A 236,647-nucleotide genomic window follows, 5' to 3' on the forward strand; every position below is an offset into this window, starting at 1 on the left:
GGCTACCGGCAAAGTTTAGTTGGCTTTAGCAAAGCCAACACAGTAAACAGCTCCTGTTCTTTATCAGTACAGACTTCATTGAAAGGTTTTGTCGTTGGATGCTGAATCTGGGTTCATCTTTTGGGTTTAACCCACAAGGCCAACTCAACTGATTGAGTTTGTCAGGATTTCCCCTGCTGAATAGGTGTTCACATTCTTTGAATCAAACAGCTCTGTCTTAAAATATACAGTCAGCCTGTAGTGATTGTCTAAAAACATGATACTAAGAAATTACATTAACCTGTAATCCAATTAACAAACCTTTAAAAATACATCAGCATGATTTTTTACTAATTTCATGCACGTTTAGCAATAGTATTCAGCAGGAAATCAAAGAGTCAAAGTAAAAAAAATACAAATCTACATTGATCTCCAGGCAAAATGGGTTCTGCAATTTTCTTTGTCAATCTTTTGTTTTCAATGCTCTTGTTCTTTTTTGCCAATAGGTTTTTCTCTTGCATATATTGGATATTTTGCTTAAAACCGGTGGGACATTAACGGTAATTATTTTTATTTTCTTTGATTACTTTCATTTCCATCCATCAATCACTATAAGATTATTGCTACATCATTTACTCATTCAACTTAGTCATACAATACAGGAAAAGAGTCTTTGACCCTAGTGTCAGTAAACCACTACTCACATCCATCTGGTCTGACCATACTCTCCGTGGGCTTCACAACAGCATTCCCAACACATTCTCTGTTTAAAGACAGAACAAATTGGCTGCAACACCCTTCTAATAGTGGAACATAATGGGAAAGATGAGCTTTGTAGACAGACTCACGCACAGAAGGAAAGAAAGACAGCCCTTTCTGAGGGTCTTAAAGATTCTGGTTTGATTACAAAAGAAGAGAAGCCTAAACAGAACCATCTGTCTGTGGTTTTCCAGCCTATTTTCAGAGAGCCACTGCTGAGCCATTAAGGAGAGCTATTTATCCTACAGCAAAGAGTGCCAAACCAGGCATTCCGAACAGCCGGAAATTCCCAATCTGAAAGAAGAGCACAGATTGTACTCCAGGGTACACAAGTACACAAGGGTACCTCCAGGCCTGTCAACAACTGCGGCCATTTACTCACTCTCACTTTCACAGTCACCCCTGGTTACATGACTCAAAGCGATCAGCAACGTGCTACTGAAGATAATGCTACCTTTAGGTTTGTCCCTGGGCTCTGAGTAAACAGCCCAACTGTATATCTTGGAGAACTGGTGAAGCAACAATAGCAGGTGTTTCACTAGGTGACAGAGGCATTATCACTGTTCTTCTTGAAAAGCCTGAAAAGGAACTTTCAGCAATGTAGAAACAGCTAAAAGACATATTGCAGAAAAAAGACAACAAAGCTCAGAGTTGTAAGTGTTATTATACAATATCCAAATGTGGGAGAAATGTAAAATTAGGATGTTAATAGGATTTAATCAAATTAAACATCTTAGGATGTTTACTGTACAAATTATCTCAATACATAAGCTGTGTAAGGAAAATGTTTGTATCACGAGTTAAAAACCGATCCACTTTTGCTCTTATTAACTCATCAATTAACAGTGCATTTTTGGCCTATCTTTATTTATAGCATTTTAATCCCTCTGTAGGTTTAAATCCTTCCCTCTGTGTTTCTGACAGAACTGGTAGCTGCCTCTGCAATAGCTTGGGGAAACGCTGGAAAGTATTTTAAGCCAAGCAGTCACAGCTCTCTCAGATCTGAGATACTGCCAGCGGGGCATGAGGCCACCCTCAGACTCAGCCCTGGCGTGGTAGTGCTGTCAGCCTGCAGCCACGCCTGCGGCTGGGGCTGAGGTGGCTGTGAGACAGGAGAAGAGGCAGGACACAGCCGGGAGGTGCCACAGCCCATCTCAGACAGGACTGGAACGTGCAAGACTCAGCCATTGTGGTCCTGAGCACAACCAGAACAGCAGTCCTTCTTGTCCAAAGCTATAGCTGTTACAATAACCAGGACAGGGAGATTTATTATTACAGCAGGGGTGACTTTTATTGAACGTAGGGATCTGGAGAACTGCACACACTCACACTCACACTCACACTCACACTCACACTCACACTCACACTCACACTCACACTCACACTCAGAAACCACTGCTGCATACCACACCACTCCACCACAGCCAATGAGAGGGGCTGTTGCCAACCTCAGCTTGTTGTACAGATTTCTATAAGTCTTTATTAACTGGCTTTCAGACAGGTAGAGCCAATGGCAGACGGCATCAGAGCAGCACATAAAAACAAAATAAAAGATATTGTAAAATACAAATTTAAAGCATTTTATTCTCTTAATGTACAGTATGATAAGATATAAAACAACATATGAAATGTCATAAATGCTCCTTTCTTGACACTTTGACATTCAAACAATGGTGTATAAAATTCAGTCCCCCTGCTGTAAGTTCTAAATGCACCTAAGTGTTGTTTCCATTTGTGTTTCACAGTGGATTTTGAAGAAGTCCACTGGATTGTTTTAGGTTGTGATTCAAGTGTTCATAATCCTAATTTAAAATATTAAAAATCTATGAATATAACACACAGTTTTAATACTGAGTAATTGTAGCTCAACTGAAAGTTGTAAAGGATGTACTGTACTACAGAGATGAGGATGAGTTGAAAGTAATAAATCATTGGAGACTGACAGCATTTAAGAGTGGTACTGAAAGAACTGAAATATTGAATGCAATTTAACCTGGGTATTTCAACAGTTACTTATGAGAGTTGCACCCAGAGATGAATTACAAATGTGAAAAAACAGAAACAGGAATGTGTACAAATCATCTTATACAGTATTACTTCTGTCACTGGTAAGGTAAGGAAATACAATTTAGAGCTAAACTCCAAGAAGACTATTTTTTTAAAATGTAATTCTTTTAGATAGTCAAACACCACCACCAGTTTTTTATTCCAACTGTGAATACTGTACATTAAGCAATTTAGAGATTTGAAGCAATTTTCATTTTATAACTAATCCATACACAAAACACAATACATAATAAATGTTAACATAAATGAAAAAAGTTCTTAAGCCTCAGATCCAACCAAGAATGCAATTAAGAGGTGTGAATATTCTCTTTAACGGAATAAGTTTATAAGGTGAGTGTTTAATTATGGTATTTTGCGTGCAGCAAAAATATAAATGTTGAAAAAATGCCAAGCCTAGACATGATATATTTTGAAAATCTTTTGATAAAGTCTCGCATAAAATGAAATTCCCAAGCTTTAAACCACAGGAATCCAAAGTAATGCATTCACATGGACTGCAACCTGGTTAATAAACAGGAATGAGTGGACAAGTGGGCCAATGTAAGCAATAGTGTACTGCAGGGATTCATTTAAAGCACATTCCTATCAACAATTTAGATTGTGGTAAAAGTTAGTAAAATATTTAGGTTTGAAGACACAAAAAGAGGAGAATTGGAAAAGTAGCTGCAAGGGATGTCCAATAACTTTGACAGAATCAAGGACTGGGCAAGCATGTTTTCTCGTCTCAGGAGATTGTCATACAGTATCTGTCCAGGTTAGAAAAACAAAACCTCTTTAGTTTATAAACAAAGATTGAGATTTTGCACATACTGCACATAAAACCTGATGGCGTCAAGTTCAGTCCTGGAGATTACTTCAGACTCAAATTGGAAATCATTTAGCATCTAGAACAGCAAATACCTTTTCTACACAGACTAGTGGGTGTCTGGAACAGACTTCCCAGTTGATCAGTTCAGGCCCAAACTTGGGGTTCCTTCATGAAGCGACTGGAGGGACACCCAGGGTCACTAAACAACCAAAGAACACAATGTTCTTATGTTCTCCTTACTCTTACAGGTCTCTATTCAAATCTAAAAAGATTCAGTTGTTTGAGCCTGTCTGTATAGGACATTCCTTTATGCTTGAAAACGTATGTGGTTACCCTTCCCTTTACCTATTTACATTTACAGCTAATTTTTTGGTTCTGTATGCATACTAAAGTCTACCCAGAACCAGAATTGGGTCTTTCTGTTTTCTCTAAATAAATCACTGTTCTCCAATTAGGCCAACGTGAGAAGGTAACTAGCAACACCAAGCATATATACAGTACAGTGATTGTGAGCATCCAGTAAGAACTTTAACTTAGGAACTATCTGTAGAGATAGAAAACTGCACAAACATTTTGTTGCTTTAGTTTCTGATAATGTATTCATACAAATATTTCAACCAGCCATTCTCTGAAGGATATCAAGGAAACAGCTTGAAAAACCTGACTGTGGAGTTGGTTCTTCACAACCATTATTGTATCATTAAAGAAAAGTCCACTATTTTTGCTAGTTTACATTTGTGTCCTCAAGATGTTTTGTTGTTGATCCCAAAGTTGTCCATTAGTTTGTCTTTGTCAATAGATCTGAGGGTTTTAGATATCTATGTTAAACAGCTTCATCATTTTCTCTGTAGAAGACCAAAGAGATTGTGTTCTTTAATCTTCCCTATGTGCAGCAGTCCTCTGAGACCAGGAACCATTCCATGACAGAAATGATTTTGAGGTCCATTTTAGTGACGGCATCATAAACTACACCCTAATGGTGGTCGTACTAATACACTTGATGTGTGATGATTAAATGTGGATAAAATGCTCTTTATGGCGAATCGAATTATCAGCTGTTTGGCAATTATCAGTGGCACGTCCGTCAAAGGAAGAGGCAGAGTGTATAAAGAAAACTACAAAAAAAACAACTACAGCACAGCATGGGACTGGGTCAAGACAAGTGTGGGATGTCCCACAGACCAGGGTGTCAAGGACTTGCATAAAATCAGAAGGAAGTTTAAAACAATGAAACACTAAATTATAGAAAAAATTAACGAGTGCGTAATAACCATAACACAGAGCATCCTAACTCAACAACAGAGTTCCTGCACTATTAAATTACACATATAAAAAATACAATGCAATGTTTTTAAAGAGGATGTTTTGTTCTTGACACTGATCAAAGAGATAAAGCTGGAAATCATGAACCCACTGTCAGCAGGGGGGCAATACACTGTCCCGTCTTAATAACACGGTTAAAAAAGATGAACAAGAAAACACGAACAGTAGGAGAACAGATGACAAGTCACGCCTACAAATATATATATGGGAAATGCAAGGAAAAAGTGAAGAAATCACACCTCTTTTGTAAAGCAAAAATTTCTGTGCTTTATTAAATTGAAAAAAAAAATACCAAATACAGATTCTCAGTAGGAGGTGGAAACAACATCTGGAATTATTTAAAGTGCATTCTCAAAGAGGCACATCCACTCCCTGTACAGATAAACTCTACCAGCCTATCTTAAACTGTGTATTTAGAACATACTGTACAGTAAAGCTTCAGGCTTTAGGTGGTTCTGGCATTGACTGAAGGATATTTCAATGACTGTTGTAGCTCTCACTTTCTCCTCTGACCTCTCATTCTTGCTCAGGTGCTATGTTGCTTTGCCACATCCCATCTGATTAATCATAAACCCAGATTTCCTGTGACTGCACATAAGCCCATGAGTAGAACAGAATTACTGGCATTTAGTGAAAGCTGAAAAATTACTTTGATGTTCTAGTGATTAACACTTTATGATCATATACTGTATATTGGTTGTATATTAGCAGACTTCAGAGCTAGTGGAAACACGTCTTTGGTCTCTAGATGACTAAAAAAGCAACTATTTAAAGTGGATTTCTAATATTACCATCATTAAGCACATTAGTCATGAAAGAGGAATAAAAAAGAGACAGGGAGGGAGTTTCGTTAAAAAATCCTACTCTGTAATTAATATTACTTACTAATATTGCCTGAATCCCTGGGTAACTTGAGTATTGAATTAAGTCCCCTACCCTGTGTAACACACTGTTATTCTTATTAATTAATTAAAAAATAGAGCAATCTACAGTATTTACCTGGGCATCATTAACATGCACAAACACAAAGCAAACATATTTCAGAGACACAGGCAAGTAATCTTTTCATGCTGCAGCCCTTAGTCAGGTTACGATTTGCCACAGTATTAAAAATCCCATACCCTTTACATTTATATTTTGTTTATAAATTAAAAACCCTTATCATCCCTAATTGTATGCAGTATGACAAAAAGATTTTTCACCAAAGAAGTGGTCTACAATAAAAAAACTATAATATGGTTACAGTAGGTAATATTCCTTTCCAGGTTTGCATTGAAACTTGACTTTATTTTTTTGTTGTTGTTGCTTTTTGTTCTTTAGACAACTGTTTCCATATACTGCAATACAACCTTTTCTAAAAACCCAGATAGGTCATAACTAATAAGTTAATTTTTTCTAAAATTCTGAATGGTGAACATGTGGTGTTTTACTGAAAGCAAGTTAAAACCTATTCTCTTTCATTCTACAGAACTGAAACACACTTTACAGTCTCGATAAAGATACTCACTTCCTAAGCCAAATACTTGTGGCAAGAGTCAACCGCCTGTCAGATATAAACATCCTTGAACTTCTAACTCTGCCAGCCTTACATGATACAACCTGAAAAACTCTCAGTGATTCAAAAGAACTGCCTGCAGTCATATCCATGGTTTTTAGGGCTGGAGATGGTTTTCACAGTTTAACACATTATGAATAAACTATTGCACCATTTTAGCTTTCTTATTCCAGCTCCCACTCTCCAGCACAAGACAACATTTTGTTTATTGCTACAGTTGAGATACTGTAATAGCAGTGTTCCACAACCCACAGGCCTGGATGAGCTCGCTGGGCTATTATCCTGTTAGGGTAATAAATGCAAATCATAACTCAAGGGCAGAAGTTCGGTCCTCAAACAATTACTCTTTCCCTGACAGTCTGATCCAAAACACAAATCACATGTAGTTCTTTTAAAAATCCAAATTTTTATACACAAAATGTTTGCCAGTAAATACAGCACTTTTTAGAACTCGTGGTTTTAGTGCAACTCAATTTTTGTTGTTTTGGAATATGTACTGTACAGCAAAGTTACAGTTTTGTAATTATATCTTCCCTCTGCTGCATTGACCTACAGAACACCCCAGCTTACTGTTCACTCTTTGAACTGCTTGGCTATGGGTTTTCCCAGGAAACTTGAATGTCCATATGATACCAGTTTACAGAACTGACTGTGGGATGTGCTTTAGGTAAGGCAGTTAGTTTTTTCATGTCTCATGTAACGGCCTGGCTTTTCATTCCACCTCATCTCTCTTAGTTACAAACTAGACACACAACCCACTACTCATTAAAGAGGTGATAGAGACTAGAGAAAACTGCCCTCCGGAATGCACATTTTCGGAAAACAGACAAATTGGGTTATCTTATTTGGAGATACAGGAAAAAAATAATTTCATGCAGAAAGCCATTAACAATGCAAGACATGCTATAGGTCCCAATTGCCTGCTGCATAATTTAATGTTTCTCTGTACATATTTGTCGGTTTATATAGGTGTTTAACTTGACATGATACCTCCAGTTCTCTAAATGTGCTGTTGCCAGATCACAAAAATCCTCAATCTTGAACCCAACACTAGAACTGTCACACAATTTGGCAAAATCAATTCATAGCTCCCCTGCTGCTGAAAAAAAGATAGTATATATAACAAATACAGTAGCATGGATTTAACCTGACATGTTGAAACTGCCAGTAACCTGAGTCTTCACCATATTTCTGATTCATTATATATAATATGCGGAACACAATGTTCAGCAGAAGCAGACACAATCATTGAGGTGGTGGAGAAACAATTCAGACATCCATAACGATGTGTTCCTGCATAAACTAATCAATTGATGTAATTATTCATGGAATTAATTGTAGGTCATATCTCGGTCCTTGATATCATAAATATGTTTAAACTTCACTTAAGAGAAAAATACTCATACAATTTCCTTCAATATGAATCAAATCTGCGGGTTACAAAGAGGAGACTATGACATTGAAAGGACTTCAATTTTACTCACATACTGTAGGCTGAGAAAAGCTGAAAAGTGGCCAAACACTGAAAAAGCTGTAAATGATTGCTTTTTAACTCAGTCTGTCATTGCGCCAGCATTAAAACGTGACTGCATTGATACAATCTTCTCTGACACAAAAAGTAGAATAATAGATAAGAGCACAGATGAATTATAACCCAAGATTACTTTTGAGGTACATTTCAAAATGAAGCAAGTGATTCACACTTTTATAAGAGCAGTCTTGGGGGGAAAGAAAGAGAGAGATTGGGGAAACAGTGAATATGGAATAGGCAGGGAATAGATGGTTACATCTCTAAACTACATTACTACATTGACACGAGAAACACATGGCAAAAAATATCTAAAAGGTTTAGAGGTTTATATAATATCTCAACATTCAATGAATAACTAAAATGATACGAACACAAAACACTTCATAGCAGATATAGTAAATCACACAGAGAGTAAAATAGGCTGAGAGCACAAGTCAAGACATATTAGAAAGAGCCAAGAGGGAAAGAAACTGACTGTGGAGTCAAATTACCAAAATATACATCTATTAATTTAGCAGACTTATCCCTTTAATCATCTACAGTGTGTGGTGAAAGAACAAAAAATGCCAAAATAATATGTGGATATATAATTGGCAGTGTAAAAGTGAAATGGCAGAAATAAAGAAAAAACTGCACTCATCTGAAATATGGCATTCAGATTTTATTATCACTCTACAAGAGAGATTCTATCGTTCTAAACGCAGTACCAAAGAGAACAGGCAGACTAATTCCTGGACTGATAAATACTGTATGTAACAGGCGGTTTCATGGAATTAATTTTTTTAGCCTGGAGCAGAGACAATGATATGAGAATATTCAGAATCGAGGTAGTCAGAATCCTGAACGGTACTTACAAATCTCATCCAGGGAACATCTTCAAAATCAGCAACAACAAATATCCAGTGCGAAAATTAGGTTTAGGTAAAAAAACTGGAGACAGGTTCTTCAGATAGGAAATCGTGGAGCTTTGGAAGAAACTCCCTAGTCACTAGTTTAGTTTATTAAAATATATTGTGCGATTCTTGAACAAATGGCTTGATGACATTTTTAGACCACTAAACTACTAAAAATCAAAGGAGAAATTTGGGCCCATTGTACCATTTTGAATTAATTATGAATTAATCATAATGAGAAAAGAGTGTGCTGAATAAAACTATATCTGTTGATGTCTGTATCTATCTGATTTCTTAAATATCAACAAGGAGTCGTAGTACATAGCTGTGATTCACATACACACTACAAAATATAAGGGTAATCAACAGAACCTGGCAAAACAAGATTTTAATGAATGCTGCAAGAAATATGAACTCGAATAAGGTTTGACAATTATTAATTGTAGGTCATATCTCAGTCCTTGATATCAAAAGTACATTAAAATTTTACTTCACAGAAAAGTACTCATACAATTTCCTTCAATATGAATTGTAAGATTTTTAAAACACACATCACTAAATATTTAAGAATTATGAATTTTATTACACTGAGAAATTGCTGGAATGAATGCATAAAAGCACCCAACATAATACTACTAAAATGTCTGTGTCTAGTGAATGCAGAAGATGGGGAGAAGTCAATGACAAAGAAACTTGGTGAAGGAAATGTTACTGAAAAGGATAAGGAGACAGATTTGTTCAGGACAAAATTAAGTCTAATCTCTCCACAGACCACTAAACGTTACCACAAAGGACGGCGTTTGAATTTTTTAAGGAGTCAAAAGAAGCTGTCAAACAATATCTAAGAACCTGAAGAACAATCTGGAATATTCTGGGAATCACTGAATGTGACAAATGCAAAAAATTATTTGAAAGACCTTGCCAAAAGCCACTGTTGGGAACAACAGTACATCATTCAGACACTGCAAAACAATATTTTGATAAACCTCAAACTTTTTAACAACATTCTTAGGTCCATTAAAGCCAAGATGGACGTTTTTTTTTCCAACAAAGGACCACATGTGTTTTGGAAGAAAGAATACACAGCTTTTAAAGGAAAATGTTATATCTACTGTGAAATATGCACACGAGTCCATAATACTGTTTGCCTTGAGCAGTGAAGGGCTTGACAGTTGCTGGTTTTATTTAAGATCACGTAAATGCAGCCAAATATCAGAAGATAAACAATTCACCACAAATGTATAACTATACAGTAAATCTGTATCTAAATTGTAAAGCCATCAGGAGTTTTTGTTTTTAATATATATTAATTTTATTTTGAGGGTTATTTGTTTCTGGAGATTTTGTGGTGTTGCCATAAAGTCAAAGATCCAACCCTTTTCGATGGCCGATAAATAAAACCAACCTTGGAACCGGACACATCTAGGTGTTCTTTGCAGCTTTTTATTTCCTTAAATTCATACTGTGCCACAGTGCCTTTCTTACCAAGGGATATTTACAGTACATATACAGTAGAAGGAGACTCAAATCCATAGACCACTAAAGCGCAATAAATTCTGTTAGAGTATGTGCCAGTAGCCACCCTCAGAAGACCATATAGAAATAAGTATCTGTTTCACCATCTGAATGAAGGGATAGTTCAGATTATACAAGCCCAAAGTTGAAGTTACCCAGCAATATGCTTTTCACTTGGTGGTCTCCCAAACCCAGTACCGATCAGGCCCAGCCTAGATTCTGAGATCTGGTAAGATTGGTCTACAGAGTGAAGACACTGCTGAAGGACAAGAGGCCAGGTGGTTTAGAGAGCTAGTGAATGAAAAGAAAATCAGATTGATCCAGCCACAGCTTTCAGGTTGCGGGGGAAATTGAAAAATTGAAATTGTTTTCTTTGTGTCAGTAAGAATCGTAGCTGCCTAACCATACTTTAGGTAGAGAAAACAAATTGTTTAAAAACTAGTTTTTCTTTACACAAAACTTGCCACTCTTGCTTAAAAGCCTTTATAACATGACCTTGCCCTCAGCACTGGAATACATAGATTTCTGTTCACTCTCACACACAAGCATAAAGTGTTTTGCCCAATTTGTCGTCTGACTTGTTTCATTTACATAGTACCTTACAGGATCACACAAAATTTTTAAATAAGACTCACTGCCAACAGAAAGAAAACAGTTATGGTTAATAGGGAAAATAGTGCACATTATACCCTAGGGCTAGAAAAAACAACAGAATAATTTTCATCTGTAAAGTTTACAGTTATTTTTCCAATGAATGCTTATAAAGACTCAAGGAAAATAACAAAATATTTTTTTTACGTTTTCTAGATGTACAGTAACAGTAGTTGTAGGGAACTTTGGTCCCCTGCTGAGTGGATTTGTGTGTGGTACAATCATGCTTAATTATTGCATAGCAGTACTTAAACTATATCCTAGCCAGGAATGGTAAATATAGGCCTTTTCTGCAGAGACCTAGTGACTGGCTCCCTCATACAGTTGAACACAGAGAAGTATTGCTTTTTCCTTTTCTGGTGCAAACCTTAATACCAAAAGAAAACATCTATAAATAAATCTTTTTGAGCACAAAATGTTCTTGAAATATGGTGGTTTTCAGTGCTTTATAAAACCATATTTTAAGTGACATAAAAAGCCTAATTCTTTCTCCTAAGAGCCTTATATGATCTATTGATTAAACCTAATGGAACTGCATTTATTTTAATGACATACACGGATAGTGCAATATGATAAATGGACAAACAACACTGAAAAATAATTGTTTCAAGCTTTGAATTTTCTTAAGTGAGACAATGTTATGAAGTGTGTGCAACTGGTTGGGTACATGTAAGTGAGAGATCCACCCATGGCATGAAAAGCTGCTATTGGTTCTAATACTGTTAATGTGTTGTGAGAATAAACTGCACTCTACCCTTTCAATAACAAATATTGTTACCACCTCCCACAATTAAATTTGAATTCATCTTGCAACCAGAAAAGCAACTATGAAGACATATGGTTAAATTGTACTTACAGCATCAGTACAGTTACTTTTATATGATGTAGGTCTACATCAATACTTTTAATTGAATTTAATTATTAATAATTTAACTATGAACAGTAACCCAGTGCTCTGCTTACTGTCCTAGTTGTATTCATTACGATAGTGACTAGTGTACTGCCTCACCCATTCGCTCACCATTAGTGTGGATTAACCCCCAAAAGGACTCCTTGCTGAATGAAATGTATTAAAAACCAGGCCAGCAAGAGGTGGGCCCTGCAAGACAAAGACGTAAATCGAGTTAGAAATGAGATGATGCCATTGTGGTAGGTCCTCCTCAACCAGTAGTATGGTGTAGGAGGCCCACGTTAAATTAACTAACAGGGAATGAACAGTGGAGAATCTTGGAGCTGACAATAAGGTCGGATTAGTGCCATACTGTAATGAAATAACCAGCTGCATTAGATTCTTCTCTCCCAGCCATGTGCAAGTGTCTGCCCTTATTCTCCCTCCGAAGCAAGGGTCTCCAACCCTGGTCCAATTATTCTTACAGGTCACCCTAAGGGACCAGATATTCAGAGATTAGGCACACTAGTTTAATCATTTGAACAATTAAGTAATGTTTCAATAAAGGGATGCTGCTGGTTCTCTAGGGCCAAAGAACATTCTGATGTTTGTTCCCAATGATCTCCAAATTACTTAACGGAACACCCCACCTGTTTAGTTGATCGTAGTTTAATTTTTCAAGGCCTTTAGAAACTGTTGATTTAAAGGCTATATGAACCTGCTCAAACAACCTGCTGGGACTGGGACTCTCCAGGACCAGGGTGGGAGACCCTAAGCTACTCTCTAGTGCCAATGGCACAGACTGCTCTTCCCTTACAATCATTAGGTCAGCTCGCTCATTAGTTTGCCAGTATCTTAATTTTTCACGACTCATCAAGACTCAGACTAAATTTCCGGTGTTCACCGGAGCCTTGTAACATTACTGATTTATTATTAATGAAAAGCCTGTATCTGTATTGACTTAATCGGTGCCTCTGTACATTTTTTCCAGTTCGATACTACCCACGTCATAACTAAAAGATACATTCTTGCTAACTGCATGTAATACCTAGCATTTAGCTGCAATGCAATCATTTGCCAGGTGCCTTCCCAGATCTGAATAGTGCATAATCTCTCATTTTGCACGCAGTTTTTGTATTTGCTTTGTAATGCCACCACTCCATATGTTTTTTTTTACTTTTATCTAAAAAATACAGTACAGTAACGACAGAAATAGTAAAGTCTCTATTACTTTTGACTGCTCACTGAAAATACACAAACACCCAAGTTATTTTTTACACCAGCTTATGTCATGAAAGGAATCAGGGTGAATATGCACCCAAGAATATTCATTTTGCATTATTGTTGTTAAAAATTATTGTATTTATTTAATTTACTTTTTTCTTAATGTTATTTTATTTTTGCAGCATTTTTTTGACTCTCCAGTACCAGGGTGGGAGACCCTAAGCTACTCTCTAGTGCCAATGGCACAGACTGCTCTTCCCTTACAATCATTAGGTCAGCTCGCTCATTAGTTTGCCAGTATCTTACTTGTGCATAGAGCATTCCAAGCTATCTATAGCTTGGAATGCTCTATGCACAACACAGGGTACTGAAAATCAGGATGTTTCAAGGAAGCCAAATCTGACTCCCATGGAGTGTGTAGTTAAGACCCTATGCAGGACGGTATAATCCGGACATGACTGGAGAGGGACATCAGGGAAGACGCGGCGAGGAATGGACAGGCTGGCGGACGAGTCCGAACAAGGGAAGTCCAATAAGGGAAACAGGACGCAGGCTCCAGGAACCAGAAGATCCATCCAAGACAGAAACAGGTGAAAACAGGAACTAGGGAACAGGGAAGTGGAACCAGGAACAGGAACAAAGAAGAAGCCAGATAGTCAGGACGCCGTGATGAAGCCTATGCCGTCGGGTCTCTCCTGGAGAGACCCAACTGCAGGTACTGGAGGTGGACTTCCGGGTGTCTGTCTTCCAATGCTGAGCCCTGAACACCTGAGACGCCGGACTTAAATTAAAAGAGTGGAACAGGGGGACAGGTGTGCGGAATGACAAATAATACAAGGTGGGAGCGCCCTCTAAAGGAGGGATGACTATCGTGACAGGATGCTGGAATATATGCAGGACACAGGACCCTGTTATTTTTCTTTGCAACAGCTGTATCAAAGCAGAGGTATATAGTTTGACTGCAGTTTCCCTACTATAGAGATACTTTCTTTCTATTAGGGAGGAAGTGCCAATTTTCAAAGTTAATAGATGTCATAAACAGCATCAGTCACTTTTTCCAGATTAAAAGGAAACAGTCAAGACACAGATGCATATGTTCAGTTTTCTTTTTGCAGATGTGCAAAGACTATGAGGTGCACGTGAGAATGTGCCATTCATACAGATGAAGTGTCAAAAGAAACATTGTTACACAGAATTAGAGCAACTTTGGACAAGAAAACGACAATCTGTGAGGAGTTTTCACCAGCAATAAGTGAACTGGACAGGTAGAATCTTTTGTGGGTGGTGGGAGTCGGGATATGGGTGCTTAATTTGTGTTGTTTATTACATTTGTGAGACACATTAAAACATGAAAATATGGAGCCATTATCTATGGAGAAGGATTGATTAACTTTGGAATGTCAGCCTTTCATGTTCTTGTGGCTTGACACCATTTCCTGTTTTCACCATTCCTGCTCAAATTACTTGGGATTGTTTAGTATGTTTGTTCTGCTTCAATTTTAAACCATTTTTTTTACAATATTCTCAAATTCATACATTTTGTTCCTTGTAGTAATTGTTTAACAATGCAGCATTTATTACACTTAGGACACAGCTTTGTTATAGTACAGTAATTCAATCTTCATCATCAGCAATATTTAAGTTAAGTCAGAAATATCTAGAGATCAGGCAGTGATCACTAAAGATTAATTGCCAGATGTTTTCATTGCTTTAATTTACATAACTGTACTAATTTAGATTTGTCTTAAAAGTAACATTTTTATAGGTATACAGCAACCTCTTAAGGTAACTTTGCTCATATTCAAACTGTCTGCTTGACAATTAATAGTTCCACTCCTAATTATGTTCTGCAGCTCTAAAGTATCATTATAGGTATAATTGCAACACTCTAGTCAACATTAATTTGAAATCAGTGGAATTAAAACCCGCTATAAGTCTGAAAATCTTAGCTTTTCACTTTTGGGCAAAAAAGCTTATTATAATCAATGCCTTACTTTTTAAAAAGAAAGCTATGCAAGGATTTATAAATAACATACAAAGATGATATGGCTCATAATCTTGGTAGGCAGAGATGGGAAGTTTTCATATATCAGGCATTATCTCCTTGATTTGTTTTTCTTTTACTGCAAATAGGAGTAAAACAACAATGAAATCCAGTTATCAGTATTTTTCAAAACGTATAACCAGAAATAATTACCACAACCATATACAGTAGATAACATAGCCCCAACGTCCACAAATATTTTCATGTAATGGAAAAGTCAAAACATGTAGTTTTCTGTTTTGGACTAAATAGGAAAAAAAATGTTTTTTTTTTCCCAAAAAAAAAAATCTACTGCCTGCTCGTAACTGTCAATTCAAGGGCTAACAATGAACAGATGGAAGGTTCCTCTTATAGTCAAGTCTCTGCTGAGATTTTAAGACACATTTACTCACCAGACATGATGTCTCAGCTCCTGCTTCCATTGGATTGAATAGATATCAGTAGTGCATTACATCTTTTATTACAACCAGCCACCTCGTGCCCCAATGACCTCTTTCAGCGCTTGTCTTTTCTTTTACAAAATCAGTTGGTTAGGCTAAGCAGACAACTGCTCCTGGTCAAAATCTTCAACAGTTCATTACAAAGCAAAAGTACTGTACCAGCACAAGACACTGCAGGTCTAATAGTCATTCTGAGCAATGCTAGTCAAAGTCTGAATAGCCTTAACCAACACAATACTATATGATCTATTCGATAGCACCCTTGGACAGACATCTCTTGATATCTTTATTCTCATCAGAAACTCTAAAATGCTTAGGTGGTTCCCAGAAACCCAATATGGTAAACAGAAGCATGTGGTTAAGGAAGGCTTGTATCAGGGCTGCAAGGGAACAGCTTATGGAAATGCTGACTTAACATTTTTAATAAACTCTCTGAGGTAGATCCTGTCCATTTAGCTAGACAACTTGGCTGAACTGTGCAAATCAGAAGAAGCTCTTAATGTGCAGTAACATCTTGGAGTAATTTGATCAAGAGCCCCTGAGGCCACTGTAAATTGGTGAAAGGTACAATCTAATCAGTTTACGAAATGCCAGCAGCCTACACTTTTACAATCCAAGCGTCACTGCACATAGTACATTCGGTCACAGTGCAATGCTGTACAAACAAGATGTTAAGTACTGAATGTTGAGAAATAAGCTAAACACAAAGCCTGAATACCTTCAAAGTGAATTGATACCCATTACAAATTAGGAATGTTCTCTTTAGGCTGTCAACCTTAGTAGTTAATTGAGCCTTATACAACACAGGCATAGCTGTACATTCCAATGAAAAACAGTAAGAAAATCTGTGATCTTATTGTAAGAAGAACTTATACATGGCCAAGCTATTTTGATCCCACAATGTGCAAAACCTTTAAGGAGCACTGCCCAAAAATGTGTTAATGTTAATGTAGCACCTGTGTGACTGATCTAAGGTGACTAAATAGAAAATTGGTGCTACGTTAGGCAAGGTGAGACATGGCACAGTGGTTACCATGGTAGCCTCCTAGTGTTGGCTATATTCCAGACCTGGGAACCTCAAGGAGTTTCATGTTTCTCTGCATTTGCAAGGGCTTCCTCTGGGTGCTCCAGCTTCCTCTGACAGTTCAAAAACACACAGCATTGTTAGGTTAATTCACTCCTGGGAAAACTGGCTCTGGTGTGAGAGTGTGTGCCCTGCAATAGACTGGCATCCCATCTAGGGTCTATCCCGCCTTATGAGATCAGGTCCGGCTTCAATGTAACCCGGAATTGGATGTAGCAGTTACAAAATGAATGAATAGCTGGAGACTCAAAAGCATGAGGGAAAAGGGCAATTTATTTAACCAAACATAAACTAGATATCTACTGTAATATGTCAGATAGATTTAAAAAGGTGCAGATTTGTTAGGAGAAAGTATAAAGGGTTTTTGAATAATATTGTGTAATAATAGCTTTCCAACTCGGTGAGACATCTGATAGTTATGTGATAGATGCACTACTCTCCAGAATTGAGCTCCATTGAACATTTGTGGGAGCTGAAATGACACGGGACACCATTGCACAGAGACTGTTTTTCATGTAGTTTCCTACCTGTTTCAATTTTCATTGTTAATTCCAAAGAAAACTACAGGGTTGATTTAACCAGCACATTTACTGTACTTGTTCACAGTGAATGGCACAGAATCACACAAGACCATTGGTGACCTAGTGCAAAGCATGCTTCACAGCTTGTATTGATGCCAATAACTATTAAAAAGTTTCATTAATATCGTTATCGTTACATTAAAATTGTTGCCAAACACATTCCACCGGTCCACATTCCACTGAATGTCGAGCCTTGTAAGAAGGAATCCCAGACAGATTTGAAACACTGGTTTGAGGCTGCAGAGACTGGTGCGCAGAGCGAAGGCTGGCTGGTAGCTGTTGGGACTGTTGTACAGAGCGAAGGCTGGCTGGAAGCCGTTGGCACTGGTGCGCAGAGCAAAGGCTGGCTGGAAGCTGTTGGCACTGGTGAGCAGAGCGAAGGCTGGCTGGAAGCTGTTGGCACTTGTGAGCAGAGCGAAGGCTGGCTGGAAGCCGTTGGCACTGGTGCGCAGAGTGAAGGCTGGCTGGAAGCCGTTGGCACTGGTGCGCAGAGCCCAGGCTGGCTGGAAGCCGTTGGCACTGGTGAGAGCACAGCTGTTTTTAAGTTGAAATTGCTGCCAAACACAGTCTGCTAGTCTGAGGGAGCCACCAGTTTGGGTGAAACCAAATGGCGAAACTCCTAAAAAAGGAAAAGGAGCCCGACAGATCTGAAATACTGGCTTGAAGCTGCAGAAAACTGCTCCAGAGCCCATGGGTCGGGAAAAAGGGGAGCAGAGAGTCTGTTTTTAATATTTTCAAGAAAAGTATTCCACAGACAAGGGGCTACTGCCAAAAAAGCTCAGTCCTTGGAATGTTATGGAGCTTAGAACCACTTTCTTTAAAATACTACAGGTGTGCCTTTTAAAACCCGGGAAGCAACATATTGCCATGGTGAGGTTACAACAGGGATGGGGAACACCCATCCTCCATGGCCCTGCACTAAATAATGTAATTGGATTAGTTATTTAACTGAGAAGTCACATCACCTACTGTTTCAGATCTTAACAAGCGAATAATTGAAAGATACGTTACACGCAAAAAAAACTGCAGGAAACCAGCCCTCAAGGACTGAAGAATAGCAGTCCTGTCAGATTCACTTCCTGGAGGGACAAGAGTCTGCTGGTTTTTCTTCAAACCCAAGTTGTCAATTAAACAATTAACCTAATTATGTTCTTATTCAGACATGTGCAGAATATCACTTATGGTCTTTCACATCTGATTACTCAAAACCCTCACTTCATTAAAGTTATAGTTACTTACAGTATACAACATCATTTAAGCACTTAAACAATTAGACCCAGTGTGTAACCTAGGTTGGAACAAAAAGACCTTCACACCAAAAATGTACCCACAAATACAAATCTCGCCTAATGTAGCATCACAGCCCACCTTACAGTACATGACTATGAGTTCCTTCTGGGCACAAAGGAGAAGCTAGAATCAAGGGTACTAAAACCACTATAAGTCAAAAGTTTATCTTTTGCCTTTGGCTAGTGAGCAGACATTTTGCATTAACATGGCATTTTCAGTAACCACTTTATCACTAGATGGTAACAGCATAAGATTAACAGTAATAGTCTGGCTTTCTTCACTTAACATCTTATTTCTACTTCACAGCACTTTGCAGTCTTGAGTTTTTCTGACAATCACTTCTGTATTTGTTTGTGAAAAGTTCATTTCAAAAGCACCAAGCATGCACAATTATTCAACCAGCCGATTTTAACAACTCTTTAAATAATTCCCCTGTATTTCACTAGAAAAATGCAATATTAATTATTGGAAAACCTTAAAATAATGTTTCAGTTGGTCCAAGGAATTAAATTGCTCTATCGTGTACAGCACACTAAGGAAATACGAAAATCTAGCACGTGCAGGGTGGATACCGAGCCTATCCAGTAGGTAAGGGGTTTATTATATGTGTTGACTGACTTAACAAAGTGTCATTAAGAACTTGTCGAAGATTAAAAATCAGTTGTTTTAACTTTACTTCTAAAAAGAGGCTGAAAGGTCTCGGTTTTCATAACCTTTTCCAAGAAAGGTGGCATTCCAATCTGTCAGGGCCAAATGTAGGCCTAAAGCTTTACTGAAATCAGCAGACTTTTTGTCTTCAAAGACCACGAAGCTCCTGTGGTGCACAGATGCACAGTGAGGATGGCTGTGTCTGAGTGCGAGTATGGCTGTTTGCATGTTTGAGTTTAGGAAAATATTTTCAGACCAGATCCCGTGAGTCACTAGAACCAGATCAGTTTCCGCGAAACCTCTAGTGCCTTTCAAAACACTAAGCAAAGTATCCAACTGCATGTCACATGGCACTCATATGGCATAGCCTATGATCAAGAGTGTCCAGGACAGCCAAATAGTAAAGTACAACCAGTACTTTATGCTACTGATTGTTCCATAAACAAAAGAATAGATACAGTATGATTATATTTCAACAGGATATAGATTGAGGAGTGCTTTCTTGAATTGGTATGCATTTCAAATGAACTTTTCACTGCATAGTTTAGACACTATAGATATTTTAAAGTGTTTCATTAGACAGAAGGAAGGTAAAGCTACAAATATTATTTGACAAGCCATAAACTCAAACAACTTATTTTTAATAAAGTATTTTTCTGCTGTCAATGAAATAAAGGAGGAGCAGTTGATGTGTATTAAAATGGATTTGGTAAACCCGGTATTGTGTAACTCATCTTTAAGACACTTTATAATTTCATGATGTAAAATTTCAGACAGCAAGGATTACTTTCTAAAATTGTTTATAATAAAACATTCCTTTGAATTAAACTGAACGAAGTCAACATGACAAGCAATGGAGCTCTTGCTCAATGTGAAGTTTCAGCTCTGGCAGGAGACATTTAAGGAGGTTTCAGGTACACGTTGTTAATGCAGAAGTCTGCCTGTGGCCTTTATGAAGCAAGAAGCATATTGTTGGCCCCACTACAATCCCAAAGACAATTTTAATGCATTACAGGACTTGGTAGTGCTGTTGTTGTTAAAGAACATATTACAGAAAAGGAATCTGTGTGTCTAAACTGTAGAATCTAGAAGTCCTTTAGGAATTTTGCAGGGCTGCAGACAACACACCTAGCTCTGTGATGAAAGCCCTGTCTTATCCATATACTTTAAGATTAAAATGTTCTAGAGCCCTTCAGACATTCATATCCCTTGGAACTTGGAACAAAATATTCTAGAAAAATATATACAGATTGAAAAAAGGGTTCAATTATAAAAATAAAAATGTTGTAATGTGCTTTCAATTTTAGTGCAAGATAATCTAAGTCTAAAAAACACTGTTCAGATATTAGCAAACTCTCTGTGGGTGCTGATGTAATGCTTGTACTCCAAATTTGTGAAGAATACATAATATATTGGTGACTAATTTTGGTACAATTATGTAGAATTTTGTGTTCATGCATTCATTAAACATTACAAACGGCTTTTCATAAATTAACCTCTCTTGCTTCACAAACAGGAATGTGAGAATTGAGCTCATCAGTGCCTTCTAGATGAGGCAATGACTGCAAAGGCATGATGTAACTACTTTCTTATCACATTAGGGCACAATAAAGCTACCTTTTGTTCAAATCTATTAATAGTGTCAGAGGCGAAAACAGCACACGTTCTGTCATTATAAGTGACAGTTGCATTTTAACACGATTATTTAGTGTATCACAAAAGCTCCATAATACCAGACCTGGTATAACTTTAGTAAAGCTTCCAAGAATTTAATGTAAAAAAAAAAATCTTGAACTGTTTTCTCATTTCTTAAATTACTTCTTATTTTCTCTACTTAATGTCATCGCATCATCACATGTTTGAGAAATAAAAATGTGCCATAAAAGAGCTGATAAGGAAAAGAAACCTGAAATTAGCACATTGTGTTCCTGGATTTCAGCCCAGTGTTAAAGCCAGTGGAGTCTTTGCTGCTTGTTAGAAACTTTCAGCTTAGGTCACACATATAGTACCAGGTCTGTTTCCGGAGATTAAGCTCCTGATAGCTTTGTAAGATCTGTATGGTGGCACATTTATATCTTGTCATTCCTCTTCTCCACTGCTTGCTGATTGTTCACGTTTTTAAACCCTTGAAATACTGTAGATTTCTCAGAAAAGTAAAAATGTCCCACAGTAAATATATCTGTTTTCTAGAATGTACTATTTATTTTCAGTTTTTATAATATCTTTTCAAAAAAAGAAGTCTGAGAGGAAAGTTTTAACACAATGCCTTCTTATTTCTTAATGTGCATGATATTTAAATATCCTGATATTGATGGCTTACTGAAGGAAACTATTGCCAGAAACAAAGAACAGCTGACTTTGAACATGATGTAGATGATGATGCAGTAAATGTAATGCTAGCACATATGCACAAGGAAAAACATTCACCTTAGAAACAACACTTTACTATACAGTATGTGTGATCATTAGGGGATCGTTTTAGAACAGACTCACAGGAATATGTTTAAATTCTCTTTTACACACAGTTTTCCAGTCTCCAGAGCTTCTACAAATAAAAATAAATTGGTTACCCTTAATATCGATCATTATAATACTGTCTGAAGTGAACCACACCAGGTGTGAATTTGGACTTCATTTGTATTTACAATATTCAACATTCCAAGGGTTTTATCAGGTGATTCTGATAAAAGGTATTCCGAGTTACATACCGCCAACTGACAGAAAAGACAGTAATGTCCTGGGGGTGTAATTTTCTTCTGTTTTATGATTGTGGGAACTGACTTGTCTGGGATGATATATTGCATTGATTTTCATACCATCTGTAACTGATATATCTATTTTTGTTAACTTATAGCATACAGGTATTCCAAACCTATTTACTATCGGCCTGAAAAGAGACCCCATTTAAACAAAAAACATAAAATCTTTGATTCATAAAATGTATCACTAGATTACTACAGTTTAAAACCTTTGCACCGCATCTGTATTACACAACATAAATTATCAAAGTTGCAAAATCTGTGAAAACTGTCTTTAATGCAGAGAGTGTCATGATTAAGACCCTGTGATGACTAAGAGGTGTGCAGTGGTATGGATTTTAATTATATTAATTGATTTTAATTTTAATTCTGGTATAAATAATTCATTCTAAGAACATGAGGAAGTTAATAAGGACAATGGAAGCATACAGCCCATAACTGCTTGCTGTTTTCCTGCACACAAAGATAATATTTCAGTGTACTTAGCTTAGTTATGAGTGACCGCAGTATCTTTGATTCTGCAACACACCCCACTAAAACATTTGAATCTTTAATAACTATTTCTGTAAATAATACAGTAAGTGATCCAGATTCAGCAGAAAATCAGTATGTTGAAAGCTTTGTTGTTGTGACAGAAAAGTGTTTTACAATACGTCCATTACAGGCACCACTGTGTCCTAATCAAACCTCAGATTTCAGTTTAATGTACAGAAACATATCTGGGAACAAATCCAGAAATAAATTATCTTAAAATGCATCCATTATCAGAAAACCACTTACTGTATTCTCAGAAAGGCTACCCCAAAGTAGACTATACTCTGGATAGGATACCAGTACACAGAAACAATTTGACAACACCAGTGAGCCTTTCTTTGGGAGGTTGAAGAAAACAAACACCTGGAATAATCGAACATGATTACAAAAAAAGATTACATGTCCCCAGTCTTACAACGTAGCAAGTAGTAAACAAACCTAATCATGGATGCATATATCACACAGTGTACTGTAACAACTTTTACTTGACTTTGCGTACATTGAACAGAAACGTTAAAGGCTTTGCTAGCATTGACGTCGGTATGCAAAGTCTACACAGGCCACAGCACACTCGTCAAGCACGTACTGTAGCACATTCATAGAATTGCGCCACGGAAAAGCGCAGTGGAAGGGCTTTTGGCAATGACACCCCTTGGCTCACAGTGCTGCCTGCACCTCACCTGCAGGGTTTTCATAGACAAGAAGAGGCAGCAGTTCGGATTCTTTGTCATTCAGAGACGCTTACGTGCTCGCAGGGAGAACTCGGGAAGGGGATTGTGCAAGAGTTCAGCCAAGATCACTCATCCACCGAGCCTGTCAAAGCTCAAACTTAATAAGACACCTTCGAGGGCTTTTGAGATGCGGGGGGGGAGGGGGGGGGACATTTCCAACTAGCCCCTATAACACGTGTTATGTTCTAGTATACTGTTGTTGCTGCAACATTGCTACTTCGAGTAAATAAAGATAACGCTGTGCAATTTTTAAAATTGCATTATTTAAAAAGTGAGACTCGGAAATATGTACACAACACGAAATTTAGATTTGCATTTGCCTTTAAGGCGGACGGAATTTGCATTGCTGCCACTGTCGGCGCAGACTCTGACCAGCAACAGGTGTACAGTAGCTGTGTAGCTGTCCGTCGGGTCACTAGGCTCCAAGCGTTTTGTTTCTGCGCTCCTCACAAATTCTTAAGTCGTGAAACACCCCATAGACAAAAATCAGGTAATTACGAAATATATAATTCAACTAATTCCAATTGTATTAGGATGGGTGGGTCTAGGATTAGCAAGATTTTGTTTATTCTGATTGAATGCAGCAGTTTGAACGGGATCAAGAATTGTGCCTTGAAGAGTGTTCTTACCCACTTTGAACACCTGCTAATTTTATTATTCATTCTGTATATCTACTTTACATTTCATACAGTGTATTATATCCAGGGCGAATAGATATAAGTTTAAATTGGATTAACTATTCGGCTTGAAAAGGGAAATAGATATGCGAAAGGTTTACAAATATTTTGTTGCAAGAGATTTCAGACAAAATTACTTCTTTGGATAATAACAGGATAAATAACAGGAAAGAAACCTAATATAAAAAGAGGCAATTCTGGTTAAGTCAGCCGTACAGATAGTAATTTGTTTGTTTGACTAGTACTACTTCCACATAAAACGGAAATATACGGCTTATCCGATGGCGCCCAATTACATGAACTTCTTTAAAAATGTGAAGACGCTATATTGATTTTCCGACATACATCGCTGAGAACTGCGACGATTTACAATTATTCATTGAACATGCAAATTATATCAAATTCAAATTACAACTGCACAATTATGCAGAGAATCATTTCCTTCACAATCTGATTAGTGTATTTTTTTTTACCAATGCCCTACAGTACACAGGAGGGCATTTAGAAAGGTTTTTACGATTCAGTTGCGCTGATTGAAACGTACAATACCAGGACTGTTTTGTTTTTTACAGCGATCCAGTAATTGAAAGAAACTATTTCAGAAATCAGGTTTTAAAACAAATTTAAAACATCCGCACAATTTCGATTTTGTTCTACAGGTACGAGAGAAGATCTGTCGAAATGTCCACGAGTCTTTCACGCACCTGTTAACACGCAAAACTCACAGGACAGGTTTACAGAATGATTGAAAGAGGATGTTTTCAGAGATCCCTTTACCAAAACATTACATTAACAAATAAACTGCTTTCTTATACCCACTATGCAAAAATGTTTATAATTGGTCACTAATTGGTATTCTTAAAGTTAGTTATAATCGTAATAGAGCTTTTTCTGCTTAACCTGATTACAGTATGCAGTGTACTGTATGTGTCCCGCTGTTCGAGATGTTTATTATTTTAAAAACTCATAAAATAATGAATTATCTTTGAAGATGTCATAATTTCAATTGAATCTACATTTTCAGAAAACAGGTCATCAGTTACTTAGCAATACGTTTGTCTAGAGGTTAAATATATTGTAAACGATATTCCACGTGAAAGCTTACGCTTTCTGGAAAACATACTGTAGATTTCTTTACAGAAAACAAATCTGTAAAAAACTTTAATTGCGCAATTGTTCTCTTTGACAAAAACGTAAATAAAAAAAGCTTAGGCTCTTCTAAATCACAAAAAGAATGCCAGTGTCAGTACATTGTCCACACATATTAATCAAATTTCGCTGAATAAAAAATGAAATATTTTTTCCTTTAATTCTTAATTGAATATTTTTTACACTTTTTAAACATGCGATTTTTTTTTTTGAACGTGTTCTTTGATTTGGCCACGGTGATTTTTATCGTTGTTACGTTGTGTGTATAATATAAATACCTACAAGACACAATTATTTCTGTATCCAACGTAAAACATGAAAATCAATTAATTATTACCTGTTTGTCTAGTATGAAAATGCCCATGTGCTCAGTGAAATGTAGGAGAAACTGTTAAAATCTAGAATTGCAGAACGAGTCCCCTAAGTAGGACACTATTTTTAATCTGTTCCATTTTGGGGGTGAAGATCTACATGACTTCTCTACTTTTATTTGTTGAATGAAGGTTATTTATTAGGTCAGAATTGTTTTTTAGAATATTTACGGAAAAAAACGCGTGGCTTACTGGGTATTTGAGCAATCGGCAAGTTCGTGGACTGATTTGAATTTTCCGCATACGTTTTCTCGTGTCCCTTTTTGCTATTTTATTTTTATTTTCTTACTCTCACATGGCTATACTTTCGTACGTGATTGTTTAGGGAACACGGAGATTCATTTTTAATTTCTAATTAATTGGAGAAGTACTGGGTGATGGGTCCTGCTTTACCTTCAGACTCTAAAGACGACTGATCACTGAGTAATTTATAGCCTTATTGTGCTGCCTAAAGTGTTAAGCTCTAATGTCGGTACACGTTAACCCTTGATCCAAACCCTTGGTTTTTCTGTCATGGAATTAAAAACTACTTTACCCTGAGAGTTAGGGTTAGAATGCTCACCATCCATGGTCATTTCTGTATTATTTTCATGCTGTGTCAGCATCTTACTGAAGCATAATAAATGCAGTTAAATCTATATTTGTAGACAGTAATATGAAATTAACACTACAATTAAATGTAACATGATACTTAGAATGAGAATATATATGATTGTTTACATTCAATCAATAGGCAATCCATTTAAGATATTGCACTTAAGATGCAGTATAAGATGCAGTACGTTTGTAAAAAGGATTCTTTTGTTAATTCCAGAGGTGCATGGAATCGAGAGCATTTATAGCATTTGCACACATTTCTTTTACAGATATAATACCTGTAATAGGAATCAATGACTTTTGCCTTCCGCAACCAACAATGGCGACCCAATCTCACACAGCTGTACCTAGCCACCATCATTGCGGCACTACAGTAGCTACACACACTCGGCTAACACCTCCCTTCGCATTTGTCTCAAGTATCCTTCCTCTGCCCCATCTCCACCTTGCAGCTGACCCCTTTATCGCTCCTTCTGACTGGGGTTCAAGCCTCCTTGTCCTATGGCCTTAACCATTAACCGAGTGGGTTAAGCCACACTTTCTCACCAAATGTTCCAGGCATTCACAAAGCATTCAGTCCTTGGATGTTGTTGTCCCTAGCAAAATGACAATTGGTATTTTTTGTTTTCGATGCTTTTTTAATATTTGTTCAAAGATTTTTTAATGCAAAAATACAAAAATGTGTACTCCGACCACCCTCAACAGGTGTCCAATATTTATACAGGCTATGAATATACAAATACTGGATGTGTATTAGCTGCCCTTAAGCTAGGAATGGAGTATATTTGCTTTTCTCTGAATTATTCTGCTTTGACTTGTATACCCTATTCATAATGTGGACCCCTGAGCTATAGACAGCATTGCAGACACGTGGCCTACCTGTAAGTAGGGTGTAGTACATTTTTGCATCACCTTTCACAAGTATTATGTGCTTTGGGCCTCTTTTAATTACTTGTGTGTTCTGCCAAGAGGATGACAGTAATCTATGGCAAAGGATTGTAAATATTTTTCCCACTGAGGAAAATGGCATCGGATCCAACACCAAGCTGTGTCACCACACTCATCGGGCTCTTTGGAGCTCAGATGTCGACAACGTACACCTCAATGTTCTACAGAAGATCCTTTGAGTGCACCAAGAAGACAGCCAACCCAACAAGCACTGAGCCAGTGGTCTCTGATCCAGCCTTGGTTCAGTTCTTTTACCCTGTTAGTGTGGGGCATTCCTTTAAGCCCAGAGCTGTATTCATATACAGTATGTGTTATAAATAGCCAGAAAAATCATAACAGAAAAGGGGAGAGTTTTGGAATGAATGCAGTTCTCAAGCTAGAAAACCATCTCATAGCAGCATTTACATAGTAGGTCTTACAGAGGCTCTGAGAAGATCCAGAGGAGAGTCATTTTTAATTTCTAATTAATTGGGGAAGTACTGCGTGATGGATCCTCCTTCTCCTACAGATGGCTCTGGCATCTCAGACAGTACTACAAATGTAAAAAATGACACACAAAGATGAGGAATAATAAAAATCAGGAGGGAAAAAACTAGAACTCGTCCCCCAAATTAGCATCCCTATATACAGATCATGTGGCCTCCACAAAATATTTGCTGATTCTCCCCAATGCCCTTGAGGTATTTTTATATCACAGTGCAGCCAGTCTGGTGTCTTAAATCCTACATAGAATGTCTGAAAAACATCTTCTGGGTGCTTGTGTTTTTTATTTTGTTCTTTTGGAGCCAGATAACCTCTGCTCGTGATTTGCGAAAGACAGGACAGTTATCTGTTACGATAATGTTTTTGATGGTGTTTTGATATTACATGAGACTCACTGGCTTGGAAATAGAAAAAAAAAACTCTACCAATCACAAATTAATGTGCTGGACCGTACGTTTGTCTCGGATATATACATATTCTTTTTCCTCCTTGGTGAGAACAGCAGAACCTGTTTTCCTTAGAGTTTGACCATTTATTGGTGTTGAGATGAAAGATTATTGACTATGCAGCATTACAACAGTTTTCACTTTACAAGAGATCAGCATTTCATTTTTTAATCATGTACAATGTTAAACTATACAGCATGACAAATTTGGTGGAACAGTGATTTTTCTTTGCTATTAGCCGTTGTCTTCTATCCAAAAAAACAAAGAAAAATATGTATCTGTTTTCAGTACACAGTACAAACGTTGACTAAAGACTTTACATAGGACAGCCTGTGTGTTCTCGTTAAAACAAGTTCCACATTTTGGGAGTGGAAGCAAAGGTTTACAAGTTCATATCTTTCCACAGATCAGCCATCTTTATGATGGAATAGCAGGAGCACATAGCTAAGGTATTTCAGTCTGTTTTCAATTAAAAGAGCAGCATAGTAATTATTCACCCCCTATTTCCCAGATGGCGAATAAAGATACATACTGTGGCATTGGTAGTACTGTAACTTTGGATCTAAACAGATGTGAATGTATCTTGTTTTTTTCATCAAGAACTGTTCAAGAATATTGATGAATTGCAAATTTCCATCAAGAGAACTAAATAAACCCCAAAAGACAGAACGTGCTATAATGTCTGCTACAGTCCATGAGAAGGAGTAAGAATACTTCACAGTATTTTGTTAAGCATAGTTCTGTAGCTCTGATAGTTGGCCCCGTTGCCTTGCAGCACTGCAACTCTGAGTTCAGTTCGAGTCCTGGGGTGCTGTCTGGGTGGAGTTTGCATGTTCTCCCAGCGTTTGTGTGGTTTCCTCTAGGTGCTCTTGTTTCCTCCCACAGTCCATACTGGTAGTTTAGTTGGCTTCTGGGAACATTGGTCCGGATGTGAGTGTGTTTTTGCCTGTGTTGCCTTGCAATGGACTGGTGTCCTATGCTGTCCAGGCTGGATCCTGCCTGCTCCCGCTCCCCCGTGAGCCTGATGTGGATGAAGTGGTTAGAAATGGATGGATGAGTAGCTGACAGATGAATAAATGAATAGATAGAAGACTATCTAGTGCTGCAATTTTTTAACATTGCAAATAAAAGGAATGCTCTATCACACATTCAAGGATTAATTATTATATCAGATGCTTCACATTATTTGAAAATCTTGTGGCTGCTTTGATTAATATTGTGAACAGCTGTTTAACTGTCCTAACATCACCACTGAGAGGGTGTGATACACTATATATAAAGGCTCTTTACCAATGATTGTAAAATCCAGCACCAATGAAATATACATTTTCTGTGAAATGAACGTGGAATCTTTATTTGTCACATATTAGCTACTACTGCCCAGTTTTCTTTTTTCATGTGTTTTTACAAGGGAGCCTGAAAGATCTATCAATGTAATCTGAAATGACTTGCAGTTATCTTTTAAGACTCAAGCCTGATTCATTAAATAGTTGCCTCTTTAAGATAAACAGCTATAAATTCCACCACAGCAGCTGATAGGTCGTTAAATCCTTACATCAACAAAGTGTGGTTTTTAAGCAGAACATCTAAGCTTTACCTGTCACAAGAAAAGAAATCCGCTTTGATCATTCTATTAGATATACATTGCAGTTCTTTCACTGCTACAGCTAATGGACTTACTAAATGTGGACTTGAAAGATGGCTCTGCATGCTTTCTGCCACTGTATTCGTTTGAACCTTGTTTTATCTGTTATCAGGAGAATGGTGTGCTCTTTGAAATATCCCTTACAATTTAACACCAGACAAACAGTTGATATGAGCATTTGTTATTAATTGCTAAGAATATACAGCACGTACAAGCAGAAGTAAAATGCAGGAGAGCTGACACTAACTCAAATTAAGCAAATGCTCGACAAGGGAGGTGCCAAACCACGCTAGAGAAACACACATGTCTTTTTACGTTACGCAAACTCCCCACCCCCAAGATATATCATGTCATTTAATGCAAAAGGACAAGGAAGGAAGGCGTAGAAGCGTCAGTACAGCTGTCAGGATGTAAATTAATCTACCAGCAGAGGAAGGCAGGAGGTCAGTGGTGATGACCTGCAAGAGAGTTTCTCCAGATTTGTTCCAGTTGCTCTCCATAGGCAAGACTTTGAACCCAAGGGTAAATTAAATTAGAACAAACATTCCATGCTTACAAAAACACAGACATCTAGGCAGGTTAAAAGAAATAAATACAAAAGATTTAAGTTTGACTGACACCTTGATGAGTGCAATGTGGACAACAGTGAAATAAAATAGTGAGGTGGTATAAAATTAGTGTTAAGGTCCTGAATGTAACAACACAGATGCTGTTCAGATGAATCTGTTCTGCTGGGTAACCAGTGGTGTATCAGGCTATACTGACAAGTGGATGAGACCTCAGGTGAGACATTTTCCCTGAATGATCATCGGTTTTGTCTTTTAAGGTGGAAGATCCCCTGTTAAATCAAAGCTATTTAATAAATATTTGTCAGTTTTCTAAGATGCCCCATTCTAAAAAAAAGGTATTTGGTTATTATAAGAACATGAACTCCTTTTTAAGAAATGCATTCTCAAGATAAAACGTTCTTGCTGTCATCTTCTTCTCTATGGTTTAGTATCACCCAAGTACATATAATTAAAGCATAAAAATGTGGCACTCTCAGCCAGGATCTCTACCATTTTACTCATTATAGAGTACAACGGAATTAAATGAATTAAAAAATAATAATTTTAAAAATATGGAAAAAACTAACTGATGAACAACAGAACTTTATTTTTAAGCATATTTACCAACAAGCCTGTAGACCTTCTGTTGTTTCTTGGCCTCAGGCATAGAAATAAATCAATGATCTGGAAACCTTAGGTCTCACTGGGAAAAACTGTAATTTTATTTCCCATTTTTTCCATCCTTATATAACCGGAATGTCCGGGAATGCAACTTTATTGTTGCCATTTACTACAGTAAGTACGTTGTGCAGTCAGTTATGTTAAATAGAGAAAAAAAGGTACAGGAACAGGTCAGAGGTTTTGGCACTGCTGCTACGACAGGAAATTTAAGGCTCAGCGCTGACACGCCAGTTTTACTTCTTTAGATTTCCCTGGGTTTTTAAATATTCACAGGAATAGAGATGTGGGAGTTAAGGGATAAAACCTCCAACAGGGATCACTCAACAAAGAGCATATCAACTGTTATTTTACAAGTGCCAATCAAACAGTGAAACATGATTTCTGGTAGAGTAACTCTGTAATTATTAAGCTCTCTAGGTACTTATATATACCCAACGGGGCATTCAATCAGCCTTAAACATTTCCCAGAAGAGCAGTTGCAGGCTGTTCACATTCCATACTTCTTGATCTATCAGCATAGAAGGAAATATCATATTAACTGCAATTCTGAACTCTCCAATTCAGAGCAGGAGGATTTGAGCACGAGTGCAGCTGTTGGAGCACTCATGTTCGGTATCCATGGATGCAAACGACACTTGATTCGGAGCATAGGGCAGTGAGGATCCCAAAGAGGAACAATTGAAGGAAACCAGTCAAACCTATTCTGCACGTGAACTTGCTATTCTGAAAACTGTTCTTTGGGAGGTGTTAGGAAATCAAGGCAAACACAGGACTAGACAAGGTCTATAAAGCTAGAGTTCTCAAGTCCAGGACCATGGATATATAAGGTAGCTGAACTATAATCATGCCTCATAATAAAATGCGTCCTGAAAACAAGAGTTAGGCTTGTCTTTTCTTACTCTTGTAGCCTTACTCTGTTAGGTGTAATAATTATGCACACGCTGTACGCATGCATATAAGTACATACAATTAAACATTCTTGTATTTTATCCCCTTAATGGATTAAGGAGGGTGATATGTATCCCTTGTTTCCTTCATTGTAAAAAGTGTATGTAGTGAAATCAGCATTGCTTTTCAAGTTTCAAGTAATTGTAGTGCTTGTTTAAGAATGTAGCCACCTACTGTAGGTTTCCTTGCTTTCAGTTTGGATCCAGCATAGTGTAGTCTGAAAAACCTTGCAGCTTCCTTAAGTTACAGCCCCCACCATTTAAACTCATTCAAGGGAAATGATGACCTCATAACAAATTCTTAGAATATAAGTCTTGAACAACCATTTCATTTTCCTCTTCCCCAGGTTGGTGTGGCTGCTTTGCAGACACAGGCCCGCATTATTTGGTTTAAATTACTTCTTCAATGAAGCATAAAAGCTAATGAAAACAATGTCCTCATTGCTGGAAAAACAGATTTTTTTCTTTTACTACAGATCTGTCAACTCAACACATATTCTTTTACTTTCCTGTCCCTGCATAAAGGCAAAGCAGCAACTTTATTCTTCCCAGTTAAAGAATCTATGTACAAAATAAGTATTAAAACCATAGTTAGACACAGGCTCAGCTATAACAAAGTCCAGTTGAAGGTCAAGTTACTCCTGGTGCTCAGTGATGCATGGACAGTATGTGCATGTTTATTTGAAGAATACTCTATAAAATCAAAGACAGCACCTGAAGGTGATGCATACTGAACAGCTTATCAAATGGTAAATGTTAAAGATTAATACTGTATACAGTATGTCAAGAACCTTATTCATGCTGAACTCATGATTTTTTTAGAGTTCAAGAAGCAGAGAGGAGTAACATTTTGAGACAAGGTTTCAGTGAAAGATTTTAATGAGATTCTAAAATTGCCTTGCACGTGTTCCACCCAGAGTCTTACATCTTACACTCTAAGCTTCTTGGGGTATAGTACAGGTAGTTACAACTCTTACCAGGAATAGGCACATTTCTAATGAATGCTTTCCTGAAGTTCTTTAAGACAACTGGATATTTCTAAACATGTCTATACTGGGAAACATTTAAAATACAGGAGCCTTATTTTGAACATCATTCACAAATCGTGTTAAACTCCATCAACAAATAGTAGGGTCTTGATATTATCAAGAACTAGTGATTAGAAATTACAGAATTTGGATAGCTAGAAGATGATATAGAACAATATACATTAATTCACACACTGACCTTGACCACTCTGGAATAAATAAATAGGCTTTACTCTGGGATGCACTGCTATAAATTCCCGTTGTATGGTTTCTAATATTAGAAAATAAATCTCTTGATAATTGCAACATGATATTTTTGTAAGACCCTGCAGGAGCTCGGTTCTCTTATCTTATCTAAGTCGTATTTCATAAGAGCATCATAGGGAAGTGCTCTATAAAAATAACTTGCATACTGTTTTGACAGTATGTCTTCTTTTCACAAGGAACATACATTTTTGGCAGGCCTGTTAAATGTACTGTAAATGTCAAAAATGAAAAGGGGGCATTGAGTATTTTTTTTCCAGAGCTGTTGTTTTCCTTTCTTTTTATGCCATTATTAGAAAAATGTGTTTGATCTAGAAAGCATAACACTTTGATGTGGGACGTTGTACAGTTCAGCTTCAACTTGATTTATACTGTACAAACATAACCTGCAAAGCAGTGCAATCAATTAGCATGCAGGGGACATGCATTCCTCCTTATCCTTCAGCTAGATAGGGTATTGGGGATGTTAGACAAAATGTTAATTTGTCATTTCAAGATATGAGGAACTCTAACATTGATTACATCTGCCAATAAAGGTTGAATGTAAGAAAACAAAATATAATACATGTGTGCAAGTCACAAAGGAGTGTTGGACAGTTGCTGTATTGGATATTAGTATATGTGTAAGGAAATAATTCCTAGCATTACCTTTTATCACAATGGAAACAGGATGGATGTGATTGAATATTCTCCCACTACTCAATGTTAGTCTTAGAGATTCCCTGAGCTACAGTAATTTACCCAGGAAGATACTATTTCACCAGATCAATAGTAATAATCCATCAATCCAGTTTTGTATTGCTTTATCCAGTCATGGGGGAGCCAGAGCATATTTTAACATGCAATGGGCACAAAACAGGATACCTCCTGGATGGGACACCAGTCAATCACAGGATACACACACTCACACCAGGGCCAGTTTTCCCAAAAGCTCAATTAACCCACCAGAATCTCTTTGGACTGTTGGAGGAAAGACACACAAACACAAGAAGAACATACAAACTCCATGCTGATAGCAACCCCAGCTCCAGAACTGAACCCTGAGCCTCAGCACTGTACCATGCTGTGCACCAATAATAATAAACAAGAAAATTAATAAAGCAACTTGCTTCATTAAAAACATGGTTTAATTACAACATTGCATTCCACCATAATTAAAAGATAATTGACAGTAATATGTGTTCCTTACATCTCTTGGGGTTATGAAATACAAAACTCTCAGCAGGGATATTAGTGGAAAACCAGGGATGTTTAACTGTCGGAATATTTTTAATTAGTTTTTTAAAGAGCTGTGGATTTGAAAGAGAGGTAACTTCATCCAAATTTAATTGGGAAATCTCATTTCCAGTTGGAGAGGTTTTATAGGCTATTCCTGTTAGATAAAGGTAAGAAATATGAACATATTTATTTTTCCCCAGAGGTCTAATTGGAACAAGAGGACCCACAGAACCCAGAACATAATTGTTTAATTTTCTAATTGTTTTTTTCTAATAGCAGCTAAAAATTGGATGGCAATTTATTGAATGTCTTTATCCATTAAATCAAAATAAAGAATTTGGATTCCAATATTAAATTAAAAGGAACAGTTTGAAATTACAAGAAAAATAGCTGTCTGAGGTCTGAGTTTTAGACCACAATACTAAAATTTTATTGAACTAGATCTTTAATCGTAATACTCTGTAATCCCTATAATTAAGCGAGCAAGCTTCTCAGTGTTTTCTTCATGAATGTTTGATTTTTATTAAAATTTTTCTCTGAAAAATCTCAATCCACTATATTTGTACAGGGCATTTTTGAAGGCAAAAGGCAAGCAAGGTGCTTCACTCTCGTTTTCTGTTCCCGTTGATTTCATAACTGTCACTAGAAATAACTTAATATACTACCCCCAAAAATGGAATGCAGAAATCTGTTTTTTTCCAGCTAATATTTAAAAAATGCATCTCAGCATAACCTTATCGCCCCCAGATATGATGTACAGTACCACAGGTATGGAATGGGTGACACATAAATCCTGGGAAGTTTAGAAACAAATCCATCCTGCTATCACAGCATACATTTCCCAGCCGATGTGTAGGCATGGTCAGATGATATACTGTATTAGCTACACTAACAATGACTCCTGTGGTGCAGTGAGCAATGAAACAAGTGTTTTTAGGAGAACAGAGAAGGCAGACTCAGTAGGACAAGCTGCCAAGTTTCCTCAGAGAGGTCTGTGTGTACTATGCAGCCAAGACTGAGTCACAGAACACAGCTGCTGGTGTTCCAGAAGAGCCGAGGGGCCACTAATCTCAAGGCCCCTGAGGGGCCATCCCAGCTGGGTGACAGGAGAGGTGCCACAGAGCTTGACACCCCTTCACCTTGGAACTCTGGCTAAAGATTTCATTGGAATATGAAGGATGGACCAGTACCAGATTCCAGGAATCAGTGATTTTTCTTTTCTTAAAAGCAGTAGGCAACCAGAATCCCAGCTTCCTGTTACTGTATGTGAAGTGTGAAATGAATGGCAAAACATTCTACATACCTCTTTTCCCAAGAACTACGTAAATAAAAGATGGACAGGATAACTCACTGGAGGCTTGCAGCCAGGATGTGCACCTTTAACCTCTCACTCTCTATGAGTATGTGTGCATGTTGAAAAACAAAAGGGTGTCAATATGAGGCTAATTCTCACCTCAGTACGTTCAAGCCTGGAGGAGCCCACTAGCTCACATTTTATAGTGTCATTCAAGTTTCAGAGGTTCAGGTCAAACCAACTGAGATACAGATGACTTAAACAAAACAAACATTTGACACAGATCTCTCCATTCATGCATTTGTTTTACAAGATTTCACTTTTTACCACATCATAAGGGACTTATGAAAAGCCTTGAATTTCTCTGTTGAAACATTAAAAGCGCAATAAATGCATAGAACCAAGAGCAGGTACCCTGGCATTGAACTTATAGAAGGATATTTGACATGGACCTCTTAATTATTACATGGAAAATGAATAAGGTGGAGCTTTTCCAGTCTCCTCCGCCGTGGATACAATGTGCTACAGTAGTTAATCACTCCTAAAACACTGTTGTTTCAACTTCCAGCTGTGCAGTCTTCTCTGTCTCCTGTAGAGACTGGCAACCTGCTCTCACTACACTGGTAGGTTTGCACACTACAGCAAACAATTACTGTACATCTCGATTGCCGTTTCTCCACAGGATAACGCCAAAGTCCTTTACTAAAGATTTTCCTCCTGTTGTTTTTTTTTAAATCATCTTAAATCAAAATAATAACATGCTCAGGACTGAGGGGGCTGGATTAGGGTGTCTAAAGCAAAGAATTTGGCCTCTTGACTCTCGGGCTAGGGAAATTAAATGAATTAGATACAGTATATGTTTTACATTAACTGTAAATTGTAAATGCTGTATGTACAGTATAGTTGCACATGTGTGTGTGAACTGCAGTGGACTGGTGTTCTGTCTAGAGTATAGTCCAGGATTATCAGGATTTACCTACCTTTACAGGATTATCTTGCTTTATGATAATGGAATGCGCTGTAAAACTATTTATGTGGGATTTAATTTCACTACCCCAGAATAAAATAAATTTTGACTGTACCTATGTTTTCATGCTTTTGGCATCTAAAGAGAATCCTCACCATCAATTATTCTCTTACTTTATCTACCAGTTTACCATTATCTGCTACAGAACTCACTACCTGTCTATTAATTGAATGCATCTAAGTTTTGATTTTAGAATATCAACTTCCCTCTCCTGCTCCTGCGCTTACAAAAAAGAAAAATCAATCCAGGTTATCTCCTTACCTCATGGACCTTTTTAGGAATCTGTTTCATGTAAGACTCATACTGTAGTCAGAGGCATTAACATTGCTCAGAAAATAGAAGGCAGATCACACGAGCCTGTTCTTTTTAAGTAACCTGCAACAAAAAAAAATGGGGTCCTGCCAAACAAGATGGCAGCCAGACCCCCAGTTTTGAAACCCCTTTGGAACTCACCTTAGGAGCCATTGCATCAATCAAATTGAAACTTGGCAGATTTCATGACGACCAAAGCTGCTTCATATTTGCACCTAAAAAGTTAATAAATCTTGTGCCAACAAAGTATCATTGCAGTACACGGTACCATGCAAACAGGCCTTTGATGTGGTGCATGTTTATATACCACAGTGCTCTGCACCAGTGCAATTCTGAAGCACTAATACAACAAATACAAGAAACACGTCCATCTTACAGATCATTACATTACACATAGATTCCTCCTTATGTTTGTCTTAGTCTTTTTGGACTTGTCAGTATCTCGCATACAGCAGGTGGTTGAAAACAAGCCAGTTATGGGATAAGTAAGATGATTGCCTTTGAACTTCTGTGTCTCATACACCATGCAAAGAACGAACAATCTAGCCCTTCTAGATCAAAACACTTGCTAAAGATTTGCGGCAATGTTTGGAATATACCGTAATATTCGTTTCATACTATCGGAACGTCCTGTTACCCACTGTACTGACCATGGAAAAGCTTCATTTTTAACCTTAATGTGTTAAAATGAAACCAAGTCTCAATTTTAATGTCTCTCACAACCCCCCTTAAAGTTCAAAATCTCCCACTGAGCAAAAATGGTTTCTGTGTTTGAACTATGCATTTGGGGAATAGGTGTTTTACATTTTAAAACTATCATGCTTGCATGTTTTTAATTTTAGCAAATGTAGACAAACCACCCACCCTGAACTGCAAATCCATTTAACTGGTCTTTTTGGGAGATCTTAATCACTACCAGACAAACCCATGCAAATTGATCTTATTTACCCTCAGCATTTCCTTTCGTTTCAGTGGTGTCGGGTTTTGTTATATCCTCTCATAACATGCAGACCCCACTCTCAGATTACACAAATGCCATCATTCCTTCTGTCTGCACTAAAAGACAGAGTGTAATCTACACAAATCGCAAAGAACATGTCACTGCCTAAATAAACATCTTAGTAATGAGCTCAGACAGGGATTCCAAGGCTAAACATTTAACACTATCCTGTAACTTATTTCTCCATAATTTAAATTTGAAATTAAAAGCGATCAATTCCCATAACGTCTCCAGCTGCATTCAATTGGAATTCTTTTTTATTTTGCTAACAAGCATAGCCTTGAAACTACTGGCAAACAAAGTAAACATATTTGTTCAGAAATTTTAATTTTTTATAAGTAACAAACTAGTCGGCTGAGTCTAGACTTAAATCTAGTCAAACCTACATGTATTTGCTGTTCCACACAATAATAACTATGGATGTAAACAGACCTTTTACAATTTACAGCAGTGAGGTTTGTATAAGTATATGTATGGGCAAGTATTGTAGGTAAGCATATGTATGGGTATTGATATATATATTTATTATGTAAAAGGAGTATGCAATGATGGCGCATTGAAGAAGGAGTGACCTTATTAAAGCCTTCGATTTGAAGAAGTAGTTGAGGCAGTAAAGACTTTAAAAGTTCTTTTTCAAATTGTCTTAATAGATCACTTAATGGAACCCAGCAAGGGCTCAGCTCTATCCATAACTGTGATGCATATGGAAATTAAATCATAGCAGGAATGAAGAGTCCCGTGGCAGTCATGAAATACTCTAAAAGAAAAAAGAGACATTTCTGCAGGGCCTTGGCATGTCAGCACCCTCCAAGGAGCACTTTATAGGACAAGGAAATAAACAACTATAAAAAAGTGACCACACGAAGAAACAATAAAACTGTCTGCAATTGGGCTTTCATAAACAGACACAGGGATTGCTAGGGCTTTAGTCACAGCAAAGACATCTATATATCCCTAAGCAAGCATTTCCTTCAGAGCTAAAGGTTAAGAAAACATGTTAAACAAGGTGCAAAGGGATTCAAAATTCAGACATGTCTTTGGTATATTTCAAATTCACAATTAATACTCAGAATGTCACCAAAATGGACTAAATAAGGAATAAATCATCCTTAGCCTTATCAAAAGAAAACAGTATACAAACATGCTTGCACCTCTAGGAAATAATTCAGAAAATTAGGTTCTAACTATTCCTTGCATAAGTTACTGAACTACACTTACTGATTCACTATTCAGAGCTTGTAATATGCCTGTAGAATATGTTACAGCTCATATTTTACTCATCATTTCCTGATGATCATTAAATGACATACTGTACTGTATGACACATACACAAAACACGTTTATGAGATACCACATGCAACGTTTAAAAACATCGTTTTTGGTTTAATCACAGTATAAAAATGCAAGACAATCAACACTTCTTAAGAACTGCCTGTCAGACAGATTGACTACCATGAATTGGTCCACTGAATCTCTAGATCTTATCTCAGTCAGGATGAACTAAATAAAAACTGGCAATTAAATCAACTAATTCCTAATACTAAATTGAACTAGCACATGCCTTATGAATGAAATAAAAGAATTTCCTTGTGCACTATATTATCCTTGCTACTCTATGATGTTTGCATTTCTTCGGTTCCTGCTAAACATTCCACTTATCACACAGGGCTACCAGTTGCCCCTGTGACCAATATAACCATATTTACAAATAATAATGTGACATCTAACACTTAAAGAATAACCTGACTTTATAATATATAACTACACAGCCATCATGAGGGACATACCCAAATCAGTTGAATGTTTTAGTGGTCTGCCTGTAGAACTCTTACTTTACAATTCTGTGTTCTTTCAAAAAAGCCCTGTTCTATGCACCTGTCAGAGCCACTGCTGTTTCACTCTATTGCCCAGTTCTGCACAGTCCATCCCAGTCACAGAGCGATTTCTGATGTTAATTAAATACTGAAGCCCTGAGAGCCAGCCCCTTTTCACTTTTGGAGCAAAAACATTAAAATAGCTACAATCACCACTGTTCCAAAGTTTCATAAAGCATCAACTTTTAATTTAAAATTGAAAAGGTCCTTATTCTTTGCAAGATGTGCTCTAATGTGTAGCCATTTAGCTGTGAGGCTGTAAATCCTTTGGCAGCTACAGTAGGTTGTGTGAGTTTTACAACATGACTGTATTTATTCTCAATGATTAAGTTAGTACTTTTATAACAAAGCAGTGCACAGCCTTTGGATTTAAGTTGTCATGAAATGACTTCATTAAGCTACCCATGCAGAACTAGGCCTAGACTAGTGTATTTACTGTCAACTGCACTGTCAAGCTTCAATGAACTGTAGACAAACTGTTGAAATGCACGTACTGTAGTTTAAATGATTAGCTTGAGCCACAGCCAGAGCCAATATGAATAAAAGTGTATGTAGTCTTCACAACGTAATAACTGACGGATCTTAACTGCTGAGTGCCTAGTCCCAACGTAAATTAAACAATTAAGGTTAATTGCTTGATGCAGATTTTTCAGTATCAGAAAGGTTGCAACTTGACATGATTACCGCACCATGTAACTGCAACAACCCTTTACTTTTATAAAGTTATACATTTAAAAGCCTAATGATGCAAGGTCCATCTGACCTGCATAACGCATAACAAAATGCCTTGAGTTTTGTTCAGTAGAGCCTGAAGTAAAGAATCAAGGATTATTTTCCAATCATAGGCAAGTTCAAACTGTGGTGTCAGATGTGAAAAATTATTTGTAACACGTAATACACCACTATCTAAAGACGAGACCGTAATTGTTCAGTGCAAAGAATTAGTCAGGTAATATTATTTAATGTAGAGCTTTTAAGGTGAACATGCAGTTTAAGAATCATCCTTTCACACAGGACAATACAATTGCTTTTAAATCCATTCCCTTGTGATGCAGTTATTTCCCTGCAGGTCTTATTTTGTGCATATTATTAAAAACAAAACATAAGGCCATTCAGGTCAAAGTCAGGTGGGGCACTCATTGTTACGACAGAATGTTTTACATGGGTTTAAGATCTTAATAACCATTCTATAATGATGTGGACGTGCCAGTCCAAAGGCTTCAATCCATCATCAAACAGTTCCAACAAGAAACTCTCAGGAGTCTTTTATCTTTTATACTGTAAAACCACTCTTGAGTCCGTGAAGCGTCATCGGCATAAATGTGTCATTCATTTTTTGTAACGCTTGTAACACATCATTCAGCTACCGTAAGTTCAATCACACCACCTGATTCGTGTATAGAATCAAGGAGGTTCTAATATTAATGTGCTATTTTAGCAGATCTCACACACTCTCTGGCTGAAATATTAGAAACCCCCAGAGAATAAAGTGATGGGCCTTTGCAAGCAGCAAGACTAGCTTGAACAGGACATGACATGTACTGTATACCACAAGGTTCTGAAATGCTATCCCTTCCCTTTCATCCAGCAGGATCCTCTTCAGGGGAAGTTGTGAGAAGGGAAATAGTGTGTGAGGCCATAATGCACTTTCCACTGATTCCACCAGTGTTCCCAGATGGTGATCTGTGGACGTCTCTGGACCACAAGGTTTTTCAAACCGTGCCCTGCCACTGAGGGAGTCTATTTGAATGCTAAGATCCTGACCAGTTGGTGTATTAGACAAGTATTTACTGTCTCTAAAAGCAATTTGAAATCTGACAATGTAGATGTGCAGTATTGAGACTTCTAATATGTAGCAGTAAAGCAGCTGTGATCTCACCATTGTGAGCCTGGCACAGAGGAAGTATTTGAGGAGTCCATATGTGCAGCTCTTGGAGCCACAGCTCCACTTAAACTTAAAGAAATTAAATTAAACAGAATATGGTACTCTATTTCCTCGTTTGAATAAGAGGGGGAAGTGTACCAAAGTCACAGTTTGCACTGTTTTAAACTGTCTGGCCTACAGTATGTCACTCTGTTTAGTGAATTAACATGTACTATAGTTCCATCATTCTGTATTTTTAGTATGATGGTCAATCAATTGAAATATACAGTTGTAGAACTCAGTTAGTATCAGTAAACTGCTACAATAACTTTGTTCACTTTGTATAACTTTGTATCATTTGTGTTGTATGAGAAATTGTGAAAGTTTTAGAATCATAAAAATTAAGTGAAGGGGAATAAAATTAAAATATTGACCTACTGTATAAGTCTTATACAAACCTCAAATGCTGAGACCAGAGTATTTAGGGAAAAAAACACAATTTTCCCTCTCACAATCCACAGAGAGCTGAGTGTCATTGATGTAACAGTTTTGTTCCTGAATATAAAGCTGTCCAGTCGCACTACTGTAATAATGTCCAGCTTTGGAAAAGAACAGAATGCTCAATTTTTCTGTCAACAGCATGCAAAAGGTATGTCCTGGACAATAAATGCCAAAGCCAGGAATTAAAAATGAGTTATCTGTTACAGTAATTGTAAAGCAACAGAAATTCAAACACAGTAATGTGGCCCAGACTGTGTTGAGTTTGCTAAAATTGATGGGTTTTGTAAACCTCATCCAAAAGAGGGGAGTCATAAGATGTGCAGAGTACTGCTTTCATTTGAACCTGCAGACACGGAGAAAACTATAAAAACTATAGAAAGAGGAAATAAATCTCAGAGAACTTCAATCACAGAGGCACTGGTGTGAATACCAACACATTACAAGCAATGGCTGTAAGGCTGAAGTGTTGCTGTGTTTGGATTTTTTCAAAGACTTGTTTTCCTTGACACTTTTATTTTGCACAGATGTACATTCCAAACCAGAAACTAGTTTAGAGCCCAGCTTGCCTGTGCAGGCAGTATAATTGCTTGTTGCTCTGTTTTGTAGCAATAATCTCTTTACAAAACACTATTCTTCACATGAAACCAATTAAAAGATATCTGCAAGCCAGTTGTCTGACTTGCCAGAGGTAATATCTTGTTTATTAAGTGGCAAGCAGCCAAAAATATGAAAATGCAACCTATTTTGCAAGGTTATAGAGATTTGTCCACTATTTTCTGTAATTGCCTCCAGCAACAGCATGACTCTTTGATGTTATAGCAGATCACCCAGGAACTTGTCGAGCCTGTCACTGTCCTAAATGAAGAAATTTTCATCCCACATAAAAGTCATGTAATCATAATCAAGTATGTTCATTGAAAGACTTTTTAGCTATCTGTTTAATGCCTATGAAGTTTGCAACAATGAAGCAAATCTATAGGGGGGACAGTTTTAACCCCCAACCTCAAGGTTCACAGTCATAAAACACACTACCTGTAGCTCTTCACTTTACATTAGTACAGATTCAAATTAAAGATGCATTAAAGTACAGAGAAATAATCTATATTATGTCACAACTAGGAGCATGTTGGTGCATTGGTTAACTGCTGCCTTGGAACCCTGGGGCCCTGGCTTCTATCCTGGATCTGGGGTGGTGTTTGTACGTTCTCCATGTATTGGCATGGGTTTTCTCCAGGGGCCATTTTCCTCCCATAATCCAAAAACATACAGTACCAGTGAGTTAATTGGCTCTGGGGAAAATGGCCCTGGCATGAGTGTGTGCATCTTTCTGCCTGTGTATCTGCCCTCAGGCTCTGGCTCACCCACAATCCTGAATTGCATGAAATGGTTAGAAAATTGGTGGATGAATAGAAATTGTCAAAATTATCTACTTTGATAAATAGATGTTATTATTGCACATATACTGTACATAGGACTATTCGTGCACTTAAAAAATGCAATAGTCTAGGTTTAGCATCAAGAGAAGATTTAGAGAAACTATACAGTTCAGCAACGCATGGGCATTGAAGTCCTTGAGCCAACTGTTTTTGTTTTCTGAAATCCAGAAGCAGGATAATGCCACATCTGTGGTACTAACTCAAGAATACAGGAAACAACCGCCACCAGCCCACTTTCACCAGCTGACTGCAGCTGCACAGGAAGAGCAGCAGAAATTCCCACAGTGGTCTGTCTGTCCAGGGGCTGATCAGGTCTATGCATCATCCTGCCAGGAGTTTAGCTACCTTCAGCTAAGTCATACATGATCATAATAATAATAATTGCTTACACTTATATAGCGCTTTTCTGGACACTCCACTCAAAGTGCTTTACAGGTAATGGGGACTCCCCTCCACCACCACCAATGTGCAGCTGAATGATGCGACGGCAGCCATAGTGCACCAGTACACTCACCACACATCAGCTATCAGTGGGGAGGAGAGCAGAGTAATGTAGCCAATTCATAGATGGGGATTGTTAGGAGGCCATGATTGGGAAGGGCCAATTGGAAATTTAGCCAGGACACTTCTTTTCGAGAAGCACCCTGGGATTTTTAATGACCACAGAGAGTCAGGACCTCAGTTTTACGTCTCATCCGATGGACGGCTCCCGTTTACAGTATAGTGTCCCCATCACTAAACTGAGGCATTAGGACCCACATGGACCGCAGGGTGAGCGCCCCCTGCTGGCCCCACTAACACCTCTTCCAGCAGCAACCTTAGTTTTTCTCAGGAGGTCTCCCATCCAGGTACTGACCAGGCTCACACCTGCTTAGCTTCAGTGGGTTGCCAGTTGTGAGTTGATATGGCTGCTGTGCCTCTTCCTGCAGCAGAGAACCTGAAGTTTGTGTTGTCTTTCAGAATAACAGAAAACACAAGATTTAACTGCATGACGTTTAACCATTTCCTTGTCAGATTTTGTGAATAAAAAAAACTATATATCTTCAGGCACATCTTCAGTTTTCCACACCAAATGCCCACACCTTTTTTTGTTTCAGAGCTAGTATAAGACGGTTTAGTGTGCAGGCTTTGAACAAACATGATATATTGTCCAAATATCCCTTATTTCATAAAAGCAGAAAAAAAACATATTGAAACAATGTGCAGAAAGGTGAACAAACAGAATGCCTGCTGGTTGCTTACCAGATCACAGATTAAAAGAAGACTGGAAGTGTAACTGAGAGCAATAAATCAAATCAGAATGCGATAAAGGTAAAGAGAAAGCAATCCGACCCTTCTAGCTTGTTTGGATCTGAGTAGGCGATGGACCTAAACGTTTCTTTTAAAGAGTCATAAGCTCAGCCCAGGACGAGGCTTTATAAGCTTTGGTCAGGAGGATTCACAGGAGGAAGAATTTATGGGACACAGATTGTACCACCGGACACAGGAGAGAACTCCGACTCCAGAGAGGAACGTAGGCGTTGTCTTTCTCTGGAGCATAATATTGTTCAGAATGGCCATGCCTGGGGAAAATGCAATGATAGAAGCTAAGGACTAGACAGAATTTTGTTTCTTTGTTGTGGCAGAAAAAGGCACCCCAGGTTACCAACCAGAGCTGTTATCACAGAATAATGCTGCTGGATTTTTATTTATGTAGGATTTCTGTATTGAGCTAGTCTGTGGGTGCACTGATGGTTCTGGAAGACAAAAGAACTTTTTACTGGGGAAAAGGGCCCTAGCATTCTTACCATTGCTAGGTGGTGTCGTCAACTACAGTACATAATTCCTGCTTATTGTGTCACTATCTACATGTCCATGACATCTGCAATGACTTCGTATTTCATGCACAACAGAAGAGCAACTGTGTAAAATAAGCACATCGAATCTGGTACATTCATATCAAGAACTAATCCCCCTTGACTCAAATGAGGAGCAAAGCATGATAAAGCTCTTGATCCGCAAGTCTTGCGTGAAATTACTGAAAAAGTACTTTTAGCTGAACTCTGCTCTACAATGATTGATGAAACACAGGGATTCTGCCAACATGGAAGACGTTGTGGTTTGTGTAGGACAATAATAATAATTGCAAGGGTTGATTGTGATATTTGCTTCCACACTTCAGTTTTTCCAGCTGTCTTCAATTTTTGAAGAGGGTGTGGACTTTCTGGATTTCATTTTTTTCCCTTTTTTTTTACTTTTTAAATAATATTTAGCAACACTGTTCATTGGACCTCATGAATGAAATGCATGGTATGCAAAGGTGTTGCCACAGGAATGCTTACACTATTTTCTTTGAAGGTGTTTGTAGGCGGGGGTGGAGATGAGGAGGGGTTGGTGTGCCAAGGAACACTTTTATTAAAGTAGTAAGTATGCCTTAGGCCCTTCCCAACTGTAAGCTGGAAAACACCACAGTATCTAAACGACCGACATACTGCTTAAATGCAGTAAATCCTGTCATAAATGAAAATAAAACTGTTCAAAACAGTGACATGTTAAATATAAACTGACTTTGATTCAGCCATCCATCCATTTTCTCATTGCTTCTTCGAATTCAGGGTCATGGGAGAGCTGGAGTCTCTCCTAGCAAGCACAGGGTGCAAGGCAGAGCACACCCTTGGCAGAAAGCCAGTGCACCGCAGGGCAGACACACAGACACAATCGCACATATGAGGGCCAATTTTCCCAGGAGCCAATTAACTTCGCAGCATGTTTTTGGACTGTGGGAGGAAACCCTCACGATCATGGAGAGAACATACAAACTCCACACAGATCCAGGGCCTAGTGCTGCATGGCAGAAATGCTAACCACTGCGCCATAGCATCTCTGCCATTTTAAATCATTTAAAACAAATGCTGTGCTTGAAATAATCAAATTATCTTTTGCAGAGATAGTGAAATAATACACACCATGTGTGGAAGGCTCTGTAATATTCTTTTCTCATTTTGAAATGATACGAAATGAAAACCTTATTTTTAATAATGAATTAAGAAAGTGTAGAAATGGATTGATGTTTATTATCCACATAGAAATAAAACCATTGTAGATAATTTTTAAGTCCAAGGTATGTCCACTGCATCTTTTTGTTTCTGCTATGATTAATAAGGCACCAAACAAAAATGCACAAATTAAATGTTGCTTCAAGATCTGACTGCTTTCCCCACATTGAGATCATGCTGCTACGGTATGTGCAGTCAAATTCAAAGAGATTTTTATAAGAGATTCTATATGATTGTTTAATCCCGGTGGACATGCTAAACAGGTTGAACAATGACTAATTCTGTATTGCTTTTTTCATTCGGCATTCATTTTTTTTCCCAAAAGGATTTATCTGACTCCCAGGTGTACATTTATAATTTATTATTTTATTGTGTAAGGTAATAGGGGAGGAACTGATGCTGTAGAACAAGATTAACCCATGATCTCAAGAATGGAAACAAGACTCCATTTGCTTTGGTACATACTGTATATACAAATAGTATTGCTGCAAAACAGAATGACTGATAGACAATACAATGAATATATCCTGATATGACACCAAATAACACCACTCCTGGCAGTGTGGAACCCTGTATCTGCTCATTTTCACTGCAGCCGAGATCTTTATATAGATCCCTGAATTGATCCACCAAGTTGCTTGTTCAGAAGCTTTGCAAGTTTTTTTTTTTTCCAGTTGAAAAGCTGGAGATTTTTAGTGACTCAAGAAACACATCTCAAAAACTACCTCCTTTTAAGGAAGGTCATCCAGGAAGGGAAAAACAACTAAAGAACTCAACTTAAACCTTTAACTAGTTTTTAAGTTTTCTGATGGATCAAAATCTACCCGTTATCTGAATCCTCGGGCCCAGGACATTTGTCATAAACAAATTGGGAGCAATTCAAGTCATACATCTGTGATGCATGCTTTGAACCAGATTGCAGATGTCTTTTGGGGTTTTGTCCTGTGTTAAAGGGCTGTTACACACCTTTGCTGCACCTCTGAAGAGGTGTCTCATATTTATCACTTACCTGTTTCTTATTTGTCATCATTACAGGAATTAAATAAAGATATTTAATATTTGTATCTCCACTCTTAGTGTAAATATTGACATCTATATTTGAGTGTTGGTTGCAGTTTGTATTGATCTTACCTGTTGTTGATCCACAGTGTTGTCCTCAATTCCTGTCTGTTCCACCATTTTGTGTCAGGTTACAGAGCCCTGCCTCACCCCTGGTTTAAATGGAAGCTTACCTGTCCATCAAGAGGAGACAGGGGGTGGAGCTTCTGAATATTAAACCTGGCCCTCAGTCACTGTGGTGAGTAGATCTTTGTCTGTGTGCTGTCAAACACCTTGGTTTATAGCAGGCCGGTACCTATACAAGTAGGGGGAAATTCCCTGGAGAAACTGCAGTTTATTATTATTTCTTGAATATTTGTCTTTCTCTTATATAAATATTTGTCTTGTAACACAGTACTTTGAGTAAACATGCACTGGTTGTGCACTTTATTTTTCTGTTTGGCCTATTTTCAGCTGTGACTGCCCCCGGACAGACTCCCCAGAGGTCTGGTCCCACGGCCCTTTGCTCTTGCCCAGCCTTGATGATCATGTGCTGGCCCACTGGTCTCCGAGCCCTAGACGCCGCTCCTCATCCTAGATCTGTGCATAGGCATTCAGTGTTTCAAACGTTCAGCCTGGCAAGTGGGGCATCCGTGTCCATGACATGACTCCTGTTCACATCTCAATAGAAAGTCGCTGTATTAAAGTTGATCACAAAACAAAATGAAAGTCACTGTTAAACAAAGAGCACAAGCAAGTGCATTGTCCTAAGAGAGGGCCAGCAAGTAAGGCTGATGGACCTGATCTATGAAGTTCTGTGCATTTAGATTGACATCAGTCGCTACACATGTGGTGTCCTATAGTTACTAGACAATTCTTCGCAAACCTTCACACTTGGATGATGATTTGTCGAGCTTGGAGATGTGTCATAACTAGTGATCTCCCAGTACGCGGTCTGTCGTTCACAGACTGTGGTTTGGCAATAACATCTTGCCAGGTTAAACATTGCTGGATGTGAACATCCCAGACAGGGCGACATCCAAGATAGTGATGATGCCATTGACAAATTGGTTTTTTGAGCTGCAGGGCGTATTGCTTCTTTTTTGTATTTATTTTTCACTTTCACCACTCTACACATTCAACAGGTTAAATGTGCCCAATCACCTTTCACACTAATGAGGTGATTTAGCACTGATGCGACAAAGACACTTAAGAGTATCACAGTCACTCATGAATGATCAGTCAAAATGTCACTAAAATGATTTAATCAATATTCAAAATCCATATACTTTAATATTCTAAAAACACACATGGATGAATCAGTAATAAATTCCTTCTGATGCTCATTATATACACATTGAAATATACTATCCATGCTTCTAACACGTATGCTTATAACACATGTGAGTATTTCGATTGTGTGTGAATATATATATTTTCCTATCAAATACTGTAGGAAATATTCATTTATTTGAACTACAGTGAAGAGTTGGAAGGCACAATACAATTTCTTTATCGTGCTTTCCAGTACAACACTGTTAATCCAAGGAACTGACAAAATCACAAACCAACAATTTGAACTGATAATTTGAAACTACAGAAGTAGTAGTTCTCAAAATCTCTGTCATAATAATTCTCTACTAACAATTCCAGCAATTTGTTCCAGCGATAGCTTGGCAGTTGTTCTGTATTAAAGAGGATTTACTATTAATTGGAGAACAGGCCATATGAAATATAATCTTCCGAGGATGACAACTCTGCAGTTTACCTGATTAATGTACAAAGCCTCTTTGGGCTTCTGTCATGTACTTCTATTAATTTATCCTGCTATACAAAGTTCAAACCCCCAAATTTGTCTCTTGTCTTCATAATAAATGCACTGTAAAGAGCACCAGAACCAGGAACATCAAAACCAGGTCCTGTGGTTCCCCCACATTTGAAAGTGGGGACTTCGGGCCCCCTCACATCCTGTGGCAGAAAAAAAAGGTGGTGGCAGTTTGCAGCTCTGTCAGACATAAATAGAAGCTTTTCTTTCCTTGGCTGCAGAAATAAAGTGAGGCCTGTCCAGTCTTGCCCGCCTTGTCAACTCGCTGTCCCTCTATTTCTGAAGAAAAGGCCCAAACACTTCCCATCAAAAGTGCGCCAGTTTATCAGCAGGGAGTGAAAGTGTAGGCAGATTGCACTGCGCGGACTGCTCAGCATTGGAGAGGGGTCAGGGAGCAGTACTCACAAAACTTTCAACACCTCTTCAAAGTCTGCTGCCCTACAGAGTTTTCTGAACAATTTACTTGGTGTTTAGAACAATTCACAAACCCCACCATTTAGGTGAGAATGGCAGGACCCTGCTTAGCTATTGTATCGTTGCTGAGACCCATTGTCTGATCGGTAATTTTTCTATTGCTACAGTTTGATCTGTAAAGGGATACTGATCTAGTACGGGATACTCTGCAAAACCTGACTGACAGTCCAAGCCATGGAAAAGTAAAAAACATCCCTGGCTCTGGTGCACAACACAATCAAAAACACAAAACTGCAGTTGTGCAGTTACAAAACAAATGCTTGACCGCACTAAAACGTGAGTAATTGCATGCAGCCAACCTAGTTGTGCATTCCACACAAGCCAGAAATGGTTGTTTCCAGCAAAACCTCAGAACAGTGAGTAGCCTACTACTCCTGTTTAATGGGGATATTATCATACAAAAGTACCGAATAAGACTTTCAGAAAACAGGATGTCAAAAACGAATGCTACATAAAAAGTCACAAAACATTCTTACTCCAAGAATTAGGAAAAAAAAATAGTTCCAAGACGTGCTGACTACTGAACTAGAGACTACATTTAACACTGTTTTAACTCTAATAACAACAACAAATGCCACAGTGTGCCAGAGAGTAATGAACCGGAAACGTGTCTCCACTGTGTCATGACAGCCCTCATGGGACAATGCTTGAGCGCACAAAAGGTGAACAGCTTTGAGAAAGGCCGCTATGAGTCAGACACAAATACACAACCGTCTGAAATCAGGTTACTTCATTGATGATGGTGGCTACACATGTTTAGCATTTAAGTCAAACTGTATTGTTGACTTTTTTTTTAATCTCTTATTGTGTACAGAAGTGTTCCGGCAACTTGGTTTTAAAAGCAGCTCAAACTCATACTAACATTCCGCTTATTGTATTTTGTCAAATCCCTCCCGTAGGCTACTGTAATAATAAGAGGAATGTGCTCCATCTAAGCACGTCCAGACACCTTAGGATCTGTGCACCAAAAGATATCGACTGCTTTGTGAAACTTGTCTTTCACCGACTTCTAGCAGTAACACAGTAATACAGTATATAAAAAAACAAAGGAAAGAAAAAACATGCATTCACATAACATTTATTAATATCAGGCTTGGATACATGGAAGGCTCCAGGAAAGGATTTTATACTTTCAAGGATGACACCTCAGGCCCTAGGATAATTTTGACACTCACACTAAGTCAGCAACCCCTTCGCACTGCTGGAAAACAAGGTGATAGTTTGCCAACGAGATGAACAAGCGCCAAAATGTGAGAATTGTTCTTTCTGTTCATTGTCCATAGGTGTATCATAACACAAATTTGGTAAATAGCACATTTACAGTCGAAGCATGCATTTAATATATGGACGCTGGCATTCCAGAGGCCAAATGTTGGCCTTATCACCATTTTGATCTCAAGATTTAAACTGCCTCCTTCTTGGAAACTGCTGTAAAGATTGCTAAGAATTTTAGCAGATTTCATCAACACACAAATTGGCTTCAAACTGACGCATCACAAATTGGCACATCACAAGTTACTGCAATCGTTTTTATGCACACAATGCATCATCATCTGCTGGTGAAGTGTGCCTATAACACCAACTGTTCTAGATTAAAAAGTGTGATTATCGATTATGTTAATATTTCCAAAGAAGGCCAATACCACACATGGAGAAATGGGCTTCATCACAACTACACTGCCTGTGAGATCACCAGTTTATTCACAAAATTAAAACTGCTTGTGACCTAGGAACTGCTTCACTGACTAAATTAATACATCAGCACTAATAGCAGGTTCAATTTTAACACTCACTGGATAGAGAGATAGTTTTTATAGTTTTTATTCCCACACCAAGTTGTTACCTGCTTGGTAAAACGTCCTACAAAGCAAACTGGTCCTATATAAAATATATTATAATAAATATATATTTTATTTAAATTTAAATTTAGTAATTTTCCATCTAGGGACAAGGTATTCGCAGGCAGGTAGGGTTTCTAAGCAAAGCCCATTTCTTCTGTTGCAGAAGCACAGCATAAACCACAGACTTCTACTGCTAGAAGTCTATTTAGCCCTTAAAGTCCAAACATGATAGGGATCCACCTGAGGAAAATGTGATTTAAATACAGTTAAACACTGCTCCCATGTACTCCAAGATGCACACCTGACCTGCACTGCTCAGTTGCACCACTGTGATCAATATATCAACAGTCTGAATACTGCTCTCATTGTAAATCATCAATTTGGGAAGGGCCCCATGACAATTCTCAGCCATTTAGTATACTAAATCATTTCAGTTAGGAATGGGAAACTGCAGCCCTACTGAATGATGGTACTCCAGAACCCCTGCTGGCCACCCCTGATCTGTAAGATGGAAGAGACTTCAGAGCTCAGAGATTCAAATGCAGACAAAACTGTATGAAAGATCAGGGGCTTCACAAAAGTCCAAAACTGAGTCCAACAGAAAGACAAAGCAAATGTCTGACTCCATGTAACCAGTAGATGTTTGACATCAGTGTTTCTTGAAATGTGTCCCCTAAGGAGAGGAAACTACGAACAAGGATTTCACGACAGGCGGGACAAGCACAAAATCCCTCGCGTATAAGCAATGTGATGTTTGAGATGTGGAGGTTCTAAGGCCATGAAAAACGGGACATAAAGCAGAGCGCAGAAATGAGGAGTCCTGCGACCAGCTGCTTGCTTTTGATGGGAGATTCTGGGTAGAGTAGCAGGCTGAAGAATGCTTTGATCAGGTCTTCCCTGTCTTTACCGCTCATTGTGGAGCTGGTGTCAGTCGACATCTCACAGCGTGGACCTCACAGCCTTTGATTTCTGTCATTGGCATCGCAAATGCAAGATTGAACTGACATTGGGTGCGTTTTCTGGAGAGGGCCCATTAATCTAACACACCACAAGGCAGGATGTCACAAATCTGCAAGTGACCTCAATCCCATAGAAAGAATAAACTGGACTGCCAGATTTGAAGGATACTGCTCAGAGCACTGTGTACTGGAACTGGAAACTGTGCTGCAGGATGACTGACAGTATCCCTCTGGCCATCTGTGAAAAGATACGAGACTTGACAAATACTCTTCTCTAAGTTCAAAGTTCATGTTTTTTTTGGAGTGAGGCAAGTGCCAAATACATCCGTTTAAAGTATTTTATTACTATGCATTTTACAGACATATTTCGAAACCTATGATAAAAGGAGATGGATATTGATGTTGTTCTAAACAACTTAAAAACCAGTGCCATAAAACTAACCTTTTTTCCCTCGTTCTTGATATGAAGCACTTCACGTTAACTTTAGTGGAATACTAATGCCACCTAGGGGCAGAATCACAAAATCAACAGTGAAAAATCTTCACCCTCATGCCCTGTGGCAGCCCCGAACTACCTCAACGTGACAAAGGGTCGTACTGTCGTACTGGAAATAGGAGTTACGACGAACTTTAAAAAAAATACATATTTACAAAAACAGATGTAGGACCATCACAAAACCGGTGTTTTACAACTTCTGTTGTGTGTTGTAAATCATTATAAAGATTATTATTATTGTCTACAAGTACGATCAACATTTAGATTAATATACCTATAATGATTTAATTGACATCAATCTATGGCATTTTACGGTAGATACCGATTATTGCGTTTCATCTGCATGGCTTTGAAGACGATTCAAAATTATACAGTGATACACAACTGAATACTACAGTCACGGAATCCGTGGCGGGTTTAGAACAGTTTGCAAGTGATACAAACAACTCGGAAGCGACAAATGTACCTCGACTTACTCATAGTTCACATGAGGAAAATCCTATACAATGCATGACAAAGTACAAATGCAAAACCTGACAACTGGGTGGTACAAAATCCCACCTTCGAAGCAAGTACGTGGGACATTTCAGTTTCAGATTGTAGGTATTTAATTCATTACAAGACCTTAACTTTGATTTAAAACGTTGCACTATCAACACAACCTCTGCTTCGTCCTCTGCTCCATTCCCTGAGGCTGGCCATATCAACATGTTTGCAAGACGGGATTTTTAAATAATGATTGAGACATTTCTGATTGAGGACCTTAGAAATGATCCAGTATATCAGCAATCCGTTTGCTTTACTGTTTTCATAATAATACCACAAATACGTATCATGCAATGGAGTACTTTCTTTATTGCACTTCTAAACGTACTCAATTAAACTTTTTTATTGTAAAAAAAAACATATCCTTCCTGAGACAAGTACTTCGACGTTTCCTCAAACTATGTAAGAAAATGAATGTACGGATAGCTCTGTTGGACATAAAGCCTGCGATACAACCAATGGAAATACTCTATCTGGAGCTGTAGTTATGTATTTTCGTCTTCGCCTTTTCGTCGCTATGGTTACGGATTTATACAGCATGGTGGCGTGAATAGAGGACTGAAGCACAAAAAGACTGCAATAAAAGAAATAAGAAATAAGTGTGCAATGTTCAAAAGTAAGGTATGCGAACATTTGTTTTATTTATTTATTTTCAGTATTTTCCCTTTGTGTGTTTTATCTAAAAAAATATTATACACGGAGTTAAGGGCAGTTTAAATATCACTATTGTTTCTCCAATGGGCTAACGACATGTAGTGTATGAAGTGTTAGCTTAGCATCTACAGTACTTCATTTGTGCACTAAATTGAGAATTGTATCTTTTGAAGTATTGATCTTGGTACGATTTGCTCCGTATATATATTGTAAAGAGAAGCAAATAATCTTCATCATTATTTACCCTAGACCTCTGGAAATAAAGGTCCTTACAGCTATCAGAAGAGAAGAGAGTGGTAAGTAACTTTAAAACTCTGTACAGGTCAGCCTACAACACAAACTCATCTGAGAGTGGGAAAGGATTGACCTCTGCTATGTTTGCAGCAGTAGGAGAGTGTACAAATTAAGACATCTTCCAGATAAAAACACACCCAATTTTGGTTGTCTATTCATGGTTACATTAGTGAATTGTAGTGAAATCACAATCACAACAGAGGATGTATTTTAAACATTTATAACATAACCTTATATTTATTAGTATTTATCATTTTCTTAAATGAGTGTTTCTCATATTAACCATGGCATTTTAGAATCAACAAAATACTTTGTTTAAAAATAATTATTTGATTCAAAATAGTAATTATGTATTACTCCCAACACTACAGGGAATTAGTAACTGCTGCTACTGGTACTGTATTTACACCAAATTTAAATGTGTACAATTTTGAGCACTTTAAGAAATCTGAACAGTTTTAAGAGTCAATGTTAATGAATAAGCACTTCCAGTAAGCACCATTTTTGTAATCTGAATGTTTTTCCTTATCTAAGGAAGTAACCCAGATTGAAGCAGAGATATTACAATAAGCTATTACAATAAATATCAACATGTTAAATGCAGTAAGTCACTTTAAATAAAACAAAACAAATAGCAATATGAGCTCAATCAATGTTAGAATTAAAGGATCGTATCAATAATTTTATCAAAACATTTTAAAAAAAGGGTTGGTAAAAAAATGCACTGATTACACTAATTGTATTATAATTGCATAACAGTGTCCCTCAAAAAATTAAAATTAAATTAAAAATGCTTTTCTTGTGCCCGGAATGCAAGTATGTAAAAATGCCTTAAGGGGAATTCTCTGTCCTCAGGGAAACTCGAAACTGTGTGCGGTACAAGTGCGCCCTGACCAACACCATTCTCGATGTTCTTCGGCAGAGGCCAGGCTGGGTGGACGTGAAGGAGTGAGTGTGATGCTATTCGGATGCACTGTCAGCAGGCCCTGCGAGAGGGCGGGCCAGCAGGACCATTTGGCCCAGGCCTCATATCACAGGGGGGTCTCACCTCAGCCAAGGGTCCGCCACATGAACCCTCTGGCTGTGTTTCTCGACTCGAGTCGGATTTGGAACTTTTACCATATACCATGATTCCTGGGTAAAGTCCACGGCAGTGAAAAACAGTTTCGCCCTTTCAGTGCTGAATCTACCCTTCTTTAGGAGTTTCAAAATGTCTGCCTTAATCTTCCCATCATGCCATTCTTTACATTACAATATTTTTTATCCCCTTGCCCAAACAATGAGGGGGGCCTCACCAATGTGAAATGGCCCGGGCCTCGTCTGAGCTCTCGGAGGGCCTGACTGGCAAAACATGGCAAAACTATTTTTTTCTCTTCTCTGTCTTGGTGAATACTCGGCAAGCCTGATGATGAACATGTGTGTTGTCGATGGCAGTGATGGAGAGTGGGATTTTTACTGGTGTGATGTCGGGTGGCTCAGGGAGAACTTTGACCACATCTACATGGAAGAACATGTACGGATATGTCACTTTCGTAACCACTATGAGGTAAGTGACGGCAAGCTAATGCTAACACAGTAGTGATAGCTACAGTATCCCGTGTGTACTGCAGATGTCACCAGAGGTCAATGAAAATTATTATCAATATTCAATATTTGTATATTATCTATATATATTTCTTTCCATTTGAATCCAGGAAGACTATAATTAAAAAATTACATTTTTCAGCAGTCCTTCCTGAAGTAGAGATTATGCACAGTAGTCATACTAAAGGTACAGAAAATTTAAAACTTTAAAACCTTCCATTCAAAACTACTATTTTCTGTATGAATGAGACAATTCTAATCGCTAATCGCATTGTTTTTAATGACTAATTACGACACTAGCAACGTGAAGGTAACACTTCACTGAATAAAACTTTGTAGTATAAAGTGTTATCCCGTAGAGAAAATGAAATTTAATTTAAAATATTTTTTTATTAAAATACATTTTTATTAATACCGTATATATTTGCTTCTATGTATTAGGGTAGCCTAGTGGAGCCTTCTTCAGGTGTCTGAAGAAGATATATATAGTATATACTGTATTTCTTTGGTATATTTTATACATTTATATGAACAGATACTGTATACAGCTCCAAAGGCTCAAAATCAAAATTCCTGAGAAACACAAGTCGTACATGAATTGAAAATGGGCTGGTTGAAGCTAATATTTTGTTCTTCTGTCATTTTGCTTTTTTCTTGTGGTGCAAAAACACTCCAGTGTACAGGAATAAATTTACTTAAATACTACCCTCTAGTGGTAAAAACCTTTCATAGTTAAAATTTGTCTCTTGGGCAACATTTTTAAATAGATACAGTATGTATTCCTGCTTACACATTTAATGCAAAACTAGAAACATTTTGGTTCTGGTTTATCAGTCTGTATGGTCTTAAAAATACATTTCTTACAAAAAATCATTCTAATATTCAAATAATATTCATCCTATATTTCATTACTTATGACTTACACAATTTAATTGGACGTTGGTGATTGCTACTAAAGACACAAATAATTATTATACATTCTTTCTAAAAAACATCCACTTTATAACAGCTTTATTATCACACTTCTTTAGTGTACTTTTCCATAATTGTGCTTCCTTGTGGCTCCCTTTAACTTAACCAGTGTGGAAAGGTGTTTCATTGGAATTATAATAATGGTGCCGTGTGTAGCGCATTAAGTAGAAATTATATCTGTTGGCTCTTTTTCTACAACTTGTTCTTAGCCTTTCATTCGCACTTCAAAGTGTCTCACTAATGTGCTCAGAGTTGTTTGATTGTACTGAAAAACTGAAGCCCTGCTGCAGTTTAACCTGTGGGTTTTTCTGAGCTGAGCTTGATTTTTGGGATTTTGTTCAACACTGCAATGGTCTCTTCAGTTCATCACATAGGTGGACGTGATGAACTGAAGACCTTTCGAAGGCCAATTTTCTGCAGATTTGTAGAACTGTTATAACTATAATAACTATAATAATTCTCAGAATTGTACTGCTTCTAAGAATAGTACATTCTGTATGTATAGCACTGTCAAACCATAAACTACAGTAACAGACATATAATTCAGGTCAATGAGCTGGTTTTAAGTTCTGAAACTTACATATGCGTATGCCATACATGATTCACGAAAAGTAACTCACTGAATACTAATATCCTGTATTGTTAGGAGTATATTCACTTGGAGCTCTCTTTTTATATATTCCTCAGAAACTGTCTGAAAGTAATAAAATGTTCTAAAACAATAATCCAATACTGGTTCCTTTGGTTACAAATACTGAAGTCCTTATTCCAGAGTTCTCCATCATTACAGACAAATCAAGCATACATTAAAAACTGCAATGACTAATTCCTGATGTGAATTTCATTGGGAGTTCTAAACCTGAGTGGCAGCGTCTGCAAGAAAGTTGAGATGAAGTGGTCTTATGAAGGGTACCTCAACATAATACAACAAAATTAAAGCTCAAGAGAAGTTATTTTCTTATTTGTAGATAACCTTTTGTTACATTAATATTCCAAACCAGCTACTGTATTTGATGTAGAAAATGGCAAGGTTTTACAAAACTGTGCATGGTATTGCATGTGGTATAGCATTTTATTTCAAATATGTTGGGGGGACAAAATCAGTGCAACTGTTGAAAAATAAAAACCGCCTACTTTGGGTAGTCTTTTAAGTTTTAAGCTCTGGAATGTGAAAAGACCCCTGGCGTGTCTCTGGAGGGATCTGTATCTGCTGTGGGGTTTTACCAGCTGTCTTCTTATCGGTGTGGCAGCTAACCCGGAAGAACCTGATGGTGAAGAACCTGAAGAGGTACCGCAAGACGCTGGAGCGAGAGGCTGGCAGGCTGGAGGCGGCCAAGTGTGACTTCTTCCCTCGCACTTTCGAGCTGCCCAGCGAGTACCACCTCTTCGTCGAGGAGTTCAAGCGAAGCCCGGGCAGCACATGGATCATGAAGCCAGTGAGACTGGGGCTGAGACTCATGACAGCCATTCACAGTATCTTCCCAGATCAAGCCATATATACTGTATATGTGGCTTGTTAAACCAGTCACATTCAGTTACCAAGTGATATAAATTCACAGTGAACTTATAATCAGGATTAAATAGGCTTGCTGGTTTATTTCATCAGGGAATACTGTAGTCAATATTGGAGTACTGCAGTGGGTAGATGCTAGTTCATAAATACTGGCTTTACCGTTGCTGCATGTACCTTTATTGTGAAGTCAAAAATCCTTGCATATCCCTATGCTGCTCAAAGAGGGAACAAAGAGTATGGAGGAGTGAGGAAAAGCTATTATACATGTTAACTAGCAGTAAAGCAAAGGGCTATAGATGCTGGGATGAGCCCATGACTGGATAATAGCGTATAAGGATGCACTTGAATTTGTATTATCTTTGTGCTCTACACATTGCAGGTTGCCAGGTCACAGGGAAAAGGGATCTTTCTGTTCCGCAAACTCAAGGATATTATGGACTGGAAGAAGGTATTCCTAATCTACTGTATACAGAATTAATTAATCAAATGTTTTCTCTGTTTTTTTAATCACAATAATAATTAAATGATAAACTAATAATGAGGTCAATTAGATGTTAGCATACGTCCTTTACAACACAGGGCATGTTTAGGCACTATGTGATATTTTAAACTACACAGTCCCCAAAATAGCACGATAAGATGAACCTCATCCAGCTAATGTTATTGATGTACAAATTGTATGCACACTTTTCATATGAAAGCTGTGACAAAGAGAAGCATTTACATTACAACATCCATTATCACCCACCTGCCTATTGCATTTACACTCCACTCCAGGGAACACAGCTGAAACTAAATACTGCAGCCTGCTACTCTTTTTGCAGGATGGTAACCGGTCAGAGGAACAGAAGGATGAAGCACAGGTGGAGAACTATGTGGCCCAGCGGTACATCGAAAATCCCTACCTCATCAGTGGTGAGGCCTGCATTGTCATGGTTACATTTGTGTAGATTTAATAAATGATTGTTTATTATTCATATGCCGAATTAAAATTTAGATATATCTTCTTTAACGAATCAGACTTAGCATTAATTTTGTATTTTAGCTTTATTTATAGGGATGTTGTTGAAGTGATACTTAAGTGAATGTCACCTCAAATCAGTTGCATTGTGTGGTAGCTTACTATTTTGCAATCACACCTAGGTTTAAACATTATTTTACTTAATCTGTTTCAATATAAAGAGACTAGATCTAAAATATTATAACTTGAATCTTCAAGTTTGCTTTATTTTTGTCATTTACAGGTAGGAAGTTTGACTTGAGAGTTTATGTGCTGGTAACATCAGTAAGTATGTCCTATGATGGTACATTAAAAACTTTTCTATCCTGGCCAAATTAAGTGTTTCACCTTACAATCGCTACACATAATCTTGTGTTAACAGATGGACCAGGACCATTAATCACGCCATCTACCAATTGCTGAACTGAGACTTGCCTACTGCCTTTTCTTTTGGTGTTCTATATTAATTTAACAGTAGTTTGTCCCCGTTCTGCAATAATACATTTCCTTAGTGATAGATCTTATCTGTATTTCTAGGAGCACTGTGCATACTCAACAATCATCGTTCTTTGCCTCTCCTGAAAGTTTAATTATCTTTCTAAGCTGGCGTATGATACAAGATCATCCATGGTGTCTCTATATTGCTAAAAGGCCTTTTAAACACCAGAACACTGGGATTAATAATTTCAAAGGTCTGAAAGAGTATTTCTGTTTCTCTTTCAGTACGTCCCTCTAAAGGCCTGGCTCTACCGAGATGGCTTTGCTCGCTTCTCCAACACTCGCTTCTCTCTCAACAGTATCGATGATCAGTGTATCCTTTCTGTTAGTCACGAGATAGGACAATGCAATTAATTCTATCTGTGCCAAAAAATTGAATCCACTACTGTTGCTAGACTGCAAGGTTGGGATTACAAAGCTTTTACATTTACATTCACACCAGCATAGATTTTGCATTTCAGTTGCTTAATTTCTAATGGGACGTCCAGTTTTCTTTTATATCCTGCTCTCTACTTCTCAATGATATCCTTTCCTCACCTTAACCCTGTGCAGATGTCCATCTCACAAACGTTGCAGTACAGAAAACAGCTCCGGATTATGACCCTGAAAAGGTAAATACAGATTACCCACTTTGGGCAAACCCAGTTTCAGCCTTCAGCCTTTCATCTGCAATTTTATATGCAAAAACCCAAACGGAAAATATTGAGTTACGTATGACATAATATTTACATGTTGCCAACACCTCATTCCAGTGATTCAGTTAGGTGTGTCCAGTCTGTTTTAATAATTTAGTTGGCTCGGTGTTTGAGCAGCGCTACCCTGAAGCTGGTTGGAGTTAATATGAGTTAGTGCACAGAGATTCAGAGCAAGCTATGACTGCATATGCTGAAAGCACTGCAGTCAAAGTAAAAAAAAAAATGCTTTTGTTGAAATGGTTGGGGGAAACCATTGAAGTAGGTGAAGTTCAAGTAGGTAGCTGCGTCAGCATGCCAAGGCTGCAAAGGAACAAGTAAAGGATTATTCCACGCTGACAAGAGAAGAAAAGAAACACATTTCAGCTGTGGAGCCTTCTTTGGGCGTATTAATGGCTTTGCCAATTGCAGCTGCGTGCCATGCTGACACTTTACCTCTCCTCCCCCTCCGCAGGGCTGCAAGTGGCAGATGCAGCAGCTGCGGCGCTACCTGACGGCCCGCCACGGCTCGGAGACAGTCGAGGCGCTGTTCAGGGACATCGACACCATCTTCGTGCGCAGTCTGCAGAGCGTGCAGAAGGTCATCATCAACGACAAGCACTGCTTCGAGCTGTATGGCTACGACATTTTGCTGGACCACAATCTTAAGCCGTAAGACCAGTTTCTTCAGCAGCTATAGATGTACTGTGGCTGTTATTTATTATAAAGAAAGGGAGCAGGACACTCATTTAAAGCTGCTGGATTTAAGTCTCTGCAGTTTTTGTTTAGGGCCCAATACCACTCCGGTTTGTGTGATGGTTTTCTTATTCCAATGGTCCAGTTAGCAGTGTCCAGTCTGTTTTATGATTTGGTTGGCTCCGTGTTTGAACAGCGCTATCTTAAGCTCGTTGGAGCTGATTCGAGTTAGTGCACAGATCCAATCCAGAGTACTCGGTAGTTTCCCTTAGTACTAAGTAGTTCCCCTTTATAAAACTGAGTATTTTATGGGAAAAAACTGCAAAAAGTACCTTGCTTAAGAATGCAAGCCCTACAGTACTTGCAATCATCCAGTTGCAAGTCCATGCAACACACTAACACCATTTAAATTGGGATAATGTCTTCACTGGTTTCCTACCCAGGTGGCTGATAGAAGTGAACGCCTCTCCATCCCTCACAGCCAGCAGTCAGGAGGACTATGACATGAAATGTCATCTCCTGAAAGACACGCTGCATGTTGTAGACATGGAGGGCAGGTGGGTCTGTGCTGTCTCTTTCGAAACCTGGTAACTCCACTTTTAGCCTGAGGCTAAAACAAGATACCAAAAGCAAGTTGGAAAAAAAAAAAACAACTGCCCATAAACAAGTGGACATTTTAGCAATATCAAAAATGAAGTAAATCACTGTATCATGGAAAACTCACGTCTTACTTACATAAGATATACATCTTGTGGTTAAATGTGTGGACCTTGAATACATTTACAATATGTTTTCTGGAAATAGTTCCTGTATACTGTATATACCCCTCTCAACAATAAAGGATATAATCATTTAGATAATGATAACCCTCTACAGAAGAATATAGAATTTATATGTATTTATATTGCAGTTTTGATGTTAGAAGTGTTCTTTTCATTGAAAAACACATATCCAGAGATGCAAGCTTCCATCAAGGACTGACGAATCCTTTCTCATTCGTTAACGGCAGATTGTCTGCTTACATAACCCTGACATTATTTAGGTAATTAAATTGTTATTTATCTATAGAGGCTTCCTATTCTGTGATGGACAGTTTAAAAAAAACATGAAATGAAAAGTTCTCCCTTCCTGTGCACCTCTGCTCTCAGGCTCAGTGGGAAGGAGAAGCGGGTCGGAGGCTTTGACCTCATGTGGAATGATGGTCCTGTATACAGAGAGGATGTCAACCTGGAGGCCCTGGGCAGCTCCTGCTTCTCTGCCAACACTCACTTAGGTACGACCGGTATAACTGAACTGCACTTCTTAGCTTTGGTATCTCGTTTTAAAATCATTAGCATCATGTAACATTTTTGTTATGGTTATGGTAAAATACATATTTGTATTAAGCACTACAACTGGGCTTTCTCACTTTGAATAAAATTAGAACAGCAGTTCAAAAGCTGCTTTGGATATGATGCTTCCCTTTCTGCACTGCGAGGTCATGGAACAAGATTTTTTAACCATATTTTGGGTTCCTGTTCCTCGCATCTCATGTTTATCCTGGCTGGTGCATCTCTATCTCCATCTTTCTGGGGCAGCAGGCTGTGTCAATGACAGGAAACAGCAGCTCCGGAAGCTCCTGAAACCTCTTCCAGGACAGAAGTCAATATGAGAGATCACAGGCCAGCTACACAGACCTGACCTGCACAGATTCCAGGAACTTCCTCACACCTGACAGAACATCTGGGCTGAAAAAATCAAACCCATCTATATCCCCGTGAGCTACATGTATTTTAGTAGGGGAATGTAAAGTGTGAAGCAAGTATACAGTATTTCCTTCTTAAGACATTATTGATCTCCAGTGAAATACTATTTGTTCCTGCCCTTTTATTTGATCTGTGGTTAGCTATTTATAAACATTTTTAGTATTTGTTACTTCAACCCACAGTGTAAATGGTGTAAACAGTTGTTAAGTAATTTCGTAAATAAACATTTTAAATTTTTCTTTTACACGAAAATAAACTTTATTTGTAAACTCACTTCTTGAAATACCCATAGTCACATGTTGCAGCATGTCAAAGTTAAAGTGACACTCCTTTTATTTTCGCTATGGATGGACCTAAGACTAACATTCACAGGCACCTAGGATTTAGATCACGTCATCTTACAAAAAGTGAAAGATATTTCACCCACCACTCAGAGTGAATCCAGCTGTGAAAGCCCAGCGCTGTCAACTTTAAAACAAAACTGTTACTTTTCAGTCCAAGCCAGGCAACAGCCTTCTTCTGTAAATCTATAGTTTAATATGACAGCAAACCCTGGACAGAAAGCTCACTTTTCCAGGACCCTGCCTATAGCTCTCAGTTCCTCCTTGGATAAGGGAGAGAGGTTGTATCCAGTTAACTCTGGCTTTCCTAACAAAAAAGCAAGGAAAAAATAAGAGAAAGTCAGAAATGCACACATCAAACATAAAATAATGCCACCATGGGCTACATCATTGCGTGTTATTCTAAAACATAATAGGATCTTCTCTCAACTCATATCTAATGCCCAGCTAAAAAAATTCACTACTCAAGGGAAACAAAGCAATTAAAAGAATAAGCAGCACAAATGGGATTTCATACTTTTTTACAGCATTAGAAAAAAAATATTTTCCATTAGTCTTTGCTTAAAATGGGTTTTAAACTCAATTTATGTGGGAATTAATGCCCTCCGATATAAAAGCTCTGACATTGCTTGTTTAAATACTGTAGATGCATAATCATACTACCGCCAACCAGGCTCTGAGGTGTTACATAGTTAAATGTACTTCTAATGTAGTGCATGGTTTGAATTATCAACTATAAACGACTAAGAAAAGTTCCAAATGTATAACTATGACAGTTCAATAACTACCAAAGTTGGAACAAAACCCAAATGTCACTAGTTGCTCCAGGACGTGAAGACCTTGGATTCTTCAGCATCACATAAGTTTATAAACCAGTCAAACTCTACTTCACGTTATATTAAAATGGATCTATCTTTTTTCTTAATACTGGATCAAATATTAATAAAACCATTACATTAAAAAGACGCATAGCAGTAATGAACATCTTACCTTGTAATTCATTGAGGCGATTTACTCTTGCCTTCAAACGTTTTCTGAGTTCAGTTATTTCTTTGTCAAGCTGCTCCTGGTCTAAAAAGAAGAAACATATAAATATAAAGAAATCTGAAAAAGAAACAGGAGTTTGTAAAGAAGCAGTGTATTTTGAAATAAGGCGGTCTAATAAGCTTTACAGCATTGAGTTGGCATTTCAGATTCTGGGATTTAAAATAAAAACACTTGTTTCTCACCTTTTTGAATCATCTCCTGGGTCCTTGCTCTAGGTAACTTTATGAACATGTTCCCGAAACAAACTTTCACTTTATCTGTAACAACAGGAGTTATTTTAGAATAACTTTAATGAAACAATTTGGAATTCGGCTTCAGAAATCAAATGTACAGTACAGTACCTGCTTGCTCTCGGTCTCTGTGTAGGGCAGCGAGTGCCTCTCTATTCCTATTTCGTTTGATGTCAAGATCCACAATCTGCCAAATAAAATAACAATATTACATCCGCACAGGGTGTCTATATAGTAACAAATACTGCAGAGCTACTCTATTTTCCCCGATACCTTTTCCATTCAATAACATATATTTTGACGTTCCCACTGAACTGGAGAATTTACGAGTAATGAATTGGTCATTCGGATGTCATGTAATTATCCTTTTTTACTTTTTTTTTAATTTCTAACTATATACGAAAATATTTCTTAAAAGAAGGAACGCATGCTTGTTAAAACAAAGCGTTCATACCGACACAATTAAAACTGCATGTGATCACTAAATATAAACTAACTACATGCACACTGCTTATTGTTTCACCTGTTGTTTATCAGCTAAAACATCCTCTGCCGCCTCTTCTACTTCAGTCAAATACTGTAAAATCCTCTGAGTTTCATCCATGTTGCCATAATATTCCGGAAGTGATTGCTGTCACCCGGAAGTTTGATCATTGCCAGCCTCCCAAAGCTCTTTTTTCATTAGCGCTTTTAACTCGTTTTTTAATGCTACACGTATCAAATTATTCCGATTTAAACACAGGGAAGTTTGACTTGTATATGCTGATAGATGTTCCAATAACTACAAGACTTCACTTAAGAAAGCGGAAGAAGGGGAAAATGTTAAAATTACATAACTCACAAATGAAAATAAGTGCTGATGAGAAATACGTTAATTGGTTCTGCAAATGACACTAAACAAGCGTGGGTAAAGGAATACAATGATACTGACAGTATGCAAACTCTAAATAGGACCGCAGTTCAAGCAATCAAATCTGCCTAGATTTTATATGTACAGTTAACTAAATATTCCATATATTTAAATATTTTATAATCCACAGATGAGAGTGTAAAGACACTTGATTTGTCACAACTTCGATTTGTTCGTCTTTATGTTGTTTCATTGTCAGTGAATTCCTTAAGAAAGCATTATGTAATCAGTGTCAATTCCTTATTTATAAGAAAGCACAATAATTTTAGATTAAATGAATTTCCAAAATTCACACTGGGGCACCAGAGTGATCAATATTACAGTAGGATGACAGAGTCTAATACCTACTTACAGAGGTGTCTGCTCAGGTAAACAACTTAACAGACAGCATTCAAACAGCATTCTTACAACATACAGTTATTCACACAGCTTCTTGAGAACACTGTGCCCTCTAAACCAAATAAGCCAAGGAAGATAGCTGTCCTGTCACAGTGGGAGCAGGGGATTATGTGTTTAGACACTGAACAGAACTGAACAGTAATTATGAAATTTGTTGTAAGTTGTAAAATTGTGAAAACAATCTCTGAAAGTCACCTTGTATTGCCACTTGTTTTTGCACAGTTGAAACAAACCAGGAAGCAGTACAAATTATGCATTTCCTACACATCATCTACCTGTTCAGTCTCGCCCAGATATTTGGCACACAATCCACAGCACTTAATATAATCAAACTCACATTTATTTTCAATTTGATGCTATTCCCCCCCAAATAAAAAAAAAACAACGATACACTTCCAATGTTCTGCATTTTAATAATTGTCTTTAAAAATATCACGACTTATCTTTTCCAAAGCAGTGCAATACAAGTTAGGAAACAGAAATATTTATTTTTCATGCTTTACAAACTGTTGCATCTCATATGACCAAAGGGAAATGCATCATTTGGAAATATTATGCAATACAATCAACGTACGTTTGAGGTAAAACACAGATTTGATATTTCTGTTCATCCCTGATTCCTCTGTTCATACAGTACCTGAACAAATGCAAGTCTACAAATATAAGTTCTTGTACTAACTGTATTAACTGTTATCGTAATGTATTGCATACCTTACAATTGTATAAATTAGTACACTATTCCATGCTTTTTATTGTGGACTTTTCAAATGAACGAAAAAACATTTTCAGTGCAAAATAAAATTTCAGTGTTCCAATAAAAACAGACATGTTGACCATAAATGCAAATAAATGTACAGCCTTTTTTACCTACATGAATCAAAGTACATACATTTTTCACAATATTTTCGAGTATTGCATTGAAATGTTGTATTAACGATCTTCCTGATTTCTTCATATCAATAAAACATTTGATAATAGCTTAAGTGCATTTTTGATAACTGATATGAGTAACTGCCCTGTGTATTTTATAAACAGAACATCAACGCTACTAATACATGAATAGGGTATCCTTCTATTCTATCATTATTTTTAAATTAATACATTAAATAAAAAAGAGTATATACCATTTTGCTTAATATGACTGTCTAGAAATACTGTACTTCCGAAACATCTTTCACGGAACAAAAAATATATTTCATATAATTCTACGAAAACTGTAAATCTGGTAAACACTCAACAGAAAGGGAAGAGTCAGCCTTTCAGTAGTATACAAATAAAAATATATGGATTGGATTAATGAACACACAAAAATATATATTTTTAAGCATATCAAACCACAAACATCAATACCTATTTCCTTTCAACAAAAAGATCATACTCACTTCAAAAGTACTTGATTTGACCACATGAAAAGACAGCAAATACAATGATCAAGAGAAGTAGTGGACTGAATTGAATACAACACTGCATAACGTCACTAGGCTAAAAAAAAAAGAATTAACATAAATATCAAATTGTAAGTGGATACATTACTACAATAAGAATTAATTGTGAAAATAATACAAACACCAAGACCGAGCTAGACTTGCTCCAATATAGTCTGCTATTGATAAATACTGCAAAAACCTAATCTTGCCTTTCCTAGTGATCAGCAGACATTCTTCTTACAACCTTTCAGATTTTAGAACAAAGCAATTCAGCTTGCATTTTTAGCTTATTCTTTGACAATTTCCCTTCTTTAGAATCTTATCACTTCATGCAAGATGTGTATAGTAATTCTTCCTACAAATGTCTCATTAACATATGTAAAATACAACACTTTAGCTTAAATTCTGCGCTGGTTTACTAATGTTATCAATAGCAAGATATTGCAAACAGGTGCAGTACTGCATTGCACGTCATAAGACCTAAATCAATAATACTGTCTTCAAATTAGGGACAGGAAGGTGTGCTGTACAGGTGGGTGCAGTCACTTGGTCATGAACTGAACATGTTTTACTCTTCCATTAGACCTGGCAGCAGATGGGCCCTTGGAGACAGGAGAAGGGTCTTTTTCTGTCAAGACGGAATCTTGCTTTGTCTCTTGACTCAAAACCCCTGTCAGGGCCCGCTGCCTCTCATTCCCACCCCTCCTCAGCGGGCTGACCTCACGCAGGCTCCTACTGGAGGCGCCCCTCTCCGCCAGCAAACTCTTCCCCCCCACGGGACTTTTCTGACTGCTGCTCCGGGCTGCAGACGGGGCGCAGCCTCCCCTGGGTGCAGCCGGGGGCTTGATGCCCGAAGCTGGAACTGGCAGCGGATTGCGGATGTTACCGGCCGCCTGCATGCGCTTCAGGTGGCCGGCTCCGGGCGAGGGGCTCTCAGGCTTTTGGCCCTGAGCCCCTGGTCGGGGGTCCGAGGAGGCCACCCGGCTCTCGCTGCTGCTCCTCCTCTGGGGCCCGCAGGCTCCGGCTCGCCGCTCCAGCAAGGGGCTGAGCCGGGAGTGGCGCTGGTAGGCGTAGGCGCGGCAGGCGCCGTTACAGAAAGGGTAGTGGACCCGGCAGTGAGGACAGGCCGGCCGGGAGAGCTGAGGGGCCGAGGGATTCCCCAGGCAGGACAGGAAGGCCAAGGGAAAGGCACGCTGGCACTGGCGGAGGCTCTTGGGGGAGCTGAGGTGCGCCGGAGGGGCTGTGTGAGGCCGGGGGCGGGCGGCCGACACGAGAGAGGGGGACTTGCTACCTTCCGCCTGCACGGTTTGGATCTGCAGCCACTCCAGCTGCAGCAGCCTCTCCAGGTACCTCTCCAGCTGCCCCACGGGCTTCGGGCGCGGGGCCCCCTTCCCCTCCGTGTTGAGAAACAGCGCCAGCTGGCGCAGGCTCCAGGAACTGAAGGGAGGAGGCAGGAAGTCTGGGTAGCTGTAACCAGGGGAGCCCCCTCCTCGGGCACCGGGGAAATAGGGGTGCAGGTCACTGGGATCGACGACCTCGGCCCGAAGGTGGAGCTGCGGGGGGGTGCAGGGGGAAGGAAGCACTGGGAGCCTCTCCGAGTCGGAGAGATCGCTGGCGTTGTCGCCGTCATCTTCCTCTCCCGCGTACAGCTTTAGCGTCTCCAGGCTGGGGGGCTGGCCTGTGCCCAGCTCGGGACACCGCTTCTCCTGAGGGGGCACGAGGGGCAGAGACAGCAGGGGCCTGCTCTTCCCCGAACCCAAGGAGCCTACATCGGTCTCACTCCCACTGCGGGACCCCGGCAGGACCTTCTCCCTCCAGCTCCCTTCTGCCAGCGGGGAGAGTAATGGTTTCCCGTCTTCTTTCCCCGATATCCTGAAAAAACAGTCCTCAGACCTATCATCTAACAAGTAACACCCCCATTCGCGCATGGCAGGCAACATGGTAACAAATACCAAAGGCTCTGAAAGTATCACTAAGCTCTACAAGGTTTCAAAATATTTTCGGTTCATTTTAAATTAACATGGAATGTTTACCTACAGCGCCTTGGTGTGCTGTTCAGACTCTTACAGGAAAACTGCAGCAGTCCCAGTGTCTCAGACCTCGGTAACATCGTAAATTAATTGGCGGTACAGAGTTTTTTTTACAGATTTTGAATTGAGAATACTTTGTGAAAGTATTGTAGAGTCGCCATTGTTGTTACAAAATGCTAGTCTTGCCATGGGCGAGAGGGAGAGTCTGTGTGAATTGTGACGTGATGCGGCCCTTCCTGCTCACTAGTCACTGTAATGGCTAATGTAATGCGATCTAGGAGCAAATAAGTACAGGTTGTGCAGCACACATTTAACTTCAGAAATGTTCCAACATGCTTAAGGGTATTGTTGGCAAAACCGTCACGAGGCAGAGAGCAATATTTCTATTGGATTAAAAGAGGTATATTCACACAAGTCTGCTTCTTTAACATGTAATATGGCTGCTTCACGTACTCGAACCGTCATTTTGTTGCCTCGTTCTGAATCACTGACAATGTCATGGCTATGTTATGAGGTTGAATTTTAGGATTTGGAGCGGACGCTCACCGGGCTGTATCTGGAGAAGGAGACAGAGTTGTACTCTCAGTTACGGAGAGACTTCCAGATTTGGTCCTGCACCCTTTTCGCTGAGATCCCTAGAAAAAAAAACAAGTCATTTCTTCCATTCTGACAATAATCACAAATAAAAGCTTTTTTTGTCTGCGCTGCCCGATTGTGCAGCCCATGATCTAAGATAAAAAACATACATTTTCAGACATCTAGATCCAAACGAATGTACATGTGTGCACAAAGTGGTTTCAAATACGAGGCACATATTAGCATACATAAGAAAGGTTACAAATGAGAAGAAGCCATCAGGTCCATCTTTGCCTCCGATACTTTTTTGGATACTTTGCTTTATATCTTGACGGCCTTATAAAAGACCGAACTGCCCCAAAACAACCAACTACCCAGAATTACAAGTTCAAGCATCTGACAGATACGCCACTGCCTTATTACGGAAGTGAGATGCTTTGGCTGAAGAATATAGAGTGTTGATGCTTTAAAGTGCCTCTAACATTAAAACCCCACGTCACCTTGGGGTCAGTTTCCTGTCCAGAAGGGATACGATCTGCCCCTGACTTACTCGCTCTGCGGCCTGGGGAAGTTCCTTGCTCTGGCGAGGGGATCCGTGCTTGGGCTGTGCGCCGGACTTCTTCTGGGCTCTGAGGCTCAGAATGGCCTTCCCTTTCTTGGAGCTGTCAAACAAACAAGACCAGATTTGGGTTTGGGGGCTACAAAGGCACAAGTGCTACATCAACAAAATTCTGGTAAAACAGTGAGCTTGCCATTGAAAGCGAGGAAATTAGTCATCGCTGATGATAAAAAAAAGGGGGAACTGAGCTCCTTCAGCTGCAAATAACAGTGCATTTCGGAACTGACCTGGTCACTTGTCCAATATTTCCGGACGCTTTAGTCCTTATTCTGTCTTTGGAAGATCCCTTCTTGAGGGCGGTTGTGCCTGGTCGTTCTTGCAAGACGGGGCTCATCGCTGACCCAGGACTGCGTCAGTACCATACAGTCACAATTCACCAGAGGACTAGTGATGGGCTTCGCCATAGAAGCTCGCTTATAGTCCCAGGCGAACATAATCCAGGCCCTATGCTACGAAAGAAATTAAGCATGGTTTTTGATGATGGGGTACGCGCTGTAAGAAAACGCGATATATTATTAATTGCGGCAGTGTTTACCCTATAAAGCGTGCAACTGGGTCAGTTTGTTTTTCTCCACGCTATCATTTAGTGTCAGCCTAAATCCAATTTCAAATCGGATCTCTTCGTTCCGAAATTAGCTTTCCGACGGCTCCTCCGCGTCCACATTCAACTGTTTCAAAGCACACATCCAAAACAATTACCCCGCGAAAACTGTTTATTCAACAAGCCTAACCTAGAACAAAAAATGCGTTTAACGATATTGGAAAAAAAATCCCGTATTTTCGGAAGAATGGTTTACTTTTTTTTCGTCAATTAGCAGGCGAGATAAAGATGAAGAAGTGCTTCGTCAGTTTTAGTCCATAACACTTGTGATCCATTGATGTGGGTTTTGTTTACCACGGCTGTCTCTACACACAGCTGTTTAATACAGTGTGCTTCCTGGGAAATGATGTCCTTACGAAATACTCGAGATGATGACCGGCCATCCATAACACTTTCTTAGCATTTCTTAGGATCGCCCATTTACATTGCCAATGATCAAAATAACGACGACAGCCAACAATGAGTACCTGGGCATCAACAAAACCTCTAAATAATCTTTCATTACCTGCAACGGTCAGAACTACACTTCCCATCGTGCACCTCGCAATCTTGAATGTCAGGGGTGACAGTTACGATTAGCAGAAATCACACCCACCTTCTGCCTGTGGTTAACAGCTGGGGCTCTAGGAAATTGCGATGACGAGTTTAAAAATGCGATTTTAAAGAACGCCGACGCTGTTGTTTTTCTTTCTAGTATACGGCTTTCGTTTTGATAGTAATAATTCCTCCCCAGTAAATCGCCCTCCACTTTTAGTTTTTCATATCCGTGGGTTGTCTCCCTTACGGCTGCACCGAGGAAGACCAATCTCAGAAATGATCCTGATCGCCCCCGTGTGAATTTGAGGAGTATTTCTGAATTTGTGTTGTGCGTACGTGACCTACAGCTGGTGTACAGGAGAGGGAGCCGAAGTCTGCCTTCGAGAGTCAGTGTATGTAAAGGAATATCAAATGAGGTGTTTATTTCACATTAACAACGTTGAGCCTGTGTCTGAACAGCCATAATGCAAACATTGTTTAGTCTAAGTGAGAGTGGTCGTTTGTGTGGAGGAAGATATAATCAGAACTACCATGTCGTCAGATCTGAAGAACTGTGAGCGAAGGCATACGCTAAATGCACCGTAGCGGTGTTGTTGTTTTTTGGGACAATGCATATTTAAAGAGCAAGAATTCTGTAGTAATATTAACGTCTACAGTAATACCATTTTATCTGCTTTGTTAAAAATCGTATTTTGTTGTCAGGGGGACAGTTTGTTTTTAGAGGCGTCGGGGCTTTCACGCATTAGGGGGTTAAAAATGATCTTGTGCGTTTTAATCCTGTTGCTCCACTCCGGGTGTCGGCGACCAACAGCTGCGGATAAACTGTGACATATTCTGTTGATGTAGGAAGTGTAATTAATGAATAAAACTCGCGCCCAACAATAAAAAGAAATGTAAACATCTCCAAAAACGTGATTTTTCTTTACTGCATTTATTACCTACGGTATTAAAGTATATTCAGCACAAACACCCCAGAAACTATCATGCACAATATGTTACGGTAAATCCAGTAAGAGTGAGGTTGTAAATAAAATAATCTCGTGCCACAGCAAATCCTTACCACAAACAGTTTCTCTGGAAAAGTCTTATTTTGCGGTGAGCTCTGTGTATTTTGTTCACTTGTAGCGGCGCCCGGGCCCTCTCTCCGGGGGATGGAGATGGCCAGGCCGGTGTACTGCTGGCAGCAGCCCCTGCGAGGGGGTTCCCCGACGGAGCTGGCCCTCCCCAGGAACCTCAGCAACATCTCCAGGCGGTACTTCTCCGTTCAGCTGGCTGACGGATTCGGGGAGGAAGCGGCTGGCAAGAGGAAGCCTGTGAGCATCCGCCCGCCAGCCCCCCGAGAGCCCCCGTGCAGTAAGACCCCAAACGACTCGCCCCCCCACTGCGAGCCCAAGCCGAAACCCATCATCCGGAGGAGAGCTCGGTCGCTGCCCAGCTCTCCTCACAGGCGCCGGGGCTCTCTAAAGGACAGTGGCAGTCAGCGGGTGCGCTTTGTGGACTCTCTGGGGTTGGACCTGGCAGAAGTCAAGGTCTTCCGAGCTGGGGACGACCCCTCGGTGCCCCTGCACGTTCTCTCCCGGCTTCTGCTCAGCTCCGAGCTGGCCTCCGGGAGGCAGTTGGAAATCCCCTTGCACTACCTGCAAGCGGACTACCCCGCCCAGCCTGGGGACCGCGTGGATTTCCATCAGCGCCTCCGTCACCAGAGGGTGTGCCTGGAGAGGGCTCTGTGCTCCGAGCTGGGGATCACGGGCTCCGTGTGGGTCCTCAACCTGGCCTTTGAGAAGGAAGTCGGCCTACGCTATTCCTTCACGGGGTGGAAGAGCAGCGCCGACACCAAGGCATGCTGGGAGTCCAGTGTGCGTGAGGACAGGGCGGATGGTGGCCCGGGCTCGGACCAGTTCAGGTTCCACCTGCCTGTGCCGCCCTTCATCCTGCACCCCGGGGCCACCTTGGAGTTTGCGATCTGCTACCGTGTTGCAGGAGCTGAATTCTGGGACAACAACGATGGGCGCAACTACAGCTTTACGTGCCACAGCTACAAACTGACGGTGCCCAAGGAGTGCGAAGACAGCTTGGTGCACTTCATCTAAAGGTGAAACGGCGATATGGATGTAACGCGCAGCGACGCATCAGGCTCGTTAGGTTTGACATCGATTTCTTCACACATACTGTAGTTCTTACTGTTTTTTTATTAAACAATTCAGAGATGAGTGCTGCTGTTCCTGGAAATCCACAATCTAGAAGCTTGACGTGTATCTTTAAATCACCAATTGTTAAATACTAAGACCCAAATTAGGCAAACCAGGTCTCTCACAGAGAATTAAAAGGGCAGGCACATTGAAATATGCACTTTCTTTATCTGTCAAGCAGCCTGCACTGAGTATTATGTCTCTCACCTAATGATATAGAGTTCCTATTCAGATCACAATAACCTTTTGTAAAAAAAACAACAGGAAATACATTTTTAATTAAGTACACTTAAAACATCTTGCCTGTCCTGACAATAAAGTTCTTATGTTATCAAGCCTAATTATACATGACATGGTTTTAGTTTGCTCTGGTCCTCTAGCCTGTTTGTTTTCTACCAGTAATGCAATAACAAAGGTCTTAGTAAATCCGCTATTTTTGAATGGTTCTCTGTACTGCATTAAATGAGATCTCCCCTGCTGTCCAGCAGAGTCTTCCCATCACCTGGCCTATCTCTGTTCCTTTGGCTCTGCTGTTCACTCCTCCTCTTTTAGTAAGGAATTTGGGTGCTACTTTGGAGCTACTCTCTTATAAAACCTCTCTCCCCTTCTCCTTAGTATTTACTTGCTTCTTATTCCTCCAAAGACTCAGTCAAAACCTTAATTTTTAAAGTGAGATTCATCCAGAGGCCTTGTGGAACAAAAAAAACACAAGACAAGAAATCATACTGTGCGCTATTAAAACTTATGTTTATTAAATTCTATTCACAATACCATACAGAACATTACTGGTGAAAAGGCAAAATAATCTTTTACAAGTTCTAAAAATAGTGATAGACTCAGAAAAAGTATATGGACTGAGCGATGGAGTTCCATGACTTTGGCACACGAAGTGAGAAGACCCATAGTTAACATCCAGGTCTTAGAAATAGGCAGGAATCCAGCATCTACTGAATGCAAAGCATGGATCATGTGAGTGTAGAATGGCAGCCCATCTCAACAGGCTAAAGCAAAAGATATCGAGAGGATCCATCTTTAACTCCTGATGTAGTATACTGTATATAAGAATGTCTCTTGTCTGAAACATTTTATACCTTCAATAGGGAGGATTATGAAAGAACTTGATTAAATGATCTGTTCTTCTGCATAGTACCAAGTCGTCTTCGCAAGAAAAGTCACAGGAGACTGGAACAAAATTTCTTACCATGTTGTTCAGTCTAACACTAGAGAATCCTTCACGGATTCTTGGGATTTGAAAGAAGTTATTAGCAAAAACATGAACAAGATGGTCTGAATAATACCTGCTGTAATCTTTACGTTCTTAATACAGTAGGGTGGTCCTTGTAAAATCTAAGATAGATGACTGTAAAGTAGTCCTTGCAAGATCTCCTGCCCCAGCTCCTCAAACTGCAGATCATCCAGACCTCTGCTGCTTGTTTTGTTCTTTCCCAACTTAATTGCATCTGTGCTGTTCCCTTATTTCCCACTGGGCACCTGTGTCTCCCTGTAAAGCGGACTGTAAAACAGGAACTGCAGTCCCCATTTTTCAGATGGGTTGTAAAATCTTGGTATCAAAATAAATTCATTGAGGGTACAGAAAACTTTTACAAATTTCAGATTAAGCACAAAATCCTAAACTTTGTGAAAGTACTGTACGGTCGCCGTTGTTGTCGCAAACCCACGGTATCGCCACAGGCGAGGGTTTGCGCCAATTGTGACGTGATGGGGCTCTTCCTGGTCACTAGTCACCGTGATGACATTCGCAGAAAGTTTCCAACGTGATCTGCATGCAGAGTTAACAAGCTTAATATTTCGGCAAAACCATCTCAAAGTCAAGAGCAATATTTCTATTGGATTAAAAGAGATGTATTCGGAAGAGACTTCACCGGAAGTTTTGTTGCCTCATTCTGAATCGCAGACAATGACGGCAACATGGCGCTGCGCATACCTGGAAACGTAATCTATTTTCTATTGTATATTGGAGTTTTTTACAAGTGACCGTGTCCATTTTACTTTTACTGTGGTTTGAAACGCACTCATCAATGCTGATTCTTTTTTAACCCCGAAAAATACAAATAGAGACGCAGTTCCCCCTTAAGTCCCTCCTCAGTAGTTGGGTTAGATCATAATGAAAGCAAGGTTGGAAGTTTACAGTAAAACGTGGCTCACCAAGCTGAGAGAATGGCCGCCTATCCAAAAGCACAAGTTGCCCCAACCCCCCCCCCCCCCTGCCTATTGTGAGGAGTGAGGTAGGGGGTTTGCTGTTGATGGGGAGACAGGGAGGGAGAATTCGAGAGAGAGCTGTAAAGGGAAGTCCTGGGTGCGAGAGCTACAGTATATACGTAAGAGAGAGAAAGTGTATGTGCTTAGAGTCCCGCCTTCCTCCCAAACATCTTTGGGAAAACGTCATGAAGCCCATGGAGTGTTTGTACTCCTCAGACTTCAGCATTCTTCCAGTTGCCAAGACAAAGTCCCAACCCCTGGGGGACTTCAGCTGTTTTGCTGCTCCAAGGCTGCTGACTGATTTCCCAGCTCACATTAGATGGACTCTAGTCTCATGTCGGCAGCCCTTTCAGATCTTATCTATAACGTCACAACAGCTTTTATATACAACATCCTTTCATTCTTTTTACTGTAATTCATTTTGTGCACACATCACATTGACTTGCCTTTGCCGTAAGTGTAAGGTGCTTTGAGATCATGTATCATTAAATTTTGTATTTGAAATAAAATGATTGTGATGAGAGTGGTTATTTTTGCATGGTGTGTGACAGGTGTTATGTAAATACAATTTCCCCCCCTTTTCTTATTCATAGATTAAAGTAATCCCTTACAGAAGCAACTTGAAACTGTAATGTACTTTTTTTCTGAGTAGGTTTCTTCAACACAGTTGCATGCCTGTTGAAGAAAATGAGGGAAAGAGGCATCTGGTCAGAATTCCTGTTTATCTTTTATAGCTACATTATCACCTAGTAAATAGAAACAACCTAATAAACTTGCAGTGTTATCTAAACATTCGACTCAAAAAGACCAATTAACACCATACCTTTCTTGGTACAGTATATCACATGAACAGCTGAGGTTCACCTACTGGGTTTATTAACCTGCATTTTATTGTGTGCTACTGTACTTGTTCACTCCTGGAAAAACGGACACTTTGTGAAGAGGTTCGAGTGTTTGTTTTAAGTTCAATCTTTCAGCTTCTAGAGTGGCTGTAATAACCACGATGATGATGATAGGGTTTGAACATTACTTGGTTTTCATAACTAAATAATCTCAAGGATAACGTCGGTCGACCCTGGCTTACGCTTTGGTAAGGTGTTTTTTTTTTTAATAGGTAAGAAAACGTTAGAAAAATATATAGCAACTCCTGGGAAAGACCATTCTTTGGAAGTTATCGTGACCTTTGAAAGTTATGTAAAACGATAGAAGGAATAAGTACATGGATATAGAAATCTAACCAGTTGGACCGGTTAAGGGGAGGTGCCGGTGCTCGAGCCTCACCGCTGTCTCAGCTCTTAGCGTTTCCCGCGCCCGGCTGGCCTGTCGCGTGCCGCTCCGGTGACTGGAAACCGCAGAAGAGCGGTTGGCTTTCACGGTCTAACTTATTGATTCTCGCACCTGTCACTAATGGATGTTTCATTTTTACCGTCGAAATCCGTCAAATATAGTCATGTCTTTTTAATGACATTCATGTTGTAATTTCTTGAAGAACATTCCATCGAGATTAAAACGTATTAAAGGTTTGTTTGACTGTTTTGTATTGAATTATGAATTTGGCCTGTATGTGTTATTAACGTGATGCCGATGATCATCTAATCAAAACAGATCCGATCGCCTGAAGCTTCAATGAACTGTAAGTTTTCCATTTCTTTTGTCTTTTAAAAGTCCGTTCCGGTCTCTCGTTATTGTACTATATACCACAGCCTCGCATTTTTCTCAGTGGACTCTGCAATTTTGGGTTAATTAATGACGTTATTTATTTCTGTGGTACGTGTCATTAATGATGGGATCTTAGACCAGCTCTAATGTTTAAAAGCTGCTTCACAGAATGGCCCATGGCAAAATGAGAACGAGTTACTGTTCATAGAATTAAGGAATGAAATAGCCCACAGATTTTAGAGTGCATAGTACGGTAGACGTGAGAAAAACGTTCGTAGCCCTCATCAACAGACATTTAACAGGAAACACAATAAATTGAGGAGCATCTTCGTTTGTACCAGGTTATTTCGATTAGCACCGTTGTAGGCGTTTTGCATCACAGAAACAATGTAGGTACCTTCATTGATTGCCACTTGCAAAAATGAATTCATTTTATATGACTATTTTGTTTTAGTTCCCAGTTTCTACTGTTGTAGGGAACATGTTAGTAAAAACAATCACTGGTGGAAACGCTCCATGTCATATACCAGATAACCAGATTTCAGCCTCAGTGTAATAAATCTAATTAGTGTCCATTCATATACTTTTATTATGAATGTACTTATATTAATATAAAAAAAACTTGAGATCTATTGGGGTGGACTGGCTTTAAGTCCAGAGTGTGGACCTACAACGTGTTACCGCCAAAGACTACTGTTGGATGATTGGATCACATCTCACAGATCATGGATCCTCTGCTTCATTAGAATAATAATTGATTTACAATAGACTGACAGAAAATGCTAGGACTTTATTGGGTATTAAAAAAGCAGTATACAGTACATAAAGGCTATTCCTAGGTATTTAGTTATAAATAGGCATACTCATAGGCACATTATTCTGTTCATTGTACTTACTGCAGTGTTTGCCATTCCTGTAATTATAACTAGCAAGCATGCCATATTAACGCATTTGTTTCTGAAGGCATTTTGGTGTAAAGAAATGGTGTATAATTGAAAATCTTTTTTTTTTAATTTTGAATTTTGTAGGGAGTTTTTGCTGTTGACCTATTCTCAAAAAAGACAAGTTTCTTTCCTTAGTCAAAATGCCACCTCATCAGGACCAGCAGGTAAAACGTCAGAACTTATAAAAACATAGGAATAAGCAGGCTCACTAAGTTTCCTTTGATAGAATCCTCCTGCTGGAGTGAAAACTGTACTACTGTGGGGTTACAGCAGAAAGTCACATGACCTAGAACTGTCTACTAGCACACCGAAGATTCTGCCAAGATTGAGGTGACATGTCATGTCAGTAAGGATGAGGGTAAAGTGGAAGGTGATTGTGGCATCAGTGCACATCACTGGCTTCTGTGAATGTCTGGCAGACTGTAGAATATTGCATTGTTGGTGGAAGCTGATCTGTCCTTCAAATGCAACCTTTTGCTCTTGGATCCAACATACTTAACTGTTTAATTTACCAGTGCATTGTATTTATCCTTTTACACACACTTTGTCCCGTAGTTTGAGAAATGCATAGATGAAGCACTGAAGAAGAATGAGTTCCATGGTTTGGGAAAGTTTCTGCAGGACAAAAGCAATGAAGGCACTAGTCAGAAATGTTCGAAGCAGCTCATAAATAAACTGGACCAACTCATGAACAGGGTAGGAGTGGAAATATGTTCATCATCTGGTGGCATAGTATCCATAGTGTGAAATTTTAAAGTAAAAATTGTAAAAGTACAGATATTATTGTCAAATAATGCCAGATCGCAGCTTCACAGCTAGCTGGGCCTTTTTAAATTTAGCATAAGCATGGAGAAACACAAGTGATGTGGTACTTTATTTGCAAACATTCATTCAATACTAACTAAAATTTCACAAACTTAAAGAGATAAGTCACAAAACTACAAAAGGCAAAAATATGTAGCACATGTTTTGGAATCCTCACTTCATAATTTTAATTCTCAGACTTATCTGAAAGGTTGGGTTGCAAAACCACTTGCCAATCATTAAATAGCTACAAATCAGAACTTCTTAGATCCTTTTCATCTTTACCATTCCTCAGATTTTTCACAAGTCTTTTCCCTCAAGAGTCAACCTTCCAAGCAAAACACCAAAACAAAGTCAGGTCTTAAGTAAAAAGGAACTAGCAAAAAAAGCTGTGTTTCTCAACAGCTGTGTCTCATGCTCCAGGGTTTCAGCCACTGAGTATTTGCTTTCCTTTTGTGTATTTGTAGGAAATTGATAAAAGAAGGCTAAAAAATGCCTCTCAGCTGCTATGTTGCTTGCAGAAGCTTGGAAAGTCTCTAAGGATTCAGGGAAGTGAAGGAATAGCTGTGATGTTAAAACAAGGCCTTGTGAACAAGATAAGTATTTTAATAGGAGTTTTTTTATCATTTATACATGCATAAACTAAGAACATACTTAGATTTGAATCAAAGAAAAAATGCCTAATGTTTATACATATATCACAGGACAATAACAAAAACATAAAACTCATCCGTTCCACACAATTTACGTATAGGTAAATTATTATAGGTAATACTGTATTGTATATTACTTAGTATCTCTACAGTTCCTACACTATACTGGCAGCCTACCCAAATGGTAGTACTGCAGTGTGCCCTGTGCTTCTTGGATAGCCAGGTTACAGTGAGTCTTACAAAGAAGAAGCTACTTTATGATCATGGATGTATTTTGCAGTTTCCATGTGTGACTATCCAGGAATTACAACATCCAACAAGCAGTCTACATGTTATCAATCCAGTTAAAGTACATGTCCTCATATAATCACCACAAAATGGATACTCATTTTACACAGAAGAGGGTCCCATTTGAAATAGTTTGTTTTAATCGGAGTGAATGCTAACAGTCTGCATCATTGTTTCAGATGGTGCAGTGGTTCGATAAAGCCAGAGAGATATGGGCAGAAGGAGGACATATAAAAAATGAAAACTTGCTGAATTTTGCAGAAGATTTTTTTGATTTTGTGATGGTGAGAATTGCCTTTCTGTATGAAAAATCTTTTTTATTGCACAAACCCTAGTAAAATACTTTAATTTGACCTATATCTATAATGTCTATGTAAAATTTTAATTAGTACATTGGAATTGTTGTGACAATTTTGTCTGACAGATGCTTCTTCTGCCTTTTAATTTCCTTCCTTTTTTAAAAAAATCATTTTTTTGTTAGAGCCTTCTTGTGAATGCACCCAACTACCACAACTCCTTGTCCCAGGCCTTTTGTAATTCCCAGTGACTACATTAAAAGCATGACTAACCAATAGCTTTGTTTCAATTCCCCCATTGTGATCTGTGAGTTTTGTATTGCACTCAATGTAATTTATTTCTGTTTTTTTTCTTCACCTCTTGTGTCATTTTTGTTTTATTATAATTCTGCTGGTAAGAATTATTGTACAAATGTTGTACAGTACAATGACTTATGGTGGTTGCCATGAAAATCCCTTCAGAAATTGAAGGCTTGAGTGGGTGAGTAAAGGATTAAAATCAAATGATATAAATGCAGATACTACTAGGTAAACTACTTGTCTGAGTAGTATTAGTAAAAGTAAGATTTAATATAATATACATTGTATTTACATTTTCACAGGCTGTGCATGAAAACAGCAATGAAGGTATGTAAAATAGCTTCCATACCTGTATATCTATGGCAACATTATTGAAATTGTCACAGTATTTTCTGTAGTTCATTTATTTGTGTTTCAGTGTTACAGCACAGTTATGCCAGTCAGTGTCATTGTGTAAAGCTTTCTTAATTGATCATTTCTTAGGAAAAAGCCAAGTCACCAAAACCTTCCTGCATCGTGCAGGACAGTTGACCGCAGATGCTGGTGTGCATATCTCTATCCAACAGGAGGTACTGTAACCCTGACTCTTATGATCAGTCAGTAATGTTCAAAGCTATTTTATATGTTCAAAAATCAACAAAATAACACACTTCTTTTCTTTCAAGGCTGTAAGAAAACTGAACCAAATTCTTGATGAAAGCCCACATGAATTAAAAAGACAAGTTTTATCATCTGCAGAGATCTTAAGTGTCATGTAAGTAAAAGTAGAAAACTTAAAATACTGATTTCTTACATATTCATAGCGTTTTTTCATCCTTAAGAAACCCAAAGCACTTTGCAGATAGGAGAGAATCCTGTTAATTCACAACCGAAGTACAACAACCACTTGGTCAAAATACTGTACAATAACCGTTCTGTACTAAAAGTAACCGCAGTACATCAGGTGCAGACCGAGAAATTATTTTTCTGGTTGTGCATTCTGAGATAAAATGGCAAGTTGACACTGTAGTTAACAGAATTAACTCGGAATAACACCACTCAAGAATGAAGTGTACTGAAAGAATTCTGGAGTGTTTAGTGAAAATTTGGATAAACCCGCTTGGCTGAGGGTAAACCTCCTGGTCACAGGACGAGGAGAATGGGACCCCCATCCAGAGTGAGGAGTGACAAGGGGCAGCTCCAGAGGTGGAGATGGGGTGGAGGTGGGATGCATAAAGGCGCATGTGAGGAAGAGAAGGGGTTCACGTACAGTACACAGTCTTTATAGTGTTCAGGAGAGGAAGTGACATCAGGAGTGTTTGCGAATTACAGACGGCCAGGTCTGATTGAACATGGCTGTTGTCATTCCTTCCGAACTTTCATTACAAACGCCATTAAAACAGAAAAAAGTTGAGTTTCATGGATTTCTTCTATTATTCCTTCCAATTTGTACTTAAAATAAGCAGAGGACATGGGCTTGATAGTTTGTCACACAGAAATGTGCACTTCACCAGTAAAGCACAGCAAAATTAACTTGTATTATTTGGTTCCTTATTTGTTTTGCCCCAGGAAACTTTTGGGTAAACGAATAATGGAAGGTGGAGGTAGGTGTTTTTTTAGTTTTGTTTTACACTATCTGCAAAAAAATCGATTCACTTAAATTTCCTTCAAAGAGAGTGTGCAATCTCTTGCAAAGTCCGTAGTCCCTAGTGTCTTCTCTGTACAAGCACTATGTGCACTTGTTTACATGTGGCTCTGTGGCTAAGAATCTGCGCCTGTGGCTGGAAGGTTGCCGGTTCAAATCCTGCAGCTGGCAGAGGAATCCTACTCCGTTGGGCCCCTGAGCAAGACCCTAAACCCAAACTGCTCCAGGGGTGCTGTACAATGGCTGACCCTGTGCTCTGACCCCAAGCTTCTCTCCCTGTCTGTGTGTCTCATGGAGAGCAAGCCGGGGTAGCAAAAAGACAAATTCCTAATGCAAGAAATTGTATGTGGCTAATAAAGTGATCTTATCTTAATGAGGGGTTTGACTGTGTAACTGAGGGCTGGAACAAAACCCAGCAGGTGTGTGGGAAACCACTGACATAGACCTTTCTACTTCTTGGATTAATTGAGCCAGGGATGAGAGGACTATAGTAAAAGTAGAATGTCACATCTTAATTACACTGTAATTCTACTATTTGTGTGATTTTATTTCTAGAAACTTTTGGCAGGAAATGTGGAGGGGGATACCACCTATCAGATTTAGGGTTCTGTGGGGTAGTGGATATGATTTTGTTTGGGGGAACTGTTATATTGTTATGTCTGTCATCTTCTGGTTTGAAAGATTACAGTTAATCAAAATTTGTGCAAAAAATGTTAGAATGTAAGCACTTGAAAGAGCTCTACTGTCCTCTGCCTGTTTCAGACTATGACTTGCAGGTAGCTCTTACAGAGGCCCTGTGTAGGATGACTACAGAGAAGCAGAGGCATGAGCTAGCAGATGGGTGGTTTAGTGTGGAGTTCGTAGCCAAAGCCTTCAAAAGGATCAAGGATTCTGAATTTGAAACGGTAAATATTCCTTTCTCTGAATATGTGACTCCATAATTCTGCACCAAAAATAATTGACATTTCTTATTTCTTTTTGTTTTACACTAGGATTGCAGAAAGTTTCTTAACCTGATAAATGGCATGCAGGGAGACAGAAGGAGGTACTTAAGATTATTCATGTATTCATGTACAGTATATCTTTCTGTATTTCTAGTAAGATGTACTTGTATGACTGCTGAAAGGCTCAGGCTATAAAGAAAGAACATCTAACCTTGATCTTGCAGAAGCTTAGCACACTAACGAGCAGGAGAAAGATGTACTAACGAGGAGCACATGAGATGCACAGGGAAGGAAAAACAGGGGTGTGTAATTGAGAGGAAAGAATGCGCTTCACTGCGTTCCTTAGATATGACAATGAATAATAAATACATCTGTCGGAATGAACAACCTTTTGCAAAATGAACTTTATAATGCAGATCAGTTGTACACAAGCAGCTGCGTCTGCTTTTGATTTTTGAGAATTGATGGTGTGATGGTGCACTCTGATTCTGTTGATCTCCCTTTCAATGTCTCCGTTTCCTGGTTTGGAGTCCAACAACAGACAATTTAGATATCATTTCTTTTTATTCACAGAGTTTACTCTTATCCTTGCCTGGAAGTATTTTTGGATAAACATGAGGTTAGTTATTCTACTGTTTATGTGTCACACTACAAAATGTATTATAGTAATATGAAAGTAGAGAATATGTGCAACCTTTAATCCCTATATCAATGAATCTATTTAGTATATAATCCGAGGTTATTCTTGAGGTTCCTTTCTAGATGTGCTTTTTCATTGGTGTGTGTAAGATTATTTCTTGACTAGTACAATGTTAAGTCTGTGCTGTACCTGTACTGTGTTTTCTAGTTGTTCATGCCAGCAGATGACAAACTTGAAGAGTTCTGGATAGATTTCAACTTGGGTAGCCAGAGCATAACATTTTATATTTCCACTGCTGATGGGGAGGAGGTGAATTTTAATTTTACATTTTTTAGATTGTTCATTAATTGAAAAACATATACTTTTTTATTTTAAATGATTTTTTTAAACTAAGTTTTGAATCCATGTCATTTAATTATTTGTATAATCATATAACGTTTTAATAAAGCACATATGTTTTTAGAAATTTAATTCTCTAGCTTTTATTTTGTGTATATGTGTGTACTGAAAACAAAAAAAAGCCTTGTTGTTGCATATGGAGTATGGCTTACGCAGATAAAATGATTTCTCTTCTCAGGAAAACCAATGGGACACTGTGTGTATACCCAAGGATGAAGTTGAATATTATACAGTGAAAGGTAAGAATATGAAAGTCTTTCATAAACATATTTTGGATGTTATTTTACAACAGTGAATATTGTGCTCCCATAGGGTACACCTCTTTAAATGCAAAAAACACTGATGGTGTTCAAACTCCGAAAGAAATATTAACAGCAATAACTTCAAGGTATATTTCAAATTTGAATATTTTTCAGGCTTATTAAAATGTGTTGATTTCAATGAGAACAATTTTGCCCTGCTTATATTCAAAGCCATTTCTATTTTGTTGAAGAATCTGGGTTGATTACTGTGTGGTCAGTGTGTGGGGCTGGAGCCCCACACACTTTCCTACAACAAAATGGTTGTCCAGTATATCTGTGTTAAAAAATGTTAAATACAAATTCACTGTACTGTATATGACTGGATCATTTCAATAGGAATGATGTAACACATTAAAACACAATGATGTTTTAAATACTTACATTTTTTCCATGTTACTTTTCAGCAGAGTAAATGTACTTGCTGTTTATTCTAAATGTTGCGTTCTGTGAAAGAGTTAGTGTCTCTGTGTTATTACGGTACTTAACAATCCTATTTTTTTAAAGGGGGGATGGGGTTTCCATGGGGAATTCTGATTATTAATATAATACAAGTAACATTTTTAATACTACTCTTACAGAACTAGTTTATATATTAAATCAATGGCCAACTTTTCATGTTTGATTGAACAGTTTGTATGAGCCTGCCAGTGTGCAAGGGCCTGGATCCCACTGGACGTTATTACTGCTCAAAGGAAAATAAAAAAAAAAACAGTGTGTAGAATGTAGAATGCACTGTGCTGTTTTTACCTGTTTTTTTTTAATTCATTTAGAGGAGAAAGGACAAAAAGTATTAACAGTGATTCTGAAGCAATTATTAAATAGTGGTGGAAGGGAGGGGAACAAGATCCAGATGTATTTCAGTGCAGCTCTGGACATCGGGGAAGCAGTCAGGCATGTGTACGGAGAGCCAGAAAACAAAGTAAGTCTTACTCCAAAGAGCCTTTCAATACAATTGTATACTGGATTCCAATCCACCATAAAATGTGAAATCTAAGAAAATCCTCTGAATGTAGTACTTTTATATTTGTTTTTTTGTCAAGGGTTTGGTGTTCTTTTTAGTTTTTTAGTTATTTCAGAAAGAAATGTAACATGATATTTCGAGTAGAAAATAAACATCTACTGGTTTTACAAAGAGCTGAGGGACAGGTGCCTTTAAATAAGTCCCTGCCTGCACAACTGCACAAATACAGAGGCTTAACCATGTATTTGTATACTACAGTATACATAATGGAAAACAGCTTGACAAAACTGTGGTCACTTTAGATTTTGCCCACAGAAAACGTAATGTCTTCTGTTGTGCCCATGCCACAAATATAACAAATCACACATCCTCAGTTATTGTGAATTATTTCTCTTTTTTCTACTCAATCAAATGTTGCATTTGTAGAGAGTATGGTAAAAGTTAATTTACCTCCTTGTAGTTTTAATGTCCAATAACTATGACACAGGCAATAGTATGATTGTGAGTTAGCTGATCTTTTTCACTTTTGATCCTTTATTTCTTAAACTGAGTAAGCCAATACTGCTTTAACTCCTCACATATAAATGAATAATAGTCATTAGCCCTGAATAACATCATAATATTGTGGCAATTCACCAAACCTGCTTTACATATCCCTGTATATGGGGGAGTGTTGATAAATGCAAAGTATTTTGTTTCCACCACAAGAATAAGTGTTATCTGAATGATAGGGTTAGTATCTTTTTTCAATTATATCATTAAATGTTAAGAGCCATTATATATTTTTCTAATTAATCTACTGTTAAAACTTATAGTTGTGCTTCTGTGGACCAAATCAAATGCACTTTTCCTTTAACTTTAAATTATCTTGCAGAGAACTGTTGGAAAGTGTTCTGTAGTGAAAACGATTGTGCACTACATTGAGACTGAAGATGGTTCTCAGGTCTGTAAAGCTTTTACCCATTCAGAAATAAAATATCCTCGGAAAAAATGTTCTACATGCGTGATTAAAAATAACTATTGTTTGAATGTTAGCTGGATTAAAATGTGGGTGATTCATAAGCATTTATTTGTGCTTTATCAGCTTTTTAGTAGTTTTCTAGACAACACTGTAAAGAAAACAATTGAATTATAAAAGTTGTCACATACAAGACAGTTATGTAGAAAGGGGTTGTTAGTCCTGTATGTTACTCAAAAGTATAGTAAATGTTCTTGGTCAAATATTTATGTCAGCCCTGACTCAATTGCTTCAGCACTAGCAATTTCTAAAACCACAACTGGTCAGGGATTTAGAAGTGTACATGTTCTCTTTGTTGTTTAGTGAACAATGAGGTAATCAAATAATAGTATTTAAATTATTGAAAGTGATGAGTTCTTTGAACCCAACACCTTACATTTGTTCTTCCCCAGAATAAGTCTACCAGATGTGGGACAGTAAAATAACTAGCCTACACATTCATATAAGAATAAGTACCCAGTATTGTGCTTTATACAGTATGTATCATTTTCATCACATACATCTTAAAAGAGGATTCCTTTCAGTTTATATTTAAATTTCAGGTTTTAGTTCCTGAAAGTCAAGTCTCACAAACTCTTAGTACAGTGCAAAGGCCAATGGAGAATGAGAATAAAATCACACAGCTGCCTCCACATTCAGTAGCATCGGAAGAGAGATCTCGAAGTACGAAATCGCCACAACACACAGTCCAGGTGAGTGTTAATCAACACTAAAGACATTTCTCACCTGTTTTGAATTGAACGTACATGTCACTGAGGACAATGTAGTCTCAGTAAAAATGCAGCTTTGCCTTGAAGTCTGAGAGAAAAGACGGAATTTTCTTTCAGTCCAGCACTCCTATGAGGTGGAAGGTGTCTGAGGCCAGCTCTATTATATCATATGCTGGTGACCAGCGAGCAACCAGAAGTCCAGCATCAACAGTTATGGCAACCCGTAGGTTTTTCACAAGCTTTTGCTGTTCTTTAAAAGCTATTTAAAAAAAAATTGCATTACATTACCAACATTTATAATGCCAGTTGCTTCTTGTTTAAAGAGTCTTTTTTTTTAATTGCACCATACATTATAGCAATTAGTTCTACATGTATTTATTATTCTTACTCTTTATTTGGATTTATATAATTTTTATTAATGTACAAGGCCTGGCATATAAATTATTAAACTTATTTAAGGTACTATTCTGAGGTACTGTACTGTGTGCATCAGACAATTCATTTGCGCTCATAATGGCATATTTGAATTCCACTGTTCCTGGTAAATGAACATTGTGGATACTCTGAAAATTATACTTTGTTGATTTTCAAAATTAATCCTAAATTATATATTCTAAAAATGTATGATAAAAGCTTCATCAAACTTTGCTTAATGTAGTTTTCTGTAGTTTATCTGTCTGTAGCAAGTGTGATTTTATTATTTATTTCCCCGCAGCTACAGCATCGAAGGACAAGGTTAAACCAGCACTGCAGCTGATTGGTTCCTCAAAAATAAACAAAGGATACAACATCAATGAGCTGATCACCACAACCCCTTCCAGACAGCCTTCAGTGAGCAAACCTTCTAGTACAGGAAAAGATGTACAAGATCTTGACAAGGTCAGTTATGTTCCTTCTGCAAACAGATCAGTCTTAACACCTTGAAGGTCATTATTAGAGCTGAGCTTCTTTTTCTCTTCAGAGCACCACCACAGCTTTGGAGAACAGCAAACGTGGCTCAGAGAGAGCAAGCTCGACTCAGAAATTCCTCAAGGCATGGGTATACGTTATGTGAACTGCATATGTTTTAGATCTTCTTCTAATGTTCATATTAATGTTGCTCTTTTTTCCTTTCAGCATATACCTGTAACCAAAGTTGTTGAAATGGTGCAAGAAGACAAAGATGATGTCAAGGTTACAGAGGAAGAATATATTGGTACAAAAGTGTTTTTCTTGCTTAAACATTCTTGTTGTACACCTTTTGTATTTATCCGAGTAAGATTTTCTCTTTTTATCTTTCAGATGATATGATGAATGTTGTGCCTGACACTCAACCTTTTATTAAAAAAGACAAGCCTCTGTAAGTTATAGTCAAAAGTTCAAAAATATTTAAAGATTGAACGACTTAAAACTGAATTTATAAAAGCTACACCGTTGATCTGTGTTGTTTTTAATATGCAATGTTATATCTTGAGTATTTTATTTTTCACAATGATAGTGAGGATAGTCTGTTTTTTTAAGGTTGTCTGACCCTGTATTCAGTGTTTCAAGGGAGAGAAATACTATATCCAGAAAGATGTCCGAGGGTGTATCACCAGCTTTTAACGGAGTATCATCATCATTTAGGATAAAGGATCAAAATGATTCCTCATTGTGTGTCCTTAAACAAGGTACCGTTTTATTGTTCTTAAAGGCAGGCTTGTGTATTTTGTTTCACAGTTATTGATACAATTAATTAGATTTCATGTATATACTGTATACTGTAGGGTATACTTAGAAGTGTGAATAAGCCATTTTTATTCATAAAAAGCTTTAAAAATGTAAAATGAATGTTTATTTTCTAGCAAAGCCAAAGCATATATTTTAATTTGAAACCCACATCCAAAGTTTAGATACAACCTGAAAAGGAAGCCTTCCATCTCAGATCTTGTTTTCCACAGCACCAGGTCATAAAAAGGAAACTTCTTTTCTTGAACACCTTTAGATCAGGCTCAACAGCTGGAATTCTCAATGAAAAAACCACCTTCTTCAACAAAGCACAGCTCGACAGAGACAAACTACAAAGACCTACAGAAACAGGTGACCGAGAAGCTAGAGAGGTTACTCAAAGAGAAGAACCAGAGAGCTGGAGACAGATGTCTGGAAGTGAATGGCAGTCAGGTGCACAGAGAGCAGCCAGCAGAGAGGGGAGCCAGAGTGAAGGCAGCTCCAGCACAGGAGAAGGATCACAGCAGTGCAGAAGCATGTACCAAACCTTCCTTCCCAGCTCCAGCGAAGCAGGCTGAGAAAGCAGCACCTGTGCTGGACAGAAAGCCAAGCACATTTAGCAAGGACTCCTCATTCCGAAAACAGGGGAGTTCACAGTCGACGAAGGAAACTGAAGTTTCTGAGAGGAGGACAGATCAGAGAGTGAGAGTTTTCACGATATCAGTTTACAATCTCTAAAATTATATCAAGGGTGGCATGGACGTGCAGTGGTTAGCATGGCTAGCCGGACCCTGGGTTTATTTCTGGACCTGGGGTGCTATTTGTATGTGTGCTCATTGGGGTTTCTAGTTTCCTTCCATAGTCCAAAAAATACATGTAGGTTAACTGACTTCTGGGAAAATTGATCCTAATGTGAGTGTGTGTGAGTTTGTCTGTCTGTGTCTTGCGATGGACTGGTGTCCCATTCAGGGTGTGCCCTGCCTTGCTCCAGTTGCTTGCCAGGATAGGCTCTGTTTACCCCACAGACCTGAATTGGATGAAGCTGTTAGAAAATGGATGGAGGACCCGTTATATTGGCCCGTTTATTTTAAAGGGTCTTCATTAAACTTAATCCTTAGGGATGCATTTGTTAAATTTTTAATGAATCAGCAAACCTTATGACTCAACCTAAGATTTCAGTTTTCTTTCAGACACCAGCCATCAAAGAAGCCTAGAAAACTTCTGTTCCAAGGTAATTGTTCAGACTTATTATTTTGTGCTTATAGAAGACCATCTCAGTGATGAAAAGATGCATTGATGTCACAGAAACAACAACGTCCATTTCAGGAAAGTGCAGAACTGTGACAGGACAAGGGCTAGATACTTCTCTTCAGAAAAGGTAATGCACATAAGATGAGCATTATTAAATCTGTACATAGTATATTAAGAAAACAATCTTTTTCCATCTTCTGAAAGAAGTCTTTGTTTAAATAGGACATATTATTGTATTTTTTAGATCTCACCTGGAAAAATCTTGGTCATTTTCATTCACAGTAAGTATTGTGAAGTGTGGTATTATTTGTGTATATAAGGGTTCACACATATATACTGTAGGAGTTCTTACCATATCAGCTCTTAAAAACCTTTAAAGCCTTTGCTTATATCATGTTAAATCAACCAACTGACATCCTAAAACTGAGTTGAGAATATACTGAGATATAATTCACAACATTCCTTGGTATACACTGTATGCTGGTAAGCTGAATACAACATCATATCATGTGAAAACATGATCCTCATTTTCATCCAGTACAGGTTATTGATTTAACTCATGTCATGTCAGCAGACCAAGTTCAGTGATATAAGTTCCTGCAGCAAAATTTTGACCTCTCCAAAAAATATTTAATTTTTTTCTTCCTCTCCCTAACAGCTTCCTCAATGCTCCTTTGATCATTTAAAGACCCAGAGTGCCGTTTCCTTAAATATCTGAGTAGGGTGTTTTCCAGTTTTTCACATTCCGTTGATTGCTTTCGGATCTCTGGAGAGCCAGGGTTCCCTGGGACTTGGAGTTATTTAACCTTAAGCAGGCTCTCCATAGATCCATTTCCTTTCAGCTGAGTCTTTCAGTTTTCTAATACCAGTTAGCATTATTAACAGTTTTCTTTTACCCTGCTTCTCAGTGTGTTACATGTTTATGTGTTTGTTGGGTAATTAATTAATGATAAACGAGACTGAAAATTAACTCATTAATGTTTTACACTTGTGGAATTGGAAAAAGACTGCAAAATAATTCAATATTCTCATCCCTTTGTGAGTAGGATTTTTCTTGATATCCAGTGTTTCAATAGGATTTACATACTGTATTTACTCACAGCAGCATTTATTTTAATCCAGATAACGATAGAGTATTTTTTAAGCTTTTAACTATATTGTTTATCTATGCTCTGTTCTTATTAATGTACTGTATCTAAGTTCATGTATTATTCACCATTCATCAGTTTATTTATCGAGCATATGCCATAACTCTTAATATATTTAATATGCCTTAGAATTTATGACAAAGGTCATGTCTGATTTACTGCTGGTAGTGTACCTATCCTGCCATTTATACTGAATACAGTTCTCCTGAACAGCACAGTTTCTAAAACATCTGTGAAACGATTCATATCTCTTAAGTATTTTTTGCAGTGTTCTCTTTGAATTGACCCTTATTTATTGTATTTTTATGAATTGTTTTTCTTATAGGAAAAGGGAATTTTGGAAAGCCCAGGATTAATGAAATCATCTTCTCATTCCAAGCAAACGAAGAAAACTGCAGTGCCCCCTGAGTAATATCTCATTGAAATATCTACCAATCATGTTTGTTTTGATTGCTTCTCATTGCTGACTGTCCCTGTGTTTAATTTTGAAAGATCTTACAACACATAAATGAAACTTAAATTGAGCTTTAATTTTCATGTGTTTTATTGTGACCATGTTTGGAAGTGTTTTTCCTTAAACAATTATGATGTTTTTTTCCAATGTTTTCATAGGGATGACATTTACAGCTTCAGGGATGACTCAATAGTAAAATGTGGGGTAGGAGGTGTCTATTGCTGTTGTTTCTTACTTACATCTAGTTATTGTATCACTAAATGTCATGAGTGGTGTTCATTGAACCTTATTTTAATATTTAGGAAGGAGAGAGAACGCTGCCAAAAAGATCAGAGACAAAGAAAAGGTAAGAGCACACTCCATTACGAAGGTCCTGTTTGACTACTGAGTATCAAGCAGCCCTTCTCTCCTTCATAAACGTCTTTGCATTGAGATCTTTTGATACATCTCAAGATACACCCAGTAGACTGTAAAGGAGCAAGGTTTTGAAAAGTTTAATTTGCTAAAATAATGATAGATTTCGAATGAGACATACAACAAAAGCTTTGTACTGTAAGAGCTTAGAAGATAGTTAAAACACCCTGTAGTGTGAATGTATATTGTTTACATTTGATTTTGAAGATGAATGTCAGTTTTATTTCTTAATTTGAAATGTTTCTATTTTTAACATAATTGCACATATTCACAGGTACGTTGTTTGTTATTGTATTTCAATTGCTATTTATTAACTTCTGAACCTGCTTGTTTTAATAAGATATTTTTTTCTGATAGGGAAACTGAAGACTCTAGGAACAAATTCAGCAGTCTGGAGAAAAGTAAAGAAAAAAAGGTATAAAAACAATCAAAAACTGATAGTCACAACCAAATGTTCTCAATTCCTGTTCTTAAAATACTAAGGTCTATTTATTTGAATCATGTATGTAGAGGACTCAGGTAATTAAGTCTTAAATAGACCACAGACTTTCCATTACATGCTTTGACCTCTACTTTTAGGAATCTGAAATGAAGTAAATGTACACTTTGAAGTGTTGCTTGAAGTGAACTCTCTCTTCATTTAATTTCCTGGTAGCCCAGAGGCTGTCATGTGAAGAAGCACCTGTTCAGTGACACAGACACAGACCGCAGGACAGAAGACAGCCGGACAGACATCAGCTGGCTCAGGGAGTCCAGCAGACGGCCCAAGCCCAAAGTGAAGAACTACAGCAGGCATCCCTGTGTCAAGCCACCCTTAAACCCTCAGACCTGTACGACTCTGCTTCATATAGATCGTGCAGATCATATACTGACTTTAGGACTGTCTCAGATCTACATAATACCTCGCCTTCCCCGTTTTTGGACAATCCATTAAAACCGCTTTCCTTTTTTAAATGCAGTTAATATTCAATATCAAATTTTGTTAAATTCACTCATACTGAGATATTTTTGTCTTTGATTACCCTTTATATTCATTTCTAAATCTTGGGAGACCCTGCTGAAATGGCAGTAGGGTAGTACTTTAAGGATGTGGTGCGATCTGGTCTGTAAATCATAGAAATGAAAAAAAATCTGTTCAGTGCTTATAAGGTTAAAAGGATATGAGATTGGTGTTTTAAACGCAGTAGGGTTGACCTTAGTATTTATTTCAGAATAAGTTTACAAGATAAACACAGGGACATATCTGGAAATGTGTGGGTTTTGCACTTTAATCATAAAAACATAATGTAGATATTATGTAATTATGTAATAATGTAGTAAAACAATGTAGAAATAAAATTATCCTAAATTTGATTTAAAAAAATGTATTGTTGATACCTGTATTTCCTAAACAAAAAGACTACAAGTAAAATTACATAATTTATAACAGACGATTGTTTTTTGTAGATGAATCTCCTGATTTAACGCCGTGTATTAAAAAGCCCTTGAAGGATAAACCCAGGAAGGTAAGAGAATACATTTTGAAATATCTTAGAATAAACAGGCATCTTCACATTTCTAAGACGAGTTGAACATACAAATGGAAAAGAGTGTGAATCTCAAGTAAGGAATAGATTGATACAAACATATAGACCTACGTTGTTAGTATGCTAGTAGGTCATTTTATGTGAGTGTGAGTAACCCGATGTTTACTGGAGTGTGTTTGTATCTACAGAAGAAAAGTCTAAAGGAAACTGTGCAAAATGCACAGATGGTGCCAAACAGGCAGTCTGGAAGACCACAGAGAGCAGCTGCCCAGAATCAAAATTACAAGGATCTTTCTGAATCAGACACCATGAGTGAGTCTCAAGGAGAGGAAGAGGCTGTCAGAAAGGTATCCTGTTCAGTACATAGAATCCAGATGTGAATGTTTTAACAGGACAATGTTTCTGGTAATTGAGGACAAAGCTTGTTGCAGTATTTACCAAAAATGGAAACAGAATAGAGACTCATGGTCTCAATTTAAATGCATGTATCTTTAAATATTTGGCTGTTGCTTTTATCCAACTTTTGCATACAGTTATATAGCTAAGTGATTTTCTAGAAAAATTCAGGTAATTGCCTTGTTCAAAGATACAACAGCAGCATCTCACATACTGTAGGATTTGAACCCACAACCTTTGCTGCAGGAGGCAAGAATCCTACCCACTACTCCACACTATCCTTTAGTAGTCCTTGCTCTAGATCTTAAGAATTCAAACAGTATTACTCACCAAATTTCCCCCCACTCCAACAGCTCTACAAACTTACTTACTTACAAGTACATGGGATCTTAACCTATTTTCCCAATGTGGTTTCAGCCCATCCAGCAGCAAGTGAACAGAAATATGACAAAGAAAGTAAAGACTGTTCCCCCACTGGAGAAGAACATGGGACAGAAAGAGTCCCAGGACACATTGGCCCCTTCATTCTCTTCCCTGTCTTCCCCACCTCTGTCCATTGAGAAGATGCGATGTGAGTGTAACACCCTTCAGTGCAACAGGACTGTTTCTATACAGCTTTTACTCTCATTTCACAGTGCTGGAGCATGGGTCAGTCAGTTAATATCTACAGGCATGCCGCATTACTATCATCAACAAGTAACTGACTCTGCACAATGTTCTGATGATTATCACTTTAGCCATCTGTTACATAAGAACAGGATTAAAAAATGAAAGCCTACTGTACATAGATGATGCCTTAGGATAATATCTGAGAGGTCTGTGTTAACTAACTGGGTTTTAAAGTGTAGATGTTTGTGGTAAAGGCCATGTATTGACAAAAGAACAGAATGTCTATCAAATGGCCATCTTAGTTAGTACATAATCTATACTGTTGTTGTATTGTCTCACAAGTATTGTATTGTGTATTGTGATCAACAAGTAACTGACTCTGCTCCTGATGGTTACAGACATGGCAATACATTGTAGTATAAATATAATTAATTGTCTCTCATTTCGTATTGGTTTTGATGGCAGGCTCATGTGTTGAAAATATTGGATTTATGAAAACCTTGTTTACCCTCACATAATTTAATGATTGTTTTAGAATGGTCAAGGTTTGGATCTAGTGAAGAAGTTAGAAGGTATGGTTACTGGGCTCTGCAAAGTCACTCCTGTTGTAAAGAGTGTAGTAGTGTTTGTGTGTGTTCTGCATACTGAACATGGGAGTTTTCTCCAGAAACAGGAAAGCTGGAACACACGTTTATGATTTGTCATGCTGGAGATTTCTTGTAGCTTAATTGTAATTATTTACAATTATGTATTTGTTTTACAGGTGTCGCTAAGTCAGTGGACAAGTCAGTGGTATTTACAGGGTCCCCTATTCCCCCTCTTTCTACATGCACATTTACTACTTTATACTCATCGCCTGAGAAGATACCAGAGCCTCACAAAGGAATACACCCCAAACCATTTTATAGGGCAGATAAAAACAGGGAGAAGGCACCACCCCAGCCATTGGTCAAGTCTTTAAACTACACTTATCAGGAACCTGATAATGGCTGGCTGGAATTCAGCACAATCTCAGGGGTATGATTTTGCTTTATTTGGCAGTAAATCGGTAAATGATGTTTTTATTTAATAGAAGTTCAAGAAAAGTTCAAATTCTAATATATCTGCTACCATGTGTTGATATATTTCCTGGCTGCACACAACTCCGTGCACACCCCAACTTCACCATAGCGGCTGCCTCCCTGGTTCATTCCTCGTTAATGAGGGGGGTTGTGACAATGTTGATCTCCAGCTATTGCTATCATTTCCTCAGCCAGGGGAGCTAAAGCCAAAGTATTAAATACACTTTCCCTTTATATCTGTCGGCTTGTTTCATCATTTTTAGAATTTGACTGAACCACTGAATTAATAAGAGACAAAATACCACTATGAAACCTGGAGATTCAGGTGTCGTTATAATCCATTATTCATTTAGTTCATGCAGTCACCTACAGTACATTCAGTTCATTTAAATGCATTCACATATAGTGTTTAAATAGGAACAAGTAAAGGTTTATTCCATGCTGAAAGAAAAGAAACACAGCATTTCAGCTGTGGAGCCTTCTTTGAGTGTGTGCTTGAGCTACTGTTTAATTATTATTACAAAATAGTTGTTTCTCCAAGTAAGTATTGGATGACAGCTCCATATATATGGACTGTTTAAAAATACTGCAAGAATACAAAGGACATACTTGTGATTTAAAATAAACTTTCATTAAGGTTTAATATTACTTAACTAATGAATGATCTCTGAATATTCACATCTTTCTGTGTACATTTCTTAAACACTATAGCCAGTTTTAGCTGCAGAAGATGATGGACAAAGTGAAGAGGAAGTTACTCAGCCTGCAAGGGAGTGCAGGGACAGTCAAGACCTGCCTATATCTTTTGAAAAGGAGTCCGTCCTCTCAATCAGAACAAATAGCAGATCCTCTGTGAAATCTCTCACTGACAAAGACGCACTGAGTACTGGAATAGATGTATGTATTCAAACAGATACAAAAACCTACAGATATTGCTGGGGAAGAAAAATTAAGTTGAATAATGTTTAGAATTTAGATTTCACATGTATTATCCATTGTTTATAACATTACATACGTTTATTAAAGAACATTGTTTTCAGCTTGCTAAACAGCTAAAACAGGAGTCATTTTTAGCCAAAGAAAACATAGCAAAATGTCATAGTTTGCAAAAATAATTTATGCTCACTCGTAATGGAAAATGGTGTTGCCTTCTAAGGTGTAATTTTCACCTTTTGCTTCTAGGTCTCCAGTCATTTTTAAGTAACACTGGAGGAAGAATGATTTCATCTTTGTGTTTAATTTTAGCTTTAATGGACTTTATAATTTCATAAGAACTCGGATATTTTCCACCCAGATAAACATCAATCTCCTTTCATCTCTTATTAAAAACAGAATGAATTGCTAGCAGTAATGATGCCTTCCAGGCATGTTTCTTTTGTAATGTCATCTTAAAACAATGTGGCAATAAGATTCTTAGAAGTTTACACAATGTTCTGATGAATATCACTGTAGCCATCTGTTACATAACAACAGGATTAAAAAATGAAAGCCTACTGTACATAGATGATGCCTTAGGATAATATCTGAGAGGTCTGTGTTAACTAGCTGGGTTTTAAAGTGTAGATGTTTGTGGTAAAGGCCATGTATTGACAAAAGAACAGAATGTCTATCAAATGGCCATCTTGGTTAGTACGGAATCTATACTGTTGTTGTATTGTCTCACCCATTTCACCCTACTGTTATTAGATATTTGTTTCCCATTTCACCATACTGCCATGTAGCATCAGTTGGCATTATAGGTTGTGCTTTGTGTAACAGATGATGATCCAATGTAGGCATACAGAGCAACCTTTTGTAACTTGTTTGTTTTAAGTCTGAAGCAGCTTTAGGTGTTGACACATTTTACCAAGTTTAATTCAGTCAGTACAACAAATCCCAACACATAGCTTTTATTTTTAGAATAAATGGTGATCTGGCAGATTTGTGTTTTACATGCAAACCCTGTATCACCATATTTGGATTTTATTTTCACTAGAATGATACCTACACTATTTGCATCATGGACAGTATCACCAAGAAAACAAATACGTAATCAGATAGCCACACTGGTTTATGTAAGGACCGTTTTTCACTATATTATTGTACTTATGCTAGAAAGAGACCTTCAAAAAGTAGTTTTTGAAGAAGTGTAGTTAGCTGGAAGAACTGCGTTTGTTACACATATATTGCATGAGCTTAGTGGGAAACATTTTGCTGTTGCCAAAGACAGAATAATTCAGTGTTAAAATAGTTCATACAGTAGTGTTTCTAGGGTGTTCAACTATTTTTGACTTGTTAGAAGAAAAATAAGTGGTATGCCCATCCACTGATAAACTAATAAATAAAGATACAGCCCCTCCTCCCCCAGTATGCACTTTTTGTTTTTTAACAAAAGTAAAAGCTCCAAGCTCCAAAAAGGTGTAGTACTGTCCGATACATATCTCATGTTTGATACTTAGTGCTCAGTGAAAAAAAACTAAACAGACTACGTTAAACAGATATGTCTTATGTTTATTGATGCTCTGGTTTCCTCCAACAGCCCCTTCCAAAGTAAATATTAATAGCTCCTGCCTTGCGTCCCTTGCCTGCCAGGATACACACCTGTGACTCTGCATTTGATTTGTAAGAGATTCGAAGACAGATGGATGTTTATCTATCACTGTAGCCAGATTTTTTGAACATCCATTCTTTCAGGTGTTATTGTTCATAGTGCCTTCTGCATTATGTTTAATTTTACAGTACAGTAAGAAACCAGTTTCTCAATGTTTCTTAGATTTATAGGCAAAAATACATATTGCATCTAAAATGTATAGTTTAGTAAATTCATAAATATACAGGTGTTAAAATGATTAATCTACTCGAATATTTTTTGTTTCGTTACAGAATAAATCTTGTTCACCAAGACTTCAAAACAGTGCACAAGTGAAAGTTCTTATGTCAGGTAAAACCATCCAGTTCATTGCATGATTGAATCAACATATGTATAGCAAGAATTGAGCTTAACTGAATTTCAAGTCTGCTCTAGTGTTCACTTCTATGTGGTTAGTGTTTCTTCTGTGACTGCTTACCGAATGTGAAATGTATTTCTTCCTAAAGGGACATTAGTCCTTAATTTGTGCTCAGACCTGCCAGGTTGTGTTAATATCTTTGGCTACACACAAAACTGCTGGTGCCAAGTCCGACAGTTTTGTTTTCTTGTCCCATTCGCAGGCCCTTCAGTGACCCCCTGTGCTACCCTGAAGCGACTTCGTGCAAACCAGAGCACAAGCAGCTCTGAGGAGGAGGACGAAGAAGAAACCAGACGGAAGGAGCCGGAAATCAAGATAAGGCCCACAAAGCTCTTCAAATCAGCGGATGCAGACCACTGGGCTCAGAACGGTATGTTGCAGAAAAATGTTTTTAAATGGAAAAAGACAACAGAACCCTCCATCCTGTATCGCTGAAGAAACCTATTGCTGGGAAAGGGTTTTACATTTAACAGAATATTTCCCAAGAGGCCTGAAGAACAGTGACCATTTTTAACAAGAGTATTTTCCTGGAAAGAGGGAAAAAATAGAAATGCAGATATGTCTTTTTTTTCCCCAGAAACCAAATACAGTTAGGTATATATGACAGCCAAACCTCTAGAGCCTGAATTACTATGGGCTTTCTGGTCAGAAACCTTTCTGCTCAGTTGATACAGTACACACCTGTTTAAAGTACTTTCTTACAAAAATCATAAGCACTGACAATAAGACAAATTACAAGAGACCTGGTATAAAAAAAATTAATACCATGCTTTTATATCTGAGCTAGATACACTTTTTATATAGATTGCTGCAAACGTTAAAACAGTGTACTGTTTTACTGTACAAAAGATGTATACAGTATACTTTTATTTGAAGACTACTAGCAGGACCCCCTGCTATATTTCTTTCTTGTTTGAGTCATTCTTCAAAGAAAACCCCGTTACTCTCTCCTTTAAAACAGTGGTCTCTCTAAATGACCTAAATTCACCAGTAGAGGGTGTCTGTGAACAAGGATTAGTTGTGATAGCACACTTGTCTTAAGACATAGGCAGACACATAGTTCTGTATGCATAGCACAACGGCCCATGGGTCTAGAGCTTATCCTGCTTTCCATGGTGTTAAGCAAACAGAGAGCACATGACCCTATTCTCCCTCTGGACGGGATACCAGGCCAATGCAGAGCTACCCCAGCAAGCACTAGTCCACATCCATACAGCTGGGTGGATTGGTGCAATCAAAGTACTGTGCTCAAGATGCGACAGCAGAATTTACAACAGACACTTGAACCTTCATCCCACCAGTGAAGAGTGCAGACATTTATCCATGATGCTACACTGTCCCCCCTTAATGCAAGGCCAAAAATAATTACCATCTGAAGGGAAATGGTTGTAATCGGTAAAATATAAAATACATTAGATTTCGGCTTCATTTAGCGTGGCCAAATAAAACAAGCTATGAAACAGCTGTAAATGATATGACATCACATAACTAAAATACAGTTTTTAAGAAGTGGAGAGATTTCTAAGGCCTCATTTGTTCATGTTTGTGTTTTGGAAACTAAATGCAAAACTATTATGAATGAAACATTTTTTATTTGTCCACTTATTTGTGAATTCAGTTCATTAGAATACAAAGTGAATTGTAATAATTACCATTCTGGGGTTGCACACAGGTCAGACGTAGGGCTCAGCCAGCTAAAAGTAAAAGAACTGGAAGCTTAAAAATGTGTCGAGGCAACTCTTTATTTATGTCTATCACTGTAATAGTTTCTAAAGAAGAAGAAAAAGTTGTACATGGTCAAAATCCTGTAAGAAAATCGTAACATTCAATATGCTTTCCCTGTATCTCTCCCATATAACTATTCAAATAATATGCACACATTAAATAATATATGAAAATATTTGTTTTTCAATCAGCAGTGTGAAGATGTGAAGGCCAAAATCTTAAGATTATTAGTATGTCTTATGTGAAATGCTTGTTATTTTTGCACCAGTATGAAAAGAGCTTTCTATACTGGCATATGAGTGGGTGTGTATTCAAAAAGGCTTATAAAACAGGACAGTTTCGCCCTGGAGGTATTTTTTTTTTTTTTTTTAATCATAAGCAAGTATGACTCCAAGAACACCCAAAAATTAGCATCCTTCATGGACTGTATAAGTGGTTAATTTGTCACTAAACAATCTTTACAAAGGGACAAATACAAACTGTATTTAGGATTATGAATTTCAAGGAGCTTTGTAAAAATGTACTTTAATACGTCATGGAATTACATGAAACTGCTTTTGTGCCACAGATTATTCAACACATCTAAGGAATAATTTGTTACTTGGAACTTTAAAAGATGAGATTTTCTAGAGACCCTTTCAAAATTCTACCCAAACCTTCAGTAATATTATTAGTGATGTGTCAATTTTGCTAGTCCTGGGTTGTGTTTCAACTTGGAACACCTTTTATGCAGAGTTTACATGTTCTATGTGTCCAAGTTGTGTTTTCTCCTGGTGCATGGGCATCCTCCCTGGCTAGATTAACAGATGTTTCCAAGTTGCGTTTGTGTGTGATCTGTGATAGACTAGTGTCCCATGCACACTGTAGTCCCATCTTCACCTCTACGCCTCCAGGCTAGACTCTTGGTTGCCATGACTTCACCGGGATACTTTTATTAATATAAGAACAGTTACTTACAAAGAGGACACCATCCATCCAATCTTGACCATTTGTCAGTTTGTAGCCAACCGATGCAAGGGTCTCATCCAGACATTTCTAGAAAGAAGCCAGGTTATATGCTTCAAAAACACAATAAGGTAGTTTAATCCAAATCTCTACACCCCTTTAAGTAAAGAAGAGCCCCCTGTTCTTGATTTTAATCTTGATGTGCTTGATCATGCACTTCCACTTCCATTTCCACTTGTTTCCACTTTACCCTTAATTTCAGATAATGGATGGACAGATGGGGTGGAAACCTGTTCATATTCAGCTCCATATTTAATCTGACATTAAAGTAATTTTTTCATTAAGTTTATTGATCTATTGTAAATATTGCTAAAATACCAGTCTATTAAGTCCTTATTTTTAAGTTGCTGACTTCATGTTGTACAACTAATTGTAATGGCATTAATACCAATTAAATTGTAATCTTCTATAACTTTTACCATTGATATACACTTTAAGATGTACATTCACAGACAAAAACCTTGTTACCAAATATACATTTTTTCTTAAGTTACTACAGAGGGACTTTGACAGCACTAGCCCTTCTTCTCTTATAGTGCTCACTGACAGCATGCCCTTCTTTCTCCATTTTAAGTGCCCTTCCATATTCTCAAGGTCCCTCTCTATTTCTCATCCTGTGCTACTCTTCACCCAACTGATCCTGTTTGACCAGGGAAGCCTCTCTTTAACAGAAACTGGCATCCCTGACACACAGCAGCTGTAGTTCACCCTTTCCTTCACTTTCTCCATCCCTTCTTTCATCCTTTCCCTCCTTATCTGCTACAGCTCTTAAGACTGAACCTCAGCCTGTGCTTTTAGACTCTTATAGAATGCATACTGTGCCTGTACTTTAACACAGACTGAATTCTTTCTAACCCAACTGGTCTTATAAGCCTTCTAATTACATAGAGGTGTGAATAATTGCACAGAGAACCCATCCTGACAGCTATTTCCCTCCTGTGGAATTCCATTCCTACTGAATGCTCTAGACTCACTCTGTGCAGCTGTGTCTAATTGTGCTAATTTTCCAATTACTGGGTTATCACCTTGGCTCAAGGTCCTACCATTGGGTGTAGGTTTGAGCTGGTGGGTTCCTCAGAGAGAAACATCTCTCTACATCACAAGGCCCATGCCTTTTATATTATTAAAACTGCTTTTTTAATAATAAATAATAAAATATAAATCTTATAATGCTTGACATTATGACATGAAAATTAAATAAATATATTTTGATCTCATAATAACCTGAACATATGCACAGTGCTCTACCTTCACTGAGAGACCCTGCTGTGGTATCTTGAGCAAGGTCATTTAGCTGGATTGCTGTAAAATACCCAAGCTGTGTCAGTGGGAGCAAATAGAGGTCTCTTTGAATAAAAGTGTCATGCAAATAAAAAAAGTAATAATATTAGTTATAATTAATTAAGGAGAGGATGTAATGACTCTAAGAAGAGATCTCTATTTCATACTGGCAACCTCTTCTGCATTGCAGACATAGAGTTGCAGTCCACCACCTTCTCCCACACAGTCTCAACTCCAGACTTCTCCACCTGGAGCATGAGTCTGGACCAGGACATGATGTGTCAGAAGTTCACTACAAAGCAGAAGACAAAACTTCAGGTAAAACTGAAAGAGGGGGCAAATGTATCAGTACATTCTCTCCCTTTTTAAATATACAGAACATATTAAAGATATAAGACATATGGCAATAATCTTGAATAACATGCTCAACATTACTGCCCTGCCTGCAGTACTGGAAATGTTAGAGGTATTTTTGTATTCTCACTTTGAAAACCAGTTTCCTCAAACCCAAGTAAAGTTCCTCAGCTGTGCTTTAGCAAGCCAAGCAGTTGAGCATGATGTGGGAAGTTTGTGAGGATCTTTTAACTAGAGCATGCATTAAAAAACATTATACAATTGAATGCATTTATTAAATATTAGATAGACAATAGTGGCTTCTTAACGTTTTTCACTAAAGCAGAAGCCATTAAATTATTTACAGAATATAAAGAAATATTGAAATCCCATCCATTAATCCACGATAAAGTGTGAAAATCCAAAATGGATACTTCAAAGAGAAAGCCAGCTTTTAGCATCAGATCTGTAATCAGTCACAGACAGGAATAACCCCTGGCCTAATTTCTATGCTGATACACTAGAATAAGATTGTTTTTCTCAGTAAGGCTGTGTCTTTTTTCAGGATCGTTCCAAGAAGATGGATTATTTTGCTAGGCAGTCTCTGAAAACTGTCCAGCAGCATGTTTCCTCAGTCCATGTCCAGGTTAAGCAGCACAGGTCAGTGAGATTCTCTCCGATCACTGCTTTTCATTTAGGACATCAAGGCAGGAGACACCTTGTCACTCTGTGTTTCTATTCTCATGTTAAATTACAGGTTTCCAGGTACTGAATTATTAATAGATTTGGTTCAATAAAGAAACAGTTTTAGATCTGAACCAGAAACAGGTTCAAAGGTTCAAAGATGATCAGTCATCTTAACATGTTTCTTTAATTTAACCAAACATAGATATTAAATCCATAGACATCTCCCCAGTTGTGTAAATTATAGTCTTCTGAAAGTCTTAGTTGTACATAAATCCAGGTGTAAGAATTCAATAATCTATTAAAGTTCTTTACAAGTTGTGCACAGTTCAAGACCTTTTCTTTGAAAACACGGTCTGGAACATTAAAGTGTGGTTTGGAAATAATCTGTGACCTAACAGCACGCTATTCCATTCCCATACTGTCTCATTCTCATTTCTCAATCTCTTGATTTTACACAGGTTCCGCAATCTGGATAGATTCAGAGACACAATCTTAGAAGAACTCAATGACTTTGAAAAGGATGTCTCAACTTTAAAAAATATGGAGAAAGACCTAACAGTAAGCAATCCAGTATAATTAGTATGGTTTCCATTTGTCTCTTACAACAGTCCTTTTGAGGAAAACATTTCAGGAATAGGTAAAGCTAAAATTCATTCATCAGGCACTAATTGTAATAATAATTAATAATTGCTCACACTTATAAGGGGTTTTGGATGTAAGATTATTTTATAATGAAATGTTGTTTGTGTTTTTAGGTTTATAGACTGTATAAAGTCTGATAAAGAGGTGCTTTTTTCTTTTCTTCAGAATTTCTGGAAGAAACAGTCTCAGGTATTATGTACCTATCAGGAACAAGAACAAAAAAGGTACGTTTTATTTTAATCAAGCACAAACAATAAAATAGACCTTCCTTCTGAATTTGAACTGAGCAAGTAGGTGGTGTTTTTTAGAGATGGACTGAGCACTACAGCTCATTGTATTAGTACATACAGACAGGGTGATCTAAAGTAAAATTCCTGTCAAATACTAAAAGGGAAAAAAACTTGTAATAGATGTTGCAAAATCTTGTACTATTACCATCGAACACAAACATGTTGTAGACAAATAAATAATCTTTGTGTAATAAACATGGTAATCTAGACTCACCCTGTAAATATCCATAGTAGAAGCAGAGATGTACTGTATACAGTATATAAAGTGAGCACATTTCTGTTTTTAGCTATCCAAACCACTTTCTGTTTCCTGTGTACACAACAGTATATGCAGTGTCGTGCAAAAGATCACAGGTTTTTAGTCCTAGGATGTATTTATTAGGTCTTTGATGACAAGATATGTATACAGTATTATGGTATATGCATTATATTTGTGATCATTGTCATGATAGAATGTTTTTCTCCATGAGATCATTTCCAAATGGAAAGGCATGGCATCTTGGCATCTACTTGTATTTTCCTACTGTTCTTTCATCTTTTTCTGACTCCAAAAGCAGAAATAAATCTCTATATGATCACAATTTCACCATGGACTTCACTTTTGGCATTATTTTCTTTTTGTTTTATAATATTCGGTTAACTCTTTTGCAAAGGAATTGGCATAATCTAAAGGTGTTTTAATTCCAATGCTTGATCGTTATTTTATAATTACCTCATACTCCCATGAGAGATTGAAAATCATTTTTAGAGTCCTTTCAAATGCAAATAATCCGACCTTTGCACAAGTCAGTGAAGTGTGAGGTGCTGGAGGGAGGCACGTTTGGCACAGAGGCAGCTTGACTTGGCCTTCCTGCCAGCCCCAGCGCTTTGTGAAGGCTAGCTCAAGGTCAGGATTCCCTCTGTTCTGCCACCCTGCATCTGTGGGGGAGGACAATGTGAAAATAAGGCCAGAAGGGCACCTGTTCCTGTGGTCTAATTCACCTACTGATCAGCACACAAATTCCCTGTTTATATATAATACCAATCCTTAGTCACCTCTCTGTAGCAAAATGGGGAAATATTGCTGCAGTCAGGGTGATCATCATTACATCATTTTACATCATTGACATTTACTGTACATGTCTGCAGCATTTCACTTGCTCTGTGCTGTAGTAATGTACCTAAAATTGTGCTGTTGAAAGTATTTTTCTTCAGACACACGCTTGTTTCCTTTGTGACCGTTTCAGTTGCATTGACAAAAACAACAAGCTGCTAGATTTTAATATTTGATTGTGTGAATTCTTGTTTCCATCTAAAATGTGATTGAAATAATTGTATATTTTATGATTTATGATAATAGTTTACGATTATACAATTGAGGGTGTAGAGGTGTTATCACTCTGTTTAGTGGTGTTATCACTAAGTATAGGCTTTGCACCATGGCAAAGATATAGCTATATACATAATGTATTTAAATGAATGTGTAGACAAACAAGCAATATTATTTTATATATTTTCAAAGTAAATTTAAAATCATCTGCTGTTCTGATGTTGGGTAGCTTAAATGGCCTAGAAAAAAACCTTTCATAGAAGAAGGTAAAACTGACACTTACTGTAAGCCTCAGAAAAAAAGACCATTGTCTTTCTTGTTACTTTTAACCAAGACAATAAAAATTATAAGTTACATGAAATTACTGAAAATCAAATGTATTTTCCGTTGCTTTTGCAGAATTCATCTTCTGAAGAGTTCATTTAAAACAAATGTAGCTAACAGCCAGGAGTATGAGGAAAGAATTTTAACGACAGAGGTTTGTTGAAAGATTATTTCAGTGCAAAAAACAGAAACAAAATGCCCCAGCCTGTGTCTACATTTGACAAAAAACTGTTAAAAATAATTTCACTGCTCAAGAATGAAAGAAACTTATCATGTATTTAACATTTCTATGAGCATTACTAATAGGCTCCAGTTCCCTCATGACCCTGTATCTCATCAGATGCTTGTTACAGTTCTGTTTTCCTGCTCCATGCTGACTACATGAGTGTGATTGTTAGCTTTTCTGTCAGGTATTAGGAATAGGTTTGTAGCAGACAGCCCTCTATTAGTCACACTCATACTTAGCTCTCTAGCCACTTTCCAAAGTCAGGTCTTTAAATGCATATAAGAAAAGAAACTCCAAATTGTGCTGACAAGTGGGATCTTTGAAACCGTAAACACAAGAAATGAATTTATTATTAAGGACTGCACCAACTGCAAAATTTTAATTAGTTTGCTCTAGGCAGTGAAAGTCTTAAATCCCATAGCTGGTTTCAGAGCCTAGATTAAAAGATTAAAGGGGATTATTTTGATCAAAGATCATTTAGTTGGCATGAAAATGCACATCACATATACAGCTAATTACAGCTGCAGTCCATCACAGACATCAAGAGGGGAAAAGAGTAGAAGAATATCCTATTGTTTTTACTGACAGTGTTTATATAGACATGTTCTGGCAACAATGCCTACTCTAATTAAATCATTGGTATACAGTGTAATGAGAATAAAGGTGGTGGCTCTATTAGAAACATAACCTAACACAGATGTAACTGTTTTCCTCCATTTAACAGAGATCTGTGGATGCCTCTTATAGACACGGCATTTCAACAGTGCAGTTGATATTACTGATAAATGTCCAGAAATAATCACTTGTTCTTGTTTTGAGACCTATAAAAGGCTGTGAAAAGATAACTTTAATGTCACAAATTATTAGATTTTACAGATATCTGTGTTTTATTAGCCTTTTGAAGACAACATATTCCATTTGCGAAATAAATGTTATACTGCATCGTTACAGATAGTAAACCTTGTTAAAAATATAACAAAGTGGAGATCTGCATCAGTGTGCAAGACGCAAAAAACTAGCTGAGGTTAATTCCACACGGGAAAGTAGAAACGAAAAAAAAATGCAATACTTTTTTCTTTTCAGTGTGGAACCTCTACTTTATTCTTAAGAAAAGACGTTCTTTTTCAATTTAGAGAGATTTTTCCATTCAGTCTGCAGTTTTTCAATTTTAGTGCCAACTTCACACCTCAGCTTCCTGATGTTATTAACAAATATTGTTGAGTTCAGTATGATAAATCTCACTAGCTTCCACAATATCTAACCTTCTGTTGGAAAAGTAAAAATGTGAGAAAATATTGTTTTTTTGCAGATGCATTTGTTGAGGAAGGACATTAAATTAATCCAGGACCGACTTCTCAAGGAAATGGTAAATTGAACAGTATAACGTTCTGCAATTCTCTACTCCTGCATTTGCTGTTACACTATTTGGTGCATTATTGGATTTTTCCCATGATGAAATGGCATGTACAGGGGGTCCTCGCAGATGCTTAATAGTTTATAGTTGTGTATTTTACTGTGGAATTGCTTAGTTCTTATACACTGTGACTGTTTTCTGCTATTATCTATTTTGGTGGCTTTTGTAGCTTTTGCTGCCTCAAGCTGTGATTGTAGTCGTTAATGTAATTTGTTCCTTTACTCACAGCACCAAGAGGAGCTCCTCAGTGTTCACAGGGGACTGCAAGCACTGTTTTTCCCAGAAACAAGTCAATTCTAAGACCAGAGTCAGATCATCCTGAGCCCTCTTTTTGTTTTCATGTTATTTTTTAACTTCAGTAGACATATATGTTCTATTGGCTAACAGCAATTTTTGATTATTTAAGTGGTGCATTTTATGTGGATTCCAGTGTTCAGCTTCACATAATTTTTAATATATCCTTGGTGATTAATTCAGGTTTAACTATTTGAACCAGAAATCAAACAAATCAATTTTTGTAGCATTTCTGAAAAATGTTTGTTCAAATGTTCTTATACTTTTAGCTAATTTTGACTACAGTTTTTTGTTTTTTATCTCCTTTAATAAATGTTTCCATAATAACAATAGATTATCTTTTTTCTAGAAAAGACAGAAACTTGAAATTGGTAGTACATTTCTTTTTTTCTAAATTCCTTAACATCAAACAGATGTGCATCTGATCCTACAGACAGCACTGCAAGGATGTACAGTTACCCTAGAAATGTTACACTCCCACACTGTCATGGGACTGAAAGATGCAACTAATGTTTGACAGTAAAATACCCTTTTTATTTAGGCCTTCAAGGTCCACAGAAACGTTCTCTTCCAATTTACCACCTACGCTGTGTTTGAGGTGAAAGGAACTTGGTTTTGCATTTTCTAATTTTATTGTCCTGAGGGGACAATGACACTGCCACAGTGACAGCTTATGTAACGCTGCTGGCATTACAAATGAGGCAGTCAGGATCACCCTCCCACAAGGCCATGTATGAAACAGTATACCGCATTGCACAGAAAGGATTTACTTGGCCACATTTCTACACAGTTACAGTTCTAGCACAAGAGTTCCTAAGTCCTTCACCCCAGCTTCTGCTTCTTGTATCGTCTTCTGGCATCCATCTTAAATGTGTTTTGCTTAACACGCAAAGAAAAACAAAATTCCATCTCCAGGCAGTCCCCAGTCTGTGTAATTCACACACATCCATCCACCCATTTTCTAACAGCTTGGTCCAGTACAATGTCTTTGGAGAGCCTGAGCCTATCCGAGCAAGCAAAGAGCGCAAGGCAGCATACACCCTGGACAAGTGCTGGTCCATCGCAGGGCACACACAGACACACATACAAAGAAGACAAAGCCTCCTTGGTTATGTCATGTCTTTAGACTGCAGAAAAATTCAGAGCACCCATAGGAAACCCACACGAACATGGAGAGAACATACTAACTCCTAAAAGAGAGCACCCCAGGAATTAAACCCACAGCCCTAGCAGTGCGAGGCAGCAATGTTAACCCCTGCGCCACCCTGCTGCTCTGTTCATACACTTGCTTTTCCCTAATACAACAGCTACACTGCATTACATGAATTCGCCACACTCTGCTTGGAGTTGGACTGAGTAACACTTGCGTTCGAAAACCCAAAGTAAAGAAAATGACGAAAGAGCAATTTCTTTTTAAAAAAAATTTGAAACTTGTATTGTGCAGACAATAAATAGTGCTTACAAAGGGATTTTTGTGATAAGACATGGATTCCTGCTCAGAAGGACATTTATACAGTTGAGATATGAAACTTGTAGATTTGTGAGCTCCCACAATCCATGAGTTGTGACTGGCATTATGCTGTAGGAAAAATGAAGCTGGTCACATGCACAACTCCCCACTGGTATTGATAGTCTGCCTTTCAAAAGCATTTAAAAAATGTCTTAGAAACGAACAAGAAAAAGGGCCCTCCATTCTCTCCTCTCCTCTTCAACAACATCAGAGATGTGTGGCCAGAGTTCAGAGTACCCAGCGTGGGCATCACCACTCCATGCCCACCGGTAGTGCCCACTGTAGAGACATGGCCTCCAGGGTTCAGAGCCCAAATATCAGGACACCTAGGTGCTGGGCAAAGGCATTTGAAGAATCCTCTCAAGGTCTTCATTGACAGAACCGGTTTCAGCAATTCTTCATAGAAGAAACCCTGCTATGGTCTGTGGAACCTGGAATATAAGGAAGGTAAGACAATAACCAATTATATCCTGCATTGAGAATTTCATGGGATATTATTTTAATAGTCAATTTCATCTTGACCTGCTATTTCTCTAGGAAAACTACTCTGCTGCTAAAGAACATGCCTCTAGATTTTATGTTAAGGTATTTTTTATAGTGCAAATTATTTAAAAAGCGATTCTGCACGACTACCACCTTACACAACTTTAAAAACAGTTTAGCATCCTTAGATATGTATGTATCGTTAGCATGCTTGCAACTCATTTGTCATTTCTTTCATTTCTACAGTAAAAAAACTTTTTTTATAAAAAATATACATGCAGCTCCCTTAGTCATAAATCAATTCAAAACTGCCTGTAATATATTGATTTGGAAAGGCCTATTTAGCTGTATGTTCTTATTTTAGCAGGGATAATATACAGTAAGAGCATAAGAACAAACGCAGCACTGAATCATAATTGCGTATCTAGGATGATTTAAAACCAAAAAGAATTGTGTACACCTCACACTAGTACATAATGCAGTTTTTGGCAACTGAGTCATTGTGGTCATTAAATTTTGACAACTTTCAACTGATAAAGTGTAAAATGGGTAGACTGTGAAATCACAAGCTTCTTACAAACGAAAATATGAAAAGTAGATAAGACCATCAGTTATCTCAAGATAAATCTGAGTACCACTTAGTTTCAGGAAGACATAGCGGATAAGAAACTAAAGACATGAAATGTAATGGAAACTACTCTGTTTCCAATTAAATAAAGAAAGTTGATGTTATGTTATGACCCTCAGAGTGACTACATAAAGCCACTACTTTCATTCATTTTACTTGGAGACACAGTGAACATGTGTGAACCATGCACTGTTTTTTTGTGATCCTGCATGGTTACCACACCCATGTACAGTAAGACATCTCACACTACACCTTGTATTTAGCATATTATTCAGACTCTTAGATGTACACTACAGTCTCTCATGCCAAAACTGGTTTAAAGCGTTTTAGCCTGCTAGAGTTGTTGGCTATGTCTTTTGCCACTAGGACATTTGTAAAACTGCATATCACACAAATGTATCAGTGCAGATGCTGCATCTTGCTTGCAGTTGGTCATGTGAGCAGATACAACCCAGAAGCAGCGTAAGCAGAAAGGAGGCTAAATCAGGGACAGCATTTGTTATTTTTGTCAAGCTTTGCAACTGTGTGCAGTTTTAATCCCCCAGGAGGGCAGGATCCAAGCTAAGTTTGGCTCTGCACTCTATCTTTATCTCATAGGGTGCCCGGACCTCTAAAAATAGCAACTACCAGCTGAGCCACAAAAATGCACACTGACCTTGTCAAATGTTTGCTCGAGGCATGGACTTCCATCTCATTGCTTTTGTACTCGTTCAGCTCTTTCCGGATCGCCGCCTGCAAAATGAAAATAACATCGATAATCAAAAGGCCACAATGCAGGTTCCCATAAGCACTGGGTGTGTGTGAATAAAATGCTTATAAGGGAAAAGTGGAGGTGAAGAAAGGAGTAGTGTAAGAGGAGAGAATAACTTTTGGTCTCACTCATTAGTAGACAGTGCTGTTCAAGAATGAGGTAGTTTCTCGTTTATTCACTAAGAAACTTATACATAGTTAAGACACAACCAATGAGCAAATGCCAATACCCGTGCACATGAAACAACACATTTTACAGAAGGGAGCTGGAAAGTAACATGTTTAAATAACCAGAAGCTGGTATCAGCTCCCAGTGAGAAGGGGTGATTTTGAAACCTGTGTTTTTTCTGGTGTTTACAGGATTGCGGAACGCTCTGTGAAAAGGCCCAGAACACACATGCAGTGCTATTGATTTTTAGCTTCAACAAACAACCAGGACAACATAGTCAAAATGTTGACAAAAATGTAGGAAAAGGGATATTAGAGAGAAGGAAAAGTTTTAAACATTGTAGGCCCTAGTGGGGAGACACAAAAAAACCCTAGACTGGAATCTTAAAAAGTTGAAAACATTTCTTGCATGTTGTGGTGGTAAGGCACAATAGGAGTGGGTACGGATAAAGATGGAAAGTGACCAAACAATAGTCTGATAATAGTATTCCAGACGTGAGAGAATACAAACGCACCTATTTCTGGTTATCTGTATAAACAAAAATCCAGAGAACAAAGTAAACTAAATGATCTGAAAAATCTATGCTGAGAGATAAGAGTCTTAACTGTTATCTTAGAAAATTACTCCCCATAACACACTGTGTTGAATTTGGTCTGCACTGAAATCAATAAAAAAACACAGTGGACTCAAGTTATAATAAATCTGCCTCAAAACAATTTGAGGGTCTCTGCCTGAATATGTTCTTAAGTGTTTGTGCATATGAATACAAAGCTCCCTAGGCTGTGTCTGCTATAAACAGGGGAGCAAGCTCAATACACTGATTACCACTCTGTGTATTGAGGCATGGACTCTGAGGCTCTGTGTGAGCCGAGTCTTCTGCCTGTGCTCGGTCCTATCTCAGAGCAGACCAACGCCACTCATTTTCCTAACAGGCCGCTCCGAACCGGAGGAACCCAGAGCACGAAGGGTGGCCATCGGAGACGACGGGGAGACCGAGAGAGCATGAGAGAGCTGGACAGGATAACAGGACGGGCCGCTCATCCGGCTGTGATACCTTATCGGCCGCCGAGAGCCTCGTCCATGGCTTGTCTGCCCGTCGGTCATAATCCTGAGCTTTGGCCACCTCAACGTAGTCGCTAAAGCGGATGAGGATCTTCCGGTCCCGCAGCTCGTCGACGGTGGGTCGCTGGTTGAGCTGACAAAAAGAAGAGACGGACCTCAGTTCACATAACAATAAGCTTCTTCCGAAGGAGTGTCATGCCAGTGCCATGACACATTAGTTCTGGTTCTTAGATGGCAGTTTGTTACACCTAGGTTTCATTTTCCATTTCTGCACTGAACCTCTCAACTGGAAGTGATGCTATTGCGTTCGTCCAGTCAGGTGCCTGCAGATGCCCTTGTAATCAATGCTAGTCTGATGGAAACAGTCTAATATCTACCCGAGACAGCGCTCGATCATGCTTGTGCACAGAAAGAGCAGATGTTTGAGGAGGACTGCTCCGGTTTATTAAATGTACTGTGGTTGATTAAGGTATCTGGACCTTAAAGCAATTGGTGTTTTCCCTGCAGCATGCAGACCTACTGTAGCCTGAGTTGAACTTGAGCGCCTTATAATAAAAACACATCATCCGAAACCTTTTTCATAGTAACTGTATTAAAAAATACATATATTTAAAAATCAGAAAACAGAACAAAGACATCTTACTACTCATACCTGTCATTGACATTAATAGCACATTTTTAATAGGATGTAGTAAAACAGGGCTCAGAAATAAGCCTGGCCACTTCCTCCAGAGATAGAGTGGACACTGAACAAAGTGGCATACAGTAAGTGCCCTCCGATTCCTTTGCCACACTGTTCATGTATGGATCCAGAAGTCAGAATGTGAAATGTTTCAATAACAACAGGATCAGAATCCCTGCACTCACAGGAAGGCACAAAGTTTAAGAAACTCGGAGCCAAGAAGTTCTTATTTTCAATCTGAACAGTTCTCTTGGAAAACCTCGACAAGCAGCGTGTCTCTTAATTACCAGGGTTGTTGTCTTCTATGTTATGCACGTATGTTTACGTATTTTAACTATATGATGATTTGACAATTGCAATGCATTTAATTTGTGCTACATGAAACACTAGAATGTTAAATACACTCCCTGAAATCAGACCTCAAATACAGCAGTCTCTGTCATAAATAGCATCAATAAGCTTATTGATGATACCACTAGATACCACAGCTTCTTTTGGTAAGTCATGAGAAAAGCACCATTAAATTTGTTGCTGATGAGGGAAACAGACACTCTCTTTGGGGTAATAGGTCTTCAGAGCCTATACTGAAAGTACTTAAATCCCCATCAATTACCATACTGACAACCTGTTCATTTAGATCACAGGTTCTTTTCTCACACAAACCTACAACCCGCCAGCTGACCTTTAATTCTACAGAACAGCAGAGTATTAGACCAGGGCAGTGTTGCAGGCAGAGCTGTCTGTGTGTTTGGATAACCTTTTGTTTGAGGACGATTAAGGATTTAAAGAATTTGAAGCTTCACAATACCTTTCTGTTCAGCCGCTGTTTGATTTCCCTTCTCTCTTCCTGCTCCGTCTGATCGTTTCTCTCTGCAGCAGACAAAACCATAAAGTAAGACAGGGTTCATGCAAAATGACTTTACAAAGGAGAAACGTGTGCAGGAGAAGTAGATTTAAATAGGAAACAAAGAACAAATATTTTACATCACCGCCACCAGCCTTGATATCACTATATTATCATGTACAGCTGGAGTGAGCATTGAAACTCATTTAAAAAATATCAGTGGTTGGTGATTTTTGTGTTTAGAATTCTGGTCATAAAAATAAACACAGTGGTAAGGGTTCATTTGTCACATTATTGAATCTTGCATATCAGATTGGGTAGCGTAAAAGTGTCTTAAATCACCTTGCCCAATTGTACTTTTAGTCCCTTTTAATGCCAAATAACCTACAGTTTAACCACAGAAATATCCAGGGGAAGTTGATATCATCTAAATAAGACTCAATTATTACAGCTCAGCCCATTCCATTTACGAATCATTCTATAGACACTCATAAAAAAATATTTTTCCGGAGTTTCCTGAACAGCAAGGATTGAACCCTGCTCTTTTCACCAGGAATGCTGTGATGTGTCTCTGCTATGACAAGCTGTGACCCAACAAGAAGTACAAAGTGAACATTGAGTACTGTTTACACCCTTCTTTGTATGAATTTCCATCCATTACTGCCTGGAAATTGTGGTTTTGAATGAGAGTAAAACAGTGGCACTAAGTTCTGCTTGGGACTATAACTGCTATACAGTGGCACTATAACTGCTTACACATCCAAATTATATTCTTGCAGCAGTTACTGACTGAACCAGTTAACGCATCAGAGTCTAATGAGCTGACTTGCAGAGTGTCTAGAACAGTGCAAGAATCGGCTCCTGTCCCAAAATTCAGGGTGAATCACGGTCTTCTGCATCTAACTGCACTCAGGAACACCATCAAACAATGTTGATTTAAGGTAACGGTATTTCTATTAATTAGGTTTATCAAATCATTTAACATTGCTCACCAGCAGGCATTTACCAGTCTCTTTTGATGCTTTCTCCTTTATCTTGAACATCTGCAGTATCTTAAAGGTGAATGTATCTTAAGTAGTTATGTATGCATAAAGATATTTATGCAATCCCATGCCCAGTTTTTTCTTTAAGGAAATGCTACTGATAAAATTATCTCATGGCATGGCAAATTTAAAAGACCCCGTTTTTCCTACTGGAATTTTGATTTTGTTTGGCAATATCTAGCATTTCTAAGAAAACATAAAGCACCACTGAAGATAATATCGTACCAATGTTTATTTTTTTAGTTAGATTTTTTTTTGTTTCCAAAATGTGCTTGCATAGCACATAAATTCCATATTCAGCTCTTGCAAGGATGCCCTTTCTCCCAAGTGAATCTGCGGGTACTGTGAAAGTTGGCGTGCCAAGCACTTTGATTGTGAAAGAGTTCTCCTGCCCTTTAGTTCAAAAAACGGCTCCTCCCACGACTTCTCTTCATTCCAGATTGTCTTAAATCAGGTGCAGGGAACTCCAGTCCTGCTACTGATCTACGTTTAGAAACACGGGTGATATGACTACTTACTGAAATAATTAGTTCAATTTAGCTCTTCATTTAAATTGTAGATTGAACACGGGCAGGACTGCAGACTCCGAAGACTGAAGTGCTTACACTTCGCTGCAGACCTCTGTACTTTCCGCCTTGAATACTGAATGCCGCTGAGGAACTAACGCCCGTACTGACTGATCCATCCAAATAGGGGATGACCCATCTCTTGTATACAAGTCTAACTGGGTTTCATTTTCAGTAACACTGTATGCAGTAGATTACAAATCTTCGCAATTTAGCGTTTCTGTAGCAAAACCTAGGAAAGTTGAAGGTAGTGAACGTGTACGTTAATTGTATTTAAGATTACTAACCCACCGAGACAGGTCAGAGAGCTGTCACAGGAGTAGCAATATAACGAAAGCGTTCAACTTCCGCGTTTTCCCTCAGATTACCCTTGAAACTTGTTTTTGTCCCAAGGAGTTGAAACCAAATCAACAAAGTCTTCCGAGAAAATTGCAGAGTAAGAAATTCAGTAGCCATTACATAAACTGTCGTGTGTTCAGTTCACCTGTACATTTTCAGCATTCAGTGATGAGATACAGTATGTACTAAGGTCTGTGGTTGATTTGACGTCTTTGAAGAGAACAATAAGAATTGACAGAGCATAAACATATCGGAAAAGCAACATGCTTAGTGTTTACTCTGTCCCTAATAATATTCACCGCCCTCGGTGTTCTGTGACTTGAACATCAGTCAAACCTCGCTTTTAGCATATCTAAATCCACACCTAGAGGTGATTTTTACATAGAAATATTACTACTAGATAAATGTATTTACTTGGCAGGGTGTTAGGTAATTGAGGGTCTTAATTCAAGTCCAGGAAGGCTGCTACTGTAAATCTACAGATTTCCTAAGCACCTGGAGTACTGTGCAGAGGCTTGGCCACTTGGTCCAATTAAGCCAGTGTAGCTCTGATACAGGTAATTAAATCAATAGAAATATATATGTGTGTTTAACCTTAATTATTGATATGCATAACAATATTATACACTATGCCACCCCCAAATTACATAGGGATTAAAATATAATTATGCGTTTCATTTGGCAATATTCCCAGATTAACACATGCCAATTAACAACATCTGTAACTCCTTACAGTATCTGCGATATGCAATTTATAAATGCAATGAGTTTTGTCAGAGAAGGAAAGGGATCTTTCCCCCCCCCCCCCCAAGACGGAATATCACGATCTACTCGTAGTCAATAACGCATTCGTGTAAATATTTTCAGGTAAGAAAAATGTAGAAAAGGACAATAAAGAGGAGACACGGGGGATGACTTACGTTTTAGGATATTCCGGCTTTCCAGTTCTTCCACTGCCGGTCTTTGACTTAGTCTCCTGCGGAAAAACACCAAGATCACGTTTTGTACCATTTTAACGGCTTGCTAGATGCGTCCTTCGGAGTCCTCGCTGAACACCTCGCTCAAGTCCCTGGAAAAGACCGGAGAATCCCCCAAACTGCAGCTTCTAGTGACCGGACCCCGCTCTTCCCATCTCGACTCTGAATACTGACTACGACGTCTAGATCGGGACGAAAACCACATCGGGGGAAATAAGAAAGAACGCGCTCTGTATCTCGGCTCTTCTGTAAAGGGTTGTGATAATCCAACACGCCTCGTTTTTGCGCGGCACTCAGGTATTCATGGAAGAAACGAATTAAATGGATCATCCGCTAACGGAGCAATCCCCTATAAAACGCTTCCCTGACGCTGTGAATTACTTAGCAGTGGCAGTTGCTGGGGTTTCTGCAATCTGCCTCTGAACCTGCTCTGGCTGTTCTGAGTGAGACTCCCAGCCTCCCTCCCACTTTTTTTTCCCATGCATAATTTTATTATAGAGGCGTTGCGTGAGAAATTCCGACGCACACTCAGAAGGCGGATGAAAATAGTGCTGCAGTAAGGACCACAAAGGTTTCCCCCATTTTTTTTTTTGTGATTGTTGTGCCCACACAACAATCACATCTACTCAAAAGGCTTTTTTTTTTTTACTGTTGCCGTTGTATTTTCTACTCGGTTCGCTGTGGCAGGTGAATATACTGTACAGTAGAAGCGGCACATGTAAAGGTTTAGTTTTAAAAAAAAACACCTCAATCCACAGTGGATGCTTTCACTAGTTCATACTGTATACTGCTTTGCTGCATGATCTCCAGCGTCAGATCGGCTGATCTGGACGATTTCCATTCCCTCTCCCTGCCCAATAAAACAGCCGCCGCTCGGGTGCGGTTTGGAGGGGTTAGGAGTGCATATCTACCGCACGCCCTGCTTCACATCTTGGCTTCATTTTATTTCACAATTCATTAATAAACGGCAAAACATCCATTTTCAGGGTTCTAGAGACGCTTCCAAACCCCCAAACTGGCGTTCACATTTCTTTCACGGACACTAAATTAATTCGTGCCACCTAACATGTCCGTTCATTTCAAGAAAATAAATGAAATTACAATTCCCGAGGTAGCTGGTGTTTCCCAGTGTGAAGGCCAAGAGATTCTATCTAAATGGTGCAATTTTAAACACAATTTGAAGCCAAACACACAGAAAAGGATCAATATGATTTTAACAAAAAGACAAATAAGGGATACATTGAAAAGAGTATGTGCTTTATAACACAAAAAGGCCCGCTTTATAGTTCTCAGTTGGAGGCAGAAATAGACTTTAAATGTTTCCAGTTACAAAGCTAATGGCTCTGATGTCACACTGTAAGATTCCTTAACTACGCAGAATTCCTTGAACATTCCAGGGTGCGAGTGGAATTCCTGGAGCGTGGACTGTAGGATTCCGTGCAGGACTGTACAAGTCGGGCTGACGGCTCCCTCAGCCACACTCCTCACCGGCCGCTCTGCTCAAAGAGCTGGGCAGCACGTGTGGCATGTCAGGGCTGTGGCGCGTGTGTTCCTGCCCTGCACCTTTATGGATGCTGGTGGGGCTTCGGTAGGGCAACAGGGGGCATCAGGACCCCTCTCGCTGTGCTGCAGGCAGCTCTCGGATCCGCCCCAGGAGAGGGGCAGATGGCGGAGACACAGCTGTGACTGTCATGCACTCACAGAGAGGGCAGATCGAGGGCCTGTCAAACAGCAGATTGGGCGGAAACCAAGAACAGCTGTTCTTCATTCCACCAATAAACTACTGTAACAGGGAATAACATTGTTGTTTTGTCTCTATTACAGTTTGGAGTAGCGCAGACAACCCACTTCAGCTGCTTGTAGTGTTGCCGTTTCATAGAGCTCCATTTCTCTAATCAAGGTCCCTCTGTCAGTGTTCCTTATCTAACAGAACATTCAAGCTAGATGCGCCGATTTCTATAAAGCATGTCTTCATGAGGCTGTTTTTGTCAACGAGAAAGTCCATTTAAAGCTCGGAACCTGTCATTTTAGAGGCCACTGCCACTGAATTTACAAACACTCAGCTACCGTATAATTAAATGAAAAATCGCCTCTCAAGAGGTTTTGAGACAGACATGGTTGACGAATAAACAAAAGCAGAGCCACAGGGAGCACGTGATTCTGTGTACAGCGAGGACAGAAGTTGTTTTTTGATTACTGGAAGCCATGATCAATTCTACTGCCAGGCGTGATAAATACTAATTGAAAGGCCACACGACCACAAGAACACCATGTACTGAACTGAAGCAGACTTTAATGGAAGGACACTGAATGAGTGAAGAGAATGCCATGGTAATGCTTAATCATAGCAGCAGGCATGCACGTTTTTCAAGTGCACGACTTCATAAGGAGAGCTCGATGTGTTCAAGCCTCTTTTATTAAAGCGGAGGTAAAAATAAAAGCAAAGCGTTTTTGTCTGCGATTGTCTGGCCATCTTCTTTGGGAATGCAGATATAAATCTGTAACCCAGAACCAAAAGGAAGATAGTTCTCAAATTACCTCATCTGTTTGCGGTCAGTAACTCTAAAACTGTTAGGTTTTAATCGTAAGACAGGATTCATTGTTGTGCTCTGCATACAAATTATTCAAAATGAACATTATACGTTTATCCTCCCACAGTCCACAGACATGCTGGTAGGTTAGGTGGCTTCAGGAGAAATGAGTCCTGGTGTGAGTGTGTTTGTGTCCGTGTGTGCCCTGTGATGGACTGGCGTCCCGTCCAGGGTGTGTCCTGCCTTGTGCCTGTTGCCTGCCGATACAGGTTCCAGCTCTCCCCCCGACCTGTATTGGTTAGAAAATGAAAGGATGGATTATACTGTACTTCTAGTCACCCAAGACTAAAAAGTTGATTCATTCCGAGCGTGTATTCAGTTTAGATACATAACAACCGAGGACCCATTTTTCGAGGCAAGTCTACAGCACGTCAGAGAAATTAGCTGCCTGATTCTGCAGAGCTGACAGGACTGTGAATTGGAGAGGACAGGACTGAGTCAGGTGGCCCCAGGGCTGTAGAGTGTGTGAGTGCCCAGCGAGGTGTGCTGTAATGCCTGGTCAGACCTGAAATGGGGCCAGAAGTTACAGATGCACACAGTGTGGCAAAGCAATATGCAACCTGAATTCACCTCAGTGATGGCTAAGTGCTGCTGTCTTAGAATCGAAGGCTACGCTGCTCACCCTCAGTAACCACTTGTCACAGTTTATTGAAAAAGCCAACATCTCATCTAGAATGATAGAAGTACAATTTATGTAACAGCTTATAAAGATGACATTCAAAACAACTGTGTCTTCTGCAGTGACTTGTTGTATAAGGACTTGTCTTTTCCTACAACTGTACTTTATGTCCTTCTTCTACCACAGATCTCTCTCCCATTTTCTGCTATCAGTGGGGTTGTGGGGTTGATTCTGGCATAAGGAGGCTGATTCTCTCATAATCAGTAAACAAATCCAATTTGTTAATAAACTGGTCAAACTTGCATTAATTCATCCAAGAACCCTTCATAACAGTTTAGACTTCTAACACCCACTGCCTGTTGTCTAAGCCGGTACCCTGAGTTCTTTCAAGAAACTGCAGGATGAGACCTTTGGATCAATCGCTTACTTTGAACCAAAGGTGCTAGATTAGCTGAAAGATTTCCTCTCATTTGTAACTTTACATTCCCATGTCACATAGCATAAGAAAGTACAGCAATTTACAAAGTGACATATTTAAAAAACAAAATAACGTGAAGTGTTCTTGAGACTTCACCATGTAAAAACTATTTAAGCATTTTGACCCTTTACTTAATTGTAAATGATGTACTCTTTTCTTAATCTTGCTTTGATATATTTACACACGTATAATTGGGTTAATAAGGTACTGAACAAGCTAATCTAATTAGTAACCATCCTGATATACTGTATAGACATTCAGCATCAAATAAACTCATCAATTACAAGTCCAACAAATTCACAAAGTTATCGAGAAAATGATAAGATCTTTTGTACAATAGGTGTACTGGCATTTGTTTTCCACTGGCATGACAAAGTTAAATTCGTTATGTTGAGTAACATTTGTCATCAGCAGGCTTGATCAAAGAGGACTCTACTAGGAAAATCACAGACTAGAAGTGTAGTCAATGTTGGAATCAATTGCATCTGTGATGCATGTTTTGCATCAGGGCTACTACTGTGTCATTAGATGATAGATGAATTCTATCCTATTCTTCCTTCTCAGCCTGGACAAACAGGCTTGTTGAGTGTCTCTGATCACATGCTACCCCATATTATCCCACAGATGTGCAGTGGATCTCAAGTCTGCCTTGTAGGGAATCCAACGGCAGAAGTGTTCTGGTCTAACAAGAAAGATGCTGTTAAATGTGGCAGCATGAGAATGCGTGTTGTTCTGCTCAGATAGTGTCACATCAGGATGACACTGCAGGAGAGGCAGCAAGTGAGATGCCAGGGTTTGTTCAATGTGGCGCTGTGCAGTGAGGTAACCATCAATCACAGTGGAGCTCCACAGCAACTAGAAACTCCTGCAAAAGTCTTTATCCATGGACCTCCACATTGATTGGTCTGTTGTACACACCCATCCATTTTAAAACCGCTTCACCCAGTACAGGGTCAGGGGGGAGCCAGGGCCTAAGCCTGCGAGGCAGGATATACCCTGGAAGGAACACCAGTCCATCGCCAGGCACACACAGAAACATACATACAACTGTGTCTTTGGACTGTGGGAGGAAACCGGAACACCCAGGGGAAACCATGCAAACATGGGGAGAACACACAACCTACACAAAGATAACACCAGCTCCTATAATTAGGATATCTTTCTCCAAGTATGAGCCACACTCACTGACTTCAATCAGCGTGTTCTACACAAATCTATGAGTCATTCCTGAAGAGGACATAACTGTTGCAGGCTATACCTGAGGTGTTACTCCAATTTAATGATGAATTAAGGTGTTGTTTTCTTGTGGCACATATTTGTTCATTTCTGTTTCTTTTTTTTCTTAATAATAATAATAATAATAATTGCTTACACTTATATAGCGCTTTTTCTGGACACTCCACTCAAAGCGCTTTACAGGTAATGGGGACTCCCCTCCACCACCACCAATGTGCAGCATCCACCTGGATGATGCGACGGCAGCCATAGTGCGCCAGAACGCTCACCACACATCAGCTATCAGTGGGGAGGAGAGCAGAGTAATGAAGCCAATTCACAGAGGGGGATTGTTAGGAGGCCATGATTGATAACAGCCGATGGGGAAATTTGGCCAGGATGCCGGGGTTACACCCCTACTCTTTTCGAGAAACACCCTGGGATTTTTAATGACCACAGAGAGTCAGGACCTCGGTTTTACGTCTCATCCGAAGGACGGCGCCTGTTTACAGTATAGTGTCCCCATCACTACACTGGGGCATTAGGACCCACATGAGCCGCAGGGTGAGCGCCCCCTGCTGGCCCCACTAACACCTCTTCCAGCAGCAACCTTAGTTTTTCTCAGGAGGTCTCCCATCCAGGTACTGACCAGGCTCACACCTGCTTAGCTTCTGTGGGTTGCCAGTTGTGAGTTGCAGGGTGATATGGCTGCTGGCTTCTTGATTTAGGTAATGGCAGGCTAAGTCATTACTTGTGCCCAACAGCTCTCTCAATAATGAGGTGAAGAAGTGCTTTTGCTACAGTCAAACTTATTAAGAGTATATTATGGATGGTCATGAATGATCAATTAATCAAAATGATAATAATAATAATGATCAAAATAAGAATCAAAAATATTTTATCTGTAGTCAAAATCCACATAAATATAAACATTCATCTATAAATAGATAAGGGGTTTTTGATGCTCAATATGCACACACATATTTATGTTTCTCTCAACATCAAAGGATCAAAAGGTCTCTGTTTTGGTCCTCTGAGTGTTCTGGGATACATCACTAAAGTCTGCTCTTTCCAAGTTAAGGGCAAAAATAAAACCTCTCTTTCTAGTGTTTGACATCAATGATTCATCAAAGTCTGCTTGACCTCATCCCTCACAGTCTCAGGTATTTAATGTTGGCCTGCCCTGTGCAGGATCAATTGATTATGGCTTGTGGAGATCACGTCTAGACTTGTGGGTCCAGCACCCTGGGGACACCCTGTGCCTCCAACCCTCTCACCCGCCCAGAGATAAGAACTTCAAAACAGACCGTGCATTGGACTCACATGCCTCTTTAAGCTGCATACATTGTTGGTAACGACACAGATTCTAACAAGTCCAGTGTTTTATAATTGGATGTAATTTGTGGGTTGTATATTTCTGATTTTTTTTTCTTTTGTTTCCTGCATTTGCTTGGATAAAACATCATTGACTCCAGTAATTAATAATAATTAATGTTGGTCATTGTAAGCTGAAAACAACTTTGACCACATATTTTTAATATCACACTCAATTCAGAACATAGTATGTTTAACAGCTGAACTGAAATAATTTGAAATATAATGTATATTACAGTAAATAATGAAGGTAATAGATTGCTGACTTCCAGTAACTACAGAAATACTTTATCACTACCTCATGTCTTCTCTTTTTAAGACTGAAGACTGTGCCAAAAAGTAGACAAAAAGTAGCCTTGTCACACTTCATTGGAATGAATTCAGAGCAGTGATGTCTCCTATGCAACATGGTGACCAGTACTCTGCACTGCATTCTTAAAGTGATCTAGTCAATGCATTGTGTAATTTCTAACATAGCTTTCCTTAACTTTACATTTCCTTAATTCTTCAATTTCACAAAGTAGAAACTTAACATTAGGTTAGCTGTATTTATTGCTTCACCTTATTTTCAGGATTAAAAGATATTATTGAGGAGTCAATAAAAACACCTCATATTTTTCAGTCCTATTCATTATGTATTTACTGTACATTTCCTCTACCTGCACATAGCACTCTCCTCTTGTGCACATTAAAAATAATTTAGCAGGTGTCTGCCCAGTCTTGGATAATGTCCATTTTTTGTAATGTCTTTACTGCTTCTAAAGCTTATGCTCCAAATATTGCTGTCTTCTAATTTATTACACACCAGATGGGTCTATCCCTGCCCGGATTGTTTTTTGTCATGCATTGGTATAACGTTTGTAAATGTTATTCATATTCATAATATTATAGAAAAAAATCTATTAACTCTATGAACCTACTGTAGCTCCTGTGACACATCTGCCCAGGCGACATTAAGATTATTTAAAGCCACAATACAAGACCTTGTAGTTTCTAAGCATGGTCAAAATGGTTCATTTTTCAGCTGTTCTTGGGGAAAATGGCAAACAAATCCACCTATAGATCCAACCGGTCTCGTGCCGCAGGGGAGCCAAACAAATCCAATTTGCGATAAACTATACAAACCATAGCCCATACCACATCACCTGATCATTAAATCTGACTGTTCAGTTAGCATTAACATACTCTCCTGCACAACAGAATATGTTAATAAAACAGTATAGTGTGGAGGGGAGTGTTATTTCCGGGAACAGACTGGTAGAAGCAGCACTGTTTTGCTGTTTTTCCTAGCCTCACACAGCGTGGGGGTTTGGGGGACTGTGTGAATAAAAACTGCTCACTGAACCAATGAGGGTGTTTTGCATATTTTCGTACTCTATGTGTGATATTTATGGTGCTTCCCACCACACTCGGAGACGGAAGGGAAATCCCAGCAGTGCTGCCATGATTAATATTTTAAGAGACGAAATCGAGAAGCTCTCCTATAGAGGCATGGAAAATCACCAAGGATATTATTGACCTTATCTGTGTTGCTTAGCAACCGTTGTTGCTGTTGAAAATCTTAGGGAGAATGAAATTCTGCGGATCGCATTCTATCCAAAGAGCCTCTTTTGCTCTGTTGAAATCCCGCCTCTGAAATTGCTCTGCATGATGCAACGTACTGTATCTTTTTGGTGGAAAATGTAACACCTATCCATTCCACTCCATAAACCCATGATCTGATGTGCTGCAGTTAAATGTGAGTTAAAATCATTGGGACTTTTGTACTTTCAGGTTAAAAATTCTATCCTATGAAATCCTATGAAGAGATTTTTGCAAATGCAAAGGCAGCCTTTTCTTTCTAACTTCGTCGTTAATGGTTGTCTTTACATACTGTGGAGAAGCATGTGGCCAAGACACATTTCCATCAAAGCTCTTGAAATAACAGTTTGCAGTTTCATACCGAGGGAGATGCAGAGGGTTAGGTTCAGCTTATTTTTACACTAAACCTAAAGGAAAATGCATTATCTTCTCTTAATTATACATATGAGTTGAATAAAATATTGACTTCCTGCTGAAAATCTGCTGACTATCGATTTCTGTTGATGCATGTCCCCCTTTCTTACAGTTGATGTAGGATATAAAGATAATGACAAGAAGGAATAGAATACAATGGCCCATATATGCAGATGTCATATAACAAGAAATATAATCACCGAGACAGGTAAAAGCCTATTATTATACACCAGCCTCCTCTGCACTGTGCAGACCTTGGAATCTCTGATTAAGGGTTTTAAAAATACACTCACAATGTTATGCTCATTTCTAAAAAAGTTCGACCCTCAGCCTCAAGCGAATAAAAACGAAATATCCGTGAGTGGGCGTTGTTGCATTATCTCAGCTCTTCTCATACAGGCACTAAAGAACAATCTGTATTGCAGCTATTGCTTTAGAAAGCAATTACTGCACACCCACGACTCCGTCAGCCTTCGTGATTCCTCACGCTGCGCGGCTGGCTGTATAGCTTAGTTACTCCGTGCTCACGAGAGACCTGGGGAGTTCGGGGGGAGGGGGTCATCTGTGCTATCTATGCATTATTCACCAGTCTTGATTCTAAATATAGCAGCTCGCATTCTCCTGCTGTGTGGGCGTCAGGAATAGATTTTTCTGAGCAGCTATAGATAGCAAGGTCAGACTGCAGAGACCGAGAAAGGGCCAAACTGTCACTCAAAGAGAGGAAGTAGATGGCTGCCACACCAATGAAGCAATCCTTTCGGCGGATTTAGTCCGGATTGCAAAAATACATTTTCCAGAGCTGTCGGGCTGCGGCAGGTCGGGGCTGGGGGTGGCTCGTGCCATGAGGCAGGTTTACTCACTGTGGACTGAGCTAAAATTAGATGAGTGGGGTTCCCCATTTCTCTGACAACATCGTGTCTGATACACGTACCGCCAAACCCAAACACACACAGACAAAGAAGAGGAGGGCATTCACCTAGACTACACATTTGCTAGATTTTTTCAAACCAAACCCTAGGGCTAGGGCATCACAGCCTAATAAAAATTAAGAATGACACATGAACTGTCTTTAACAAGACTTTCTGCCATTTTGCTACCATGATTCTCTTTCTTTTGACATCAGAATCCATCCATCCATTTCCCAACCACTTTATCCAGTAGAGGATTGTGGGGAACTGGAATCTATCCCAGCAAGCAATGGGCTCAAAGCAGGATACACCCCTGTACAGGACACTAGTCCGTTACAGGGTGACATTGGAATCGCAAAACTCAAGTGAATCAAATCTGTAAGTCTTGGCCTAATAGATTGTCAATTACTGTTTGTATGTGTAGACAAAAATGAGTTATTTACGGTAAAATAAATAAATTGCTTGTGAGCTAGTCATGTAAAAATTCCAAATTAGGCTGCACATCAAATACAGAGATGAGAAAATTGGCTTTGCTTGATGAAAATGTTTTCCATAGTAGGGAGACATATGAATGCTTCTGACCAAGTCTGAGTACTTCCTGATTTGCGGTCACATACAACTGGAATACTGATAAGAAAGACTTGTCTAGAAAAGGGAAAGGAGCCCAGAAACATTTTTTTCCTTCAGAATACTTCATATGTGATTTGACTAAATATGAAACTATGCGTCTTCTACTTTACTACTGTAGAAACTACTTCAGGCTAAAATGACTTGTTTTCCTTTGTGTTACTAGTCTGCAAATTATTTTGAACAAAGACATCAACTAAATTAAAAAATTATGATTATTTTGTAGATTATGTAGTTAGGAAACACAAACATTTTTTTCCCAATAATAAATCTTTCATTATCTCAAGAAACAAGTTTGTTTTACTATTGTGCATTATGTACAGTAGCACTGGTTTTGACCCCTCTATTTGCTTAGGTCTGCTATTTCATACCCTTTTGAACACTGCTGTGTTTGAATATTGTCATTGTGAAAATCAAAAACTCACTGATTATAACCAGTCAATTGCAAATGTTTAGATTAGTTGAAATTGCTGTATGTTTTATGTTGAATGTTAGACTGGCGAGTCACAAAATTAGGATCAGCAGACTCCTTTTTCTAGCCTGAAGGAGTTGTTAGTTCAGTAGCCTCAAAACCCTACTACTAATCTGCTATAAACATCACAGCTCCTCTGGGTTTGCCACAGAGCCTCCACTCTATGAAATTTGAAGCGGTTAAACTTTTTCACATTTAAACTTACAAACTTTCCAACATCTACCCTTCATTAAACCAAAACAAAGCATTTATTCAGGGTCTTGCACATAAGTAAGTCATGGATTGTTCAGCACTTGCACTAACCTGTATATTTTTCCCTTTTTACTTTTTTATTTTATCTGCAAATTCTGCATCTTTAATACACCACCACTGTCCTGTTCATCGGTCAACATTTCTTTTTCCTATGCAATATACAGTAGGTCTACAGTCATTAATCAATCTATTGTCTTTATTTCAATTCGCGTACCATTGATACAACCATGCATGTGTGGAAGGATACTGGTTATGCAATCGCAATCTGGAACATTCAGCAATGTGTTTCAATTGGTGGACATATTTCCAATAGCTCTACTCTTTTTTGGACCTTGAAACCTTTTCCCCAGGGTGCTCCAGTTTTCTTCCACAGTCCAAAGACAGGCTGGCAGGTTCATTGGGTTCTGGGAAAAACTGGCCCTGGTGTGAATGTGTGTGAGTCTGCTCTGCGATGGACTAGCTTGTACCCCGCCTTGTGCCCGTTGCTTGCTGAGACAGGCTCCAGCGTCCCTCACAACCCTGAATTGGATAAAGTGGTCAGATACCGGATGGCTGGACAGTCCTGGTTTATGGAGGGGCACGGATTGTCCCCGTGTACACTCGCAGAAAGCAGAGGAGGGACTCACTTGGACAGCTTCATCTCGATCTGCTGGCGGATCTCCTGCCGCTCCTCCTCGCTGCGCACAGGGAAGATGTTGCGCTCCTCCAGCTCCTGTTTACTGGGCCGGTTCCGCAACTTCACGGCCAGCAGCTCCTTCCTCATCCTGCGCGGCAGCGTGCCTGCAACACAGCGCACACAGGCCTGCTTGCACGTCTCTTGGAGCCTCCCTGCTTGCCCCCTGGCAGGTGGGGAGCCAATGTTTTCAGAGGGGCACCATCATTCAAACGTCATTTTGAAATTGAAAGAAAAGAGCAAAGACGGAGCTGCAAAACCTTGCCTCCCTCAGTTTGTTTTCCCCTGTCTGAGACGCAGTTAGCATGTTCGCTGCCTCTCACAGACTACCTGCCTTGGTCTTCCCTGCTTTCTTTGACTACTCAGTATTTATATCATAACTGTGTGGTTTCTTCCCCTTTCCTTTGCTCACCCAATTTATCCAACATCCAGCTCGATTTCTGTTGCACCCTTGGGAGCCACGTGCGTCATGAAATCCTGACTAAAGAGACCAGATTCCCTTTTCTATACAAGCAGGGATCAGCAAATACTAGGAAGATGGAAAATCTCTTAGGATAACGAGTATGTCCAGTCGTTCACCATATATACTGTACATAGAGTTTACAGTATAGCCAAGTGGAACCAGCCAGTCCTGGGGTTGCTATGGTTTATGACAACTGCTCTCTGCACAGTTTTCACTGTTTTTGGAGAATCACTATGTGAAGAAGCAGTTTAAGAAATGCAAGAGATACAGTATTTCATTTCTAATGACAGAAGGGCTCAGCACAATATGTGATAAGAATGAGCAAGCAGCGAAACTGGCACGTGAACACAAATGCAAATGCCTTGGTTCTGTGAAATCACATTTTCAAGCATCTCTGGTGTTTATGCAAAAGTCAAACCAGTTTTCATCACGAAGCATGGCTGCAGGCGGGATCATGACACAGACATGTCCATCTGTGTTAAATTTCCCAGGACTTGCTTTATTTTTGGAGCATGTATATACAATTAGGATCTGGAAGGTTACTTACTGAATACATATTGTTACAACCACAATGGTGCTGGTCCAGATTAGTGCAGATGTTGGGAGTTCAGCTGTACATACAGTTCTCAGACAAGTGGTTTGTAACTGTGGTCCTGGTGTGACTTTGTGTCTTCAGATTTTCATTCTGGCTGAGCTTTCAGTTTCTGAGGTTAACTGACCTCTAGCTGAATATTGAGACTCTCTTTAAGCTGTACGGATATCATGAACTGGTCACCTATCATGAGCTGCTGAAAGGCAGAAATCTGGCATTGGAGGAGAGAATGAACATATTTCTGCTTATGAAAACCCTTTTCAAAAACACCCCTGGGACAGAGTATTTTTAAAATCAAGGATGGGATGCAAGAACAGGTTGAAAACTGGAGCTCCTCCTGGTTTCTGAGGCACTAAGCCTCTTCGAAGGGATGCCAGTTCATCACAGGGATGACCCGCCCCAGCAGTGCTCGGTCAAGGTATCGCAGCATGTCTGCAGTGAGGACCTGAACCCACAACCCACCAGTTATGGGACCAGGGACTTACCCACTACGATTGGAGTTCCCAACCCTGAATTAAACAAATGAAGGACTGGCTGGATGTCAGGATCAATGGAGTGTGTCCATACTTGTGGCCTAGTCTCTTACAGTCTTCTTTTCATATAAAGTGTGTGAAGCTTTTCTGGAACGTGAAAACGCAGTCTGGGCTCAGCCCGGGGACCCACCTGAGATCACAGACTCGTTCCAGCTGTCCTGGTCGTGTGGCAGCCCGGAGGCGTCCGTCCTGCAGTCCTCCAGGCGGACGTTTTCTTTGTTCTCATCAGAGTCCTTTTTGCTCTCTGTCTCGCCGGCTGGCTCCTTTTCCTGGCTGGAGGTGCGAGACAGCCGGCCCTCGGACCTTCTCTTGGGGGAGGAGCGGATCTCCTTGCTGTGGAAGCTGGGGGAGGAGTGAGGGAGAAGAGGCTGAGCTGCAGCCATGTCAACCCCCCTGTGAATCTGTAGACAGTCGGCACAGAGTCCTGCAGCGACACGCTGCTCCCTGCCAGCAACAGTCACCTTCCCCAAGGAAACAGAAACATGCTTCTCTAAAAAGCACCAGCCACTGAAAGCCGTGATGAGAGCATCTTTTCAGGAGCGCAGAAGGCCAGGTCCACCTGTCTTTGGGCTGCAGTCTGAGAAGGGACTCACCTGTCCTGCCGGTGCTTGGTGGCCAACGCGCGGTGCAGCTCCTCGATGACCCGGCTGGGGGGCAGGGGGGGATGAATGACCCCCAGGTGAGGCGACCCAGTTGGGGTGGACATCTGACCCCGCAGGGGGGCGGCAGTCTGCGTCTCCAGAGCCTTCACAACATCCTTGGGCAGGATGGAGTTCCTCTGGAGAGGGGAGGAGGGGACCTTTCCACTGGGGTCTGGCAGAGATCCTGGAGACATTACAGCAGGAAAGGCACGGTGAAGTGCGTCGGGCCAGGACAGAGCTCTCTGCACAGGCATTTCAAAAAAGGGATCACAAACTTTAACATCCGGAACAACTCCCTGAATCCCCGATGGCAGTGTCCTGGAATACGCCAACCTCTGTCCATACATGTATGTATGAAAAGAAGAATTGTACAGTAAGTTGTGATAGGAACCCATAGCAATTTGTATTTTGTACTATCTGTATCCCATTAAAGGTAGAAAGAAATGTTTTTAACTGCTGCTGTCAAAGGGGTCTGTAAGGGGTATAATTGTACTTAGAATCACAGTCATGGCTCACTCAGTCACTCAGTGAGGACTGCCGCCAGTCATGCCAATTTCATAAGAGGAGAGACACAGACACAGGGGAGGGAGATCTTCTTTGTATAAGACTATGCCGATCAGAGGGTGATCTCTGTGGGTATTTTCCTCTGTGACAAGCTGCTTTTACTAAATTGATGTTGGTTGAGTAGTGCTGGGAGACCAAGAAAAAAAAACTCTTTTTGCTCCCTAGGTTGGCTGTGTGGGGTGTACCTAGATTGCTCTGTTACAGTTGTTTTGTTCACACTCTCTACTCCGCAAAGCAATTTTATGCCTAGGAGTAAGTCTGTCTTCTTTTAATAATAATAATAATAATTGCTTACACTTATATAGCGCTTTTCTGGACACTCCACTCAAAGCGCTTTACAGGTAATGGGGATCCCCTCCACCACCACCAATGTGCAGCATCCACCTGGATGATGCAACGGCAGCCATAGTGCGCCAGAACGCTCCCCACACATCAGCGATCAGTGGGGAGGAGAGCAGAGTAATTAAGCCAATTTATAGAGGGGGATTGTTAGGATGCCATGATTGATAAAGGCCGATGGGAAATTTTGCCAGGATGCCGGGGTACACCCCTACTCTTTTCGAGAAACACCCTGGGATTTTTAATGACCACAGAGAGTCAGGACCTCGGTTTTACAATTTGGGTTACTCTGTCTGCATCTCTACTTTGTCCGTGTGTGGTTATTCTTGGCACTACTTCTATTTAAATCTAGTAAACTATGCTCCTCTATGTCCCCTGGTACTACAGCGCATATTTTAATGAGTAGATAATGTTTTCACTGCATGTGAGGCCTCTACAAGCAGTCCCCAGTGTTTAAAACAGATTTTGATTGTTTTAAGGCTGTGTTCCTTCCTGTCATGAACACCATGCTGCTTGAAGTGTCCAGTGCTTTGGAGAACCATTTGTCTTCTACAGTACTACATGGTGTAGTTTAACTAATTTTTTCCCCCTTTTGATTTAAAGTTATAGTTTAAGTGCTACAAGGGCTACATGATTAGAAGGTAGACCCTGATAGACCCATCCTGGTCCCTGCACACTCACCTTCCAGGCTGCCCAGCTTGGACAGGAGTTTCGCAGGCAGGCCTGGAGCCCGGGGAGAAACGGTGTCTCCGTCAGAGGAACTGTCTCCTCTCTCCTCCTTCCCTTCCTGTCTGTCTGCCTCTCCCCCAGGAGTCTCGGCAGCAGGTGCTGTCTGGAGGTATTCCTCCTCCTCTGAATTTGGGCTGATGTCCCCCTCTGTTTCGCTCTCCCCCACGGAGTCCCGCACTGACACCGGGACGAGACAAGGTCAGCTGAACAACAAAGCCCACTACGCAAGTGCAGCCAGCTCTGCCTGCCCCTATATTCTAGTCCACCATTAAACATTCGAGAAGTGGCGTCCATGTAGTCATCACACCACAGGCCTGCCCAACCTGTCACAGTCAACCATTCAACTATTTGTCAGGATCAATATAATAATTTGCACTTGTTGGCACTTGTTGCACTAATGCACAATACTGAAGCATTGGAAGGGTCTCAAATTGAGCCCGGCATAGATCATATTCCCATCTATACTGAGCATCAGAAGAAAGAAATTGCTTATTGCTTCAACAAATTTACAAAGACAGCTGAAAAATGGCCAAATTGTTTTTTGTAGCAGGTGTGCTGGCTTCTTATTTTACATACAGTATGTGGCATGCTGTACTGTGGATGCTGTAGATTCAGCTTTTAACATTTGTCGTCAGCAGCACTGATCAAAGGGGGTGTACTGTTAAACTCACAGGTTAGTAACGTATGGCGACTGCTTGCAACCATACGGGTTGCACCAGTTATCGGGTGCTGTCATGTGGCATTCTGACCCATTCCTTTCATAGAGCCTGGACACACACGAGCCTGTTCACTGATCTCTGAGCCCTAGATGTCACACATTGTCCCTGCTCAACCCAACAGCGTTTGAGTTTGGCGAGCAGGGCATCCAAGACATAAGTGTCACATTCTTGTCTTCACAGAAAGCCGCTGTAATATGAGCACCATGGACATGAGATGACCCGCTGGAAGGGCATCACAGCAGGAATGGCAGCAAGTGAGGTTGTGGATCAATGTAGCATCATGCAATCAGCCTGCCATCAATCAATACAAGTGGAGTTCTGTAGCGACTAGACACTCCTGCCCAGACCTTCGCACATGGTTAGCATATTGTCCTGTGTGTCTGCACCACACTCCCAGTGTATCAGCGTGGCCTTCACGCAACCTTGATTCATTGCTGAAGAGGACTACTGTGACTTAGTCCAGCCTCCAGCATGCTGATGACACACAGGATTTTTCTCTTGATAAGGGGGGCATATTAGTTCATTTCTACTTATTTATTTCAGACTCGACATTCAGCATTTTCAATCACCTCACGATGGGTGTCCAATTAACCAGTGCTTATGCAACTGCCAAGTTCCCTCAAGCTCAAGTTTATTGTAGTCACAAATGCAACATTCCTGACTGTACATAACACATCATCAATATCCAAGATATATATACACTATTGTTATACAGTATATATACAAACAAGCGGGATGTTTTTTTTACTGCTGTGTATGTGTATATGGATCCTCTGTTAAAATACCCTTATATTTATTGATTGACATCAAATTTATAAACATGGAATGCAGAAATAAAAAATGAATAAAAGCCTATTTAGTACGTTATTGGTTTATCACTAGTATTTTTGTAGCTTTTATCCTTTTCTCTGATGTTACCAGCGTAGTTCGAGCCGACAAGAACACGTTAATCTTACTTTGTCTCCATCTAGTGGCGACCACACGCACATAATTCTAACACTTCATGGTGCCCGAGAGAAGTCAACTTTGATGGCCACAGGCAGCATCCACATTATTATCTATCAGCATAACGATTGTCCAGAATATGGTCAGACTTTCTTTAGTATTTCTTACAAGTTGGGATGCAGAGCTGATTTGTTGCTTCAATGCAGTGAGACAACTGGCCAGTTACATGGCAAGTGGACAGTGTTACAATTTCCATTGCGTAGACCTGCGAAACATTTCCACTGATCATGATGAGGCACAGAATGGCTGAACTGGAATTCCACGGGATAACAGCAGTGCCCCTCCGGATTGCTACCCCGATAACAGCCTGTGTATTACCTGTGGAGGGGGTGTCCTCATCACAGCCCAGGCCCTCCAAGGTGCTGAGGTTGAGCAGCTGGGTCAGAGACTCCTCCTCCCTCTCCTCCCCATCTGAGGAGCCCTGTGTCGGGGTGCCAGGCTCATCAGAGCTCCCCCCGCAGGCCAGCGCAGCCTCTGTGAAGGATGAAATTCCCTGTGAGCCCGGACACGCTGTGAAATCTATCAGCATCACTTCCCTCCTCCTACATCTTGACAGGCATGTGCTTTCACTATAGTCATTGGTGCACATTGCTATTGATCCTTCTTCCTGTAAAAATATTCCCAACACAATCTACAAATCCTCAGATTTCTGTGTAAGGTCTCTTGGCAAATGTCAGCAGTGCAGGTTATTTTATACTATGGCTATCTTAAGATATCGGGGTTTAGCAATGGAATAAGACATGCAAAGACTTTTTTAGGGTTCTTTATCTAACCATCACCATATTGCATAATTGATCTATGTGACCCTAGAAGTATTTTCTTGTTTTTATAATGTTTTATTATGCTAATTCAGTTCAGAAGCTAAAAAAAAAGGACAAAATCTTAAATAATTGGATTATCCCTTAAAAAGATGGATTTACAGAGCTTGCTGGACTTCTTGAACAACATTCTCAGTGCTGTGCTGTCCTCTCTCGCTCACCTGTCTCCATCATGTCTGCCAGCCCTTTCCTCACCAGCTCATCTCGGCTCTGTCGTGCAGCTGCCTTCCTCTCCAGCGCTGCACAGAGGACAAAAACAGCCTCCGTTAAATCAAACCCCCCCCCAATTCATTCACACCCACATTTGCAGGCTTCCTCTATATACAGGTCACTGAAAACCATCTGGAAACAAATACTGCATTCTGACTTGCCTCACTAACAGCCAGCTCTTCGAAAGGCCGGCGGGGAATGACTTGGATAAGAAATTAAATCTATATGGTATTTTAAATACTTAAAAAAACGAGCATAGACAGCCCCATAGCCAAACTCTCCCATCCAATGGACAAACGCCCTGCCCTGGATTCTTGCAACAGAACAATGTCATATTATTCTGCTGCAGTACAACTGTCATTTGTTTCCTAGCTCTTGTGTCCTGAATCCATGTTGTCTTTGTTTAGGATCCCCACCAGCCTTCCTTACCTGTAGAGCTCTGCTTCAGTTTTTCATTTTTCTTTTTCCTCCATTTCCAGGGTTTGAAGATGCGGCCCAGAGTGGCCAGCTTGCTGTTTCTGCGGATTGGGGGAGTCCGCACCCCCGACACCAGGCAGCCGGAATGTAGCGCCCTCTGCTGGTCCATTACATCTTCAGCAGACGGGGTTGGGGGTGGGGGAGGAAAATACAGCACACTTAATAACGGAGAGTGAGGTTCACTGGGTCAAGGAGAGCATGAAAACTGAGTGAAGACATTGGAGTAGAGAACTTTGTCAGCATGAGAACCAGGAGACAGCTGCACAGGAACAAGTCAGGTTGTCTTCCACGCTGTAAATGTAAATGTTCATTCTATGCTGAAAGGTAAAGAAAAGAAACACTATGTTTTGGCAACCTACACCCAAAGAATAATAATAATTATTATTATAATAATCGCTTACACTTCTATGGCGCTTTTCTGGACACTCCACTCAAAGCGCTTTACAGGTAATGGGGACTCCCCTCCTCCACCACCAATGTGCAGCATCCACCTGGTTGATGCGACAGCAGCCATAGTGCACCAGAACGCTCACCACACACCTGCTATCAGTGGGGAGGAGAGCAGAATAATGAAGCCAATTCATAGATGGGGATTATTAGGAGGCCATGATTGGAAAGGGCCAATGGGAAATTTGGCCAGGGAAGGCATGGGATTAACTTTTAGCTGTTCCAAGAAAAATGGAGTCAAACTCTTTACACAGAAAATGAGCCAGCTTCTTTTGATTGTAATATTTCTGGACAATTATCCATGCAAATAATTTGTTATCTTCAGAGTGAAAACAGCAATGTAAAGCGGAGCTGTTTGTGACATTTGTAGAACGAATGAAGCACTGGTGATCCCTTTTTGCTGGCTTTGACTGAAGACTTTGGTTCCCTTTGGCGGGAAATAAAATATCGCATCCGCCCATGTAAGGGTATAAAACAAACGCACATGACAAACGTTCTCTTTTCCTCAGGCTGAACTTCATCGGAGTGAACAAGTACACAAGCTGCACTGTCATCACAACAGCCAACAGCAGTCATATATCATCTGACAGCAGTTTTGACAGGCTCAGCACAACAACCAGAAGATGTTAAATTAATCCCTTGCTGACAAGTATATACGTTCACCCCTGTTGGTCTGTCTGGAATGACAGCCACACTCCATCAGATAGATGAAGCCATCAGTGGTGAACTGTTACAGTGCTTCGTAACATCCACCCACCAAGCCCTTAAAATAGACACTGTTTTCTTAGATACTTCCAGGAGTATTGAATGGTGACAGAACCCTGCATTGCATTGTGCCACATGACACAAACAGCTCTGCAGTGATGAAAAAGAATTACTTTTATTTGCAGATAGCACCGATTGTCAAACTAAACCAAGGTGCCTTCTTTTTATTTCTTCTGAGTACCAGAAAGCCTGTTTTTAAAAGATGTCACAGATCCCTCTGTGATACAATGGCACAAACCCATTCTGAAGACATACTCTTCAGTATGATGCCTCACTCCCCTGAGGAGACGTTTTGGAAAAGCTATTATCGTGCCAATCCTCCTCCCACTGTTTCTAAGCCACAAATGGCACAGAATGTTGAACAAACAGTGCTCTTTGAAGTCGCTGCAGAACCTCTACATGTGAGTCATCCAAAACTGTGACTCTGGCTCAATGTTCCCGCTAATTTTGAATGGCCTGCGCGTGCAAACATTTAGAGTTCTGCACATTTTTTTCCCCAGTGACAAAAACTTGAGCGCACTAAATTGAGTGTAGGTCAAATTGGAAATCTGAGATTATTTTTTGTTAATATAGTCCTTCCCATAGAAGCATAGAGATCCCAAAAAAGCAATTCAACGAGCCCAGTCATGGAGACTGAGTGTCGAGTGAGCATGAGCAATGAGATACGAGACTACGAGAGTAGAGATATCGATTATCGAGTAGCAATAATAATGCACACAGCCAAGCTGGGCCTCTTGCAGCCAGTCTCATGGTCAATTTAGCATTTCTCAGTTGACGACCATGTTTGTTTTATTATCATATTTTGGGGGGGAATTACATTTTTTGTGTGCAGTTCAATTTTCTATGTGCGCTGATTTCATAACCTGTGCGCGCGCGCAAGATGCGAAGGAGCCAAAGCCTATCCCAGCACAAGGGGGTAATGGCAGGACACAGCCTGGATGGGACACTGGTCCATCACAGGCTAGACACACACTCACACCAGGACCAGGTATTTACAGAAGCCACTCAACCTATCGGTATGTTTTTGGACTGTGGAAGGACACCAGAGCCCCTGGAAGAAACACAGGGAGAACATGCAGACTCCACACAGACAACACCCCAGTTATGGAATTGAACCCAGGAACCCAGTGCTGCGAGATAGCAAAGCTAACCACTGCACAGCTTCGAGGGAACATTGCCCTGGGTGTGATTTTTTATAAATTTCAGAAACGGAGAAGCTGAGCATTGTTTAAGAATAAGGAAAGAAGGATGTTAAATACTACACTGAAAGAGAACAGTGTTTGGACCAATGATATTGAGAAAAAGGGGAACCTCTACATCTGCAGTGCACTTTCTACCTGTATGGCTTTTCTGTCCTATGTTATAATTCTCATTGGCATCTCAAATGCTTCTGGCACAACAGATCACCTTTCCTCTCCCTATAGTTGGAATTTCAGGCACAGATCAGGACTTGTTCTCTTTCTGCCTCTCTGACAGTTCTCTCATCTCCTTGCCCTCTCTCAGTAGTATGAGCCCTTTTTCCCCTCTCTCTATACCTGCTCGCTGGGTTTTCTTTTCCTCACATGGCTTCCCTTAATGCTTCTAGGCAGATGACATTCTGATCATGCAGAACTAACTGCTACAAGCTGTCTCTTCCTGGATACACTCCTCACCTCGGGCAGTCTTATTCCTGCTGGACGCCTCCCTCTGCCCCATCCCAGGCTCTCTGTTTCTCTCGGCTCTATGGCTCTCTTTGTGTCTGCAAACAGTTTGTAACTTTGATCTCTTCCTTTCCTCCCGTCAGCTGCTCTTTTTCCTCCAGCACAAACCCGTCGCCCTTTCCTCAACAAGATCTGTCTGTATAACAGCCAGCAGGCCTCTGGCCCAGGTTCTTGTTCTCTCTGGGCTGGACAACAGGTGCACGTCCCTGGACGTCTTCCCTGTATCAGCAGCCTCCACTCTCCAGTTCATCTAAAGCTGAGCAGCTATCTCAGTGTTTTGCTCTTCTTCGGGTCTCCATTGCTACTTTAATTCGAAAGCCATTTCCCGCTACCCACACGTTCAGCTTTTTGTCCTTAGAGCTTTTTTTTTTTCCACTTTGGCCCCAAATATACATCACCCCTCGTCTCTCTTCAGATCCCCTCTTTCGCTCTCTGCTCATGTTCCAATCGCTCAGTTGTCCCTCCTCTTCGCTCGCCAGTTCCTTCACACCACCTATGCTCAAAGCTCGAACCTTTAGATCCTGTAATCCTTTCCTGTGCAGCTGTATCTTGTTTCACATTACATTTCATGTCACAAGTTATTATGTGTATAGTATAAAATGTTTATCCTGAATTCTGCGCATGATGCCTACTTAAACAGTTAGGAAGTGTTCTGAAAATCCGTCTCAATGGAGAAAGGTGTTACCAAAATAATAATAATAATAATAATAATAATAATAATAATAATAATAGTACTTATTTTGTAAGAATTCTGAAGACATTTTCACTCTTCATGGAAACGGTAAGCCAGGAAAGAGGTGCAGACTCCCTTGTGAGGAAGAACCAAAATAAGATTTGTGTTCCGCAACAAGGAACAGCGCGCCCACACTGTCTGGCTCTGACAGGCTGCTGCTGAGCTCTCTGGGAAGAGTACAGCTGAGCCGTGGGTTGATAATGTGCTGGAGATGGATTTTTTTTAAACGTTATTCACAAACGAAAGATACACAAGCACTGAAAACAGAGGAAGATGAGAAAAGCCCACCTCATTCAGCTCAAAGGTGAAGCGAAAAAAAATCAGACATGTCTGAAGAAAAACAAAGAGGTGGATAAAAGAGTGACCTCTTCAGGCATAAGCAGGCCTAGAAGCCTAAAGTCGTGGTCAAGCTGCTATTATCTTGACCTTTACCTTTAGTCCACACTGCAGCAAAGTCCTACATGTGCCAGGAAAAGTCAGACAGAGAAGTCGTGCCACAATATTCCCTCACTGTGCACTGACAGCATTGCAGAGTCATTTCATTGAACTCTCTCCAAACACATGGGCAGGACGACTGCAGTGAGCAGATCCCAGAATTCACATATTGTCTCAAGTCTAGGGGATGACCATACCACCATCTACAAACAGGGCCAACCATGAGATCCCCTCTACTAATTCAACCTGTTCTGTGAGAAAACAGTGGAGAAAGTATACATTCCGTTAACACATATAAAAATAATAATAATAATAATTGTTTACACTTGTATAGCACTTTTCTGGACACTCCACTCAAAGAGCTTTACAGGTAATGGGGACTCCCCTCCACCACCACCAATGTGCATCATCCACCTGATTGATGCGACAGCAGCCATAGTGCACCAGTACACTCACCACACATCAGCTATCAGTGGGGAGGAGAGCAGAGTAATGAAGCCAATTCATAGATGGGGATTATTAGGAGGCCATGATTGATAAAGGCCAATGGGAAATTTAGCCAGGATGCCAGGGTTACACTCCTGCTCTTTTCGAGAAATGCCCTGGGATTTTTAATGACCACAGAGGGTCAGGACCTCGGTTTTATGTCTCATCCAAAGGATGGCGCCTGTTTCCAGTATAGTGTCCTCATCACTATACTGGGGCATTAGGACCCACATGGACCACAGGGTGAGCACCCCCTGCTGGCCCCACTAACACCTCTTCCAGCAGCAACCTTAGTTTTTCCCAGGAGGTCTCTCATCCAGGTACTGACCAGGCTCACACCTGCTGAGCTTCAGTGGGTTGCCAGATGTACAGATGATATCTGGAAATGTACTTAAACTACTAGACCCACATACCCAAGATATTAAGACAAGTAGATAGGCTGATATAGGAAAGAACCACTTTACAGCTTTGGGTGGGACTCAAGAGCAGAGGTTGCAATAAACTCTGAGAATGAATATTCATTAGCTTTTGTCCAATCTAAATTCTACTCAGATGGATAGGATAGCAGTCCTGTAACTTCTCATCCTACCGTCCTGTGTTTATAGAGTCAAAGCTAGCAGCTCCGGACAGCAATTTCACAGTTAATTAGGGCTCATCAGCATGACGTGGCAAACTCTGACAAGTGACTAATGTAAATCGTCTATAGCACTGTGATTTCATGAAGACCTAATTAATATTCATAGGCATAATACTGTAGCTAGAGTCCTAGTCTCACTTTCAATGAGCAGTCAGACTAGCTTTTTAAATATTTAACTAAAGAGGGATTATTGACAATTTAGTCTGTAGGCTGGATGTAATTGACTGCGCCCGTGGTTCGTAACTATGAAAAGACGCATGGGGAGCAAAGCTCACAGAACCCCTAGTGATGGTCCCCAGTGACTCACTCTCTCTCAGGGTGAGATTGGATTTCATGATGAACAGATGGAAGCAGGGCATCTGCCTCAGCTTTGTCCGCCCTGTTAAATGTCAGAAGACATCCAGGCCGGGCTTAGCAAAGCTCACACAAGTGTGAATAGTGGTGGCTCTCATTGCCTATTTGAACATTATTGAAAGACTAAGGTCGGAATGCTAAGGGTCACACAGGCTCCTGCTACAGGGCTTGGTGGATAACTGAGGGGAGTGGAAGGTGTTTGTATGAGGGTGGAACCACACAGAGAGGTTTGAGCAGGAAAAGCAGACCTCTTGTTACATCAGTGTACAATGTAGCATGTACAAAAGCTTGAAAAATTAAGAACAGTAATATATGAAACAGGCTTAATAGAACTTTATGAAAGAGGTCCAAAAAACAATAGTCATTTCTTTTCTTGCTGGGTGATTTTGCAGTTCTTAAAGGAAATGCTGCTAATGCCCATGAATTCTGGATGATTTGCTGTCTGCTACCTTTGCTCACATACCTAACAAGAAGGTGGTGTTCATTATTTCAGCTCTCACTTTTGTCCTCTGAAACCCTACAACGGCTTTAAATTGATGACTTACTATCTGATTTGATAAAAATATAGTTAATATATAAAGCCAACAAAACTAAGAAAAAGACTAAGGAGAAATGTCCCCTTCCAATTATAATCTAGATTTCCTTTATCTTCGAAATTTAACTTTGCTGCAGCACCGTTTAAGTAGAAATTCAGTCAGTACTGCATTCATGCTGATAATATGCAATCTAAGACGGATATCCTTCGTTTACAAAGTGACAAAGCTTTTTCAGCTCTCTCTCTCTCTACCGTATTTGCCAGATATATAACTTGTGCCCGAAGAGCAGCAGTACATCCAAGGCAAACACCTCACAATTACAAGTCTATACAACAATATTTCATAACGTAAATCGTTTGCTAAAGTCTTAGCATAACCCACCAGTGCACACCGCGATCTGCTCTGCAGCGTGATTCCAGTAGCTTCTTATTCGGGGCGCACTAAACAGTCCTGACTCTAGACTAGAACACTGAATAGGGCAGCACACTGTAATGCATATACTGTATATTTTCAATACACTACAATTGGTACAGATACTAGCCCGGTTATTGTCTCTGCAAGTAAACCACACACACACAAAAAAAACAAGAAAATACTGCTTGAGCAGCACCTGCAACGAAAAGGCAGGTTAGAAAGCATTCACTGAGAGACATCAGATAACAGGCTCCTTCACATCTTCCAGCAGGTGAAACAAATACAGTACGTCACTCTCCTCCCCGACCACAGATCACAAACAGCTTTCTCGTCACAAGCAATGAAAAAGACACGTCTTCCGTTTTCACAATTTCCCAAATTTCAACTGCAGAACTAGCAGCAATAAATCACTCACTTTTTATTTGTTTGGTTTTTTTTTAGTTGCCCTTTTTGCGGCGCCTCCTCAAGTATATATTTTTTCTTGCAGAAACCTGTAGTTAATGACTCCCTTGCCCCGCAGTCAGTCGGACTCCCCGACAGAAGTAAAATAAGATGACGCCCTGCAGGGTGCAACGCCGACAAAAGATGAAAAGCTCCTGTTTCCAATATGAGACGTGGAGATGGAGAAATCTAACGGACGACAACAGTGGAGAAGCCTGAATGAAAATGAAATTGCTTTCTGCATCCCAGACACTGACCCCCCCCATCACCGCCGCTTAAAGCACAGTCAGCAGATCGAGGACCACAATAGCTCACTCAAGCAGATCCGTACATTCTTACCTCAACAAACAGTACTGCCGTAACTCCTCCGCTCCCTTGCAGCTTCAGTCCAATCTCACGTGTGTTTCTCGGAACTAAAAAGCCGTGTAAAATGCGTGCGCCAGCAGAGATGCAATGAGGTTTTCACAGTGGCATCCAGGACGCAAGTGCTGGTCCCATCGTAAAGACAGGGAGAACGCGACATACAGTAAAAGTCTAATCACCCCGGGTTACCAAAGTCTGACGTTCCTTTTAATACTATACAGTACGTCTGTACTAATCTCAATATCACCGTGTCACAGGAAGCAAGAATAATAGAAAGCTTAACTGTGATGCAATGGTTAGATTCCCCTTCTTTTAGAAGCTTCGCCTCTTCAAAAACATTTGAAATGAATCAATGAATATTAGGAGGATGACACTGGTGCGGTATCTGCAGTGTGATCTGTAATGGTATTCATATTCACTGTGAGTGTACACACTGTGGCTAAATTTATTGTCTGGCAGTGCAGGGTTACTGATATTGCCTCAGTGGAATCTCACTAGGTAACGTAAAAGCAGCTCTTGGTTGCAATGCTGTTGCTCTGCTTGCAAAGCCGACATGTCCATGTTGCAGTTGTTCATCTTTGATATACTGTATTCTGTGCGGCACCACAGTAACTTCTGAATAAACATGTCTCTATCCCTGATCAGCTCCTCAATGCAGTAAAGCACACTCAGACTCATATAACACCAGATGTTTAACTATTAAAATCTACAGTTTGAAGCCCAGAGAATATTCAGTACACATCTGGGTCAAAAACCCCTCAGTAGAATTGTAATTATTTGGCCATTAAAATGGTACATAACCTATACAGTACTGCTATTAGTTATCTGTCATTAGTCACTTTTATACACAAATAAATTACCTCTGCCTCTTGGGGCTATTCAAAAGGAGGCATAGACCTCAGTATTTTTGTTATCATGTTATTGAACTTCAACACAGTCTGAATCTGATTAAATATTTTATATGTTGGAAAGCTACTGTACATTACACTCTCTGGCATACCATCTTCGTTCTCTACCCTCAGTATACAACCCCCCATTAACCATGATAATAATGGCTTTGCACCAATAATTCACTCAGGGAGATTCTATTCAAATATAGCACAAATAATATCTTCAACATGGCGCCTCAACCCCCCCCCCAACTCACCCCATGACAATCGACCCTTTCAATGACTCCGAGTAAAACTGCTGGTCTGTTTTTATCCAGAACAAGGACCACTGTCACTCCTCGTGTGTGTGGAGCTTGCTTGCTGCTGCTGTTAGTCACTAATAGCCATTAATGTGCCAGAAAAATAGCTTCTGGGGCCGATGGCTCCTGAGGAATAATCTGTGAAGGATTATGGTGAGAATGATAACTAGTGAAAGTCTGTGGCATTGGAAAGCTTAAGGATTCCCTTGTAACAGCATTAAGAGATACAGCTTCCAGCCTGCTTTCTCTCACACTGTTCTGAGCTATCAGTGTTAGCCCCTAACGTGACCGTGGAGAAAGAAATTGCCCGGATTAGTAACTGCTACCTGAGGCAAGAGACAAGGGGCATGATTGCTTTGCAGTTTTTAGCTTCTAATAAATGCCTTTGAGAAAAAAAACTATTATCAGGGCTCGGCAGGGAGGGTATTTTGATCTATAAAACTGTATCAAATAGCAATGAGAGAGGGCAAGGGAAAACCTTTCTTTTTTTAGTCTTTCAAAACTCATGTCTCACACAGCCTTACCAGATGAAGTTGCTGTAGACTCTTTTTTAAGATCTGTTTTTAGAGTAAAACGTAAAAAAAAGTTTATTCAGCGCTTCGAAGCTGACCGTCCACATGGCACCACTGAAAGAGGGTGACCTCTAGGGCTTCCTGTTCATTCTGTCATAGCAGGTTGAACGAGCCCTCTGACACACGTTAAGAATACATCTTGTCCTCCCCAAACTGACCCTGCACAAGAACTGGAAGGCTGGATGCAAACCACTGACAGTGCACCAGGCTGCGAAGACTGGGCATCACCGCCTCAAAGAATACTGTATCATGCAGGCTCCACCATGCTGGTGCTACGCCCAGAGCTGAAGAGCCTATGTCTGCCCCCTGCTGGCTTAAAAGGTTACTCCATAAGGACAAATGTCAGGGGGGCCCTGCGGGAGGGATATTAAGGTTGGGAAGTAGCTCTGTCTCGGCCAGTCTGGTGCAATGAGCAGCTCTGATCCTCGATGATCCCTCTCCATCTGATAAGATGGGTAGACCTGCCGGCAACTGGAGCTTTCACTCCCTGCTGCAGGGTGCCAGGACAGCAGGGCGGAGGTGATCCCTCAAGACTCCCACCACAGCCTGTCGCCTTCCATGAGCAGAAGGCGGACATCTGTCCTCAGGGCTCCCCGGCACTGTTGATGCTCAGAGAGGAAAAAAAAAAGACATTTGCGGGCTTGGGTTGTCAGGTGCTCCTGACAGAAGTTCTTACTAGCGTCAGGAGGTGAGGCAAGGGGACCACTGGGCAGCGCCAACAGTGGGCCAAGGAGACAGGAGTGGAGAGCTGGGGAAATGATCAGTGCTGCCTGGATGGGACATGGCAATATTTTGTATTAAAGGGTCATTGTGCTTGAGAGGCTTTCTTTCATTGCAGCAAGGCCACAGACAGCAGCTTGATTATTTATTATGATCTCTATATCAAAAGCTAGTGAGTCATCAAGCCTTGGTTAGTCACCGAGGCACCGATGATCACAGCCTTATCAGCATTCAGAACCCAGCTACCATGATCACTTCATAAATTAATAGGCTCATAATCCCTTGAAAAACAGTTGTTCCCTAATATTACCCTCACAGTAGAAGTGGAGGTGGGGTCAGCATAAACTAGAGGTAGAATGGTACTCAAGCAAATGTTGTAATTACTTTTTTTCCTGTGTCAGCACACTGAAAAAAATACTCTTGAGTTTCAAGTGGATGAATTTATTTAATCCAGTTTCACAAAAACAGAGGTTGAATACCCTGTCTAGATATGTACTATTAACAACACAGCAGTACTTTTAAAAAATGGGAAAATAATGTTTTAAGTGCTTTAATATAATAATAGGAATATTTTTTATGATTCTAGTGTGGAGTACATTTTTTTATCATACTTCTATTAGCATGCGGTTATAGGACCTAGTGGGATCAGGTGGGTGCGTTCTCATGTGAAATTTCTGTTATTCCACTCTAAATTTATTTAGGTCAATGCATAAAAGATTTATAAAACATACATTATCATGGCTCACTCCCACCAAGGCCTGGAGGATAAGATGAGTCCACTGCAGAGTTACTGGGCAAGAGTCTTCCTCTGCCTCCAGTAAAGACTCATGCAAAGACCTGAACACAGACACAGACCCACAAACACACACGGAATGACAGAGCTACAGAAACACTTACAGTACATGGAGCCACAGACACTAACACAAACACAGACCCACAAATCAGTGCTAACACAGGCCCACAGACACACACACTGGCACTGCCTCATAAACACACACACACACGCACGCACGCACTGGCGCAGCCTCACAAACACACACACACTGGCACTGCACCTCAAACACACCCTGGCACGACCCCATAACCACACTGACACTAGCACTGTCTTACAAACACACTGGCACAGCCCCATAAATATGCTCATTGACACAGCCACACACACATGCTGACATACTCAGACTCTGATACATATATCCATATTAATTCAACACATAGGCCAACACATGCTAACACATATACATTAACCAATACAGACAAAACAAATGTACTGACACACATACATAAAAACACATACAGCATTTAGGTAGAGAAGCTTTGTGTCTCTGCCAGGCAGTTTAGCCAGATGGCAGACAGATTTCTCTTTATTTCACTCTCTCGCACATAAAAACCCTCACTATGTACAGTACCATGCACTTACACACACTGTTGGCTATTACAAATTAAGCTCACAAAATAAGAAGAACAGAGGGTTTCTCTCAAGCAGAAACAAACACAGGCTGACACAGCTAATAAACCGCCCGATGATACACACAAACAGTTAAGAAAATAAAAGCAGCTGGACTGGGTGACAGGGAACTCAACTGAATGTAGTAAGAAATGGCCATTAGAGTGAATAAGAGATGAAGTTCGCCTTAGGGAGTCCTGACTCTTATCAAGACACTGCCCATTCTTCTGAAGAAGATAATGCTCTTTAATGAATGCAAACTGGAATGTTATTTTTCTCCACAATAATGTATATGTTACACTCTGTTATGCATGGCAGGACTAGTTTAAAGTAATCCATGTCCCAGGTCAGAGCTAATACAGTTCTCTGAGGAGCTGTCCTTGGTGCTGAATGAGACTGGATTATTCACATCACATCAGGATCACTTTAGCAAATACAATAGCAATAATACATTTTGTCAGTCACTGTAAATGTCACCCATTAGTGATGCATTGTTGTTCAATACCATAATGTCATAAATCTGTATAGTTCTGTGCCCGATTCCTAACTTACTAACTTGTAATGTATTCTCTGTTTCTTAGTATAATTCTCCAATCACTGTTCTTTCAAGCCGATCCTGACAAGATGGTAGTCCTCCTGTTCTTTACCCTGAAGCAGTCTGTTGCTTCTCTGTCCCTGGCTTAGAATCCCACTGACAAATGCTACAGCGTTTCCTTCTTCCCAGAAGCTGAACAAGGGAATCAGATTGCAGGAAAAGTGACATCACGAGCTGCCTACAATTCAGACATCACCTCACGTACTGTACCATACTTGGGACACTATTCGATTTAGCCCTACCAAAATACTCCAGACCAGATTTTCACCACAACCAATTCAATATGCATATTAAGTCTGCTCTGCTGAGTTGGGATTCTGCATGGTTTTTCATAGCCTAATTTCACTGTGTACTTTACTTGCAGTGTATTTAGAAGACCATGTCAACACATTTCACTTCCTGGTGCCATATATGTGTCACATTTCCTAACAGAAACACTAATTAGACAAGAAGCTTTGGAAGAGAATTAATGTATAGTACGCAGAAAATGTAATGGTGCTGTATTTTGTGTTTGTAGAAATGAGCAGTATTTTGCTGTGCAAAATTAAAACTAATGTTCAGCTGTGTACCACTGATCAAACAAATTTTCCACATTTCTGAAACCACTGCCATTATTTCTGGGGATATTTCTGCAGTAGTGACAAGTTTCTTTCTTGCAAGGCAAATCTGTTGTTCATCTGTCCAGTCATTTAGAAGCCTCATGAAAGGACAAGCAAGTTATTTTTGTCCTGTGGAACACTGAACACATTTTCGTCTTAACATGTTTGGTCTGAAGCTACAGTAACTAAACTGTTTTTGCATACTTCTCACCACATGTGGCTTTTGGTAACTATAAAAACTGGTCGGCAATGTTCACATTCAAAACCAAAAATATTGTTCCACAAATATTGCAGTCTGATTTGTTGACAAGCTGAGGATTTTTTCACTTTCCTTCCTCTCAGACAGTAAACGTGAGCCGTGCCTTCTGTCCTCCAGAACTCTTCTCTCCTTCTCTGCTCTCCTTTGTTCTCCCCCAGTCTCCTCCCCCTCCCTCCTCTCCACATCCTAGACCACCACCCTTTTCTGTCTCTCTCATCCTGCTGGGATTGACCAGCACTTACACAAAGCTTTTGTGTAGCATTCAGCATGCTGTCTTCCTACTGTAGATCCTGGGCCCCACTTCTCTGTTCATGAGTGTATCAGAGCCATTCTAGAGCCATTGCGAAACAAAAGCAAAATCAAAGCATCCCAAAGCACCAAGATCTTTCATTTTGTAACTAATGAGTGCGCAGGTGACCTTGATCATTTGCTGCAAGGTATTCTGTCCCCAGCTAGGCGTCTTGGTAAATATTGTGCAGCACAGAAACAAGCCAGTCATCCATTGATAGAGGCAGCTCTTATTTCACCTTGTACTTCTTTTCCAGTTCCCATCTTTCCTTCTCTCCATCTGGTACAGTACCCTGTCTCCTCTCTCAGCCTGCATCTCTCACTCTCGCCACATGGCTCACACACTTTGCAGATCAAGGAAGCTGTTCCGTACTGTAACAGGACTGTATACGGCAGAGAGCCTGAGGTCATATCATGAGGGGAGGACTCTTTTAAATCTATCAGCAGGCCAGCTTCAAAGTAGTCTTTCATATTCATTAAATAACCTTTTAAAATATTATTCCAGTCATCTATCCAAACTGGGCACATGGCTTCTTGATCAGACATCTTATTCATGAAATATCATGACCCGGCTTTATTAATGATAGTTAATAATGTCTTGCATTTGTATATAGTGCTTTCACCCCACTGATTATTATGTCTTTTTTCGTCGTTTTTAGTATTTGCCGTCCTTATTCCCTACTGTATTAAAAAATAGGCTTCAACACAGATCCAAATAATAATAAAAATAATAATAATAAGAGCTCTCCAGAGTAGTTTACAGCCCTTAGGCCCTTTTTATTTAATTATTAATGAATGGCCAGTCTTAAAAGGGATCGATCCATCTTCCTTGTTACATCTCTCCCACAAGCCAGCCTCAGAGGCACTTCATCTAATCACAGCCAATACATCACTGACACGGCGCTCCTGAACGGACTGCAGGCTGGCACTTCTCATTGTTCCTGGGAGCAGGTAGGCAGGGAAGGGGAGTGAGAGGCTGGGAAGGGTTTCGGAAGACAGGCCAACATTTCCAGGCTCTTCCCCCTTCCTTCCCCTGCTGCTCGTCCTTCGTTGTGCCTCGCCTGAGCTGCCGGAGCTGCTCCGCACACTGGCGCTGCTGTCTCGGGCAGGGTGAGGCAGCACGGTGATGTCATTCGGACGAAATGGCTGGGGGGCGTTCAGATGTAAAGGAGAACTGCTCTGCAGTGGCACTATCTCCAGCAGCTCAGACTGAAAACACAGAAGCAGATCTGTGTCTCTAATTTTATAGTGCATTCCGGTGTTTACACTTAGAGGGAAATGGCATAAATTCAAGAACAAATGGTCTGACATCTTCCTCATGACTTTACAAACTAAATAATATTCTTTACACTTTCCTGACAAGGTTTCTGGGCAATCAGGGCTCCTTACACCCTTATTTATGTTGGTCATACAGTATAATCCACATCTCCATTTTAGACACCAACAGAAAGAATAGAAATTCAGATAAAAGGTTACGATATGAAACAACACAGCGCTAACACACGTTTCAGAAGATCGGCTTCACACCGCATGGTTAAAGACCTGTTCAAGCCTGCCACTCAAACCCCAAGGACTTAAGACAGGGATTTTTTTTTTCTTTTGATATTGAGGAACATAACAGAAAATGTGTTAACATGTTGAAATGCGTTAATGTTTTAAATTCTGAGCTTCTACCACAAAATCTTTTTAAGTATCACGGTGATCAAAAACCAATGTATTTTTTTTAGATCTCTATATATCTGAAATAAAAAAATGAATGTGTAAAATAATCAAGGACATACCTGTATACAAAACTCTTTTTTGTTTCAAATTGTTCAAGAAAGATACAATCTATTAAGTCTGAAATGAGAGTTAATATTTTTATGCCCACCTGAATTTTTGACAGTGCCACTCTGTATGTATTGGTGCTCTTCTATTTTTCTAAATAATTCAATACTGCTTATTATTGAAACTGGTGTGAAAAACATTCCTGCTTAGCTATGTTCCTAGGTCTTCTCGTATCACAACCAGAGCAATAATTTCAAATCTCCGATTTCTTCATTGTGCTGTGGGTGACAGTTGTAATGAAAAGGGAAGGTCAGTCTTTCCAGATGTTATATAAATCCACATGTATTTTTCCATGATAAGAACACTTTCCATTTGTACTGTAGTAATTTGTGATCTCAATTGGATGATATGCAACACCAAAACATATATAGACCCTTCACCATGTTTCACTATTGGATGGAAACATACTGTGTGGTATTGTATGCCACTCTTTTGCTAGATCTGTAGTCTTTTGTCACTGATGGACATCTTGAACGTATCTGCCTATAGGACTTCATCCTCATCAAATAAGCAACCATGTTCTGAAGGTTTTACTTTATCTTTAGACTTTGGAAATGTTTTTTTTTCTGAGGCTGACCATGTAATACCACTCATTTATATATTCTACCTACAGTAAAAAGAGCTGTGGTTCCATGTATTTTATTCAATTTGTGTCTTAAAACTCTTCTTTCTATTTCTGAAATGTTTAATATATAAATATGGATCATACTTTCTGTACACTGCTGTGCTAAAGGTTCACACAATATTTGTGTTTTCTTCAACTGTTACCACTTTAAGGGGCAGCACAGCCTATATTGGGGGAGAAGAAACCAAGCTCATCATTTAGCAATGTTTCAATGAAATCGAAGCAATCAGAAGGAAGGTTAAACTATAAACGCGCTGCCAATATGTGGCAAGTCTAATCCATCACATTTAATTATCCAATCAAATTGATTGATCACTGTCAGGTGTTCCCTATCAACATCATCTGTTCTACTCAACATATCCATTAAAATGGTTCTTTTGTATGATAAAATACAGACCTATCATGATTAACAGTGACTACGTAATCAGTTAAAATTGGATTTTTAATGATTTTCCTACAACTCAACGATGATTTTTAGAGTTGTGTTTCTGCATAAAGAAGTAAAAACAATGAATAAAAGGATTTTTACTTTGGTCTTTGTATGTACAGTATGTAACGCAAGAACATGAATACAGTATATAACTTATGTATTACTGTGAGAAAGTGAATGTTTATCGGGAAACATTAGTTGTAGCTGATGAAGGCCCTGCAGTGAATCTTGAGTGAGTTAATACAGTAAACACCCAGTTATGTGCCAGTTTTCATCTGTAGCTATAAAAGACCATGGGTGTTGAGCTGCCGGGCTCTGAAAGAAGCTCGCTTTTGCCATGTTGTCTCTGATAGCACAGAATTAATCACAGCCATGAATACTCACCACACAAGAAGACAAACCAGCTATATTTAGCAAATGATTAATACAGCATAAGATTTGTCACTTTAAATATAGCATGCTAATTTTAAATATCGGGCTGCCTGGCACTAACTGAAAAAGATTTAACCATTTTCATATATGTAGCTGATGGAAGTAAATCAAGATGCTACAGCAAAGAAATGTCACCTGAGAGAACAGGCTTGTACCTCTTTACAGGCAGCAGCTATTAACACCAGCAAACCCAACCTTTTCCTAGTTGAAAATCCATCTAAATTTATGTCTTTAAGATCCAGAAACAGACATTTCTGTCCTGCTATGACTGTGTCCGGTTCAGCATGGTGAGCGGGCATGCAAAATATAAACTACCGTTCCCCTGTTTTTGTTGCTGAGCTTCTAAAGAGGAGAATTGTTCAGCCCTCAGAAAATATCATCTAACAAAGAGGAGCTGTAAAACATGTGGCTGGTACACAAGAGTGCCCATGACTTAACATGCTCTTTCTGAAAATAGAAATAGCTTGCAGTGATGATTCACATCCTGTTACACTGAGTCCGGTTATATAAGTTGAACTTCCAATGGTGGGGCAGGTGCAGGGGATCTCCCAAATGCAGAAGGAGGGGTACGGTGCACCTGCAAGTTCGCTCATTGACTTTATGAATAATCGCATGCAAAGTGTGAGAAAATCATTCACCTTTTCTAACTTTTAATGTACTACTGTGAACATGCAGCTATTCAGCGCTCATCTGATTAGCACAAATTATTGTTAAGCAGGGCCAGGCATTCCCTGTGTGCTCCTGCACAGTCTGTCATGGGTGAAACAATATTTACTTTACCCAGCCAGTTTTGTCGGTATGATAACCACCTTAATAAGGTGGCGTGGATTCCTGTTTTAAATGCATGCTGATGGAAAAGCAACACGCTGCTGGGGAGGGAAGACTGCTGAGTGAAGGGGACCCAGCTCAGGGCCATGGCCAGGAGCAGACACAGCTGGAGCCTCAGGAATGAAGTCAAAGCCATGTGGACAAAAGCAAGGATGTCATGAAAAATCATCCAAATAGCTGCATGTCTACACCAGATTCTCTACAGTACCCCAGGCAATAGCTTTTACTATACAGCACAGTGCCAGCCTGTCCACACAGATTTTGTTCCACAGTTTTGGGTTCGGAACACTGGCTAGTCTAGGTCTAGGTGGCTCAGAGATATTGCACTACCTGCACAAATTACAACCCCCCTCATAACCCCTCTGGGCCACTTCCTTTAGTGTTTCTAAGTCATGAGCCTGTATGCCACCTGACTGTTGCTCTTTTGGTGTAAAAGCTCTGAGCTGAGAATTAACCCAGGTGGGATCCTATATGTAATGGGTTTATTTCTTTAACAAAATACAAATGCAATGGCAGAGTTTCCAGGGGAACCCTAAGGAGGGCTCAAGTACAGCAACTTGTAGTGCAGATGAACTACTGAGCCGTGCTAATATAAAGGCAACACTCATCTCCCGTGCCACATGTCGTCTGCTCATCTGGTTGACATAAAGCCAGGCAGACACAAAAAAACAAAACACAGTCAGCAGGGGTGTGACTTCTGACACGATCTATGAAGTCTTGACACGACTGTTGCCTCCTCTTCAACATTTACTTGTTATGTCTAATGATTCCTCAGCTGCACAGAGCAGAAAAAGAGATAATTGCAGAAAAGGAATATTGGGACGCAAGAAAAATATCTGCTAGTAAAAGTCGCATGTATCCTTACTTCTACTAACTAATCAGGATGGGGCAACAAAACTCTCTGACTTCTGCTAGGTATGATTGCAGAGCATTGGACACCTGTTCCTTAATTCACAAGCGACAGGACAGTTGACACAAAACTCTCAAGGCCTGCAGTTTTACGGCCAGTCTTCTTCAAGTCATAGCTGACTTGGATGTGTAAAGAAAATACCAAGCTCGCCAGCACTGGATGTTGTCATAACACTAGGGAGCATTTTATCTTACTTAATTTTGTTTTCCTTGTGGTAATTCTATCTGTAACCACACACTAATGTATTTAAAAGGTTGGGCATCATTATTTTCCTCACTGAGTTACTTCTGATTTATTACTGCTTCTCCAGATAAGGTCCTGTGCTGGACACAGAGATTAATAAGATTACCTGCTCTGAGATCATTTCTCTCTCAGTTAATGCAGCTCAGTGTTAGCACTGAATAAATGTGTGCTAACATTGTTACTCATCAACAGATACTTGGTGGGATCTAACAGCTAAATCACAGTGTCTGTACAGAACACACAACATCACTGAATGCTGTAAAAGAAAACATCAGTTCAGAATTAGATATTTGCATTTGCTCATAAAAACAAAGTATCACTTACAATATGGTCTACACTAACAGGCTGAAGGAACTGAACCCTACACTGACAGACTGAAGGAACTAAACCCTACACTGACAGGAACTGTATTCCAACTGGATGAATTAAATACTAACTACCAAACAGGAAAGATGGACTTTCTCGCATTTGTAACTTTTCTTATGTTCTAATTACTTTTTTTAGTTTTTAATATTTGACTTTCCTACCATGCTCAGTGTATTATCTACTAATGAGATTTAAACTTACTTTACCAATTTAAACTCAATTTACCATTCTCTGTTGAATTGTGCACAAAAATCAAATGCTGATGATCATTCTGGGGCTTGCAGCTGGGAAGTGTTGTGGTTCATAGCACCAGACCAGGAGCACATGTCTCAGTGATGGAGGACTGATTGATTGGAGATGAGCTGCAGTTAACTGACATGACAGCACTGTCTGTTTACACATGTTCTATAGCACACATTGCACCTACCAAACATTTTAACAAATAGTTTTTGGGATAATCATTTCTTAAACCAAAGTGTACATAAAAACGAACATTGATACTGTACATGCAGAACGATAGTCAATGACAATGGGCAAGGTGGCCTGCCAACTAAAGTAGTCTTTTTCTGGCAATTTATCCCGTTCATCCCATGCCTTTTCATTTCTTTTCCAAGAGACAGCAAGGATGCATTCTGTTTCAGATCACGTCTCTTAAATTTTATAGGACGCTTACTCACGGTAAGCACAATCTTCAAGCAATTTATAACGAGACTTGTTACAGTAGGACAGAAGTGCCTTGAAAGAGCTGCAAGTCATACAGATTACACAAATATGGTGTCAACACATTTCAAACAATAATTTACATGGTTATCACACCATGGAACTGAACAGGGATAGAGCGTTAAAAAGATTAGGCCGAATGGAAGAAAGGTAATTACACTAAATGTAGCTGTATAGCTGAACCAGTTCAATTTTTAATAAAAAAAATAAGGAAATGTATTGGTAATGGGCATGGGATTTATTGGTACATTTCTTTTTTTTTCTAAAATGGCACCAAAGAAACACCTCATAGGTTAAACACAGTCAGTCGTCCGAAGAGATTTTGCATTGATTTGTCAGAAGAAAGCCAGCTAAGGTCATCAGAGCCCATGTGAAACAGCAACCGAAAACGTTACTGTGAGTCAAAGGGGTCAAAGGAACTAAAGAGAAAGGAACTTCCAACTACATTTGACATCTAACTGGATAATTTCATATGAATGAGCTGGGATCTCTCTTCTGAATTTCACTCAATTTCCCCTGAAGAAGAACTGCAGACATAGAGCAGCAGATCAGGAACCTGATCAGGAAATTACTGTAGGTAGAGCTAAGGGAATTATTCATCTGAGCATTTCCAATGGGTCTTGGAGCACTGCAAATTGTGCAAATTAAAGCAATATTACTCCCAAGAGTTTATTTAGAAGTAAGAAATAACATTGCAGTTAAAAAGATTTCCAATCATAAGTGTTCTATTATATTACCTGTTTTGAAAAGCATACGGAGGATATGGTAATAGGGTATCTTATTTTGAAAAAACAGAAATATTGAAATTTTATAGAACCCGCGAATTCTATTCAATCAAATTTGCAATTAACTAATCAGAGGAAAAGTAATCCATACTACAGCCCTTCATTGTTAAGTAACATCGAGTTTGTGTATTTAAAGCCTCCTTTGTAGAAGTATAGAAGTGTTTAAACCAGGTTGCACCAGCAATAGCAAAGGGTTGAAGGGACTGATCAAATTGTGCCTTTCCAGATTCTATTTAAAAAAAAAATGTTGAGGTCTGATACAATCACATATTTATTAAACCATTAAAATCCAATCTGGAAAAGCAATATTAGAATTTCAAACAATAAATGTTATCACAGAAATTCAAAATATGCTTGGGAGATGGAGCAAAATGATTTCTAAAGTACAAGTGGTCTAATCTAAGAGTGAAAGCAGAAGGTATCCACGCTCTTCAAAAATATTAAAGACAAATGTTAGAATGACTAGATACATTCAGATCATATAGTTAATTATATATAAATGAAAAGGAAGACAAAGGCCTTTATGCAAATTGAAATTCCTGAGCTCCCACTTCAGCAGTTGCATGTTTCTGAGAAAAAAAAAGAGTTTTGCAAAAAGATTTAGAAACATTTGTCTGTGACTTTCATTAAATCAAGTTTTGCTTACAGCTTTGGAAGAGGAGACACAGGAACACAAACCAACAGTGACTATGGAGAAGTATTTTATGAGTGGATCACAATACTCCGTCTCTTCAATATTACCTTTTAGGAAATTTTTGCTAATTATGTGGCTGTTTCACAAAAACAGTCAAGTCTAAACTGTTGCAAGGGAACAGAGCTATAGGTAAGGTATTCCCTCATAATCCTAAGGGGAACTAATTGATGGAGAAGAAGCTTTTACAGTCTGTTAATTAAGCTACAGTAAACACATAATGGCAACAAGGCTTTCATTAGGCTTTAGTAAGCTGTAAATGGAATCTGTATACTTAATAATGACTTGGTTATAGATTCCTCAGAATTAGTTATATGCCGTGAAGGTTAGGAAAGACAATTTCATTATCCTCCAGAGTACAAAAACAGTCAGAAAAGTATTTCATTTCATGAAGATTACCCCCACATGTTGTAATATCAGTTCTGTAATTCCACAGGTGTACCAAACATTTGCAGGAGTAAGGAGGGCTTATTCACCTTTGTAGGGTTTCAGGGACACATAGGCTTGTATCCTCCTTCCAGTCACTGGGATATGATTTACATGCTCACAGTGATGCACTGAGATTTATCCAGTACTGTCAGACAAATGCCCAGGCGATTGAATAGATCATTTTGTCTCTTCTGTCATGTGGTTCAAATCAGGGGAAGACTGCACCAGCTCTTCAATTATACACTGTCTTTTGTTTTGTGTTCTGTTTTCCCAGCTGCTTAAATGAATTCTTTCCCATCAGGTCAATTCCGAAAACAATGTATTTCCAGTCTTATGCAATTTGTATCAGAAAAACCCGTAAAACCTGGGGAACAGAGGACAGAAAGGAATCGCTTTCCAAATGACTGACCCTGGGAGAGTGGACAATGCTTCATTGTAGTATATTGTGTGTACCTTCCATCTAGGTAAAAAGCCTTCTGTCTTCCTTTACATCTGTAGTATCTTTATCTTTAGTATTACAGTTGTGCTTTGCCAGGAGTTGCATTTTGTCTGAGCCTGTGGGGGGAGGTGTAGCCAAAAACTCGACCTTCCAATTATTCCATTGCAAGAAACAGATCAATAAAGGGATAATTAATTTATACTCCTCTGAAAGGTCAAAGATCTTTTACTTTGTTTTTTGCTCCATTCCTTGGTTTTCGCTCAGACAATTCAATGGTGTTATGCCACAGAAATTTTAGCCATTTTGTTTTTAGAGACCAGTTAGTCCCAATAGTTCTGTATATTATAATAGAAGTAGTAGCCTTTTAGTTATTCAGATGTACTGTATAAGGAAGAACAAAAGATGCAATTACCGCTGATTTGATTTCAGTTCTCACGTAACTGAAAGAAATGCTCAACAAATACTACGCCTTTAAATACTGGTGCTATTTTAGTGAAATATTGGTAATACCTTTAGCACAATATTTTGACAACATCTTTTTTAAACTAACTTTTGACAAACATTTGAAAATGCAAAATGAAATGCGATACTTTCTCCAAGAAGAAATTATAAAGGAAAAATACACCAACAAACAGAATTTGTGTTATTCACACATCATATATGGTACAGCTGTATATTGAAAACCAGTTATGACCATTTGAATTAATTGAGCATGATGTCATTAATTCAATGACATTGTGTGGAAAGTGTAGACCCAGTGCATTAATTGTAATGTGTGGTAACAATGCTATACACTAAACAGACATGTCAAGCAACCTTAAATTCATAACAAGATCATCTAGTTTTGTTTGAAGTCAACCAATTATTGTCCAGTGATGAACACAATCAAGTATTAGATCTGATTAAAAAACCACAATGTTCAAACGTACTATTGAATGCTGCAGGTGGATGTCACAGAAACACGTCAGAGACAATACAATGCCAATTGGGGCATTGATGATAGAACATGTTCATGAGGTTATGCTTGAAGATGGCTTGCTGTTGGTTCTCTAAAGCATAATATCCACTAAAAGAGCACAACTGGTAACTGATAGCAATCTACCATTGGCACATACAGGAACAACGTACTCCACCCAGCTGAGTATACCCAACCCACTCATGCACATTCATGGTCTACAGGTCTTGTACTGCATCAAAACAATGCCCAAACCCCACACTGTGCAAACTGTTCAGACATTTTTGGAACAGCAATAGATTAAATGCTTTAAAAGATTTGTCATAAGCTGATGTGTTAGCTATGGCAATCTTGTCTACCATGTAAACCCACCACAGTTCCTTTGGATCTGTGCAGGGAGCTGGTTAACACTTGGAATATGGACTTTATTGTAGATTTTATACTTGTGCAACACATCACTTTTCTATCCCATGCAGATTCCTTTTTTTGGGATAGTATATCTGTCCCATCCATTATTTCTACCTCTTTATCCAGTACAGAGGGAGCCAGAGCCAAACCTGGCAAACAACAGGCTCAAGGCTGGATACACCCAGGATGGAATTCCAGTTCATCGCTGGCCACACACAGACACAAACACAAACACACACAAACTCAAGCCAGGGCCAGTTTTAACACAAGCCAATTATCCTACCAGATGTCTTTGGACTCTGAGAAGAAAGACATTTGGACTGGAGCTCCGGGGGGAAACCCACACAAACAGCTGTAGAATATGCAAACTTCACACAGACAGAGCCCCAGGTCTGCAATTGAACCCAGCACTTGCGAGACAGCAAGCCCAACCTCTGCACCACTGTGCCACCAGGTGCAGTGTGCTTTATTGCTGCTTTGTTTATTCATACTCGAGTAAACAGTAACACAATGAGCAGATCCCACAGCACCCTGGCTGACAGGAGCTAGAGTGTTGTGGTGTGCACGTCTTGCACACCACAACAACTCTTGTCACATGCTTGTGCGTTTGTGAGCCTGTAGTGCAAGCAGTGATAGGGTAGAGGTGGCCATGCGCTGGGGTGACGTCTGTTCGGTAACATGTTCCCTGCACTGAGCCCTGTTATATCAGCAGCATTCCTCATTGATGCTCAAATTTGCTGAATTTAGAAGAAGGTGTGTCATAACAGTAAAGCTAAATTAAGCAACAACTGTTAGGTCAAAATTGTATGTTGTGTTTGAAGGAAGGAGAGAAAAAAATAAGGAAATAATTGCCCATTCCAAATAGTAAAAATGTAATTATACTTTACGTCCTCTCCTACCAGAAGGGAAGGATAAAGTAGCTTCTCCTGCACTATGGGGGTGCAGAGATATTCCCATAGCACTGTGGGTCACCATGGAAACCACTAAATATATGAAGAACACTATCATCAGCTTCTCCCTTGATAACTAATTTCTCACCATAATGAAAGGGTTCAGTCACTCATTTGTCCATCTCGACTTAACGGTTATAAAAAAGAAAATGATTATATATTATATTATTATGCTGTCATGTGTGTCCTCTCTGAAGCATTATGCTAGCTGCATAAGACCACACTAAATAAACCTTTTAACAGTAAAGCAAAGCTTGAGACTATAGGCCTGGGTGGTACTCAGTTGACTTGGGCTCTTTTATGCGTTATCATCTTGTTGCCTTGTTGTGACAATACACACTGTTAACTGGAAAAGACTGGGGAACATAGCACTGCAGAAGCAAGAGAGGCTATTTTAAACTGAACAACATGGCATCACTTATCTGACAGTCAGAAGCCACATTTAGACCTTATTTGATTATTACAGAAACCTTGTTCATTTAATGGCTTGTAACCACAGCACTTTAAAAGCCACCTAGCGACTAAATTGAAATAAAACTATACTCTATCCAACCTCTCGATTATTTCTTTCTGTTTGACAACACCTGGAATAAAGACAAGCTGTCAATGTGCCAAATAAACAGTATCCGCGCTGCCCCTGAGACACCACTGATATTGGATCTCCAAATCTACTGACGCTGCAGGTTGCTAGGTAAAAACAGTTATACGCATAAAACAGTTTTTTTTTCCGAAAATGGATTTAAAGCTCCAAGAGGAACATTTTCCGCAATTTTTACATTCGGTGTTGCGTAGAAAAGCAAATTAAAATACAATTAGTTATCGCTTTGAACGTAAAACTCGATATCGATTATAATTGTCTTTATATACGTTACAATAAGAGCGTGAAACTACGGATTTTACAAAATTTCTAAAAAACTTAAACAGGGATTTCACGAATTTAACCTTTAGGGAGCTCATGATATCTTTGCTTTGTTTTCATCTCCTGACAGTAAAACACACACGCATGAAAATTATTGGTGATGTAATCTCTCATTTCATTTCGCACGTCTCAGTTGTCTTATCAATTAAAGTTCGTGCATTTGACAATAAAATAAAGTTAGAATCTCACCATTGCAGTTGCTAGTCTTGGGTAGATCCGCACTGCATATACTGTACACGCAACAGAATTTTGTGCACAATGCGAGAAAGCGCTTAACGTTCATTGTTATTTCCTGTATGAAATGATTACACGTGAGCTCATAATATTACGTAATTGGTATAAACTAGTACATTAAACTTTAAATACGTGAAGTTTCAGATATGTTTGATGCAGTTTGTTCTGTTTTGTAGCAACCAGGTCGTGTAATCTAACAATTTAGCAGCAGTCCTACCCCCATTTGTACTATACGTCTTTACTGCTCTCGCACAGAAACTAAAAACACACCTGCATACACATTCTAAACAGAACATGTTCCCTTGAACTGGTAATACAAAAGACTGACAGACGCACGGATATATCCACTGTGAGAACAGTTGATCATAGAGGTAATATCAAACAAAGGGTGATTTGTTGTAGTAAACCTGGAAGTAGAATCGTCTTTATTTAAGCTATAGATTCCTGAATATTACCCACTTCGATATTTTAACTCGTTTAAGAGGTCACTTCAAAGAGTGAAAAACCTGTTAAATACTTTGATGAGATTCTTTTTCTTCTTTACTTGCAATGCACATTGGTTCAAGATCCAGTCATTATTAATGTGAAGAGGGCGTTCATATGCTTGAAGCTATTATGGCAATCAAATGAATTACACAAAATAAAGTGTGACTTTGTGCACGTTATGGTACCATCATTTGAATTCAATCTTTAAGCCGTACACTGCATAGGTTATGCCATCAAAGCATGTGTTTATCTATACAAGAGTCCACGTGAACAATCTGCACAGAAATGAACCTCATCAAATGTGTTCTACTCCAGATTTGAAAAACGTTTCCCCCATTATCACTGGCTGTTACCAAAACAATGTGCTGACTGAAAGAAAAAAGCTTTGACAGGTTCCTCATGATACATAAATAATCCAATCTCTTTGGTATGATGCATATGCTTTGCTTAACTACTGATACATCTGCAGGCTTTACAAAAACAAGTCGTTTGTACAATCTACAGATCTGACACAACTTCAATCACAGAGATGCAGGAACTTTCTAATTAGCCTAAGATCTTTTGACTTGAATATTTTGGAAATTCGTATCCAGTGTTTCCATTCATCCATTTTCTAACCACTTGTCCAGTCCTGGCTTGTGGGGGGGGGGGGCTGGAGCCTATCTCGGGAAGCAACTGGAATAAGGCAGGACACACCCTGGATGGGACACCACTGCCGGACAGACACACAGACGAAAAAACACAAACGTGCACCCACTCACACATACGTCCAATTATCCCAGAAGATAGTCAATCTACTGGTACGTCTTTGGTCTTGGGAGGAACATACAGGCTCCACACAGACAGCACCCCAGGCCCAGAAACGAAGCCAGAGCCCTGGAGCAGCAGTGCTCCCCACAGCGCCACCCTGCCACCTACCTGCCTTTCAAAAACATTCAAAAGATTCGTCCACGTTCACACTTTTGTTAATCATATTCTAATTAATTGAGCTTCGCTCTATAATTCAGATGATTGAGAGCAAAATTATTGAGATAAGAATGTGTTCCCAACGAGCCCCATCCTTCACAGGGTGATAAATAAATTGGTCATATGTGACTCAAAACTGGTGATCTCATTGTGGCACGTCAAAGCTGCTAAAAAGGCATCGACTCCAAATGTCTAGAGAAAGTTTGGAATTGCTACCTTGCCTGCCCCAGACTAAGACCTATCCGTGATTTGTTATGAAGGAAATTCAAGTGCCCTTTCCCCACACACAGAGGAATGGAAAACAAAGGCATACGAAAGAAAGTTCTCGTTTATTTTATATTGTAGGGCCGCCTCTTCACATACAGTCCTGTCACCTACCCGTTATACTGTGCAGGGATACCGTGGTCTCTCACACTCTCGCACAAACACATACAGGCTAAGAAAAGCTTCTTAAAGATTTGCATGAGAAATGAAAGGGACCTGAAAAATCCCTTTCCTATCACCGGAAAAGTCACAAGGCAGTCATGGTTAGGCCCGCTGGCGATCGCTATTTTCATTTTTTCCTGTCTGATTTTCCAGTGCAGGTACAGTATACCGCACGAATTGCTTTGATAGGGTAACGTTGCAAAACCGTGGGGAGAGGGGAGAAACGGCAGGCCGGTTTTGAGTCATTTTGCTGAGCTTTGCAATTAGCTATTTCTAGGCAATCCCGTGTTGTGATTGAACGGACCCTCGTGAAAATGTATTCCACTCTCCTGAAAGCTCCGTCGGTTATGCATGTTAGAAAAGCCTTTCAATCAGCACGCTACATGGAGCATATTAATGCAGATAAGAACCGCTTTGTAGAGTATCTTTACAGCTAGGGCGCCTTACTACAGGGTAGTCAATTAAGCAACACCTTCAACGCCAGAAGTCATTAAAATATTGCAAAAAAAGAAATTATTCCGTTTTTTTAATAACATATAAAATTAATTTAATTTAAAGAAACACGGCTTGTGCATGGTCAAGACGATTCAAGCCCTCACTCAATTCACTCTGCAGTTGATCAACGGGAAGAATAAACCATAAAGGGCATTAATTTGCCAGTGCGGTCGCCCGCGTTAGTCCCCAGCCCAGCATAATCGGTGGGGATAGAGCACGACTGGTACGGAGGAACGTTATTTCCCCCGAAAATAAGCCAACACAAAGTCAAAGAGGAAACCGCGTTAGATTTCAGCCGAGAAACGACATCTACCACCCCCTCAACGGAGCTATTCTCTCCGTCAGAAACGCATGCCAGCGAGCTCCGCTTACCTGTGCCGTGCGCGTGATCGATGCTGGATTCGGCGAGGATGTTCGGGTCACTTTGAGATCTTCCCCGCTGCAGCAGACAACTGTCTATTCCATCGGACGTAGCCATGGAGATAGCAGAAGAATAGAGAATAAAATATTGAAAACCCTCACAGAGGAAGCCAAGGTCACCACCAAGCAGCGCTAGCACGGATTTAATTTGGTGTGACAATAGCAGCTTCGAGCATCTATGAAGCCACGGGTGAAGAGAGATCCTTGGAGTGTGTGTGTGTGTGATGAAAAAAGGGGGGTAATGGCTGTATGAATGACTGCGAGTATGTACACTGGTTCCTTTGTATATTTTTTTTCCTTGTGCAAAAAAAAAAAACGTATAATACTATCTATATGTGCGTGCCCCCCATATGAACTGTTAGATCACGCCTAAATCCGTTTCTGGAACTCCAGGTGTGTTCCATTATGACGTTGCAAAGGAGGGGACAAAAAAAGAACCCACCACCACCGAGATCCGAAAATAGAGTCTCTGATATGTGAGGATCCTTAATTCCAGTATAGCGTCTAATTCTAAAATTGGTTCAGTGTGCTGCCGATCATACAGCATCTGCCCGAAGATTCTACCATCATCCTCTGCGCTGAGCCAACAGAGAGAGGCGGGGGGCGGGGTCGAGCGGCGGAAAGAGGAGGCTTGGAAAATGAAGACATTTGGCAGGGGGAAGGGGATGGCGGTACCAAGCAGAGCGTGGAGCGGGAGACAGATCGATCGACTGAAGGATTCAAAGGGCATAAAAAAGAAGCACATAAAATAAGTACATTTAACGGGGGCGGGGGAGGTGCAGAGTTACTGTCGAGCGGAGAAATATTGGGTAAGGGCGCGGGGGGGGGTGGTTCATGAGGAAGTCTCCTTCCCCCGTCCGTGTACAACGCAAACTGACGAGATCGGCAGAAAAACTGAATGCCCCCTCAGCATTTCTTCTAATGGCCACGTGTCCAATTCATAATAATTAAAAAATGAAGACGTCGGTACAATAAAATCTATATGAGCTGTGCTGAATCTCCGTAGGAGAAATAAAAGTCAGATACCTAACACGACGAAATTCAGAGATATCAGCTGTGTGGTAAGGTGTTAGTGAAGCACGATAACCCGAGAATACCACAGAGAGTGGGAAAGATGTCTGTTAACTAGCTAAATAAATGGACATCCCTCCCAATGACTAGTAGTCTGTGAGCCTCTATGATGTGATGTGATAAGTAGTCTACATGCTGTAACAGAAACATGCAGTTCTAAAAGGTTCTGAGAACACTGACTGTGTTCAATCACAGGACCCGGCGGTCCACTGAGTGCAGCCAGAACCTCATCAGTCTATGGGATCACTCAGGGTGCTGGAGCAGAGTCCCAGGCTGGAGATCGTCTGTCCAAGTGGTTCGGACTCCGCAGCAGTAGTGATTTGCTGTTTTCACTGATGAAGTAAAAAAAGGCTCTGTTCCATTGATCATGTTGGATGTATTTCCCATGCCCTAGTTTTAACGTGCTTGCTTCTAGCTCTAGAAATTCCTTGATCCTCTCATTTTCAGTCACCATCAAAAATGGTCTCAGCCCTCCTCAGTTTAAATTCTGGGGAGACTGGGGCTCTTTCTAATGATTCTCATAGTTTAGGGTTACCCAGTCCACTATGCTATAGCTGTTCATTATCTGTGTGTCTAGTGTACAAACTACACTCTTATTTTTTACTGGGTAAATAAGATTAGATTTTTTTTTGTTTCAATATCAATATCAATATCAATGCATCTTTAAGGTGTTTTTGACCTCTTTGAAGTCTGTTTCTCATAGTCCAGTGTTCCAGCCAGAACTGTGGAATGTGATTAAAAGACAGATCTTGTACATGCATCTCCTATGACATTTAAACCATTCTCCAGTGGCAAAACACACTTCATTGAAAAGCTTCCTATTAAATATTGTACTAGCAGGTCAGTGAAATTGATTTTCTGGCTAAACTCCTAAGAGCTTCATCTCGTAATGTGATCTTTTATTGCATTTGTTAGACTGTACTTTCTACGGACAGCAGGGAATATTTTAACACAGCCACAAAATAAAGCCGCCCTTTTTTTCTGAAAGGAGTTCCAGGGATATTGAAGTACACGCTCAAACAGGACATAGATAATCCATGCTGAATCAGTGACCCTACTGCACCCTTCAGACTGTGTGGGCAGCCACACACAGAGCTCTGTAGTGAAACAATAATAAAGGAATGTGGATGAAAACTATTCACACACACACACTGGGTCACACTGATTTGAAAGCAGCAGTTTAGAAAAACTTTAAAAATTTAAGACTGGTAACAAATGTTTGTTGAATATAGATCATTAGACAAACAGCACTGAAATTGACATGGAAATTAAAGATAGAAAACAAATGCTGTCCATCCATGTTTGTTGCCTCAATTGCTCTTTAGGACTTTTGATAACATAATTCTTCATGTAGCACAATGAGTTAATCTGTTAATTAGTGCCTCTTGTAAATAGTAGAAATAAGGATGTTTAGGGCCAGATTAACTATTGCACATCACTGAGAGTCTGCCTTAATATTAGTTATCCAAATTTCTGTGAAAATGAAACAAAAAGTCCATGACAGGATTCTGCACATCCATTCATTTTCTAACCACTTTTTCAACTACAGGGTGGCAGGGGAGCTGGAGCCTATCCCAGCCAGGAACAGGCACAAGGCAGGGTACACCCTGGACTGGACAGACAGAACTCAGACGTGCACACACTCACACCAGGGCCTGTTTTCCCAAAAGCCAATTAACCTACCAGTATGTCTGGTAGTATGTCTGGAACTGTGGGAGAAAGCCCGTGCAAATATGGGGAGAAAATACAAACTTCCACACGGATAGCACCCCAGGAATTGAACTAACATGCCACCCTGGAATCTAGCTGTGATACTATTACAGTAGTTCAAGTAGGGAGCCGCGTCAACATGTGTAGGCTGCAAAGGAACAAGTAAAGGTTTATTCCACGCGAAAACAGAGCAAACACAATGTTTTGGCTGTGGAGCCTTCTTTGGGTGTGGGCTCCACAGCTGAAACGTTGTGTTTCTTTTCCTCTCTTTTTAGCATGGAATAAACCTTTACTTGTTCCTTATGATATTATTACAGTATATTACTGTATATTAGAGGATATGCCACAGTGTGGACTATAGCAGCATTTTTTATTTTCTAATTGAAAAATATATGTTTATTCTTACCATGTTTTTAGGATGTAAACATTGATTTACGGTTCTTACAATCTTGAAAATATTTTACTGAGGCCAAAGATGGCCCTATATCAACAAAACTAGTAGAAAACAAATATATATTTTTATTCTCAAATCAAAAATGTGATACAGGGTAATTAATGAAAATATACGAATTTCTGTTCCTAATGTGCTCTAAATGAAACTGAAATAAAATAAGTGTTTTAACACGCCCTTGGTTTTGAATACATATTGACCGAGAGATTTCTGATTATGAAGTGTCCCTGTGTGTCGCTAATCAGGTAAATTCATTCAAATTATGTAAACTATAAAGCAGAGTGTGCTTATTAAACAGTATTGATTACACATTCATTGTTTATTTATTACTACAGTCCACTGATAGTGCTTGTACTGCTTCATTGATTGAAAGTGGACTACAGTGAGGGGTGATTTCAGTATGTGGTTTCTACAGTTTATGTATATCATGTATTCAGATTTTGAAATATGTCTTCTATACCTCTCTATAGCCAGCTCTGCTTATGCATGAGATACCTAAGCAAATAATCTTGATTCTATATAGGCACTCTGTGACTGCAGAAAGATGGCGTCCGCTTTAGAACCTTCAAGAGAGAATCTCTCGCCATTTTATATCTATGGTACCAGAACAACTCACTTGAAATCTGATTGGCTAATTCTGGCCTCGTCAGAAGCACGGAAGTTGTCTGGAAAGGGAAAATGGCAGCTTGCAGGTGCAGTGTGGTATTGTTGGCAGTGGTGATCGTAGGTGGTTATGTGGTCTCTGCAGCAGAACCGGACCGGGCACAAACAGGAAAAAGCTCCGAGTTGCTTAAGGATTCCGCTGATACCATTGCATCGCAACTGGACAAGAATGATCATGTTGAAGAAAGGCAGCCGGAGACGTCTCCCCGCACCGAATCGGAGAGTCAGTGGGAGCCCTCTGAAGTTAGATTAGACCGAACCGAACCCCCAGAGAACGAAGATGGGCCCCCTGACACGGCGGACAGTTCGGTGCCGCCGAAGACCGAACCTGAACGGACACGAGATGAGTTTCAGGAGGAGCTGGTGATCAGACCTTTACCAACCGGAGATGTTTACTCCAGCTTCCAGTTTCGCACCCGGTGGGATACAGACTTCTTCCATCAGGGGAAAAAGGGTAAGAGGAACAAATCAATTTAGTGCGCCACTGATATTTATTAACTCCCTATAATTAACTAAAAACAAAACATAGGTTATTCTTATCACACTTCGTAATTGCAGATCACTCCATGAATTCCTTAGTAATGTTTGCAGCACATAAAACGGTTGCTGCCGAGAAAAAGCTTGCCCTCACATTCATTTAAGATTCCCAGTACTTCCGGGGACATACTGTACCATTCACAACATGGCTTAGCGGTGCTGTTCCAAAAATCAGCATCTCTTATTTTAAACATGACTCCCGTTCTGCATTCTAAAGGGAGTCAGACTTATTTTACGATTGAGCCTTCGGGTCCCAGACTTCAGTTTAGAAAATTGCGATTAGATAGAAATGCAGTGTAAGGTGGCACAATGATTAGCATTGCTGCCTCGCACTGCTGGGGCCCTGGGTCCAATTCCTGGGTTTCTGTCTGTGTGGAGTTTGGATGTTCACCTGGGTTTTCTCTGGGGGCTCCAGTTTACTTCCATAGTCCAAAGACATGCTGGTGGGTTAATTGACTTCTGGGAAAACTGTCCTGGTGTGAATGTGTGCGTGTCTGTGTTTGTGTCAGCTCAGTGATGGACTGGCATCCCATCCAGGGTGTATCCCACTTTGTGCCTGTTGCTTGCTGGCATCCTTGTACTGAATAAAGCAGTAAGAAAGTGGATGAATGGATAATGCAGTCTAGGCTCGTAAAAGCACTACACTAGAGTCAATGTTTTTCAGTCGATAGTTTAAGTTGAGCCTGACATTTGCTCTTCCTTCTGACTTCAGTGTCTCACTACAGGCTGTTCCCTAAGTCCCTGGGCCAGGTCATCTCCAAGTTCTCCGTGCGCGAGCTGCACATCTCCTTCACCCAGGGCTACTGGAGGACCCTGCAGTGGGGACAGCCGTTCCTGCCAGCGCCCCCTGGTGCCGAGCTTTGGGTCTGGTTCCAGGACAGCGTTTCGGAGTGAGCACCTCCTCTCTTGCTGTTCTTGGTTTGATCAGCCCTCACGCCCCACTGTCCTGAGAATGGGATGAACAACGATCACAAACTCCTTCATTCCATTTTGTTATTCATTTGCCTATAGATCTGCCTCATCCAGGGCAACACACAATATAGACATTTTCGTTAAGTGTTAGTGCTTGGAAGAATGTGCCAAAATCTGGAAACCTAAATAATAATGACTAGGCAGTCTACGTCAGTGCCACATAAAAAACAATCTTTCAAACTATTTTGATCATTTCCAACCGCATGTTAAGTTGTGGGGGGGTTAGGGTTAGGGTTAGGGAAGGTTCCATTTTTTGATTCTGTGTCGGTGTGGCACAATAGGGGAAATTGAACACTGCCTGCCGTCAAGAGTCGACAGCCTTAAAAGAATGAAAGGGTCAGTCCAGTCGGTCACAACAAAGGCATTCGTGCACATGTGCTGCCTGGACAGGGCTGTTCAGTAACTGAGCTTGGGATTGCTGTGTTACAGTGTGGACAGGGCCTGGAAGGAGCTGACTAATGTACTGTCAGGGATCTTCTGCGCCTCCCTCAATTTTATTGACTCCACCAACACAGTCCAGCCAAGTGCCTCCTTCAAACCTCTGGGAATCGGGAACGGTGAGTCATATATAGGGTAGTTTTCACAATTGTTTTGCACCTGGGTTTGATAGATGCCCTTGTTGTAGAAGAGGACCATTATATGTATATTTTTGCCTCGTAAAATGGTAAGACACATCATCCTAACTGAGTGAGCTTCTTGTGCCTTCCACATCTGACCATTAAGCACATACCTTGACTGAAATAGAGGCTTGTGAAATTATCTGCCTCAGATTTTCAGCAGGAGTAGAAGTTTTAGAGTGTCTGCTGTGTGTGCAGTGCCTGATCAGCAGATACAGAAATTGTAGAGCATCTGCTGTTTGTGCTGATGGTCTGCTCTGTGTGTTCAGTGACTGAGCACCGGTTCCTGCGTTACGCTGTGTTGCCGCGGGAGATTGTGTGCACGGAGAACCTCACCCCATGGAAAAAGCTGCTGCCTTGTGGTTCTAAGGTAAGGAGGCACTGAAAAAAATCCTTTAAATATGAAATATGAATACACCAGAGCACGACTTGGTATTTGTTTTCTGAAGTGAATGAAATAAGTTGAAAATCTTGTCATCAATGCAAAAAAAAAGCATGCTTATTCTATCGATTTTCTGTAAATGTTAGCATAAACCAGTTTAAATATTGGTGTGAATGTGGAGTCACGCAGTAAGTTACTCTCATCAGTTAATAAAGTCTTAATCAGCTATGCCCACAATGGTAATTCACTCCAGCTTCCAAAATCAGCTTCTTTTTGTAAGTCATGAAGATTTGGAAACCGTGCTAGTTAAGGCTTGTTTGTGCAGGGACTTGATTTGATTTGCATCGACTCCCCCTGTCCTAGACTTATTTAAGGACTAAGAATAATGCCTTTAAGAGCAGTGCACAACGTCCCTGGGATGACATTTAATTGGCATTGTCTCAAATATGTTTCCTCAATTACTGTTTTATAAGGATGCTATAAACAGGGGTGATGCCCTGCCCTGTAGAAAGCTCAGATCTTGCACACAAGCGTAATTTCCCCTGCCTCTGCCCCCAGACTGGCATTGCCATGCTGCTGAAGTCCGAGAAGCTTTTCCACACCAGCTTCCACTCGCAGGCCGTCCACATCCGCCCTGTGTGCCAGGTAAAGTCGGATCTAAGCCATGTTGTTTTGGGGCGCGTATTGTGCGAGCGTCTGACACCCGTCGCTGCTGCAGTCCGCAGAAGAGAAGGTCAAAGGTCAGGCGGCTCAGCATCCTCGGCAGTCCTTCATACAATACCATCGCCAAAAAGATCTGCTCTGCAAGGCAATTTCATCGACCTTCGCTGCACAGCGTGCGGATTCTGCTTAATAGGTGGTGTGTCAACAATATAATGGAACTAAGATATGATTTATCACAAAAGAGCAAAATAGACCAATATATATTCATAATTATTTCAGATTCAAAACATGGATTTAAAAAAAAATGAGAAAAATAGAATTAGAAAAAGTCTTTGAGGAGGTTATTAATGCCTACTGATGTTTTTATATATAATCTGCTGCGTATTTTTTGAATTAGTTGTGTTTTCTTTGGTTTCCATGCTATATAATGTACAAGAATAAAGAGGTGGTGGAGAAATTGAGGAGCTCGAGCTACCTGTGCCATAGAGAGGGGAACAGAATACACTTCACAGACACAACTGCTGTAGATTACCAGCTGTGTATAAAGCTTTATGCAGATGTGGCAGGCAGTGTGTATCCGGCTGATGTTACAGAGAGAACAAGTGGTGGAATATTCACCCTTAGTGTCAAAGATTACATTTAGGCAGTTATGGTGAGAGTTAGAGTTCAGTGCCAGATAATCTGGAACAGTTAGTATCATTACCTTAGCCATAAAAGATCAAATAAAAAAAAAATCACAGTGATGCATTTTACGTTTGAGTAGAGTGTTGTGGTGGAAGCCCCTTGAAGTTCTGAATCTCTTTGCTGCCGGTGGCTTGTCGATGAGCGTTGTTTCTCGGGGACCGCCCTGGTGCCAGCGGGCTGTAACCGTGCTCCGTCTCGGAGTGCCGAGTGAGTGCCTCAGCTCTGCCTGTTTCAGGACGGAGCGTGCCGGAGCACGGCGTGGGAACTGCGGCAGACCCTGAGCGTGGTGTTCGACTTGCACGCCTCTGGGCAGGGCAAGAGAGGTGAGGAACGGGGTGCAGCTGGCCGGGGGGGGGCTTCGAGAAGAGTCGCATAGAAATGTGTGTCACGCTTTGCGATTTAAAAAAGCAACTGTTTATATATGTGTGTACTCATATTAGTTTCTTGTACACACCAGTGTGACCAGAGCTATTCTTGTTCATGCTGGAAGGGGTTAGGGGAGATCGCTTTGGGGGTTGGCACTGCTGGTTGACGTTCTCCTTCTTCCCTGCAGAGTGGTCCCTGTTCAAGATGTTCTCTCGCACCCTGACCGAGCCCTGTCCGCTGGCCTCCTCCAGCAAAGTGTATGTTGACGTCACGGACAACACCCAGGTGAGAGGCCCCTCGGCACCTCGGTCAGTCAGTCACTGGGATCTGTGCGCAACGGTTCAGTTCAAGAGCTCTTTTCATCCTGTCCTGCAGGGGGAGCTCTTTGAGCTCAACCCGGCCTCCCCCTCGCTGACGCAGGCTGCGGTGTTGGGGGACCGCAGGAACTACACCGTCTACGACCTCCTGAACCCCGAATCCTTTGGCACCCACCGCTCTCTCAACATCCTCCTCAAGTGGAAGTCCCAGGACAGTGGTGAGATCTCTCTGTCAGACAGCAGGGTGGCCAAACACCTGATGCTGACAAGCTGTTCTTGGCATCGCTGTGTACGCAGTGGGTATGAGGAAAAATGTTTTGGTAATGTGAATGAACAGACCGTTCTGTGTTCGTAACTGGATTTTCTGGGCAGACCAGACTTCCTTGTCTAAGGTTAAGACTGATGAATTAGTTTCGAAACGGGAGTCCTTCAGGCTGTGGTGGCACACGGAGTGGAGCTTCTGCCCTTTTTAAAGAGCTTTCTGAACGTCCCCTTCGTATTTTCCAGGGTGGCAACATGAGTGAAATGCCACAGGGATGAGTATTACAACACCATTCATCTTCATTTAAATCAGTGAACTGGATTTTGGCGTAGTCAGTCAATTAAGTTACACATTCACAAATGATACCCAAGCAGGAGGATTAGTAAAAAAACTAAAGTGGATGTTCAAAAGGAATTGGCCAGAGTACAAGATTGAGAAAACATGACGGATTTAATGCAGACTAGCAGAGTGTTACTTGTAGGTAGCAGAAACGTACTCTATCATTAAAAGATGCGTAATCTGGCTGTGGAAAGGATTTTGATGTTGATACAGTTTTAATCTGTTAGTACTTAGAGAAGCATCAAAAAGTGCAGACAGCATTGGGATGTACAGGCAAAGCTGTAGAGCTGAAATCAGAGGATGCCATGTTAAAAATTCTTCAATGCACTGGTAAGATCTCAACACACAGAAAAGATACTGATGAAGAGATGCAGCCTTTCTCACCGGGCGGTATTTCTTCCAGGGCACTTCCTGCGGCCCCTGCTCCACGCGGAGCGCTACGTGGGCGGCTATGGGCTGCAGACGGGCGAGATTCACACCCTCGTCTACAACAGCCACCCGTTCCGCGCCTTCCCCGCGCTGCTGCTGGAGACGGTGCCCTGGTACCTGCGGCTGTACGTCCACACCCTCTCCGTCACCAGCAAGGGCCGGGAGAACACGCCCAGTGAGTCTCGCCCGTCCCCCGCCGCCGTCCCGACCCCCCCCCCCCCACACGCAGGAGAAACCGGATCGAGCTCCCGAATTGGGGCTTTAACTTTTCCTTATTGCAACAGGGTCTTTCAATCTCTGTGTTGCTTTGAGTTGACCCGCGACTGAACGCTGTCGTTCCTTCTTGAAATGACGGGTCACCCTTTTATAAATGGAAAAGGTGTGGCCAAGATAATCATTCCCATTTGCGTGTGTTAGTTTAGTAACGGCAGGGCACTCGTTAGCTGGAAGAGCAATGAGACAGTGAGGAAGCAACACACGCAGGGCTTTGTGTCACAGAGACTCGCAGCTCACAGACTGTCTCACTGCAGGGAAGAGCCTCGGGCCTCAAATACTCCGCTGGGAGTATTTCTAAATATCCAGCCATCCGTTTTCTCACTGCTTCATCCAGTACAGGGTCGCGGGTGACCCTACCCCATCAAGCAATATGCTCAGGGTGGGGGTATACCCTGAACTGAACGCCAGGCCATACACACAGACGCACGCTCGCACCAGCACCAATTTTCCCAATCCCGTTAACCTCCCAGCAGTATTTTCAGTGTCTTTTTGGGAGGACGTCCACACAAACACATGTGGAACTCCTCACGGACACCACCAGGGTCTGAAATTAAACCCAGGGCTCCAGCACTGTGAAAAGACAAGGCTGTCTGCTCCACCCATTTATTGTTATTAGTAATTATATTGATATGTTATATAAGTCTGATCAATATCATATGACGTGTTTCACATCTTTTATACAAAACATAAAAAAGCAAACGTTTTTACGTTTCATTTCTGGTGGACAGACTGGCCAACATGATGCTGTTATAGTTGGATTATTCTCATCAACTATTGAAATATATTATTAAGATATATTATTGACTCTTATATTTATAGAAGACGAGTTACCAGCAGCATTGAAACGACGCATAGGCTTTTTTTGTAACAAATATTGACTAAGCTTTAAATATGGGCTGCAGCCTTCAACTCCAGTAAATACCACCCTTAACTAAGCATCACTCTCCAATAATAATGTGCACTTATTCAAAGTAATTAAACAAGATCCAATTGTTTTGTTTTCCATTGGCATGCACTCATTTACCACTAGGTGGAGTTGATTTCACTTTTCGCATGTCCTTTCATTGTTTTTGTTTACCAAACTTTATCATTTTTTAGATGGGTAGCTGCGTCAGAATGCGTAGTCTGCAAAGGAACAAGTAATAGGTTTATTCCATGCTGAAAAGAGAAACAATGTTTCGGCTGTGAAGTTTTCTTCAGGTGTGTGAAGAAGCTACTTCACACACCTGAAGAAGGCTTCACAGCCGAAACGTTGTGTTTTCTCTCTTCTCTTTTCAGCATGGAATTAACCTATTACTTGTTCCTTTATAATTTCTTATGCTTTTCATAACCGTGCGTTTGTCTTAAAAGTGCTGAATTCTAAACATTACAGGCGTGCGTGGTGTGCAAGGTGATAAAGATCAGATATGTATATGGAAAACAGTTTGTCACAGAGTATCTTTTTGATCAGGCTATATCCACTACCAGCCATCGAAGGACCGTCAGCGCCCCCATCTGCTGGAAATGTTAGTGCAGCTTCCTCCCAACTCCGTCACCAAGGTTACCGTGCAGTTTGAGAGGGCCCTGCTGAAGTGGACGGAGTACACCCCTGACCCCAACCACGGCTTCTATGTTGGGTGAGGCTTGCAGCGGCGTTTTGGTGCAGTGAGGCGAGCTGGACCGGACAGGTGAAGAGGCAGAGGCAGTGAGACCGGGCCTCTTCCTTTCGCCCACGAATTTGTGCTTCGTTTTCGGTGGGGTAGCGAGAGGACGCGGAAAGCTGTTGCGGCACAAGGAGGTTGTTCAGGTTGTTTACCGCAGCTGGATTAACCCTGATCCATTGGGCGGTCATAAAGCAAGTCTGCGCAGAGTCGACTCCATCTTCTTTCTCGGGACAGTAATTGTACTGACGGATCCTTTCTCTTGTGTTCTAGTTCATCTGTTCTTAGTGCCCTTGTGCCAAGTGTCGTTGCCATGGACACCAACAGGACGAAGGACCGCCCCCTTTTCACCAGCTTGTGAGTATAGAGGCTGATGCCTAAGGGCGCTTGTGCACTCCGGGAGGAGGTTACAGCGACGTCGTCATAGCGATTAACACGGCTTTTAGATATGTTCACAGTGGCATTGTAGCAACACTGTGAGATTGTAACAGGCCTACTTTCTAACTGTCACTCAGAACAGCCAGTAGGGTGACCTATATTGAGATCCTGACATTCAGCGAGTGACATTCCCTCATAACAAAGTGGTATCTGCGATGAGCAGTAATGTGATGACCTTTCTAAAGATCTATCCAGTTATGAGATTCAATCCGACACACTTGTGACTGAAAATGTATGCATCTTGTACTTAGAGGTTTAAATCCTGAGGGGATTCAAAAGTATTTTAACCTCTTACGTTACAAAGTTTACAAGGTATGGTAAAAATCATGGATAACTGATTCTTTATGCTGATGGCTGCTGACATTTTCAACATCTATGCTTCGCAAGAAAGGTTGTATTCTCTCTTTTCTGCAAAACCCAAATGACCAGACCTGATCAAGAAACTACTCGAGTCGTTTCTCACTGTCATTTTTTCATTTTTGGTTCTGCTTCTTTAGTGTAAAAAAGGAAGTGAATGATGATGGAGGAGTTTAAGGTTTGTTGTAATTTGCTATAGACACCCTCCTCACTGGCTGAGCCCACAGAAACGGGTTTAAAACCGGAGAGGTTTTGTTAGCAGTATTGTAGATTATATTGAGGGCAGCCAGGCAACAGCTTCCTCGGCACTGGGCCGTGCCAAGCTGGCTGACACTTGTCTTTGCCCCTTCTCCAGCTTCCCGTGCATGGAGGAATCGAGCTACTTCATACGGGTGTACACCGAGCCCCTGCTGGTGAACCTGCCCACCCCAGACTTCAGTATGCCCTACAATGTCATCTGCCTGACCTGCACCGTGGTCGCCGTGGGCTACGGCTCCCTGTACAATCTGCTGACCCGCAGCTTCCAAGTGGAGGAGCCCAGCGGGGGGCTGGCCAAGCGACTGGCCAACGCCATCCGCAGACTGAGAGGGGTACCCCTGTTGTAAGAGGGGGTGGCCTAGGGGCGCCAGTTCCATTCAGTCCGGACGGCGTGCCACTCTGGAGATCTGAGTGAGGGTTTGAAGAACTAATCACGGTCCCAGGGGGGAGTAATTCCTCAGAAACAAAAACTGCCCTGTCAGGAATGTTGGAAGAAGAGGAATGTTACATTCTTGGTTTCAGGATGTTATGCACTGAATCTAAAATTCTTGTGTTATGAAAAACAATGTAAATTGGATGAGTGAGACTTTTTCACAAATTTACCTCTTTTATGACAGCATATTTCAGCAGCTGTCTGAAAGACGCTGTTTTCACTAGCATAAATAACATGCCAGAAATCCTTCCCACCAATTTATCTTTTTTATTACATCTTTAGAGAAAGAAAAGGACAAAATTCCTGTATAATATCTTCAAAAGTACTGGTGTTAGTCACTAGGAATTGGCTCAGCTTTATGGTCTTTCTGTTTTGGCCCTGAGGAAGTGGAGTTTTTTCCTCTCCTCTTCCAGAAAGCTGGGCTCGTTACTCTGGATTTTAACTACAGGAGACAGAGAGGGGGGAAAGCAGCCTTTTTGTTGCTGCACTGTGAAAACAAAAATAGTCACTGAAGGAAATTCCTGTACGTCTGCGAGCACTGCTGTGTAATTAGTGCCGAACCCTCCGAGCCGACAGCTGCTGTCATTCTTTCGCTGTGAAAGAAAAGCGAACAGAAAAGAAGGCACTAATTTAAACCAGGCTGAAAACGGAGCCTGTAATTTTAGAAACTTTGGGGAAAAAAACGTCGATTTACTAAGCCGTTGTGCATTTTCATTTGAAAGAGGAATGCGAGACGGAGAGTGTATTTGACAGACAAGGCAATATTGTGCAGTCGTTAGTAATTCTTGTCATTCTGTAAATGGGTTTCAAGGTCATTTTGAAGTGCTGACCAACGCCGAAGAGAACCCAGGAATTCTTCAGATATAATGGATATGATGATGTGGATCGTGACTTGGACTGTGAGATGGGAGAAGGACAGTCACTGATTGACTGTCCCTGAGCTGTCACGAACTGCACCTGTAATAGCACTAAGGCTAGTAAACAAGGAAGGCTAGGAAGGGCAACTGTTGTGATTTCGTCCGGTTCGTTCTAAAAGAGCATTTGCCTCCCTGTCTGTTAAAACTGTGGACAAAAGGGACTTTTTCACCCAACTGTGAATCCTTTCTTGTGATTGTTTTGTGACTTTGTTGGCTTATAGTTTGTTTACTGTCATGTAAGGTATCTGGAATTAACAATAAAGGGGAAGGGTGGCTGACTTATTTATTCTTGAGGGAAAATGATCTGTTTTTAATAAGCAAAGATATGGGGCATCTTACATTTTTCCTAGTAGTATCACTGATGTGGTTTTTATGTTGACATTTTTTTAGCATGAGTGCCTCCGCTGAGGTATTTTTTTGTTTAAATGATCCCGTTAATTGAGAACTGGTTGTTGCTGACATATTTCTGCATATCGGTCCCTCATTAGAAGCAGGACTTTGTCATGACAGATGCGCATGATTCTTTTGTTTTGTTTAACAGATGGGGAAAAGAAAGATGGCTGTTCTCATTAGCAGGTGTCACTTTAAAGTTGGTGCGCTGCGTGAACAGCGTTCTCCAGCTGAAGAGAGAGTGTGTGCCTCGTGTGCAGCAGCTGAAACGAGCAATTTAGCCTGCTTTCGAACCCCTGAGAGATGAAGAATGCGGTGCGTGTAACGTAGGAAAGAAAGTATTTGGCTGAGCCGTCTGGTGTGACGGCACTGTCTGACAATGCCGTGACCCTAACTGAGTACAGCCACACTGGGAGGGAACCCTTCCCCCTCCTCCCTCCCTACCACAACCTGCTCAGTTCCTGGCTGCAGTGTGCCGCTCGACTCCTGCTAGAATAAACGGCTGATCCTGCTGGTGAACCGTGATTTTTATTTTCATGTATTAAATTCATTGCACATTCATTCTGATTCTGTCAAAGAATCTATAGGCACTTTATCAGTCAATACTAGACACACTGGGGGCCTGTTTCCATGTCCCAGACCCTGTGCTTCATGGCCTAAACACAATTTATTTTAATACTGTTTGCAGTAGTTCTTGTTTGCCTTTCCTCTCTCCATGCCAACCCTCTATGTAGAAAGGAGCTCTTTTTGACCAAAACCAGCTGAGCTTTCCTACTGCCAGGTACTAAGGGATTCTTGCAGACAGAGGCTTTATTCATCGTGAGTTGTGAGTTTTGAGTTTACAGCGTGTCTTTGGAGTCCCAGTGTGGGGGAAAAAAAAACATTTTGCATTCCAAGACTCCAACTTGCAAAGTTCTGCCAACTTCGCCACTCACGGCTGGGAATGCTTGCAAAAATGGCGCTGAGCTGGGGTCTAGACACTTAAGAAAACACTTGGGCTTTGTGTGGGTGGAGAAAGCTGGGGAACTACTTCCTTTGATACCCCTAAAGCCCCACCAGTCAGAGTGTGCAAGGGTGACGTTTTGAGTATGAAAGTGATCAGACAGCATGCGAGCATTGCTCCCTCACAGAACTGGGGTCCTGGGTTCAATTCTGGACCTGGGGTGTGGACCTGCTGTGTGGAGTTTGCATGTTCTTCCTGCATTTGTGTGGGTTTCCTCTGGCTGCTCCCCTTTTAATTGGATTCTAGGTGCGAGTGTGCCTGAATTGGATGAAGAGGTTAAAAAAGGGGATCGACGGGCTGCGTGTGTGTTCACGCGCGCAAAACCAGAAGCAGAACGGTACTTAAGGCTAACCAGGCCGTTTTATTGGAGTGGATACAAAAACAAAAACATACTCTGGCACCAAAAAGAACAAAAAGAGATTGCACACATGGAAGGAATATTGTGTCGTACTGGGAAAAAAAAAACCCGAGGGTTCAAGTATAACAAGCAGCCTGTGTCCAGGCTGTCTCTCTCCCTCGTCAGCAGGGCTCACTGCAGGCATGGCCGCAGGTGGTCCGGCAACACTTCTGTTCCGCGGGACACTGGCCGTCATGGTAACAGAACTCGGCGCACATGGGGGTCCCCTTGGGGCGTGTGCACCGGCCCGGCTTCACTGCAGAGACAACGGAAGGAGGGGAGGAGTGTTACAGCGCCAGCAAGGCACCAGGCGACGACATCGCGAAACCAGCGCTTTCCAACATCTGTTCGCACAGATTGAAGTCATTCGGTAGAGAAATATTCGCTTTAGTTGGACGTCAGGCAGGCGTCTGGACCGAGATGGGAAGTACACGTTTTAAAGCCGAATACTAAAACATTAGTTCAGGTGGGTAGCTGCATCGGCATGCGTAGGCTGCAAAGGAACAAGTACAAGGTTTATTCCATGCTGAAAAAAAAAGAAGAAAGAAAACGCAACGTTTCGGCCGTGGAGCCTTCACACCTGAAGAAGGCTCCACGGCCGAAACGTTGTTTTCTTTCTTTTTTTTTCAGCATGGAATAAACCTATTACTTGTTCCTTTGCAATACTAAAACATGCTTTAAAATGTGACCTTCCTCTGGCGGCGTTCATCCCTTACGGGCAGCCTGCGGTGAACTTCAATTCATTTTATTACAGGGGTCGGTGTGAGGATTTGTTGTTGTTGGTTTTTTTTTGCAAAATGACTGTCGCCGTTTTTGTAAAGCAATGGGCAAAGAAGATTTCGTTGTAACCCACAACAGCCCAGTGGTTGGATTCGAAATCAAACCAACAAACCATAAATCATCCCCATCGCCCGAAGTCGCTACCTGTGTATGGGGCTGTGCATTCATGCCCACACCCGTTACTGCAGCATTTCTCGTCGCCGGTGCAGTCGCTGTCGTTAACGCAGAACTCCGCACACATCCCAGAGCCTCGCCTCCTCCGAGGGCAGATTCCCGGCTTGGCTTCAAAAAGAACAAAGGAAGATTCAGGCCAGGGCTTGTGGATGGCACTGTATTTTTGGAGGCAGGACACGGAGATGGGAAAGCGACACGAAAACAAAAAAACACCCAAAAAATAGGCAAAAGCAAGCATATTTTATGTTGTTGTTGTTCTTCACAAATGGTTCAAAGAAACACTCGCGAAGAATTAAACTCGTCCCCCCCCCCCCGGTGTCCCCGGCGTGTGTGCGCGAAGGAAAAGCCCTTACTGAAAGCGGGCGGGACACACACCGCCCCGCAGTCGAAGACGCAGCACTTGTGGTCCCCGGGGCAGTCCTCGTCACACTCGCACGCCCGCTTCGAGGGCAAGACCTGCAGCCGGCGAGGGCAGTGCCCCGGCTTGACCACTGTAGGGCGGAAGGCAAAGCTGTCAGCAGTCCCTCCTGCACAGCACAATCAAGCAGCCGGTTCGCCGGCTTCACTCTGCTACACAATAGATCAGTATCGCAACTGAGGAGAGCTAAAATCAAATAAACTGCCACAGCGTACGGAACAGATTTTGCGATTTTGCAACGAAGACTACGCAACAGCCAATTACACGTTAAACATCTGTTATCTGTAAACCCATCTATATCAGTGCAGTAAGATGCTGCTTTGTAACCGGTCATTTTACCAACTCTGAGGATATTCCTGTGAAGCACACAAGTGGCCGTGATGTTTACGAGGGAGTGTTGACTAGCGTCCCGTACAGAAAAGTATGCTTTATTAATAACAGGAGTCCATGTGATGCTTATTACAGTATTAATGCTTTCTCATTTCAGATTTCGTTTTATAAAGAAACAGACTTAACTAATGTTGACATTATTTATAACGTGGCCGAGCAATAACAGCGATAACAGTTTCGATATGGGTATAGTTAAAGGCGTAGAATTTCAATCAATTGATTTTATGTTAAAATATTACAATGCAGTAAGACTTCATGTAGAATACGGTGTAAAGGTTTGGTCACTGCTATATAAAAATCTATTGTTGCTCAGCGATCTGTCTACAGCAACCAAAAAACATACCCAGGCTTAAAGAAATGTACTATTCTGACAGACTAAAATCATCCATCAGCATGCGTAGGCTGCAAAGGAACAAGTAATCGGTTTATTCCCGGCTGGATTGCCGGCGATCTGTCTACAGCAACCAAAAAACATACCCAGGCTTAAAGAAATGTACTATTCTGACAGACTAAAATCATCCATCAGCATGCGTAGGCTGCAAAGGAACAAGTAATCGGTTTATTCCCGGCTGGAAAGAGAAGAAAGGAAACACAACGTTTCGGCTGTGGAGCCTTCTTCGGGCGAGGAAGTAATCGGGTGAAGAAGAAGGCTCCACAGCCGAAACGTTGTGTTTCCTTTCTTCTCTTTCCAGCACGGAATACACCGATTACTTGTTCCTAATCACTACATGTTCGAGTTGTGGGCACTCGGTGAAGAGCGAGCTCTGTTTATTTCTCAGACATGGCGATTCAATTAAACTTTCAAATTTCTGAGGTTTGGTCAGCGGGCCAGATTTCGTGCTTTCGTGCTTGTTGCCAAACCTAAGCACTAAGACCAACAACCGAAACGGCGAAAAAATCAGAGGACATACACTTGCATTGAATATTGTCGCTACTTAAACATAGTTTCAATGTTAATATTTACTTCAGTGTTTTTTCTTTCCCTTTCTTTCTGTCACACAAAAGTTCTAATATGTTAAGAATACCGATTAACTAAAAGCAATATCATAAAGCAATGAAGAACACCATGTTATAAAGTGTTTGCCCAGTTCACTGGGATGTTATATCTCCCAAACGAAACGAATACACCAAAAAAACGCTCACCTGTAGAATTCCTTCCTGCAGCGGGAGTCGCCGTCGTCCATTCGCAAAAAGCGAGCAGAACTACGACGAAGACGTACATCTCCGAAGCCTTCATTTCTTCCTCCACTTCGCTTCAATCCCTGGGATTTCTCCAGTTGAGAGAGGACTTAAGCGGGAGAGGGAGAGCGAGAAGGAGGGATAGAGAGAGTCTGCCTTCAGGGTCCCGGCGCCTATCCGCTTCTTTGTGCGCAGCTTGCTTTACAACACAGATTGGAGAGTTTCGATGGGATTTGAAGGGTTCGTGCAAATTTGTAAAGTGAAGGGACAGAGAGCATGCAATGTATTCACGACCTATGGAATTTTGAATTGAAACATCTCCAATATTATTCATTTTGTGTTGCATTTAGATACGCTCAGTGTCACCTGAATGTAACAGCATGTTTTGAAGTTATACATAGCGTTGCTATTTAATTAAATATTTACGATATAAAACTTTGTTAACGTATTGTATGATTTAATTACGGATGTGAACTTTTGTCTATGAGAATAATTTGTTGCTGCAACAACCATAATTAATCACCGATTCATGTTAAATCAAGGAATATAGTCAATTTCATCGCACTAAATCTTACGCAAGGGTCTACAGCAAATGTAATGCTTCATTAAAGTAGCATAATATATACTAAGAGCGGGTTTGTACTTAGTTGAACTTCAGTGGACTGATACCAGAGTAGTACAACAATATCCTTCTGTAATGTGCTTAACGAAATTGGACACAGTATTCTTAATGAGGTCCTAGTAGCGTATTGCATTATTTGAACTTGACATCATTTGATTTAAATGTGATAACTTTGAACTATTCTCCACTCACAAATAGGAAGGCTTGTGGAAAGAGCACAGGGATGGGGTTGAGACACGTGAGATAATTTCAGTCCTCTTCATCAGGAGTTTCTATCTTGAAGCAGTTATCAATCTAAATACATGCATTATCTCAGATGCTTGTAGCCTTTAAGATGTATTTTTTACGTGTCACCTTATCTTTTGTTAAAATAAAAAAAGACATTCGTATGTGCAGTTCTTATGGTTTATAGCCGTTGTCAGAATACTGACAAGTTTAATAAAACGTCCTTTTCCTCTTTCTATCTTATTAGAATTCTGATACCATACAGATGATCCTCTCTAGATCTCTCAGATCTATCTCGGAATAGAATGTTCAGATAAATCCACGAATATACAGGAAGTCTTGGATTAACTGCTTAAACCACTATGGGCTGAATTTTCGCGGTGCAATGTAACAGTGAATAAAATATAACTCAAGATAAACTAATACTATTTTTCGCCAGTCTGATTTTTATTTCCTTTGAGGCAGTCAACGCGGAGAGTTGGATTTATACCCCCCCTGTAACTGGCATCTTATTTTTAATGTGCTATGTTGCTAGAATACAATTAACACTGGAAAAACCTTTCAATGTTATGGAGGCAGCAGCAACTAACGCCGTTTGCAATGAAATGAATCTGAGCGCAACGACTCGGAGCACGTGACCATCGGAAGCAGTGACGTTCGCGTCTGCACGTGACCCATGCGATACCGGCTGTGTGTCAATATGGCTCCGGCTGAGCGGAGTGAGGGCAGCGAGGAAGGGAGACGAAACAGCTCCGCCGTGTCCTCGCCTGCGCAGGGCGCATCTGTTACAGGGAGCGATCTCGAAGACAACAGGAAGGGTGACCACCGCGATGAGAAGCGGGACCTCCGCAGCGTCTTAGTCACAAGTGTTTTGAACCTGGAGAAACTCGATTCAGACCTGTACAGGTGCAGTAGCCGAGCATCGACACTGGTTACCGTTCTCGCTCCAGAAAGTTAGACCGGTCCTAAAAATGTTTGTTTACGTGGGGAGTTTACCGAATAAGCAAACTCGATGTTACGGTCAAAGATTGAACTCTAGTTTTCTCTGCTTTCCTATGCATTCAATGATTACATTTTACCGCACGTATAATTGCTGTTGTCGTTGTCGTCTTATGTCAACGTCCTGTTTTCCTCAGGGGGGAACACCATTGGGTGCCCCGGACCCAGCGGCTTTTTGGGGGTCAGATTATTGGACAGGCGCTGGTAGCAGCGGCCAAGTCGGTTAACGAGAACGTCTTTGCCCATTCCCTCCACTGCTACTTCGTAAGAGCAGGTAAGAGTTCTGTTGGGGTGCTTCTGGTGCTTTGCTTTCAATAACTAGTATTGCTGACCTTGAAGCTAGCTGGATAGTCAGAACATTTTCCAAGTGTGTATTGTGTAACTGCGTTTATTGCAGGGAACTGCAATAAACCTCAACTACTATGATCATTATAAAGTTGCTTATCATAGTAAAAACGTGTTGCATTCCAGATAATGGAAAAAAATCTTATTTAAAAAACCAAAATAGTAACAGCTCCATAGGGGAGCACAGTACTTTGCCAAAAGACCTTGGCAGCCTGAACCACTGTTAGCCTTCTTCTGTTGGCTATAGCGCACAGTCACAGCTGAATGCCACAACCCACATCTGTGCACCTGGGCACTTTGCAGGTGCTCCTGTTCGCCGTAAAAATGTGGGTTTCAGGCACCCCGAGACAGGTGAAGTACCACAGCTTTAGAGCTAAAATGGGAATATTCTTGCACCTGAAGTTTTCCTGTTTCTGTGTTGCTTACAGCAGTAATACGGTACACAAAAAGCAGACCTTTTCTCTATATTTTACCTCCTCCCCCTCCTCCTTGGAGGAATGCTAAGCAGTAGCAGTTGTTATTCCAGATTGTGTCCAATGCAACTTGTGCAGTAAACATAAGTGTTTTTGGTTTATTCCTGTAACATCATACAGTACTTGTATGGCAAGTGAAATACAGTCCAGAATGAAATGAATGTGTTTGCCTGCAGGTGGGGTTTGTGGCACACCATGGAGCACAACCCACTTACCCGAACGTTCCCTGTTGCCCTTGTGTTCACAGGAGACCCGAAGCTGCCAGTGCTGTATCAGGTGGACAGGACGCGGGACGGGCGGAGCTTCTCTGTGCGGTCTGTGAAGGCCATCCAGCATGGAAAGCCCATTCTCATCTTTCAGGCCTCGTTCCAGATGTTCCAGCCAAGTCCTGTGCAGCATCAGTTCACTATGCCTGCTGTACCTCCGCCAGAAGAACTGCTGACTGCCGAGGAGCTCGCTCAGAAATACCTGAGGTACTCGCGGACTCTGCCCCCCCCTCGGTCGTGGTGGAGGCATGCCTCTGTAAAGAATGAGCACAAGCAGACGTGGCAAGAAGCGCACGGATTCTCCAAACTCTAGCAATTTGGAGTGCATCGCGTGTCTGTCACGACCAGGCCCGTGATCAGACACAAGCATGATCAAGCACATGTACTGTGTTGGATTCAGATAGCTCACATCTGCTTCTTGGTACGCCTGAGTACCGACACTCCAAAGTAGTAATACATAACAGTTCCTTACACTCATATACAGTAGTGCTTTTCTGGAGACTCCACTCAAAGTGCTTCACAGGTAATGGGGACTCCCCTAAACCACCACCACTGTGCAGTCGCACCTGGATGATGTGACGGCAGCCATACTGCACCAGTGTGCTATCACCACACACCAGCTCTCAGTGAAGAGATGGGGATTATTAGATTATTAGGAGGACATAATTTGGCCAGGACACCAGGGTGACACCCCTACAGGCTTGATTTGTCCCTACTGTGAGCTACTACTTTGCATTAAGCAACAGGTGGTGCTACAGAGAACTGCACCCTCTCAGATTTTGTTGAACAATTATTTCTCTTAAGCACCAATACTCTGCATGTTTCCAGTAATATAACAGGTATGCCTTTTAGACTTGAACATTGATTGATGGTTTCCAGAGTCATAGACCATTAATGGTGCCCTCCATGATCAAAAAAGTTGAGCTTTTATTAACATAACAGTGTTTGTACAGCTATACATTCGTGATGGTAATATTTCACCTCACAAGGTACTCATTCATCCTGGCAAGTTGTGGTTAGGATCTCATATGAATTAACTCTTTTAGGAAATGGGATATGAATACTTGTTTCTTCAACTCTATAGATGTATTTTAATGATTTTTAACTTTCAGTGATCCAAATCTGGCAGAAAGGTCCAAGCAGGGCCTTAATAATTTTCTGGCTGAGGAAGTGCCGATTGAGATCAAGCCAGTGAACCCTCCTGATGTCTTTCACCGAGTTGCAATGGAGCCAAAAAACCTCTTCTGGGTTCGAGCACGAGGATATATTGGTAAGGACTGCAAAATGCCTGAAACACATTTTCAGCAATTACGCATAACAGGTGATGATCTATCACATGCATTTTAATGAACTGGAGCTTTTCAGAAGAACAGGAATCCTTGAATAAAACAAACCTTTAAAAATGGAATGCTTGGATAAGCTGAGTTGATAGTCCAACAAATCTGTTGCACATAAGATTCTGATGTTCATTTTTACTACAAGTGGATTTCAGCATTGTGCTAATGGAGGGAAATTCTCGACACCTTTATTTTTGTCAGCCAGCTGTCCGTGTGGTGTGTAGGTTCCCCTGTCCTTTGCGGTTTCGATCTAGAGTAATAAGAGTAATGCCTGTCGAACTCTGCTGCTGTTTCAGGCGAGGATGACATGAAGCTGCACTGCTGCGTGGCGGCCTATGTGTCAGATTACTCCTTCCTGGGCACAGCGCTGCTGCCCTACCCAAACCAGAGGGTCCGCTTCTCCGCCTCCCTGGACCACGCCATGTGGTTTCACAACCCCTTCCGCGCCGACGAGTGGATGCTGTACGAGTGCGAGAGCCCCTGGGCAGGTGAGGCCTTTAACCTCTGCGAATTACTGTTGCCTTTGAGTAAACAGGCTTTTGCCCGGTTTGAATGACGCTTGTTTTTTAGGTTTTTGAAAGAAGTGCAGAAGTACAAACAAAAGCACTTTACCCACCCAAGAGTTGCTGAAGTTTCTCAAGGTTGCTAGATCTCCTTCTTAGAAGTGCCACAGGTGTTCCTTCCTCCTCATGAGTGTTGTAGCTCCTAAGATCATCTATTTGAGCTGGGCCTTTTCGTTTCCTGGCTCTGCAAGCTGGATGCGCGGACCGTCTGAGTATGTTGTGTCTGGTATCACGTGTTTGTTGTGAAATGGGTTTTCCTGGCTGAGGGTTTATTTGCACAGCAGAAGGCCTGGAAGCCACAGGTTTCCGTGAGTGACGGTTTGTCTCCTGGTGCTGATGGCTGTGGCGCCGCTGTCGTGCAGGTGGGAGCAGGGGGCTGGTGCACGGCCGGCTGTGGAGGCGAGATGGGGTCCTGGCAGCTTCCTGTGCGCAGGAGGGCGTATTCCGAGTCAAAGCGGTGGGCACTCACAGTAAGCTGTAGGAGCCGCACTGTGGAAGGAAGCATTCCTGAGCTTTTGAAGGCAGCAGGCTTAACCGGAAGCACTGCGGAGATGGAAGACAGAATGAACTCTGAGATCGCTGCGTGAGTCTGACCAACGCCGGAGGCAATTTGCGGCGATCAACTTTTAAGCAGAGAGGAAATGGCTTGGCTGTGCACATGCCATTTTGGATACCTAAAAGATAAAGTTATTCAAGAGGCATGGAAACGATGGAAAATTGGGTAATTGTACCTACCTAATTGTACAGAATCACTGCAGCAACTCATCAGCAAAAAACTTCTCAGATTATACTGCCACCTCTTGGACGCTTGAATAAGTACATTCCTTACGCAACGTTTTAAAACAAACGTTCTAAATTTGAAATCTAACTTTCGAGTTGAAAATGACATTTGCATCGCTAATCCTGAAATATCATCCTTGCTTGTCGTCTTTTTTTTTAAAGCTATAATAGCCATCCTCTTAGTCAAAAGCAAAACTCTGGGGAGGAAAAGTAACTTAAAACTATAATTTATAAAGTAATGGGCTTAAGTCACTTAGTAAGGTACTTAGCCATTATGGGCGGCCTATACTGTATGCACTCTGGCATAGAACTTACCAATGTCTGGTAATCTGCAGGAGTGATGTGGTATCATTCTCCCACAGACGTGTTATATATATTTATAAACATTAATTTAGAGAAAGTTCTCAAGGGACATGCAGTACATGAAAATTAAAAATAAGAAATCATAGTTTACAAAATTGAAGAGCATAGTGGAGAATGCTTAATAGTCTGAAGTTAGATGTGTTAAACCTGTTTATTCTGCTCATGGGCAATGAAGTCTAACTAATACTCCTACTGTGTGAGTTCTTTCCTAAAACACACACTACCAATGTTGTGAGAACCATGGCATACAGGTCTTAAAAGATTCTGATGGGGCTTTCTTTCTTTTTTAGTGCAAGGACAGTTTTTTTACACATCTTACAAAAAAGTGTTGTTTGATCAAACTGTTCAAATGTAATGGATGTATATTTTTTACTATCCAACACAGGCCTGCAATATGAATCATAGGGTTATAGATGCTACATTTATGAATCTTAGAATGTTGAAAATGTAGTTCTTAACTGGAATATTTTTACTTAAATTCCATGCAATATTATAATGCTAGGATCATTATTCTATAATACTCATAAACCTCCAGAGGTTTGGGATGGGCACTCATTAATCTAACCATTAAACGCTTCTTAGGCATTCCTCTAATTTAGAACAATTAAGTCATTAAAATATTTTAAAAGCTCAAGCTATGGGGAGAAAAAAAAGGATGTACCAGCTGCAACACAATGTAATTTTTCAAGAAACATCACACTCTAGTTAATAATGCACTTTTCTGTCCGATTGCTGGCATGATAAGAGGGGTAAATACAGTATCATAGTTTAAAAGCCAGAGTCCACAGTGCTTACACTACATCCCAGAATTGCACAGCATAGATTGTTGCCGTTTACAGTAAATATGAAACGGCTGTATACACACAAAAAAGTGGAATGTCTTTGATAAAATTTTAGAAAAGATCAATTGTGAAAGTTAAGAACTTGAAAGCAGTTGCCATTTACACATTCTGTGGATGCTGCATTAAATGTTTCTACACATGAGCAGATTTCACCTGTTCCACATCAATCCGTTAAAAAGACTAGACTAACCACTTCAGGATGTTTTAACAGTCAGTCATAACATACAAAAAGTTTTAACACAAGTGACACAGTATCCTTACAAACCTTATTTTTACACTGCATTTGTATGTCCATAAATTTATATAGTATATAATAAACGCTCTGTATCTGTATATGGATATATATTATTTGTCAAATGTTGTTTGTATTTTTATTTACCTTAAGCACTTTTGTTCAGGGATTGATGACAGAAATGATCAAGATGTGAATATCATTCTAATAATAAAACTCCTCTTTGAACTGACATGTTTTCAGTGTTGGTGAAGCTACTTTTAAAAGTGTATTGATCTGAAGCTGCAAACTACCCAAGAAAAAGTGTCCAGCTACAGTAAAAGCTTTTGGGAAATAGGCTGCTGCTTTTAAAAAGTTAATAGTACAGCAGTTGCTAAGTATTTTAATAATTGTAAGATTCCCAAAGGTTAACTGCACACAGTGACAGAAGATCTATCATCTTGTTACAAATGCTTGTTGATGTAACTCGAAAGTAACATATCGATATCAGATTCGAACAAGATGTCATGTGGAAAGATAAATGGCCTTGCTATAAAAGTGAGCCTCAGCAGAACTTACTCATCATCTGTGTTGACAAGCAATAGTTATGTTTTATAGTGGAATCTGTAAACCCATTTACTTCATAATACTATTCTGAGTATTAATTTTTGAACAACATCCAGAAAAGCTCGCATTGTCATTTCCATCTCCAAAAGGTCTGCAGTTCAGCTTTTATTTATTTTCAAGAAAACAGTTCTAAATCACTAATTATGTAGTGCAATACATTTTTATTGGTTAAAAATCAGTTTTGACAACACATTTCAAAACCATGAAAAAACAAAGAAAACTAAAATGTGCCTTCAGCATTGAATATATATATATACTTTTCCCTATTTTGATTTAAGCCCTCAAACTTTATTAGTTCTAAAGATAATACATTTTCCCTTTTTTTAATAGACCATTCACATTACTTTGCTAAATTGACAGCTTGTTGATTTTTGGGTCTATGAATTGTAGAATACAAGACTATAGACTGATCTCAGCACCAGGTTCTTAATGTGGAAAACAATCCACATTAAAATTCTAGTAATTGGTGTAGTCTGCTTTCGGATGCATTATTTTAAAGTTGGAAGCAAACAATGGATTTGCACTTTTAGAAGATATATTTCTAGAGATTTTAACAAAATCAAGTTTAAGGGCTCAATGTTAAATGAAAGTACACTCCCAATAGTGGGAATGTAAAGATACAGCTCACATTTAGAGGTTAGTGAGTTTCCCTATCAACCTGGCTGCATGAGCATGAACCCAATGTCACATGCTAGTTTTCACATCTCCAAATCAAAGGTACTTTTAAGAGGACCTGGCGGGATTGAACAAAGAGCAATGCATCTGAAAGATAGCTTGTTATGGAAATGTTTAATACAACGTCATTCCTGGTTGTTTCTGCACATTATTAATTGAAAACCAATTAGGAATTATTCCAAAACCAGGAATAACCATTTTAAACCAAGCAGAACAATACATTGGGTACATTTGTTTTGGAAATACAACACTTAAAAGTCATTAATAAATTAAAATTAAGATCCAAGTACAAATAACAGCTAAAATCAGTTGAAATGGTAGAGCCCATTACTGTATGCCAAATATTTATATTCTAATGAAATAACTTCTAAAGAACCATAAGTCAAGAACCAGGACTGTGAAACACTGCCTTAAAAAAAGGTACGTTATTGGGACATTTTTTCCGGATGAAAGGGATATTGGATCAGTACAGCCACTGTAGCTTGCAAAGCACAGATAACTTGCAAACTTGGCCCAAAAACAGGTACTCACTCCTGTGAAATTAAAATAATTCACCAATAAAATGCTTTTAGCCTTAGGAAACAATGTCTCAACACTACAATTACAAATCTATACCTCCTAATATTCAGTGATCATGGAAATGTATTTTTGGTTTGCGTAACAATGAAATTACATTGAAATGATTTGTGTAATATACCGTAATATGTAAAAGCAATGCACAGAAACACAGTACACATTATCCACGTAACTAGCCTGTACACAGCAGATATTCACAAGGATATAAAGGCCACATTCCTGGAGTTGTTTATGTTCTCTGTGTACAGTACATTAGGGTAATTGGATGACTAACTGAAATTATTAAAGTAACAAAATGGAACACCTTTAATGACTCTGATTGATGTCTCGATGAGAGGCTGGCATAAGGCTGGGGGACCAAATTATGTTTAAAAAAAATACTCAGCGCCAACCCATAAGAGTAACATTTCCATTCCCATAACCTTCAAACCACGAAGAGTATCCTGATGTGGTTTACATGTGCATCAAGACTGCATAAGATGGGTGTGACATTAAATGTATTCAAAAAGCATACCCACAAAGTACATTAACTTCCGTTTTCTGCATAGTGGTTGCATGTGCCAAATCCAAGGAGATAAAAGGAACACGTGGATTTAAAAAGCAATAAACTATCTCCTCTAAACTTGGATAAGTGTTTAAGAAAATCCCTTCGCTTCTGTGTGTAATGTGTCACTTATGTGTGTATAATGTTTTTACAGGTTTAGATTAAGTCTTAAAAAAAAACACTTCTCATCTGGAGATTTTAGTTCCCTTTAACAAATTAAATACATAGAGAGGCAGTAAATGTAAGGACAGCTGCAAGGCAAAAAAAAATACATCCCTTAATTTCTTAGTTCATAGGTTTGGGAAATAATTAGAGCATAATATTCATTATAGCCATAAAACCTGCATTTATATGACTATATTGAAAGTCTATGTTAATAAAAATTGATGAACATACTTTAGACATAGAACTGGGCCCATAAACCAAAATAAACCATTCAAGACTTGTTCACCTAAAATAACATTAAGTAGTCTAAAATCAGCATTAATCATGGTCTCTGAAACCACTGGTACAAATGGGTAAATTATTCAAAGTGAACACAGTGCCCACATCTGTAAATACTAATCTCTCCATATAAACAGCACAACTCAATACAAATTAGGACGTTCTAAGTGGTCAATACAATCACACTTTTTCTTACAGAAAGTATTCCCTTGAAAAGTTATTGGTCACTAGTGCATAAAAATGAATCTGTCTTAATCCAGTACTGTGCACAAGAACAAGAGTGTCAACATACTTTGGAATCCATATTCAGTATGAAATATGTCAGTTGTAAGTCTGCACAAAAACCTGAGCTAAGTCTAGTGCACCTTGATGCTGCTCTGTTAGTCATCTGGATTGGTAATAGCTTAACCATCAGCTGCCAAGACGGAATCTTAATCTGTGCACTAAACAAAAATTACTGCATTTCCCTTCTTTGATACAATAAAATTCCACTGAGACTTTTCTCAAATTTCTCATTTGAAATGGATAAACAATCAGGCAGGTAAATGTACACACTTGAAGCAAGTGTTCATGGCAGGCACACACCATCTTCTCCTCCTGACCTGAGTACTACAGAACATCGGTGGGATCAACGCTGTCAGCAGGAAGAAACTGTAACTGGCAAACCTATGTCAACAGCAGCCCATCCAGAGGCTGGTAAGAGCTATGCATGGAAACTGCCAGAACTACGTATTAACCCTCTAAATAGCAGAACACCAAAGAAAGACTGTTGCAAAAAGAAATGTAGCCAACACCTGAAGATTATTTGCAGGCATTGTAGAACTCAGAGCACACCAAATTATGTTAATAATTATGCAGCTAATGCCTTTATCCAGGGCAACTTACAATACATAAGACATTTACATTAGATGAGTAACAGTCATGTACGTACAAGTGAACAAACAATAAGGCCGAAAATAAGCTGGAAATGCAGTGAGCAAGAAGCAGATCAAACCACCAGCTGGAGAGTCCAGGACACACTGACAAATGTAGATGAGAGCTCAGTGATCACAGGAAGACACTGAATGGCGATTATGAACTGAGCAGGACCTGTTTCTGGAGGTAGTTCACTCCATCGCAGAGAAGGGTGGAGACTGAAGGGCTCTGGGCCCCGGTGAGAGAGCAGAGAGAACGTCTGAAAATGGGTACGAGCACAGTGCTGCGGACTGCTACGTAAGGACAAGGGTTTGAAACGGATACACACACTGGAACAATATGGAGCCAAACGGAGGGACTGGAGTAAGGAAGTAACATGGGAAATGCAAAGAAGAAGAAAAACACAGCAAGCTGCAGAAGTCTGGATTCTGCTGTTGGAGCTGACAGTTTCAGCAAGGAGGTCATTCAAGAGGGATTTAAAACCGTATAAATAAGACTATACCGAGGCCCCGACTAGGAGTTATATAGAACAGAGGCGACAGAAGGTATGATTTCAATACGTGCTGCTCCAGAAGCAACGATCTAGGTTTACATGTGAACTTCTGAAGCTCCACTGATCCGACCTCTCCTTCCAGAGCAAAGCAATGCCTGTGGATGTGGCAGAAAGGATGCGTGGACAGTCGCACAAGTGCAGAGAGAGCCAGGACACTCCCTTGCTGCGTGGAGTGGCAGACAGACGGGCTGTGCTGCATGCACTCAGAGCGGCTACAGTGCGCTCAGTGATGCACAAGCTCTGGGCAGCTCTGCCTGCCCTGTGTGCCATGTACACAACTACAGAACAGGATCCCGCCTTCCGGAATCTCACAGCATGGTACAACGGACTTACAGCGATCAGCCAAACACTGACCTCCCTCCGTTCAGCTCCACCCACCTTGTAATGTAAAGGATTGAAAATTGCAGACTGTGCCACAGGGCTGAAATGTACAAATGAAGTGTCATGCTTCATAATGTGAACTTTCTGAATTGTTTGATAAATGTTTCAAGCATTTGATTAAATCCTTAGGCCTGAATGTTTCTTCTGTGTTTCAGTATTATGCTTACATGAGCTTCTAACGATGATCTTTCCCAAAGGACTTTATCTCGGCATCAAACACCTGTCATTAGTAAACTAAGCGGCGGAAGTTGAAATCTGACAGGATTTGGAATATATTAGCAACATCTTTTAAAATAGTGCATTACTGTGTCCGTGTTCTCTTTCCCCAGTCGTTTTCCCTTATTTTTCCTCCCTTATGTTTCATTTTAGGCCAAAAATCCCTTTTTCTGATGGGCAGAGAGCAAGTTGGGAATGTTAGAGACAGATCCCAACTTACCTTTAATCTTAAATGAATCTGAAGGCCTGTCTAACCATAAAACAATGACCTAAGGTCAGTTTCCTTTGTGCAAACTATCTGTTCAGGTAAATATATATTATAAATATATGCAATATGTATACACAAAAATAATCCTAAGAACATCACTCCCTTTATATGTCCAGATGATAAAAATGACCTAGGCCACATCACCTTTGACCTTGGGCCTGGCGTCTCTCTCGCAGTCCTCCAGGCTCTCCTTTACCAGGTACTCTTTGAGGCTTGGCTGGTTACTCACGTCCACCCCCGAGTTCCTCAGCTCCTGCAGCAGAGCCTCCCACTGCCGCTTGTCCTTGGAGATCTTCCACGAGAGCCTGACGTTGGCCTGCAGGAGGGGGATGAGGAGGTGGTGGAACTGCTGCTGCTGGAGAGCGTCCCGAGAGGGCGCCAGGTCCTTCAGCGCCCGCTCGCAGTACTCCTGTGCCTCCTCCAGCTGGTCCAGCTCCTGGAAGCAGGCAACCAGGGCGGACAGGGTGAAAAGCCAGTGGCCGTGCTGTCGGGGTTTGTGTGGCGGCAGCTGCGGCTGGAACCCCAGCTTCTCCTGCAGCCTCAGGGCGTTCACCAAGGACCCCAGGGCCTCCTGGTACAGGCCGGTGCGCAGCAGGCTCTGGCCGGCCAGCAGGTCGCCCAGGTAGAAGAACTCGAGGAAGACGGGGGCCTGCCGTAGCTCCCCGCGGGAGTGCACGTGCGTCAGGTACTGCTCGAAGGCCCGGCTGCGCTTGGCAATCGTCTCCGCCGCGAAGTTCCTGCGCAGCTTCTTCCGCGGGAACGACACGCCCTCCATTTCGCCCCCGTAGCGCCGCCGCAGCCGCCGGTGCAGCTGCTCGAAGTCCCTGTAGCGGCGGGTGATGACCGCCGGGGTCTTGTCGAACGTGCCCGACCTGATCACATGGATGGTGTAGAGCTGAGGACGGACAAGGAGACCAGCTTAACAGGCCGGATACTAATAATTCCTTACACTTCTATAGCGCTTTTCTGGACACTCCACTCAAACCGCTTCACAGGTAATGGGGACTCCCCTCCACCACCACCAGTGTGCAGCCCCACCTGGAAGATGCAACGGCAGATCCAGTACGCTCCCCACACACCAGCTCTCAGTGAGGTGGAGAGCAGAGAGATGAAGCCAGTTTATAGATGGGGATTATTAGGAGGCCATGACTGGTAAAGACCAGGGGGAAATTTGGCCCTACTCTTTTTGAGAAAAACCCCAGGAACCACAGCGTGTCAGGATGTCAGTTTTACATCTCATCTAAAGGACAGCACCTTTTCTTTAACAGTATAGTGTCCCTGTCCCTATACTGGGGCATTAGGACCCATGCCGACCACAGGGTGAGCACCTCCTACTGGTCCCACTGACACCTCTGCCCGCAGCAGCCTCAGCTTTCCCAGGAGGTCTCCCATCCAGGTACTGGCCAGGCTCACACCTGCTGAGTTTCAGTGGGCTGCCAGATGTAATCTGCAGGGTGAACTAGCTAAGGCCTGGCTTCACAGCATCTCTGGCCGACCCTCAGAATGCACATTTTGTACGGATGCATGTCCGATGTCTCCTCAGCAAAAACTCCCCAGCAATAACCAATGCACTTCAAAAGCAATTTCTCAGCACACTAACAGCACAGGCTTGTGGAGAGGCCTGTGACACCACCACAATCAGCACCAGCCATCACCAGATTCTTTCTAGTTGTTCCTATATCCCTTTTAGCTATACTTCACACAAGGAATATGTTTTTATGAGAGATGTTTGTGATACATTGCATAAATGTTTAAACACTAGTGGAAAAACTACTCCTGTTCACAACCTGCTCTAATTGTAGACCCAGCTTCTATTACAAAGCGCTGCTGAAAAGAAGAATGAAGTATTCATGACTAGACAGGCATAGACTAGACAGGTTTTAAAATATACTGATGTAACTGTATGCTAAAGGTTATAATACATTCTAATGCAAAACAACCCACATTTATCAGATCACGTCTATACAAAAAATTACATATTAATTTATACTCTCCCCCCCCCCCTCCTTCACACACTACACAATCAGCGCTGCTCGGTCACATGTGACAACACTTCACTGTCACAGGTACAGCTACATTCGCACTCACCACATACTTTGAGGTCCCCTCCTGCACCACACTGGCATCAGTCACTTCAAACACCAGCTTCTCCGGGATATACCGGCTCTGTGACCTGCGCCAGCTCTCCTGCAGCTGCTGTGTCAGTAGCGACTGAGGCCCCACTGGGCTGCTATCTGTGAAATAAAAACCAGTCAGTCGTTTGTGCCAGTCTTATGAAATATGCAATACAGAGACACTGGGTCACAACCTGTAGACCTACTCTTTCACCTGTTTCAGGAAGTCCAGTGTGGAAATGGGAGTTGACCATCACAACTTCATGTCGTGGAATTATCCAGTTCAGGGGGTGATGTTTTTAACCAGAACTGCAGTACAGCAATACCACTCTTAGCGCCGCTTCTTTCAGTGCTAAATTGCCACAGCGCCATTTGTCCTGGCCATTATTTTAAGAGAGAGGCCATTATTTCCAGAGACACATGTACAGCAATGGACTGACGTCCCATCCAGGGTGTATCCTGCTTTGAGCCCACTGCTAGCCTGGACAGGCTCCGCCCCTCCTGCGACCCTGAACTGGCAACAGCTATAAGAAAATGGGCGGACGGACATTTTTAACATGCGCACAGGCCAGGCAGAAGCCACTAGACCACGTTTAGCATAGCTTGTAGATGTGCATTCTCATACTACTGGTACTAAAGACAGGGAATAGTGAGATACAGCACGCAAGCTCTCAGCCAAAAAAGACTCCAGCGTGATACATATGTTTACTGAACAGTACAGTCAGCACCATTTGCGACTGTTCTGCTACTCCACTGCATGAGCAGAGCTCTGCTGTGATCTTGCCTGTTTAGCTTATTGATATTCCAGTATAACAGGGTAACAGCCTGGCACACGTACAGTAGGCTCTTCCCATCAGTGTCCCTCTGCTGCCAAGTTGGAAGAGTGGAGACGGTGGTTCATCTATGCAGGCACAGACTGAATGTACTGATACTGTACATAGCAGCAGTTTTCTTCAGTAACTATACAGTCATTTAAAAATAAAACTGCTTTCTGTGCAAGATGGAGTTTCGTAATATTAGGTGTTAGAAATGCGAGAATTGCTATTACCGGTTTCTCGACGAAGCCCTCACGTATTGCTGCTACAGAAGAAAAGAAGTTCCTCTGATCACATCCCCATTGAACCCAAGCACTGATTCCCATAATGCATCTTTCTCTGAGCCACTCCTTCAGTTTTAAGAGAAGTATTGCTGTATTACAATTCAAGAGAAACAAACAACTCATCTCTGAAATTCTCTTAGTTTGGAAACTGGCAACACCACACTTTCACAACATTTCAGAAACAGAAGTGAAACCCAATTGTTCTCTATACTGTTCTAGAAAATACTGCTTAGGGTTAAACCCAAGATATAAAGTAATTATGAGATTAGTTCAAAGCCTATTCACTTGTGCTGTTCAATCTTACCTTTTGAGCGTACCTAGGTTATCTAGTCATGTATACACTATGCCTCTCAGCTAACATTCAAAGGGAGTAAAGATTTTGAATGACTTGTGTCTGTCACTACTAACATTGAAAGCAAGTCTCTTACAACATACTGCATTCTAAAAGCAGTCCTTTATCTCCCCAAATCCACACTTCAGTTGAGTGAAGGATCTAGCATTATTTCTTATATACTAAACAGAGCGATGTCGTTACACCTTTTTCTTACAGTTAAGATGTTTCTGTCGTGTATATTTACATATAGTAGACACTGCTGCACATCTCTTCAAATCTCTCCTCCAGTGGTCACGTAACATCACCAAGCTTCACGTCGATTAACAGGTGAAAATAACTGCAGCTCTTGAATATCTACTGTGTATGAAATGTATTATTCTTGTAATAAAACAGGAATTTTCAATTACTTCAGCAGCAATATTTACTTCTGGGTCAGGAGGTTTGTGAGATCTTGGAAAACTTTTTTTTTTAAACCATTCAATTGTTTCCTTGTCTTATTCGGTCTGAATTATCCCTGGGAATTTCTAAGCTTAAGGCCTGCGGAACTACAGCTTCCAAACCCAACCAATACAACACGCCTATGAGAGGTAAAGCTTCGAAGCTCAATTTTTTATTATTTTTTTTAAGGGCAGGGGCAGGCAGTACCCGATCCATTCTCCGTGCACTCCCCCAGGAAGTCGGAATCACTGTCGGGTTCGGAATTCTCTCCCGGGTCCTCCGACTCAAGCCCCCTCTCCCCCTCGAAGCTGAGTGTCCCGCTGAGGCGCGAGGAGACGCAGTCCGTGTCATCGTCCAGCTCCGAGCTCTCGGGGCATTCCTCTGGAGGGCCCAGCTCTGCTGGTGCTACCCCCTCCTTGAACAGCGTGCGGCGCAGTCGGTCCAGGAACTTAGTGGCCATCCTGGGTCACAAACACACTTCAGCATCACCCGAAACATGCCCATCATGCACTGTATCGTACACTCACCAACGAACTCAGAGAGCTTGAAACCATAGCTCAAAACAAGCCCGCAGAAGATTTCTGAGAATTCATGCAGCTCATACAGAATGACAAACGCTGGAGTACACATGTGGGAAAGGAGAAACAAAGGTCTTTCTGCTGCTAATTATGAATTAGAAATGAGGTTTTGTGAATGTTACTTTCTTGCATGTTGATTGGTGGCTTGCTTTACAAACCATGTTCTGCAGAACAAGGCCCTGGACTAATCCATGTTCTTACTGAGCCATACACGACACACAGTAAGTGCATACTGGTGGGGTCCCAAATCCAAACAGTACGCACCCCTCACATCATCAAAGCCAGTGTAATCAAACCCTCACCCATTACTACTGCAACTCAACTCAAAGTCCAACTGCCCATGATGATCTCAACCAGTTTTGATCATCTCAAACCGTCAGCCTCAAACGTTAAGAACACGAACCCTAACCTAAATGTGCATTGCCGGGCTCCTTAAATTACCCAATTAGTTTAAACGTGTCCAAGTGAAACTCGCGACACAATTACCCTAGTGTTCTGTGATCGCTACAGATTACATACATTTGTTTAAAATACACCGGACACGAGAATAAAAACAAAACAAGCAGAAGAACGAATAAAGAAAGTGTCTTTAACACAGCTTAGGGGTCCAAAAAGTTTGCAAACTAGAAAAAAAAGATAACTTGAGCAAACACGGCTATCGAAACTTCCGATATTATTCGTGTTCAGCCAATGCAAATCTCTCCAGGACTATGTAAAAAAAACTGAAGCCGAATGTAGCCGCACACAAGCCAAAGAGTGCATGAGATCATACTGGTATTTTGAAATCGCACTATTCTAGTAACTTGACAAACTTGTTATCAAAGCAGTATTACAAATAAACTCTAGGAGGTGTCTGTAGTTGCAGGAAACGTTTTAGCTCGCTAAGCAATGCTTGACGGAAAATAAATACTTGTTTCAGCAGTGCTGTAATTTGGTCCCATTCCTATTGCGTTATACTGTAGATACATTTTACTCGCATCCAAAACAACGTAATGTTGAAATGCTACAGTTATCTCATATCCGGGCTTCTCTGAATGAGTGTTGATACCGCGTTTAACAGAATTCCAATGTGCACTAGTAATAATTCGTGTTCTAACATTTTCACATTCATATTTTGTCTACTACGCAGTATTTGCCATGTTAAAGTCGTGTTCACATCTGTGCATCTGAAACTCGTCGTGCTGATTTTAGACCTGCGTGATATTAATTCGACTTTCAGTTATAATACTTTCCCACCTAACGACGACTCAATGACTCAAAATAAATGTTGCACAGAAATTGTATCTGACGCTGCCACCGAGGATTGCAATGTTTTGGACGTGTTTGTATGCTCTTTTGCAAAACTCCCAACATTTAGAGGCCTAAACAACCCAGACAACTTGATCACTAAAAAACGAAGCGTAAACACGCAAAAGTAGATTCAGGACAGCGACGGGAAGAAACACACGTTATGCGCACGAATGGGCATTTTTTTGCTTAGAATAACTTCCTTGAAGCCACGATGCTGGAACATAAACTACGTTTGGAACCATGCCAAATAATAACGTAGGATCGCCTTGTTTTGAAAACAAAAATAAAAATGACCGCTCTCGTTGTCACATTTCGCCAACTAGGTATATATATATATTCATTGCACAACCCATATTTTAAGTTATATATCCATTTTGATCCTTTAGAAACAATAACGGGGCTATAGAAACATTTAAAAAAAGTAACTGGCAAGTTGTCACATTAGCGTGAACACTAAATCGCTGAAAGTCGATATCCAGTTTCTCAGGAGCGCGCTAAAGACAAAACGGGTTTATATTTGTGCAATACAACATATAATATAACTTACTTCTCAGATGCTGCTCTTACAAGGAATAATTGTTAACAGGCGATAGACTCTGTGCATTCCCTGTACGCTATTTTGATTCACATTGTCCACTTTGGACCCCGTTGAAGTTGGAACTCGGCACCAGGGAATTGGAATTTAGGAGGGAGTGTTTTCCACACTACCGTAATTATTATAATTGTAGTTCCTTTAAAAAAAACCTCTCCCTTAATGCGATCTCACTCTTTACTGTGCACTTGAAAGCTACTCGAAGCTTTGAAACTAAGGGGGAAAAAAATCACAAAAATACGAAATACTGTAACTCACCTGCGACGACACTGAGGATGTTAATTGTGATCCCTGCAGTGGTATTTAATCCGCTTCATTCCCTCTGTAATAAAGCCACAATGATGGCGTGTATTTAAAAAAAACATCCCGGAGAAATTTGGGATGTACATTTTATTGCAAAAGAGAAATGAAGAATAATGACAGGTGAAAAATAGCCGGACAGGTATTTACTGTCTAGACCTCGGACACTTCATGTTAAACTCATGGGTGTCTGCTGCCGCCTGGAGGTTTGCGGATATCAGGGAACTGAATTAAACCAACAGAGTTTAGTTTGGACTACGTTGAAGAGGCTGATGTACTAAGAATGAATAGAAGCTTCCTTCACCCATCCATCCATTTTCAATCCGCTTATCCTGGTAATTCTCGTGGCGTACGGAAATTAAAGAAAAATGTTTTTTTTTAAAATAAATCAATCAGTATATGTTACGTACAATATCGATTAATATATTCCAAAGGCTTTTACCTGACGTTTCAAATTGATAAATAGGGATTAAAAATAATTGCGCAAAACCTAGTAAAACTGTGCCGGTGTCTGTCGAAATAGTGTCTGTTCGCAGTCAGTCCATCTGAGCTCTAAATTCCCAAAGCTAATTGTTGACTTGTTCCAGCTGCTTCTCTAGATCTGTCTTCACCCAGTTTCTTGGTTTCCAGAAATATCCCACTTCTAGGGTACTGTTTCCAGCAAAGTCACCCACAGAACTCGTACTGGGCAGCCTGTCCTCTACTTGCTTGCCACGCTAAACAGCTCTTTCTAGTGGGCCAGTGGTGCTTGACACTCACGGGTGGGAATGATGCGGGACCAGATACTCCAACCGCTTGGAGCGTTGAACAGCCTGACGTCCATTATTCTCACCGGGTCGTCTTGGTGAGCCAGGAGAGGCCGTCTACCTGCTTCAGAAAACTGGAGGAAATACAAAAGTACTAGACATCTGTTCTCTACAGGCAGGAGAAAGTCAATTCAATGTTGTTACAACTGACTTTTTCCCCCCACGTGAAGCACTACCTGTTTTTTTTTCAGTAGAAATGCGACAAGAGCACTGACTCGCACTGCATTCGAGAGTGCTAACAGCTATTCGGGGATCGCATTTCCACAGGTTCTTTATCTTAAACACTGCCATGTTTTATCAAGTGTAGCTGAAATACTGTAGGTCTGTGATCTTAAAGATGAAGGTGAAGAACAGCTTTCGAATAAGACAAGTAATTCAGTAAATCAAATTCTCCCTTATCATCGCTAGTGTCCGAAGTTCTCCTGCTGGCTTTACGATCAGATATTCTTGATATGTACTCAATTTTAGTGTTTATTTTTTTTTATCGTAAAAAATGTGAGATACTTAAACCTTGCAAATATGACTGTTGCCGCAAGAGCGCGCCACCGACTCTAAAGACTGCCTCCCAAGATAAAACAAAAATATTGCCGCGATTCCATTAAGAATTCGGGGTAAAAAAAAGACTGGGAATTCACGGTGTTAAAATAGTGGCTAGGGTCTTTATTAGTTGCCCTGGACTCTGCAGAGTGAGGTGACTGAAAAGCGTAGAATCGACTGCAGATTCTAAGAACTAGGAAGAGAAGGAGATCCTTAGGTTACACAGATAATAACAATTCCTTTCACTTATATAGTTATTTTCTGGACTCTCCACTCAAAGTGCTTCACAGGTAATGGGGACTCCCCTCCACCACCACCAATGTGCAGCCCCCACCTGGATGATGCGACAGCAGCCATAGTGTCCCAGTACGCTCCCCACACACCAGCTCTCAGTGGGGAGGAGAACAGAGTGATGAAGCCAGTTCAGAGATGGAGATTGTTAGTGGTCATGATTTTTAAAGGCCAGGGGGTACTTTGGTCAGGATACTGGGGTAATACCCAGATGTTCGCTTTTCTGCCCCTCTAACCTTTCAGCCGGAGAAAAGTGTATCTGCTTTCCCTGGTATAAAGCTGGGAAGACTATCTGGTATAAAGCTGGGAAGAATATCTGATTTTGTCAGGACTACAGCTTCAGACGAAGGCAATACTGTACAGTATGTCGCTGGCAGACTGATAGGGTAGGACTGTTGGATTAGACGAAAGCTATCCGATAGGATTTTTTCCAACAATTGTACGTGATAAGAAAGGAGCTGCTACGCTATGATCTATATACAGACAGTTGTGACTAAAAAGTTCAAAGCTTGTAGGAATGTTTTTTATGGTCGAAACCGATTGAATGAACATCTTTGAAGTTAGAGAGAGTTAGAAAGACCGCAAGATACCAATCAATGCTTATCTTTGCTCAACAGGAGATTGTGACGATTTCGGCTGTGTTCACGTTTCTTTGCTGTGGACTTTGCTTAGTTCCAAACAATAAAACCATGTAGCACGTCAGAAAAATGCAGCAAAAATGACCGAAACAACTGAACCAATTTGCTCCCCCTCACCCTGTGTGTGGCAGGGGTTATTGCTGTGAACAGTACCGTAAACACACAAGTGATATTTTTGTTTTAGATTAGGTGGGTGAGATATATTTGGTGATTTTAGTTTTTTGAAGTATCCCCCGTCGGCTTTTTCCCATGTTACTTGTAATGTGCTTCAATATTGGCGTTGTAGGATAATTCTTTTTTTTTAAAGTTTATAAACACCATAGTTACTTTGGCAAACTTCGAAAGCTCACCCGCTATAAGATGCGACTCTGCGTTCGTATTGTCTAAATAACGGGTTTATTTTGTAAACGATATGAGGATAAGGAACACTTCACTGAGCTTGTTAGTTCACATATCTGCTTTATCCAGTCCCTACGTATCAGCTCCTAGTTTTTACCATTACCTTATGATTATATTGCCTATTGTAATGTCAAGCCCCAGGATAAATGTTACAATTATATTAAGCCCACGGTACTGCGTACAGCACACTGTGTAATATCACGGTCTGTCAGAATAGCGAGAAATTAAAGCACGCCGGGCCGTCTGTAGTAACAGCAAGATGGCCGCTAGAAGCCACTGTTGCCTTACGGAAAAAGGAGAAGATGCCATACAGCGTACAAGATCTTGTTTTCTTAAAACGGTTTCAGGGTTACATGAACTGAACTTGGGTACTCCGGGACAATGGCTGGAGACCTCCGTTATCAATGTAGGAATTAGTCAGATGACTATTTTCACTATCTCAATTTTCCATTTTTATCCGTCGTGTTCTTTTCTCATTTGGTATCTAGAGGCGCCCTATTGTAAATTAATTACATCTTGTCTGTAAAAATGTTATGTTACGTACATTTACAGCAGTGGTGCTCTTCTTTTTATTCTAATTGCATCCTAAATTAGTGTCTCTCTGTTCAAGGGGAACCGCAACGCTATTGTTTTATATTTCGGGGTTAGAAAAATTCAGCATTGATGAGTGCATTACACAGTAATTGTAAAACCTCCAGTTTACATCACGAAATAGATTTCCAGGTATGCACAGCACCATATTGCCGTCATTTTCTGCGATTCAGAACGAGACAACAAAACTTCAGGTAAAGTGAAGCGGCTTGCGAATACATCTCTTTTAATCCAATAGAAATATTTGAAAGATTTGGGATTTTGAGATGGTTTGGCTGATAAATGGAACTTACTTGTTAACTCTGTATGCACGTTGGAAACGTTCTGCGGTGAAATGTCTGCTGCACCGCCTGTACTTATTCGGTCGTACATCACATTACATTAGTCACTACAGTGACTAGTGAGCAGTTAGGGCCACATCACGTCACAATTCATGGCAAAACCAGGGGTTTGCGACAACATACAAAAAAGTCAACAAAGTGTATTTTTTTTTCTTTACATCAATGAATTTATTTTATTAATGAGATTAAATAATCGGTCTGAGAAACTGTCACTGCAGTTCCCCTTAAGAGCTTGGTGTAGACACCCAGGAGGTTTTGGAACAGAACTAAATATTCTTTCTAAATCTTTTCATAAATATAATTTTCAGAACTGGATTGGAGTCTCAGTTGTTCCAAGTCATTTCTCAGTATTTTGACTGAGGCAGAGCACAGATCATGATTACAATGGTGCCCTGAATTGATTTAAATATATGGATTAGATATGACTACTACTGAAGCAGCATACTTTGCATATGGATTTTGAACACAGCTGTCTTTCTTTACCACAGCTTCAAATTATGACCCAAGTCCTTAATAGCTGTTTGTGTGTGATGCAGTTCAGAAGAGTTTTCCTTTGAAGGGTCATCTACCTGATGAGACTGGACACTACTTGCAATGAAAGAAGCAAAAACACATGTGATCCGTGGTGATGTGTACTTTGACACACTGTCATGTTGCCTTTAGCCAGTAGGCATATCACCCTGCAACTCACAACTGGCAAACCACTGAAGCTCAGCATGTGTGAGCCTGGTCAGTACCTGGATGAGAGACCTCCTGAGAAAAACTAAGGTTGCTGCTGGAAGAGGTGTTAGTGGGGCCAGCAGGGGGCCACCCCGCAGTCCATTTGGGTCCCAATGCCCCAGTATAGTGACGGGGACACTATACTGTAAAATAGGCGATGTCCTTCGGATGAGATATAAAACAGAGGTCCTGACTCTCTGTGGTCATTAAAAATCTCAGGGCGTTTCTCGAAAAGAGTAGGTGTAACCCTGGCGTCCTGGCCAAATTTCCCATCAATCAATTATCAATGTCAATTGCAAATGTCAGATTCAGGTTTGGCATTAAAAAAAGATCAAATGGCAGCAGCAACTACAAGGAGTCACCCAAGCTTCAGTATTATGTGTCTGGGTCCTTTGTTTACTGAGTTAATTAAGAAAACCATGTGTGTATTTTAACACGTACACTGATCATGGCGAAACACAAGAAGTGACTTCACAGGTTCGTTAAAGAAGAGTACTCTGAGGAGGATGGCAATTTATGAGTCACAGGTGTGAAACTGTGCCTGCCGATTAGGTAGAGCATGAGGAAACTGTTGAATTACTGGCCCGAATTCAAAAGGAATGATCTCGTTTGGGCAGGTAGCTTTTAATAAACAGATGTCAGAGGATTACCTGGGCCATTGTCATACACTGAGACACCACATGCTTTCACCCAAAACAAATGCCTTTTTGTTTTTGTTTTGGCCTTTACCTCCAAGCTACAGACTTCACTCTGTGCTGCCCTCATCACTACCAACAAATATAATCATTCTTTTCATTACACATCAGGCAACAAAGCTTTGTCTTATCAACCAGAGTATGACTCAACAGGCTGAAAATCCTAAGCTTTATAAAGGATAGTTTCATAAATTGAAAGATGAACCTACAAGAAGCAGTGTAGAAATGAGCTATTTTCTTAAAATGAAGTATTTTCACAGATAGATTTTAAATTCTAACTTCCAGTAGTGTATATTTGCTTGTTTGAAGGTAAGTATCAGCCTGCCCCAACATTGGCCTTATGCTTGTTTACAGTCCCCTCCGGGACTGTCGGTGGAATGGTCCTCCCCTTGTGGGGGTCCCCTCGTCCCTCCGGGAGCTGTTCAGTGTGTCTTGAAGAGCCCCCCATAGCTGCGGCTTGTCATTAATTAGCCAAAACAGCTGTGGTAAGGAAGGCAACGTGCCGATCTTAATCCAGGGCTCCACGTCCACCCTGAACACATCCCTGCGTAATGCCACAATTGAAATATTCCTTGTTATCAAGGCAAAATTGTTTTTAGATTTTTCAATAAGTGATAAGTTCGTGAATAGGACTTTATTTTCTATTTGGAAGAGAAGAGACCAGAAGAAATTGTTTACATAGAAGAACCTTAAGGGGTTTTACTGAAAAAAAAAGAGTGTAAAGCAAGTATCAAACTAAATTAACTTGGGACTTTAGTTAACATTTTTTCATGTTTTCTTCATATCAAACTATATTAAGAATCCAAAGAAAAACTTATCACTTGTAACTGCAACAGATTCACAGAGTTATCAGGATATGACACTTCTATGTGGCAGGTGTATTGTCATTTTATCATCCAGACATGACATAAGTTAGTTAATTCAGTATGCTGATTAAAATTAGTCAACAACAGAAGGTGCCTGTTCACTGCTCTTAAACCTAGATGCCTCATGTCTCCTCATCTCATCCCAGATCAGCTGTATAATAGTCATGTTCTCATCTTACAAGAAAACTATTCTTACTTGAGTAGCATGAAGATGCGTGTTGTTTTTGCACAGGAACCTGTCCTTTTATCTTGGCAAGGTATTGTGCTTCATGGTCTCCCATGTTGTGGTCATTGATGGTCATTGATGGATTGTTTGGCTGTAATGTCCTGAGAACTTGTAGCAGCATGTCCAGTTACTGCAGAGTTACTGCTTGGTTATTCCAGCTGGAAAATGCATAATGAAATTGAAGAGCTAAACAGAGGGTCTAAGGAACTAAATTAGCCTTTATTGACTCTAAGGGAATTTGTCTTACACATCAAGAGCTCATAAACATCTAATATATATGACAATAATACAATACAACAACAGTACAATACCGTGATACAAAACACCATTGAACAACACTGCTCAGTCAGAACTCTTCCAGTACCATAGGATTAAATAACAGACAATTAGCATGTAAAGAGTAAAAAAACAACATCAATAATAAGATCTCTATGTGCAAACAATCTTTTCATTGTTCAGCGATTGAATGCTTTTTAGGTATAAAGGAAGTAAATGCTCTCTTAGTCTTTATACAGAAGATCTTTCCTGAGGGTAAGATCAGGAAAGATACCTCTTTCCTGAGGGTAAGAGATTAGATTCTAAAAATTGTGGATGAGAGGGGTCATTTATGATTTTATGTGCCAGATTAATAATATTTGTTAAGTTAGACATGTTATTGAGTCCAGGGATGCGCTGGTATTCTTGTCAGAAGTCCTGATCACTTTGTTCAACTTGTTTTTGTTCTGCAAGGACAGGGCACCTCCCCAGCTCTGAATGCAAAAGGTCAAATACTCTGAATATAGCTCTCGTAAAAAAACTGGCAACATTGTGAAAGACGAACATGTACTGCATGCAGCTTTGTGCCTTGAACCAATCAGAAGCTCAGAGCTGTGCTACAGAGAACATACTGTAGAACTCTTTATGGCAGTGACAACCGATTAGCTGAGCCTGCTTTGTGAAGGAACCCCATGAGCACAGGATGGCAGTTTCTGAAAACATTAAAAAACAAATTACATTACTCTGGACTGGAATTTGTATGCTTTGTATCATTGGTATGCCCAAAATCAATTTATATTTTAGTTTTTTTAACTTTTATTATGAGTACAAAGCTTAGGTATTCTGGTTAATAAAATAATAAGTCTTCTATATACCTTTGGATTCATCTTCATATATTTTATTTATAAAAATAAATGATAAGTTTATCTATGCAGCCTTGTCGTAAGCTCTAGAAGACTGTGTAGAATCGTCATGTTAAAATCTAACACTATTTGTTTGACTTACTGCATATGCATTATGCAACATGTATTAGTTTATTTGTTGCTAGGTTTTTTATAGTATAGTTTTCAGGATGTTTTAGTTCCTGTTCAGAGTGTTTGTAATAAATATTTTCATTCCTCATGTACAAACAGAAACCAAAGCCGTTCGACATATGAACATTTCTTAGAAAAATACAAGAATATGGCAACAACTGCCATATAAAACTATAAGTAATTATTATAATTATTAAAAAAAAAATATATACAATAAAAAGGAGGTAGAATGCAACCCTTTTCCCTGTGTACACATTACTTTAATTTGCCAGTTAGAAATAACCAAACACATCGGTAGAAAATATTAACAGTCTAATGTCATTTCAAGAAAACTTCATTGTGCCTGAGTCCCACTGACTCATCTTAGTCTTGCCATATTTTATGTCTTCTCCAATGTGAGCAGCAGTCACATTACACTGCATATGCTAAGTCACTGTATGCTGAATGTCAGACTGTGACGTCAAACAACAAGAATTCAATAATGCTGGTGAGCAGAGCTGAAATGTATTACATCACAACATATATCTGTGACGCCTTGTTAGATGTTAGAAAACAAATATTTTCCTAAATATTTAGACAATGAGGAAAAATCCAAATAATTTTCTGAAATTCTGTAAAATACTCTACAGTGCGTCATTTTCTATTACATAGTTTTACGTATTCAAATGTACTCACCGTGTTTGTTAAATAATTGGGAAACTTATTTTGATGAAAGAGACATCTGCAGGACAAAGCATAAATAAACAGAATTAAGCATGTCCAATTATTTGATGTTTTCCTTTGGTTAAGCAAAACAGGAAAGCAGAAAAAACATCTGTTTTTAATGAGCACTAAACAAAAAAGACAAATGATAGCTCTTCCGCTCTCTGAATGGGGCTGTACAAAGCTGATCTTATAAACTAGAAGAAAATCTTAGAAGTCCTGGTGGGGTCATATATTTTCCCTAATCTAAACATGAGTCAAAGTTTGCCGTTCAGTTTCTTTTACTCATGATCTTAATTGAGCCTTAGTTTAGTAATTAAAATATACAGAAAAACTTCATCAACGTGTGGTCTGAGAGTTTTGAGAAGCTGATTGTGTGTAAGGAACCCACGTACACTATCCCCCAAAACATTCTTACTTCACAAATATGATTATGATCAACCCTTAATGGAATCAATGAATCAAAGCTTGAATCCAGTATTTTACACAATATTCATGGTATTCCTACACCATGGGTTCTCAGGCTTCAGTGACCTGTTTCAACACCATCTGACCCCAGAGACTTCTGCTGAAGCTAATTTATCACAGAGTGAAAAATCTATTTTATCCAGTACTTCTGTCATTTCTCAGGTGTGCTGAGAAAGCCTCCTGGTTTGATTGAATCTGACAGTGTGTGTTTTGATGGTATTTAATCTTTCAGCATTTGCACTGGCCATTGTACAGTAGGTGGTCCTGTGGGCTGTCCCAACAAATGTCTTGTGGGCCAGAGATCATGGAAAAAACTCTTACTATGTAGTTTAAACCCACAGAAAAAGCTGTCCATATTTAAATTCTAAATAGCTTGGGCCCACATGACTTCTCTGGCACAGTGCAGCTATGGATACAGATTTTAGGGTAATATCTTCATGGACTCTCAGTTTGCTCTTTTTTACCTCTTAAAACAGAAACAGCTCTACAGCTCAGACCCTGCTCATGATGGCCCTGTTGTTGAGGGTATCACGGACAGCACGTGCTCTGTTTTGTTAGGATTATTCTGATTTTGATGAAGACCAGTCCTGGAATTCTATATGAAACATAAGGTATGCATACAGTACATCTACTGATATTATAGGAACTAAGGTTGTTCAGTATAAATAATGTTTTGTATATTCACAATCTGTTCGCAAAGATCTGATACATTGTAACTGAATGTAAAAACCACATAAACACAGGCTACCAAATGTTTGCAATAAGAGGGTTACTCCAAGCACTAATTAGCCTCATTAACTCTTATTAAGAAGAGTGCTTTACAATTTAGCTGTGAATGCCACCTTAACAGGGGATATAGTTTTTCTATACACTCTCAAATGGGTAGTTGGTCATTTATAGTATGGAGACCCAGAACACTATGTTAATAAGTTTGTTTCTTATTAATGTAATAGCTTACATTGCATTTAATATTTTATATGAATGCAGTAATTTTAACCTTGAATTTCCTCATAAAACAAAAATGAAAAGCACAGCTCAGTTCAAAACCACTGTAATCTCATTACTGGGGGATAATTTTAGAGAATATTAGAGGTTAATCTGTAGAGCACTAAAACAAACAGTACAAGTAAATGATCTGGCAAAATTATATAGCTCTGAGTCCAACAAATACCCATGAATAGTTTTACCTTTCTTTCCATCTAGTTGATATATGTTAACATCAGTGCTCATTATATAATTATCTATACGATATAATGTAAGCATGCTTAATTTAATGTGTGGTACTTTGCATACAACTGTATTATGTACTTAAAAGTTTCATTGTAGCTAATCCATTACATTTAGAAAACAAATTAAGCTGATTCATTCTCAAGTTCTCTTTATCATTTTTTTTCTCTTGACAGATCCATAAAGCTAAAATGCTGCCTTTTGTACTATATAATACAGATCTATCAGGATCAAGTAGAACAACGGAAAATGTCAACCATCAAACAGCAGTGTATTCCATAGTTATTCTGTATGCAAATGTGTTGTTGTTTCTGTGTGGATCTTAAGATATTTTGTACTGGCCATGTTAAGAATCATCTTTATAATTCAGATTCCCAGAACAAAGTGATCTAATTAATCGATGTCATGACGGCATCAGAGAGTGAGAATTCAGCTGGAGATTTGTCCTGAGCTAATACCTTCGGTATAACAGCAGTGCACAGGCCTTTGCAATGTGAAAGGCAGGACTGAAAGACAAGTTTTGCAACACCCCTGTCGATGTCACTGCTATTACGCAATCCCTTATGACACATACCTCCTCTCCTCACATACTGTAGCTGTGCTGCAGTACAAAAGGTCCACTTGTTGCTACCTCTCCTCTTGCTAACAGCTCAATACAAAATCAGAACCAGCATCACATCAGTAGAAGACTATTGCAATGATCTGGACAGCGCTTATCATTATACAAGTTCTCCTCGCTCTCTTCTTAATTGTTACAAATCGATCTAGGTGAGTAATGACCTCATACTTAGAAATCCAATCTGCAAAAAACTGTTACAACTTCTTCTTTGTTCTATACAAAAGTCTGTTTTGCAAATGGTTACTACCTGAGATTTCAAGTTTCTCATTCTGAACCTAATTAGCAACTGATGACTTTTTTTGAAGTTCAGATAACCCTAAATGTTATGTCTCTTTTGCAATATATGACAATGTGCGTGTGTTTCTAGTGGTGGTCAAAATTTGGAGCTGTATGCTAGTGATCATTTTATAAATGTAGACTCCTAATACTGTAATGTTACTTCAGATACAACATGCACATCTGAAGTTCCAAGAATAAATCTGCAGCAAACTCCTTTTACACATGTGTTTGAGACACTGAGAGAGGGCAGTACAAGCAATAGGGGTAAAATTAGAAGGTGCAAGTGTAAGGCAGAAATGTCAATTCATTTCTCACAATGATGGAACACCCACATGGAAAGAAACCCATGCGTGAAAGACTTGTTTTTCAAGCTAAAAAGCTCAAAATTCAGGTTCACGCAACTAGACAGAACCTGAATTCCTTAGATCAGAGGGAAGAATGACAGGTTGTGAAATTGATGCCCTGGACTCTCCAGTCCTCAGGGTAGTAGCCCTCCAGGTTACAGGGTGACCTGTGTCCCCGTCACTATACTGGGGCATTAGGACCCACATGGACCGCAGGGTGAGCGCCCCCTGCTGGCCCCTCTGGGATGCAGAGTTGGAGGGAATTGTGCAATTCGATTACAGCTGGGACCCTTCCGTACCATGTGTAATCCATAAGACATCTGGTCTTGAAATGATTCATTTATGTACTTTCTAGAGAACAGTTCCTCCCGCACATACAGTTTCTTATTATTATTCTTACACAGCTTTAATAAGAAAAGGCAGCACTGGTTAGAGCTCCAGGACTTAGAACTGGAAGGTTGTGGGTTCAAATCCCACATGAGATGATGCCGCTGTAGCCTTGAGCAAGGTGCTTCACCTAAAGGGCGGAGCGGTGGCTCTGCGCCTGTGACTGGAAGGTTGCTGGTTCAAATCCCGCGGCTGGCAGAGGAATCCTACTCTGTTGGGCCCCTGAGCAAGGCCCTTAACCCCAACTGCTCCAGGGGTGCTGTACAATGGCAGACCCTGCGCTCTGACCCCACGCTTCTCTCCCTGTCTGTGTGTCTGTGTCTCCATGGAGAAAAACTGGGGTATGTGAAAAGACAAATTCCTAATGCAAGAAATTGTACAGGGCTAATAAAGAAACATTATATTATTATACATTATAAAGTAATGCAATGCAGATTCCTAGCTATCAACAGGCAGAAGCTGTTTCTGTGTGGTAAAGTAATAAGAACATAATCACAATTTTGGCTATGAAAATTCCTTCAAGTGCCTATGAGAGGGGGAGAGACCAGAAATCTGAAAATAGGCTGGGATAGGAAAAACCCAAAGAGACAATGAAGGAGGAGGAAAAAGTGGGCTAAACAGATGGATATCTTGGCAATGTATTCCAGGGGAAGAGTGGAAGGCAGCAATCTGTAAATGAACCGAAATTAGAACTGAATTAGTCTATTGTTGAGTGGTTGCCATTAAAATAATGGAGAAATTAAAAAGAAATTAGTCAGTAATTTCGTGGTGGGGTTTGTGGTTTAGACGGAGCCTTGAAGAGAAAAAAGAAAGAAAGCGTGTGGAACAAACCTGTGCTTTCTTTGATTGCAGCTTTGATTACACTACAATAAATGTAATCAACAATCAAATAATTGGAAGAGACAAATGTTTCCTTTTCGTATCTGACCTAAAGCCAACACAAGTATTTAAATGTAAGTTTTGTATCCCCCCCCAAATTTTTTTAAAATACTTTGCTGCATGAAGTCTTTGCTGTAAAGATTTTTATCTCGTCCAATTGTGTTCTGTAAATTCATTGTTCAGCCTTGTTATCTCGTGCTTACTTTTGTATCCACCCACTGAAATATTTTAGAAGCACACATGACTTGAATTGCACAATTACAAATGTTTTGTGACAATACGGATAAGGTATTTTTTTCTGACTCTGAATTATAGATTTATACCTGAACATAATTTTCACCTAAGCACTGTTTTGGTTACTAATAAATAATAGCAAAACAAAAATGTCTGTTTCTCAAGAATCAAGTTCTGTTTATTTCTCTTTAAATGTGTTTTACATTGCTTTATGTTAACATACCCTTTTGAAACCTTAATCATTAGTTTATGGTTGTAGCCTATGATTCCTATGATATGATGAATATCAATGACAGAGCAGATTATTTTTAAGATCAGCTTGTACTGTATATCTCTATAGTGAGCAATATTTTGGCAATTTAACATGGTAAATAATTAAATTATCTAAAATACATGACACTGTCAATTCCTGACATTTGAATTTTCCCCTGCTTCTGCTACTTACAAAGTTTTTTTGCAAAATTCATTATTCAGTTTGTAATAATTGTTTCCCCAATATAAATGAACTAATCGGAGGTAAATAAACCATTTTGTATGTAATAAAGTGAGATGGGCACAAACATATTTAACAGACATAATTGTGAAGTATCACTGTATTTGAAGCCAATTAGATATACAAGACTAAGATACAAATGTTAAAAGAAATACATTGGAGCATTATGAACAACTGGAAATGGCCCTAAATCTAATTAAGAAAAATTTAATTCATTTCACTCCGGCATTATTGTAAAGATTAATTCTTATTTTTAATTATTTATTATTAAGAATAAACATTTCCAATTTAATGGGTTGTAAAAAAGGTAAGGTTTTAATGCAATATTTCATGTCATAAACCTAAAATGTTGCTATTTATAGAAAAAATTGCCTCTACATTTCTTACCCAAATTTTAAAGCAACAAAAACATTTTATGATGTAAATCAGAAGCTAAAAGTTCAAATGGCTGAAATGCCCAAGGGTATTTAATTTTTGCAAATGAAAATCTTTTAACGTAGAGAACAGAGAGCTTACATTTTCTTTGGTGCTTAAGAATTCTATCCTTAAACGACGAGTCTTTAATGTGGCTCCTATTTATCAAATTTACCCGGTGGTTCTTTTAGATATTTTTATTTATTTTTATAAACAATCAAGAAACAGTAATCAAAAACAGTCCCTCCTAAACTTAGCTTACAGCTGCAATAATGATGGGGATAGAAAATATCTAAAAAAGAATAAAAAACACAATTAATCTAAGATAAATGCTGACTACTGTGATCTAATTGTCAGTATCTTGTCACTGTGAAAATGGACCGTGGAAAGTTCTGGAAAAAAAATGTTGAGAGTCTAGGAAAGACCACTGACGCCAAGAAAGAGCACCAGAGGTCAGTCAATGACCTGCTATTGTTTTTGGCAGCTGTAGGACCTGTTAACCACATCCTTTTTCCAAAACACATAATTTCAAAGATGAATCATCATGTAATAAAAGTAACTGTGGTCAGGGTGATATCTCTCTGATATCCCAGATAAAGAGGAAAAGATTTTCTTACAGAATATGATCTTCTGGACATTCCCAGAAACAAGAAGGTTCCCACACTGCCCTGATTACCAATGTACAATACCGAGAACCACAGAAAACTTTTATGTGGGGTTAAATGCATTTTATTAGTTTGACATATTTCAGAATTGTTCCAGATGTGTTCCAATGTGATATTAATCTCATCAATGGATAGATCTACTGTATAAACAGGCTGACATAAATGGAAAGTGACTTCTAAGAATGCTGTAAGAGGAACTACGCCAGAAAAAATGTTTTTCACTAAACTTGATGTAAACACATTACATCTAAGGGTGTACTGTCTTTGTTTCCTCAGCAAATAGCACTAAGGGGATTAATTGCAGATGTGTATATAAGGTTTAAGGACAAATCCTTAAATGGACATTCCTCAGAAAATATATTTGAGGATGGCAAGTGCAGACCTTTATTTCAGAAGTGGAAAAGGATGCAGTACAACTGTGTTTATTTAATATATCTAGGTGGTTTTGTTGTTACCATTTTTCAATACTTCCATGACTGATATACAGTACATTCTAATTTTAAAACAAGAGTGTGTAACACAGTTAAAAAATTACAGACGAAAAAATAATTCTCATTATTACTGAAGATTTGTTTTCCAGCCTCCACAAATAACACCAATGATAAAATTTAATCTGACATCTTTATCTTAACACGCTTAAACTATGTATGTGGTCTGAACTCTGACTTTGACCTAGTAATCACTTTCCCCTGGTACTTTTTTGTGGTATTTTTTTTCTTCAGTATAAAGTCTGTGGGGAGGCATGATGACATAGTGGTTAACATGCTGTCTCTCAGTGCTGGGGTCCTGGTTCCATTTGCGGTTCCCTGTGTTTGGCGGGGTATTCTCATTCTCATTTCCTCCCTCAGTCCAAATGCATGCTAGCAGGTGAATTGTCTTCTGGGAAAATTGTCCCCTGTGTAAGTATCTGTGTCTGTGTCTGACCTGAGATGGCATCCTGTCCAGAGTGTATCCTGGCTTGTTCCTGTTACTTACTGGGATAGGCTCAGGCTCCCCCGCGACCCTGCATTGAGAGAAATAGTTAGGAAATGAATGTATGGAAAAAACCTGAATAATCATCTGTAACAGGTTTATGGAATTTATTAGTAGAAATGAACCATTGAATAATGAACCATTGACTATGTACGAAGAAGGAAAATGAGTCATTAATGTGCAACCTCAAAGAAAAATAACATAAAACAAAACATGAATATTTTATGCTGACTAATGTTATATTAAAATTGAACAGTGTTTTAGACAGGTCCCATCTAGCATATTATGCATGAATTTGCATGCGGTGTTACAAAATAGTTGTTACTGCTCGGGTGCTTGTAAGAAGCAACTTACTAGCTCAAGAGAAGTTCAGAGAAGAAAACTTCATACTTTTCTGTGAACGATCTCTGCAAGCAAGCAAAGTTTCTCGGCTTCTGCAAGCAAACATGAGTTTCCTGACTTCTGGTAGTCAAGATAGTTGATATCACCCTCCTCTGCAGGTGTAGACCCAGGCCAAGATAAACACCATTGGCAGAAAAAGCAAACACTCCCTGCTGAACGAATTCAAAGCCCTTGCATGCAAGCTAAAGACAGGACACAGGTCAGTGGTGTTCTCAGGGATGCCTGTACCCTGCACAGAACCAGATGGCTATACTGACAAGCCGGTTCCAACAGGACCAGGAAACTTACTGGTTCTCTTGTCCTACCAGTTTGCAATGCATGCCAGCTAATATAATGTTTTTGAGAATACACTGCATCTCAGTAGAATGGATTTTGAACAGGCTCCTTAAGACAGGGGGTAAACACAACACATTTTCACACTCAGCCTTCAAACCTAAAGGCCCCACCTTCAGGATATGATTTCTGGGGTGCTTACAAATCTTTCAGTATTTGCAGTATCAGGTGGGTGTTGTACGTTTCTGTGAAGTATCACTTTAAGCAAGCTATGAATCCAGTGCCCTAATTAAACATGAGTTTCCTGACTTCTGGGAGTCCAGATAGTTGACATCACCCTCCTGTGCAGGTGTAGACCCAGGCCAAGATAAACACCATTGGCAGAAAAAGAAAAGGAGTAGCATGATGATAGTGGGCATTCTGGGTTCATCTAGAGTTGCACTGGCTGCCCAACTAGACACAGGCAAAAGATCATATTACTGGCATGATTCATAATTACTTGTTATTGCGGCATTTTTAACTTTAGTTATGCTCTCCATCTGTGTTCTATACTCCCTTCTTTGTTTGACATGCTGTACATACTGTATGTACAGCCTGATACCCCTGTCTTGTATGTAAACATGTGAATGGTTTTCTAGTGTTTTTGAGCTTTGTAGCCTGTGACTGTGTAGCTTAGATTTATGCATAATCTAGAAGTGTTTCTTCTTCACTTCTAGAGAACATAAATAACACAAAGTACTGTAATACTAGACTTAATAGAAAGAAACATCTGAAAATCCCTTTGGGTTATACAGTGAAAATGGCTGCATCAAATGAAGGAAATAATTGTGAAAACTAGGCTAGCAGTTCAGACTTCGAGGCAATAATGAGGATTAGTTTTCTGCCTGAAAAGTAGGATACAAATTAGTCTAACGTGTTAGATTTATGTTTATGTATCAATTTTTAATACGTGTTTGATATAAAGTTTAAGTATCTTAAACTTGCCAAACTGCTTTACTTAAAAATACAAGTGTGCAATTTGGGAACAGAACACTGAATACACTGCACTGAATATATAGTTTGACCAACATGAAATCTGAGTAAAATGTTTCTTGGTTATTTGTAAAACTGTTCCTGGAGTTATTATTTCTAACAGGGCCTCCAAATGAATAATATTTTTTACTGCCTGAGTTGGTTGTAAATCACTTTCACAAGGTAGACAGCACCTATGTAAGTCAAATACACGTTTTGCAGGTTTGATCCTTAAAAGTACTTTTAATAATACAAGCTGTCATCAGGTTGTGCATCAATTCTCATACTTTACCGTTTGACCATTACCAATTTGAACAGCACCTTCGGAAACAGACTTCTAATGCGAACAAATGTGAACCTCGCTTTTTTATTCAGATCAAAGGAAGAGCCACCTTTGGATAAAGGATTCGTTCCCTGGCTGGGCCATGCCATTGACTTTGGAAAAGATGCCGCCACGTTTTTAACTCGGATGAAGAGCAAACATGGGAAAATCTTCACGGTAAAGCCAGCTTTTTGCATAGTAGAAAAAGAGACAATATTTCACCTCCACCCCTGAGGCTGGCTAGTACATTTGCCATAAATTAATGTTCCAGGGCATGCTAAATGGAATAATAGCTTTTATAGAGTAAAGATATAATATATGATTTTATATCTATATTATAATATAGGCATATAATGAAATGAAGCCAGGGTTGTAGTCACCTCTAGGTGTTTTATTCAATTTGCAACATACAGTTAAAGGTAATCTAAAAATTATTTCTCACACTAAAGCCTGTCGTTTCTTTTTTAGACGTGACATTTTATGACTTTTCATTTTAAGGACTTTTTTGTTCATTGTTTTGTATACCTGTGGTTTATTTTTTTCAGTTAATTATTTATGTACATGTTTAAAGGAAAGAAATTTAAACTAAATTAATCTCTTTAGCCTTGAGCCGAGAACATTACAAATAGACTTGATTCAAGTATTCATTAACAAAGTCAACCCAATGTTTGGGTTGTTTTTCAAACAGAGTAAAGAAAATTTCTTTACATAATGTGTGGAAGTAGGTTGGATGTTCTGGAAGAGATTCCTGATAATTCCAGCTTCCAGCTGCCAACCGAGTGAAATGGTCCTAAAACACTTGGCACATTTCAATCGGGTATTTAACATGTTTCTTTGTAAAGTAATGTTGTTCTGGTGCCCTCTGGACTGTCTCATATTCTTACTAGCGCTTTAGTTGTGTACTGTAAATCAAATCTATGGAATTTAATATATTTTACATTTAAGTGTAAATAGTGTGGAAAAACTTGATACATTTTATTAGATATTTAATGACAAATCAGTCACCACCATCAAGTTCTAATAATCTTCCTTCACATTCTGATGGCCTGATGGATGAGTAGACTCTGTGACACAGACTAGGTTATGGACCTGAAAATAAAGCACATAGAACTGATTGTTTCTCACTTAAACAAGTATCAAGGCTTTCAAATGGATCAAGGGAATGAACATTAATAACATGCCTTTTAGTTAAGGTCCACTTCAACAATTAGTTCCTGATCCTCAATAAAAAGAAAATCTTATAAGTTCTGTCTTACACGCTACTATGTTCCACGAATAGGGAATTTAGAAAGCAGACCCATGTCACAGAAACTTTTTTCTGCAGGATCATAGAATTATTATCTTTTCCACCCACACTTTGGACAGCTGTGGAGTCAAGTCGATGAGAGTTTTGAAAATGTCCTGTATATTGTAATATATGTATAAAATTCCCTTTTCACATTAAAAAACATTTAAAATATCTGCCTCAAAAAGTCATATCTCTCTTATCTCTTGTGTGGGAAAAAAAGAAGAGAAGACCAATCAGGCTAAACAATAAGACCTTTAACAAGACCGCAGAAACGTAAATGGAATTTCTGAGTCAGAGTTTCTTTTCCACTATATTCAATAGAATACAATTTATTTCCTTTTGTGCGTGGGAGGTTCTGGATTAAAACTGGTTTTCATTAAAACTATTGTGAAAAACTAGGAAACCTATCCCAAGTATTCTGAAATTACACAAATCCTTAAGACATTGTCTCTAGTTTATTGGTGTTACCTCATTATTATGTTCTACCACATCAAAATCGCAGCAGGAATAACACAGGGATATCACCTAAATATTTTATATACAGTCCATGAATGTTTGATACAGGCTGCATAAAAAGTAAGGCAAAACTCTGAGACTAACCCTTATAACTACTTCTACTACACAATATAACCTTGTAAGAGTCTGAATTCAGATGAAGAGTGTATCATTTTCCTATGTCATTTGGCTGGACTTCGTTATAAATTTATAGCCACACTTTCAAAGTATGATTGTGTTATCTAGATATTTCTATTGTTCATAGTTACTTCTTTGATGATTACAGAACAGGTCTAGATGAAGGCACATTAAAGTGAATTCGACTGGGGTCTGTACTGCGTGTTCTTCTCCTGGTGTTCCTAGATAATAATGATTAATTCATGATTATTTACGGTGTCCATGAAGATTATTAATAAAGTAATGAGCGGGTTCCAAATCTCAGTCCAACATGCACTTGTGCTGATTTCGCAGGTACGTGTCGCCGGGCTGTATGTGACGGTCTTGTTGGATCCAAACTCTTACGATTCCATCATTAAGGATTCCACTTCCTTCGACTTCACACGTTACGCGCATGTGCTCATGAAAAGAATATTCAACCTTCATTTTCCACAGCATAACCCCGAAACAGAGAAGGCAATGATGAGGCAGTAAGTAACAACGTCTCTGCATATAATTAATAATCATTCCTTACACTTATATACAGTAGCTCTTGTCTGGACACTCCGCTCAAAGGGCTTTGCAGGTCATGGGGAATCCCACTTCCAGCACCAATGTGTAGCCCCCAGTTGGATGATGCGACGGCAGCCTTAATGCACCAGTATGCTCACCACACACCAGCTATCAGTGGGGAGGAGAGCAGAGTGACAACACCAATTCCAAGACGGGGATTATTAGGAGGCCATGACTGATAGAGGAAGGGAAGAAATTTGGCCAGGACACCAGGGTAACACCCCGGCGCATTTCGTGAAATGCCCTATGATTTTTAATAATCACAGAGAGTCAGGATTTAGGTTCTATGTCTCATCAGAAGGACGGTGCCTTTTTTGATACAATATTTAGTATAACTGTTATTACAGCTTTATTTCTTAATTTTTTGTTGGTTTCTTTTGTTGTTATTTTTTTAGTTGATTTATATCAAAACCAATCCCCTGTGACTCAGTGAGGAAATGCGATCATTGCTGTAAGCAAATCCGGCTTGAATACGATGTGTAAACTGTTCTAGTAATGTGCCTGCACCAACGTGCCACGAACCCTTTAAGTTTTTGTGAAATGGAATCAATGGGAACACCGACTCTTAAAACCTTAGATCATGTTTATACAGCACATTTGGGATGATATTTACTAAAAATGTTTTCAACAATGATAAAACTCTGTAATCATGTGGGCTTACACAATAGGAGCAATGAAAAGCATTTTGGAGCAAACTAATTATTTGGGAATTTTATGGAAACTATAGCAGGTACCCACTTTCACTATGTATTGAATTATTGTAACTGAGACATTTGGTAATTAGCCAATCATTATATAATAATGTTATGTAAGTTAAAGCGTTAATTTACATTAAGATTAATAATGAAGACAACCATTGTTGATAAAAGTAATACTGTATTATTCACTTCTGAAAAACATGCAGCTAGTTAAAGACATTTTATTATGTATACAATTTTTCTGAACTAACATTCTGCTCTCTGAATATTATTACTGAAGCAAGTTGCTTTTTCCGTAAATAAATTAAATGGTGCTAATACAGTATTCAAAACTTATGTAGGCATTATAGTCCACATAGGAAGAAGTGGGAAATTAAGATCCACAGTGTTTGAAAAATAGGTCCCATTCATTTCAGACATTGAGACAGACATTAAGAACAAGCAAACAACGTCCTAATCCCTGAAATGACAGTTGTGTGGGAAACAGCTAGGGGTCGTATTTGCTTCTTCGTAGAAACAGTTGCCATAACAGCTTTGCGCTTTTGTCTCTGGAGTTTTATTTTGGATAACTGAGGTTTTTTTTTGCTTTTTTATTTCTTTTGTCTTTGAACACTCCTACCTCTGTGCCTGTCCGTAGGCAGCACCAACGTGGAATATGAAAAACGAAAAACTAATCAGACAATCCAAAATCATTGAACTATCATATTTACCTTCAGAGTTGAAGAACTGGATTTTGTTCCACTTTGAAGTGATGATGCAATTGTGGGAGTCACTAAGACTAGATATGGCTACACATTGCACGAATAAACAATTCATTAGATTCCAGAAGTGTTGTATTAGTCATGGTGAAATGTTTATCGGGAGGGAAATCCCTAACCTTTCAGTATTTTGTTCCTACAGACATTTCCAGGATAAAAGCCTCATCACCCTAAACAGGGTCATGCAAAAAAACCTTCAGGCTCTGCTGATGTCAGAGGTTTGTGAAAACAAGAGGAACTGGAAAAATGACAGTCTCTTTAGCCTGTGCTACAGCCTGCTGTTCAGGTATGGAGTCATTCGTGGGTCAGAAAGGAAACTCAGACTTTAATCTAAACTGCTTGATAAACAATTTAGAAATGTACTTAGTAGAAGGAGATGGTTTATAAATAACTGAAGAGAAACAAGATAAATACTGTAAACAACTAAAACAAAGCTTAAAGGAAAATATCCCAGTTTTACGTTTGCAATGTTCTAGATCAGTGCTAAAAAGTGTTTTAGTTTTATAATGGCAAATTACTTTTGCACTGTTATTTAATTTTTCCACTTGTTACCTATCAGAGTATGTGTGTTCTATGTCATCACTTCTTGTTCTTCTAAAGGGATTTCCTAACTCTGACTGCTAACGGTGGCTGACAAGATTAGGAAAAAGTGTCATGGGGATGTGGAACACAGGACACTAGTACAGAAATGAGGCATTGAGTACCGAAGCTAGCATTACACAGATACTCTCCCTTCTTAGTTCTTTTAAATCCTTACATGAGGAAAATCTGCTTAAGTAATTAGTTAGATCAAGAAATAATCATAAAGTAAAATAATATTCAAATTAAATCCTGAATAATCTATTCAAACTGATATTTTGAACATAACTGAATATCAGTATTCAAAGGCCGGCAACAGGATATAGAATAATCTATTGCTATAACTCATAATAGAATTATCTATTACTATTACTGGAATAGTAATAATTCTAAAATCATTTAAAACATGCTTAGATACTGTTTTGTTATTTGTGCAGGTTGTATTGCCATTGATGCCAGAAAATAACTTCAGGATTTTTTCAATTATATCGCCGACTGTACTCATAATTTTAAATGCAATCATTTTGATATAGTTTTTATTATGAAATAAAAGCTATATATTGCGAGGTACAGTACAGTACCAAAACACAAGAAATGAGTATTGGAAACCAATGACATTCTAGTAGGTAGTAGTAAGTATATACATATCCACAAAAGTAAAATACCTTTGTGTGGAAAAGCTGAAATAAAGACCTGACAAGTGATTAATTTATTAACAGATAGATCAATGGGCCAGTTAGTTGATTAATGGCTATTCTTAACAAGTTTGTTTCTTGTGCTCTTATAAAGTGTAATTGTGAGCTCTTGGTGTAGTTTGTTGGTAAGATCAGATTCGGTTTTATTCGACAATAAGTGAAACAATGCATCGTCAAGATACTGTCCCTGTATGATGAGGCATTTGAAATTTGCATTTCAAATGTTTTCTGATCACTTTGAGTAAATGTCATTAAATGTCATTGCACATTCCTTATGTTATTACATAGAGTCCTTTCCTTTGTTGAGCCATAGTCTTTTTGTTAACATTTAAATTGAATTACAGGTCCAAGCAAACTTATTAACTGAAAGGTAAATACTTTCCAGGTCACAAATTAATAATACAGTGTAACCTTTAATATGACATTGCTGTCGTTCCTTCCACCCACTAACTTTATTCCTGTTTTCTCTTACCAGAGCTGGATACCTCACATTATTTGGAGATGAGCCAGAAGAAAATGGCAACATCAGTATATCAAAGGAAATTTTTCAAGAATTTAGGAAATTTGACGCGCTTCTGACAAAAATGGCCAGAACTACATTGAAAACAAGTAATTCTATATACTAAAACTGAAAAATGTTAACATTCAGCTTCTTTTTTAAAAAAAATATGTATAGACCTAGTTCCAATTTTTTTACTTCATACTTCTTTTTCAAAATGCATCAGATGTTCTTAAGAATTAAAGAACTGCTGCCACACACCTCATGTGCATACTGGCTGTTTAACACTGAACAAGCTGAAATATCATAATCTCGGAAGCTGTCCTCCTCAAAAAGCCATTTGTTTTTTTCATGTTTCTATTTGTTTTGTCATTAATACACTTACAGCATTTAAAAACCGACAAGGACATCTCAACATTAAGTGACAGTCATCTTAAAGAAATAAAGAAAACATAGAAATCAAAATTCTTTCAAGAACATGGAACATATTTCTTTACCTGCAATCTATGAGGTTATCAATCAGTTGAACTCACACTGTAGGCACAGGGCACAGTGCAAACAGAATTTTTCTTAACAATAGTATAGGAATAATAATAATAATAATAATAATTGCTTATACTTATATAGCGCTTTTCTGGACACTCCACTCAAAGCGCTTTACAGGTAATGGGGACTCCCCTCCACCACCACCAATGTGCAGCATCCACCTGGATGATGCGACGGCAGCCATAGTGCGCCAGAACGCTCACCACACATCAGCTATCAGTGGGGAGGACAGCAGAGTAATGTAGCCAATTCATAGAAGGGGATTATTAGGAGGCCATGATTGGTAAGGGCCAATTGGAAATTTGGCCAGGACACCGGGGTTACACCCCTACTCTTTTCGAGAAGCACCCTGGGATTTTTAATGACCACAGAGAGTCAGGACCTCGGTTTTACGTCTCATCCGAAGGACGGCGCCTGTTTACAGTATAGTGTCCCCATCACTATACTGGGGCATTAGGACCCACATGGACCACAGGGTGAGCGCCCCCTGCTGGCCCCACTAACACCTCTTCCAGCAGCAACCTTAGTTTTTCCCAGGAGGTCTCCCATCCAGGTACTGACCAGGCTCACACCTGCTTAGCTTCAGTGGGTTGCCAGTTGTGAGTTGCAGGGTGATATGGCTGCTGCTACATTGAACTGGACACACTGAATAAGGTGTGTCCAGTTCAATGTAGCTGATCCAACCTGCCCTGCATGTTTTTGGGTGGTGGAAGGAGAAAACCTGGAATAAAGCCCAGGTGTCAGGATTTTTAGTTCAGTTGAATAAATTCTTATTTGAACACTGTTATCAATAGACAATCAAGAAAAAAATCATTTTCTTATCCCATCAGTCACCATTAGGTTGAAACACTGGTACATATGGTATATACTGTACAGTACTTATACTGCACCTTGAAACTATTGTACACTTCAAGAGACCCTTTCTCTTTTAAACCAGCAGTTTACAGCTGTGCAAATACTGTACTTTAGATGCTTTGTTTTCCTACTTTATGCAAAAATACAATTCTAAGGTGATATCGCACTGAATTTGTGTTTTAAAGTTACAATTAATCCTTATAGATCTGCATTTTGCAGTACAAAAAGCACCTATCACCTTTAGGGAGGAACAAATGATGTCAATGGAGTGGAATCAGTACTCCTAAAATGAGTAAATTAGGTTTGGCTAGTTAACGTAGTAGAGACGCTGCTACACTTCATATTGGATGCCTGTACTGTACAAGAATTGTTGTGATCACATTTTGTAAAGCTTCAGGCAATATGAATTAAAGCTTAGTATCTTTAGATACTTTAGATGTGTATCTTTAGATACTAGATAGAGTAGGGGTGTAACTTGGCCAATTTTTTTCCCATTTGCCCTTACCAATCATGGCTTCCTAATAATCCCCATCTCTGAACTGGCTTCATTACTCTGCTCTCCTCCCCACTGAGAGCTGATGTGTGGTGAGCGTTCTGGCGCACTATGGCTGCCGTCGCATCATCCAGGTGGATGCTGCACATTGGTGGTGGTGGAGGGGAGTCCCCGTTACCTGTAAAGCGCTTTGAGTGGAGTGTCCAGAAAAACACTATATAAAAGCACTATATTAGTAAAAGCAATTATTGTTATTATTATTTTCTCAACTATATTGTTTTAATAACAGTTAGAGTTTTATAACAGTAGAAACACTAGGGAGCCATTGAGTATATTGGCGAATCTCATGTATATATAAATGGTCAGTTCTGGTTGTTTCTAAGACTCTTGCATAGCAGTGTTTTTCTCACAGTAACTTTTATAATGCTAGTGAAGAAAAAGGCAAATCTGGCATGATGCTAAAAAATACCTCCATCCCTTAAAGGACTGGGCTTAAATAACAATGAACTTCTAAATGCCATGTATATATTGTTGAGATGTAACATTTCTTATATCCTTCTGATTTTGGTACATTGCCAGTACCTGTTTGAAAAAGTGGAGTGAATTTCATTTGTGACGACACTTCTGACATGAATGAGATTGAAGAACCTTTTAATTCCTGCAGTGTGGTGTTACAGTAGGGGTCTTTAAAAGGCAAACATGCTGTATTTCAAAGGTAGAAGAGAACAGTAAACAAAGAGGCTGCAGAAAATTTGTTTCCTCCTGGCCAGACTCAAGGAATTCCTGTCAGGCGTCTTTCTGTTTGTTAAAATATTAAGATTTGCTGATTGTCCTGCCAAAGTTATTTTCACATAGCACACTTTGCAGAGTAGCTGACATATTCCAACAGAAGCATGAAACAGAGAAAAAGAGAAGAAACAGATAATTCCTCATAGCCGATAGGCAATGACACCTCCACTGTTCAAAGTCACTGCAGATATGCTGGGATGGCTGTGTTTCTCATCTTCATCTCTCTTTTGTGACAGATGAGAAGAAAGTAGCCAGCACTGTCAAAGAGCGTCTTTGGGATCTTCTGTCCCAGAATAAGTTGAACTCCAAGATGAACCCAAGCTCCTGGCTGGAAAGCTACAGACGTTACCTAACCGCTCAGGGTGTTGATCAGAAAATGCAACAAAGGGCAATGTTACTGCAGCTTTGGGCCACACAGGTACTGTTCGCCATTTTATTTCCTTCCTTTAATGCTGCCCATTTTCTTTCCTTTTTTTTTTGCTCTTAATTCAGGTTTGATTTCTTTAAATACAAAAATATAGAAATTATTATGTCCAGTTTTGTTTTCAGCAAAAACCTTTGGATTAAACATCTATATACCCTGTTGGGAATGGAACTGTTAAAGAATTTAATTTAATTTCTTCCTAAGGTGCTGCGTTTTCTTCCTAGGTTTATCGGTTTTCATATTCTCTATACAAATGCATACCTAAGAGCATTCACTCGCAGAATCTGCACATAGTAAATGATCAATTTCAAAGATTTTTATAGAATAAACAAGATAGTAATGAAGAATGGCATATGCAAGTCTTGAAGTTTATATGTTTTTATTTGAAATGGCTTTTTATTTATTGAAATTAAAACAATGTGCCTGTACTCACAAGGATACAGCACACTCTTTAATAGTTAAACATATCGACTGGTTGCCTTTCTCTACAGTATCTTGCATGGTTACAAGAAAATACCATTTTATGGAGTTCACATACCAACAGTCCTTGCCTTGGTTTGAAAGTTTAGCATCTAATGGAAATTACGAGATCCCATAACAGAACATTTAAAAATTCCATGAGGATCTGGCATGATGACGGTTGGTGTGAAGTAGAGAAAATAGGCAAAATCGCAAGGTCACAGCCTCACTGCCTCAGATGCGCCTCAGAAGTAATGTCACCTCTTGTCCTCTAGATGGAGCCCTGTGACTCCAAAAGACCAGGTGTCCTTTGTCCTTGACCAAGGTGCTACTTCTCCCAGGGGGGTGCAACTTTACAAGTTGGCTTCAATTGGAGATGACAGCCTGTCTCCTACCATTTCCATTGCTCCGCTTATCACCTTTTACTCTGTGTGCCTTAGCAAAGAAACGCAGGCTCTTGTCGGAAAGACTTTTACTGCCAACAGACAGGCACCAGGCCTGGAATAAGTGTGCAAGCAAGACTCAAAGAACACCATTATTTGCAGCTGCCAGAATGAATTCGGGCTGGCAGATCAGGCTGCGTTTATAATTTCACTCTGGGCAAAACTGACAGATATCTCAAGTAAAAAGACAGTTGAGCTAATTCAAAAAATATATCAAATATATACTAGCATCTACAATGCACCTGGATCCAGCCATGTCTTGACATCATATGATGGCTCGAAGACTGTCTGTGCCAAATACAATATATTCTGCCTCTGTGGAAGTGAAATTCCACTTCTTGTAATACACTGCCCAAGTAAAAAACTCTGGCAAGTCACTTACTGGCTTAAGGGCTCCTGGGGCTATTCTGAAGGATCGTGGTCTAGGTCAGCAGTCCTCAGTTCTCACTCTGGAGTGTCCGTGTCTGTGGTTTTTATCTAACTGAGATCATAGTCACCAGTACTAATTGCTGCCTGTAGTTTTTCCATTCCAGATGCTGTTTTAATCTTTTCTTCTGCTCTTTAACCAAGTTTAACCAAGTACAATGGTTCTCAGTTCTGGTCCTGGGAAGCCTCTCTGTTGTCTGTTTTTGAGATGTCATTTAAAAATTTGACTTCAGCTCTTAAAAAAGCTGAATGGGATTTGTAATTGGTATAAACCCTATGTGAATCAGGACAGCCTTCACTGAGGTGTCCAAAGGGAAATACAACCAGTTTGACTTAAGCATTAGTATTGTGTCTGTTCATCATCAATTGATCGCTTATTAAGCACCATTTAGTCAGAAATTTAGTCAGAAATAATTGTGCCAATTCTAAATGATCAACCTGAGGAGAGACTGTAAGTTCTATGTATTTAACATGTTCCACTTTAACTAAGGTATATTTGAAACCAAGGACTAAGTGCTGAAAAATTCGAAACCAGCAAGCAGATCAGTTACAGGTACCAGGTAGCTCAGGGGGATAAGGGCCCAGTTGGAACACAATCCAGCAGACACAGGGATTAATCTATCACCGGGACTGAAAACCACTGTTCCCAGTGATGTTATGTGATCCACATAAAAGCTCTAGAATTACCAGTGTAGATATTGTATTGGAACCTCTAATCTTTAACAAGAAAATATTGTTCACTGCAAACATTTTAATGTGCAAACTGTCTGTCTACTAAAGAGAGCCTGTTGAACTCTTTGGCAGAGATCTGCAAATGACAAGCATAATAAGCAGAACATAGCCTCTCATAATTTATTATTGTACTGTCTTTACTGTATTTTACTGTGTATGTCCAACAATCCTGACACAGACTGTTATTATAGGGCAATGTAGGCCCCGCTGCCTTCTGGATGTTGGCATTCCTATTGACAAATCCAGAAGCTATGACAGCTGTGAAGAACGAGTTTCACAAATTAACAGCTGAAGTCAACAGGACATGCAAAGTACAGACTGTCAGGCCAGAAATGCTTGAGAAGACACCAGTGTTTGGTAAGTTTGAGTTAAAATAATTTTTATAATCATTATTGTAATGTATAAAATATTGCTTCAGACCTACTGTAGTAATGTACTTTCATGGATGAAAGAACTTGGATAAGCTCTGTAAGACAGGATCTGCCCTGGGTAGGCTGTGCAGTCACTCAAACTTCTGGGCTTCACTGCTGTGAAAATGAAAAATCTGAAGACACAAAAACGGCCCATCTTGATTTTCACTTGGGCAATATCGTATATTCTTTGACTTAAAGTGATTCTTGATCCTTTCTTTTCTTTTGAAGACAGTGCTCTGAATGAAACCCTCCGACTGACAGCAGCCCCTTTCATCACCAGGGAAGTCCTTCAGACTAAGACCATCAGGTTAGCAGATGGAAGAGAGTACAAACTGAGGAAAGGAGACAGGATTTGCCTTTTCCCATATCTCAGCCCCCAGATGGACCCAGAGATCCACCAGGAGCCCAAGGTAGTTAAATATTCCTCTTCCTCTGCTGGAACAGACTATTGCAGCACCGCTGTGTTGAGTTTCTAAAGGAGATTTGACCATTTCACACAGGATTTGATTGATGAACCTATGCTGGAAATGCTTTCCACATATGGTCAGGCATTTTTTTACCACAGCATTAGTTAACTGTGGATTGTAAAGTGCAGTCATTTTAGAACTGTATTGCTTAGTCCATTTTTCAAATGTTAGTGATCAAATGTTTGTGAGCTCATCCAACCTAAAAAATAAGACAAAATCTTATTTTTCTCCAGTTTCCAGGTTTCGTTTGAGTATCCCAACTGCAAATGTAAAAGTACATTAAAGCATCTTTCACAAAGCTGTCTGCTAGACATCATGAAATATCTGTATTAATATTTAGCAATTTCCAGTTCTAAGGTTGCTCCTGAGGATTTTTCTTCGTACAAGTGGTGATATTGTTGGTGTAATACTGAAGGTTTAAATTGGATTTCTTTAGCATTGAGCACTGAAATTTGGTGGCACAGTGCTGTAGTGGTTAGCACAGCTGCCTCACAGCTCTTGAGACCTGACTTCAATTGTTGGCTGTCAATACAATCAAATTTAGTACACTGGTGCCCTTTACTCAATTCATGGACACTGTGAGAGGTTCACGTAGAATTCATTGATGTGTTGGACCTGTACACAGCAGTAAGAAAAGCTCAAATAGGGCCACTGTTCTACCTCCCCACCTCCACCTCATAGAAGTTCAAGCTGGTATTGTTTGATTATTTTATTATTTATTTAGGTGATAACAGTATCCAAGTTAACACAGGAAAGGACTGCAGAAGTGCATTTCTGCAGCTATGGAAGATGTCCGGCTCACAGTAGCCTCAGCCTTTTTTACTGAATCTAGGCTGACATCTTCAAAATGATCAGACGGGACCACGGTACAAATCAGAACACAAAATAAAAATCAAAGACTTGTTTTCTCTTTTTAAATCAAATGCTTTTTTCAGAACATTGATATATGTTTTCCAGTGGCAAGTGTTTTCAAAAAGCACCATTTCACAAATTCATGGGCTGATTTCTTGAGGACAGTGTCACTCGAACCCCTTTTCTGCTTTGTCCTGGCACTGTTATGTTGCTGAAACAAAGGCTTGCAAGCAGAAGGAGTGTCATTTCCAAATGGCTATAAAAAAAAATGATAAGTTACATTATCTCTTTGCCACTTGCTTTTTTTTTTAGAAGTTCAAACATGACAGATTTCTGAATGCAGACGGGACAGAGAAGAAAGACTTTTTTAAAGATGGGAAGAAACTTAAATACTACACAATGCCATGGGGAGCTGGGAAGAACGTATGTGTTGGCAGATCCTTTGCTATTAGTAGCATCAAACAGTAAGTATCAAAGACTGACTGCTGTATGGTAGTTTTCCAGAAGTGTAAACTGGGGAATGTAATGGTGTTTTCTTTACTGCAACATAGATATAAACATAGATATAAAGAACATAACCCTGAGTTGCTTAATTTTGACAATACATCCTTCTCTTGTACTGTATATAAAGATGCAGTGTACATTTTCCTTTTTTTAAAAACACCAAAAGACTAATAGTGTAAGGCTGATGTTACAGAGGAATGAAATAATCCCCTTCTGTAATTTCAGGTTCATCTTTATGGTTCTGACCTGCCTGGATATAAGGCTCTGTGATCCAGGGTCTCCGATGCCGGATATTGATGCAGGTCGCTATGGGTTCGGAATGCTGCAGCCACAAGGTGACCTTGAGATTCAGTACAAACTGAAAAGCCATCTCTAACGGCTGGCAAAACAGCATGTCACCTCCGCCATTGCTATCACTTTCAGTAAACACTCATCCAATTCAGGGTCACAGTGGCCTGGAAGCACGGGGCACAAGGTGGGGTACACCCTGGATGGGACATCAGTCCACCACAGGGCACACAGAGAAACACACACTCCCACCTGTGCCAATTTTAAAGAAACCAATTAACCTACCAGTATGTCTTTGCACTGTGGGAGGAAACCCATGTGAATGTGTGGAGAACATGCAAACTCCACACTGATAGCACCCCAGGAATTGAACCCAGGGCCCCAGCACTGTGAGAGAGCAATACTAATCATTGTGCCACCGTACTGCTTTGTTGAAACATTGAACAATGAGTAATTTAATATTGTTGTAAATCATACTGATATTTATATCACAAAGTTGTATTTTATTCATCACATTGTAAATACAGTAAATATAGATATGTTTGTATTATTTTAATTATGTCTATCTCTAATAAACATCTTTTTCATGCTACACATTAAGGAGATATCTGTGAGTTGTTTTTAAAGTCTAGAGCCTGGCTTACCTGAAACAAGATGATATTAGTACACTCTATAGATAATGTGATTTGCATAGATCCATAGAAAATGTATAACTCTTAGCTTTCTGTCTTCCTTGTAAACCTGCAGAAGTGAAGAGAAGGAAATGTAGTATCTGCATTGTCTAGAGCTACTAAAGGACACAACCATAGAAAACACACCTCTAGTTCCATACTGTACATAGCTCGCGCAAGTGACAGAATTCAAGGACCACTACTTAAAAAAATAAAAGAAAGCCAGCTGTTGCAACCAAAAGCCAAATAATTTTAGCAATGAGCTGCTGAAAAACTAGCCTGATGGAAAGATCGGTCCTATATTAGTCCACAGTCCACTGGCGTCTCACTCAAACATCACTGAAAAATCAGAAATCAACCTACAAGATCTGAAAGTAAGAACTGTCAGTATGACACTTTGCAGATACCGTATAATCTGATCAGCAGCAAAAGGGCATGTCATTTCAGGGAAAAAAAAGCAAAAATTATCCACTATTCTATGTTCCTACAACAAGGATCATCGGAAAAGCATCTTGGTTTGTAGCATGTGAAAGGAAGCATTCAGTAAGATCATGTCGGATGCCATCTGTCAGGCTGGCTGTTATCTGTCGGTGAGAAATACAAAGCCTGCGTTCACACCCTGATCCAAATGGTGTTATTGATGGACAGTGTGCTTGAGCTGAAGGTGTTAATGAAAAGCTTCACATGTGAAAGTGGGCAAGCTGGAAGCTTTCACAGAAAAGATAAACGTGTTTCTAAGGATGAGTTTGCAAGGAGGGCTACAGTTCAGTGGACAGAAAAGCTTGGTTTTGAGCTTCTAGCCCACGCACTTCAGTACAGTGACCTTCAAAGATGAGAACAAAGACCCAGAGTAGGTGCAGGAAGGGCTCAGGGACCCATCAGCATTTTATTACAACCCTGTGAACCAGTGGAGCACATTGGGTAGAGATATCCGTTCTCTTAAAGGTTTCATTCACAAGCACAAAGCAGAAACTACAGTATTGCAACATTTAATTTGAAAGGCACGCTAAATGTGAATAGATCCAGTTAGGATTCCAAAAATATACATTTTCTAGCTGCTTCATCCAATTCAGCGGGGGAGTCGGAGCCTGTCCTAGCAAGCATACCTGGATTGACTGCCAGTCTACTGCAGGGTTCATGCACACAGACACAGACGTGCACAAACTTGCACCAGGGCCAGTTTTCCCACTGGGAAGCTCATTAACCTACCAGTATGTCTTTGGCCTGTGGGAGGAAACCAGAGCTCCTGGAGGAGCCACACAAACATGAGGAGAACATACAGTACAAAGTCCGCGCAGATAGCACCTCAGGGCTATTATGTGAACTCAGCTGAATCCAGGGCTGCAATCCAAACCACTGTGCTACCTCTGACTGTTTCTTCTCACTGATATTTAAAAACCTGGGTACAGGAGATCCAAATGCAAATGTTATTGCAATACCATAAGTTTAATGAGCTAGTATTATTGTTGTAACTGAAGCCCATGAATAAACAGGTATCACAAAATACCCCCCCCCCCCAAAAAAAAAGCAATACCAGGTGAGAACACTGAAAGTAAGAATGCTTTTTCATTAGATATATTTTGAGATTATTCTGGGTTGCAGATTGACCCCTGAACCATTGATTTTGGGAACACTGTAAAAGAAGAAGAGAAGGCCTTTTTCCAGAATAGATTTGTGAGAAAACCACCTGATAGTCAGTTGCATAAAAAGGGTGCACTTACTGAAGTGCTCTTAAGCTTAAAATAGATACAAAAAGGAATACATTCAACAAAATAGTAAATGGCAATTTGCCATTGCAATCACATAGACAGGGTTACCCCCTACAAAGACAAGGTTACCCTTCCACATTTTGAGGACCAGGTTAAATACCCTAAGCTCCACCCCCAGCCTCCATTTAAACCAGGGGTGAGACAGGCTCTGCAGCCCTGATACAACATGGAGGGACAAGCAGATTGACACATGATGAAAGTGTGGATCCACAACAGGTAAGACAGATACGAGACAACTGATGCACAGACAAACTGATTTACATACCAGAGTACAAGGAAAAAGACTTCTTGTTCCAGAACAAGGACAACAGGTGAACAAGAAAGGCCTGTGATAGATCTCAACACACATGCACCAGCTCTTTACCACATTCCTTCCCCACCCCCTCCAGGAATGAGAAAGGACCCTCAGTTCAATGTCAGTGATCAGAGCAGAGTGTTTTCAGAGTGGGGTTGTTTGGTTTATAAACTGTCAAAGAATTACTTTGTTGAACAGGCCAGTGTGTGAGTGTGGTTAGAGTCTGGTTTGTGTGCTCCTGCTCATCCTAATATTTTTTGTAATGCAGCTTGTGTCTTGTTAGCAGCTATATCATACCGTCAAACTCATAACTGGAAAGCCCCTGAAGTTCAGCAGGTGTGAGCCTGGCCACTACCTGGATGGGAGATTTCCTGGGAAAGCTAAGGTTGCTGCTGGAAAAAGTGTTAGTGGGGCCAGCAGGGGGCGCTCACCCTATGGTCTGTGTGTGTACTAATGCATAAGTATAGACATATAAAAATGATATCGTCCTTTGGATGAGATGTAAAACCAAGGACCTAACTCTCTGTGGTCATTAAACCACTTTACCAGTCATGGCCTCTGAATAATCCCCATCATTACTTTGTCCTCACTATGGCTGCCATTGAGGGCTGCACACTGGTGGTGGTGGAGGGGAGTCCCCATTACCTGCAAAGAGCTTTGAGTGGAGTGTCCAGAAAATGAAAGGAAACCCAGGAAATGCTACAGTATATAAGTGTAATTCTTATTGCTGTTGTTGTGGCAGTGTGGAGTAGTTTTCAGTGAAGGTCCCCAAATGTCCATCCTGAAGTGGGGGGATCTTCCATACCTATTTGTATAAAAATTGAAAAATACATATTGTGTATGAATGTATGAAACATTACAACCTTGGCTCAATGTGTGTAATGAGTGTAACAGGGATATTTCTTGCTGGGCTTTGGGAGAGAACAAGCCTCTTGGTTCCCTGGAATCCAAATACCTTTGAACTTTGAACTACGGCACGATAACATTCCCCTGTTTGACATGATGCCACAATGGTCCAATGCTCTGCTAGCGTTCCCCATATGTCATAGCTTGCTGGTCTAGTTGTATCCTTGAATGTATCCTTTAAATAAATCTTTTTTTTTTCACACTAATTTGGACTGTTGGCATTGTCCATTAAGTGTTTTAGAGATTGAGGCTCTTTGCATGTAAAACTGAGCTACTGTATACTGTATGATTGTATTAAAAAATCAAAGAAAAACCAAACCACTTATTTCTGTGAAGACATATAGAGCCATTGTTTGATTACTGCAGCAAGGTAATGTACTGTAAAATGTGCCATGCATGGACACAGTACGTGGCTCTACTGTCCAATTAATTTTTCCAGGGTTGATACCAGAAAACTGTTGTATATGTGTTTAAACAAGGACCTGTTTAAATAATGGGGTGACAGAA

At 39.9% G+C, this 236,647-nt stretch overlaps 11 protein-coding genes and 2 long non-coding RNA genes across 31 annotated transcripts; 7 read left to right on the forward strand and 6 right to left on the reverse strand.

Annotated features, from left to right (window-relative positions):
- Positions 1-23,711: 23,711 nt before the first annotated feature.
- Positions 23,712-49,656, forward strand: LOC107079568 (uncharacterized). Of its 2 annotated transcripts, none has more exons than XR_001480513.2 (3): positions 23,712-23,795; positions 47,840-47,947; positions 48,163-49,656. It is a non-coding gene; the product is annotated as an uncharacterized lncRNA (long non-coding RNA). The 2 variants fall into 2 exon arrangements; XR_001480512.2 differs by lacking the exon at positions 23,712-23,795 and adding an exon at positions 42,204-42,327.
- A 4,677-nt stretch (positions 49,657-54,333) lies between these two features.
- Positions 54,334-63,656, forward strand: ttll9 (tubulin tyrosine ligase-like family, member 9). Of its 5 annotated transcripts, none has more exons than XM_015364740.2 (14): positions 54,334-54,450; positions 54,733-54,779; positions 55,633-55,725; positions 56,212-56,323; positions 58,584-58,769; positions 59,226-59,294; positions 59,671-59,761; positions 60,091-60,131; positions 60,570-60,657; positions 60,897-60,955; positions 61,491-61,687; positions 62,155-62,268; positions 62,860-62,984; positions 63,289-63,656. In XM_015364740.2, exons 1-14 carry the CDS (start codon positions 54,436-54,438, stop codon positions 63,360-63,362), a joined length of 1,311 nt encoding a protein of 436 aa, XP_015220226.2. In that variant the 5' UTR covers positions 54,334-54,435; the 3' UTR covers positions 63,363-63,656. The 5 variants fall into 5 exon arrangements, with proteins under 5 accessions (XP_015220226.2, XP_015220225.2, XP_015220227.2 ...); XM_015364739.2 differs by having other exon boundaries at positions 54,335-54,450; positions 56,179-56,323; positions 63,292-63,655; XM_015364741.2 differs by having other exon boundaries at positions 54,335-54,450; positions 63,292-63,654.
- Positions 63,657-63,765: 109 nt separating this feature from the next.
- On the reverse strand, positions 63,766-65,717 carry pdrg1 (p53 and DNA-damage regulated 1). The gene is made up of 5 exons (XM_006639501.3): positions 65,598-65,717; positions 65,186-65,261; positions 65,027-65,101; positions 64,788-64,868; positions 63,766-64,104 (listed from the first exon to the last, which is right to left on the reverse strand). Exons 1-5 carry the CDS (start codon positions 65,676-65,678, stop codon positions 64,022-64,024), a joined length of 396 nt encoding a protein of 131 aa, XP_006639564.1. The 5' UTR covers positions 65,679-65,717; the 3' UTR covers positions 63,766-64,021.
- Positions 65,718-66,776: 1,059 nt separating this feature from the next.
- Positions 66,777-73,319, reverse strand: fam217ba (family with sequence similarity 217 member Ba). Of its 5 annotated transcripts, none has more exons than XM_015364910.2 (5): positions 73,234-73,319; positions 71,263-71,484; positions 70,967-71,078; positions 70,387-70,475; positions 66,777-69,682 (listed from the first exon to the last, which is right to left on the reverse strand). In XM_015364910.2, the coding sequence occupies exons 2-5, from the start codon at positions 71,367-71,369 to the stop codon at positions 68,353-68,355; spliced, it is 1,638 nt and encodes a 545-aa protein (XP_015220396.2). In that variant the 5' UTR covers positions 71,370-71,484; positions 73,234-73,319; the 3' UTR covers positions 66,777-68,352. The 5 variants fall into 5 exon arrangements, with proteins under 5 accessions (XP_015220396.2, XP_015220395.2, XP_015220398.2 ...); XM_015364909.2 differs by lacking the exon at positions 73,234-73,319 and adding an exon at positions 72,232-72,322; XM_015364912.2 differs by lacking the exon at positions 73,234-73,319 and adding an exon at positions 72,232-72,320 and having other exon boundaries at positions 71,263-71,479.
- Positions 73,320-73,324: 5 nt separating this feature from the next.
- Positions 73,325-77,091, forward strand: ppp1r3da (protein phosphatase 1, regulatory subunit 3Da). Its single transcript, XM_069179381.1, has one exon. The coding sequence runs from the start codon at positions 73,325-73,327 to the stop codon at positions 74,261-74,263; it is 939 nt and encodes a 312-aa protein (XP_069035482.1). The 3' UTR covers positions 74,264-77,091.
- Positions 77,092-77,900: 809 nt separating this feature from the next.
- sycp2 (synaptonemal complex protein 2) lies at positions 77,901-109,637 on the forward strand. Of its 2 annotated transcripts, XM_069179342.1 has the most exons (45): positions 77,901-78,215; positions 79,270-79,349; positions 79,741-79,881; positions 80,457-80,583; positions 81,108-81,214; positions 81,829-81,853; positions 82,010-82,095; positions 82,192-82,280; positions 83,075-83,109; positions 83,913-84,055; positions 84,143-84,195; positions 84,668-84,713; positions 84,942-85,043; positions 85,312-85,372; positions 86,206-86,354; positions 87,271-87,339; positions 87,957-88,106; positions 88,242-88,347; positions 88,840-89,003; positions 89,086-89,157; positions 89,241-89,319; positions 89,406-89,463; positions 89,625-89,773; positions 90,088-90,512; positions 91,076-91,188; positions 91,306-91,342; positions 92,535-92,617; positions 92,822-92,867; positions 92,966-93,009; positions 93,435-93,492; positions 93,733-93,907; positions 94,524-94,582; positions 94,792-94,950; positions 95,417-95,570; positions 96,372-96,625; positions 97,381-97,566; positions 99,532-99,589; positions 99,859-100,026; positions 103,858-103,985; positions 104,566-104,660; positions 105,146-105,245; positions 105,495-105,553; positions 107,328-107,406; positions 108,788-108,844; positions 109,121-109,637. In XM_069179342.1, exons 2-45 carry the CDS (start codon positions 79,326-79,328, stop codon positions 109,190-109,192), a joined length of 4,644 nt encoding a protein of 1,547 aa, XP_069035443.1. In that variant the 5' UTR covers positions 77,901-78,215; positions 79,270-79,325; the 3' UTR covers positions 109,193-109,637. The 2 variants fall into 2 exon arrangements, with proteins under 2 accessions (XP_069035443.1, XP_069035444.1); XM_069179343.1 differs by lacking the exons at positions 108,788-108,844; positions 109,121-109,637 and having other exon boundaries at positions 105,495-105,552; positions 107,326-107,396.
- Positions 109,638-110,592: 955 nt separating this feature from the next.
- On the reverse strand, positions 110,593-165,067 carry phactr3a (phosphatase and actin regulator 3a). 8 transcript variants are annotated; one of them, XM_006639548.3, is made up of 14 exons: positions 164,937-165,067; positions 164,447-164,530; positions 136,486-136,647; positions 136,008-136,085; positions 135,347-135,502; positions 133,257-133,481; positions 131,625-131,856; positions 131,162-131,373; positions 129,397-129,550; positions 118,183-118,238; positions 115,279-115,340; positions 113,781-113,921; positions 112,463-112,539; positions 110,593-111,127 (listed from the first exon to the last, which is right to left on the reverse strand). In XM_006639548.3, exons 3-14 carry the CDS (start codon positions 136,640-136,642, stop codon positions 111,112-111,114), a joined length of 1,566 nt encoding a protein of 521 aa, XP_006639611.2. In that variant the 5' UTR covers positions 136,643-136,647; positions 164,447-164,530; positions 164,937-165,067; the 3' UTR covers positions 110,593-111,111. The 8 variants fall into 8 exon arrangements, with proteins under 8 accessions (XP_006639611.2, XP_015220374.1, XP_015220377.1 ...); XM_015364888.2 differs by lacking the exon at positions 164,937-165,067 and having other exon boundaries at positions 164,447-164,930; XM_015364891.2 differs by lacking the exons at positions 164,447-164,530; positions 164,937-165,067 and adding an exon at positions 143,821-144,218.
- On the reverse strand, positions 150,263-161,711 carry LOC138223291 (uncharacterized). Its single transcript, XR_011181707.1, has 2 exons — positions 161,657-161,711; positions 150,263-150,719 (listed from the first exon to the last, which is right to left on the reverse strand). It is a non-coding gene; the product is annotated as an uncharacterized lncRNA (long non-coding RNA).
- A 3,320-nt stretch (positions 165,068-168,387) lies between the features above and the next one.
- On the forward strand, positions 168,388-178,558 carry pigt (phosphatidylinositol glycan anchor biosynthesis, class T). The gene is made up of 12 exons (XM_006639547.3): positions 168,388-168,843; positions 169,639-169,816; positions 170,328-170,455; positions 170,785-170,885; positions 171,456-171,542; positions 172,480-172,567; positions 172,798-172,895; positions 172,986-173,145; positions 173,932-174,132; positions 175,684-175,849; positions 176,147-176,230; positions 177,024-178,558. The coding sequence occupies exons 1-12, from the start codon at positions 168,405-168,407 to the stop codon at positions 177,271-177,273; spliced, it is 1,980 nt and encodes a 659-aa protein (XP_006639610.2). The 5' UTR covers positions 168,388-168,404; the 3' UTR covers positions 177,274-178,558.
- Positions 178,559-180,010: 1,452 nt separating this feature from the next.
- Positions 180,011-183,196, reverse strand: wfdc2 (WAP four-disulfide core domain 2). The gene is made up of 4 exons (XM_015364783.2): positions 182,972-183,196; positions 181,374-181,511; positions 180,991-181,128; positions 180,011-180,322 (listed from the first exon to the last, which is right to left on the reverse strand). The coding sequence occupies exons 1-4, from the start codon at positions 183,063-183,065 to the stop codon at positions 180,189-180,191; spliced, it is 504 nt and encodes a 167-aa protein (XP_015220269.1). The 5' UTR covers positions 183,066-183,196; the 3' UTR covers positions 180,011-180,188.
- A 1,320-nt stretch (positions 183,197-184,516) lies between these two features.
- acot8 (acyl-CoA thioesterase 8) lies at positions 184,517-190,288 on the forward strand. Its single transcript, XM_006639545.3, has 6 exons — positions 184,517-184,760; positions 184,991-185,127; positions 185,919-186,144; positions 187,050-187,207; positions 187,571-187,762; positions 188,200-190,288. Exons 1-6 carry the CDS (start codon positions 184,531-184,533, stop codon positions 188,316-188,318), a joined length of 1,062 nt encoding a protein of 353 aa, XP_006639608.3. The 5' UTR covers positions 184,517-184,530; the 3' UTR covers positions 188,319-190,288.
- Positions 190,289-190,801: 513 nt separating this feature from the next.
- On the reverse strand, positions 190,802-205,601 carry snx21 (sorting nexin family member 21). 2 transcript variants are annotated; one of them, XM_069179332.1, is made up of 6 exons: positions 205,533-205,601; positions 202,737-202,857; positions 201,936-201,999; positions 199,425-199,678; positions 197,321-197,466; positions 190,802-196,127 (listed from the first exon to the last, which is right to left on the reverse strand). In XM_069179332.1, the coding sequence occupies exons 4-6, from the start codon at positions 199,675-199,677 to the stop codon at positions 195,363-195,365; spliced, it is 1,164 nt and encodes a 387-aa protein (XP_069035433.1). In that variant the 5' UTR covers position 199,678; positions 201,936-201,999; positions 202,737-202,857; positions 205,533-205,601; the 3' UTR covers positions 190,802-195,362. The 2 variants fall into 2 exon arrangements, with proteins under 2 accessions (XP_069035433.1, XP_069035432.1); XM_069179331.1 differs by lacking the exons at positions 201,936-201,999; positions 202,737-202,857; positions 205,533-205,601 and adding an exon at positions 201,633-201,780.
- Positions 205,602-212,377: 6,776 nt separating this feature from the next.
- On the forward strand, positions 212,378-233,099 carry ptgis (prostaglandin I2 (prostacyclin) synthase). Its single transcript, XM_006639543.3, has 10 exons — positions 212,378-212,541; positions 219,121-219,244; positions 221,322-221,497; positions 223,178-223,321; positions 224,785-224,918; positions 227,728-227,909; positions 230,167-230,332; positions 230,617-230,798; positions 232,020-232,171; positions 232,437-233,099. Exons 1-10 carry the CDS (start codon positions 212,471-212,473, stop codon positions 232,585-232,587), a joined length of 1,482 nt encoding a protein of 493 aa, XP_006639606.1. The 5' UTR covers positions 212,378-212,470; the 3' UTR covers positions 232,588-233,099.
- The last annotated feature ends 3,548 nt before the right edge of the window (positions 233,100-236,647 follow it).

This window comes from Lepisosteus oculatus, chromosome 16 (assembly GCF_040954835.1).
Source record: "Lepisosteus oculatus isolate fLepOcu1 chromosome 16, fLepOcu1.hap2, whole genome shotgun sequence".
Taxonomy (NCBI): domain Eukaryota; kingdom Metazoa; phylum Chordata; class Actinopteri; order Semionotiformes; family Lepisosteidae; genus Lepisosteus; species Lepisosteus oculatus.

Excerpts from the sequence above, each read along its gene's own strand:
- ttll9 (XM_015364738.2), top strand. Across the intron at positions 59,762-60,090 it reads AAATCCCTACCTCATCAGTG|GTAGGAAGTTTGACTTGAGA; the intron begins GTGAGGCCTGCA and ends TGTCATTTACAG. Across the intron at positions 60,658-60,896 it reads CAACAGTATCGATGATCAGT|ATGTCCATCTCACAAACGTT; the intron begins GTATCCTTTCTG and ends AACCCTGTGCAG.
- pdrg1 (XM_006639501.3), bottom strand. The coding sequence starts at position 65,678 with ATGGATGAAACTCAGAGGATTTTACAGTATTTGACTGAAGTAGAAGAG. Across the intron at positions 65,102-65,185 it reads CAGAGACCGAGAGCAAGCAG|ATAAAGTGAAAGTTTGTTTC; the intron begins GTACTGTACTGT and ends CTGTTGTTACAG. Across the intron at positions 64,869-65,026 it reads CCAGGAGATGATTCAAAAAG|ACCAGGAGCAGCTTGACAAA; the intron begins GTGAGAAACAAG and ends TCTTCTTTTTAG.
- fam217ba (XM_015364910.2), bottom strand. The coding sequence starts at position 71,369 with ATGAGCCCCGTCTTGCAAGAACGACCAGGCACAACCGCCCTCAAGAAG. Across the intron at positions 70,476-70,966 it reads TTCCCCAGGCCGCAGAGCGA|GGATCTCAGCGAAAAGGGTG; the intron begins GTAAGTCAGGGG and ends TTTTTTTTCTAG. Across the intron at positions 69,683-70,386 it reads CCTTCTCCAGATACAGCCCG|GATATCGGGGAAAGAAGACG; the intron begins GTGAGCGTCCGC and ends CTGTTTTTTCAG.
- ppp1r3da (XM_069179381.1), top strand. The coding sequence starts at position 73,325 with ATGGAGATGGCCAGGCCGGTGTACTGCTGGCAGCAGCCCCTGCGAGGG.
- sycp2 (XM_069179342.1), top strand. The coding sequence starts at position 79,326 with ATGCCACCTCATCAGGACCAGCAG. Across the intron at positions 91,189-91,305 it reads GATACTTCTCTTCAGAAAAG|ATCTCACCTGGAAAAATCTT; the intron begins GTAATGCACATA and ends TGTATTTTTTAG. Across the intron at positions 97,567-99,531 it reads CACTGAGTACTGGAATAGAT|AATAAATCTTGTTCACCAAG; the intron begins GTATGTATTCAA and ends GTTTCGTTACAG.
- phactr3a (XM_015364888.2), bottom strand. The coding sequence starts at position 164,552 with ATGGCTACGTCCGATGGAATAGACAGTTGTCTGCTGCAGCGGGGAAGA. Across the intron at positions 135,503-136,007 it reads GGCAGACATGATGGAGACAG|AGGCTGCGCTGGCCTGCGGG; the intron begins GTGAGCGAGAGA and ends CATCCTTCACAG. Across the intron at positions 129,551-131,161 it reads GAACGAGTCTGTGATCTCAG|GCACGCTGCCGCGCAGGATG; the intron begins GTGGGTCCCCGG and ends GCTGTGTTGCAG.
- pigt (XM_006639547.3), top strand. The coding sequence starts at position 168,405 with ATGGCAGCTTGCAGGTGCAGTGTGGTATTGTTGGCAGTGGTGATCGTA. Across the intron at positions 168,844-169,638 it reads CTTCCATCAGGGGAAAAAGG|TGTCTCACTACAGGCTGTTC; the intron begins GTAAGAGGAACA and ends TTCTGACTTCAG. Across the intron at positions 172,568-172,797 it reads CTCTGGGCAGGGCAAGAGAG|AGTGGTCCCTGTTCAAGATG; the intron begins GTGAGGAACGGG and ends TCTTCCCTGCAG.
- wfdc2 (XM_015364783.2), bottom strand. The coding sequence starts at position 183,065 with ATGAAGGCTTCGGAGATGTACGTCTTCGTCGTAGTTCTGCTCGCTTTT. Across the intron at positions 181,512-182,971 it reads TGCAGGAAGGAATTCTACAG|TGGTCAAGCCGGGGCACTGC; the intron begins GTGAGCGTTTTT and ends TCCGCCCTACAG. Across the intron at positions 180,323-180,990 it reads ATGCACAGCCCCATACACAG|TGAAGCCGGGCCGGTGCACA; the intron begins GTAGCGACTTCG and ends TTGTCTCTGCAG.
- acot8 (XM_006639545.3), top strand. The coding sequence starts at position 184,531 with ATGCGATACCGGCTGTGTGTCAATATGGCTCCGGCTGAGCGGAGTGAG. Across the intron at positions 185,128-185,918 it reads CTGCTACTTCGTAAGAGCAG|GAGACCCGAAGCTGCCAGTG; the intron begins GTAAGAGTTCTG and ends TTGTGTTCACAG. Across the intron at positions 187,208-187,570 it reads TCGAGCACGAGGATATATTG|GCGAGGATGACATGAAGCTG; the intron begins GTAAGGACTGCA and ends CTGCTGTTTCAG.
- snx21 (XM_069179332.1), bottom strand. The coding sequence starts at position 199,677 with ATGGCCACTAAGTTCCTGGACCGACTGCGCCGCACGCTGTTCAAGGAG. Across the intron at positions 197,467-199,424 it reads GTGCACGGAGAATGGATCGG|ATAGCAGCCCAGTGGGGCCT; the intron begins GTACTGCCTGCC and ends TTTATTTCACAG. Across the intron at positions 196,128-197,320 it reads AGGGGACCTCAAAGTATGTG|CTCTACACCATCCATGTGAT; the intron begins GTGAGTGCGAAT and ends GTCCGTCCTCAG.
- ptgis (XM_006639543.3), top strand. The coding sequence starts at position 212,471 with ATGATCTGGACAGCGCTTATCATTATACAAGTTCTCCTCGCTCTCTTC. Across the intron at positions 221,498-223,177 it reads GAGAAGGCAATGATGAGGCA|ACATTTCCAGGATAAAAGCC; the intron begins GTAAGTAACAAC and ends TTGTTCCTACAG. Across the intron at positions 230,799-232,019 it reads AGATCCACCAGGAGCCCAAG|AAGTTCAAACATGACAGATT; the intron begins GTAGTTAAATAT and ends TTTTTTTTTTAG.